Source organism: Pelobates fuscus, chromosome 3 (assembly GCF_036172605.1).
Source record: "Pelobates fuscus isolate aPelFus1 chromosome 3, aPelFus1.pri, whole genome shotgun sequence".
NCBI lineage: Eukaryota > Metazoa > Chordata > Amphibia > Anura > Pelobatidae > Pelobates > Pelobates fuscus.
Window position 1 is genome coordinate 95,811,089 of NC_086319.1, and position 288,358 is coordinate 96,099,446.

Here is a 288,358-nt window from a genome sequence, read left to right on the forward strand (position 1 = left end):
GTAGGAGAGAAGCCCTTTTATGGTCACCCCTTGTACTGCCAGCAAAGACTGCTGGAGCGGATTGCAGTACACTGCTGCCAGTAAAACGGAAGTGGCGATGAACATGTTTACAGACTCTGTGGCAGATAAGGGGGCTGAGAAAGGGCTTCCTTCAGCATAGTCACTTTACACACCTGCATTGTCTACTCACCAGATACAATGCACGGTCTGATCTGCAGCAGAGCTTTCAGTTTGGTGAGATCCTCATTGTGGTGAGCAAACAAAGCATAGAAAATCTAAATATTGTACTGTACTGTGGTCAGTCATGGTGGCCATAAATTGTTTGCACACAATGAGAGCAGTCTTTGATGCAGTATTTCTATTTGCTGCTGCTTTATTTTTTTAGCATAACCCCAATTTAGGCTCTTCCCGCACATAAAATTTAAATACGTTCATCTTTAGGAGAGGTAATGAGCAGAACTGTAAAGTCACATTTTCTCCGCTTGCACAGAATATGGCTCTGAATGTTTCGGTTCCTAAACTGAAAACGTTAAGCTGCTTATGCCACAGGATTATCTTTTGATGCCTTAACCATTTCTGTGCTGGAGTATACAAACCACAATTTACAGAGCTTTGCTGGCCCACATGGCCCAAAAGAAGACAACACTGTCTAGTCAATCCAATAAAAATAAAAAAAATTCAATGGATTGTAGCATAGCTGTCCATACATATCCGTAAGAATACCTATACTATATTCTTGAGGATTAAAGTATTAAGTAGATGGAGTTTTTTTCGATTGTTTTTGGTGGGGTTTTTCGATTGTGTTTTTTTTGTAGTTTAGACCTGAAGTAGGAGATAGTTGCAGTAATATCCCCACAGTTATTAAAGATCACCCAGTTTTGCAAAAGGTTGTAAACAGAATTCCAGAAACAGCAGCAAGCTCCTATCTGATTGCATAATAGTTGTTCACACTACTATACATGGTAACTAAACCATCACGGGCCAGACTCTAACAAGATGTTTTAGAAGGATGTCAGACTGTCACTATCTCTGTTTGGTGTCAGTAATAAGCTGTAGAGGCTGAACCAAGTCCATGCAAAGTTAGTTCATGAACAAATGAAGAATCAGAGCTCTTCTCCTGTAGCAGCTGTGATATTTCTTCAGATTTAAAATGTAGATGACGTCTACACTAAGCCTCCACGGCTTTCGCCTGAAGGAGCTGTCAGTGCATCTCAACAATCAGAAATAGAGGCTTTATAAATCACACTAGCATGCAGAATTTAATGTTGTAAAGCCTGTATTGTAGGCCTGTGTTTAGAGCACCAAACATAAAGTTTACCTTTTTTTTTTTTAAATACATGTTTGTTTTTTGTGTTTTTTTTTTTTTTTTTTTTAACAAGAAGGGCATTGCTATTTCATCATCACCATAGGTCGTGAAAACCAAAGACTTGTTTCAGCATTGCTGCTTAACCCTGGAATGCAGAGCCCTTCAGATAAATATATATATATTCTCAATTCCTTGCCACTGTTTAGTAAGCAGATCTTTTTACAACATAAGCTGAGGCATCTGATTCATTAAGAAACAAAAATGCCCATAATCCTTTCCTAATGTTGAACATTATGACCGTGTACCCCAAAGGTTTAAATCTACTGACTACCTTCGCTTACATCACTTTTCAACAGAGGGGTTATGTTAAGAAAAAGAAAATATGTAAAGTGCAAAATGGAGACCCTTGCTAAAGGATATTGAAGTAATGAAAAGGGAGCTGCTCTTATAACCAATCCCTAAAATGCTACAAAAGTAAAAAATAGCATATAAAGTGGGTGCTCTTGTGTATATATACAGACAAGGAAAAGTCCAGATGGATGGTTTGTTTTAAGCCTTTTATGCTTTGGGAGTGCTTGTAGGTGGCGTGGGGTGTGCTAGAGTACCATTCCTACCAGTAAACAGTGGCAACGAGTTAACCTTTTCACAGCGCACAGTAGTTGACAGTGTTTGCAACGTCTTCTGCAATAAAGAGTAAGGACTCTTATAAGCAGGGAAAAGGTTAATCCTCCAGAATTAAAAACACACTGTTTGGAAGCTAGCTTTTGAAGAATATTTTCTTTTTATTTCCCTTTGTACATGACCTGCTGAATTTCGGTACAGTGTTTTTGTAGCTAACTTATTTTTGTCATGCACATATTGTACACTTGTTATGCACTAATTTTATATATCTTACGTTTCCAGCAGTGAGCATTTAGGCCGACTTTTCACTGGCGGGATATCTCTTTATGCAATACCTCAATTTTTCATATTGCAAAGAGTAGCTTTTTGTACTTTTATTACGGAGAGATCTTCATATAACTTCATTTTTTAAGATAAATAATTTTAATAAATTTTTATTTTCTTATATTCTGCTTTTTATACATTTCAGTGCTCTGCATACATTTGATTGATGGATGTCGCGCACTGGTAATGCTACTTTAGAATCTGCAGAGATACAAAGGCATGTGGCTTCAAACATCCTAGCCCACACCAAACGTTTGGTGTATATTTCATTTAACGATATACTAGATCTAACCTTACAAATAAAATCGCATGATCGTGACAACTTTAATCTCGTCTTTTTAGTCCCTTGGAAAAACAAAAAAAATTGTAGCCTAGAAATTTAATAGTAAACAATTGCAAAAATGTATTCAGCTTCTTCATACGTTTTGTTTTTTAACAAATTAAAATAATATATATATATATATATATATATATATATATATCACACAATTTGCAATTTTTTTTAATTTTTTTTCCTCTTAGTAAATGTTTAGCCATTTTAAATATTAACAAAAAAATTAATGTTAGGTGTTTTTTAATGCAGAACTATGTCTGCAGTTTTGAAAAAGTTATGGAAATTCTAATTGAAAAAAAAAATTATTTAAAAAAAATAAAAGCCAGATTATCTGGTTCCTGATGTGTAATGTTAGTATGCATGACTAATATAAGGAAATAAAATTGTTATTCTACTAATATACACTTGTTGTTATTGTGTGAAAGCGTGTTTACAGAAAATTTGGTAACACATTTACAGAGCGTAAAGTACCACGAGCTCTTAGTATAATGTATGCTATTAGATTTTTGATAGCCTTTCAGATCCATAGTTGGCTTCTCAGTTATGTAGTAGCTGGGAGTGTGATATACAGCATACATATTTCGAGTCTGTTCACATGCCAATAGTTTTCATTTTATTTTTCCTTGAAACTGCTTTCTGCTGAATGTGCCTACAAGGCAGTGAGTATAGTACTGGGGCCTTCTACAGGATAGTAGTTTACACCATTATATCCTAGACCTAGGGTGTTTCATGTGGTTATTTTCTGCACTGTAAAACAAACCAGGTAGCTGATTGTTTCAACGTGACAAATACTCTCACTGCCCAATGCTTTGGCCTAGACTATACTTCTCCATACACAGACCTCTGCATAATGCAAGTTCAAATGTTTGCAGTGATTGACTAGCATTGTAGAAATAATGCTTTTTGGAAAGACTTGATAATCCCAAATTATTATTTTCCTTGTTTTGTTTGTTTTATAGTTTTATTCTTTTTTTTTTTATATATATATTGTTTTAAAGAGTTAAGCCTTCTGTTTAAAGGTGATTTTAAAACTTGAATGTGATAATAAATTGTGGCGAGTTGAACTTCAAGTTGTTATGTGCAATACTTATTTCTGACATTTGAAAGATCTTTGCAGTGTAATTCTTCATTGTTTTTAATTGCAGGCATTTAAAAGATGTCATTTTCTACTGTTCTAGTAATCCTCTTTCTTGCTGGTGTTTCTAAAGAAAAGAAATCAGAAATCAATCTTTCTACTAATGTAAAACTGAGATTATTTTTAAAAAAAAAATGGAATAGGTGGTTTTAGCTATTGGCGTTATTTTGTTACTTTCTTTTAACCCTTGGGGCTCTGGGGGAGCATGGAACTTAACAAGAAACACGCCCCTCCAGGTACACGAGGGTTAAAGCTACTGTGATTGATAACATTGTAAGAATTGGGACAATATTGTATTCAACTGTTTTATTTTTTATATTTTTAAATTTCAAAACATAATTAGTTTTTATAATTTTCATCAAATTCCTTTGTTATATTTTTTTGGAAGTGAAATTATTAACAAGTGGATGTCTAGTTTTTACTAATCCCAATGTTATCTTCTTTTCCAATGTATTGCTCATTTATCAGAAGGAAGAACAAGTTATTTAAGTATGTCTGTTAAATGTACCACTTCGATGAATTTACACATAGTTTATACTGTGTATGGGGAGGTTGTTGTATTTATTATAGCATTTTAAATAAAGGTAATTCATTTTTTTATTAAAGTCATTTTCACGTTTAAGTTCATATTTTTGTATGTTCTACTCTAAGTTATATAACACAAGTTCTTTTTTTAAAGAGTTCATTTGTTGAAGTGCTAGTGAAAAATTAATGTTATTAAATAGTTTGCAAATGACTATTTATACCAGTATGCATATAATTTTTAAATATATTTGTAATGTGAGATGTTGAATGAATAAAACTTTTAACTCTAAATTTATTTCTGGAAGTGAGTTGTCATTTTGTTTTTTGTGTGTGAAACAATACATAAACAGGTGATTGCACGTTCATTACTTTGATCTTGCTTCAATACAGTAGGAAATTGAAGCATGAGACAATGGTCATGAATGCTTACTATGTGGATAAAAAAAAAAATACTTCATGAAAAAGTATGGTGTTAAAGTTTGTCTATGGAGAAATGTACTATATTATATACAAATCACCATTCGTGGCCATAACCTGTCTTGGATACATCGATGACCGCATACATCAATACTGTGTATGCATGCCTCCCAACGGTCCTGATTTTAGCGGGTCAGCCATGATTTTTGGGTCCTGTCCCACCTTAGTTCCCTGGTGTGTGGCTTTTGGGAATACCAGAAAACTGTCCCCAACAATCTTGGCATGAGCACATCATTAGAAGTGCTTGTGCCATGGTCAGGGCACTAGGGCCCTGCAGGGAGCCCTGCCTTAGGGGGCCAGCCTAAGTGATGGACAGGCAGCCTGGTGTGTATTCACACCCAGCTGATCTGCCATTAACTCGAGCGGACCTCTCCCCATTCTGGGCAGGTCCACTCCTTTTGGGGGCAGAGCTAGTGATCACATCACTGGCATGCCCCCTTTACCTCCCTTCAACCAACGTCCCAATTCACAGGATGCTGGTATTGAGAGGTATACTTGAAACTAGTATGTGTGTTTAATGTCAGATGTGAAGTAGCAGAACTGGTTTGCTATGGAGTTGGAGACAGATACTTTTCTGCAGCAACTGTTCAAGATTAGAAACCGATATTTAGTGCAATATCGTTGCCTGTTTCCTCCAATAACAGACTTCAACTGACGAATAAGATAGTCATTCATGAGGTATTTTGAGAATGCAGAAGCGAAGACAAAGGATATGCCAAATAAGATATCAAGGAGTAATAGTAGCGAAATGAAGTAGCCCAAAGTATCTGAAAAATAAGTCACCACAGATAGTTCGAATCATTAGATGTGGGTGTCTATTTGTTAATAAAGGACTTCTAGACCTAGAAATCTTGTAATTAATTAAGCTGAGCACAAAACGGGGTTTCATTATCCAGAGCATTCTTATATCAATTCCCTAGAGCAGTGTTTTGCAACCCGTGTGCCGGAACATGGTTGCGTATAAAAGAGCCGGCACGAGGATAGCCAAGTGCACAGTCTGCAGCTCTGCCAGGTGCAGAGCTCCAGACTGTGAAGTAGCTGTCAGCAAGCTCCGGCCAATCAGAGCGTTGCTGCAGATTACCACGTCAACGCTCTGACACTTCCACTGCCGGTGTTCTATCAGATATCTACACCTATATTACTTCCGGTGCACCCTGACGTGTGATCAGCTGCGTGCATGCGCGCTCACTGGCCTCCAAGATATAGAAATCTGATAGAGGTAGCACACGATCAGCTAGGCTACTAATCTGAAGGGTGGGGCACATCCATCAGCTATAGAATTCTGATACAGCTGTTGCTATATTTTACCTCTGTGTGTTACTTAGTGATTCCCCTTTATTTCTGTATTAGTCTTTTATTTTTAAGCAGCCTTATTCTCTAGAAGCAAGAAAGGTAGGGCTCCCTCCCCTTTTACTCTGGTTGTCCTCTTATTTAGGATCCCCAACCATTGAGGGTCCCTAATTCTTCGTTGGTGATACATCTACCACATGGGCTGCAGCTCTGCACCCGGCAGAGACCACTGGACTACCTGAGAATTGATTACTGAATTAAACACAAGGCATAGTCTGGTGAAGCTGGTCACGCTGTCCAGATTTTCTGATGTCAAGTATCTAGGTTTTGATTCCTCTAGGTAAGTGACGGTAAATATGTGTGGTCATTTCATTCCATATGCTTAAGGTTTTGATTGCCTGGTGTGCTTCCAATTTATATTATTAATGATAGTTTTTTAATAAGAGTATTAGTCATGACGTCCGAAGTAGGATTTAACCTTATTTTTTTCTCCTTTTTCTAGCCTGATCGTCTTCTCTGGTTAAAATATCGTTTTGGAGTTTGTTGTCCCGATCGTTTTTTCCCCCCATTGTAATGGTGCTGGTCTTTAGTTGATAATGCAAGAAGAGGAGGAGGTTACCTGGGACACACTCTTTATACACTTGTCTATTGTTTGATTGGTTGTACTGTTACCATAGGCGTGCGCAGCCTATTCCATAAGGGTGTGCACCCTAAAGCACAAACACACAAGCCGTATATATATATATATATATATATATATATATATATATATATATATATATGCGGCTTGTGTGTTTGTGCTTTTATATATATGTATACACACACACATACATACAATGCACAAGATCCAGTGCACTCACCTATCCACTAAACAGCAACTTCATGTTGAAAGATTTTATTTGTTTTTTTTAAAAACACCTAATCTAGGCAAAAATAGTGGGGGTTTAGATGAGGTAGTTTTGCCTAGATTAGGTGTTTTTAAAAAAACAAAAAACAAATAAAATCTTTCAACATTGAAGTTGCTGTTTAATGGATGGGTGAGTGCATATCTTGTGTATTGTATAATTTGGCCCCCAGCAGCACCCCCATTTATGCATGTTCAGATGAGTGCACCTACTTTAGATCTAGCAGATTTCCACAAACCTTATAACATCTGTAAATGAATGCTCTCTGTGGGATCATATAGTAAAATGGATTATAGCATTTTGGATTACATCTTTCACCAATTCACTAGCTGAACATGGGATCATCATCCAAATGTATTACTTCCCAGGCAGACTTTTTCACTGCCTATGGTCATATTCATTTGTTGCTAATTTTGGACTCATGTCAGTGTTTATGCCACTAGCCTATTTTCCTGACTTATCGCCATCTGCATTTTTTGACATGTCCCCTGCCAGGCCTTGCAAGCAGTAAATTACTTACCCTATTGACAGCAGTATTGCACAAAACAATTTTACAAACTTGCAGGGTTATTTAATTAAGTGAGAAATGTTGGAAATTCAAAGTAATTTTCAAATCTTAGGCCAGAGTAGCCGAACCAGGAATATTCTCCATGTTGGCTTTCAGTTTGGGTGCTTTGACCACCTTTAAAACGTTACTCAGTACAAGAGGCCGTGTCAGTGATTTGAAATGGTCATGGTGTCTGTATGTGCTGCATTTCAGTATGAAATGATTCACAAATTGAGATTAAATGTCAACCTACAGAGCTGTATCTTCCATGAGGCTAACAAGGCATTTTCCTTGGGCAGCACTTTCAGGGGCCCTCCCCCATGCGCCCTGGCACATGTCTTGTTAGCTTCTTACATGGGGGGCCCCAAGAGCTGGGCGGCTGGCAACCCTAGGGCCCTCCTGAGGCATACTGCTACTTATATTGTGGCGAGGGAGCGCTGAGCTCTTCCAGCTCAACTCCCTTGTGTGCCCAGCAGTGGAGCCGGAATATGACGTCCCTTTGGCTCCCGACATCTATAAGTGATTACAAAGAAGATTACAGCTCCTTTGCTGCCTCCATTGACCTGTTGACCACCCACCCACCCACCCACCCACCCACCCACCGAGGTGCAAAGGAGCCTTGGAGCCTGCACAGCCAACCAACCAGCCCAGCTCCTACACTGGACCCCAAAGGTAGGGTAGGCCAGGTGGATTTAAATAAAATAAAACAATGGCAATGTATGTGTCTGTCAGTTTTAGGATGTGTCTGGCAGTAAGTGTGTGCCTGGTAGTGGATAGTCTGTGAGTGAGTGTCTGTTAGTCAGAGTGTGTGTGTTTGTGTGTATATCATTAGTATGTGTCTGTCAGTGTATGTCTGAGAGTGAGTGTGTCTGTTAGTGTGTGTGTGTGTGTGTCTGTCAGCGTGTCAAATCAGTGAGGATGTATGTTTCAAATCAGTAAATGTGTGCATGTATGTCAGCGTATATGCATCTGAGAGCGTGTGCCTGTCACTCAGTGGTTCTGTCAGTTTGTGTCTGTCAAAGTACATGTTGCTCTTAAACAAGATGTGTGGCCTTGACCAAGAAGAGGTGGGGAAAATTTAGATTAGGGGGTGCCAAAGTTCCGTCATGCTTAGGGCACCAAAATTCCAAAATACACTGCTGCCTATGGCTACATTTTGGGAGTATCATCAGGCAGTTCGGAACAAGAGTTTATTGCTAAATGTTGGAATGAGAAGCTGGGCAAAGGAGCATGAATACCCTGTATGAACATAACAGAATAGAGTGGACAGAGAGCGGAAGGAGCAAAGACAAAGTGAATATAGTTGTGGGGAGGTGGACAGAGAGAATGGGACGGTTGTGGTTAAAAAGATAGGGAATAAGGGTGAAGAGAGGGAATGGGATGGTTGGGGATGAAAATACAGAGAATGGGGCAAACAAAGAATATGGGGAAGACATGCTGAAAAATGGGGGAAGTGGCCAGAATTAGATATGGACATACAAAGAATAAGAGTTTTGGGGGTGGCCATAATTAAAATGGGGAGGATGCACAGAAAATGGAGGTAAACAGACTGAAATGGGAGGTGTGAGTAGACAGAAAATGGGGGTGGGCTGAAAAAACAGAATGAAGGTTGTACATATGAAGAATGGGGAAGTGGTCAGAATAGGAGTTTGGGGTGTGGACAGAATGAACATGGGGTACACGAACAGAAAATAAGGGTGAACAGAGAATGGTTTGGACAAAATGTACACAATAGTGGGTCGGCTGTGGAACCCAGAACTTCGTTGCACCATAGCCATTACAATAAGTTGTGGTGCTTGGCGTGTCGAGGGGGAAGGGTGTTGTGACCAAACTGTGACTGAGTACCTCCGCCAAGTCAGCTTCATATCTCCTATCAGTGACCCTGGAGCATTTCATACCCAGTCACCGCAGCTTTACTGGGGTCACTGAGGGCCTCTTTCACCCTGGGCAAGGCCGCAGTGTAAATAGCTCTGGAGAACCCCCTCTCCTGTAGAGCAGTGATTATAGTTTTTCAATTGCCTTTCCCCCCACACATAAAACAAGTCTGAATGCAGGGGGTAGAAACAAATCTTTATTGCATGCATTCAGCTTTCAATAGAATGCATTGCACAATTGTCCCTCCCTGTCGCCATTCTGTCTTGGGACTTAATCATTATCCCTAGCTAACTCAATTGGCTCACTGCTGTGTCCTCAAAGTTCTAAATGCACAGCATACAAAATGTCCACAAGAACCCATTTTCTCTGGTCCATACTCCCACACAATATATTTTCCTGGAAAGTTTGTCAGCGAGTGCCCTTGCTGTCCAAATAGCACCCTGATCTGACAATCCGGGCTCAAGATAAAGCAGTGTTGCGGCTATTTTCCGAACCAGAACTTATTTCCAGGCGTGCAGCAGCTTAGTCACAGCCTCCAAAAAGGTGTTCTAGGAAGGAGAGTGCACTCAAGCCCCAGCTATCCTTCTTGCCTCCCTGACCTCCACTGCAAATAGCACTCTATTTGGAGGTCAGGGGACCAAGCAATTTACACCTAAAAATTTACTGGACCTCCACAAGGTCCCAACCTGAGAAACAGTTCTAGGGTGTTTCAGGGTATCTCCCAGGTGCTTGAGGCGTAAAATGAGTCCAGGTGATCCCGAGAGGCCCTCAAGTCTGGCTGGAACGCACAGCAAGAATCCAGGTCCCTAGTGACAGAGGCAGCACTCTTATTAGGGGTTTTAGGTGGCAGCCTAAGGCCTCGCACTGGCTGGAGCCTCGCGGCTGCCCAAACCGCCTTAGGGCAGATATGTCACCGGGTCCTAGGTCACTGACACCAGGAGGGGACCCGGTGGCTTGCTTAGTATGGCGCCAGGTGCGAGGCCCCGCCTGTCTGCCTGGTCAGCAATCGCAGACACAGGTCTGCAGCTCTGAAGTGTGCAGAGCTGCAGTCCATGTGTCTCGTGAAAACTTGCCAATCAGAGGGTTGCCACGAGTTACCACGGTGCGCTCTGACGAATCTCGCAAGATACATGGTATATCACCAGATATAATGGCCCCCGGACCACCAGGGAGCCCACTGGACCACCAGGCAGCCCACACTGGATCACCAGAGAATAAAAAAAGGTATTTAGTCCCCCCCCTCACCATCAACCCCTCCCTCTCACCATCACCCCCTCTCCCTCACACCATCACCCCCTCTCCCGCACACCATCACCCCTTTCCCTCTCACCCTCCCTATCTCTCACCATTACCCCCTCCCTTCCTTTTACCATCACCCCATCACCCTCTCACACACAAGATCACTCCCACACACACACAGTATCACCCTCCTCACACACACAGCCTCCCCAGACACACTGTTAGCATCCGCTCACACTGTCACCTCCCCACACACTGTTATCATCCCCTAAAAACTGTCAGCCTCTTCATGCATCCACACTCACATTAACCACTCCTAATCCTGTTAATCTCACCCCCTCCAAACTCACCTGCCCTCACTCTGCCACACTCACCCTGTCACATTAACCCCCCGTTAATCCTGTCATACTCGTCCCATGCCACAATTGCCCAGACACACTTACCTCCACTCGCCCTGTCACACTCCCTCATCAAACCATGTCATACTCCATGTCCCTCATTCTCTCACACAAAATTTGTTTGAATGTACATTCGGAACGAAATGAATTTCACATGTCTAGTTTCAAATATTGAATGGTAAATTACACTATATAAACAATAGGTTTATGCACTAAGTGAAAATTTAAAATGTAAAAGCAACACTATAGGATTAGAAACACAAACGTCTATTTCTCACCCAATAGTATTAAAAACACTAGTAAGCCCTCCCGGCTCTTCCTTGTCCCCCATCTCCTCCTTGCCCGCCTTAAATATAGTAACAACGCACCTTATTTCTAGCACAACGCAGGTCCATCGGCACTGGCTCTGCCCATGCTCCACCCCCTTGGCTGACATAATCAGAATCGATGATCTTAGCCAATCAAAATGCTTTCCCATAGGACAGCATTGGATAGGCTGACATATTCAAATCTGTTACTCACAGCCAAGAACACGTGCTGGGGGTGGAGCCAAATGCCACCCTGGCCAATCAGCATCTCCTCATAGAGATGCATTGAATCACATTGTGAAGCACTGACCCAGGAAGCACCTCTAGTGGCTGTCTGAAGAGTGGCCACCAGAGTTGTTCCTAGGTTGTCATGTAAACACTGCCTTTTCTCTGAAAATACAGCGTTTACTGCAAAAAGCCTGCAGGGACTTACTATACTCACCAGAACAACTACATTAAGCTGTATTTATTCTGGTGACTATAATGTCCCTTTAAGGCCAGAGTAACCAAGCTGACAGATTAATCAACTGAGAATTTTTCCAGTTGGCTATTTTGAACCTAAATTTGAAATTCACTTTGAATAACCCTGCATATCTCTAAGGGCTAAATGAATACATTAAAATGTAAACTGGTTTTCCCCCTCCCCTCCTCCCCCTCATACCCGACTGGACACTCTCTGACAGGACACGCCCCCCACGACGCACACCCCAACCGACCGACGACGGAGGGCCATCTCACCACCCGACATCACTCTGTATGGGCATGCTTGATGTGCTTAATCTGTTCAATCTGCTCGCCTAGCATAAACTGCCTGAATGTTTGAATTGTTTGTATTGTTTAAAATGTTACTTAAATTCTTCCTGGGAATGCAACTGTCTAAGGATATATGTTATACTGATGTAGCCGAAAGTCCCCACCTAGCCCCACCCCACTCTCACGCCGCTCGAGGCACGAGACAAACCATCAAGGGGCTGAAGCGGATGCCTGCTCACACACTACACAGACCGTTTCCGCTCCCTCCTATGATCCTACCCTCCATGGGTGCCACATCAATTTCCACCACAGAGCTACTGGGCAGCAGGAGACGGATGAGGGCCGACTGTGACCCACCTCTCACCGGGAAGTCACTAGTGGGCGACCACCCCTCACCCGACGCTACCAACCCCACGGGTGCACTGCCAACAAACCTGTGAGGCGGACACACGGGACAACGTCCCCGGACCTCCGCCTCCCAGCGGCACATTACCCCTACCTACTGTCGCCTTAGCGACCCAATCACACTCACTAACCCACACACCCCACTCCACTGCTCCCTCCCTTCCTCTCCCTTAACACCACCCAACCCGGGTCCGAGGGAGACCCAGCGGCATGGGTTCGCCCCCCCGCGCTCCCCGCGCCCCCGGCGCAGGCAGAAAGGACAGCAACACCATCAACCTCTACACGATAAACGCAAGGGGCCTCAACTCCCCACACAAGCGGGCCAGAGCCCTACGGGAGATCAGGGCGCTGGGGGTATCGGTTGCCTTCTTCCAGGAAACCCACTTCCACGCACCCCAGGCCCCTAGGTTCTCCGACAGATACTATCCCACTGGACACTTCGCCCACAACCCCTTGAACAAATCCAAGGGAGTGGCCATCCTACTCTCGGCGGACACTCAGTTCCATCTGGAGGCGGAGATAAAGGACGCGGAAGGCAGATACCTTTTCATCAAAGGGAAAATAGGCGAATCGAAAATCACCCTGGCGAACCTCTACCTCCCGAACAAGGGACAGAAGAAGTTCCTAACCTCTGCCCTAAGAACCCTAGAAACGTTCGGAGAAGGCACCGTCATAGTTGGAGGGGACTTCAACGCCCCCCTGGACCCCAGAATCGACACGTCGAAAGGCACCTCCACGATACCGGACCATGTCCTCCGGGGCATGAGGTCCCTCCTCTCCGACCATCAGCTCGCAGACTGCTGGCGCATTCTCCACGATACAGAAAGGGACTACACATACTACTCGACACCACACAACTCCTACTCGAGAATAGACTACTTCTTCGTCCAACACAGAGACCTGGACACACTGAGATCTGCTCGCATAGCACCCATGACCTGGTCGGATCACGCACCAATACTCTTGACCATCGATAACCCCAGGCCCTACAAATCGCAATGGACGTGGAAACTTAATGAATCCCTCTTGGATGACCCAATAATACAAACGGAGGTGCGCACCGCTCTGGAGCACTACTTCCTCACCAACAAGCCACCTGACTGCACATTGCCCGCCATCTGGGAAGCGCATAAATGCGTGATCAGAGGAATTCTCATTAAACACGGTACCCGCCTGAAAAGACAGCGCGCGCAAGAAATCTCACACCTCATCGACCAAGTAACCCAACTAGAAACGCGACACAAACGCACCCTCGACGACGCTACCTACAAACAACTCCTAGACGCCAAAGCGGATCTCAACACACGTCTCACATCGAAGATTCAATTCCAATTCCAACTCGCGAAGAAAACGTTCTATGAATTCGGGAACAAGAGCGGCAAACTACTCGCAAGAGCGCTGAGAGCACGGAGACTAAAGAGCCATGTCCAACGAATCTCCCTGAGGGGACAATCCCTGCTCACACCAAAAGCCATTGCGGAGGGATTCAGACAGTATTACTCCTCACTGTATAACTTGCCCGCAAACCCCATACGCAACACCACATCAGAAGAGATCTTTGCAGCACGACAAAAAGCATATATTACACAACACATGACAACTAAGCTCCCGCCCGGAACCATATCCGCCCTAGAGGAAGATATCACGAGCGAAGAAGTATGCTTAGCCATTAAAAAGGCAAAACAGGGAAAGAGTCCGGGACCGGACGGATACACGGCAAAATATTACAAGATGTTCGCAGACGTTCTTACCCCACACTTGCTCACCCTTTACAACTCCATACAAAACGGAGGCACAATGGACCCAGCCTCGCTTCGAGCCCATGTCGTGATAATACCAAAGGAAGGGAAGGACCCGTCCTCCTGTGCTAGCTACCGACCGATTTCCTTGCTAAACACTGACCTCAAATTGTTCGCCAAGATCCTGGCCCTCCGCATCCAATCACTACTACCAGACCTAATCCATCCAGACCAGGTGGGATTCGTGGAAGGTCGGGAGGCCAGAGACAATACCACCAAGGTGCTCAACCTGATCCACGCGGTAAAGCAGGGTCCTTCGCCTGCTCTGCTGATCTCAACGGACGCGGAGAAGGCTTTTGACAGGGTCGACTGGTCCTTCCTGCGGTCCACACTGGAACACCTCGGATTGGGCCCGCACATGATGGCCTGGATATCGGCCCTGTACACCAACCCGACTGCCCGGGTACAAGTAAACGGACTTCTCTCCGATCCGTTTGAGATCAAAAACGGCACAAGACAGGGCTGCCCATTGTCACCTCTGCTCTTTGTCATCAGCCTGGAGCCGTTCCTCAATGCCGTGAGATCCCAACCCGACATCTCTGGGATCGGAGGCGGCTGGGGAGTCAGCAAAGTCTCCGCATATGCGGACGACCTCCTGTTCACGGTCACCGAACCACAGCGCTCCCTAAGAGAACTGATGCAGCAATTCGACACATACGGCACTTTATCAAACCTAAAAATCAACTACACTAAATCTGAGATCCTCAATGTGGGATGCCCTCAAACGCTGGTGACCAGCCTACAGACTGACTTCCCCTTCCGATGGTGCACAGAGGCGATCAAATACCTGGGGACATGGCTATCGGCGGACCTCGCGGACACCTTCCGCATAAACTTCCCACCCCTCCTCGACCGGATCACGAAAGACCTGGATTCCTGGCACCTCCCCCACATCACATGGCTGGGAAGGATCAGCGTCCTCAAGATGAATGTTCTCCCTCGTCTCCTGTACCTCTTACAGACCCTACCAGTACATATCCCCAAACCCTTTCTCGCACAAGTCCGAAGGACAATGGCAGAATACGTGTGGCACCGTAGACGTGCGAGACTGAACTTTGCCACTCTCACCAAACCCAAATTATACGGGGGCCTAGGATTGCCGGACCTGGCAAAATACCGGCAGGCGATCCACCTCCAACGGCTGATAGAATGGACACATAACCCGAAAGACAAACTGTGGATCCCGATAGAGGCGAGCTTCTCGCGGACACCCCTCTCCCTCCTTCCATGGCTCCCGAGAGCAATGTCAGGTGAGCTGCCAAAACAACACCCAACACTGAATGTCACAATGTCCATCTGGAGGAAACTGGCACTGCAAAAAGACATGGCTCCGGAGCTCTCACCTCTCTGTCCCGTATCGCACAACCCAAGATTCCCCCTGGCGGAGGACCCCCGCTACACTACGGCGCTGGGACTACCGACCCCCTGCAGATTGAAGGACGTATACAAACAGGGCTCAATCATGCCTCTGGGAGACCTGGTCCCGAATAGCCCGCACACCTGGCCACTCCACTTCAAATACCACCAACTAACGAGGTTTCTGAAGACCACACCCGGACTGGACTCAGCAGCCCGTGCACTCACTACATTTGAGACGGTATGCACGAACCCTCCAAGCCCACCACACGCAATATCGTTCCTCTACCGCATGCAGATCACACCAACCACCGACACACCTCTCCCCTACTTCACTAAATACTGGGAACGGGACCTAGGATACACATTACCAGCGGAACAATGGACCACAGTGTTTACGCTCATACACAAAGCATCCATAGCCACCAAATTCCAGGAAACTGGGTATAAAATGCTATCACACTGGTACAGGACACCTGAGAAGCTATCCATAATGACAACCACCTGCGAACCCGAATGCTGGAGGTGCGGAAAGGAACTGGGATCCCTCTTCCACATCTGGTGGACTTGTCCACTTATTAAACCCTTTTGGACGGCGATCCACGCGGTAATAGTGACCATGACGGATGCGAACATACAACTCGTACCGGAAACCTACTTGCTCCAACTAACATCAATCCCCATATCCGGATTTAAAAGATCAGTGATACCACACCTCCTAAATGCGGCACGCAGTCTCATCCCGAAGCATTGGAAAAAAACCACGGCCCCGACACTGAGAGAATGGCTGGCCAGGGTGGAGGATATTAGGCAGATTGAGGAGCTGATCCTCTCGGCGGCGGGCCGCACGCAGCGCTACCTTGACACATGGTACCACTGGCTCCGATGGCTCGCCTCCCCAGCCGGTACCAGAGACGACACGCAGCCCCCCGGAACGGCCAGAAGGCCCCCCCCTCTGACAGGACCAAGCAGGAACGACGGAACACCAGAGACAGGTTCGGACGAACATGCATCTGCCGGCTCCGGGGGCGGGGGGGGCTGGGACGCGGACCCGGGCGCGGGCCCCTGAGGTCCACGCCTCACCTCTCACACCCCAGCCCACTCCAACCCTCTGCCACTCCCCACCATCACTGCTCCCCCTATCTACTACCCCATACCGCCCGTAACCCCCTACCGGAGCGACGACTCCAAGAAAGAGAGCCTCTCTGAATACCAGACACACATGACCCACTCCCTCACCTAGACGAGGCCAGCACATACCACATCCCAAGCGGCTCCCAGGGGCCCCATCGGGGACCCCTGACAAACACACACTACAGGCCTCCAGTGACGGACCCCCAGACACGCACCACAAAATGACCTACTACCCGAGGATCTCCAAGCCCACTCCCTCATGCGCCAAGCTAAAGCGACTGGAGGGATACCTCGACCCACATCTCCCTGCTGCCCACAGGCCGCCCCCCATTCGTTTTAGATGGAACTCACATTTTCGCCACAACTAGAACTGGCATACATAATGACATCACCTGACTAAATTTGGTGCTGTGAGCTTAGGGTATTCTCTGTTCTACAGTCATTTAATATGCTTGACCATGGAAATGTAAACCTACACATTATCCCTGAAGCACATATCTGCCTTCACTAATGTATGTACAAATACGCAACCAGGGCACTGTTCCCCACGGCTCACACTCGCTACAACCTCATTCGACCTTAGGCTGCTGTCTCTTTAATGATATAAGGCTACAGTTAAACCTGTTAACTATACTAGGAAACGTTTATATGACTAAAACATATGTAAGTTGATTTCATGCCATAATTTTGTTCAAAACTCTGTGACCATCGCACCTGTTGAAGCTGTTGTGGCTATACAGGCAAAGTTGTAACCTTTTATGCACAACAAAATAAAGGAAAATTTGAATGAAAAAAAAAAATAAAAAATAAAATGTAAACTGGTGTAATTTTGTCGTACTGTAACTGCTTTAGGGCATCTGTTCATGGATTTGCTTTTTTTTCCATTATGTTCTAGCTGTGTATACAATGTTCCAATTAAAATAACTCAGCAGATAAATAGTTAAGATAGTGCAGCTGTTTTTGGGTATATATTTTTCTAAACCTACTTCCTGAAGACTGAGCACAACGGAACATGTAGTTCACAATATCTGACTGTTGCTGACTTTCCTTAGGCTGTATTTCCCATGATGTGTAGTGTAGATCACATCTGAGATGGGACTGTAGACTGATCTGAATAATCATTTATTCTCTACCTCTTTGCCTCGAAGAATGATGTCATCCAATATACTAACAGTTGTTTATCTCTTTCTCAGAACGCATACAGAGAATGCTACCTACTGTACTGAAAGATCACTCAGTTAGACCACTGTCCAAATGGCATTTTGCTGGCCACAGGAAATTAAAAAGGAATAAAAGCTCTTGATGGCTCAGATGAAAGTAACAAATTACATCATGTCTTCTAATGCATCAAATAAATAGACACAGCTGAGCTTGCTCCCTGGCTTGGCATAAAGCAGCCTTTAACCCTTTTGTTTGATTTCAAATAACTATTTAAGAAAAATACAAACTAACAAACATGGGTCTTAATTGAATATTTTTGGATTACCTTTAGATTTTTAAGGTTTATTCAACAATATTAAATTATTTTGAAAGTTTATACAACAATATTAAATCAAGGTCATAAAGTGATATTTTTTTTGTCAATTTACTGTTTTGTTTGTATTTTATTTGAAATATTTGTAAAATATGATTGAAATAAAAATTTCATTCAAGTTCCTATAAAAATTGTATTGGCTACAGTTTATCATTTAAAAGATTACGGGATACATTTAGGCCCCCTATAAAGAGTCATGCTGGGGAAACATTCTAAAAGGGTGAAAGTTCTACCTTCCCCTTCCAGTTTTAAAAGAGAGAAAGCTCTCCCTGCCTCCTTCCATTTGCCTGCCTAGTGCCTGGGAACATGAAGGTAGAAGAAGGTGTCATATACACTTCTTTTACTGCTCTTTTACAGAACCGGGCAGAATTAAAGAAGCCCTTGTAATTCTAGAACAAGCAGTTGAACAAGAGATGCACACTTTCTTACTTGCTGACTGCCCTTGCATCATATTCCAACTTCTTGGGACTTGTGATGGTTTGGGGCACTAATTAAAGGTGAGCTTCTTTATCCTCCAAAAGTGTAGAACCCAAGCCGATAACTATCAAACAATTCTTCATATAACTGCCCTTAAATTTACTTGATAGTAACTGAGTTACTTTGGACTGGTCGGAAAGTGCTATACTGCAATTATATCCTATCTAACCTTCTCTACACTTCACAAACTAACCTAATCTCTCAAAAAACTCTGTCACTTGAGTTACCCTATATTTTTCAGTGCACTTAAAATACCATTCTAATGTTAGGAATACAAACATGTAGTGTTAGTGTTTTTGTAACCAGTTAGTTTTTATGAGCCTCCTCTCCCCTCCCACCGCCACTCCTCCCTTTGCAGATGATCTCAGTCAACACAATGCTCGCCAATAAGAACATCTGGTGTCTTCATGTAGAGCGTCAAGATGCTGAACATTGGTCCAGCAAAGATTGCAAGACCACTCCAGGAAGCTCTTCTAGTGGATGTGTGATTGTCCTTTTAAGTTAATGGAAGAACTGACACATACAAGTGTGCTCTGAGACTGGAAATCAGTCAGATCAAATGCTTCTCAATGAGAAGCATTGGATTCGACTTCGAAGAGGGAAAAAGTAATGCGGCGTGACAATAGACAAGGCGTGGAAGAAGCTTGATTCCTGGTGAGTTTACAGGGAGTGCAGAATTATTAGGCAAGTTGTATTTTTGAGGATTAATTTTATTATTGAACAACAACCATGTTCTCAATGAACCCAAAAAACTCATTAATATCAAAGCTGAATATTTTTGGAAGTAGTTTTTAGTTTGTTTTTAGTTATAGATACTTTAGGGGGATATCTGTGTGTGCAGGTGACTATTACTGTGCATAATTATTAGGGAACTTAACAAAAAACAAATATATACCCATTTCAATTATTTATTTTTACCAGTGAAACCAATATAACATCTCAACATTCACAAATATACATTTCTGACATTCAAAAACATAACAAAAACAAATCAGTGACCAATATAGCCACCTTTCTTTGCAAAGACACTCAAAAGCCTGCCATCCATGGATTCTGTCAGTGTTTTGATCTGTTCACCATCAACATTGCGTGCAGCAGCAACCACAGCCTCCCAGACACTGTTCAGAGAGGTGTACTGTTTTCCCTCCTTGTAAATCTCACATTTGATGATGGACCACAGGTTCTCAATGGGGTTCAGATCAGGTGAACAAGGAGGCCATGTCATTAGATTTTCTTTTTTTATACCCTTTCTTGCCAGCCACGCTGTGGAGTACTTGGACGCGTGTGATGGAGCATTGTCCTGCATGAAAATCATGTTTTTCTTGAAGGATGCAGACTTCTTCCTGTACCACTGCTTGAAGAAGGTGTCTTCCAGAAACTGGCAGTAGGACTGGGAGTTGAGCTTGACTCCATCCTCAACCCGAAAAGGCCCCACAAGCTCATCTTTGATGATACCAGCCCAAACCAGTACTCCACCTCCACCTTGCTGGCGACTGAGTCGGACTGGAGCTCTCTGCCCTTTACCAATCCAGCCACGGGCCCATCCATCTGGCCCATCAAGACTCACTCTCATTTCATCAGTCCATAAAACCTTAGAAAAATCAGTCTTGAGATATTTCTTGGCCCAGTCTTGACGTTTCAGCTTGTGTGTCTTGTTCAGTGGTGGTCGTCTTTCAGCCTTTCTTACCTTGGCCATGTCTCTGAGTATTGCACACCTTGTGCTTTTGGGCACTCCAGTGATGTTGCAGCTCTGAAATATGGGCAAACTGGTGGCAAGTGGCATCTTGGCAGCTGCACGCTTGACTTTTCTCAGTTCATGGGCAGTTATTTTGCGCCTTGGTTTCTCCACGCGCTTCTTGCGACCCTGTTGACTATTTTGAATGAAACGCTTGATTGTTCGATGATCACGTTTCAGAAGCTTTGCAATTTTAAGAGTGCTGCATCCCTCTGCAAGATATCTCACTATTTTTGACTTTTCTGAGCCTGTCAAGTCCTTCTTTTGACCCATTTTGCCAAAGGAAAGGAAGTTGCCTAATAATTATGCACACCTGATATAGGGTGTTGATGTCATTAGACCACACCCCTTCTCATTACAGAGATGCACATCACCTAATATGCTTAATTGGTAGTAGGCTTTCGAGCCTATACAGCTTGGAGTAAGACAACATGCATAAAGAGGATGATGTGGTCAAAATACTCATTTGCCTAATAATTCTGCACTCCCTGTATTCTTATTAGCAAGCTACTAGTGCTCAGTATGGCATTATTAAATAAAGGTAAAGTGAAAAAAGGTGGAGTAACCTTCAATTTTTTCTGTTTATGAGGGTCTCCATCTGTTTTGTGGTGGCACTGAGACACCCAGGGCCGGCGCTCCCTATAGGCAAACTAGGCAGCCACCTAGGGTGCTGCTTAAGGGGGGGCACCGGCCCTGACAAGTTAGATTATTTTGAGTATGCCACCGGCCATTTTACCGGGCGCTCGGAAGCACTTACATTGTTGCTCACTAGCGCCCGGTAGAAAACAGGTCCGGCGGCATACAGATCAGCCAGGCCCCCCCCTCCCAGCCATGCATTACGGCAGCGAGCGGGCGCTTCAATTTCTCGCTCCCGCCCCTTCCACTGTATGTGGGGAGAAGTGGGCGGGAGCATAATGTGCAGAGAAAGGAGGAAATGTGCAGAGAAAGGGCAGCCAGACGCAGGGAATGAACAGCAATGAAGGCAAAGTATGTCAAAGAATGTGTGTTAGTCTGCTTCAGTCAGTATGTTTATGTGTATCAGTGTGTGTGTCTGTATGGGTCAGTGTGTCTGTCTGTATGGGTCAGTGTGTGTCTGTATGGGTCAGTGTGTGTGTCTGTATGGGTCATTGTGTGTGTCTGCATGGGTCAGTTTGTGTATATGAGTCTGTGTGCGTCAGTCTATATGGGTTAGTGCGTGTGTGTCAGTTTGCATAGTCAGTGTGTGTCTACTTGAGTCAGCGTGTGTGCTAGTCTGCATGATTGGGTGAAGCAAATGGGGCGGCAAATTTGTTTTCGCCTAGGGCGCCAAAAATGCTTGCACCGGCCCTGGAGATGTCCAAATGATTGTCTTTTTGATAAAAAATAAATAAATACTAGGGCAGAGGAATGAATTAGAAAGCTGAAATCTTTGAGCTATTGGCCTTTTTTCATTATATTTTGTTACTTTTTGTTAAAGGGTTGGAATTGGAATAATGCCATAATACTTTATTCTTTTTTTTTTAATTTATAAGTTATTAGCATTTGTGCACAAAGTATACAACTGTACCATTATATGAAATAAGGTAGTAGACAGACTGAGAGTACATCGACATGCATACAATACATTTTAATAGAAACGGTTGTCACAGGCCCGGCGTATGTATGTATGTAAGCTCATTGAACAGGGCCCTCAACCCCTCTGTTCCTGTGTGTCCAACTTGTCTGGTTACAACTACATGTCTGTTTGCCCACCCATTTTAAAGCACTGCAGAATTTGATGGCGCTATATAAATATAATAATAATAATAATGTCATTATGTATGTCTGCATGTATGTATGTCAGTGTGTCTGTATGTATGTCAGTATGTATGTATGTATGCCTGTATGTGTGTCTGTCTGTTTCAGTATGTGTGTATTTTGCATCAATGCGTGTGTCTGTGAGTGTATTCTGTGTGAATGTTTGAGGATGTGTGTGTGTGTCTGTGTGTTTAAATATGTGTGTGTGTGTGTGTATCTGTGCGTCTGTATATTTGCATGTGTGTTAGTGTATGTGTCTGAGTATCAGTGTGTGTGTTGAAGTGTATACACTGCACACAAATGCACACCTGCATTCACATACCAACATTCACACACATACTGCAATAATGCATACAAAAACATGCTTACATTCAAACACAAATTGTGTATGTGTGTGTATATATATATACACATATGTACACACACAGACACACAATATACACACAGTGCATCCACTACACACACTTTGCATCCACTACACAAGCACTAACACACACTGCAGCCAATACACAAACACACACTGCATCCAAAAAAACACACCCTGTATCCACTCTACAAACACTGCTTCCATGTGGGCAGGATTTGAAGGCAGCAACCGGGGGCCCAGACCTTGAGCTGTGTTAGGGGCCCCAACATTTCTCATGGTGGCCCTTGGTGTAGCTAACGCCCCCTCCTCCCCACCCCCAACACACAATAGCAAATAACTGTGGATTCCTTCCTCCAAAACGCTTTAAAAAGCAAAAGTGGTCATGGTGGTTGGAGTATCCCTTTAAGTTCTCAGTCCATTTAGCGAGACTACATAGATGGCAGTTAACACAAGTTATGCTAGCTATTACTAGTGTCAGTCTACACATTTTTGCATTTGTTGACTTTTATGGACCAGCACTGACATTTGCACCATCAAAATTTAACTATAGCATAATGTCTGCATCTTCTTTTAAATACATTCTGAATATATCCCATAATGACAACTGTCTGATCTTATTTAGTTATTTATTTAAATAAATTCTTTCTGTACAAGGTAACTGAAGCCCAGTCTCTCTTTTCTCCTCTGACCTCCGGTTTCTTTTTAGTGTTGTGTATTCACCTTCTCAGTTCTCACCTGGTGTTCTATTTCCTAACCCCCTGTGTATTCTAAGCTGTCGAATTCCACTGCTCTTTGATAGCTGTTGTTTCCATGCCTCCCAAATAGTTGAATGTCACGTGTACAGTACAGTCACAGTATACATTATCTTGTCTTTCTCCACAGGTTCTGTTAGTAGGCACCATTCCGATTTTCAAATAAAGTACACAGTACACAGGTTTTCAAAAGCAAAACAAAAATGGATCACCCCTACTTAGGCTGCATCATGCACGTGAGAGCCACACAGACTTTATTTAACACTGATCCTGAAATACGTTCAGAAAAGGCGTGCTTTGGAGGGATTTAGACACCAGGAGAGTCTTGGTTATTGTCAAACCGCTAGAAAAAAGGTTTGACACTAACCGCTGAGACTGCACTTGTAGACTCTTTGCACCATAAATACAACAATAAGCTGCAGTGGTTATAGTTGCATACAGTGGTCTTTTAAAGAATTATTCACCAAAGAGAGAATTCAAGGTAAATTCAAAACTAGCCAAACTGGTAACATTGTCTGCATCAGCTATGCTTTCATTTCGGCTAATCTGGCCTTACATTTACTATTCACTTTAACCCCTTAAGGACCAAACTTCTGGAATAAAAGGGAATCATGACATGTCACACATGTCATGTGTCCTTAACCCCTTAAGGACACATGACGTGTGACATGTCATTTATTCCAGAGGTTTGGTCCTTAAGGGGTTAAGGGGTTAAATTTATCTTGAATTCTCATTTTTTTCTGATCCTAGTGTGGAAATCACTTTATTTTTAATGATGATAGCTTTGACTTTCAGTATTCTGTCTCACGTTTTTGTTTTTTTAATGATAACTTTTTTCAATATTTAACTGAACATTGTGTATGCCATTTGTTAATTCTTTAACCCCTTAAGGACACATGACGTGCCTGACACGTCATGATTCCCTTTTATTCCAGAAGTTTGGTCCTTAAGGGGTTAAAGGGATACTCTCTAAGTAAAATAAACACTACGGCTCAGTGTAACTGGAGCCACATTGATAGGATGAGATTGCTGGGTTAATCATCTTCAGCACTCTAAGCAAATCACCAGTTTCCAAGTCGGAAAAAAATTGACATTCACATGGAAGTGCGAATTCAACATAGTAAGGGGAAGTGGTGCTCCAGGTGTGGGATAGAACCTACAAATCCCTAAAAAAAGGAGACTTTTTGCATGTTAAATACAACATTGAATTGTAGTCTCTATGTTGCTTAAAGTGTCCTTTTCATTTATACTAAATGTAGTTTAGTTACATATTGCATATTGCCATATTGCATGACTTTACCATATACCATTTATATCATGCCATTCCTGGCAGAGCATATTTGCAGAGATCTAATGTCAGAGTCTTACAATATTAATGAAATAATCCTTGCTGCCTTTTTACTTATCCTTTAGCCGAGTATCTGGCAACCATTCTACTTATCATTTAAGCATTGTTCATTGCTTCTTGATAGCTTGACTGAATGACAGCATTCTAGTCTACAATGGATGAAGAATTGTACAACTAGATTGTTTATAATGTTAGCCTTTGTGGAAATCTTAATTTCAGGAAATTAAATTCTTAAAACTACATCTTAATCAGAGCCAGATTACACATAAGGAGACCAAGATGGAAACATAGGGCTCTGGATCAAAAGATCTCCCTGCATGGCTATTTAAAAATGCCTCCCTGGTCCGTGATGTAATTCAGGTCCCATGCAGTACCGACGATCTGTGAGGGAATCAGAGCCAGCCAGCCAACAGGTTTCCCAGTCTGTGCTCTGACTACATCACACAGAGCCAGGTGGGAATGGCTAAGGCTTAACCGGCAGCCCACTAGACCACCAGGGAATCCACTGGACTACCAGGGAATTTATTAAGGCCCCCTGTCTGCACAGGTGGTAAGTCATTAGGGGGCAAATGTAATAGAAAAATTAAAAGGCATTACTATGTACAGACACTCTGTTTAACACTCTAGATATTTTCTCTTACCCACACACAGTCAACCCCCAAACACTGTCACCCCCTCGCTCACCTTGCCACACACCCCAACCTTGATACACTCACCACAATGACACACTAACCCTGTAGCATGCACCCCTCACCCTGCCATACACCATGTGAAATTCATACCCTTAATCCCATCACACTCACCCCTACTCTGTCACACCCACCCACCTTCCAACTCTAATAACATAATGCAGCTCATTGAGAATGGGGAAGGCAAATCGCTTCTGTTCTTGGTGGGCATCATTATTTTGGTGGCTGAACAATGTCTACCACCCATAAGTGGGGACACTAGGTCCCCTCCTGTTATTAATATTAGGGCCCCCGTCCACTGCTGATGGGTGGGAGCTGGAGACATTAGATTCACCCCATTTAACTATATTATGGGGAGGGGACATTAGGTCCCTCTTTGTTTACTAATTAACCTGGTGACTTAGTGACACTATAACCCACCTGCTTATTTATTTTGTTAATTGCCTCACTGTGGGGTCATGGTTATGGACAGTGATATGTCCACACTCTGTTCTTTAAATTGAAACCCCCACTCAATGCCCATGGGTGGGGGACGGGGGGGACTTACTAGCCAATGTGCAGTGATAGCTGCTCAGTCCCATCTCTTTTATTACAGCAAGGGGCTATTTGCTGTTTAGCAGACATGCCACCACTCATGGTATGGCAAGAAGGGGCATGGGGGAGGTATAAAACCTCACTTATATTAATGTTGGAGTCATGTTAATTCCCACAGGACATTTTTTATTTTCATTACATTTGCTAATGTGGGGTGTCAAGCAAGAAATCCTCATGTCCCTAAGTTTTCAGTTCCATCGAATCGGTTTTCACAACCGAATTGTTATCAACAAAACTGCCACAGTGCCGGACATCGGACTTCCTTAACAAACTTTCCCATTCAGAACAAGCATGCCATGCACAAGTCTACTACCTTACTAACACTATTGAAAAGTAAAGCGATTTAAATGTGGAGAAAAATGGCCACAAAGGGGGCATAGTTAATGATGAATGGAATCATACTAGGGATGGATTCATGGTATACAATGAGGAGCTAAGTAATTTAATTGATCTAATATGAAGCATACAGTATCACAATTTCATTTTTTCAGCTTTAACCAGCATATCTGTATGAGGCATTAGAAGTAATGGCATTGCTTGCAGTTAATAGCTGTTGACAGAGTGACCTGGCAAAGACCACTTCTCTGTGACAGATGCTGTTCTGCAAACACTTTCACAATGGTCTCCTTCCTAAAATCAATAAAAAGGCTGGATTTACTGTGTTCTCATTTCTGTATAACGAGAGAACATGTCAGACTGCTGCTGAGACAGAAAGCTGTTATCTCATGTGTGGAGCAGAATTCAGATTAGGGGTAGATGTAGCTGCAGTCAAATTGCTGTGGCCTAAATATTGCTGAGATTCATGAAGATTAGAGTTCAGAGCATCTCCAGTACCAACAAAGGTTAGGGTATACCCTGCTGTACCCTCATTCTCTAAGGACACAATGTTACAGTGTTTAGTACACTGCCTACTGTTGTATCACAAGTAGAGTTGGGTGGACACCTGGATGTTCGGGTTCGCTGAGTTCGGCCGAACTTCGTCAAAAAGTTCGAGTTCGGGCTTGAACTTGACCCGAACCCGAACCCGAACCCCATTGAAGTCAATGGGGACCTGAACTTTTTGGCACTAAAATGCCTCTAAAAAAGTCCTGGAAAGGGCTAGAGGGCTGCAAAAGGAAGTAAAATGGGGGGTAAGAGTAGGACAAGTGCCTTGCAAACAAATGTGGATAGGGAAATCACTTAAAATAACATAAAATAAGCAGCCGCTTAGTAGATAACTCCCTAATTCCCATGGTATTAGGGAGCTATCTACCAAAAGGCTGAAAGACCTAAATTGGTCTTTCAGCCACATTTACTAATACTAAGTAAAGATGACTTAGTATTAGTAAATTTAGCCCCTACTCGCTATACCGCGTGTAGGGGCATCTCTAGTAAGCAGTGAGCAGCCAGTGCCCCCCCCCCCTCATTCTTATTTGGAGCCCCCATCCACCGCTCAGGAGTGGGGCCAGGGGGAAGGACAGTAGGTCCCCCCCCTCATTGTTAATTAGGGCCCCCACCCACCGCTCAGGGGTGGGGGCTGGGGGGGGGAGGACAGTAGGTCCCCCTGATTGTTATTTAGGGCTCCCACCCGCCGCTCAGGGGTGGGGGCTGGGGAGGAGGACAATAGGTCCCCTCCCCTTATATTAATTTAGGGCCCCCACCCATTTAGGTCTTTCAGCCTTTTGGTAGATAGCTCACATGCTGCACTGGCCAATCACAGCCATGCCATTAGTAAGCATGGCTGTAATGGCTTCTAAGGGCACACAAGTCAAATGCTTGTTGATTGGCTGCCCTGCAGCCTTTCAAAACGCGCTTTCTCCCCAGCCCCTTCTATGTGTCTTCCCCAACCCCTTTTAGTTGTCTTTCCCATAGTCTTTTATGTATTTTTCACCCAGACCCTTTTATGTGTCTTTTACTCTCCCCAGCCCCTTTGTGTGACTCTTTACTTCCCCCTTGCCCTTTGTGTGTGTCTTTCTCCCACCCAGCCCATTTTATGTGTCTCTTATTTCCCCCACTTCCCCCTCTTTGTGACTCTTTATCTCCCTAAGACCCTTTGTGTGTCTTTCTCCAACCCAGACCCTTTTATGAGTCTCTTACTCCCCCAACTTGCCCCTCTGTGTAACTCTTTATCTCCCCTGAACCCTTCTGTGTGACTCTTTATCTCCCTTTGTGTGTCTGTTGCCCCTCTTCCCGCTTGTTTACCTCCCTGTTAGAAGGACTGCCTGGTCTTCTGTCTCTACCTGGACTGACAGGAAAGTGTTGACTGCTCTCAGCTAGCAGCTTACTGTCAGACCGGTTACAGGATACAGAAGATCCTCTACCATGGTCCACATGACCATGCTACTTGTAGTAAATCGCAGGTGGGAAGTGCTGTGTGCTCTCCTCCTGCTGGTCGTATGAACATTGCGCCCACTGGGTTGGTGCTAAGGCACCCAACAGACTTCAGGAAGAAAGTCAAACAGCGTGCTGTGGTGGTTATGGTATTTAGAATGTTCCTTTAATTGTGTACAATTATTGTCATAGGATTTTATTTTAAATGAAAGAAACATATCACCAGTTCTTATAGTGGCTTGGCTTAATGCATGAAAAAATAGGACACCGTCTGCAAGTAGACAATAGCATATATAGAGAGATTGAATGGCAATCATTGTTAGGGAGTGCCTATGACAGCCCGCCTATTCTTGACATCCATTTTGGATTAATAATGCGAAAATGGAGAAACTTTGCTTTGCATGCTGCAAGTTCCTCTTTTTTTGTCAGGATACTAACCCAAGGACTTTTCCCCATATTCACTATAATAAAAAATAAGCGATAGTGATTACAATGTTTGGAATCTACCTTAAATGTATCTGTTAAAAAACATTTATACTTTCCCATTCATCGGCAGAACTACGGCCAGTGCAGCTGCACGCAGGGCCACCCGATGGGTATTGCTGAACAGGGACATTTTGCACATCCTAGTTATGTTGCATTGGCCTGATATGTATATGTGTCTGATTCCATGCACTAGTGCATACCTGCAACTCTGGAAAATTGTGAAATTGCTTAAGGTCTAAGTTTTGCTGTTGGCATTTTCAATGAATAATAAAAAAATAATAACAATTATAATATCATCATTATACAATCCTGAGAGTTAAACTTTTTCACATTACTTTTAAGCACATTGACATACATAAGTATCAAGGGAAAATATGCAGTATGCATGCAGTAATTGAAAAAATACAGAATAATTTATAAGTGATGCAGATCATCACTCAAGTAATCCTTCTAAATGGCCAAAATATTTAAAACTGAGATGGGTTCGGAAATGTTAAATACACATATTCAATGCAGCTAGAGGGCTTGTTCTTTGTGACTAAGCTCAATTTAGCTAAAAAGTACAATAATGACTAATGTAAAAAAAATTAAAAATACCAAAAAAGGACATTTTAGAATACTATACCACATTGCCCAATGTAAAAAAAAAAATAACATTGCGTAATGTAAATTACCTGACATAAAACAAAAATGAAAAAGACCAAAAAAAGAACATTTGGGGAAACTACACAACAAAACTGCACAAGTACGACTGCATGTGCGATATTGGAAATGACATTATATTAATTGTTAATTACAATGTGTATTCCTCTTAGAACTGTGAAAGGTTGCCATGGCAATGGGGTCATGTGTGAGGAGTTAGCCAATCAAAGCCACATTAAGATTTCATATCACAGAGCAAAGCTGAAAGCAAATGAACGCAGATGCTGCAGATTCTGATGAAATGAGAGAGGTTTCCAGGGAGAGACTGGAAAATATTCCAGTAGCGCATAAATGGAAAATCGTTCAAAAACAGAGTCAACAATATTCTTTCATTCTCTTTGTAAATAACTGTCCATTGTAAACTGCATTGATGGTTAGCATACATGAGAACCTTCAGGGAGTTTTGGGCAGAGTCTCAGTTTTTATGTAAATCTTACGGTCCTTGGGATCAGCCACAACATTAAAACCACTGACAGGTGAAGTGAATAACTGATTATATCGTTACTTAAACATACATTAAAAAACAAATGAAACACAAAGTGGTATAAAAACCATACAAACAGATATAAGAATAGTCATCAAAGCCAATCTGTCTTCTTATTTGAAGGCAGTATTTTATGAGCTCCAGGTAAAGGTGAGCAAAAACAATTAAATGTTTGTGTTATTTAATGTGTCATTAAGATACTGCACTATTTTGATCCCTTTGTCTCCAGTCTCTTTTATGTACCTCACCGGAAGATACCAATTGGTTTTCAGAAGAGGTCCTACTGCCACCAAAAAGGCACAGGTATGCTTACATTCAGAGTCACATCGTTTAAAAGACTCCATAGACTGGGAGCATTCCTACTTTTCCAACAATATTGCCTTATTATGTCTTTTCACGCCTTTGCATATATATGGAAACTGATTTCCCCAAGTTGGTATAGGGGTAAGCGTTCCCATTTTGAATATTACCTTCTAGCGCTGCACTTGTACTTTAGTGTTTTATAGGTGGTGGTATATTACCTACATATTGAAGTATTTGTTCTGTTTTTTTTAACATTTGCATTGTGGTATTTTAGGAGTGTCCACAGAGTGCTATATTTCTTAATAAATTCCCTTGCACTAGAAGCACACATATTTTCCCATAACGGTTTCGCATGTGCCATCTTTCTCTAGCGTGTAAGCTCGTTTGAGCAGGGTCCTCATCAACCTATTGTTCCTATAATATTTTGTAACTGTCTCATTTATTGCTAAAGTCCTGCATTTTATTATATTGTAAAGATCTGTGGAATGAGTTGGCACTATATAAATGTCAAAAATAATAATAGTGCAAGACCACCAGTTATCTTTCATTCATAGATCTTCACCATGTGCCCTATAGATGCACTAGAATGGGGGTTCTCCACACGTCACCAGGACACACCATTCCAGGATTAAAATATTTTCCAATTCTATTCCAACGGACAAACTAACAATAGTTAAAGAAATGTAACTGCAAGACAAAAGCAGAAGAAATAAAGGAACTGAAAAACACAGGAATAAAATGAATTTGAAGCAGATTGAGTTGACAATGAGAATAAATTAAGTCTTTTTACTAGGCTGGTGCTGGGGTAGGCAGAGTCCAATCATAAACACAAGAATGATTCATGACCATATATTATAGTAAGGGTCACAGGCATACTGTGCATCTATAGTTGTGCTCAAAAGTTTGCATACCCTGGCAAAAATTGTGAAATTTTGGCATTGATTTTGAAAATATGACTGATCAAGCATAAAGATGTATTTTATTGAAGGATAGTGATTCTATGAAGCCATTTATTATCACATAGTTGGCTGGCTCCTTTTTAAATGATAACAGAAATCACCCAAATGACCCTGATCAAAAGTTTACATATCCTTGAATGCTCGGCCTTGTTACAGACACACATGGTGACACAGACAGGTTAAAATGTCAATTAAGCCTGTGGCTTTTTAAATTGCAATTAGTGTCTGTGTTTAAATAGCCAATGAGTTTGTTACCTCTCAGGATGCACTGAACATGCTAGATACTGAGCCACGAGGAGCAGAAAAGAACTGGGTGGAGGCCTAGGGGGGACACTAGGTTCCCCGTTTATATTAATAGCCCCCCCCCCCCATTTGTCCCCCCCATTTTATATATTGGGTTCCCCAGCATGGGGGAAAAGGGAGACCTTTGCTGCCCAATAGCTGCCCAGTCACTAATAGTTTTAAATGACAGCGAGAAGTCAGTGGCTGCTTGCTGTCATTTAAAACTGGATATAAATGTATCGTTTATAGAAGTGAGAAAGCTACGGTAAGAGTATGTGTAAAAAGTAGCTATTTAGATCAGTAGCACAGCCTTATTGTGTTACCGATCAAAATAGCTCAATTTTCATATTGCAACATTGTTATTGTTTTTGCTATAACTATTGGTTACACATACTCTTACTCTTACTCTCTATCAGTTCTATATAAGATACTGATTTATTTATATCCAGTTTTAAATGACAGCGAGCAGTCACTGGCTGCTCGCTGTTTAGGCAAGGGGGAGGATTTACTCTGTGCAAGGTCCCCCCTTATTACACTAGCGACTGGGCAGCAATAGCAGCCCTGTCATTAGAAGTTCTCAATGACAGCGAGCAGCTACTGGCTGCTCGCTGTTTATGCGACATGCCTCTACTCACAGCATGCCGCTAGTAGGGGCATGGAGGAGGATTTAACCTCCCTTTTATTAATTTTGGGGTAAGAGTGACCCACGTAGGTTAATGCAGGGGGGGTTGGAATGGTTAATGATTATTATAAGGAGGGAGCTGGTAGCGCTACTGGCTCCCTCCTTGTTTTTTTTTGCTTGCGCAGTGCTATTTTCAGCATAAAAACAAATTTGGACGAAAACAAATGATTTTTTACTGAATTTCATCCGAAAAATTAATGGTTTATGGAGGAAATTCGGGATTGACAAATTACATTTTTATTTAGTAGGAAAATCATTCGTACAAAACGAAAATTTCACTGGTGCACATGTCTAGAATTACGTTTGACAAAATGTTGCCATTTGTATTGTAATTCACTAGAGTTTGGAGTTTAGTAAGTAAATCACACAGTGACATTCCCCAATACATTTCTTAGATTAGATTAAAATTATATTTACCTTTATTAGCGTGGTACAGTATACATACAAAAACAATGAAACACAATTGGCCTCCAATCAGAACTACGGTAGCAATTGATAAAAATACAATAAAATAAAGCATTTAACTCAGTACAACAAATAGCTATCTACATAATACCATAATACATCTAATATCTATAAAATATAAAGAATAATATAGTGCATTGTGGTGCGTTTATTACAATAACACGTAGAAGAAGAGGGAGTAGCGCTTTGATATGTTTCTGAGGTAGATGCGTTCTCAGAGGTAGTATGATATGTGGAAACAGATGATACAGCAGAATATAGTGTAATATGTCCCGCATACAGTGCCATAATAAGAAGTAAAAATGCACTTACAGATTTACAGATTTAGATGCACAACAGTGATGCAAACCTCACCTAGATGTCTTCTATTAGTTAAAGAGCTTCTGTGCAGGGGGCCTCCAACCAGTCATGTGGCTCAAGATGAGTTATACCCCACCACTGGGTCTCACAGGCTTGTAGATGAATTGGTAGTATATATAACATAACAAAAAGAAAAAATATAGTGCTCACTGATATTACTGTACACTAAAAAAATTTGGAGAGGTACTCACAATTAAGGAGCAAAAGTGAGGTTTTGCTCAATCCACAGCGCTCAGGTGGTATTTTCCCCACCAAAAGAATTGTGTCCAGGCTCCAATGGAAAAAGAAAGGATGAAGTCCAAGGCTGTAGTAAAATTAACTACTTTATTAGATAAAATAGTATATAAGGTAAATAAAAGCAGTATAAAGATGTAAAAAAAACACTTGTTTCAGCAACAAATGCGTTTTCACAACTGCCTACCCTTTTTCAACTGTACGCGCTAGAAACCCAGTTTTATATTATAAAAAATAACAGATATATTTTAGAAAAAGGGGTTGCACTCCACGCTCTTACTGAACAGGTGTTCATTAGTGTAACAAAACCAGTGTTACATCAAAATGATCAACGTTTCGACCTCTGCCTGAAAAATCATTCAGTTTGATGTAACATTGTTTTTGCCAATCACTTTTTTATTAATTAAATATATATACCACTTTACAATTAATTAATCTTCCAGTGCATGGATCCTTTCGGCATCCAGTACAGCATCCAGCTATTTTCAAACAATTTGCAGCTGACTGGCCTAGAAAATGTTGAGGAAGATACTGGAAAGATTCCAAAAATCATCCTGTACTGCCATCAACATGTTCAAAAAATACCCTTTCTAGTTTTGCTGAGCGTAAATATTTCCAAGGATGAGTGAGGTTATGAACAAACATCTGCAGGGATGTTTAAAAAATTGCTGGTATGATCAATTATACTTTTGGCACTACTATGGAGCTGCTGTTTCAGCCAACACAGGCCTCAGAGGAGTAGATTTGATAATCATTACTTAAGACTACAGAGGGAAAACTGAAGGGGGGCAGATGGAACATTGCCAGTAGCCTTGAAACATAGGATGCTATTAATTCCATTGTGGATTTCTATTGTTAAAACTGCAAGGATGTTATGATAGTTTGCATTGATGAGGAGTAGGTAGCATAATATTAATACAAAAAAATAAACCTGGATATAAACTGAAATGTAATAAATATATTCCTTTTACTTTCTCATTCCTAAACCGATATGGCCACACAAACAATTAAAAATTGTAACTTTCCCCCGTGGTTTACCATGCACTAAAGAGATCACAAATCAGCACTCCCTCGCTGCCCGCCTTGGAATTCAGCTAGCTGCCATACTGCCTGCATGCCTGCCTCCCTCCATGCCCAAGCAGCCAGGCCAGCAGCCCCACTGCACGCCAGGTAAAAAAAATCCACCCAGCTCTCCCAAAAGGTAGGGAGGCTGGGTGGATTTATATTAAGATTTAAAAATAGTCTGTGAGTGTTGGGGGGGGTGGGGGATGTGTATGTGTGTGTCTGAGTCTAGCTGGCTGGCTGGCAGTGTGTGTATGTCTGTCAGTGTGTCTGTATATCTGTCAGTGTGTCTGTATGTCTGTCAGTGTGTGTGTGTGTGTGTGTGTGAGTGTATGTCTGTCAGTCTGTGTCTGTGAGGGAGCCTGTGTTTCTGAGTGATTGTGTGTGTCTGTGAGGGCCCCTGTGTGTCTGTCTGTGTGTGTGTCTGTCTGTAAGTGTGTCTCTGAGGGAGACTGCGTGTCTGTCAGTATGTGTCTGTGAGTGAGTGTGTCTGTCAGTGAATGTGTGTGTGTGTCTGAGTGATTGTGTATGCCTGTCAGTGTGTGTATCTGTGAGTGGGCGTGCATGTGTGTCAGTGAGTGAGTGTGTGTGTGTTGGCATCATTGTGAGTGTATGTCACTGATTGTGTGTGTCTGTCAGTGTGTGTCTGTGAGTCAGTGATTGTGTGTGTCTGTCAGATTGTATCAAATCAGTGTGTGTGTATGTCAGTGTATCTGAGAGTGTGTGTCTATCAGTCAAAGTGTGTGTTAGACAGGAAGAGGTTTGGCATTGACAGGAAGGGGTGGGGCAAATGTAAATTAGGGGGGTGGGTGCCTGAGTTCCATCATGCATAGGCCAGAACAGATCCAAAATACACCACGCTCTATATAGCTATAGAACATCTCCTGGCACTATTTCTTGCAGCCTCCTGTAGGAGAATTAATGATAAGTAAAAATGCAAAACAAATCGATAATATCCCTTAAGTAGAGCTGGGTTGCTAACTAGTGCCGATAAGCGAAGATATTAACTACTTAGTGATTGGTAAGGCCCTGCTAGTTGCCAAGCGGCTGTGAGAGGCTCTATGATTTGGGCCGTGTGACTTGTAGCTACAATGTGTTGTATGCGAGGCACCAGGGGCGGACTGACCGGTCGGGCACTTCGGACATGGTCCGAGGGCCCAGCCGGGAGGGGGGCCCACCATCAGGGGGCCCGCCCGCCCCTTTAAATGCTGCAGCCGCCTGAGCGCTCTCTTAAGAGTGCTCAGGCGGCTGCAGCTTCTCACCTCCCCTCCCCTGTAGCGTGGCCGAGCTGCTCTCTGGTCCGCGGTGCCCGGCCGGAGTGATAGAAGGTGCACACTGAGTGTGCACCTTCCTGTCAGTCCGGCCGGGTACAGGAAACAGAAACTCCTGTTCCGCGCGGAACAGGAGTTTCTGTTTCCTGTACCCGGCCGGACTGACAGGAAGGTGCACGAGTGTGCACCTTCCTATCACTCCGGCCGGGCACCGCGGACTGAAGAGCAGCTCGGCCACGGAACAGGGGAGGGGGTAAGAACAAAGAGGGAGGGGGGGTAAGAACAAAGAGGGAGGGGGGGTAAGAACAAGGAGGGGGGGTAAGAACAAAGAGGGAGGGGAGGGGGGTAAGAACAAAGAGGGAGGGGAGGGGGCGGTAAGAACAAAGAGGGAGGGGAGGGGGGTAAGAACAAAGAGGGAGGGGGTAAGAACAAAGAGGGAGGGGAGGGGGTAAGAACAAAGAGGGAGGGGAGGGGGGTAAGAACAAAGAGGGAGGGGAGGGGGGTAAGAACAAAGGAACAAAGAGGGATGGGAGGGGGGTAAGAACAAAGAGGGAGGGGAGGGGGGTAAGAACAAAGAGGGAGGGGAGGGGGGGTAAGAACAAAGAGGGAGGGGGGTAAGAACAAAGAGGGAGGGGGGTAAGAACAAAGAGGGGGAGGGGGGTAAGAACAAAGAGGGGGGTAAGAAGAGAAAGGGAGGGGGTAAGAAGAAAGAGGGGGGTAAGAAGAAAGAGGGGGGTAAGAAGAGAAAGGGAGGGGGGTAAGAAGAGAAAGGGAGGGGGGGTAAGAAGAGAAAGGGAGGGGGGTAAGAAGAGAAAGGAAATGGGGGTAAGAAGAGGGGGGAGTAAGAAGAGGGGGTAGGGGGCTAAGAAGAGGGGGGAGGGGGTAAGAAGAGGGGGAGGGGAGTAAGAAGAAGGGGGAGTAAGAAGAGGGAGGAGTAAGAAGAGGTGGGAGTAAGAAGAGGGGGAGGGGGGAGTAAGAAGAGGGGGAGAGTAAGAAGGGGGAGTAAGAAGAGGGGGAGGGGGAGTAAGAAGAGGGGGAGAGTAAGAAGGGGGGTAAGAAGAGAGTGAGGGGGGAGTAAGAAGAGGGGGGAGTAAGAAGGGGGGTAAGAAGAGGGGGAGGGGGGTAAGAAGAGGGGGAGGGGGGAGTAAGAGGAGGGCAATTGCCCCCTCCCCTGTCCGCAGGCACCGTGCGGGCAGCCGGCAGGGGAGGGAGGAAGAGAGGACCCGGGAGCTCAGCCTTCAGCTCCTCTGGGTCCTTCTTGCGCGAGCACAGATTGTTGCCGCGGTTACCACGGCAACGTTACGGCTCTTGCGAGAGTAAACTCTAGCCCTGGAGCTACGGGCTAGAGTTCACTCTCAGCACTGTGACCACCAGGGATTCCTGGTGGTCGCAGTGGTGAGAGTGAACTCTAGCCCCATAAACACACTGCCCCCACACACCATACACATTCACACACTGCCCCCCATACACCCACACACACCATACAAATTTACACACATTGCCTCACACACACACACACATACACTGCCCACCCATACACACACAGCCCCCCATACTAACATTGCCACACACATACACAGCCCCCTCATACACACATTGCCCCACACACCCTACACATTCACACACTACACCCCCTCACACACACTGAACCTTTCACACACACTGCACCCCTTACACATTGCACCACTGCTCCTATACCCTACTACAGCCTCATATCTCAGCAGACCCCAGGTAAGTTGTCAAACTGTTCTTAAACGGTTTGACTACTTACTCTGAAAGGGGGGTCCGGCCCTCCTGGCACCATAACGACTACACAGAGCAGTAGTGGTTATTGTGCATGGATTATTTCTTTAAATAATCTACAAGTGCCCCAGTAGCCAGCAAGCCAGCCAGCCCACAGGCCGGCCAGCCAGCCCACAGGCTGGCCAGTAGCCAGCCAGCAAGCCCACAGCCTGCCAGCAAGCCCACAGCCTGCCAGCCGCAGCCAGTAAGCCCACAGCCTTCCAGCAAGCCCACAGACTGCCAGCCAGCAACAGTAATTAAGGTAAGAGGAGCCAACTTGGCCTAGGTATCAGCGAGCTATGTTGTGTTGGAGAGACCCCCCTCCAGGCCCCATTAGACTCCATTGTAGTCTCTAATGGGACCTGGAGGAAATTCTTTCTAACACACTCTCTAAAGGACACTGAGATAGCCTCTGCTAGAATGCTCCCCCCCTCCATGGCCCATTAGCCCTCAATTGTAGTCTCTACTGGGGCCTGGAGGCGACTGTTTCCAGCAGGGACACTGAGATGGCCTCTGTTAGAAAGACCCCCTTCCAAGCCTACTAGACTCCATTGTAGTCTCTAATAGGGCCTGGAGGGGATTCTTTCTAACACACTCTCTAAGTCTAAAGGACACTGAGATAGCCTCTGCTAGAAAGACCCCCATCCATGGCCCATTAGCCCTCAATTGTAGTCTCTACTGGGGCCTTGAAGGGATTATTGCACTTTTGTTCCTTGTGTCTAAAGATTGTGTAGGGTGTGACTGGAGGCGGTGCATGGAGGCGGGACATGGGTGGTGCTTGCTGCGGAGTATGGGAGGGGGCTGTAAGGGGGCCCTTGATTTATTTTGCCCAGGGGCCCTGAGGGTTCTCAGTCCGCCCCTGCGAGGCACTAACTATGAGTTGGGTCATTGGGCGAAACCTGTAGAGGTGGGGAGCGTTGCAGAACGAGTGTGAACGTAAATGTGCCTGAGCAACTGGATAGAGGGAGAGAGAGAAGGACTGGAAAGGGTACCTGATGAAACTTCCGATAGTGGTATGGACCGAAAAATTAGAAGTTGCTAAATGCAGTTGCTAACAGACGGAGGAGAAAAAAATTGCACTTTATAAGCGGGGCGTAAAGAGGAGAGTCTGATTGTGGTTCAAACCTAAAGACGATATGTGTCGGTATGACAAACATTATGATCTTTACTTGCTAGACTTGGAAACGCAAATAGTCTGAATCCTAGGAATGTCTACGGGTGTAACGTATCTATACAGAAAACAGAGATCATGCCAGAAAGTCATTAACCCTATGGATATCTTGAACTTAAAGTAACATGGTAAAACTTATTTAATATTAAATTGTGTAACGTATGATTGAATGCGTATGGAGGACCTTGCGAGTGTCAGGCGTGCAGAGGCAAGCCCCTGGTAAATGATAAGGGTTTGAGTTGTATTCAGTGGTTGTAATGAAGACATAGCGAGGCTTTGACGTTGATATGAAACAACTCTAGTTTACCGTATCTTTTAGCAGACATGCTAAATGGCTTAATCTGAATCGTAGTTGTAGTGATTGACGTAGTCATGTTTGATTGGTAGCCAATGTATTTTAAGCGTGCCTAATGTGAGTTTAACATCGCCTGATGTTTGACAACATAGTATTACTGTGACTGAATGATGATCGGTACTTTAACCTGAATTGATAAAGAAATTAATGAAAGATTACACCTTGAAGATACTATATTAAAGAGCTGGTATTAATCCCTGCATGGTATTTAGCCCTGGATGTCCTGTAATCCCCCCCCAATGGTCGCCAAAGTAGTGAATAGTAACTAGTACCCTTATACTGATATTAACCCCATACAACGCCCGTATTAATACTTGGAGCTAGGATTGAGCCTTAGTAAGTGTTTAGTCGACTATCCTGATTGTGACTTTACCTTTCCCTCTCTCCTCCCGCCCAACTTTTAACTTACTATGTACCCAAGAGAATTGAAAGTGACTAGTTGATGAGAGATAAGTATTGAACAGTATTCTGTGAGTACAATAAGGACAATGCGAGTGTATTTGATTATGTTCCAAACCATTTTGGCTTATTAACCATTGTGTCCCCACCAGTTTGCATTTCCCGCCGATTAGGGTTGCTTAGCCCTATTTATGTGACCAGAGCCAAACCAACGTTTAATTTAAGCGTAATGCCAAACTTGATACATTATTAAAACATGACGTGTTCTGTATTTCACATTAATCCGTGACCGTTGTATATTAATGAATGACATAATTTTATATATATTTTGCACCATAATACGACCTGTTTAACCCAACAAAACATTCTATAACAGTAAGTTCCGTATTGAAATATTGTAATACCGTGTAGTTTGCCAGTAGGTGGAGGTGTTGCTGTGTGTTATTACATGAAGTATTGAAACACTGTTTGAGCCAAACAAAACTTTTATGTGCAGGAGAGACTAGCAGTATGTGGTCTCTTCTGTACAGATGCCTGTGCGACTGGTGATGTAAAGCCGGTTCGTATAATAGTGTATGTGTTTAGTGGTGTTAATTCATTTAAATGTGCATTTCGTATTGCTTTTGCCGCGTTCGTACAAGTGAGTTTTGGGTAGTTTCAACCCTTGTTAGTTTACTCACTCGTATGCGAGCTTCAACAGTTCGTGAGAAAATATTTTGAGTGTAACTTAAGTACCCCCTGACTTGCATTTGTGCGTATGGCAAAACTCTATCGTTGGTTTTGGCGCGTTCGGATTTACTCACAATTACCGGGCACTCGGACGCTGACTTGGAAGTCTAGGAGGATGCCCCGGAAACTACTTTGTACAAATGGCCGTGGCTAGAGTTCTAGAGTTTCTGCTCAGCGGTGCATGGGCCTTCCGAAAGGCCTGTGTAGAATGCTGACTGTCGCTGGGCCACCCAAGGGGAATTTCCCTGGCGATGCCAGGACCGGAGGTGAGCGGGATCTGTCGCAGTTGTCGTTGGTGCTTTTTGGTGGAAAACTGGAAGTGGCCAATCAACGTCGGCACGGTATGAAGGTACGTTTGAGCTTATATAGGCCGAATCATCCCCTCCCACAACTTCAGGCTCCGCTATATATATTCTTTTCTAACAAACAAAGTTGCTAAGAACTAGAAACAAGTCTCTAACAGTTTTAGAAATCTGGTTTCCTAGCCTGGGGGAATAACAAACAATTGAAAGTTTTAATTAAGAGGCTGCACTCACCTGAACATGCATAAATAGGGTGCTGCTGGGGGCCAAATTATACAATACAAAAGGTCCAGCGCACTCACCTATCCACTAAACAGCATCTTAAATGTTGACAGATTTGATTAGTTTTTTTTTTTGTTTTTTTTTAAAACACCTAATGTAGACAAAAATAATGGGGGTTTAGTTACATTATATGATCATACATTCCATAAACCTGCCAAAACATCAATGTACCCCATCTTTGGCAGGTCCTACTAACTCTAACAGCCTAATGTCTGCTCTTATGAGATTAACCCACTTGATATATGCATTTTTATATGCATAAATACACTTATACAGGTGTAAATAACATACAAGTATATGAAAATAATACACTCTTAATTAAAACTTTCAATTGATTGTTATTCCCCCAGGCTAAAAAAACAGATTTCGAAAACTGTTAGAGACTTAGAGACTTGTTTCCAGTTCTTAGCAACTTTGTTTGTTAGAATCCAGGGACAATGTATTGACTAGTAGGTCGATAGTCCAGTTTTACTTTGAATAATGTTTTAGTGTGATTTTGGACAACTAAACAAATATGTATTTAATACAAATGAATGCAGTAAGTGCAATGCAGGTTATTCTAGATGGTGACATTATAATTCTTATGCGGTATTGGTTATAGTAGCAGAACTAGATATTGACATTATTCCATTTCTATGTCTGATCATACATATGTTATCTGTCAGGCTTATTTACTAAACTGGGAATTCAAAGTGAATTTCCAATTTAAGGTCAAATTAGCCAAACTGGAAAAAATCTTCAAGTCAGCTATGCTTTCATTTCAGCTACTCTTGCCTTAAAGGAACCTATAGTCAAGAAAATTACATATAATGAAAATATTGTTATTCTGGAACTATAGGTCCACACCAGTCCCTTCGCCCTCCCCTCCCCCCTTTGTGCAATACAATTAAAGGTGGATTTAGCCATGCGAAGTAAAACCAGCAAAGTAAATATTGCAGTTTCTACTAAACTGAAATATTTTATATTGCAGGTTTGAACTGAGAGAACCACAGCACCAAAACTACTTCACTGAAATTAAGTAATCTCTCTGCGTGACTTTATTTGTCCTTTAAACTTGAAATTCACTGATGTAAATAAACCTGTATGCGTAGATGTATTCAATGAAATAATCTACTAATCCCTTTATCAATATCAATATAACAGAAATTATTTTTTGACCAGTGAAGATAGTTAAAGGGAAACTCCAGTGCCAGAAAAACGATCCGTTTTTCTGGCACTGGAGGGTCCCTCTCCCTCCCACCCCCCAATCCCCGGTTACTGAAGGGGCGAAAACCCCTTCAGTCACTTACCTGGGACAGCAGCGATGTCCCTCGCCGCTGTCTCCGCCTCCGCGACGCTCCTCCCAGTGATTGTGTCGGCTGGTGGGCGAGACTGATCTTGCCCACTTGCCGAGGAGACGTAATGCGCATGCGCGGAAATGCCGCGCATGCGCATTACGTCTCCCCATAGGAAAGCATTGAAAAATCATTTCAATGCTTTCCTATGGGGTTTTGAGCGACGCTGGAGGTCCTCACACAGCGTGAGGACGTCCAGCGACGCTCTAGCACAGGTTTCCTGTGCTAGAACCCAGGAAGTTCCCTCTAGTGGCTGTCTAGTAGACAGCCACTAGAGGAGGAGTTAACCCTGCAATGTAATTATTGCAGTTTATGAAAAACTGCAATAATTACACTTGCAGGGTTAAGGGTAGTGGGAGTTGGCACCCAGACCACTCCAATGAGCAGAAGTGGTCTGGGTGCCAGGAGTGTCCCTTTAAGATGATGGTCAATTTTCACAATAATATGCAGCAAGTATAAGCATGGCATATCAGAACAGCAGGATAAGAGTCGTGCATGCGCATGATAATGGCTAGTGCATGTGGATGAACTCTCAATTTATTTCTAATTACAGTTGAACTCAGTGGCACTCTAAACATGCTGGTGGCCTGTAGACCTGCCAAACAGACTAATATCCTGATATCATAGGAAGAAAAGGAACATGTGAATATAAAGCTCTGAACTGCCACGTTTTTACAGGTCATTTAAGTCTGAACAGAATCATTGTGCTGAAATATAGACAAACAAGCAAAATACATAGGAAAAGTTTGCTATGCTTAACTGTGAACCTAGTTCAGGGGTGGGTAACCCTCAGCACTCCAGATGTTTTACAGTACATCTTTCCTGGGGCTTTGCCAGCATTATGTCTGTAAGAGCATTATGGGAGATGTAGTCCACAACATCTTGTGAAGATATTTATGGGGTGATAAATAGTAAAAATAAAATTTTACTGAAAATTATCAAAAATGTATTTAATAATTTTTATTATATCAAAATTGATATCTTGGCACTGTTTCCCCGATTATTGATTTAAAGCTGAGAATTACACACTATTTTAATTCTCATAGATCCCAGAGTAAGTTTAATTAGAAGATTTTATCTCACACATTAATCACAAATTAATTATAAAAATATAAATTATTGTGACAATAATAATAATAATAATAATATGTAACATGCATGATAATATCAGTGAATATCTAGTAACACAAGTATACAATATGGCAGTGGTTTAACACAATTACAGACAGCTAAATAGTAACAGTTATATCAACATGTATGCAGTTTTCAACAAGATTTACGACAGGACACTTTACTTTGAATTCAACTTAACACAGAACACAGCATCTCACATCAGCACAGCATAAAGCAATAAAAACTTTAGCTGACAGTCAAATCCCACTGAATTAACTCTTTCACTGCTGGCTACAATACTCATCGGCAAGATACCCTATTATATTGCAATGACAAATACAATATTTCTCATACTTATCATTTACCATTCCTATATCCATCCAATAAGAATAATTCTAATCAGATTTTACGTTTGCAGAATTTTTACTTTCCTAATTAAGATTTACTATTTCTAAATTACATAAGCTAATATACCTGGATAATTGCCTGGTATTCTATTTTTAAAGTTAAAAGTAATATAGAGTTCATTGGTCCACCTGCAGGAAAGGAATTACAAATTCTATATATTAACGAATCATGACTCCTTAAATGTTGGAATCACAAGCTTTTATCCTTTTATTAAAATCAATTAATTAAATTATAGATTATGCTAGCTTTAGTGTACCTATAATCTTAATTTTATTAATGACAGGAGGCGAGTATTTGCTAAGTTTCTTATGAAGACCCCGGACACATCCACGTTTTCCTCCAAACCGGTGATGGCGCGTCTCCAAGGATTATAGGTACACTAAAGCTAGCATAATCTACAATTTTATAACATGACAGGAGGCTTCGTATTTGCTGTTTCAACGCTCAGTTCACCAATCCAACGCTGTTTGTGTCGCTGGTATCTATTCCAGGAAATTTCAGAGTAATCCTAATCGGACATTCCAAGAACGATAAACGACAGCAGACGGATCAAAGAAGATGCCAGCCGACGAAGCATCTCAAATACAGAAAAAAGCACCATCCGCTGGTAAATCCATTGTATGTGGTGTTGCGACCTGTTTCCTAGCAGTTGGTCCCTGAGCTGGCAAGCTGACCTGTTAGCCATATTCCTGTAGTTATATAATATTGAAGTTCAATCTCGGACTTAGGGTCGCGAGGAGAAACTGCCACCCTGTCTCAACTCACGATCCGTAAGGCGGCTCCTCCGATCGTGCCAGGGTCCTTCAGCGATGCGGCCTTGCAGGTAGATCTCCAATCTCAAGGAATGCGCCTAAGTCCCCCACCAAAATTGCAATAGAAAAACCGAGGAAGATCTTCCGTTCCTTCCTGTCCTACCCGGTGAGATGTCTCATCCGAGGATAAATACATAATGCAGGCAAGAGTGTGGCCAAACCAGCCCTACTCTAAGTGATACCAATATTCCAAATGGACTGTGTAATCCTCGGACGCAGTAGAGAAAAGACTCCAAAGGATGTCCATGCAGGGTTCCGAACTGAACTTGTGTGGAGGAAACGGTGTTCGACTACTCTGGGAATAGTGAATCCCAGAAATCTGCAAAGGAATGGGAAAAGCAAACTGGAGCGCAGATTTCCATCCAGAAATGCCCTCGTCCAAGAGTGAAAGATGTCTGTGTAGGAATCAGGGCACACCAAGTACCTCCATGAAGTCTCGTAGGTCTCCTCGACGGTAGTTGAAAAGTAGGGCAGCACGAATCCAACAAAATGGCTCTCGTGAGGGATAAATAGAGCATAGACGGAGGGTCCTCCTCCGAGGAGACGGGGCAGTCCAGCCGCCTTATCCCAAGATCATAAAGACCGGGGGAAGTCAAGACAACCGGGGTTTCCAGTCTTACCCTGTGATCCATACGTACGGTTTTACCTTCAGACCGGGAAATAGGTCTTCCATAATCTTGTTACCCGAGCAAGGCAGTGCCCGTTTGCTCCATGAAGGTCTCTATATCTCCTGACATCTTGACATGGGAGAAACCGTCTGCGCAGTTTGTTCGGAATGGTCTGGATATCCAAAACAGAAAGCAATCTCTGTATTACATGGTGCAGAATCTGCCAAAAAAACCTGCACACTCCTAGTACCGGAGGGTCACCTGTTAGCCGTACCATCTCCAGGGGTGTGTGCAAATAAGTGTGAGACTCCCCCCGTTATACCTCTGAGTATTTCTTGCGCGTTTTACAGCGGTCCGGATCCAGGGATCTAGACTAAACATGTAATTCTTGCATGACCAGGCAGACCTCTAGAACGAAGTCAGTAGCGTGGATGTCAGTTCTAATTGAATGCAGGAGGGACGCCCCTCTATGTAGTCATCGATGTTTTGCACAGGTACAAGCCTGTGTGATGAACAAATGGCCGGTAGAGTAGAGCGTCGAGTGTATGAGAGAGCCGCGCTCTCTACCACTGTGATCGCATACCGTGAGAGCGTCCGGCTGCTAGCCTGAGCGGGCCGCACCCGTTAGTAACCAACAGCAGAGTCTACATCCGTGACCGGATGCGAGTGGGTCCTCCCAACCTGTCCTCTGAATCCAGCCCAGTATCAGGTTGAGGACGAGTGAGGGGTTGCGCCCTCTAATAACAAATCAGTATCCGGTTCTGTATGAGAGGGCTTGCCCTCTGTTCCTGAAAGAAAATATACTCGGATCAAGGTGATGGAGGGCCGCACCCTCCCGTGGTGCAAATTAGAGTCCCTAGAGATTCAGGGGGACCAAACTGTAGAGCGCACCAATTATTAATGTCAGCATAAGGCTGAGGGCAATCTTCGGAAACAACGATGGAAAACTACCAACCGACTATCCGGATCCCGTGCGTGCGCGCGGGGTCCAGGTAGACCGTTGGTAGTCTGAGGAAAGCTGGAGACGTTCTCCTGCGATCCACAAGTGCCTGGGAGGTCGGAGGAGGTCAAGTCTGGCCTCACGACGACCCGAGCGAAAAGGAAAAGGAAGTCAAGAAAAAACAAAAACAAAAGGCAACAATTAACGTAGATAAGAAAAATACGCCAATTCTATCTCGGATAGAAGGTAAACAGCAGGACGGAACGTAGGAAAAGCAAGTCCCGCTGGACAGGGCCAGGAGCTAACCTAACGCAGGAAAAAACTACTGAACCTATAAGGATTCCGGGAGGCAGATACGGAGTAGCTGGTAAAGACAAGGAAAAAACACCGCTTTCTCCTGTAGGAGTCTGAGTACCGGTCCTTGCTTGTGCGAAGTTCTCCTTGGAGACGCGCCGTCACCGGTTTGGAGGAAAACGTGGATGTGTCCGGGGTCTTCATAAGAAACTTAGCAAATACGAAGCCTCCTGTCATGTTATAAAATTAAATAAAACCAGCATAATTACCAGTTAGGTTGTAGATTTTTTTATCAGATGTGGAGATATGTCCCAGGAATTTTGAATGCAAGTATGATGAGAGAATTGTATGAAAATAGAAAAGTTTGTTAGTTGGAAAAGATACAAAGAATAAGGTGTGTCCAGCTTTGGCTCCAGATGTCAGATCTTAGCTGTTAGATGTGAGTCCATTCTCATAGTGAGAGTGTATCTGAGTGTGAGATTCTAAGAGTGTTGTCTCTCTCTCTCCTTTGTCCTTAATTTTTAAAGGAGAAATTCTCTGTATGTCACTAGTTGATAGGACCAATAGGAAACTGTGGGCACGTCTTTCTTACAAACTATCATCTAGATTTTGGTCAGTAGATGGCGCAATTATATCACTGAAAATTCTTGTCAGGGAGTCCATTTACCTTTTTGTATAATGGGTTAACTGATTTCGTGATGTGTTTGATGTTATTTTGGTTATCTTTATGGCTACTATTCATCAAAGAAGCTGTCAATCAAAAAGCGTTTTCTTTGATTTCAGCCAGATTTGTGTCTGCATTTTGGCTATACGATTCCGTTAGTTTTTAGAAAGTAAAATGAATTACTTAGTAGTATTTGTCATTTGGTGTCTGATTCTCTTGTGTGAAACTGTGTAGTTAGTATTATTTATACATATCTATTACACATATTCCACTAACGTTAGTAAATAATATGACATTTCTTCATTGCTATTATATCCATGAATATTCTATATTATTAACTTAGTAATAATTATATATGATTAATATAATAATAGTAAGTTATATGTGCATAGTGTGTGTGTGTGTGTATATATATTTGTCTCTGGGTTGTTTTGCTGTAGATATCATGCCTTATCTCTGCCAAATGTTTACATAAGTCACATTCCTTAGCTCAGGCTTGAATGAATAGAGTTACAGAGAGAAAAATGTGTGTCTGTCTTTGCATTGTAATACAAAATGGAGTCACCTCTGTTCTGATAGTGGCTTACAGTATACACTTTTAATTTCTGTCTTAACACAAAATTTCTGCCAGTATAAATAAACTGACAATCTGGAGTGTTGAAAGTGTTCTACTTCTGATAATGGGTTACTATGTGTCATATATATATAGCTGCAGTGGTTTAGCTGCAAGTTGTCTATGACTCAGACATAATTTTTACTGTGCTGTGATGCTATTCTGGTTTATTGCTTCATACAACATTATCTTTTAATGATTCATTTCTCAGCTCACGTGATGCTTTTAGGACATTCGGCATCCTTATAGGTATGAAAGATTTGGTTGAAGAAACATACCATGGACACAGGTTCATGCTAATGACATCATTGTGCCGGAATTGAAAAATACACAGAGCTCAATGATTTTATTTGTGCGGGCATAGGAAGGGAATAACCCTTAGTATAAGTTATTTGAACAAATTTGAGACTTGCCCACAAAAAAATAAGGATGAGTATAAAGATTAACCCCTTAAGGACCAAACTTCTGGAATAAAAGGGAATCATGACATGTCACACATGTCATGTGTCCTTAAGGGGTTAAAACGTATAATTTATTTTATACATTAAAAAATTATTGTCACACAATGAAAAAAAAAATTATATCGTGAAAAACTAGTGATTTTACAAAACATAACGTGAAAGGTTAAAGGGGGAAGGGGGTATATATACAAATATTCTCTAGTTAAATAAAGTTCGCTGGTACTGGCAATCAGCTAGACTGTGCCGGAAAGTTCATCTTAACCATGACAATACAGTAAAACTAAAATATAAGTAATAAAAGAGCAAAGAAAACACATAAAGTGGTCACGTTATAGATCTCTTTACTTGCAGCTTTACTGGAACATTAAAGTGTTCCATAACAGAGTGGTGGACCAAGGAGAAAGCAAATTAAATTGTTGGAGTTTTTTTTACTGGACTTTATAGATCAGAAACAGTTTAAGTGCTATCTGGTGGCTAACCTTGAACTACTGTGTGATTACTAGAAGATTGTTTCCTGTACATTATTTAGTCAACCATATAAACTCAAACACATCAAGAATCTCTCACTTGAGTGAAAGTGCTCTTAGGCATGTCCCAAATTTCCCCTCTGCTGCACTGTTCTTCTTATATTAAGTTTTTTTTAAAGTTAAGATAATGATATAACAAAATGACTGGCAACTCGAGGGGATGATCAATTAATTACGTGTAATATCTCTGTGTCAGCTCTTTTAGCCACTAATTTTTTGGATAATTGGTCTAATATAACTAAATACAGTTAAAATACATTTAACATCTTTAACAAGTTTGTATATTTAATGTTTACATAGCTTAAACTATTTAAGATGAGTCATATCTATAGCTATCTATCTATACTGTTTCATCAGCACTTTGTACCAAATTTGGCAGTTTTATAGATTTTCCCAAAACATATTGCAATTTCACTTAGAAATTAATAAGCTTGGTGTATCATACCGACAAAAAGACCAAATATTTCTAATCTGCTGCATCCACCAAGTACATAAATTGCACCATTTGCACCATCTCCTGATTTTTGAGACTATATTTGGTGAAATTAGAGAAATGCCCTAATTTTTATGTGTCTCATCCAGCTTCCTAGTGATGTTATCCGATTAAGTGACACTCTCAGTGGCGTCAAACATCTCAGCATCAAATGTTCGCGCAGTGAAAAAAATACCTTACCTTCTAAATAAAGTACAAATATCGAACTTATTAAATCGCATATTTCCTCTAAATGAAGTCCTGAACTAAGTAAAATACAAAATGCTTATGACCCTTAATGCTATTCTAAATCCAATTCTAACACTAATGCTGATTCTAACATTAATTGTAAACCTAAACCCTAATTTTAACTGTAATACAACCTCGCCTAACCCTAACTATTACTGTAGGCCTTAGGCTGTGTGCACAATGACAGCAACTACTAATTAATGCATTGCAGTCACTGATTGGCTCTCATGGCTAACACAGAGCCATGGAGCTAAACTGATGCATATTGCTGGACAGCCTTACTTAACTACATATTGCATAAGTCCTGCCAATTATAACCCTTTACTTGTGCAGTACAGTGAATGCAGGTTTTCTAGGCATACATACTCTTGTAAAATGTGTGGTTGAGAGTCCGCCTCCGGGAGGTCAAATTGGACATCTGCAGAAGTAATTTGTGACATTGATATAGACAACCTCCAGAGGAGCTTGCTGGTCATCTAGCAAAGCAGAAGGGAATATGTCAGAAGAGGAACAGGTACAAGTGTAGTTGCATGAGGAAAGAGAGGTTGTATTGTCATTTCTGATTTGTTCACAATAGAAAACTTTCATATTTGAATCAAGACACAGGGAATATCAACTTAAAAGTGAACTGTTCCTTCAAATAGCCAAGTAACAAGCTAAATTTTCTCTGGTATGGATCTAGAATGAAGTAAAGACCAAACATTCTGTGATGATAGGGGAATTAAAAAAAAAAATAACAAAAAGAGCTCAATATAAAAAGGAGGGAATGGTGACATGGAGTCATGAGTGGGGATGGCATTATGAGTTTACCTGGTTTTCTGGATGAAGAGTTCTTTAGTGGTTTCAGTGAACTGAGGGTAGATTTGAGACAGCCATGTCAGAGGAAAGAGTTAAAAGAGTCCAATTGTATCATCTTTGTAAGCCATCGTATCAGAGGCGTCAAGGGAGCACAGTGCAAATGTACTGTCAGTGTGAAATTAATATCTTTCAGAGGGTCAATCTATGCCAGTATGAGGACAGTAAATCTATGGTGTATATGACACATATAATGTAATGTTAATATCTATCGGACAACATTATATGGTTATGGTTATACTTTTTTTTGGTAGTCTAAGGGAACACCTCTAAAGCAATTTGGTCTTACAAAAATCCAGCCCTCACACCAATACAACCATTGTAGCACTGGTACCTAAAGTAGCAATAAACTACCTATCACTGCACATATTCAACTCAATGTTGCATGTATATGATTGACAACAAAATAAAGGGATACATCCATTTGAAAATGGTTATGGTAGATAAACCCCCAGGCCTAATGGTATACTAATGTTATGCACCCACAGGTACACAAGTAGCTTAAAGTAGCTTAGTATAGTAATAGCTAAACCATTTTTTATAGCCTTCAATATTTATTTTTTTGTTTTGTTTTATGCAGCATCAGCTATGTTATGTGGAACAGATGATGTGTATTTTCTTAAAAGAGGGATCGACATTGCAGCTAGGAAATTACCATATTATGTACGTTTTATCCGTTGGGAAATATTGCAAGAGTTATTAGGCACAAATATTCATGAATATTTGTTGAACAAGAATCTCATTAGTGAAAATTAATACAGTTTTATGATGGAGTAATTACGTCAAACTCACTCAATGACAAAGTGAATGTTCTAAAAACTAAAGATGTTCCTTGTGTTTAATAAAGGCACGCCTATGGACTTTCCCTAGCTTTATTTGTCATGGCTTTTGGAAAGAGAAAGATGGAGAGGAGGAAAAGGAGACCAGCATCTTTTGAGTAGATGGCGCACTCATATTAAGAAGAGGGCAAAACCAACAGGAATGATGACACCATTTCACACTGATGGAGACATTGACAAGGAGGCTGAATGAATATCTCAATTACAAAGATTAAGAAAAGTCTAGATCTAAACGTATCATTTAAACATATTAACTATTACATTCCTGACATGTAGGTAAAACTCCGGAGTTACTTCCAAGTAATGGAAGAAAAAAAGCTGGAGGACCTGACACTCTACTGAAAGTGAGAATTCTAAAATATGTACTAAAGACAATCCCTATATAATGGTTACAACATTTAAAGGTAACAAAGGTAACAAAACTTACATCCAGTTTTGACACATTGACAACATTCAGTTACACAAAGCAGCAAACAGCATATTCTCTGTTGAAATCAGGCACTTTGTATAGTGGCATAACAGGGAAAGGCAATGTTTCAAACTAGTCATATGTCCAGGGCCAGATTAAGAGCCCAGTGGGCCTGGTGCTGACAATTATGATGGGCCTAATTACGAAATCTTATTGACCAAAAACACTAAAACAGTCATACCTCCCAAGCGTCATGTATCTGATGGAGATGATGCTGGAGGGAAACTCATAGGATGCAGCTATGAGAAAACACATACCCTATGCTAATCTCACGCTTTCAAGTAAACCCATACCCCCTAACAGCAGTGTCCAGGAAATAAGGAAGTCTATGGATGGGGTAAAAGGGTGGGCCACTTACACAAATCACATAACCAGAACTGCCGAAAGGGACGAACATACACAAAAATGGGGCATTTCTGTGTCCCCATGTCTCCCAGTGTCCCCATGTCATTAGGACACCAGGGGACATTGAGAGACATTGAGACACTGGGAGACCTGGGGACACTGAGATACTAGGGAACACTGGGAGACCTGGGGACACTGAGACTCTTGGGGACAATATGAGACATGGGGACACTTGGTGACTGAGACATTAGGGGACACTGGGAGACATGGGGCACTGAGACAATGTGATACATAGGTGACACTGTGATATATAGGGAACACTGGAGACTTGATAAAGACCTGGGTACAGGTCAAAACGTTGCAGTGTCCAATAAACCTGCTTAAATCTATCACAGTGAGTGCCTGAGATTTTTTTTTTACTAGGGGATACTGAGACACTTGGGGGCACTGTGAGAAATGGGGACACTAGAAGACTAGGGGACACTGAGACACTATGGATACTAAGACACTACGGACACTGAGAGACACCAGAGACACTGGGAGAGATGGGGCACTGAGAAACTCTGATACATAGGGGACACTGTGATACATAGGGGTACTGGAGACTTGGGTACAGGTCAAAACGTTGCGGTGTCCAAAAAACCTGCTTAAATCTATCCCAGTGAGTGCCTGAGACTTTTTCTTTTATACTAGGGGACACTGAGACACTAGGAGACATTGGGACACTGGGAGACATTGGAACACTGAGAGACTAGGAAACACTGAGACACTAGGGACACTGGCACACTACGGACATTAAGAGACACCAGGGACACTGGGAGACATGGGGATACTGAGATACTAGGGACACTGGCTGGGAGACATGGGGACACTGGGAGTGCCCCATGTCTCCCAGGTCTCAAAGTCGCCCAGTTTCCCCATCTCTCCCTGTGTCCCCCAGTGTCCCCATGTCTCTCCGTGTCCCCTAGTGTCTCAGTGTCCTCATGTTGCCCAGTGTCCCTTAGTGTTTGTATCCCCATGTCTCCCAGTGTCCCTTAGAGTCTTTGTCCCCATGTCTCCCAGTGTCCCGATGTCACTAGGACACTGGGGGACACTTGGAGACATGGGGACACTGGGAGAGACATGGGGACACAGATACATGGGGACTCTGGGAGACTAGAGGACTCTGGGAGACTAGGGACACAGACACTAGGGACACTGAGAGACATGGGGACACTGAGAGACACCATGGACATTGGGAGACATGAGGGCACTGAGACACTAGGGACACTGGCTGGGAGACATGGCGACACTGAGAGACTAGGGGCCACTGGGAGACATGGGGCCACTGTGTCCCTAGTGTCTCAGGGTCCCCATGTTCCCCAGTGTCCCTATGTCTCAGCGTCCCCAAGTCTCTCAACGTCTCCATGTCTCGCAGGCCCGGAGCGGCTGTCTGGCCTCTCTGTGCAGAGCTGCTCCCCCACGGATCAGTGAGTAGAGAGATGCTAGGAGGGAGATGCTGTAACTTCTTATCCATGCCTCTCTCCACATAAACAGCGACCCCTACTGGCCGGTGCTGGTATTGCAGAAAAATCTCTGTTTATACTCTGTTTATTACTGCCATACCGGCACCGGCTAGGCGGCCTCAAATACCTGAGAAATATTTCTGAGAAATACCTGGCAACCATAAGAAATACATGAGAAATACCTGGCAACCCTAAGAGTAGTGAGTTAAAAAAAAAAATAAAAAAAAATAAAAAAATTTCAAATCAATGGGCCTATCCCATGGGCCTGGGCCTGGAGCTGCAGCTCCATCAGCCCCTATGTTAATCCGGCCCTGCATATGTCATTCTCAAACTTTAAGAGTAAGTGTATATGGGGTGTAATTTTCCATCCCAAGAGGTTGTCTTAGCTAATTCAGTAGATGCATTTTAAAAGTGCTGAATGCGAAGTCGTAATATACATGTGAGTAAAATAATATTAATATTAGCAATTACAATTAGCGATAATATTTTGTTGATACGGGGAGAAGTCAGATTGTAATTATGAGGTCAAAATGTTTTTCTCTTTGCTTTGCACACAAAATCAGGTCAGGTTTATTGTTCCTTTTTTGGATCACCAGCAGTGACAAGAATATGTTAGCATTTAAACATGATGTACTTAACCCTCTTGTCAGCATATATTACTACCGAACTATGATAAATGTTGGGAAGCAACCAAAAAATGGTATATAAACATTGTATACATATATATATATATATATATATATATTTATATTGTATAAGTATTAGGTGTATTGATTTTTCTTTCTGGCAAGAACAATGCTCTTACTACACGGTTGTTATGCGTTGTATGTTTAAGTGGAGATCATTTGTTTGTTTCCATAGGAACAGTACACTGGCTTCAACCATTTTACTGTAGTACTTCATGACCCACATAGTTAAGTGGCTCAAAACGTTACATGGATAATGCTGCCACCCAGTGTAAGATTGGAAAACTGCTATGAATTGGACTAGAAAAGCAGAACCCCAAAAATTTGGAAAAGCATGAGAAATTGACACATCATATACCATATGACAATTGTTTAAAAATAAAAAATAAATGTTATAGTAATCAGGGAACAATATACAGGGTTAATTGCATGCATATTTGGATCTCAGCAAAGATTAAAAAAGCATCATAATTTTTTTTTTTTTTTTTTTTGTCAATCTTTCTTTTATTGAGGCATAGGGTTATGGTGGTACAGAATAAAGAGAGGGAGACTTGCAGGGGTTACACAGGCTAATATCATCATATCAAGTTACAAAATCTCCAAGAGTTATCCGCCTCATTTTATATTTTTTTAAACAAGCTTAAAACATTGAGTCATTCAAACAGGTGGGTTATAATGTATGTCTCGGTTATCCAGCTTAATTAACGTAACGTTGATACATCAATATACATTTTGTGTAAAAACATAGAGATATCAGGCTTTATAATAGTAATAGATTGGTTTAAGCACGCTAAGCTTGGCAGATTTTTAAACAATCGGGTTCTGGAGCTTAACAATGCTAAATTGGTCGTCGTTATACAGCTAGCACATTATGTAAGGTTAACATTTCAGTAGTTTCTAATAGAGCTGCTATATGTTTACAAGCTAGGTTTGTGATGCGGCTTGTGTTGCTTTGTAGGCAGGGTTGTGTGAAGCATAAACCATCGCCTACTAACATACTGGGCCAAACAATGCCATGAGGCCGGAGACACCAAAGAAACATGTGTACTGTCGTTGGCTAGCTTTAGTTGTATTAGGTATGCTCTATGTGTGCTATTGAACTGACCCCTATGAAACAGGCATACAGTGACTTGCTTGACGAAGGTGCTTAGCAGTGTGACATGCTAGAATTAGATCAACTATGAAAACAACTTAAACAGCGACCACGAGGTTCCATGAGAGTGCTTGTCAGCCAGAAAATTGTGGGCTAGGTTGTGGTCCGAGAAATTCAAGACGTGATATACTATACTGGTAGCTTTACACTAAATACGGGCTATACATAGCGGAATATAAAAAGAGTGGGGTGCCTGAACATCAAGACTGTCTAGGCCCTATTACACAGCGGGCTGCCGTATGCAATAGTTAGGCAAACATAAAAGTAAAATTAATTAAATACGGTCTAAGCAGCGAAAAACATCAAGTAAAGTAAGGCATACGTTGCACAGTTATAAGTTTCAGTAGCCTGTAGCTGTCAGAGTCCCGTGGTGTGCTGTACCGTGGTTTACCAGGGGTGCACTCCAGCCATACCCAGATCCGCGGTATTTTCATCCGACGCCATGGATGTGCTTCAGGAGATAGTCTGTGAGGTGTCTCAGTGTGGTGTCTCCGTTCATCCTCTGGCTGTTCTGCGCCCGAAGTCGGTCTGCTTGATGGGCTCCCTTGCCTGTAGTGTGTGTGCGGGTCCGTGATGTGCGGACGCTTGCTCACTTGCCCGGTGGTGTTGTACCTCGTTGCAGACGGTGCGTGTCCATGTACGTGGGGAAGTCTGCAGCTGGCCCGGAAGTTTCGGTGCTACCAGGAGGCCGTCAGGCTGGTTCTGTTCACGGTTCTCACCCTGGCGTGCGCGGGAGCGAGTGTCTGTGTCTAAGGGGCTTGATGGCGACTTCCGCCTCATTAAGTGTCGGCGTTGCCCGCTGGGATCCCCTCTGGAGGCCCGAGGAGGGTTCCAGTTCAGAGTTCGCCTGGTCGCCGGGCGGATCCAAGCCGCTGCTTCACTCCTCGCCTGCCTGAATGCCTGCCTCTGGGTGTGGAGCTTTGTGCAGAGGTGATCAAGGAGTCTGCCGCAGAACTCTGCTATATTCCCGGGGGGCTTGTGTAGTGGGTGCTTCGTCCCATGCTGCTTTGCCGCCGCCATTTTGTGTGGGCCTCGTGGGTCCCGTTTGTTTGTCGCTTGGTTTCGTCGTTTTGCAAGGGTTGTCATCTTCACAGTGGACCGGGATAACCCCCGCCGGTCCGAAGGGGGGGGTAGGAGGGCTTTGCTCTTCTCACGCTTGTGAGCGGGCTTCGAGTCGGGGGATCGGCCGCCTCCTCCATGCTCTAGGCCCCGCTCAGGATTAGGCCGCGTGGCCGGTTCGGGCTTTCCCGTGGCGGTTTGGCACCGGAGTGGTACCATTCTGCTCCGCGTGGGGACCCGGTTCGATATCTGGGTACCTTTTGTTGTGGGCTTCATGAAATCAGACAGATTAGGTAGTTGTGTGCTCTCTGGTGCAGGAGCCCTCAGAGGACACGTCCGGCCATCTTGGCTGTCAGGCCCCGCCCCCAGCATCATAAATGTTATCCACAATTTGTTTTACAGTTTTGTTTGTTCTCTTGAAACAACCATGTCAGTTATGCTGTGTATTATATGTTGGATTCATTGGGACCTGGTGTTCAGAATATAAACTTATTTGTACATACCTCAATAGTGTGGCTTTTTTATTTTTAATCACGCACCAAACATTAAATCAAAGATTTTCTTCTAAACTTCACCAGAAAATGTTTAGGGTTTTACATTTGGTATTAGTAAAAAAGTAAGATTTAATATCTTGATGATTTCAGCCAAGGAGGTTAGGCCCGCCACGGAGAACGGCATTTCAAAGGAAATAACGCAAATGTTTACATTGAATTTGAATTCACTTTAAAATCTTACCTTAGTTAATAATCCTGATAGCGTTTTGGTACTATGTTTAGAATACGTTCTGTTACTGCTGAAGAAGTGTCATTTAGGAGTCATAAAATGCATCCCGTTTTTCTGTTTTTTTTTCCCTCCCCTCCTGTCCTCTGCACCAATGTTTGAAAGCTGCCCTGTGTATAACTATTGGAATAAAGCAGTACAAGAAAGAAATAATTCCCTTTGATTTCATTTAGGATACCTCATAAGTGTGGTTTGAAATCTTGCTTTTTCCAACAATATTTACAATCGCCATGGAAAGTCTAGGCCTACATTCAACATGTACACGTGAAGTTTTAGAGTGAACATGTGATTTCCTTCAGGGTTAATCACAAAGAGACCAGGGAATGGTAAATTTAAAGCTAAAAATGCTCAGTTGGGAACATATACAGCTAGGGGAGTGTTTTTTTTTTTTTTAATTTGGCTATTTGGGTTTCAAATTTGGAATTCCCTAATAAATATTTGACATTTCACACAGGACTAATCACTACAGTGAAAATTTGAATTGAATGTAAAATTTTAGGCCATAATAGTCTAACTTAAAAATCTCTCCTAGTCAGTTGTGTTTTCAGTTTAGCTATCTTGACCTACATCAGGGATAGTCAATCTTCGGCACTCCAGATGTTGTGGACTACATCCCCCATAATGCTCTCACATCCATAATGCTGGCAAAGCATCATGGGAGGTGTAGTCCAAAACATCTAGAGTACCAAAGGCTGCCTATGCCTGACCTACATTTTAAAATTCCTTTCTAAATCTTTTGTAACTCACCCTTTAATGAATTACTACGATTCCTGCCAAGCATTACACAAACACTGGCACAGCACTGAGAGGATGCCTAAATGAATGATCATCTGTGTCACTAAAGTTGACCATCCTAGTCCTAAACCACTGCCATTATGGAGCCAAAAAGGATTTGCCCCCCCCCCCCCTTTTGTGGCATAAATCCAAATAACTACAATTGTTTTTTTTTCCTTCTTGTGAATCAGCCCTAATGGGTTTCTAGACTGACCACAATATTTTTTGGGACCTTGAATGTAATAAATAATTACAAATAAAATTTGATTTCATGAAACTGTGGACACAGTGAAACACGTCATTATGTACTTAGGGCATAATTAACCCATCTCCAGAAAGAGTTACAACTAGAAATGTCCCGAATAGTTCGCTGGCGAATAGTTCCTGGCGAACATAGCTTGTTTGCGTTCGCCATGGTGGGCGAACATATGCGTTATATATATGTTATATATATGTTAAGTCCGCCCCCTATTCGTCATCATTGAGTAAACTTAGACCCTGTACCTCACATACAGCAGACACAATCCAGCCAATCAGCAGCAGACCCTCCCTCCCAGACCCTCCCACCTCCTGGACAGCATCCATTTTAGATTCATTCGGAAGCTGCATTCTTAGTGAGAGGAGGGACAGTGTAGCTGCTGCTGATTTAATAGGGAAATCGATAGCTAGGCTAGTGTATTCAGTGTCCACTACAGTCCTGAAGGACCCATCTGATTTCTGCTGTAAAGACTGAACCCCAAAAAGCCCTTTTTAGGGCTAGAACATCAGTCTGCTTTTTTTTTTCTGTGTAATCTAATTGCAGTTGCCTGCCTCCCAGCATGTGTGTCAGGCTCACAGCTTATACTGTGCCCACTTGCCCAGTGCCACCACTCATATCTGGTTTCACAATAGCTTGCATTTAAAAAAAACAAAAAACTTTTTTGACTGTAATATAATAGCAGTCAGTTTCCTTCACACGTGTGCGTTTCAGGGTCTGCCAGGGCACAGTGTCACACCAGTGCAACTCATATCTGGTGTAACAGTAGTGTACATAAAAAAAAAATAATTTGACTGTGAAATAATAGCAGTCAGTTTCCTTCACACATGTGCGTTTCAGGGCCTGCCAGGGCACAGTGTCACACCAGTGCAACTCATATCTGGTGTAACAATAGTGTACATTAAAAAAAAACAACACTTTTTTGTCTGTGAAATAATAGCAGTCAGTTTCCTTCACACGTGTGCGTTTCAGGACCTGCCAGGGCACAGTGTCACACCAGTTCAACTCATATCTGGTGTAACAGTAGTGTACATTTAAAAAAAACAACACTTTTTTGACTGTGAAATAATAGCAGTCAGTTTCCTTCATGCGTGTGCGTTTCAGGGCCTGCCAAGGCACAGTGTCACACCAGTGCAACTCATATCTGGTGTAACAGTAGTGTACATTAAAAAAAACCTAGAAATTTGACTGTGAAATAATAGCAGTCAGTTTCCTTCACACGTATGCGTTTCAGGGCCTGCCAGGGCACAGTGTCACACCAGTGCAACTCATATCTGGTGTAACAGTAGTGTACATTTAAAAATAAAATAAAATTTTGACTGTAATAGATTGAATAGCAGTTAGTTGTCTGCAAGCGTGTGTGTCAGGCCTACAGCGTCTACTCTGCCAACTTCTGCCAGTGCACAGTGCCACTTATATCTGTTGTCACAGTAGCTTGCACGCATAGTACCACTAATCGAAAAAAAAATGACAGGCAGAGGCAGGCCACCCCACAGGGGCCGTCGTGGTTATCGTGCTGTGATTCCCTTGGGCCCTAGAATAATGCCCAGTGGTCAGAGGCCACGTACCCTGAACTCAAAAAGTTCTGAGGACATAGTTGACTGGCTAACACAGGACACCCAATCTTCTACAGCTTCCGCTCGGAACCTTGACGCACCATCCTCCTCCAGCTTAGCTTCGGGCACTTCTCAAGTTACCACTCGCCTGCCTGCCGCCACCACCAATACTAGCACCACAGCTGCTTCACTTGATCTGTCAGAGGAGTTATTTACACTCAGTTGGAAGAAATGAGTGATGCGCAACCATTATTGCCAGAGGATGTAGATAACAGGAATATGTCTCAGTCAGGCAGCATTACACACATGGACGTACGGTGTGATGATGATGATGTTGTACCCGATGCTGCTTCCTTTGCTGAGTTGTCAGATACAAGTGAAGCGGTTGATGATGACGATGCGTCCGTGGATGTCACGTGGGTGCCCGCTAGAAGAGAAGAAGAACAGGGGGAAGTTCAGATGGAGAGACAGAGAGGAGGAGACGAGTTGGAAGCAGGGGGAGGTCATCGCAAGGAGCTAGTGGCACAGTCAGACAGCATGCATCGGCACCCGGGGTCAGCCAGACAGCACGCCAATCAACGCATGCTGTTGCCACCTTCAGAATGCCGTCATTGCAGAGCTCAGCAGTGTGGCATTTTTTGTGTGTGTCTGCCTCTGACAACAGCGATGCCATTTGCAACCTGTGCCAAAAGAAAGTCGTGGGAAGTCCAACACCCACCTAGGTACAACTGCTTTGCGAAGGCACATGATCGCACATCACAAACGCCTATGGGATCAACACATGAGTACAAGCAGCACACAAACTCAAAGCCGCCATCCTCCTCCTGGTCCAGCATCTTCAGCCACGTCAACCACTGCTGTCCTCCTTGCCCCCTCTCAACCATCCGCCACTCCGTCTCTCGCCTTGAGCAGTTCCTGCTCATCTGCCCACAGTCAGGTGTCTGTCAAGGACATGTTTGAGCGTAAGAAGCCAATGTCACAAAGTCACCCCCTTGCCCGGCATCTGACAGCTTGTCTGAACTCTTAGCCCGCCAGCTTTTACCATACAAGCTGGTGGAGTCTGAGGCGTTCCAAAAATGTGTAGCTATTGGGACACCGCAGTGGAAGGTACCCGGACGAAATTTCTTTGCACAAAAGGCAATCCCCAACCTGTACTTGATTGTGCAAAAGGAAGTAATGGCATGTATGGCACACAGTGTTGGGGCAAGGGTCCATCTGACCACTGATACCTGGTCTGCAAAGCATGGTCAGGGCAGGTATATCACCTACACTGCGCATTGGGTAAACCTGCTGACGGCTGCCAAGCATGGAATGCGTGGCTCTGCAGAGGAGTTGGTGACACCGCCACGACTTGCAGGCAGGCCTGCTGCCACCTCCTCTACTCCTCCTACTCCATCCTCTTCCATAACCTCCTCGCTGAGTCCTCTTCTGCTGCTGCGTCGTGCTCCACATCAACGGCACCCACCCCAGCTCCCCAGGTACTATTCCACATCCCGGATACAGCAGTGTCACGCCGTCTTGGGGTTGACTTGCCTGAAAGCAGAGAGTCACACCGGACCAGCACTCCTGTCCGCCCTGAATGCACAGGTGGATCAGTGGCTGACTCCGCACCAACTGGAGATCGGCAAAGTGGTTTGTGACAACGGAAGAAATTTGTTGGCGGCATTGAATTTGGGCAAGTTGACACATGTGCCGTGCATAGCACATGTGTGTAATCTGATCGTACAACGCTTTGTGCATAAGTACCCAGGCTTACAGGACGTCCTGAAGCAGGCCAGGATGGTGTGTGGCCATTTCAGGCGTTCCTACACGGCCATGGCGTACTTTTCAGATATCCAGCGGCGAAACAACATGCCAGTGAGGCGCTTGATTTGCGACAGCCCGACACGTTGGAATTCAACACTCCTATTGTTCGACCGCCTGCTCCAACAAGAAAAAGCCGTTAATGACTATTTGTATGGACAGCCTCCGCGGAGCTGGGAATTTTTTTGCCACGTTACTGGACGCTCAAGCGCAATGCCTGTAGGCTCATGTGTCCTTTTTTTTATACCATTCATACCATTTGTTTTCTTCCTGGAGCGTGCCCTGCGAAGAGTGCTGGATCAGGCCGTAGATGAGTGTGAAGAGGAAGAGTTGTGGTCACCATCACCACCAGATACAGCCTTATCAGCATCGCTTGCTGGACCTGCGGCAACGCTGGAAGAGGATTGTGAGGAAGAGGAGTCAGAGGAGGAATGTGGCTTTGAGGAGGAGGAGGAAGACCAACCACAACATCTGATCCCAGGGTGCTTATTGTCACCTATCTGGTACCCATGGTGTTGTACGTGGCTGGGGGGAAGAACATACCTTCAGTGAGATCACTGAGGACGAGGAACGGGACATGAGTAGCTCGGCATCTAACCTTGTGCAAATGGGGTCTTTCATGCTGTCGTGCCTGTTGAGGGACCCTCGTATAAAAAGGCTGAAGGAGAATGACCTTGCCTGGGTGTCCACACTACTAGACCCCCGGTATAAGCAGAAAGTGCCTGAAATGTTACCGAATTACCGCAAGTCGGAAAGGATGTACCAGTTCCAAAATCAATTAAAAAGTATGCTTTACACAACGTATAAGGGTGATGTCACAGCACAACGGGAATCTAACAGGGGAAGAGGTGAAAGTAATCCTCCTCCTCCCACGACTACGCCGGCAAGGACAGGACGCTTTACAGACGTGTTGTTGATGGAGGACATGCGGAGCTTTTTAAGTCCTACGCATCGCCACAGCCCTTCGGGGTCCACCCTCAGAGAACAACTCGACCGACAGGTAGCAGACTACCTCGCCTTAACTGCAGATATCGACACTCTGAGGAGCGATGAACCCCTTGACTACTGGGTGTGCAGGCTTGACCTGTGGCCTGAGCTATCCCAATTTGCGATAGAACTTCTGGCCTGCCCCGCTTCAAGTATCCTGTCAGAAAGGACCTTCAGTGCAGCAGGAGGTATTGTCACTGAGAAGAGAAGTCACCTAGGTCAAAAAAGTCTAGATTACGTCACCTTTATTAAGATGAATGAGGGATGGATCCCGAAGGGACTGACAGTGGGCGATACATTCAACAAAAAAAAGGCCTGATGAGGGGGACGTAACAGGAATTAAACTGATAAGAATAGTACTACTTAACACACCACTCCTATCTGGTGGCACATTAGATTGCACGCGCAGTGCCCCAAATTTGAAGTAGGAGGACTGACCAAGCATCTTTTTCCATCTCCCGGTTCCTAAAATCGATGCCATATACACGTCCCCTGATAGGGGACGTAACAGGGATTAAACTGATAAGAATAGTACTACTTAACACACCACTCCTATCTGGTGACACATTAGATTACTGTCACGGTAATATACCCCAACACGCAGGAATAGTCCAGATAGTCAAGAGACAAGAAACCAGGATTCGTCTTACCGGACCTTAGAATGGCCGGACTTAGACGAGTACAAGAAAAGACAGAGTCCAGAACAAGCCGAGGTCAAGGGGACGGAGAGACAGCGTAAAGTAGAACAAGCCGAGGACTGGTACACAGGAAGACAAACCGGCGGATAAACAAGCAAGGATAAAGAGAGAGCGGAGTCAGGAACAAAGCCAAGGTCAAGCACCAAAAAACCAACTGAACGATACAAGCACTAAAGGGAACTGAACAGAAACCACGATAGGGCAAGGTGCAAAGGAAACAGGTGAGTATAAATACCCTAATGTTCACTTTGATTGGCCCCTGTCATATCCACGCCCCCAAAACGTGAGAGTATGGGGAACGTGGCATGACAGGGGCCAATGAGGGACTGATTCTAATTTTGTCTCCCACTGTCCCTTTAAGAGCGCGCCCGAGACGCGCGGCGCGCTCTTAGTGTCAGGCGGGACACGTGACCGCTTCTCGCGGTCACTGCCCGCCTGACTGATCTCGTCGTTGGATGAGCCGCGCGCGGCTCGTGCAGGAGCAGGACCGCGCGCGGCGAGAAGAGAGGACCCCGGCCGGCCCCTGGAGAGGGTAAGTACTGCTACAATTACACGCGCAGTGCCCCAAATTTGAAGTAGGAGGACCAACCAAGCATCTTTTTCCATCTCCCGGTTCCTAAAATCGATGCCATATACACGTCCCTGATAGGGGACGTAACAGGGATTAAACAGATAAGAATAGTACTACTTAACCCACCACTCCTTTCTGGTGGCACATTAGATTGCACGCGCAGTGCCCCAAATTTGAAGTAGGAGGACCGACCAAGCATCTTTTTCCATCTACCGGTTCCTAAAATCGATGCCATATACATGTCCCTGATAGGGGACGTAGCAGGGATTAAACTGATAGGAATAGTGTGGCGAAACCAACTTCGCCACTGTGAACTGGAGAAGCCTGGTTGCCCGCCTGCTGCCTTTGGACTATGGACCAGACTTTATGGGAATGTGATACCCCAGATACCTATACCATGGAGCCTATTCATATAATGAAAGACTATGGGAAAGACTTTAGCTCCATGGCAATTGTACTGTGTGAATAGGATCTGCGCGCTATTCGGTAGTTTTGTGCGCTCAGATCCCAGCTATCTGGGGATATGTGAAATGTCTGTGTGTTATGGTTAAAAAGTAACTTTCTGTATTTTAAAGTGTTTTATGTCTTTCTGTAATCATGTGGTTAATGGAGTCTGTCTCTGTGCTGGAGATAATTAGATTACTTCTCCAGCACAGAGAAGGCTCTGTAAAAAACAGTCTGAGCTGGGAAGCTAGGGGTTTTAAAAGATACTTTACTAACTTTTGAACCCCTGGTCTGATCCATGCCATTTTTTAATATGTTGTTCCCCTGAATGGATTGATTGTGGATATGTATTTTTATGTGAATGTGATGTATGGTTTTAGAGTTAGGAAAATTGTGTAAAAGTATATTTTAAACTGTATGCATAATGGGATTATGTGTCACACTAAGGGGAGGGGATGTGTGGGAGGTAACATCTATGTCATTGGTTCTTTTATGCCTCCCCCTGGGTGTGGCCTGTATGTGTGAGTTGGAAATAAAAGCCAGGTTGGATGAGCCAGTCCTCAGTTCCTGTTTAACCCTCAAAATGAAGTGTCGTCTTGTTCTTGGGGGGAATTGGATTGTAAGCTGACTGCCAGGAGTGTAAGCGGATTGTATGCTTTTCTTGTTCAGCTGTTCCAGTTCGGAGTGTTATCTTGTATCCAGTTCGGGAGTTTGGTGTTCTGCAGTAGCTGTGCCTGTCTCTCAAAAAGGGGATTATCGCCTAAACGGATTTTATTCCCTTTTATGCTGAAACGGTCCGTTACAATTGGTGGCAAGCGGCGGGATCGTTCCTGCAACCAGAGGGACAGCTACAGACAACACCATTCCTGGATTACAAATTGAGGGCAACGCTAGTACCCGTACAGCGACCCTATCTACAAAAGAATCAACTTCAGCAGAGCAAGCATGGCATATGACTACACTCAGGAGGAGTTTGACAGAGAGGTTAATGAGGTGCTGTCTGGCTATGGACCCAACCCCCCGGAGAGAGCCGTGCAGCTCGCCAGGAAACTAGTAGGAGAGTACCTGCAATCCCTAGTAGATTTGGCCAAAAAGGAATCCCAGGGAGCTGAAGGTGTAGTCCTTCCTCCCCAGCGGCAGTGTGTACCCCAGGGAGCTGATGGTGTCGTCCGTCCTCCCCAGCGGCAGTGTGTGTCCCAGGGAGCAGAAGGTGCAGTCCTTCCTCCCCAGCGGCAGTGTGTACCCCAGGGAGCTGATGGTGTCGTCCATCCTCCCCAGCGGCAGGCTGAGTTACAGGGGGCAGAGGTAGTTGTTCCTGCCCCCCAGCAGCAAAGTGATATGCCAAGAAGGCAGTGTGAAGTGAAGGGAGCGGAGAGCAGCGTCCTCCCTCCCCAGCGGCAGTGTGTACCCACGGGAGCTGATGGTGTCGTCCATCCTCCCCAGCGGCAGTATGTGTCCCAGGGAGCAGAAGGTGCAGTCCTTCCTCCCCAGCGGCAGTGTGTACCCCAGGGAGCTGATGGTGTCGTCCATCCTCCCCAGCGGCAGGCTGAGTTACAAGGGGCAGAGGTAGTTGTTCCTGCCCCCCAGCAGCAAAGTGATATGCCAAGAAGGCAGTGTGAACTGAAGGGAGCGGAGAGCAGCGTCCTCCCTCCCCAGCGGCAGTGTGTGTCCCAGGGAGCAGAAGGTATCGTCCTTCCTCCCCAGCGACAGTGTGTACCCCAGGGAGCTGATGGTGTCGTCCGTCCTCCCCAGCGGCTGTGTGTAACCCAGGGAGCAGAGACAGTCAGTCTCGCACCCCAGCAGCAGGACAAGAGAATGAAAGGGGAGACAGCTGGTCTCCCTTTCCACCAGCAGAGAGAGTGGCAGGGAGAGGAGCCTGCTAACCCCTCTCCCCAGCGGCAGTTTACCGTCCAGAGAGAGGAGCTTGTTACACCCTCTCTCCAGCGGCAGCCTAACCCACCAAGGGGAGATGTTAAGCCCCACATCTGTGCAGATGGGACCGTAGTCTCTGCACTTACAGCATCAGGGGTAGGGACGGTCAGTCCTGTCCCCCAGCCACAGAGCGATATATCCAAAGGGGAGACAGTCGGTCTCCAGCAACCAGGCTCCAACCAGACTACTCCCGTGGTAGTGCTGGCAACAGGACAGAGTACCGCTGGTCTCTGCCCCCTCAGCAACCCACCAAGGCAGCCTACCAGTCCCCCACACAGCCGTGGTGAGGCACCTGAACCTGGACAAAATTCTCCCTCACCCAGGTGTAGTAACTGTTTATTGTGGGTGGGCTGCTCTGCTGTTTCTGTTTTGTGGGTGGGTTGCTGGACTAACCAGGGCACTGACCGGCAGGAGGTCAGGTACCCTGTTAGTCTAATTGGTAAAGGGGAGAATTGTGGCGAAACCAACTTCGCCACTGTGAACTGGAGAAGCCTGGTTGCCCGCCTGCTGCCTTTGGACTATGGACCAGACTTTATGGGAATGTGATACCCCAGATACCTATACCATGGAGCCTATTCATATAATGAAAGACTATGGGAAAGACTTTAGCTCCATGGCAATTGTACTGTGTGAATAGGATCTGCGCGCTATTCGGTAGTTTTGTGCGCTCAGATCCCAGCTATCTGGGCCTGTATGTGTGAGTTGGAAATAAAAGCCAGGCTGGATGAGCCAGTCCTCAGTTCCTGTTTAACCCTCAAAATGAAGTGTCGTCTCGTTCTTGGGGGGAATTGGATTGTAAGCTGACTGCCAGGAGTGTAAGCGGATTGTATGCTTTTCTTGTTCAGCTGTTCCAGTTCGGAGTGTTATCTTGTATCCAGTTCGGGAGTTTGGTGTTCTGCAGTAGCTGTGCCTGTCTCTCAAAAAGGGGATTATTGCCTAAACGGATTTTATCCTCTTGTAAGTGAAACGGTCCGTTACAAATAGTACTACTTAACACACCTTATAATAATGCAGAGAGAGGCAACGCAGAGAGAGGAGTCTGAAGAAGAGGAGTCAGAGGAGGACGGTGGCTTTGACGAGGTGGAAGACCAAATACAGCAGGTGTCCCAGGGAGCTTGTTGTCACCTTTCGGGGACCCTTGGTGTTGTACGTGGCTGGGTGGAGGAAGAGACCTTCAATGACATCAGTGAGGACAAGGAACGGGACATGGCTAGCTTGGTATCCAACCTTGTGCAAATGGGGAGTTTGCGGTTGTGCAAATGGACTGTTTGCGGTTGTTTGCGGTGCGTTAAACGGGGAGTTTGGTCTGTCACTGTGAAGCGGGCGTAACCCTTACACTACCTGATCGATACAACATCATACCTGATGTTTTAAAGCACGTTATTCCAAACAATTTAGGAATGTTAGGTGATTTATGCCCTTTATGGATTAAAACCAGACTCTGCATCAACTATGTAATTTTCCATGGGAGTTTTGCCATGGATCCCCCTGTGGCATGCCACAGTCCAGGTGTTAGTCCCCTTGAAACAACTTTTCCATCACTATTGTGGCCAGAAAGAGTCCCTGTGGGTTTTAAAATTTGCCTGCCTATTGAAGTCTATGGCGGTTCGCAGGGTTCGCCCAATGCAAACATTTGCGGAAATTCGCGTTCGCTGTACGCGAACGTAAAATTTTATGTTCGTGACATCTCTAGTTAAAACTCTCTTAGTGGCAGTTTACCCACAGCTGTGACGGGAAGCGTTATAATTACTCATATTGTTTTTATTTTTGTTCCCAGCTTTAAATTCTCCATTGCTGCCATTCTTTTTCCTGTCAATCTGGATGAATGAGACCCATGCTGCATGATTGCTGGTTAATTTAGAACCTATACAGTTTGAGCAGTCTTGACCTTTATTTGTTGAGGCACAGAGCACTTTATATGCAGACTGATCAGCCACAACATTAAAACCACCTGCCTAATATCGTGCAGGACTCCTCTGTGCTGCCAAAACAGCTCTTCTGTCTCAAGGCATGGACTCCACAAGACCTCTTAATTTGTCTTATGGTATCTAGCACCAAGACATTAGCATCAGATCCTTTAATTCCTGCGAGGTGGGGACTCTATGGATCGGATTTGTTGTTTCAGTACATCCGGAAAGAAACTCATTCAGAATGAGTTCTGGGGAATTTGGAAGCCGAGGCAGCAGCTTTAACTCTTTGTCATGTTCCAAAAACAACGCCTGAACAATTTTTGAAGTGTAGCAGGGTGGATTATCCTGCTGAAAAAAGCCACTGCCATCAGGGAACACCATTGCCATGAAGGAGTGTATGTGGTCTGCAACAATCTCTTGGTTGGTGATATGTGTCAAAGTAACATCCATATGAATTCCAGGACCCAATGTTTCCCAGCAGAACATTACCCAGCGAATAATGCATCCTGCTGCCATCTCTTCCCCAGGTAAACAACACACACACACACGGCCATCCACCTGATGCAAAAGAAAACGTGATTCATCAGACCAGGAAACCTTCTTCCATTGCTCCATGGTCCAGTTCTGATTCTCACATCCCCAGTGAATGTGCTTTTGGCTTGGAAATTGGTTATCATGGGCACTCTGGTTTATGTTAACGCAGCTTCATACGCAGCAAATTGATATACGCAGTGTATTTTGACACCTTTCTATCATGACCCCTATTAAATTTATCAATACTTTGAGCTACAATAGCACTTCTGTGTGGTCGGACCAGACGGACTAGCCTTGACGTGCATCAATAAGCTTTGGGTGCCCATTACCCTGGAGCCAGTTCACTAGTTGTCCTTTCTTGCACCACTTTTGGTAGCTACTAACCACTGCACAGTGTATTTTACAAGTATGGTATTTGTTTTGAAAGTGTTTTTGCGCTATTGCACTTAATAGTTTAGGATGCTGCTATATTTTGAATATTTTATTATTTTTTGGAATTTAAATTTGTAGCGTCATTTATTTTCACTTTATCATTTGAACACATGTTGATTACGTTTACTTTCCTGTATATTTAAAGGAAATATGGCTAATATAACATAATTTCTCTTAAAAGAACACTCCAAACATCATAACCACTACTGTAGTGGTTATGGTACCAGGAGTGCCGCGATGCCCTCCGGTGTAAGTAGTCAAACTGTTTTATAATGGGGTCCACTGGGCGCAACCACCTTCCTGTTCTGGAGCCAAAAGCTCTCTTCCTGAGCTCACTGAGAGAGTGATAAGCACTGATTTCTTAGTGGGAGCTGCTGGCTCTCAGGCAGGATGTGCAGAGGTGGGGGTGCAGTTTTCACTTGGTTTGACTCCTTAAATGATAACCCCAGCAGCACTGTGTGATAGTTATGGTTGTTCGGACTGTTTCTTTAGTGGAGAGAATTTAGCAGTAAGCCTGTGACACACTATTGGCTTTGAAAGCGGGTTTTCGGATTAACCCCTTAAGGACCAAACTTCTGGAATAAAAGGGAATCATGACATGTCACACATGTCATGTGTCCTTAAGGGGTTAAGAGGTGTGTGGCCCAGTAGCAGGGGTCGGGCCATGTGGAACATTCAACGCCCCCTGTAATCTGTGGGGAAATGGTTTGTTCCCCTAGTTTACAGCTGCGGAGCGGGATGGGCGTGTTTTCGTGCGGAGTTCAATGCGTAGAGGAGTAGGCGTGGCTCGATGCAGAGCGGGGTGGGCGGGGCTCGATACAGAACGGGGTGGGCGGGGCTCGATACAGAGCGGGGTGGGCGGGGCTCGATACAGAGCGGGGTGGGCGGGGCTCGATACAGAGCGGATGGGCTGCGCCAGGCGGGAAGCGGCCATGGACAGTGGGCGGGGTGCGCTCCTCTCAGGCTGTTCGCGGGAGGGTGTCTTCAGGGCGGTGTATTCCAGCCGGTTTGGAAAGCACAGGCTGGGGGTGGTCTTCAAGTACAACCTGCAGCGCGGAGGCCGTACGGCCGTGAGTGGCGGGGCCCCGAGTTACGGCATGAGGGAAGAGCCGAGCGGCCGGTCCTGGGGATCTAAAACCAGCCGGGCCAGGGGGCCCCCGGGGGCACTGGAGCAGCTGCCAGGCCGGAAAGAAGGAGCGGGGAGGAGTATCACTGCCGGGGACAGAGACACGAGGAGCCGGGCTGCAGAGAGCGCGGAGCGGGGCAGGAGACGCGGAGCGAGAGCAACCTGTCAGCATCCAGACACACAGAGCGCGGGGCCCCTGGAGGATCCGCGGGGGAGGGGGAGAGCGGAGGCTGTGGCCTGTTATCGTGCTGCCAGCTCGAGGGCCATGGAGGATCCGCGGGGGAGGAGGAGTACCGCACAGGAGAAGCTACTAGGGGTCAGCTCCAAGAGCCTGTCTCTGTCCAGGAAAGGAGCCCGGCCCCCGGCCTCACCAGAGATCCCAGTCATGACAAGACCCAGAGCCAGGAGGGAGCTGGACAGCAGCCAGGGCAGCACCAGGAGGAAAGGTCTGACACCTGAGGTTATTATTATTCATATTATTGGTGTATTAGTACAGGCAGGGTGAATCAGTCAGGAACTGGTCAAAGAATTGCAAATTTACATGGATACACAAAGCACCATAACCACTACAGTGCACTGTAGACATTATGGTGGCAGGTGCACCATGGGATGGTGCAATTGTAATCTGCCAAATTTACTCGGTCACTTATCTGACTCAGTGCTTGTTTGCAATGCTGTCACTAATTTTTACTATTAGCTGCTACTCACTAAGTGCCTACCACCAGTGTAAAAAAATCGATAAAACTAGGTCCTTATATTCTAGACATAAACCTAAAATAAGAAGAAATAATAACATAAAAAAGAGTTGCTGTCCCTTAAAAACCAGCACCCATAAATGGTCTACTTAAAGGACCACTATAGGCACCCAGACCACTTCAGTTTAATGAAGTGGTCTGGGTGCCTAGTCCATCTAGGTTTAAAGGGACTCTATAGTCAACATATAAAAGCAAGAAAGACAGGTCCCCCAGCCTTCCTTCTTGCTTTTATATGAACTTACATTTAATTTAAAAAAATGTCGAGGTGTTTTTATATTAAAAACTTACCTCCGTTCCAGCGCCGAGCTCCCAGCCATGCTGCGCCCCCTTTTTCGTCATTTCGTCTTTGTCATTTTACAAGCGTGGGAAAGTTCTTTGGAATTTTCCCACGCTTGTAAAATGACAAAGAGCACTCTGATTGGCTTAAACCCACCAATCATAGTGTTCTTAGCCTAATTGCAGGGCGGGGCAAGGCTTTATAAGCCTTCCCCTCTGCGCGGAGCCCTCCATGGGTGAAGATGGATTATTTTTTTTGCGCTCGGGTTTTTTTTTTTTTTTTATTGCGTCGGTTATTATGGCTTTTTATTTGGCATTTTTTGGGGCTGAAGAAAGAAGATTTTCGAAGAAAGAAAACATCGAATGGTAAGTTGTTTTTATCTCATTTTTTTTTTTTTTTTTACAGGTTTTTAGTTAAAGGTCCCCCCCTCATTATTTTTAGGGTGAGGGGGGTAGGTAGGGAGATAATTATTTTTTTTGGGGGGGAAGGGTTAACTAGGGCAAATTTGTATTTAGGGCCCCCACCCACCGCGAAGGGGTGGGGGCCGGGGGGGGGGCAATAGGCCCCCCCCTTATTGTGAATTTTAGGGCCCCCACCCGCCGCACAGGGGTGGGGGCCGGGGGGCAGTAGGTCCCCCCCCTTATTGTGAATTTTAGGGCCCCCACCCGCCGCTCAGGGGTGGGGGCCGGGGGGGGACAATAGGTCCCCCCCTTATTGTGAATTTTAGGGCCCCCACCCGCCGCACAGGGGTGGGGGCCGGGGGGGGGGCAGTAGGTCCCCCCCCTTATTGTGAATTTTAGGGCCCCCACCCGCCGCTCAGGGGTGGAGGCCGGGGGGGACAATAGGTCCCCCCCTTATTGTGAATTTTAGTGACCCCACCCGCCGCACAGGGGTGGGGGCCGGGGGGGGACAGTAGGTCCCCCCCCCTTATTGTGAATTTTAGGGCCCCCACCCGCCGCACAGGGGGGGGGGACAGTAGGTCCCCCCCCCTTATTGTTAATTTTTGGGCCCCCACCCACCGCTCAGGGGTGGGGGCCCTAAAATTCTCAATAAGGGGGGGGACCTACTGTCCCCCCCCGGCCCCCACCCCTGTGCGGCGGGTGGGGGCCCTAAAATTCAATCCGGGGGGGACAATAGGTCCCTCCCTTATTGATAATTTTAGGGCCCCCACCCGCCGCTCAGGGGTGGGGGCCGGGGGGGGGGGGCAGTAGGTCCCCCCCCTTATTGATAATTTTAGGGCCCCCACCCGCCGCACAGGGGTGGGGTCCGGGGGGGGGTAGTAGGTCCCCCACTTATTTTTAATTTTAGGGCCCCCACCCGCCGCTCAGGGGGGGGGGGGACAGTAGGTTAGCATTAGCGTTAGCATTAGCGCTCCCCATAGGAAAGCATTGAAAAAGATTTTCAATGCTTTCCTATGGGGAAATGAGCGACGCTTGAGGTCCTCACACAGCGTGAGGACGTCCAGCGGCGCTCTAGCAAAGAAAATATTTGCTAGAAATCAGGAAGTTCCCTCTAGTGGCTGTCTAGTAGACAGCCACTAGAGGTGGAGTTAACCTTGCAAGGTAATTATTGCAGTTTATAAAAAACTGCAATAATTACACTTGCAGGGTTAGGAGTAGTGGGAGTTGGCACCCAGACCACTCCAATGGGCAGAAGTGGTCTGGGTGCCTGGAGTGTCCCTTTAAAGTTTGAAATCAAACCCTCAGTTTGCAACCACTTTCCTTAAGGGACTACTCCACACCTAAAATCATTCCAAACTCACTATTTAGTAGAAATACCCCAATGAATACGTGTATGTATTTTTTATGTATGTATTCATTGGGGAGGTATATCTTAAAAGAGCTTGCAAAAGCTGCAGTTCTTGTAAACTGCAGCCTATGTGAGCTCTCCCCTTTTTCCCCGGAAGAGACTTCCAGCTAAAGGAAGCAGGAATCAAACCTTCCTGACTGTTTGATTGACAGCCAGAGGTGTTTATTTATTTAATAAAAAAAAGTGCCAATGTGGTCTGGGGGCCTATAGTGCGCTTTAAATATTGTAAATCTAATTTAATTGCATTTGATTTATTTGTAGGTGTTTGGAATCCTGAAGATAACCAATGTGATTCCATTAACTTAAAAAGAGGTGGAAACAAAGTAAAAGCTTGGAAAACGAAGGTACTAGAAAATATGTTATATTTTGGCATATTAAACTGGTGAATACTCGCTGAACAGGTACCATAGGAGATATCTCTTTACAAAAATCCAATAAAATGTTACTCATCTATAAGTCCCTGAGAGAATCCTATTAACCTTTGTCCCGCAGGGGTTTACAGGATGTGTAGTTCAGTGCTTGGCTTGTTTTTTTTTTATTGATTTGATGTTATTTTAATGGATTCAATAAAATCTGCTTTTCTTTCGAAAACAAGAACATTTCTAAGTGACCCGAAAGTTTGAAAACTAGCACAGATATATATATATATATATAATTTGATTTTGTTTTATTTTTTTAGTTGGAAAACCAAGGTGCAGTATTAAATGTGATAACAAAAATGCTAGCAGAAAATGAGCAGCTTAGAGTGAGACTTTTACAATGCAGCCAGAAATGCCCTACTGGTAAGTGTTTCAGTATTTCATGTGTTGTTAATTGTAGAACTGGATATGTTAATACACATTCCGAAAATAAACTATGCCTTCCTTGCTTGTAGGTTAAAATCCTTTCCTAATCTGCAGTTGAATTTCTTCTTATCATATTAAAGGGGCTCTTTAGCACCATAACCACTTCAGCATCCTGTAGTGAGTATGGTTCCAGTAATGGTGTCTCACAGATCAACATCAAACCATTTTCAAACTTTATGACATTTACCTTGGCCAAGTAATTACACAGTCTGGCACTTTTCCAGTATAACTAAAGAAAGTGTCTACTTCCCCCTTATAGTATATTAAATTTAACCATTTTTATGTATGCTGACATTCTCGGCCAATTAGTTCCATCTAAACTTGGATGGAATTTACATCACTAATGCAGGAAATCATGCAGGACATCATTCTTAAGCGATACCTGAAGAGGGGACAGCAGGGGCGTACCTAGAGCATTTGGCACCCGGGGCGGGTCCTATTTTTGGCACCCCTCCTTCCCCCCCACACCCTCAACTTTAAATATAAAACTAACCAAAAATGTTTTTTATGTATTTAGCACTAAGCAGTGTTTGTGTGTTTGAATGTATGCATGTTTTTGTATGGAGTATATGTGAGTGAATGTAGCGGTGTGTTTGTATGTAGTGTTGGCGTTTGAATGCAAGCATGCATTTGTGTGCTGTGGTATTTGAATGCTGTGGTATGGTTATATATAATGGTGGGGTTTGTATGTAGTGTTGACGTTAAAATGCATGAGTGTATTTGTGTGTAGTGTTGGCAAGATTTTTAGATGTTTGCACATATACACATACATGCAGATACATATACACAGAAACAAAGTCACACACATATACACATTGACACACATGCAGACATTGTGGCGACTCTAGGAACAATATATATGGGGGGCACATAAGATACCACAGTCAAAACAGGAGGGGGAGGGGAAGCAGTAAAAATTCTCACTAGGGGATGGGGTAATATGCTGCCATTGGCTGTCTGATGCCAGCATGCTGTGTTCTTCATGCTGGCATCTGACTACACATTTGCATATAATTCACATTAGCCACCCAGATTTCTTGTTGTGGGCTGGCTGACACCTCTTAATTTCAATCTTTGTTTAGCAGATAACCCCTCTATTTACTATCCTTTGTGGGATTGCCATATTTAAGGACACCAAATAAGGTGCTATCTGCTAAACAGCACCATCATTTGGTATCTTTAAATATGGAAATCTTACATAAGGGCATGGAATGATCTACTAAACAGCTAAAGGATTAAAAAAAACCAAAAACACCCTTTTCTTATTTTCAGTTGTTTAGTAGATAAATCGCTTATTTGTTATCCTTATGTGGGATTGCAATATTTAAGGACAGGAAATAAGGGAGCTATCTACTAAAATTATACAGAAAAAGGGTGCGCTGTGTCTTTAAGTAAAAAAAAAGTGCAATATTCCTTTAAAAACACTCTGGTGCTTATATCAATTCACAACCTCTGTCATATACGTGTGTTGATATTACATACACTGGTGTAAGTACAAAAAAGGGCAAATGCCACTAATATACCAGTGCTATAGTGAAAATAAAGGAGAAATAAAATAAACTGAGCACTTACAATGCCCAGCTGTATGTACCATAGATCAAGTTGCTCCGAATTATATGTACATATGTATGAAAAACAAAAAGAAATACATAGTGTAATACAGTATTAAAAATTATAATATGGAGACAATATATATAATTAGACAATATATATAATTGCACTCACAAGTGGAGAGCAGATGAGTCTGCTCTAACTGTATCCGCTTTGTATATGCTTTAAACCAAGGATGACAAGGCGGCAGCAAGTCGGAAAAAACTCTTTAATTTCAGCAAATCTTCACAATTTAAAAATCACTTAGCTCCCTCAGTCCTTCTATGGAACGTAGTCCGTTCGGTATGGCTGCGGGCTAGCACAATACCGCAAACACTTCCTGGAGGCAGAGCCTGATGACGTAACCACGGGACGTGCGTGATGACGCGTTTCGCCACAGAATCGGTCTCCTGCTGTATTCCCAGCCCCTGGCTGTGTCGGCTGCCCGGCGCCCCTGCTGCTATGGCACCCGGTGCAGCCACACAGCTCACAGAACCCCAAGCCTGGCCAGCCCTGGTGGCACCCCCCTACTTGATGGCACCCTGGGCAGACCGCTCCCCCTCCACCTCCCCCCTCTCCCTCCTTAGTACGCCACTGGGGGACAGACTGTATGTCTGGGGGAACACAGGTTAGTGTCAAACTATTCAAAAAAGACTTTTGCCTGTACAGAGTGTAATATACCCAGCAAGGAAGAGATTAACATTCCCCCTCCTCAAAGGCTACACATTCTGCAGCAGCTGTTCAACATTTGGTGCAGGATGTGCAGTGAGCGTGTCCTGGTTGGTCAGGAAGATTACATGATATCCCCACCAGCCCAGAGAGCAGCAGGATGCCCCCTCACAGATGGTACCCAAGTCCAATGCCTAATTCACCTTATGTTAGCACAGGCCCTTGAAGATTGCAACTCCACCTGTGGTAGCTGTAAACCTGTTATGGACTGACTAATATTTTTTTATAATTCTTTATTTTTCGTGCATGGGTTAGTTTAACAAACAGTCACCCCATCCCCCAACAGCATTAACGTGCTTAGAAGTAGACAATGCATAACAGTTGCGGCAAAGTGAACAAATGCACATTTTTGTGTAAAGGTGAGTAAGAGAGAGTGAAACGATAGTCAGTGGTGTGAGACATTCAGGCTATACTGGCTGACTATGTGAGAGAGGTTATCTATTCTGTAGCATTCCGTAGCGTGGTACTTATGTAGATACGTTGTTTGTGTATAGTGTGCGTAACAGGTTATAAATCCTTAGTTAGTTGTGCTAGAGATTCCAGACTACATATGCCTTCTATCCTTCTGAGTATGCTGAGAAGATATATGACATCTAATATTCAACATCGCGTTCTCGATTAACAGTACTAGTTAAGCCTCTGTGAGCAAGCCAAAAATTGTGGGCATGTTTTATGTATGAGAGGTAGTCATAAATGGCTGGGCATGCTAGTTGAACGTATATGTCGAGCGTGAGGTGGCAGACATAGACCAGAGAATGCATATGAGTAAGCAAAATAGAGAATAAAGCAAAAACAAAACAATACATAGCACCCCAAGCCTGCCCGTCTCCAGTGCCTAATTAGTTAAGGGGCAGATTGGTAATTACATGGCATAGTCACCCCTGCTGATGTATTAAAAGTACTTGCAGTTGATCTGAACGTAAAATTAAAGTCACAAGTAACGAAACAAGTACTCAGCAGGTGTTGGAGTCAGATGTGATAGTCAGGCACCATGCCAGAGACAAAGTCCCGTTCTCCCTTCATCTGACGCCATGCATGGGTAAAGCAAGGTTCCCGGGTTGGTGGACTCTTCGTTAGGCTGGGAGGATACCTGGGATCCATAGATGTTGCAGTTTAACACCTGCAGAATCTGTCTGGACCGGCCCTCCACGCTTGTTGTGAGTTGATGTTTACATGCTTTATCCGGCAGGTCTCGTCGGACTTGCTTTGCGGTCGTTCGTCGCGGTGGGTGGCGTGATTGCACATAGCTTGATGTTGCCGCCATCTTGTAGGGTAGGCCTTGGGGGTCTCGCGCTGCCTATTCTCCACTTATCTCGAGCTTTCCGCGGTGGGGAGCGGGATGACCCCCCCGACACAAGGGGGGGAGAAACGGGACCGGCAAGCCAATCAGAAAGCGGTGTGTGGCAGTTAGGAAGGGAGGCAGGGCAGCGGCCGTCCACCCCGCTCTCCCCCCGAATAGGCCGCAGCTTCCGAAGCTTCGTGCTTCCCTCAGGGGACCCAAAACTCCCGATCTCGGGGTCCACCGCCTCTTCCATCATTGGGTGAGTGTCTTGTGGGCTCATGTCGAGTGCCAGGACTGCAAATTTTGGCTTAACAGGCCAGATTTCTCCGGAGCCTGTCCTGCATGCGACCGGTCAGCATGGCGGTCCGGCCCCACCCCCCCCTGGACTGACAAATATTAATGTTGTACATAAAGCATGTTTGACGTATGCAAGCATAAAAAGTTGGTGATGGGTGTAATCAGCCTCCTCATTTACAGGCAGTGCTCTGAGCTTAACTGAAATGTGAAGCTTCACGTCACACAGTCTAATATACTGCCGAATGCACCGCTTCCAAGTGTCTGCTTCTTGCATGGCTCCTCCCACCTTGCCTGCCATTGTCTCTTCTTCACTTCCTCGGATCAAGAGCAATTCACAGATAACGTCTGAGCCTATAACTTGCAAGAGGTGGGCAGGAGTTAGGAGTTAGACCATTTAAAAATGTCAAGTTTTTTTTATTTTATGTTAGCCATGTTTTAAATTGATATTTAAGGTTCCTTTTTTTTCTTTTAGACTCTCAGCAGAATGAATCTTTATTCGGATGGATTTAGAGAAGGACACAAGAAAAGACAGCGATGTAACTACTAAGTCTTTGCAATAACTACTTGGAGAGTATTTTCTGCACATCTAGAGCTACTATGCTTCCTTGTACATTGATCATTATAGACCCAGTGTTGTAGTGCTTAATGAATTGTGTTCATTCTGTAGCAGACTTTATTCATTTATTGTTGTGATATTGTTTACATTTGTAAATGCAGTACACAGTCATGGAGTTTACGTTAGCAATATGTAGTTTATTTCTGTAGATTATGGCTTAACAAGCCAATAAAGCCAAGTTGTATTTGCTCCTAAAATGTTTCTGCTAAATCTGTCAGATTACAGAGTTTAATTTGTAATTTTAAAATTATACATTTCTCTGTCCATGATGTTAATTAGTTTTTCTTTTGCATTTCTTACTGTTTTCACTCATGACCCTTATAAACAAATTCTGATACTTGGAGTTAGCAATTTTATGTGTGTTTCTCTCACATACATCATATTTTATCAGTGTACAATGAGTGAAAACAATTACTGTAACAGTAAACTTATCTATTGTTTTGAGCATTTAATGCAAATGTCTTCATATTCACGGTCTTCATGATATATTGTTGTATCTATGCATTTGTAATGTGATGTTACCCTGTAAGTATTTGTAATAAAACACAAGTTAGTTTTATTAACAAGGTAATCTACATTTACATGGTATATACATTTATTTCCTATGTTTCCTTTTTTCTGATGTGACTGAAGTTACTTTTTAGCTTAGTTGTTCTTAAATGCGGTGCTTGCATCTGATTTCAGGATGTTCAATTTTTCATGTTATTAAAGTGGGCTCTGTCACTTCTAAGTATTTCATAAAGATATAATCATTAACATTCCATCACAATTCAAAGAAACCATAAGACAAGTTGGGGACTACTTTGTCTTATGGTAAAGCCTAAGGTTAACAAAATGCAAAGCTGCACTGTCAACATTTCTCCAATCCCAACAGCTGTCACAAGTGATGGCTGCGGTATACCTTTCCCTCCTCTTCAAGAATCTTTGTGAAATATGCTAAGACGCCAGAAAGTGACAGCTCTGCTTTAAAGAGGAAAGTGACAGATCTGGTATAGGTCCGATTGCCAAAGGGTGCATTGGTGTTACGTTTTACTTATTTTATAGGACCAGTTCACACCCATAAAGCACTTTAGCTTTCTGAAGTGCTTTATGGGTAAGGAGTATCTTGTAATAATAACAGTTTATAAAAGTGCTGATTTCTTTGAGAGTTAATTAGACAGCCAGGGAGTTTTCTTTCTCCATCCGTTCGCTCCCCAAAGCTAATAGACATGACAGGTGCACCCTACTTGATCCCGTCTGCCTCCTCTCTGCATACCTCATATCAGAATGATGTAAGTGTGTGTGTGCACACAACAGGGGCACAAATGCATGCACAGAGGGAGACCTTCAGAGACTCCTTAATGAAAAGCCTCCCCGTGACGAGCCTTAAAGTCTCTGTCTCGTCCGGATTAAAGTGGAGGGCTTGCAGAGCTCTTTTAATATATTACCCAAATGAAAAATTGGTGCATGTATTCCTTGGGGGTATTTCTACTAAATGGAGTGTTCCACTAAACTAGTGGAGTGTTCCACTAAACTATGCCTTTATCCAGCAGGTCCTTTTCAGCTCCTGGTGCTTAAGTGCATGTGCACCACCTGAGGTCTATGGAGAATCCTGCAATTTAGCAGGATCGTTCATAGACAAAGTCTGAATCGTACAGCTGACATTTTTTACGGTTGCTGGGACTGAACAAAAGTTGACTCTCTTTACCATAATACAGTGTAGCCCCTTTTTTTTCCTCATGGAATTTTTTTATTTTATTGATATTCCAACGTGGACGGAGTCCTGATCAGTATTTTATAAAGAGTATATCTTCATGCAATACTAAAAGATGACAGATCTGCTTTTATAGCAAAGACTATAGGCTAAGAAGATACCCTAGAAGAGCTTTAATTGAAGTAAATAAAAGTATTTTTGGGGGAAAATAGGCTATGCTTTTTTTTTAGCACTGTGAGTGTCTTTTTTTCATTTTACAAAAAGTGCAGATTTCAATAGAAATTTGCTTTTTTTTCTTTAAATAAATTAACCCTGTTACACACGACATCCTGTTACTTCCTGATTTGGTTAGTTCAAACCTAAGAGGCAGCAATTGCCTTGCAAAGACTTCTCATCGAGCTGCATTGGAAAGTCTGTGTTGGACAGCCACAGAAAGTCTGGCCTGGGGAAGAATGGCTTGCAAGGGATTTATAAGCTTTTCGGCTTTTTTTTTTTTTTTTTTTGCGTTCTTTTTTAATTTTATTAGTTCGACGGGATTTATGGATTTTTATTTGCCATTTTTATCTAATGGTAATTAAAAAAAAATGTCTTTACAGGTATTTAGCTGTATTGTCTCCCCCCTCACTATTTTTTAGGGTGAGGGGGGTAGGTAGGGCTTCATTTTATTGGGTGGGGTGGGTGGGGTGGCTAGGGTCTCGGGGACCCCTGAACGTGGAGGGGGTACTTTTACACTTAGCCCCCATCCGTCGTCCTTAGGTAGGTGTGGGGGGGGGAGGATAATAGGTCCCACCCTTATTGTAATTTAGGGCCCCCACCTGCCGTTCATGGGGAGGGTGCCGTGGGGAGGACCCCCCCATTTTCATTTAGACCCCCCAACCACCACTCGTGGGGGGGGGGAGGACAAAGGTCATCCCGTCCCCCCCATTTTCATTCAGGGCTCCCACCCTGAATAGATGAAATTCCAGTTCGAATGCCCAAGTGTTTAATTGGGCATGCACAGGAATTTCACAGCGCTATCTAGTGTGGGCAGAGGATGTGTCCCACAGGAGCTTCATCTACCCACACAAAGATGGCGGCGCCCAGGACCTAGGTCCGGGCATGAAATAAAGATTAAAAAATAGGTAATAGGCTTGGGGACATTTGGGGGTGTGTCTACGTGGACAATTAGATGCAGTGGAGTTGGGAGAGGGGTTAAAAAAAAAAAAAAAAAAAAAGGATTCGGCCATGACAGTGCAGCTTTAACTTTACTAGCAGTCACAAATTCGAATCCCAATTTGCTACACAATGGTACATATTTGTAGAGAGTAGACCAATCAGAGTATTTAACTATCAGTATTTTGACAGTTTTCATTTAACAATTTTGTTGCCAACCCTGGGAAAACCTAGTTTTCTGGGTGATTTTCACAGATCATGTATATCCCCCTTTATAAAAATCCCTACAGCATTACCCCACATTTATTTTTTTGCCAGGTTTGAGGGAAAGGAATCGGGTCATATCAGATATGTGCCTTAATTTTTACATGCTTGTATACTTGCTTCACAGAAACACTATTTAGTGGTGATACTGTGTGTGTCACCATACTGGCCAGCATCAGTTTGATGCTATTTATAACCCTCTCTTAACCCTAAAACTAATTATAACCCTATCCCTAATTGTAATGCTGACCCTAATGCTAATCCTAAACCTAACACTAATCAAAAACGCTAGGCAGTTTAGTTGATTGCCTCCCAGGGGGATTGACCAGCCTGGGGGCCAATCAAGGAATACTTCTGAACTGTCTCATTGTGAAGTTGTCGAACAGTAGCAAATTGACAAATTATTCCAGCGTGCACTGTAACAACCGGGGATCAGCTGTCAATCATGCCATAGGTCCACTGTGACAACCTCAGGAGTTACACTGTCCAGTAATAGTGTACAACTTGTAATGGAGGTCCCGAGGCTGCCTGAGGATGATGAGGTGTCCCCATGATTGCCTGCCTTGTGGACCTTCAAATAGCTATTTCTATGTTGCCTCATCCTGAAATACCAATATTGCAGCGATCACAGTCATATTAAAGGACCACTATAGTGGCAGGAAAACATACTCATTTTCCCCTCCCGCCGGGCTGGAAGGAGAGGAAGAGGTTAAACTTACCTCTTTTTCCAGCGCCGTGCGGGGAGCTCTCCTCCTCCACTCCTCTCCTCCTCCTCTTCGGCTGAATGCGCATGCGCGGCAAGAGCCGTGCTCGCATTCAGCCAGTCTCATAGGAAAGCATTTACAATGCTTTCTTATGGACGCTGGCGTTTCTCACTGTGATTTTCACAGTGAGAAGCACGCAAGCCCTCTAGCGGCTGTCAATGAGACAGCCACTAGAGGCTCGATTAACCCAAATATAAACATAGCAGTTTCTCTGAAACTGCTATGTTTATAGAAAAAAGGGTTAATCCTAGCTGGACCTGGCACCCAGGCCACTTCATTACGCTGAAGTGGTCTGGGTGCCTATAGTGGTCCTTTAAGGGCATTTAGACCAAGTCTGTTGTACAGAGACTGTCAGGAAATACGTTTGTGACAGCTCTGCTGTGACGGTATTAAAGTAAAACTTCCATCCCCATAGCAACTTCAGCCATTTGCAAGATATAACCCTTCCATCCCCATAGCAACTTCAGCCATTTGCAAGATATAACCCTGAAGTGTGTTCCCCGATGCCGGAGATTGCTGCCTCCAACTAGGAAGTGCTTGCTATTTAATATTATACAATATGTGAATTCAGCATTTAGTACATCATCCCATACGGTGCAAACAATTAGATTGATATAGGTTTATAAAGTGTATAATAGCAGTCTGTGTATCTATATGAATGAAGAGAGAGATACATAGTGTTCTCTGTGATATAGTAAATTTTTTGAAAACATTTGTTAAAAAGATTCACAAGATTCATGTAAGAGGAGATAGTTCATAGATGCTGCCACCTGCTCACACGCTCCCCTCAATATGGCAACATACGGGTGAAGATTGGAGATCCTTATTAGTGTGTTTATTTTGTCAGTAATTGTGTGTGTGTGTGTGGGGGGGGGGGGGAGGTCTGTGTGTATGTCTGCGATTGTGTGTATGTAAGCCTGTGATTATGTGTGTGGGTCTGTGATTATGTATTTGTATGTGAATGTGTGTATAGGTGTGTGATTTTGAGTGTGTGTGCGGGTCTGTGATTGTATTTAAATATATTTTTGTATGTATGTGATTATGTGTGTGTATGTATGTGATTGTGTTTGTGTGGGTCTGTGATTGTATGTTTGTATGTGGGTCTGATTTTATGTGTGTGCGTATATATGTGATTGTGTGTAGAGGTCTGATTGTATTTGCATGTGAGTCTGTGATTGTATGTGTTTGTGGATCTGTAATTGTGTGTGTATGTCTGTGTGTGTACATATGTGATTATTTGTGTATGTATGTGACTGTGTATAGATCTGTGATTGTATATGTATGTGGGTCTGTGATTGTGTGCATAGGTCTGTGATTGTACGTGTGTGTGGTTCTGTGATTGTATGTGTGCGTGTGTGGAGCTCTGTGATTGTGTGTGTATGTCTGTGTGTGTACATCTGAGATTATGTGTGTATAGGTCTGTGATTGCATGTGCTTGTGTGTGTCTGTGATTGTGTGTAGAGGTCTTTGATTGTATATGTGTGGGTCTGTGATTGTGTGTGTATCTATTAGACAGCCACTAGAGGACACTTCCTGCTCTATAGCACAGGTTTTCTGTGCTAGAGCGTCGCTGGACGTCCTCACGCTGTGTGAGGACCTCCAGCGTCGCTCTATTCCCCATAGGGAAGCATTGAAATTAATTTTCAATGCTTTCCTATGGGGTGCGCTAATGCGCATGCGCGGCAATTAGGTCTCCTCGGCTGGCGGGCGAGATCAGTCTCGCCCAACGGCCGATGTAAGCAGAAGGAGGAGCGGCGGGGGAGGAGGAAGCAGCGACGTGGGACCTGTCGCTGCCTCTGGTAAGTCACTGAAGGGGTTTTTACCCCTTCAGCAACTGGGGATTGGGGGGTGGGAGGGAGAGGGACCCTCCAGTGCCAGGAAAACGTTTCGTTTTCCTGGCACTGGAGTTTCCCTTTAATGCGGCCCAGGGAATCCAAAAGATTGGACACCCATGCTTTAGAGCATGCTGCACGGCTTTATCTATTAAAGCGTTTAAATAGCCTTTCATCTGGAATTATCCTTCAGTCTACATTACATGACTATATATTCTGGGCCAATACAAATCATTGTCTGGAAATCTATTCATAAACAGGACTATACATATGTAACTATGTCAATTGTAGGTATTATAATTAAGAAATGATTTTAAAGATTCTCACTTTAAAATGTTGCCTTTCCAAATAGAAATGCAGTCATCAATAAATCTCTGCCACAGGACTAGATTTGCGCCAAAGGGGCAATTCTCCCAAATATATTCATCCTCCTATTTGCCCATTAAAAGGTTGGCATAGCTTGGTGGAGATAAAATTTCCCATTGGCCAAGAAAACAATTATGACTAAGGATGAATGCACCAAAGTTCATTAAGAAATCGATTTGATTATTCTTCCAGTCTGAATAAAAGGCCATTCACATCCTTGTAAATGTTCGATTACCGTATAAATTGATGTGACATTCGCTGTAACTAGTGTGTATTCCTCATTCAAATTTATTGATGTTAACATTTTTATTACCTGTGTGATATCCTGTAAATAAGATTTACATTTTACCACCTGTACCTGAAAAAAAATTGTCTATGTATTCTAAAAGATTGGAAGTGAGAGAACCTATTCCGGAGATGGTTGGCTTCCCTGGAGAGTTGGTAAGTTTTTTTGTGTATGTTTGGTTAATGGTTAAATACTTTACTTTGATCTTTACAATATATATAATCATACTCTCTTTTACTCAAAAAGCCTCTATTAAGGACTCCATCCTATAAATACTTTAATTTAATCATATATGATTTACATAGATTCTCCTCCAGTGTTTTGTAAGTCTCTGTGTCACTAAGTAATGTCACACTTTCCATTTCATAAACCGAAAGGTTCATAATCACCAGGCCTCCCCCTTTATCAGCCGTCCTAATGATGATATTCTCATCCTTCATTAAATCCCTCAGGCTTTACGTTCTGTTACTGTCAAATTATCTTTTTCATTTTTATCTATTTCCAGAGATCTGAAATCCTTTTCAACTATCTTTTCCAAACTCTTAATGTAATCTCTCTTCATCTGTTGGTGGTAAAACGCTGATTTGGAATGTAGATCTGTATGAGAATATTGATTACTAGCCTCCTGTGTTTTCTAGGAAGTACCTTTTTACTAATAACTTCCAGATAAACTTATGCAGGTCAATGGACAAATTAAACTTAGAAATGGTTGATGTTGGAAACACTTATTTCTTTCTCTTTATCTCCAAAACTTCTTCCTTGTGTATCAGGTCTCCTCTATTTATTTGCTTATTTTTCTTATTCTTGCAGTTAGAGACCATAGACTGTCTTTCCTTTCTCCCCAAGGATGTTTTGGAGGTGATCTGGTCATGGCTTTCTGTTTTAAAAAAAATCCTCCCCTTCAGAAGATTTGCAAGGTAGAGGACTCATATTCAGAGTAGGACTAAGGACTAGGCGATTTATCTAAGTAACACATTTCATTTATATTTTAAGATTGAAAATAGCACAGGGTTAAGTATGCTTGTAGATGAGATCACTTTAAAGCATATTATTTTCATATTTAGTAATGATTTGCATTTCTAAATAGAATCCAATATAGGTATGGCATGATTAGCTTTCTATAGGAGTTGGGTATGCTTTTACTTTATTTTAATACCATTAGTATCTATTATTGTTTTTGCTGGTTTTTATGGTCCCTATATCATGTGGGGACATATATCTTTTTAAATAATGGACCACACAGAGGTTTAGAGGTCTCATCTCAATCTTGTGATGTCAGCCTCTGAAGAACCTAAGATTCACGAAATGCGCAAGGCGGAATGTGACGAAATGCCTCCAGGGATATAGGTCTACCAGCAATTTTATGTCGTGGATATGTCCTACGGTGATACTCTTCTGGGAAGAGATTCGCAACTTAATATCTTTTGGAATTTTCCATCGGTCCATCCCTTCAGATCCATGGGTGTTTTTACTTACCAGATCACGTGAGGGTTTTACTTCACATGAAAAAAAGGTTATGAAGCAGGATCACACTGGAAGCACGGCGTGCTACATATGAACCTCCCAGGATTGAAATGGTGATACATAAGTTAAAAGATAATTATATTATGGCACAAGTCAGAAACTCATTGCCTCCCTTTCAAAAAATGTGGGCCACATGGGAAGAATATTCCAATCTGGTCCCTCATTATAGGGATATTGAAGCATTTATGACCCTTTCCTCTGTGGCACTGACCACCCTCCCCTCAATCCCCCTACTCTTCCTGCCTTTTCCCATTGCTGTTTCTGTCACATCCTGATCCATTCTGCAGAGATTTCGGGCCTTGACTTCTGTATCCAGTACTCTTTTTACAATTCTTGTTTTTTTTTTCTGTTTTCTATTCTTTGGTGTTCTTTATGCTGGGGTTTCTGGGTTCATTCCTTTATTCCGTTCCATGAATTTCCCAGTCTCCTGGATTCCTTTAAATGTTTGTTTTTTGTTGCCACACCCACAGTAATTCCAAATGATTTAAAGGCCACTATGCAGTGCTCACTTTGAGTACTGCATGCAGCTCATCAGTGTGTGTGGGGCCCCAGCTGGTAGAGTAGAGCCCGTGTATCTAGAGATACCTACTGTTTCCCTGTTACCCTCTGCTGGTAAAATACTGTATGACGGATTTATTCTGTCATGGGTCATTAAGCTGGTAAAATATTCCAGCCTGGCTATTTTGGACTTTACTGTGACACTCATGACAATTATCACTGTAGTAAATAACCCTGCATAAGCACCAGTTTGCCTTAATTTTGCTGCAGTTAGCTGCATTCCTATCCTGTAAACACATGTATTACATACATATATGTACGTTCATGTAACACACATTACACCAACATATACATACAACAGATACATTAAAAGCTTTGAGAACGCCTCTATTAGTGGTGAAATGCATTAGTTTGTTAATTTTACTTATATATTTACTATATTTCTATATTTAATTTCTAATGACATTAGTGATATTTTTATCCATGGATCTTACTGCATATTTTATCCTGACATTTGGTCACCAATTTCCTTGGTGGGGAACATACCAACTACACCATATGGAATCAGCAAAACCATATTTGTTTGTGAGTACATTTCTCTTTCTTTTATCACTTTTATCACACAGTGAGCGCTATATTTTTACATTTTGTTTTATCCATATACCTCATGGTTTTACCTTATACACCCAAGAGTGATAACTAGTGTACATCAAAGAGTATGCTTCTAAAGCTACTTCTGGAACATCCTTCATACGATCAAGACAAAGAACATACATCCACTTGCGCAGACTAAACCGCTGAGCCGCTATAAGTTGGAGCTAATAGCTCCACACACTGTCAATGCAATTGAATTTTTCCTTTTTCACACAACTATTGAACATACTACACTATATTGTCACTCTGTCCTCTTCTCGTTCCATATTACCACATTGGCCCGGACTTGAAGAATTTATCACTGCTTCTCTTCCTCCACATAACAGATAATAGATAATAAAGATAATGTGAATTTTGAAAAGAAAAAACATAAAAGCATATGGTTAGTAACTGAAAATACATAAACAGACCAAAAAAAATTGATTTGTATAAGAATCACTAAGGAAACACACCAGTGAGGCCAAACTTTCCCTTATAAGAATCCAATGTGTTTTATTTTGGAAGGGTTACCCTAACATCTTCTACATTCATGAAAGCCTAGTTTATTGAAAACCTGCTGGGTATATGTGATAGTTATAGGATCTATTGTCCTTATAGTGTGGGGATGTCCATTGGTGTAGGAAATGGGAAGGAGAGATTGAACAAATCCCCCAAAGTGGTAAGATTATCAGTCATGATGGTTTAACTTTTAAAATCAAATGCTTTTTCTGTTTTACCATAGAGAAACAAAGAACAGATTTTTTAACATTTCAACAAGAAGCAAATATATCAGTGGAAAGACCTTTATTAAATAGCTGATTTTTTTGTGGCGAAATTGCATGTTTAGTTCAGGTAGCTTATCAAGTTGTATTATTTGCCATAAAACCCTCCATCCCATGGCTGATGTTTCAACTAATCCCTCCATATTCTGCTAATATTATACAATGAGGAGGTGTGTATATCTTACCTGGTCAGGGAGTGTGTAGCAGTACCTGACTAATACCCATGGGAGGAACTTATCTTTGCTTTGTTATACGAGAGATCCTGTATGCATCCTTTATTGGAAAAGCCATGAGTGCTTTTTATTCATAAGATGCCATGCTTGTTGCATCAAACCTGAACAGAGGAACTCAGCAGCTAGCAAGGCAGAAACTCAGCAACCACAAAACCATGATGTACGTAAAAGCAGGAACAGAGGATACAGGTTGGCCGTAAATCATGATTGCAAGAACATTGGGACAACGTTGCCTGGAGCTGCAGGAAACAATACCAGGCAGGACTCAGAATCTGTGGCTATCCCATTGACATAAGAACTACCGTAAATAAAATCCATTGGGTTTTTAATTAGTTCTTTGACTTTTCAGAGCAAATATGTGCCCCTTACACTATCACTGGGGAGGATATTAGTAGAATAGAATACACACTTATTTGCTTCGTAAAGGTTGTGAAATATAAAAAAGATCTCCTTGAGGATGAGGTACATGTAGTGTTTTGTATGCTGTACCTGCTGTGAGGTGACCGCAGACACACTGTGGGCTTATGCATTAATACTGACCGTCACCATGCGAGGCAGCACTGCTAACAGCATCAAATGAGCTACATCCTGCACTGCTGGGGGACTTAGCTCAGGTAGAGAGCTTTCGTCTGTCAGAGAGGATGAGACTAGTACCTGCCGGACTACAGGTAAGCAGGGCCGGATTAACATAAAGGCTCAAGGCCCATGCACATGGAATACTCAACTAATCTAAAAAAAATGCTCTTACTCTAAAATGTCGTGCAAATGACTTGGAGAATGGAAATTTTGGAAGGACGCAGGGAAATAACACTTTTAAGATAGGGAATGTGTAGGCTTTAAATGCATTCTTCATAGTGTCTCTACAACACCACCTCCACCAGATACAAGATACTTGTGAGGTAAATAGACAGATTTCTATCTATAGGGCTACGTAAATAGGCCCATCATAACTGGCAGCACCAGGACAAAAAGCCTCTTAATCTAGCAATGAGGACACGCAAGAACATTGTGACAGCATTGCCTGGAACTGCAATCTCCCTGCATGCTGAGATCATTGCAATGCATGCCCACAAACTTTAATGGACACAGGTGCCATGACACTCTGTGTCCTATATGGTACTGATTTGACGTGTTTGCTGCTGATTTTTGATTGTTGGCAGAGAATATGCCTTTAGTTTCCCTCCACGGTGTCGTGTGACTAATTAGTGTTACAAGGTCTCAGGTGTGGTAAGCAGGTGTGTTAAATTTGGTGTTATCGCTCTAAAAAAAAGGAATTGGAAAGCAATACACCTTCATACAAAGTAGAACAATATTAAATACTTTAGCAACAACATAAAAAAAAAATGTGATAAAGAAAAAAAAAAAGAAAGATCTGTGTTAAGGATATTTACATTTTATCAATCTAGAATCCATATGTTGCAGAAAAGTAATTAGTTTTGTAAGAAATCATATCAAACCTTTCAAGCTGTCACATACTTTCAATGTTAATGTGCAATAAGAAGAAAAAGCTGGTTGTTTACTTCATTCTAGACTGCGCATTGACTGGCATTTTTACAATATGTTTCTTAACTTAAGAAAGGCAGTTTGTCACTTTTTGAATGCTTTTGCATTTGCAGACACAGCAACTGGCAATTCTGCACTGTTCCATTGTCACACTGGTGATTATGTTATTACGCATAAATCCCATGTGAATGATTATCCTTGTTTTTTGTTGCGATGGATGGTGTATGTGTCTTTATCGCTGCATACATTGGCATTTTATACAGTTGATTTGCATCTCAAAGTTATCGAGCATTAAGAATACTGTAGAGAACAGATGTATTACTAAAGCTGTGACTGTTTGTTTATTTTATTGTACTTATGAAATCCTAACTTGTGGTTGTATATAGATCTAAGCATTTCCTTTCGTTATGATTGATTCTACTTTTTGGTATACTACTGAAGGTGTTTGTAAATGAAATTGCCTTGTAATGGAAATTCAGACTTAAATCTTTCTTTTTGACCAAACTTGAAAATAAAAAGATCCGAATGGTACTTGCACTCTGTGTCTGGGTCACCTCTAAAGACCCTAAATCACAAAATACAAAACCACCAAAAGATACCGCATTCAAGAAAGAAAGTATATATATGAATATACATTTATTGCCACAACTTAATAAAATTGGAAATAGTTCTCATCTCTCCTGTGTAAAGACACCAGTGGTATATAGATTGTCCTATTCAATGGTTTGCCCACCACTATGAGAGTGTAGAGACAGAGTATAAAACACTGACTGTAAGATCCCCAACAAGTGCTGTCTACCTATACACAGCTAAAGTACAAGAGAACCAGCCCACTCTCTGTGGTGGGCAAACCATGCTTTGGTTCAGTGTATAGTGCGAATAAAGGGGACAGGAGCCCATTGTAGATACTTTTGTCATGGGAGAATTACAGAGGGCTAGAGATAAATTTAGCATGGAGACCAATATCAGCCAGAACTTCCCAGAGAAACCTCTAAATAACACAATTGAATGCCTTTTCGTTGTTAAGACCCAATAACATTGACTTCAGTCCCTTCATGTGCCTAACATCAATGAAATCATCTATCAAATAGATTCTGGTGCTTCCCTGTTTTGAATTAATTCCACTTAGTCTGAGTTGACCACAACTGGGAGAAGTTTGTTGGTAAATATGTTTGTTTACATCTTGATATCTATGATAAGTGAGATTGGTCTATAGGTCCAGAATCTTGATGGATCTTTACCTCCTTTTGGAAAATTTGCAATTGCAATCTCCAGCAACTCTTTGGGAATCCCACCCTGGAGCACAAAATTATTACATAGTTACATAGCTAAAAAGTGATTTGCGTCCATCAAGTTCAGCCTTCCTCACATTTGCTTTTGCTGTTGATCCAAAAGAAGGCAAAAAAACCTAGTCTGTGGTGGCACATACAATTATTGTTCTTACTGTAAAAAAAAACTTTCCTTTGCTTTAGACGAGACCTTTCTTCCAGTCTAAATGAGTGACCTTGTGTCCTAAGTATAGTCCTCTTTCTGAACAGATTTCCAGACAATGGTTTGCATTGGACCTGTATATACATTGTATAATGTAATCATGTCCCCTCTGAGGTTACGTTTTTCTAAACTAAAGAGGTTTACATTTCTTAACCTTTATTCATAACTAAAATGTTACATATTTACATAGTTACATAGCTGAAAAGAGACTTGCGTCCATCAAGTTCAGCCTTCCTCACATATACTTTTGCTGTTGATCCAAAAGAAGGCAAAAAACCCAGTCTGAAGCGCTTCCAATTTTGCAACAAACTAAGAAAAAATTCCTTCTTGACCCCAAAATAGCAGTCAGATGTCTCCTTGGATCAAGCAGCTATTACCCCACTAATTAGAAATTATATCCCTGTATGTTATGTTTTTTCAAGTATTTATCCAATTGCAGTTTAAACATCTGTATAGACTCTGACAAAACCACCTCTGCAGGCAGAGAAGTCCATATCCTTATTGCTCTTACTGTAAAAAAAAAACTTTTCTTTGCCTTAGATGAAATCTCCTTTCTTCAAGCCTAAATGTGTGACCTCGTGTCCTATTTACAGGGCCGGCGCTACCATTAAGGCGGACTAGGCAGCCGCCTAGGGCGCCCCTTGGGAAGGGGCGCCGCCAGGAGCGCCGGCCCCCCTAATGCTGCAGCCGCCCGGGCGCAGCATGAAGAGAGGAGCTGACAGGAGGGAAGCGCTCAGCGCTCCCTCCTGTCACTCCTTCACTGTAGCGTGGCCGAGCTCTGTACTGTCCGCCGGTACAGGGAGCATTTGTCTCCTGTACCCGGACGGACTAACAGGAAGTGAACACTGAGTGTTCACTTCCTTTTAGTCCGGCCGGGTACAGGAAACAAAAGCTCCCTGTACCCGCGGACAGTACAGAGCTCGGCCACGCTACAACATAGGTAGGGGAGGGTGGGGGGAATAAAGGGGGGGGAGAAATAAATGGAAAGGGAGGGAGGGGGGAGAAATAAATGGAGAGGGAGGGGGGAGAAATAAATGGAGAGGGAGGGAGGGGGGAGAAATAAATGGAGAGGGAGGGAGGGGAGGGCAGGAGAAATAAATGGAGAGGGAGGGAGGGGAGGGCAGGAGAAATAAATGGAGAGGGAGGGGGGGGAAATAAATGGAGAGGGAGGGGGGGAGGAGAAATAAATGGAGAGAGAGGGGGGGAGGAGAAATAAATGGAGAGGGAGGGGGGGAAATAAATGGACATGGAGGGGGGGAGAAATAAATGGACAGGGAGGGGGGAATAAATGGACAGGGAGAATAAATGGACAGGGAAGGGGGGGTAAATGGACAGGGAGGGTGGGGGAATAAATGGACAGGCAGGGTGGGGGAATAAATTGAAAGGGGGGGGAAATAAATTGACAAGGTGGGGGGGAAGTAATTGACAGGGAGTGGAATTGACGGGGTTAGGAGGGGGAATGCGTGTGGGGAGGGGAGAAGAGAGTGACAAGGGAGGGGGGAGAAGAGAGGGACAAGGGGGGGGAGAAGAGAGGGACAAGGGGGGGAGAGAAGAGAGGGACAGGGGGGGGAGAGAAGAGAGTGACGAGGGGGGGGAGAGAAGAGAGTGACGAGGGGGGGAGAGGGGGAGAAGAGAGTGACGAGGGAGGAGGGAGGGATTGACATCCATCACACACACAATGCACCCCTTGCACACAGAAAAACACACAATGCATTACACACACAGACACACACACAAGCAATTCAACCCTTACATACAATGCATCCCTTACACACACAGAAACACACAATGCATTCCTTACACACACTCAATGCACCCCTTACACACACTCAATGCACCCCTTACAGACGCACACACTGCATCCCGTACATACACAGAAACACACATTGCAGCCCTTACACATACAAACACAGATTCACACAATGCATTCCTTACACACATATCAGGACATCCCCTACTCCTGTGAACAAACTATTTAGTGGAACATGAAGGTGGACCCTGGGGCCCAGACCATGAGCTGTGTAAAGGGCCTTTAAAAAAATGGAGCTGCTTTCCGTTCTCCCAGAACACAAACAGCCTCCAGAGAGCCTGTTCTACACCAGACGAGTGGAGCCAGACTGCAGCTAGAGCCCATCACCATCCTCATCTGATTGTAAGTAGGCAATCTAGTATATTATTCGTGGCACTAATCTCTAATTTACCTCACATTAAAGGGACACTTTAGTCCCCAGAACCACTGCAGCTTAATGTAGTGGTTCTGGTGTCTATAGCCTGTCCCTGCAGGCCTTTTAATGTAAACACGGCGGCACTGCAGCACTTGCGTTAGTTAACATGGGGCATTGTGACGTCAATAGGGGGGGTGGGGGCGGCAAACTTTACTTTTGCCTAGGGCGGCAAAAATCCTTGCACCGGCCCTGCCTATTTATAGCCCTGTTTATGAATAGATTTACAGATAATGGTTTGTACTGGCCCCGAATATATTTGTATAATGTTATCATATCCCCTCTCAGGCGCCGTTTTTCCAAACTGAAGAGATTTACATTTTTTAACCTTTCTTCATAACTAAAATGCTCCATTCCTTTTATCAATTTTGTAGCTCGTCTCTGCACTTTTTCTAGTGCCATGATATCTTTCTTTAGAGCAGGTGCCCAAAATTGCACAGCATATTCAAGGTGTGGTCTTACCAGCGATTTATAAAGAGGCAAAATTATATATTTTTTTCCTTTTATCAATTTTGTAGCCCGTCTGAATTTTTTCTGTTATACAATTTAAGAAGATGTGAGGCTATCAAATATTTGATTTTTTTTTTTTAATAGAAAGATTAGATGAATTCATTTGGACCTGCAGTTTTTTTGCTTTTCAGTCCTTTGATTACATGATATATCACTTCAATGGTGATATCTATGCATAAAATATATACCTTTTCCTTTTTAAATATTAGCATGCACACCTCATCCATAAGCAGCTGAAACCAATGGTCCCTATTCTTCATGTTTCATTTGGTGTTTCTATAGTAGTTCCTTTAAGTTCTGAATTAGGTGGGGTGGGTTCTCATTTCTAACTGTTTATCTCCTTGCTGAATAGTGAATCAATGTGCCCCTTATGAAGGCCTTAAATGCAGATCAGATTATGCCCACATAAGTGTGATGGAGGCTATTCTTTCCAAAATAAAGATCTGTGTCCTGGGCAACAACAGCACACGTTTTTAGATTTCTAGGTTGCCTAGGAGTCTGTCTTCCAGACACCAGAGTGTATCCTTTTCAAGCAATCATACTTCACTTAATCAAACTAAAAGTCTCTCATATCTCATAGACTGTTTTGCAGGTAGTTGCCCAACTATGTCATTATATCCTATGTGTATTTCGACTCCCTCCAGCCTCAGACAGAATTTTATGGGACATAACAGGAATTAAGGAATTATAGTCCAGCAAAGGCAGCCAACTCCTTGTACTCAAATTGAATGGACATACATTCTCAAAAGTAGGGCTTATCTTCCTTTTGTCTTCGGAACCCTGCGCTTAGAAAGGGTGAATGGTCAAAATCTAGAACCATGTTTTTTTTTTTTTTTTTTTTAATTTAAATCAGGGAGTAAAATAGTTTCATTGTCTGACAGCCAGGCTACAGGGACTTTGGAAGTCTGTGAGACAGACAGGGAGAAACTGTGCATCCTGTCCAATGTGTGATAGTATCATGTTGTGTGAGCTGATGACTGATTACAAAAACTGCACAAAACTGATATTACCAGCCAGGAGAGACTACATCTGCTAGCCCTGGGAGGCAGGCCTGTGACACAGAAATTAAACGGGTTTTTAATTCAGGAATGAAACATTTGAAAAAAATGAATGCAGGGACAGAGAATTTGTACCATAGCAACTTCATCAAGATGCAGTGGTTGTGATGCCCAGAGTGAGTCTTTAAACCAGGCTTCTCATACTTCAGCACCTCAAATGATTATTATGTGGCGGGGGTGTCACATTTAACTCACTTTCTCCCAGCAGACCGTCAGGGGAAACTAGTGCTGTGACATGCGTATGGTCTGGTGTGCTATTAAAAGGATGCCCGGTTTGACCTGGCCCATGATTTGTGGCATGTATGTTTGACAGTCCTTACCTAGCGCATTCAAATAATTCTGGAAGTTTTGGGCCATCAACATTTGGAGGTGTGTGGGTGGGCAGAGTTTTTGTTTAGTGACAATTTGGCTATTGTTGCTACATTTTTCCCATTCAAATTTAATTTGCTCCAATTTGGTGTTTCGTAAATAACTCTGACAGTTACTAAATACATTGGAATGAGTTTAATTGGGATACATTAATACATTGGAATGAGTTTAAAACTGTGGCTAAAATAGCCACGCCGTGACTATGGAGAATTATTGAACAATTTTCAAAATTTGGATTTAAATTCACTACAATTTGGAGTTGAGCAAATTAATATTGGAGTGCTCATATCTGTCTTTAAAAAGGAACTTTTACTTGCTAAATTCTAGCACAGCTTAACAGCTAACTATGATATTTTATGATATTTTTAATAAATCTTTTTACAATTATTTTCTTTTATTATTGTTTTAAAATGTATATGCGTTGCTAGGCAAAGCCCAGCAAACATTGCAAATGAGTAAACTCTTGCATTGCCACATGTATGTGTGCGGCTCTACTGGAGAACATTTTGAGCAACCGTGCATGGCCCTGAGGCATCATGGGACGGCGAAACAATAGTAGCACAGCAGAGGTAAGAAGTTTTTTTAAATTTATTTACTAATGTCTCCTGTATTATACCTCAGTAAATGTTGAAAGATTATTTAATGGGAGAAAAGGAAATGGAAATACCACATTTTTTGGTAGTAACAATTCCTTTTTGAAGGATTTTTGATGCATCCTGCACCTATATTGGACTTTACTATATGTATCCGTATAAATTGCTTAAAGTCCCTTAGGGGGAAACATTGCTGCAAAGAAGACAATTATTAAAAGGTATATTTATGTATTATCTGCTGTTGCTTCCTGTAAGAGTCACTGTTCCCTGTGTGTGTTCTCAGTGCTGTCTGCTGAGGTACAATGAGCCCTATAATTGATAATGAACTATTTATGTCATGGGTTAATTCACATTTCCTGATGTATGGTAAACTGCATGGTCTGGTGGATTGCTTTTAATCTGGTCTCCAAGGAAACATGTCATGTATTTTTACATTTAAAGTGCGTAATATGTCTCTTAGAGAAAAAAAAAAAAAGAAGTCTTACATACACATAGAAAAAAGTACTTTGTATCTCTGGTACTTAGGTCATTTCACAATAACCTACAAGACCTAGTCAGATAATGCTTTTCTTTCCCAGACTGAGTATTATTGCCATAGTAACACAACGATAAGTCATCTAACATGCCAGTTCCACATCCTCCTCCTTATTCTGTAGGAGGTATTATTGAGTGTGTAGGCAATGCAGTGGCAGGACTAATTCTTCAAGACTAGTTTAGTGTTCTGCTTTTTGGACACCAGGTGGCAGCAGTGCTCAGGGGTTCAGGGATGAAGCTTCAGCCGTAGTGTCGCAGGAGCTAAGCTTCTTTTTGCCTTCAGTACCTCTAGGAAGCCCCTGTATTCAGAATCTCTATCCGCTTCAGGACTAGGGACAGCGCCTGGATCAGCTCCTGCAGACCTATCTATTGAAGTATCACGCCTGTCAGTGAGTATCCCCTTCTTCTGTGTATCAACTGCTGTTCCATGTGCAAAGAAACCCCCCCAACCCCCTTGCATGCAGAACTATGGGTGTCTGTTTGTGCTGCATTAATCAGGCAGATGTAGCCTGTATGTCTAGTTCTGGAACAGAATGCTGTATATAGCCATTAGCTGCAGATAGCGTTCACTATAGGGTGGGTGCTTTAAATACCATAACTACTGCATTAAAGGGAGGTAAAGGTATGGTGAACAGGGAAATAGCTACAATAATTGCACTAACCCCTAATGACTGAATTATTATAGCTATACAAAAACAAGCCAGCTTTATCAAAATGTGATTTTCACTCATTTAACTGTGGCAAGGCTGTATTGATAAATAAATGCTATATTAGCAAGATATTCCATATTAGCACATCATCGTTAGGGTCCAGATTGTGATGGTGGCATAACATATGATTTGTGTTTAAATGGTTGATACTGACTTGCTATGTAGACTGCTTTTGCGAACTCAATCCTTTCTGTTTTCTTTTATTTTTATTTCTAGCAAGGAATATATTCATCAACTTAGAGGTGTAGACTGAAAGGAGCAAGGATGGTGAAACTGGGGAGTAATCTGAGCGATAAGAACAGCAAAGATCCTTCTGGGGAAGATGGTTTTCAAACAGTACCCTTGATCACTCCCTTGGATGTAAATCATCTGCAGTTCCCAGCCCCTGAAAAGGTAACTAAGTGTGTGATTTCAGTTTCTCAATCCCAATCTGTAGTCATATTTTAAATTCTCGCATGACCCACACATCTATCAGTCTGTCAACTATATCCTATATCTCTGCATGGGTCATTAAATTAGCAATATAGATCTAACCTGCACACATCAATGTCATCGGAGCTAATCTCTCCAACAAAAATACCCTTATTTTCGACAACAGCAAATGACTGCCTTTGTTGTGTTATTAGTTTACTGTGATATTTTGGAGGAACTGGGCAAGCTTATTTTCCCCATAGGTGGGGCACTTTGTGGCATTACAGCTATTATTTTGGAAAATGAGTGTCAACCTGTGTGTATAAACTGTTAGGGGATTAATTGCTTAACTGGGAATCTTTGACGAGAGACTTTTAGGCCAAAAATAGCTAAAGATAAAAAATAAATTTAAAAAATTCAGCTATTTTATCACTTCTTCTATTTTGGCTTAGATACTGTGAAACCCTCCTAAATTCTCCACAAATACCCAGTTAGTGAATAAATCCTGTGTCTTTAATGTTTAGTGTAGCTAACACTGAGATAGTATATTTGGATGGCTGTGACTGTTATATGGAGCAAATACAAACAGCTGCAGTATGATGAATATGTATGATATTTTTCGTTAACTTCATCCCAACATGCTATTCAAGCCGAATATTCATGATTAACCCCTTAAGAACACAACTTCAGAAATAAAATGGAATCGTGACAGAATATTTCCGACATATATCGTTAAGGGGCTAAAGGACACATAAAGTATTGATATATAATATAAATACACAAAAGTAAGCAGTATATCACAGAACTCAAAATATCTTCCTTATTAGAATGCTCACTACAGTTTCTATATCCATATTAAAGATTAAAAATATGAACTTTTTTAATACCATTTTCTATAAAATAATGAATATACCTATTAAACTTTAAGATGTCAAGGCATTCAGGCCTCACAGAGACGGTTCATCCAAAATTGCAAATGAACAAAGTAGAATATAGAGTTATTTAAATGAAACGTGACTTTCTGTAGATCGTATTACTGCCCATTAAATGAAGAGATCATACAAACTGCAGTTGAAATATTTCACCTTATTCACATGGTATGCACGTATTGAATTTATAATATAATCCACAATCACGATACAGCATTGCTCTTCCTAGCAACTGCATTATGTGAACACTGAGATGTCTGCCAGACTGGTTGCTTTGCAATGAATTCCTTCAATAGAATATCTTTAAACCCTTAAGGACACATGACATGTGTGACATGTCATGATTCCCTTTTATTCCAGAAGTTTGGTCCTTAAGGGGTTAAATCAGTTCTAATATCCACAGTGCATTATTTTCCTACACGCCCCACCTTTATTGGCTGTAGCTAACAGAAAGACAGTTGGATAACACACTTTTCTCTGTATATTTAACACTATTTTTGGCAGTAGATTCTCCCCATTGCCTCGAAACAGTACAACAGTGAGCACACAATTCATTGAATTCTGATTAAATCCTGTTAGTAATTTAACACATTTAACAAAAACACCTCTTTCTTATTTCGTGTGATGTAGTACCATCTACATCATCACGTTTATTTCTGTGCACCCTGCATATTAAAATAAGTTACAGTAAATAATGTAGTCAGTAAACAGCTCATTTCGAAAGCAGTTTCCACATCAATGCCTTCTTGCCGTGTTAGTGCTTAGGAACTGTGGGCATAGTTATTAATAAAGTGTGAATTGTCAGAAATTCCCCAGGGAATTGCAATGTTGGATCTAAATTGGCAAATTTGAAAAAAATCACCAACTCAGCTGTGTTTCCACCTCGGCTGATCTGGCCTCCATTTAGCAATTCTCTGGCGAATCCCTGACAATGTACAGTTTGGTAAATAACTCTGCATAGATGTTGAGAGTTATTCTCTGAACTGAAAATTCTGTCACTTTGCCTAAATTTAGCACATTTTGGTTCTCTAATGGTTATGAATTGGTGTTTAGCAGATAAAGCCCAACCTATTACCTTCCATCAAACAATTTGCTTTACAGTTCCAAGAATCCAATCACTGTGTTACTTAAATCTTTCCTGGTATCTTACTTTGTGAATATCGTGTGTCTGTGTGTGTGTCTGTGTGTTTGTATGTATATGTGAAATAAGATAAAGAGGGTCGGTTTCATTAAATGGCTTGTCTGATTGAATTTTGAGCCTTGATATTAAGCTTTTGTTTGGTTTGTATAATAAATTTTTTCTGTGTTTACAGTTATATATCTCTCCCCACACATGCTTTCAGTGTAAATTGACTTTCAATAACAATAGATTTTTTCAATGTTTGGGCAATGCAGTAATATTAGGATCATACTGTGTCAGCTCAGATGCTGTTGGCAATAATGTTTCATTGCTGATTTCTGTACAAACCAATACAGTTAATATAATTTTTTTTAAAGTAATTTATTTTCTCGTGTTTCTAAATTCTGCTTTGATAGACTGTGTCAGTCCAGAACTCACAATGCAGGCACATAACGCTATTCAATGACACTACACACTGCAGTGTACTCTAACTAGTATTATTTTAAAAGTAAATTCCCAATTAAGAGGAAGGCAGCTAGCAAAACCATTTATGTCTGCTAGAATAAATTATGTGAGAACCAACCAGAGTCTGAACGTCAGGCAGGCTTTGTTTCTATCCAAGTGGCATTCTATCAGTTTCTACCTCCTTGTATACATTTATTATATGATGGGCATTATAGGGCCCATATAGGGCATATAAGGCACCTAAAAATCTATCAGTGTTGTTATTTGGCAGTTTTTAAGTGTAGTGGGTTAATGCAGTAAAAAAATAAATATATATATATATATATATAAATATAAACAATAAAATAAATTAAATCAATTTTGTCACCTTGATATCTTTTAATTTGTTTTTTTTTTTCTATGCTATCACCTGCCAATTTCTGACACATACAACTGTAAATTAAATGCAAATACTTTAAGCTTTAACTTCACAGACTGGCTGTCTTTACAGAAATACAAAGAGGCACATATTTTAGAAAGGGAATGCACATGTTTTTTTTTTCACAGTGCATTTGATTGTGGTAAATTCAAGCATAAATTGCAATAAATTAAGCCAAAAAGACCAAGTTGGGAAAAGTGCTGAATGCAAGAATCTTTGTAATTCTGCAAATTGATCGAAAATGTATAATTAATTTTTCACATCAGCACAGTTTGCTGTTTAGTAAATAAGCCCCAAAAGTGAGAAACAAAAGGGCATGAAGACGTGTGCACTAAGGAGAGATAAGGGGACATACATGCTTATGCTCAGAGAATGGTAAAGGTACAACTGAACAAAACACACACTGTTTAACTAACACAAACTTTCACTGAAACACACACCCTCACTGACAGACATACACACTCACTCACTCATTCACAGTTACACTCACTCAAAGTTACACACACTCACTGACAGACACACACTCACATTCACTGACGAACACACACATTCACCGACAAACACACATACACACACATGCACACACACTTACTGACAGATACTCACTCAGTGTCAGAAACGCATCAAATCAGAATCAGACACACACCAAATCAGAGTCACACACACACACACTGAGCCACACATATACTCACTGACAGACACACACATACATATTCACTGACAGACACACATTCACTGATAGACACACATACACTAGCTGACACACACACACACTCAGTGACAGACATACACATTCACTAACAAATGCATACACACTCACTGGCAGACACACACTGACAGACACACATACAAACTCACTGACAAACACATACACACTCTCACTGAGAAACACACATACACACTCACCGACAAACCCACATACACACTCACTGACAAACACATACACTCTCAGTGACAAACACACATACACTCTCAGTGACAAACAAACACACATACACTCTCAGTGACAAACAAACACATATACACTCTTACTGACAAACACACATACACTCTTTGACAGACAAACATACAAACTCACTGACAAACACATATACACTCTTTGATAAATACATATACACTGTCATTGACAAACACACATACACTCTCGGAACAAAGGATATAGGTAGCTCCAAAATAAATTCAATATTGTGGTAAGTAATAAAAAAAAGGTACCAAGTAAAAGATAAAAGATGTCCTTTCTGAGGTTTTTAAAGTCTTCAAATGTTGAATAAGATGTCTCCGGAGTGGTATCACACATCAATGGCATATGCAAAAGAGAAAATAGGAGACCAATAGTGCAGTATTGTAAGTATATGGACTATAGGCAACATAGAACTAAAAATTGCCAACTCACATTTTTCAGAGCTATAACCAGCTCTCGGTAAAACAGCTTACAGTGGTATTTCAACTCCCCACTTGTAGGATATCCCTCAGATGGTAGCTGTAGTGTAGTGTATATGCAATTAAAGAAAAAGAAGGCCCATAGTGCTCTCCATATTTTCAAATATGTAATAGTAAAATGAAATGTACTTACAATTTTGAGAGCAGACAAACCGCTCTATGGTAACAGCGTGCGTGGAACAATCCCAACCTAGGATACTTTTGATGATGGACCTGATGTGTATGGGAAATAGGTTGTGCCAGGTACAAATAAAATAAAATAAAAACTAAAAGTATAAAAGACTGCCCCAAAGCAAATAGGTAGTCTAAAAATCTTACTCACTTTTGTTGCCAACGGTTTAGACATTAATGGCTGTGTGTAGAGTTATTTTGAGGAGACAGCAAATTTACACTGTTATAGAGGCTGTATACTTGTTACTTTACCTTGTAGCAGAGTGTAATTTCTTCAGTGTTGTCACATGAAAAGATATAATAAAATATTTACAAAAATGTGAGGGGTGTACTCACTTTTGTGAGATACTGTATACTGTATATATCAGTGCCCACTTCTTACTCTTTCTCTTGACCCATTATAAAACCATTATATATATATATATATATATATATATAATGGTTTTTCTTTCTCTTGACCCATTATAAAACCATTATATATATATATATATATATATATATATATATATATATATATATATATATATATATATATATAATGGTTTTATAATGGGTCAAGAGAAAGAGTAAGAAGTGGAAAGTATATATATATAATGGAGATATTTGACATCAAGGAACTTACATACAGAATAGAACAGAGACAAGAGTTGAGGAATGTCGTGCTCAAACGATCTTACACTAATCAGCCACAACAAATCCACTAACAGTGGAAAGTGAATAACATTAATTATAGTGTTAGAATGGCACATGTCAAGGGGTGGGATATATTAGGCAGCAAGTGAACAGTCATTTCTTGAATTTCATGTGTTGGGAGCAGGAAAATGGGCAGACTCTCCAAAATGGCAATTATTGTGGGGTGTTCCTGTTATGCAGTGGTTAGTACCTACCAAAAGTGGTGCAAAGAAGGACAACTAGTGAACATGTGTCAGGTCCATAGTCACCCAGGGCTCATTGATAACATGGGGAGCAAAGGCTTGACCATCTGGTCCGTTCACACAGAATAACTACTGTAGCTCACATTGCTGAAACCTTAAAGCTGGCATTGATAGAAAGGTGTCATAACATGCAGTGCATCACAGTTTATACTGCCTATGGGGCTGTGTTCCCTGCCTAAAGTGCCTTTAACTGGACCATGGAGCAATGGAAGATGGTTGCCTCATCTAATGAATTACGTTTTCTGTTAGATCAGGTGGATTTCCAGGTGCATGTGCGTTGTATACCTGTGAAAGAGATGGCAGCAGGATACAAAGGCAGTGTGATGCTCTTTTCATTGTTTTGCTGGGAAACCATGGGTCCTTGCATTCATGTGCATGTTACTTTGACTGTATCACCTACCTAGAGATTGTTGCAGACAACGTAACCCTTGATGGCAGAGGCCTCTTTCAGCAGGATAATGCACCCTGCTACACTGTGAAAATTGTTCAGGAATGGTTTGAGAAACATTACAAAGAGATCAGGGTGCTCAATCTGAATGAGCATCTGTGGGATGTGCTTAAACAACAAATCCGATCCATGAAGACCACACTTCCATCTCACAGGACTTAAAGGATCTGCTGCCTAAGTCTTCGTGCAAGATACAACAGGATGCATTCAGGACTTGTGGAGTTCATGCCTCAACACATTAGAGCAGTATTCTCAGCACGAGGTGGACCTGCACTATATTAGGCAGGTGGTTTGTATCCCGTGGCTGATCAGTGTACAATCTATGAGGAAAGAGTAAAGACTCACTAGAGAAAAAACAGTATGTCAGAGAGGGGTAGGGATTGATGGATAAAATTACTAGTAAAAGTGAAGTGTGGAAGAACCAAACAGCGGCAGCAGCAATTGTGAGTTGGGCTATGAAGGCGAAGGAACTGTTGAGGACAAGTAAAATCAGAGAAGCGTCACTCAGGAAGATGGTAAGCTTTCCTAAAGAGAGGCATGTTATCATTGACTTTTTAAAGGACTAGAGACCAGGGCAGAGTCTGATGGCACAGGTGGAGGGAATTCCAAAGGAACAGGGCAGCCCTTAAAAAAAATCTGCAGAATAGAGTTGGCAGTGTAGGTATGAGCAGATGTCAGGAAAAGGTAATTTGTACAGTGAAGGGAATGTATTTGTTGAGTAAAGAGTAAAAGTAGTGAGACATGGAGTTAGTGAGGGCTCCTTGAATTGGATCCTGGAGGGAACAGAAAGCCAATATAATGATTGGAAAATGGGTGAGCTTTGAGAGGAGAGCCTGTCAGGAAGATGGGCCTGGCTGCAGCATTCTTTGTAAGCTCATATGAGCAGGGCCTTCTTCACCTTTGAGGATTATCGTTCTATAATTTTAAAGCACTGGGGAATATGTTGGCGCTATATAAATCCCAATAATAATTAACACTGAATAAACAGGAGTAAGATAAGGGCATTTTAGTCTATTGCAAATAGATCTGCTAACCTTGTTGGGAGAATGGAACTTGAGTCAAAAACAGGCTTGTTATATATGTAAATAAAAGTTAATAGCAAATTAGTTGTGTTTCTAGCCAAATTGGCACATGGAGCATTTCAGGTTATATATTGGACTTACCTGGACCCTAAAACGTCAGCAGTAGAATGGCTATGCCAATATGTTCTTGTCCTAAACTTTGAAAGCATGTGTTATGACCACATTTAGCAACTTAGTTTATAACATGCATATTTAATTCATTTAAGACATTTGTAATTTCAATGCAGTTTGTCCATTTTATGGCGATATAATGGGTAATTATGTACAAATTGCCTTCATATAATAATAATTAAAGAGCACTCTGATTCATTCAAAAGTAAAATAAAGCAATGTGTCTGCTTAATTGAAAGTGTGTGGAAGCATTTTCCTCCTCAATTTCTTCAAAGTATATATGTGACACAATGAACAACAGAATACACGTACACACAAAATACACTGCTCAAAAAAATAAAGGGAACAAAAAAAATAACACATCCTAGATCTGAATGAATTAAATATTCTTCTGAAATACTTTGTTCTTTACATAGTTGAATGTGCTGACAACAAAATCACACAAAAATTACAAAATAGAAATCAAAATGTTCAACCCATGGAGGTCTGGATTTGGAGTCACACTCAAAATTAAAGTGGAAAAATACACTACAGGCTGATCCAACTTTGATGTAATGTCCTTAAAACAAGTCAAAATGAGGCTCAGTAGTGTGTGTGGCCTCCACGTGCCTGTATGACCTCCCTACAACGCCTGTGCATGCTCCTGATGAGGTGGCGGATGGTCTCCTGAGGGATCTCCTCCCAGACCTGGACTAAAGCATCTGCCAACTCCTGGACAGTCTGTGGTGCAACGTGACAATGGTGGATGGAGCGAGACATGATGTCCCAGATGTGCTCAATTGGATTCAGGTCTGGGGAACAAGCGGGCCAGTACATAGCATCAATGCCTTCGTCTTGCAGGAACTGCTGACACACTCCAGCCACATGAGGTCTAACATTGTCTTGCATTAGGAGGAACCCAGGGCCAACCGCACCAGCATATGGTCTCACAAGGGGTCTGAGAATCTCATCTCTGTACCTAATGGCAGTCAGGCTACCTCTGGCGAGCACATGGAGGGCTGTATGGCCCCCCAAAGAAATGCCACCCAACACCATTACTGACCCACTTCCAAACTGGTCATGCTGTAGGATGTTGCAGGCAGCAGAACGTTTTCCATGGCATCTCCAGAATCTGTCACGTCTGTCATGTGCTCAGTGTGAACCTGCTTTCATCTGTGAAGAGCACAGGGCGTCAGTGGCGAATTTGCCAATCTTGTTGTTCTCTGGCAAATGCCAAACGTCCTTCATGGTGTTGGGCTGTAAGCACAACCCCCACCTGTAGATGTCGGGCCCTCATACCACCCTCATGAAGTCTGTTTCTGACCATTTGAGCAGACACATGCACATTTGTGGCCTGCTGGAGGTCATTTTGTAGGGCTCTGGCAGTGCTCCTCCTGTTCCTCCTTGCACAAAGGCGGAGGTAGCGGTCCTGCTGCTGGGGTGTTGCATTCCTACGGCCTCCTCCACGTCTCCTGATGTACTGGCCTGTCTCCCGGTAGCGCCTCCATGCTCTGGACACTACGCTGACAGACACAGCAACTTGCCACAGCTCGCATTGATGTGCCATCCTGGATGAGCTGCACTACCTGAGCCACTTTTGTGGGTTGTAGACTCTGTCTCATGCTACCAGTAGAGTGAAAGCACTGCCAGCATTCAAAAGTGACCAACACATCAGCCAGGAAGCATAGGAACTGAGAAGTGGTCTGTGATCACCACCTGCAGAACCACTCCTTTATTGGGGGTGTCTTGCTAATTGCCTATAATTTGCCTATAAACAAGCCTGTTGTCTATCCCATTTGCACAACAGCATGTGAAATTGATTGTCACTCAGTGTTGCTTCCTAAATGGACAGTTTGATTTCACAAAAGTGTGATTGACTTGGAGTTACATTGTGTTGTTTAAGTGTTCCCTTTATTTTTTTGAGCAGTGTATATTTCTAATGTAGCTGTATTGTAATCTTGTATATTATTTAGAGTGTCAGTACATCAGCAATAATTTAGAAAAGATCACGATGTACAGTTCAGAATCAGATTGTAAGTAATTGATAATAAAATGCTAATATGGACGGCTGATAAGAAAGTGGGTGAAATGTCTTAAACAAGGAATACAACCACTTTCAGATCTTCTCATCTGGCTTCTATGACAAAGATACCAGCATTTTATATATTTTATATTAAAGGTGTCTACTTTTGCATACCAATGAGCCCTACACATTTCAGTAAAACAAATTAACTTATTTGAGTACATTTAATGCATTCTACTTTATTGGTCACTTGCATAACATCACACATAATATTCTGTACAACTCTGGAGATCATATTTCTAGAAGGGCATACTAGCATTAGAGAACATTTAAGCCTGCATAATGCATTATACTGAGAAATCGCGAAAGTTGTACATACGGTGGAATTAAGAAGGGATAATATGACATCAACTTTGGCATATTTCAAGGGGTTTGATTAAATATTAGATCGTGCCATTTCCTGTAGGAAGCAGCGAGCAAGAACAAGGGTAAATAGGGTTACTATTAGTAAATTAGTGTTTTCAATGTAATCCCAATGCAAAATTGACACACAGACATTTGCTACCATTAACATCACTGACGCCAGAAATAGTTATCAACTTAAAACCATAATGAACATCAGTCTTCATGATTAATCACACAATTTCAAGATCGATACACCAAAATCTCAACATTAAGGCCAAATAAAGTTGATCCTTGAAAAGATCTAGCCCAATTGTTTGATCCCTTTCACATTGCAGTTGTGCTAATAATAGTTGCCATGTGTGTCTTTAACCTGCTGCATTTTAAATCCACATTGATATATGCTTAGTTTTCTTTAAACATGTTCAGATAACACATATTTATGTCTGTTTGTTGTGTGTTTGTTATCACTTTTGCTGTTATTTTGTTACAGTGCTTATTTGTTCATTATTTGCATTATAATAACTTTGGTGATGTTGCTCAGAACCATCACCAGCTCAGAGCAGTTTGATTTTGTTTAATTTTAAGAAAAGGTGTTTTCTGTGCTTTGGCACCTCCTGTCTGCGATTGAATTGCTAAGTGTTTAATGGTTCCACTAATATGTTGACAAGTCTTCTTCATTAAGATTACGATCGCTTAAGCCTGAATGCTTAATAGTAATATTTACCCCATAATATGAAATTTGATGAAGTTACATATTTAGGTTACATCGGGGTACACCAGGGAGGACAATAGTCCCTGGGCCCCTAGCATACAGTGTTGGTAAGTCACAGTATAATAACACCATCTTTCTTTTGACTATAAGCAACTGGAGAGATTTGGGAATTTATGTTGGCAGAGTACTTTAGGCGTGCAGTACAGAAGGTAACAGGCAGTCATTTTTCAGGGGCTTTGCTAGCCCAACATAGTGGGCGGGTAGCCTGCAATGTAATGTTCTATAGACCATAACTGTCACACTTGAATATTTGAATGATGACTAAGATTGGTAATGTTCACGTGCAAAACAAGGCCATTCATTTGTACATGCATACCAGACCAAAAGACGCCAGCCTTACGCTGAGGATTGACAGGTAGGGTCGAAACATTGCTATTCATTTGCTTCAATAAAACTGCTGTTTTGGCTTTCACCAAAGTGCCTAGACGACTACTTTATTTCATATAATTAACGTGGGGTTTGGCCATCTCTGGATCTGGTGTACCTTGGCAGGCTGGTGAGTGCAGTTTCCTTCATTCTAGCCCTACCCTGAGGGACATGATCATGTTGTAGATATGTGGAATGACCCACCAGCAGAAGTAAAGATAGAGTGAATACGGATCTTAAAATGGCATGTTGCTGCCTTGAACATGAAAATAACAATCAATCCTTCCTATAGGTATAAATCTAGTAAAACTACATGGGTTATTTGTTGTCAAAAAGCAATATATCTACACACTATGCAGTACATTTGTTATCATTTTTATTGCATATTATACGTGAAATGCATTCATTTTGCCCCTGAGCAGGTTTATTAGTGTCAAGTTATACTATTATTCTATACTGTAAATATATATTCTTTTTCTATATGATAAGAGCCCACAGGCTGGTCTCTGGATAATTTGAAATCAGGCTTATCACATTTTGTTGTATAAATCACATTGAAGATGATTCAGTTTGTGTTCCATCACAGGCTTAAGATTAAGATGCAAATTCATATATTACACTATCTGTATCTGTCACGACTTGCAGTTTCAGATGTCTTATCTGTAAACATACAATTGTTTTAGGTTGTGGTGAAGACAAGGACAGAGTACCAATCGGAACAAAAGAACAAGGGAAAAATCAGAGTGCCAAAAATTGCTGAGTTCACTGTCAGCTTCACGGATGGGGTGACAGAGAGATTAAAGGTCAGTCAAATATAGTTTGGTTTTATTTTTATTTTTAAAGTCTTATGGTGTCATTTTCTTTAGAACTCTAAGGAAGACAAAATCATTTGAAATGTAATTTACGTAACTCCAATTTGAACAATATTGACAGCATATGATCATTATTTTTACCTTAACAAGTTATGTTATGTTTAATTGAAATTACTGTTGTGGAAAAAAATAGTATTTTGTTCCGTGTTAATATACTCATTGCATCAAAGTTGCAACCAATCAGAATTTGACGATTCAGCAAATTAACAGTTCAAGTTCCTGCTTTCTGCTTTAGAGAGCAACCCTGAAAGTATAGGCAATTTCTTAAGTGCATCATAACTAATAAAAAAAAAAAACTTTAGATGTCAAAAGCACTTTATATTGTTTTTGTTAATATCTTTGAAGCATTCTAAAGAGTTTTAATTTAAAGGGACACTATAGTCACCAGAACAACTACAGCTTATTGTATTTGTTCTGGTGAGGATAATCAGTCCCTTCAGGCTTTTTGCAGTAAACTCTGTCTCTTCAGAGAAAATGCAGTGTTTACATTACAGCCTAATGATAACTTCACTGGCCACTGCTCAGATGGCTGCTAGAGGTGCTTCCTGGGGCAGTGCTGCATAGTGAGCAGCACTGTCATTCCGTGTTTCCACCCTCTGCATGCAGACACTGAACTTTCCTCATAGAGATGTATGGGTATTCACCAATAGTGAGACAATTTATACAGCTGGTTCGGGTTGAAAAATAAGAAGATATCTGACTTAAAATAAAATAAAATAAAAATATAATGAGACAATGTAAGTCAGGTATGGTTAAAGACATAGATGACTTGTTATAGAAGCTGCTGCTAAAGATCAAACATTTCCTGATTCGGAAAATTGAAATTGGGTTGATCTTCAGTTTATGGACATTAGGATTGCAGATAACCTAATAAACATTTAGTTTTCTGAGAAGTGACTGAAGATGGAATTTTACACATGTGTTTGTTTGCCCTATCCTATGTATGCAGTTATAGGCTTATTTTCAAATGTGTGAGTTAGCACAACCATGGCTGATGTGTTAAGAGACTTTACAGTCATGGTATCATTCAACAGTGAACTGTGATAAATTGCAAATTAAATATCAAAATTCAGATGAACTATCCAGTCTGAGAAATAATTATTTTTTCGCCAAGTTTTTCCATTTATAAAAATTCCTCCTTATTGAATAACACCTAAAGTATGTGAATTATGTATTTTCTCCTAAAAGCTTGTCATTACAAATTTCTGTAAATCCAATAAAAAAGAAATTATATAGGATATGTGCCCTGATCTAATATGTTTGAAAAAGCTTTTCATATGATTTAATATTTTTGAATGAACATTTTAAATTATTTCATATTTTGAAAACATATTGTAATATTTTTCGATATATGATTTTTTAATGATACATTTTTGATATTTTAATATTTAAAAAAAATCAAAAAAATAAAATTCTATCCAGAAACATCATATAATTTGAAAACCTCATCCAAAAATATTAAATCCAAGCCATGATATGATATTATGGTCATGCTATGATTACTTTATTACATTGTCACAGTACCTAACATCCGTTCAGTCCTAAACCCATTTTTGACTTAATGAATTTGGTGGGACTTGAAATTAAAGTGGGGTGTTTTTCTTAAAAGCTCTGGTAAATTATTTTTTTCCTAAAAATCCCAGCAGTGAATGAAAAAACAAAAACACCCAAGCTCTGCCTTCTTACTAGTTTCCACTATAACCCGAACAGATAGAGGGCATGTGCAAAGTCAACAATTAAAGTTCATTTTCCTGTTTGTTTTAATACAAATCTTGATAGAAACGTTTCTAATTTACTTTGTTTCACAAAATTAGACTTCTTTAAATGCCAGCAACACAGTCAATATATACACTGTGCTTGTAATGTTGGACATGCTCTGTGTACACGTCAGGTAGCATGGTGCGATTGTCACTCAAATTAATTAACAGAGATACAGTTGCATCCCTAGTGTGATGAAGTTTGAGCCCACACTGTGCATCATCCAATGATAAGGCTGCTGGTACTTAGCAGCATGTCATTCACTCTCCAGCATGCTTTATATTGTGAATAATGGATTACCTTTGGATTGTAGTGGGGGTGTTAGTAATAATCGCTAGTGCCTAATCTTAATGTGTTGGATAATTTACTGTTGCCGATCATTTTTAAATGTCTGTACTCTATAGTCTCTATGTTGCGGGACAGGAAGTACGTTAACTTCTTGCATCACTTCCTTTTGCTATGCGGCCATTTTGCCTTTGAGATGTAACAAAGTTTAGTTTCTTATTTTTATTAAATTAGTCTGTTCCTGTTTTAGCAACCACTGACTAAGGATTCTTTATTACTTACCTTCATATGTATGCCCTGCTCTGACTTCTACATGCTGGTGCATTTGCTAATACAATGCTGATACATTTCAACATATGATGATAATGGAGGCCTTCCGGTGCTATCATATTTATCAACATACCTTTCATTATCCACATAGCATAAGTATCTTAGAGCTGCACGACCCTGGATACTAGTATAGCAGTAACCTTTATCAGACCATACCTCCCAAGGGTCCCTATTTAGGAGGGACAGTCCCTATTTTGTACCCAAACTCCTCTGTCCTCTTCTATCATAAAGCCCCTCTTTTCTAGGAGCTCCACATTATTGGAGTGTCAGAGCTCCACAGCAATAATACTCCCAGTAATGTGTCTTTAAACAACATCATTTTTTTTTATAAATCAGTCTGTGTAACTAAGAAACATTCTAAATTCTAGTTGCACAAATTATTATTAGTAAGTTACCTAAAATTTATCAAAACAGCCTCGCCCCTGGCCACATCCTCTGTCCATCGGAAAATGTTATATGATCAGACAGAGTGAGGAGAACACATTCAAAACGATAATGCCAGTACTACAACAAAGGGAAAATTAGAGATTTTGGGTGATATGAAATAGATAATCCCTGATTTACAAATTATCATAACAGGCACATAGTCGCCATATGGGCAGGTGGAATTACCCACCAAAACCTATCCCAAAAACATACTGACACTAATGTATGGGTCAATATGTCTACAGCTTTATTAATGTTGATAACAATAAATTAAAGTCATTGCCCAGCCCCCAGCCCCCAGCCCTCCATATAACATCATATGTCCCAGAAACAAAAGGCAATGACCCATCATTTCCGTAAATATAAATAACATAAACAACAGTAATAACAAACATCATAAACATAATATAAGCAGGGCCGGCGTGTCCATAAGGCGGCACAGGCGGCCGCCTTAGGGCGCAACACGAGGGGGGGCGCAAAAATCCGAATCCTGGGCCCTTTACCTGTGACTCGCATATTAAAAATATTTCCTGCTCCTGATTTGCTGCCCGGTTCCCAGTGCTGCTCTGATATGTCAGAGGAGTCTGATGGGCGGGGCTTCCTCCTCCCTGCATTCCAACTCCCCGGCGGTCTCAGTTGAACTGAGCTCAGGCCCAGTGTGCAGCTTCCCTGCATTGAATCACTGCTGTACCTGGACAGGACACACACAGAGCTATTGATTGGCCCGGCAGCATCACCAGTGAGCAGGTAAGGAGAGCGGCATGTCAGATGGTTAAATTAACCCCCTCCTTACCCCATCCCTCTAGCTGTGTGTCACTTTGTTCTTAGCCCTGTTTCAGTCTGTCCCAATAATCCCCTCACCCCTAGCCCTGTGTCACTGTACCCCTAATCTACTCCCCCTAGCCCTGTCTCACTGTACCCCTAATCCCCTTAGCACTGTGTCACAGCCCCACTAATCCCCTGCCCTGTGTCACTCTGCCCCCCCAGTCCTGTGTCACTATGCCCCCCTGCCCCCTAGGCACTGCCCCACTAATCCCCTGCCCCCTAGGCCTGTATCACTGCCCCCCTAGGCCTGTGTCACTGCCCCCCTAGCCCTGATTTACTATGTCCCCCTGCCCCCTAAGCACTGCCCCACTAATCCCCTGCCCCCTAGGCCTGTGTCACTGTCCCCCTAGGCCTGTGTCACTGCCCCCCTAGGCCTGTGTCACTGCCCCCTAGGCCTGTGTCACTGTCCCCCTAGGCCTGTGTCACTGTCCCCCTTGGCCTGTGTCACTGTCCCCCTAGGCCTGTGTCACTGTCCCCCTAGGCCTGTATCACTGGCCCCCTAGCCCTGTATCACTCTGTCCCCCTAGCCCTGTGTCACTATGTCCCCCTAGGCCTGTGTCACTGCCCCCCTAGGCCTGTGTCACTGTACCCCTAGGCCTGTATCACTGTCCCCCTAGGCCTGTATCACTGTCCCCCTAGCCCTGTATCACTCTGTCCCCCTAGCCCTGTGTCACTATGTCCCCCTGCCCCCTAGGAACTGCCCCACTAATCCCCTGCCCCCTAGGCCTGTGTCACTGTCCCCCTAGGCCTGTGTCACTTCCCACTAATCCCCTGCCCCCTAGGCCTGTGTCACTGTCCCTCCCCCTAGGCCTGTGTCACTGTCCCTCCCCCTAGCCCTGTATCACTCTGTCCCCCTAGCCCTGTGTCACTATGTCCCCTTACCCCCTAGCCCTGTGTCACTATGTCCCCTTACCCCCTAGGCCTGTGTCACTTTGTCCCCTTACCCCCTAGGCCTGTGTCACTGGCCCACTAATCCCCTGCCCTTAGGCCTGTGTCACTGGCCTACTAATCCCCTGCCACCTAGGTCTGTCACTCTGTCCCCCTAGCCCTGTATCACTCTGTCCCCCTAGCCCTGTGTCACTATGTCCCCCTGCCCCCTAGGCCTGTGTCACAGCCTCACTAATCCCCTGCCCTGTGTCACTCTGCCCCCCCGTCCTGTGTCACTATGCCCCCTGCCCCCTAGGCCTGTGTCACTGTCCCCCTAGGCCTGTGTCACTGCCCTTTGTCACTGTCCTCCTAGGCCTGTGTCACTGCCCTGTGCCACTATGTCCCCCTGCCCCCTAGGCATGTGTAACTATGTCCCCCTCCCCCTAGCCCTGTGTCACTATGTCCTCTTGCCCCCTAGGTCTGTGTAACTGCCCCACTAAACCTCTGCACTCTAGCCCTTTGTCACTATATACCCCAGCCCAGTGGTGTATCCTGGTTTTGTGCTGCCCTAGGCAGGACAAAACTCAGGCGCCCCCCACCCAACCTTTCCCCCGCCCCGCTTAATAAATACACACACACATTCACTGACAGATACGCATACACTAGCTAACAGAAACACACACTCGCTAACAAACAAACACACTCACTAACAGACACACACTAACAGACACACACTCACTCACTAGCAGACACAAACTAGCAGACACACACTCACTAACAGACACACACACACTCACAGGCAAACACACTAACAGAAACACACTAACAGACACACACTCATCCACATTAACACATTTTTTAAAATGTATTTCTCCCCCCTCCCTCCCTTGTCACTCTCTTTCCCTCCCTCGTTACTCTCTTCCCCCCCTCCCTCCCTCGTCACTCTCTTCCCCCCCTCCCTCCCTTGTCACTCTCTTCCCCCCTCCCTTGTCACTCTCTTCCCCCTCCCTTGTCCCTCTCTTCCCCCCCCTTGTCACTCTCTTCCCCCCCTCCCTTGTCACTCTCTTCCCCCCCTCCTTTGTCACTCTCTTCCCCCCTCCCTTGTCATTCTCTCCCCCCCCCTTGTCACTCTCTTCCCCCCTCCCTTGTCACTCTCTTCCCCCCTCCCTTGTCACTCTCTTTCCCCCCTCCCTTGTCACTCTCTTTCCCCCTTTGTCACTCTCTTCCCCCCCATCCCTCCCTTGTCACTCTCTTCCCCCATCCCTCCCTTGTCACTCTCTTCCCCCCCATCCCTCCCTTGTCACTCTCTTCCCCCCATCCCTCCCTTGTCACTCTCTTTCTCCCCCCTCGTCACTCTCTTTCTCCCCCCTCCCTCCCTTGTCACTCTCTTTCTCCCCCCTCCCCACTCACTTTCTCCCCTCTCCCTCCCTCCCTCCCCATTCTCTTTCTCCCCCCCCCCCCAGCCTCCTTACCTTTGGGAATGCTGGGGGGATGTCTCTTCCTCCCTGGTGGTCCAGTGGCTGCTGGGCGAGCGGCTGGCGAGGGAGCACTTCCTCTGAGCTGTCTGCTCAGCTCCCTCGCGCGCCGCAGAGTGAGGCTGGGAGCTGGAATATGACGTCATATTCCGGCTCCCAGACTCACTCTGCGGCGCGCGAGGGAGCTGAGCAGACAGCTCAGAGGAAGTGCTCCCTCGCCAGCCGCCCACCAGCGACGCCCGACCGCCCAGCAGCAGCCCGCCGGCATGTCTGTTAGCCGCAAGGCTAACAAGACATTTGCCTTGGGCATTTGGGGGCGGCTTTTTTTGCCGCCCCCTGGAAAATGCCGCCCAAGGCAAATGCCTTGTTTGCCTCGCGGCTAATACGCCCCTGCCCCAGCCCCCTAGACCTGTATCACTGGCCCACTAATCCCCTAACCCTGTGTCACTCTGTCCCCCTGCCCCCTAGCCCTGTGTCACTATGCCCCCCTAATCCCTGCCTCCAATTACTATGTCACTCTGTCCCCTAATCCCTGCCCCCTATTACTATGTCACTCTGCCCCCATAATCCCATGCCCCCCGTAACCCTGTGTCACTCTGTAACCCTAGCCCTGTGTCATTGTAGCTCTAATTCCCTGCTCCCCTAGCCCTGTGTCACTGTCTCCCTGCCCCCTAGCCATGGGTCACTGTTCCCCTAATCCCCTAGCTCTGTGTCACTGCCCCCCTAATCCCCTGCCCACAGCCCTGTGTCACTCTGTTCCCCTAATCACTGCCCCCTATTACTATGTCACTTTGCCTCCCTAATCCCCTGCCGCCGTAGCTCTGTGTCACTGTCCCCCTGCTTCCTAGCCATGGGTCACTGTCCCCCTAGCCCTCTGTCACTCTTTCCCCTAATCTCCTGCCCAATAAACCCTGTGTCACTCTGTCCTCCTAATACACTGCTTCCCTAGACATGTATCACTTTGTCCCCCTAGCCCTGTGTCCCCCTGATCCCCCGCCCTCATAGCCCTGTGCTAATCTGTCCCCCTAATACCCTGCCCCCTTGTCCTGTGTCACTCTGTCTCCCTAATCCCTTGTCTGCCTAGCCCTGTCACTCTGTCCCCCTAATCCCCAACCCTGCTATCACTTGTCACTCTACACCTCTAGCCCTGTATCACTTTGCCACATAATTCCCTGTTACTATCTGTCCCCCAACCCTTTGTTACTCTATCTCCCTTGTGTCATTGTAATGCCCCGTCTCTCTAGCATTTTGTTCCCTTTGTTTACATTTTTTTTCAATATATTACAAGATCAACAATTTAATAAATAAAAATGTAATTCCTTGTGAGCCGTAGGTGGAGTGCATGGTATGCACCTGTGCCTGGTGCAGACTATTATAATTACTGTCTCATGGTTTTGGTGCCCAGTTATAGAGTCAATGCACTCACACTGGGATTCCTAGCCTGAACTTTGACTCATAACAAGCACCACACTAGAAGGAGGGGTCTGCAGTGCACCAGTCATAAGTACAGGACATGTGTTTTACCACCTGGCCACCAGGCAATTTAGCTCCCTCCATACAAAAAAAATGTAAACAGGAGTAGAGGTAAAACATCTTTTTTATTATTATATGCATTGAGCACCCACTACACACAGCCAACACATGCACATGAAACATATCACACACAGACCAAACACAGCACATCACATTATTATGAGGTTTATTATAGTGGAGCTCTGTTATAGTGTTATACAAAATGCACATACATTTTATAGGTGTGGAGCTCTGTAATAATCTACTATGCACATTAACGATTTGTGATACACTCAAAAAATACATTTGTTTTTTTTTTTGCTGTGGATCTCTGGAATTAACTCATCCACAACACATAATACTGTGAATTTTAATGCCCAGGATCAAGGTAAATGAGGAAAACACAGTCCAAAGCAATAATCTTTGTAAGTGGCACCTCTGTATACATCAAGGGAGTGATGGGGCGGCAAAATGCATCTCCGCCTGTGTACCTAAAAATTCTTGCACCGGCCCTGAATATAAGTGCCAAAGTTTGTTAAATAACCACGGTAGGAGTATACCCAGATACCCCTACCACTCACCAGGTTCTGAACCACCACCAAGCTCGAAACCTACCAAAGTTCATAATGAACTGTTTAACCAAACTCCTCACCAGCAGCCTAACTGCCCTATTCTATTTAAACTAACCCAGAGCCTGTTTGTCCCCTAACTTTTCTCTCTCTCTAGCCCTGCCGCTGTGACCAAACGGGAGCTAACACCCCTTACCCTTTCAATTGTGAGGGTGGGAGGGACAATTTAGGCCAGGTAAGCAGATTAAAAGTGCCTAATTCTAAAATGACTGCCTATTTATACTGGGCCAACCCGCTTACACTCTTACTCCAATCCCAAGGGGGCCTTTCCCCTATGCCCACCTCCTAGCTCTGTCAAGCCCCTTTCCACTAAGCAGTGCTTGTTCCATAGGGTTACAGTATGACTCGACACCTCGAGGCATTCAGCACAGGCAGAGTGCCTAATGGCTTCCGATGCTCTGCCTCACTGCCAGGTGCCACGTGAGGCAACCCGGAAGTGAACGCTCCAGGGGAGTGATCACCCGGCGGCCCGACAATAAGGGGGGATATTGCACGATGCCTCGACATTGAGGCATTGCTGCAATACCGTTAGAGCGTCTGGAAGCAATCATGATTGCTTTTAGCGCTCTAATTAGTCCTTAAGGACGTACCACATATGTCCGCAGTCACTAAGGGATTAAAAGGGATCTGCCAGACACTTAACTTACCCTCCAAACCAGCGCTGCTTTGTCCTTACGGAGGTGAGTGCTAGTCTTCTGTAGTTGCTATGTTTAGGAAAGCAGGAAGAATGCCTATGGGAGGTCACTTCAGCTTCCCATGTCAGCCAACTCTTTGGTTTAGAGTCTATGTAAAAGAATTGATTGACTGGTGGGAGAAAGACCCATTTCAAATAGGTTTTTCTCCCAATGTATTTACTTGCTATGAAATTGCTAGCACAATCTATAGATATAATTTAAAGGGACACTCCAGGCACCCAGACCACTTCTGCCCATTGTAGTGGTCTGGGTGCCAACTCCCACTACTCCTAACCCTGCAACGTTAATTATTGCAGTTTTTTATAAACTGCAATAATTACATTGCAGGGTTAACTCCACCTCTAGTGGCTGTCTACTAGACAACCACTAGAGGTCACTTCCTGGATTATAGCAAGGATTTTCCTTGCTAGAGCGTCGCTGGACGTCCTCACGCTGTGTGAGTATCTCCAGCGTCGCTTATTTCCCCATAGGAAAGCATTGAAATTCATGCGCATTAGGTCTCCTCGGCCAGTGGGCGGGATCAGTCTCGCTCACCGGCCGACGGAATCACAGGGAGGAGCGGCGCGGAGGAGGAGGCAGCGACAAGGGACATCGTCGCTGCCTCAGGTAAGTGACTGAAGGGGTTTTCACCCCTTCAGTAACTGGGGATTGGTGGGTGGGAGGGAGAGGGTACCTCCAGTGCCAGGAAAACGGATTGTTTTCCTGGCACTGGAGTTTCCCTTTAATGCTATGTGAAAAATGAAAAAAAATAGATTCACTGGGGGCTAACTCTGACTATTGAGCAAAATAGAGGTCTTTCATGTCAACTCCATAATCCTTACAATACACTCAAACTCGATCTGATAATGGTAATCTGTGCCAAGGGGACACTGTGAGGTATGCAAGGTCACCTTCTTTATAATACTGTTCTGATGGGACCTTCATTAGGATCTTAAGCCTACCTCCGCACAATGGAATTGCTAGTTTCAGCCTTGAATTTCAGTAGGCTGCCTTCTTTTCCAATTCTGATCAGGTCACCGGACTGGATTCTCAATTTACAGAAAAGATGCAGATTGCAATGACTGATTAACACATGTGGTAGTCTTTGATCAAAACTTGTAATTCACTAAGAAAGTTCCAGCTACATAGCACACAGCACAAGTTCCATAGTTTGTGGAGTAACTGCTATTTTGGACCACATGGCTGAACTGCCAAGCTTGGATTACCGAGCAAGGGAGATAGCATGATGTTTTACATAAAGATCACCTTTTTACAGTTTGGAAAATCTCCTGGACTATGAGCTGGTAAGGGGTATCTTAAACCAACCATCATATGTTTAGTGGACTATACCTAATGGTCTGTAACGTTGCTTATATATTTTCATTGTTGGAGGCAAACAACTCACTATAGAGATTACTCATACGTCAGGCCTCTCCAAGGGCCTAATTGCTCTTCTCTACTCTATAATGGAGGACTATAACCTTACGCAATAAAGGAAATAAGAGACAACTGCCTTGTCATTTGCTGCCTTGAAGTTTGGTCGCACATTGGAATACCACAACAAGCAGGTCACTGAAGGAAACATGTCAATGCCATCCCATATTTTGTCCTCACAACTTCACCGTCTACTGAAATTTCTTTTTGAGGGCTAGATACAAGAGAACTGGGCATAAATCATGATGAAACCTGCATTAGACGTTAACTGGAATGCCTGGATTACTTACAGTTCTGACCGAGTTTTGCTGGAGGTGAGGCCAGATGACTTTATCTCTACATAAATCATGATGAAACCTGCATTAGACGTTAACTGGAATGCCTGGATTACTTACAGTTCTGACCGAGTTTTGCTGGAGGTGAGGCCAGATGACTTTATCTCTACTAGAGAAGGGCTAGCTGTTGGCCTGTGTTTACATATTCATGTCCCTCCTACTGAACTGGACTGTTTGAGTCTAACAGAGGCAAGATCCCGCTGAGTCATCGTTAATGCTTTGTTTAGTTATCTACTTTGACTTGGACTCAATTAATTTTGCATTATGATTAACTTGCTAACGCAGATATCTTTGATTTGCTATATGGTGTCACTGTTTTGCTACATTTCCACATCACATTCCTATTTTTACCCCTCAGTTTTTAACCCATGAAGCAGACCCCACATATTGGTTGAGTTAAGAGAAAACCAACAATCATTCGTTCACCAGTTATAGTATGCAACCAATTTCTACTCCCTTCCTCTAACATGGATGTCCTGTAAACTCCCAATATTATTTTATTAATGCTGTGGGTGAGAGAGATGGAGAGTTTTTATTTGTCTTTTTCTTTTTCACTTTGTTGATCTGTTTTTCACAGTCGAGGACAGAATAGAATCAATAGAAATAGTAAAAGAATCAGGAAATAAATCCCATTATGACTATGCCACTGTTACCATGGGTTTATTATCATATCGCCCCATATAAAGTAACTGAATCGTGTGCACCAAATATATTTTGACTGTGAAAAAATGTTAGAGATAGCTCTAGTGGGGCACCTTTAACCTTTAAACTTGGCCAATGGTTGCAGAATTTGTTGTACATTGAAAACCCAATCGCTGCAAATGCACACTATCATCCCAAAGATTGGATTAGCTGAGATCATCAGGATTGATCTCCGCTCGGGAGGTGGAGCGGCCGCATGTAGACCATTGTGGTGGGGAAGAATAGTTGAGTAAAACTTTTAAAATTAGTTCTGGGGGTTTTGACTCTAAATAGATACTTGAACACTGTAGTATTAGTATACATGTTTGTTTTCATAGTGCTATAATGTCCCTTTCCTGACTTTTAAATATGCTGATCTGTTGTACGCATTTTTTATATTGATTAGCAAGCTATCATTTTAATGTTTAAATGAACACTGTAGACACCCAGACCACTTAATCTGAATGAAGTTGTCGGGGTGCTGTGCCCCTGTTATTTTATCTCATTACCATTTTGTATAAACTACAATGTTTTCATTGTATGGTTAAACACAGCCACTGACAGCCACTAGAGGCGCTTCAGAGGCACTCAGATCTTCAATAAGTGTTTCTCATAGAGAGTATTTGATAGGACTAACACTGCTTTTTGCCATGCATGCTCATCTCAAAATCCTTCTCTATGATTGGATTGAACGTGAATCCGTAAGTTGCCAGCTGCCTTGCTGACGAAGAATAATAATGATTGGGCTGCTGCAGCGGCGGTGTCTCAACTCTTGAAAGGAGGTAAATTGCTTCACTTTTTAAAAAATCAAGATGTCACAGGACTTAGAGGGAACTTATATTTAACAAAAAAAAAAAAAAAAGATTCTAATTTCCAGGGCTATAGGTTCTATCCATTTGCTTTGCACTTTCAATTAGGTAAGAATAAGCAGTCCCAGTGAGAAATAAATTCAATATGTGTATCTGTGTTTGACTCAGCTCTGATGAAAACAAGCAAATAAACAGAATTTCTAGGTCCAAGATGATTTAGGGTACGAAAAAAGCACCACCAAATTACCAATCTACTGAAAAATAAATTGAAGAATAACAAAGGAATCTTACAAAAGTAAATAAAACATACCTGAAAAAGCAAAAAAATATAACAATCCAATCTGTCATATCAAAACTCCAAAATAAGGAGGATAGAGAAGATCCTTGCTGTATATGCTGAAATATATTTGGGGTTTGGAATTATGTAACATAATAAAACGTATTTGTTCTGTTTACTGTGTAATGAATAAACCCTGATGAGATGAACATAGGTGAAAGATGCACATCCTTACTGGAGTAATCAATATTATCAATGTAGACAATGTAAAGATCATAGATTCACACAGAAATTGTGTGTGCATGTATTTAGGGTAGATGGGCAAGACAAAAGGTCTATGGATTGAGAATGACAGTTGCTGCCAAATATGTTGATTTCAGAATGTCAGGAATTGCTGCAGGCTGATTTACTCTAAATAGCTTGCCATATGAAGGATAGACTGACCACTACCCAAAGGGCATCTATTCACTGGAGAACTGTGCCTGTAAATGGCGCTATGATGAAAGAGGTCCAAAGAGGCTGACACATAAAAAAAAATAAACGAGATACTGATAGCCAACTGACAATTCATTACAACACTGGTGTTGAAAGCTCCACAAGGAATTGTCAACTCATCATACGGTGACATTAATAGTCATTAATGGTCTTTTGTAGGTGATGCCCACACATAGTTCTACTTACCTCAGCAAAAATGCAAGAAACTGAATTTGCAGTCTAGCTAACAAAACTGCTTGAAAATAAATGAAAATAGTAAACATTGAAGTACTGGAAAAACATTGAACGTTGTGTCAACTCTTGTCGTTGTTTTAATAGCTGAGTAGTTGCTAAAGTGGTCTTAAATCTCATATTCCACACAGATTATGTCCATCCTTGCAAAGTTGTATATTCTTACACATATATATTTACACATTAACACACACAGATACATACATATAAAAACACTGACACATACACACACGTTCAGATACACACTGACACATATATACATTGACACACACATAAACACACTGAAACATACAAACACACTCATATACTCACACTGAAATAAACACACACCTGGACACACATGTACACACACTGACATATACAAAGACCCCGACTTACAAATAAACAATGACACAAACAAACAAGCTCAGAGACACACGCCCAGTGGTGCTGTTAAAGAGCTACACCGGTTGCACCGGCAGTAACTATGTCGCTGATTCACGAGTGTCCCAGTAAATTACAAGTGTGATTTAAGAAAGCAGTCAAATCTAGACCATTTAATGTAAAGGATTTTCAAACCCGATAGTTTCTGATTAGTTTCTTTTGAAGGTTGAAATGTTGCTTCTCGATGTGCTTAAAGACTGCCTTTGTTCATGACTTTGTTTTGGTCACGTATAACTTGTTTTTTGGTTAGGTAAATTTATAATACAGAATATGTGTGTATGTTTGCATCCCCATTGCTTCCTTTGCAATATCAGTGCTGTAGAACATTATTTATACGTTTCTATATTTTTCCATGTGCAGTGAATCTATTCTTATTAAAGCACAATATTTCCTATTTCCTATTGAGTAATGTATATTAACTGATGGTCTCTGAGTGTATTTTCAGAATAAATTGACCTTAGCCATTATTTGACATTCCTCCTCGATAAACTGTACTAACAAGATGCGTCGAAAATCTATAGATGTTTTATTTTTTTTCAGATTTAGCCTTTGATGAATCTAGGTCACTATGAAGCAGAAAGATAAATTGGCAATTGAAAAATTACGTTGCTCATTTAAACTTCATTAATGACCCGGAAAATAAGAAACACTGAAGTGCCAAATGTAGTTTTGGCTCTGTATATACTAATTTGTACATTCATTAACATGAACACAAATGGGCTATATGCCAGTTGCACATAGAAGGACCCTATCTTCTCCAAGCCAAGTTCACATGGACTGTCTTTGCCCCATGATTATCCCTATGATGACCATCTATACCCCTTGCTCTCCCAGTGGATTTCTGTTTTTTAGCTTGCTTGCGAAGATACTATTATATGCTTGACATTTTTCCAGCTGCTAATGAAGGTGTAAAAGGTTTTAAACAGTTGCTTTTGGGCTCAGGTGCATACTCATCTATACCAGAAACACAAAAATAGGTTTTAGAAATTAGGCCAAGTGTAATTTTCTGCTCCGGGCTAGTGAAACCCCTAATCCAGCAATGGTTAACCCCTGATGCACCTTTATCCATTCCCGCCATTGATTCTGGTAATAAGACTGATAGATATCAACAGTGTTCATAACTGGCAGCCCAGGTGAAGGATTTTGTTAATTTTAAGGTTCAGAAGTAAACTTCTCTTTTCCTGTGTATCACATCCTTGAATTAGAGTTTTAGTTGAACCTTCCAACAGTAAGGTTTGCTAAAGGAACAGAAAGGATGTCACCAGAATTGACACTATGCACAACACGGCTGACTAGTCCTAATATATCTGGGCAGGGCAGGTTGGCACCAACTTAGGGTCTTACATTATGTAGGGAGTGAATGGAATGCATGTTAATACATGTTAATCAGGGCTTGATTTCACATTAAGAACAGTAGGCACCAATGTATGGGTGTGTGTCCTCCAGGAGTTGCCAGTTTTCTGCACTTATAATGTTCCTCTTTGGAGCTTTAGTGGGCTGTTATGGATTGACAAGCACCAGCAGTGTGTCATTTGTAATTCAATTAGCCTCGTATGCTTGATAATAGGACTGCAGGAACAATTATAGAGGGTGTAAACTCAGTGCTGCCCCAGCTGCTCTGGTGTCCGTGTGCGAGGAAGTGAAAGGGATGACTACTCATCTGCCCACTAGCAGGGAGAAGCAGGGGCAGCACTGAGTGTTGCACACTGTATAACATCTCCTGCTGCTCTACTATCAATCATAGTAGGTTAATACAAATAACATTCCAAATTCCACATACATGTATCCTAAGCACCCCTCTATCCTTTTCTTTAAATTTAACCCCACTCAAAACCTAAACAATCTCTTTCCGTAGTGCCAAATAGAAGCACTAAAAGCCTTAGCATGAAAAACATTTACCTTAATCCTATGTTTTTAACTCCTCTTAAAAACTAAACACCACAGGTATCCCAATACTAAATGTAACCCCACTCTAACCTTAAACTCAATAATTCTATACACCTATTATACCACAACTTTAACACTTCTCAAGCTTTCAATCCTCTTTAAATGCGTTATTATATCTAACTCTATCATTAAAAGGACACAATAGGCACCTAGATCACTTCATCTCAATGAAGTCCTCGAGACTGTAAACTCATTTGAACAAAGACCTCTTCAACTTATTGTTCCTGTAAGTTTTTGTAGTTGTCTCCTTTATTGCTAAAGCTCTCCCTCCTGTAATATTGTAGAGCACTACAGAATTTGTTGGCGCTATATAAATACCAATAAAAATAATAATAAATAATAGAAGCATAGCTATAAAATGCATCACTCAAACCCTTGTGTGCACATTGGCTTGGCTTTGATTTCTGATGAAATAATTCACATTCCAAATATAATAATTATTTCCACTTCTAAATATAACCTGCATTACTTGTATCAAAGGAAGACTTGAATGTAGACAATGTGGCAGCTAGGCTGTTGAGGTAGATACATTCTTAGAAAGGAAAGGTCACTATTCTGAGATCTATTTAAAAATGTGCATGTATTAGAGCAGGGGTAGGCAACCTATGGCATGTGTGCCATGCACGGCACTTGAGGTGTCTTTGCACGGCACTCAAGGCTGCTAGAGCCAAACAGACTCTGGCCTATCAGGAGTCCCTGTGAAACACAGCTTTCTTAGTGTTAATGAAGAAACACCCCGTGTTGTGGGAATATATTGCACACACAAAGGAGATTTCTAATATGCAACAAACACTCTATGTAAGATGAACATTTCCTTCTTAAAGGAACACTATAGTATTAGGAATACAAAATCTTTTCAGTATAGTAAGTCCCCCACCCCCTCCATTTGGGGTAGTAACCTAAAAAAAAAAGCTTTTTACTTACCTTTACTCCAGCGCCAAGATTTCCTCGCCACCACCACCTAACATCATCCATCTCTCTGGTAGGAAACGGATATGCATGTGCTCAGAGTGCTGTGCACATCAAAATGCTTCTTGTAGCAAAGCATTGAATTCATGCTTTAATATGAGCTCCCCCATCACGTGACCGAGTCGCTCAGAGTTTGCTCAGTCAGAGGCGCGGATGGACCTTTAATGGCTGTCAGGTTCTAAAAAAACTGCAACGTTTTACATTTCAGCGTTAAAACTAAAGGGACACTGCATCCACACCACTGGGAGATAAACTAGTCTGAGTGACTCAGTGGTCCTTTCATTTTATTGCATCTATGTATATGTCATTAAATCTGATGTATAAGAATGATACTAAAGCTGTATAGAGCTGTTGACGTCTGAGTTTACATGATCCAGATTATGGTGATAGTAAAATAATGCAATTTGGTATTTAAGGTGATACTCTAAACTTAACATTTAAAGCCGGTGAAATAGCTCAGTGGGCTAATGCATCAGCAGAATCTGTTCTAACCCTTGGGTCGCAGGTTCAAATTCTGACAGGGTTGACTCAGTACTTCATCCTTCCGAGGTACATAAAATGAGTACCATTAAATTGGGTGATAGGGCTGGATGTTGGACTAAGGTAACATCCCCAGGATGTACTTGGAAACCAGAGTAATCTGAATGTACCTTTCCTGGTTAAATGCTTTGTTATTATTATTACAGCTTGGTGTAGTTGCTATGTTGCCTTTAATCTCTGAGCATTGTGTTGTGGATTAATGTTACCCATTTACGAACTGTTTGATAAAAACATGGGATTTGGAGTCTGCACCCTTCTCAGCCCCATTCATAACATTTATGAATTTAGACTTCCACCTTCAATGTATATTTTGTCTAACCTACATATCATTGATAGGCTTAATCTAGCCAAGATTACTATGTGGTATAGCATAAAAATTTAGACATTTTTAGGAAACAAAACTAGAACCAGAATCTCCTTTTAGGAGAGCGTGTCACAAAAAAGTGCTTATAGTGAAATCCGTTTATAGCAGCTCTCTACACTAGTGTGGATTTTTAGGAAACAATTCATCCACAATAATTATTAAACTCAAGTCTCCCATTCCATGTCTTCCTACTTTAACATTCCAATATCAGTGTGCGCTTTTACCCACAGTTCATGAGATTTGTACTATCTAGAACTCTCTCAAGAAGCTTCTTTCTTGGTTATTGAATAACAATGTGCATGTATGCCATAGCCTCCTTGAGAATGCTGATTATTTAGCATAATATGAACAGTCAATCAATAGAATGATTTCTAGAGACAAAACAAGAGACAAATTTGTCTCTTGTTGGAAGGAAATAATTAACTATTTAAAAATATTGTGGATTGTGAAATACTCTGTCAAATTAAATATTAACAATATTATTGAATGGATTGTATGGTGGTTTTCTTGCTGTCTATACTTAAAGAATGACAAAAATGTTTTAGTTTTTCAGTGTGTTTTGAGTGATGTGTATTTCAATTATCTACCTTGAGGTATTGTGAACTGCTGATTGATTATTTAGATAAAACACATCAAATGTAAGAGCACACAGGATATTAATACAGCAGGTACAATGTCTACACATACACATACACGTACGGGTTTGAAAAATAAAAAAGCAAATAAGAAATAAATAAATAAAGAGGATGAATTTCTTTTGAAATGTCTTTATTTGTATCTTTAAAAAAGTATATTGTGCTGTACAAAGTGGGAAATGGAAAAAAAAAGTGAGAGAACCTATTTTCCCCATTTTTTTTACTCTTTTGAATATAAAGCTAAATATGTTTTTAGATAGAAATTAAAGCATTTACATCATTTAAGTTTAAATAAGTATGTGTTTTTGTATACTAATATTCACAGTGTTGAGGTCTTCAGTTATATATTAATAACTAAACACAAAAGAACTACATCCTGTCAATTTAAAAAAAATGTTTTAAATACACCCATACTCATTTACCATCATTAGCTAATGCACCAAGTATTTGTTGTGTTCTGAGAAGTGGTGCAAAGATATAAAAAGGCAACAAATTACCATTTGAACGTGTCTGTTGGTTATATTGGTTACCATGGCGACTGCCCAATTGTAATATTTTGTACCATTTTTCCCAAACACAACACTTTGATAAGTCTCCCCCACAGTCTTTACTAGGTGCACTTTGAAGTAAACAAAGTTTTCTTTGTACTTAATGCTGGGTTCTCTTCTAACATTGGCTTTCAATGTGTTTTCGTGGTTCATATAAGCTTTTGTGCCATAAACCCTATACTCTCCTTTTTATCTGAGTTTTATCTATATCTGAGTTGTGTTGGTGTACTTAGTAGTAGAACACAGCACGTACAATCTAACTATTGTACTATTTTCAATTCTTTATCATTTCTTATTGTCAGGAATAATATATCCTGTTGTTTAGCTGCTTTAGTTTGAAGTTATGGCACAAATGCTAACCTCGTAGAGGAAGACCTTTGATATAATTTGACTTTTCCAGTGATTTACTTAACTGGCTGTCAATGTGTTTTTGTGTTTTAGATGTAGAAAAAAAAATAATGAGACTGTGTTCTGTCACAAGATATATATATATATTTTTGCAGTGCATATGAATATAACAAACGCACATGAGGTACCCCAACGGCAATCCTCAGGCTTTGAGGTATTTGGGAATACTTGCACAGTTTTATAGTTAGGAAGAGGCAAGATTAGCATAGGGTAGTTACGATTCAAAGCAGGACACAGGATAATCCAATTACTCCAGAGTTATAATAAAACAAGAGGGGAACAAGGCTATGACATGCAATTAATACCACTGAGTACCCATTTAGGACTGTGTGAGCCAGAGCATGGTGAGCCAGAGCATGTGTCAAATGCAGATTGGCATATTAAGCCAATCAAGGGGAGATATAACTCAGGATGAGCCACTACAAGGCAAGAGGTTAAACAATAATACAGGTTGAGTGTTATATCGGTAGTTATTGCTTAGCTGAAGTAAGTGAATGTACACTATGCCACAAGTTAGGTCAGACAAAGAAAATGGCAAACATAGAAATTGGCTGACTAGGCTAAAAAGTCATAGTGCATGTTATACATATCAGTAATGGCTAAGAATCATGGTAAGTAAATTAAAGGTATGGAAGTAGAGTCAGGAGAGATAGCAATGTAAAGCAAAAGAGTAAAACAAAACATAATAACGTGTGGTGGGCAAACATGCTGGGTAGATGCACTGCCCGAACCTGCTCCATCCACTTCATGGTTCTAGGAGTGTGTCTGTGGTGGTGGTTAGTGGACCCAGTTTGCGGGCTAACATGCAGGCCCCTCGAAATAGTAGGCTAAACAGTCATCCGACACTGCTTGTGGTTGGGCTCAGTTCACTTGGGGGAGCAGTGCAGCGTCTGGAGGGTGAGAAGCCTCTCCAGCCCTGGTGCTGTGTGAGAGCTGGTACCTGTTAGGATTAGTTGATCCAGCACGCAGAATTGTATCACACCTAGGACTAAGGGTAACGTCTAACTGGACCTTAGAATGCCCAGACTTAACGTACCCGAGAATATTCAATATACTAGCCGAGGTCAGGGACACAGAACGAGATACAGTGATTAGGAAAAGCCAATAGTCAAGGATACCAGAAGTCAGGGAAGTCAAAACGACGCCAAAGTCACAAACCAGAAATACACGATCAGGAACACACTCTCGAATAACCATGGAAACCATGACAGGGCACTGATCAAAAGGTAATTTGGGTTTAAATAACCCTCCTAAAGCTCCAATTGGCTGCATGTGGCCTTTGACCTCAAAACGTGCGTGCACGTCTATGGTATGACGTCGCACGCATGTAAGCGCCATCCTTGATATGGGCAAAGGCTATTTGCTTATTAAAATCAGACCGAAGTAACCTCTAGTAATGCCGCACACGCTGTGGACTAGGATGGGCTGTGATCTGTCGCGGGTAAGATTAGTATTTGTTATTTCTGTTGGCGTGAATGCTGTGTTTCTGTGCGGCCATGCCGACAGAATCCAGTGGCACCATGACAATACCCTCTTGCCACAAGCCTGGGTCTTCCCGGTCGGAATGGTGCAGAAGTGGCCGGTACCTGTGGCTCTTGACCCGTGTTGCTCTCAGCCCAGGTGGGCATCTTGTGCAAGTTTCAGGAGTGGGGGACAGCGCTGCGCCCATTAGAGGTTTCCCAGCTCTCCACTTGCTGTGAACTTGGTCCCTTGTAGGTGGTACATGAATAGCCACAGCTGGTCGTGTGCAAGCCAGTAGCCGAGCCCAGAATCGGTCAAATAGATCATTAAGGGTGTCCTTTGCTTTATTACTGGGACCTGGCACATCAGTCTCCTTCTTTAGTAGGCCTCAACCCGTTGTCGCTGTTCCCGGATTCCGATTTAATATCCACAGGTACGTGCCAGTTTCCCCAGTCTGCAGGGCTCCTTTTAGAAAGCTTCCCAGCACTTCAGCCTGTGATGTCGTTGCGGATAGTGTCTGTGCAGCAGGAGCTCATGCAAGACATGTCTTGCTTGCTCGCTGGTCAGGCTCCACCCCCCGTCACAAGATATTTTTACGTATAACTAAAAGTTTGTAGCTGCTGGGCTCGCCAAACGTACAGTTTACCTACACTATCTCCTAGGTATTCCATTTGACTTCAAACATAACCTACTTAAAACTAATTAACATGGTCTATAAATATTTTAAATTGCAGTTCTGTTCTCTTGGCACAGACATAGTAATTCAGTAGCTATAAGCAGTGAACTGGTATCCTCAGAAGACCTGCAGCTACATAGTAAAGTGTCACGTCCCGTGCTTTTTTCATATGCCAACATCTTTGAAGTGTTCTAAGCAAGGCTCTTCTGAAATAATTTGTGAAATCCATCTTTGCTTCTGTGCGTTGTATTTTGAATTATCCCTGTTATTTTATATGTCATTAAGCGAGTGTAGCAGACACAAGAGGATTGGATCCCAGGCTTGGGATCCAGACCTAGTCTGCTTAGAGTTTGTTCTTTCTCCTAAGCAGGGCCAGATTAAGAGCCCATTGGGCCTGGTCCTGACACTTATAATGGGCCTAATTACAGAATCTTCGACCGAAAACACTAAAACAGTTATATCTACCAAGCGTCATGTATCTGGTGAAGGTGGTGCTGGAGAGAAACTGGCCAAAAAGGGGGCATGTCTGAATGAAGAATTAGATGGTCAGCCTGGCATGAATGCACATCAGGCTGCCTGACAATCATGCAGGATGACTAACCAAGGGCATACTGTGCAGACATTACCCCGAGCATAAATTAATCTAATGATGCGCTAGCTCTATGCTTTCTAAGACTGTCCCTTAGCACCAGGGGCGGATCCAGAGCATAATCTTAGGAGGGGAACTGGTAGATTATTGAAAGGAACAATCCAGGCAGAATAACCACTACAGCTCTAGAACAGTTTGACATCTTACCTGGGGTCTCCTTGGATAAGGGCTGTAGTGAAAGATTGAGCATGTAGTAGGGAATAGGAATGTGTGTGAGGGGTGCAGTGTGTGTGTGTGTGTGTGTGTGAGTGGGGCAGTGTGTTTGTAGGGTGCATTGAGGGGTGCAAAGTGTGTGAAGAATACAGTGTGTGTGGAGGAGTGCAGTGTGTGTGAGAGGGTTGTCGTGTGTGTCTGTGTCTGAGGGGTGCAGTTTATATGTGTTTGGGGGGGTGCAGTGTATTTGAGAGGGGTACAGTGTGTGTGAGAAGTGCACTGTATTTGAGGTGTGCAGTTTGTGTGTGTGAGGGGTACAGTGTATAAGTGAGGGGTGCAGTGAGTGTGTGAGAGGTACAGCGTGTGTGTGAGCAGTACAGTGTGTGTGTGAGAAGTACAGTGTGTGTGTGAGGGGTGCAGTGTGTGAGAAGTACAGTGTGCGTGTGAGGGGTGCAGAGTATGTGTGAGAGGGGTACAGTGTGTGTAAAGGGGTGTACTGTAGTTGAGGGGTGCAGTTTGTGTGTGTAAGGGGTACAGTGTATGTGTGAGGGGTGCAGTGTGTGTGAGAGGTACAGTGTGTGTGTGTGAGGTACAGTGTGTGTGTGTGTGAAATGTATAGTTTGTGTGTGTGAGAGGAGTGTAGTGTGCGTGAGAGTGGTGTAGTGTGTGTGAGAGGGGTACAGTGTGTATGTGAGAGGTACAGTGTGTTTGAGAGGTACAGTGTGTGTGAGAAGTGCAGTGTGTGTGTGAGGGGTACAGTGTGTGTAAAGGGGTGTACTGTAGTTGAGGGGTGCAGTTTGTGTGTGTAAGGGGTACAGTGTATGTGTGAGGGGTGCAGTATGTGCGTGTGAGAGGTATAGTGCGTGTGTATGAGAGAGGGGTATAGTGTGCGTGAGAGGTACAGTGTGTGTGAGGGGTGCAATGTGTGTGAGGGGTGCATTGTGTGTGGGAGGGGTGCAGTGTATGTGTGAGGGGTGCAGTGTGTGCAAGGGGGCAGTGTGTGTGTGAGGGGTGCAGAGTGTGTGAGCCTCCCTTCCCACCTCCCTTCTCACATTTGCTCAGGTAGAATGGTTCTTTCTCAATGCCTGGTAGTCCGGTGGAGAATCGTGGATCGCGGATCTAGTGGTGAGAGTTCACTCTCGCGAGATCTGGAGCATTGCCGTGGTAAGCACATCAATGCTCCGTGCTTGCAAGAGGAGGACCCGGAGTAGCTGCAGGCTGAGCTCCCGGGTCCTCTCTCCCTTCCCTTTCGGATGCCAGAAAAGTGCCTGTTGGCCTGTGAGGGAGATCTCAGATCTCACCTCCGGTCCATGAAGGCACATAGCAGGGCCAGAGCTTGGATAGTGCCAGCCATGCATGGGGAGAGCATTGGCTGTTTACTATTTTCTCAGGGGGGAGGAGGGGTGGTGGGGGCAATTACCCCGTTGATCTCCCCTCCCTGGATCCACCCCTGACTATCACTCACTGGTGCACAGCAGGAAGTAGCTCCTGTTATACAGTCTGGTACAGAAGAAGTGTATGTAGTGAGTGTAGAAGAAAGGGAACATGCCACTGAAGCAGCAAGAGCATTTGCATAGTGCGCAATGTCAGCTTTACTTTAACTAATTTCATTGTCAGCCAGTCCACACAAGTTTTGTTCCCCTACATGCCTCTTACGTTTCCATACTTAAACAAGAGCATGTGAAGAGTAGTAAATATATATATATATATATATATATATATATATATATATATATATATATATATATATATATGTATATATATATATATATATTTTTTTTTTCAATCATGGGCCTTGAGCTGCAGCTCCTATGTTAATCCGGCCCTGCTCCCAAGGGGACATATTGCAGAAAGCAAAGCAGAGACCCAGCCTTTCCTTACAGCACTTCTTGACAATAATGCCAAGGGTATTCGAGAGACAGATCTTCAGCAGTTCCTCCAATTCCCCAACTATATAAAGTGGAGGACAATGCTGCTTTATTAAGATGACACAGTTCTAATTTATTGAGATGACACATTGCTACTTTATTAAGATGACACAGTGCTATTTTATTAAGATGCCACAGTGCTACTTTATTGAATTGACACAGTGCTGCTTTATTGAGATACACAATATTCAGCCAGTATGAACCATATTTACAAGGAAGGGTGGGGGCAGACAATTACAAAGATTATGGATCAAATTGGAGTCTTAAGGGCATGGCACAGCAGCCATTTTAAACTAGAGAAAGCCACCTGCTTCAACAATGGGATAACACCATATTTTTAAAAACAACAAGGCAGGGATAGGAAAGGAAGGAAACACACAAAATGAAAATGAATAGTTACATAGTTACATAGTTAGATAGCTGAAAAGAGACTTGCGTCCATCAAGTTCAGCCTTCCTCACACCTGTTTTTTGCTTTTGATCCAAAAGAGAAAAAAAAAAAAAAAAAACAAACCCAGTTTGAAGCACAATTTTGCAACAAGCTAGGACAAAAAATTCCTTCTTGACTCCAGAATGGCAGTCAGATTTATCCTTGGATCAAGCAGTTATTACCCTACATTGAAAGATTATATCCTTGAATATTCTGTCTTTGCAAGTATGCATCTAGTAGCTGTTTGAACATCTGTATGGACTCTGATAAAACCACTTCTTCAGGCAGAGAATTCCACATCCTGATTGTTCTTACAGTAAAAAAACCTTTCCTTTGCCTTAGACGAAATCTTCTTTCTTCCAGTCTAAACGCATGGCCTCGTGTCCTATGTAAAGTCCGGTTTGTGAATAGATTTCCACACAATGGTTTGTATTGGCCCCGAATATATTTGTATAATGTTATCATATCCCCTCTCAGGCGACGTTTTTCTAAACTAAATAGGTTTAAATTTGTTAACCTTTCTTCATAGCTGATATGTTCCATTCCTTTTATTAATTTTGTAGCCCGCCTCTGCACTTTTTCTAGTGCCATGATATCCTTCTTTAGAACAGGTGCCCAAAATTGCACAGCATATTCAATATGTGGTCTTACCAGTGATTTATAGAGAGGCAAAATGATATTCTCGTCCCGAGAATGAATGCCCTTTTTCATGCATGACAATACCTTACTGGCCTTGGCTACTGCTGATTGACATTGCACATTGTTGCATAGTTTGTTGTCTATAACAATTCCCAAGTCCTTTTCGTGTGTTGTTACCCCTAATTCGCTTCCATTAAGGGTATACGTTGCTTGTGTATTCTTTACGCCGAAGTGCATAACTTTGCATTTTTCAACATTAAATTTCATCTGCCATTTGAGTGCCCAGTCCTCCAGTCTATCTAAATCCTTCTGCAGCAAAGTAATATCTTGCTCACATTGTATTATTTTACAAAGTTTTGTGTCATCTGCAAACACTGAAACATGACTTTCAATGCTGTCTTCAAGATCATTTATAAAAATGTTAAATAGAAGGGGTCCCAGAACAGACCCCTGAGGGACACCACTTGCCACCTCTGTCCAGCTTGAAAATTTACCATTAACGACAACTCTTTGTATTCTGTTTTTAAGCCAATGTTCTACCCAAGAACAAGCATTTTCATCGAGACCGATTTCCTTGAGTTTGAACACTAATCTTTTGTGTGGAACTGTATCAAATGCCTTGGCAAAATCCAAATAGATCACATCCACTGCAACACCCTGATCTATACTTCTACTTACTTCTTCGTAGAACGCAATCAAGTTAGTTTGACATGACCTGTGCTTCATAAAACCGTGCTGATTTTTGCTGATAACCATATTCTTCTCAAGGAATTCTTGAATATTATCCCTTAATAACCTTTCAAATATTTTACCAGCCACAGAAGTTAAGCTCACAGGTCTATAATTTCCAGGCAAGGATTTTGAACCCTTTTTGAATATAGGAACCACATCTGCCTTCCTCCAATCCTCCGGAACACTTCCTGAAAGAAAAGAATCTTGAAAGATTAAAAACAGAGGTTCACTTATTTCTACACTTAGTTCCTTAAGTACACGTGGATGGATACCGTCAGGCCCTGGAGCTTTGTTTATATTAACTTTCTTTAGTTGCTGCAGCACATTGTCTTGAGTTAACCAATTACAATTATTCTGCAAGTTTTTAGTAGCAATCATTTGCACATCTATTGCCATGGGTTCTTCTTTAATATATACAGAGGAGAAATAGTTATTTAGAATTCCTGCCTTTTCTTGGTCTTCATTAACTAACACCCCCGTTTCAGTTTTAAGTGTACCTATACTTTCATTTTTGGGTTTTTTGGAATTTATGTACTTAAAAAATGCTTTGGGGTTGGTTTTGCTCTCTTTAGCTATCATTTTTTCATTTTGAAGTTTAGCAAGTTTAATTGCCTTTTTGCACGCATTATTTGCTTTCTTATATCTTTTATAAGATGCATCTGATTTGTCTGATTTAAATGCTTTAAATGCCCTTTTCTTATTTTTAATCTCTTGTTTTACTTCTCTACTAAGCCACATTGGTTTTAATTTGTTTCTTTTATACTTATTTCCCAATGGTACATACTGAGAAATGTACCTTTCTAATATTTGTTGGAAGATGATCCATTTATCCTCAGTGTTCTTTTCACTAAAGAGTTTATGCCAGTCAATATATTGTAAAGCTTCCCTTATCTTATTGAAATTGGCCTTTTTAAAATTATATGTTTTAGTATACCCCATGTGCTTTTGCTTTTTTGAGTTTATTTCAAAGGACACTATATTGTGATCACTATTTCCCAAGTGCTCACCTACTTGAATGTTGGTCAAAAGATCAACGTTGTTTGTTAAAACCAGGTCCAGACAAGCGTCCATTCTAGTTGGTGCTTGTACAAGTTGTAACATGAAGTTGTCATTTAACAAGTTTAAAAACCTAATTCCCTTTGCTGAGCTACTAGTCCCTATGTCCCAATTTATGTCTGGGTAATTAAAATACATTTAACTTAAGTCAAACCACACATTTAAGAAAATAATATGAATGAACTCAGGGCTGAATATCCATGTAGTGGAAAGTTTATTCATATATGTATGTGAGTGAGTGTGTGTGTGTGTGTGTGTGTATATCTATATATTTATTTATTTCATACCTGTATATATATTATCTCTATGTGTATATGTTATGGAGAAATAATGCCTTTGAGAGGAGCTGGAGAAATCATTATGAAAGTTTTGTGTCTTCTGATTATTGCCAGCATGCTGAGATGACATTTCTAATAATACACATTTCAGCATTGTGTATTTCCTGTACTACAAGTTTTATAAGGTTAGGTTTAGTGATAGATTTAATGCAAGAAAATCCGCAGGAGGTTGGAGACGCGAGTGACAAAAAGCGTTAACTCAGGTAAGATTCAACTCGGCAAGGTGGGTGAGTCCCAAGCTGATATGTTTTATTCCGTTTTCACAGATACTGCTCTGAGTGTCAGGCGTTTCTTTCTTCATACAACAGTAATAAAGTCAATTTCAGAGCTATAAGCAGAGCAGGATTTCCTAGGGTGCAGGGGTTAGACCATGAATTTGTATAGCCCCGTTAATTATGCCTTATGCGAAGAATGAAGGGGACGATGACAAATTTGTAACCTGTCTAGGGCCGTGTGTGATCGTAATCCTTCTTTGGCTATAGTTATAGATATTGATAGCTTTACTTTAATAATAATGCAGCACCAGAATATTAATGTCTTGGTCTGTATAAAACTTGTGGGAGATACCCTATATTTAAAGCTGTCACCATTAGTATCATGCCATGTATAGTGATATAAACTTATCAGAACATTAAAACCACATGCCCAATATCGTGTAGGTCCCCTTCATGCTGCAGAGCAGCTCCGATACGTTGGGGTATGAACTCCACAAGACCTTTGAATGTGTCCTGTTGTATCTGGCGCCAAGACATTAATTTGAGATCTTGAAAGGGACACTATAGTCACCAAAACAACTTTAGCTTCGTGAAGTGAATTTATGCTGCCCTAGGCACGACTAAATTCATGCACCCCCTTACTCTAAATTTACCCCACCACTTCATATCAAAGCCACTTTTTTGACTGACAGACGCACACCCTCATTGACACATGCACTGACATACACTCACTGACAGATACACAGTTATTGGCACACACATACAGTCATTGGCACACACACTGTTTAAACAACCGACACTTTCATTAACAGACACACACTGACATACCCACTCACTGACAAGCACAAGTTCCCAGATACACATACACTGACATATATATGTGTAAAAACAAAACAAGTGCACACTCTTACAGCTAGGTATAATCAGGCTCTACACTTAAGTGGAGGATTCCCTTAACCTTCACAAATGGTTACATGCAAAGAACAAATATAAGTGGAGCACTGAAATACCTGTACAAACGATAATAAGATGTATGTTGATGGGACCGTATTTACAATGTCCTGTAAGTAATAAACAACCAAATCATAGTGCAGACATAGTGTAATAAAAATAAGAAGTAGCACAGAAATTGTATAAATTTCCAACTCACAAATATAGAGCCAAAAGGTCACCTGGCTCTAGTGCTAGACGCCTTGGAATCTTTAAAAGGGGATCCACTACCCTCTCTTTATCTCCTCCTGGTTTCTTCCACTCCCAAATGTAAAAGTAGAGATGTAGGAAGGTCTCCAAAAATGATCAAAAGGTAATTTATTCAATAAAATTAAATTCACAAATAAAATAACATAAAAGATTCTACTGAATCGAATTAGCATAAAATAAGTCCTTCAAATTAGTCCAAAACGCGTTTCGCCAGTAACTGGCTTCCTCAGTTGGTATGAAAATCTCCTCTTTTATAAGTCCTTAATGAGTCAATTACCGGCATCTGTGGGGGCGGGCATCCACTTGGTGGAACGCATGTATGACACGCACGTCCTTGCCGACTTCGACGTATGCGGAAGTCCGGTCCGTGGAGCGCACACGTGACTGGATGACGCGTGCGTCTATGCGTCAATCACCTGATCGGCTTCCTACTCCGTCTTCGTGGAACGCATATATGCTTTCCACTGTATCCGGAATTTGTAAAGTCCATGATTTAAATACGATCTCAGTAGTTTTAAGTTCACTCTCATATTTATGAACATATGGAGGAAGAAAGAGGTTGGGAAAAAAGGGGAAAAGGGGAAGGAGAAATATCAGATCTCAAATATATCGATATGGATCTTTATAAAATGATTTTAAATGTAATAAAGCAACATGAAATGATAAAATATGGGGATTTTAAAAGAAAAATAATGAATATATGGGACTAAAAGTACAAAAGGATAAAAGGCAATATACATAATATAACTAGAATAGCAAAATTAAATTACAAAGATAAGAATAAAAGCATAAAGTGCACATAGTGAACATGGGCAGGAATTAGACCCCTTTAGAAATTCATATACTTTAAAATAATACATAGGGAGAATAGGAAGTTCTATGGAGAGGTAGGGAAATGTATTATCCATTTTTAAGAGATAGATTCATAAAAAGTGGCAAAGCTCGAAATCTACATTCAACCCATTCGGAACTAGGGTATTAAAATTAAAAATAAATGACATTTCTTCCATTCCAATTTGTTTGATAAAATCTCCACCTCTCCATTTTCTCTTCACTAATTTAAGTGCGCAAAACATGAGTCCCTGTGGGTTTTGACTGTGATGTTGTTTAAAGTGCTGGGGGACGCTATGCGTTTCTATTCCTTTCTTAATATTTCTTACGTGTTCTGAGATCCTAATGTGTAAGCATCTAATAGTTCTTCCTATGTACATTTTATTGCAGGGGCATATTAGGAGGTAGATAATATTTTTAGAGAAACACGTCAATTGATCTCTTATAACATAATCTTTATTAGTGATTTCTTTGGTGTTATTAATTTTTCTTTTTTTACTATTGGTTTCCCTACATGCCAAACAGTTCCCGCATCCAAAAAATCCTTTACTTTTTGTAAGGAAATTCTCATTCCTAATAGAGGTTTTTTTTAAAACACTGTTCACCAAAAGTTGTTTAATATTTCTACAACCCCTATGTACTATTTGGGGTCTCGCTGGTAAAATTTCTCTGAGGATTGGATCATCTTGTAGTAAGTGCCAATACTTATTGATAGCATATCGTACTTTCTTGTTTTTAGCTGAGAAACCACACACGAAGGGGATATTAAACTTCTTGTTGCCTGTATCTGATATTTTCTTTTTATTATAAGAAAGTAAATCACTTCTTTCAGATCTTTTAATTTCCTCAATACTTGTTTGTAAATCTTTTTCTTTATACCCTTTTTCCATGAATTGGTTTTTGATTACTTGTGTCTGTATTAAAAAATCCCTTTCTTGTGTGCAATTTCTTCTCAACCTCATAAATTGGCTTTTGGGTGCATTTGTAAGCCACGGGGTATGGTGGCAACTCGTTAAGTCTATATACCCATATACCCATTGCAATCTACCTCTTTATGGGTATATAGACTTAACGAGTTGCCACCATACCCCGTGGCTTACAAATGCACAAAAAATTATTTTAAAGAGGTAGATTGCAATGGGTATATAGACTTAACGAGTGTATTTTCTCATACACTCACTTTTTTATTATTATTATTATTTAAAACTGGAGAGAGCTGGAGTGGATCCTGTCACTGACTGCTGCTGGGCTGGCTCCTTGCTTGGGCTGCTATTCTGGCAGGCTCCATCTGGCTGGGCTGGCTGGGGCTTCTGGCAGGCTCCTTGCAGGGCTGGCTGGAGCTTCTAGCAGGCTCCTTGCTGTGCTGGCTTGAGCTGCTGAGAGGCTCCTTGCTCGGCTGGCTGGGGCTGCTGGCAGGCTCCTTCTGGCTGGGCTGGCTGAGGTTGCTGGTTGGGTGGACAGGCAGGTGCTCAATAAAGGCTGTGAGTGAACTGAGCTCTTCCTGTTCTGCTCCCTTGCGTACCACCGGGGCTGTAGTGATGTCATATTCCAGCTCCCGGCATTATAGAACGGTGCGCGAGGGAGCAGGTAGAGCTCAGAGGGCTGCGCTCCCTCGCCGCCCGCCTACACAATGATTATTGGAATGCATTGGGGGCAGGCCCGGATTAACATAGGGGCTGATGGAGCTGCAGCTCCAGGCCCAGGCCCAGGTCCAGGCCCATGGAATAGGCCCATGTAAAAAAAAAAAAAAAATTAACTTTTTTTTTTTTTTTACACACACTACTGTTGGGTTTGCCACCTGACTGGTATTTTACCCGCACAGCCAGTATTTGAGGCTGCCTGGCCGTGACGGTTTTGCAGTAATACCGGCAATACAAATGCAGATATTTTTCTGAGTATAAACGGAGATTACTCTGCAATACCAGCACCAGCCAGTAGAGGTTACTGTGTGTGGAGAGAAGCAGGGATAGGAAGTTACAGCATATCCCTCCCTGCCTCTCTCTACTCACTGATCCGCGGGGCACAGCTACACCACACAGAGAGTTCCGACAGCAGGTCCCAGTCTGCAGAGACAGCCTACAGCTCAGGGAAGTGAAGGATGGGGGGGGAAAGGCAGACATAGGGACATTGGGAGACACATTGGGATACAGTGTCTCCATGTCTCCCAGCCAGTGTTTCAGTGTCCCCATGTCTCTGTGTCCCCATGGCCCCTAGTGTCCCAACATGTCTGTGTCCCCATGTCTCCCAGCCAGTGTCCCCATGACTGTGTGTCCCTAGTGTCCCCATGTCTCCCAGTGTCTCCAAATTCTTCAGTGTCCCTATGTCTCCCAGTGTCCCCAAGTGTCTCAGTATCCTCATGCCTCCCAGCCAGTGTCCCTAATGTGCCAGTGTCCCCATGTCTCCCAGTGTCTGTATTCCTATGTCTCAGTGCCCCTAGTATCTTAGTGTCCACAAATGTCTCAGTGTCCCCATGTCTCCCAGTGTACTTGTCCCCATGTCGCTGTGTCCCTAGTGTTTGTGTCCCCATTTCTCCCAGTGTCCCCAAATGTCTCCCAGTGTCTCCCATGTCTGTATCCACAAGTGCCCCCATGACTCCCAGTGTCCGCAAGTGTCTCAGTGTCCCCATGTCTCACTGTGTCCCCAAGTATCCTAGTGACACGGGAAACACAGACATGGGGACACGGTGAGAAATGAGGACACTGAGACACTGGGAGACAAGGGGACTGGGTGACATGGGGACACTGACACTGTGAAACAAAGGGACACTGATGCCAGGCTGTCCTTCCAATTCTTTGGACAGACATGCCCCCTTTTTGGGCATGTTCACCCCTTTTGGCAGTTCTGGTCACGTGATTCGCGTCAGTGGCAAACCCCTTTACCCCGTCCATTGACTTTCTGCTTCACTGGACACTGCTGTTAGTTGGTATGGATTTACTTGAAAGATGAAAGCATAAATTAGAGAGAGATTAGCATAGAGTATGTTTTTTCTTATAGTTGCATCCTTTGAGTTTCCATCCAACACCATCTCCATCAGATACAAGACGCTTGGGAGGTAAGACTGTTTTATTGTTTTTGGTCGATAAGATTCTGTAATTAGGCCCCATCATAACTGTCAGCACCAGGCCAACTGGGCTCTTAATCTGGCCCTGATTGGGGGAGGCTTAAGCTGGCCAGCCGGCCACCTCTTGTGCCCCCCAGGATGAGGCAAATACAGCATTTACCTGGTCACTTAGGGCAGCATTTTTTGCTGCCCCCCTTAAAGGGCTGCTCTTGGCAAATGCCTCTGCTTCAGCACCATGTTGAGGGGGCACAAGGGAGTCATAGTGCCAGAAAAACAACTTTGTTTTCCTGGTACTATAGTTTCCCCTTAAGAGGTCCTGCATTAAGCATTGTCATTCAAAATTGCATTACAGAGAATAAAGCATGGTGTGAAATCACCCACTACCTAGTATGGGTTTTACAAAAAACACCATCTATGCTGTTGGATGATAGATAGACTATGCAACATATATGTATTAAAATAAATGCTAAATTAACTCTATCTTGTTTATAAATGGTGTAATGGGGGATGATTAAACAGGAACTGGAAGTAGGTTCTGGGGATTAGTGTGTTCAGATGCAAATAACACACACTGATATTAGATAATTAAACATTAAATAATGTCATTATAATATATTTAAAAGGGATACTGTAAACCAAGACAACTTTTACTTAATTAAGCAATTTTGGTGTATAGGTCATGCCCCTGCAATCTCATTGCTCAATTCTTATTCAATTAAATCACTTGTGTTTCTGTTTATGCAGCCGGGTCCTTGCCACTGCTCCTCTGCCTTTGACTCACACAACCTCCATGAAAAAAAATGTTTCATTTTCAATCAGGTATGGCAGAACAGTGTGTTTACTAAAGAGGTTTGTGGCTCCTGCTCTGTTACTTGACCTGTAATCAAACAAGAGCCGTCTGCAGGCTCTAACAGGCTATTAACAGAACACCTGATAAGAAATTCTAAATTAAGCAGACTGTGCAATAGAGGAAGTAAAAACATCAGATCTCTCCTTACAGGAATTGTGCAGGAAGACTGTGTAAGTCACATGCACAGGAGGTGTGGTTAGGGCTGCATAAACAAAGTGATTTAACTCCTACATGGCAGATAATTGAGCAGTGAGACTGCAGGGCCATGATCGGCTTAACTGATATAAAGTTGTTTTGCTGCATATATCTTTAATCCTTTTTTTTTTTTTGCACAAGATGATTTTTTTATTAACAAAAAATATGATTGATACGAGACCATTCTATTTTATAATTTAGTTTTCTACATTTTTTAGAAGAATATATGTACTGGTAAACAAAGAAGTGAATATTTACATACTGACATATTTGTCTCCCTAACCTTCATGCTTACAAGTTTGTCTAGAGTCCTTTTACAGAGCCCAGAGCAACAGAAGGGTATTTTGGTTTGATGACATGTTGAGAATGTATTTAGCTGCTAAACTACAGATGCTAGAACATGATCCATAAGAACATTTTTCCTATGCATATCATTAACCAAATGTTTTAATTTTGTGCAAGGAATGCAAATGGCTTTAGAGAGAAAATTAGTCAAACACATGCTGAGTTCTCTAAAATGCTCTAACCACAGACTTGATGTTTTGATTTATGTTTGCTTGTCTGTATAGTGGAGAACTGTATTCTTATGGGTCTGGCAGAGTAAGGGTTAACTGCGGTTTCTGAATTGCAGTTTTCCATAGATGCCAACGGAGAAATTGTTATTCAGTAAGCTGGATAAACCCTTACTATACTGTGTTCATTGCTATTTTGATAATTATCTTAGGGTTTTATAAGTTAATAGACAAACTACTGGGGTGACAGTCAGTGACTACATTCTAGTAATGCTGCAGAAATCTTTGTATAAAGCCGCAGTGTCAATACAGTAATAAATGGTCACACTTCTTGTGTTATAATGATAATAAACATATTTTCGATAGTAATTGCTCATGGCTTGTTCTACACAGATGCAAAATAATAATTTTTTCAATGTATTGATTCCATTATAAGAGGAGAGCATATGATTAATTATTCAAACCCCTTCGCTCTCAGCATCGGATTCATCTGTGGTAACATGTTTATTTTTCTCATTGGGTAACTGTGGAATCGATCATAAATTGGTTATACATAGGAAAATAAGACGGTAATCATTTTGCGATATTGTGAAAATGATAAGTTTGCATGGGGGTAAAGTAATCCACACTAAAGATAAAAAAGCTGCAGACATCACATCAGTATCTGAAGAATAGTGTAAAATTCTCTCCACCATCAAATCCAGTGGGCAAGAAGAACATAGATAGTGCATATTGTTTATTTCTCAAATTGTGGAATAATTTATTAAAATGACACTCACAAGGAGAATATGCTTACATTGCATGCTCCATTGGGAGCTAACACCACCTTGACATGTTCCAGTTGGATCTACTGAATTGGAGCCATACAAGTTGTGAACCTGTGAAGGAAGAAATAAAACTGTCCATAATATGAAAAATAAAATATTTTCCCCCAGGGTAGTTATGAAAAAGAAACAGGTCCTTCAAGGAACCAGCCTATCAATTAGGCAGGTGTTTCACAAATACATCATTTGAATACTATTTTAAAATACTGTTTCTTTCCTCTGATCTAAATAACTCAAAATTGCTTCTCTTAACTTGTTTTGATGTATGATGTATCCAAACATCTCATACCTTGTATGCAGGATAAGATAAAACATTAAAGGTGTGCCAAAAACAAATGCCGCAATATTGCTAGTAGATCTTGATGTAGCAGTCTGACCATAAGAGAAAGACATAATATATAACAGTGTAATTCTTTTATAGAGCATAGTATAGAGTGCAGTATAAAATCAAGAATTATACTCACGTGTTAAAGGGCTAATATTCGTCTTAGCTCTGAATTATGCACACTGGCATTAAAGTCTGCCGCCTGGAGTATGCAAGTTGTATCTGATCTCTGCGAATATGTCGAAATAGAAGTAAATAGAATAGTGTTACATTATGTATCAATCTCACACTTTTTGTAGCAGTAAAAAGTATTCAGCTCATGTGATGGACAGCTAATGACACTCTTAGCTCTGAGGTGATGTGCATCGGTGGTATTAGCCTGTTGGCTTTCATGTCAATATAATTTTCAGTAGATATGTAGAGAAGAAAGTGGAGGACAGTAACCTCTAATAGTGCTATACCGTACCACTTTCAATTTCACTCCAGTTTATCGTACAAGATACTTACAGGATCCAGAGCATCACCTGAGAGCTAACAGTATAATAATCTCTTCATCACATGAGTTGAATACATTTTACTGCTAGAAAAATTGTGAGATCTATACATATTGTTATAACACTATAAGAAGTTTCCATTCTCTTCATTTTTCCACGTATTTACCAAAATCAGATTCCACTATGCTTAACTCCGTGGTAAAAGGAATATTAGCTCTTTAACACATAAGTATAATTCTTGATTTTGTACTGCACTCTTCTGAGCACACTGCTACATCAAGATGTACAAGCAATATCGCTACATTTGTTTTTGGCACAAGTTTAATCTTTTATCTTATTCTGCATCCATTGTTTTAGATGTTTTTCAAGGGGATAACAGCTTTTAAAGTTTTGCTACTTGTTTTAAATTGTTATTAGCACTGTATTATTATATTTTTTATGTATCTTATTTGAGCTTGAAAGTGCTGCTTAATTTGTCCAATTTTATTCGTTAGTACAGATCACGCAAATTTAATATTTTTCTGCTAAATAAGCAGATATGCAGATTTACAAGTAGAAATAATACATAATGTAATAAAGATAGTAAGTAAGATCTCAGAGGATGGTTCCATACAATATTTTATGAGAGTGAAAAAACACATGCTGATAAACGTTTTGTCCTAATATGAAAGTTAGATATTTGTCCTGTACTTGCAGATTAACATACCGTATATACTCGAGTACAAGCCGACCCGAATATAAGACGAGGCCCCTAATTTTACCCAAAAAAACTGGGAAAACGTATTGACTCGAGTATAAGACTAGGGTGGGAAATACTGGTAAATTTCTCAATAAAATTAGATCCTAAAAAAAAGTATATTAATTTAATATTTATTTACAGTGTGTGTATATAATGAATGCAGTGTGTGTATGAATGCAGTGTGTGTGTATAAGTGCAGTGTGTGTGTATGAGTGCAGTGCGTGTGTATGAGTGCAGTGTGTGTGTATGAGTGCAGTGTGAGTCCAGTGTGTGTGTATGAGTGCAGTGTGTGTGTATGAATGCAGTGTTTGTGTATGAGTGCAGTGTGTGTGTATGAGTGCAGTGTGTGTATGAATGCAGTGTGTGTGTATGAGTGCAGTGTGTGTATGAATGCAGTGTGTGTATGAATGCAGTGTGTGTGTATGAATGCAGTGTGTGTGTAAGTGCAGTGTGTATATGAATGCAGTGTGTGTATATGAATGAAGTGTGAGTGTGTGTGATGCAGTGTGTGTTTGTGTATGTGTTGGTGGGGGGTGGGCATTTTGATTATTGTTATTTTATTAATTATTATTTTAATCATTTTTTGTTATATTATTATTTATTTTATTAATTATTATTTATTTTTGTTATATTGTTATTTTTTTAATTATTATTATTTTTAATATTTTATTATTATTATTATTATTACGTATTTCTTTTTTCCATCCCCCCTCCCTGCTTGATACATGGCAGGGAGGGGGGCTCTCACTCCCTGGGGGTCCAGTGGCATTGGTAGTTCAGTGGGGGGAAGAGGGGGGCTGGCTGAGAGTTTACTTACCTCTCCTGCAGCTCCTGTCAGCTCCCTCCTCCTCCGCGCCGGTCCGTGCAGCTCCTCTGTCAGCTCACAGTGTAAGTCTCGCGAGAACCGCACTATGACCCCGCGGCTCTCGCGAGACTTACACTGGGAGCTGACCGAGGTGCTGACCGGACCGGCGTGGAGGAGAAGGGAGCTGACAGGAGCTGCAGGAGAGGTAAGTAAACGCTCTGCAGCCCCCACAGCCCCCTGTCTGTATTATGGCAATGTAAATTGCCATAATACAGACACTGACTCAAGTATAAGCCGAGTTGGGGTTTTTCAGCACAAAAAATGTGCTGAAAAACTCGGCTTATACTCGAGTATATACGGTATTTCTGTTAACCTAATAAATTGTTAAAATATAAATTAAAACATACAAATAATGCTTTTTTAAAAAAATAAAGGATTACTAAATTCTAACAGAAATACTTGAGTGTAAAGAAAGATGTGGGGCAATGTGTATCAGTCTGTGCGTAAGCCCGAAATGCTGCAGAGTGGTGTTTGTTTACAGGAAGGGGGAACAGGGATGACCCACGTCTTTTTTTTTTCTTTTTTTCATTATTCCTTTTTTTCAAATAGGTCCTCAACCAGCAAAAGTGAAAGATGTTTGGTTTGTACTTCTTTAGCCCTTTCAGCACCGAGAGGATTAATTTAACCCCTTAAAGACACATGACGTGCCTGACACGTCATGATTCCCTTTTATTCAAGAAGTTTGGTCCTTAAGGGGTTAAACAACCGTTTGCATGCCCAGCTAAGCTATGCTAGTTAGTCTTACTGTAGTCCTATGGATTATGGTACCTGATGTGTGGTTTCAGTAGACAAAGGCACAAGAAAACACTTGGTGAACTACAACACAATCTAGTAAATAGCTAATGCTGTTGCTTTTCTAATGTTTCCAAGTGATTTCGCTCTGGATGGAATCTGCTTTTTTTGAACAGCAACATAGATAAACGAGCTGGAAAATAGAATTTTGGTGTAACTTTGCCACAACTGAATAATACTGTGTTTGGCACTGGCAATTGTGTATAGGTTGGGTGGGGAGGGGCTTTTAAGAAGACTTTGATATATGTCCATAGGCAACAGACTGAGTAGAAGTAGCAACCTCAAGGCATTTAATAATCACAAGCATTCATTAAAGTGTCCTATGAAATTAGTGGGTGTGTATAGCATGGCAATGCAAATGTGTCCTTTTAAGCCCAACACATTGGAAGTCAACGTTGACTTCTCTGGAGACTGCACAACACGTCTCCCAAGTAGTGTGTGCTGGTTTGATAAACAGATTCACAGTTTTGGGTTATAGGTGAGTGAAGCTTAATTATTTCCCAGAACACCTAGCACTGTATGTATCAGAGTGTGTGTGTGCATACATCAAAATGTGCATGTGTCAGAGAGTGTTTGTGTGCATACATCAGACTGTGTGTGCATTTGTCAGTCTGTACATATGCGCAAGTAGCTGTGTGTATTTATGTATGCCTGGCACACCTACTATACCACTTTGACATGCTTTATTACTCATTTTTCTCTGCTCTGGGTAAGTAGACATAATTCTAGTCACCATGGAAACCAAGAAAAAGGACCAGGTGCCTAAAATGTTGTCTCCCTGACGATTAGAGTACTGGAGAGGAGTAATAGAACATAGAAACATAGAATGTGACGGCAGATAAGAACCATTCGGTCCATCTAGTCTGCCCAATTTTCTAAATACTTTCATTAGTCCCTGGTCTTATCTTATAGGTAGGATAGCCTTATGCCTATCCCACGCATGCTTAAACTCCTTTACTGTGTTAACCTCTACCACTTCAGCTGGAAGGCTATTCCATGCATCCACTACCCTCTCAGTAAAGTAATACTTCCTGATATTATTTTTAAACCTTCTTCTTTTAAATATAGTCTCCTTCTTTACTGTGTTGATTCCCTTTATGTATTTAAATGTTTCTATCATATCCCCTCTATCCCCCCATGTTAGTTCCTTTAACCTTTCCGGGTAAGTTTTATCCTGCAATCCATGAACCAGTTTAGTAGCCCTTCTCTGAACTCTCTCTATTGCTAACTAACTAGCTAAGACACAAGTAAATATATTTAAAAAGGAGAGAACCCTGGGTCAACATGCACCAAGAAAATTTAGCAGAGCCACATCTGTAAGTAATAATCCAAAATAAATGACCCACACACCCACAAATAGCAGTGTCCTCCAGAGTGGATGGGTTTATATCATAAATTGTGACCGATTTTGGTGGGGGGTTTCTTAATGTGAAACTACAACTACTACATTTTGTTTCAGAATTCAAACTGATTAAGAGTCTAGTTTATTTCACAAAAAGGACTAATTTTCTGATGATTTTTTTGGCTTTTGTAATGGTTTTTAGAATTTATTTTTTATGAAAGACATGTGGGAAATAATAGTATATTTTATTTTATGAGGACATTACAATCCATGGATAATATAAACATATATTTAATTATTTTCAGAAGTGAATGTAAGCATCTGTAAGTAAATGGGGCTCTTAATGACATAGCTAAAATGTAAGAACGCATATTTTTAATCTCCAATTTTTTTTTGTAATTACTTTCTTTCTTTAGAATACTCATAACTGATTTGGCAGGACTTTTTATGCTTTTTCTTCAAGTTTTATTATGGGCTTTCAGTGGGGAAAATAATGTTACCATGGCAACGTTCATAAACCACATGACGTGATATCATTGCGAATTTCTGACATTCGTAGTTACATGGAAACATTGCAACAAAAACAGAGAGTATAAGAACTCTGGGGACAGGCATAAGCTTAGAGAAACTCAGTAGTTTGCCCTTCGGTTAGTCGCTGCTCTCAAAAATGTTTTAATAAAACTGAAAAAAACAGATCCCACTAAAAACACATTGAACAATATATAACGCAATACCTCCTAAGAAAGTTCTCCTTAAAAAACACAAAAACACACAGGAAGTAAATCTACTGTATGGAACAAATCACCCAAAAAGTGAGGTAAGGAATGATGCATATTATCCCAATCTGCAAAATAAAACTATGCATAGTACAATAAAGTGCAAACATATAAAAGGTGGTGGTGGGGGGGGGGGGGGGGGGGAGTCAAAAAGTCACAGGATAAAAGATAATACAGGCTTATTTCACTAATCCATAGATATGGTAGCTGTATTATGGATAATTATTCCTGTTAGAACATATGGAGAAGAAAACAGGCAACATATCAGATATCAAAGATGCATATTTCCACATCCAGTGGTGTCAAGCAGGAGATCCACTGTTCACAGATGATCAGTAGTGCAAAAAGCATTAAAAAAAAAGGAAAAATATAAATTGCTATAACATGTTCAAAAAGTCACAATATCCCACGCGTTTCTCCTGTATTAGACTTTAAATAGTCCAGTCTTGATGTACAGATTTCCGCACCTAATTTTGTGCTTTCCACACTGGAATTCATTAGACTTTCCAAGATCGTGACGTCACTTTCGTGTCTCAGTCTCCAGCGACGCCACGTCCTTTTGATCTCGGCAATCATCTGTCTCTGTATGGAAATCGGATGCACGTCTGCATAAAAGCCTTATGGGGAATGTAGTCTGAAACTCTGTTATGGCAAATCAAAGCAAACAAAACGGAGAGAATTGCGAACCAAGGCCCCATACTACCAAATAACCTGAAAATCAAAACTGTATCTAAACAATACATATATTGTATATATACACAGAAAAAGTACTATAAAGGGAACCAATAGCATGGAATATAAGACCTGCTAAAAAAGAGAGATATATTCTAAAAAACAAAAGGTAAAAAAACAATATATGTAAAAAATTTTAAAAAATATATAAAGTATATGATTAATATAATAAATATGACAATATAAAAATAAAAAATTAAAATGTTTTTGTCACTTGTGTCACTGCAAAGAAAACCTATATCGTTTGCATTTCAGACTGATCCCACCCATAAGGACAGTCCAGAACCGAAATGCCAGCAAGTTCTCTCTTCATGAGAGATACAGCAACCCCAGACTATTGTCCCATCCTTCTTTGGACCTTTTCAATTCTGGGCCTTGTCAGTGAGGTATAGCTGATACCCCTCTAGGGACAGTAAGCATGGGGTCAACATCTGGATTACCCTTTTAGTTTAGAGAGATCCCAAGACCTGACTGGGGACTAACCAATTACATGGAAACACGTAAGCTCATCGAGCAGGGCCCTCAACCCCCTCTGTTCCTGTACGTCCAGTGGTCTGATCTCAATTATGTGCCTGTTAGTCCACCCATTGTTGGCGCTATATAAATAATAACATAATAATAATAATAATAATAATAATAATGGGTCATTTGGCATAAAGAAAGATTCTAAATTACTGAATATATGAACAAACCATGTTTGACCCATCTATTTATCAATAGATGTTTGTAGCACATAAATAGGCCAAGCATACATGTTGAAAGAGTTGCACTTCTTACTGTTTTTAAGAAAATTTATTTATATTATAAAAGGGCAGCCAGCCCTCCTGAAATGTAGGCTTTTAGACTATAAGAATGTAATGGTAATTTTTGCGTAAAACTCCTGTAAATGTTCACTGAGATTTTTATCCAGTTGCTTTTAACTTAAGATTTACACTTGACATGAACGGAAGTGTAAATTGCTAATTTGCACATATATTAATTGACGTATCGATTTAACTTATTGACACGTAAAAACAAAAATGTCTTTTTGCGAAAGGCTTGATGTGTAAATTATCTAAATCTCATTCTGGCCTGGCAATTTTGCTCATTCTTAGTGAAGTCTAAGAACAAAAATTAACAAATGATGAATTAAACTGTAATAAGCTTTATTGTACACCACAAATCTGCGGTATCAAAAATTTAACGGTCTGGGACTCAGAGCCATGTAGTGAAGCACATGCTGTATCTGAGGTTCCTTCTGCTTTGGTAAATGACTTATAGGCTCATGTTTGTCCAGTTTCCTTGACAACACTTTACTTGAAATCATTTGGAATCAAGAGTTGATTATACCAGCATTCTTAGGGACTTTAGGCCACTCATCCATTTTACAGTCTTTCTGGAGCATGGATGGGATTAACAGCTGATATCCCATTCTGAAATCTCTGATTGTCAGGACGGGTAGTGGCCAAACACGCAGAATTAAGTAACACACTGAGAAAAACTGTAAAATAGATAAATATATTACCGGACCCTATACTGGCCGGATTTAACGTAAAAGAATGGCCAGACACAAGCCGAAGTGAGGAGTACAGATAGACACATAAACAAATATACAAAGCCAAGAGGTCAAGGATACCAGAATAAGGAGAAGTCAGAAACAAGCCAAGATAAAAAAAAAAAAAAAATAACACTATAAGAACACACTCTTGGATAACCAGATAAGTGGAAACCACAACAGGGCACTGAAGAATAGGTGAAGGGAGATTAAATGCCTATTGGTAGGCTGTGATAGGTAGGATCATGTCACATGACATCAGAATGTGCGTGCTTGACATAAACATGACATAACATAAACCCTTCTGCATTATTTTCTTGATTGGGACCCACTGTCCCTTTAAACATCATGCATCATGCTGGACACTATCGCAAGAGAACGAGGCTGAGAAGCTGCTGAAGTCTCTGACTGCCGTGCAGGTAAGTACGACCCATGGGCGGTGAGACACTGATATTGCATGGAATCTTGTTGCGTCCCAAGCCTTGGGCTGAGGGCCAAATGATCTTGTTGCAACAGGCAGAATTACACAGCTCATGATAGGAGACAGTGCACCACAATGCTTACAGTTTCATAGAGGAAATCGGGACCAATTGGGAACCCCTCTTGCATATGTCAAGCTCTGCATTTGTATCTGCTTCCTGCGGACATTCTACTCTAGACCACACTCAAAGAGTACTCTATTTAATAGTGATATCTCCTGACAACCGTGGTTCTGCTTCAGTAGAGCTGCATTGTGTCATTATATATATGTGCCTTCCTTAGTGTTTACTGTGGCATGCTTGATATAGTTTCTTGCCCTCAAGCTCAGTTCTCATTTTTCTTTTAACTACCGTAGGTGTTTGTGTAATTACATGTAACTCTGTATTTTTTGGTATGGAATGATTGACTCCTGTTTTGTTTCATATTTACTGTATACTCATTTAATTGATTTAGATTAGAATTTAAACACAAAACAAAAACAATGTGTCTAGTCATTAAAATGTGTTTTGTTAATATTCCTTTGTGAGTTTTGAAATTCAGGTTAGAATTGATCAAGTGAGAGCATAGCTAACTTGGAGAATTGTTCCAATTCGGCTATTTATGGCCTAAAATGTGAATTCCACTTTTACTTATACTAATTCCAATTTACTTTACTATTCAAATTCCTTAAAATGTATTCTTTGGTGAATCAACTTTATTGAGAGAGATTAGAATGCATGGAAAAATAACTCACAATAGCTAAACAAATGTATATAGTGTAGGACAATACATTCAAAAAGAGTACCCAACGGATTGAAATTAAAATACTTAATCTAACATACATGACTCTAAATAATCATATCCCTAATGAGATCTCTTCTCTAATTTTTAATTCAGTCTTCTAGTGACCTTCTCTGTCCTCAGCTCACACTCACATTGCTAATTCTCTTATACAGGATTTCTCAAGGGTAGCACTATTCCTATATATTGCCGCATCTCGTCTGATCAGACTTCTCCGTAGTCTCTTGTTCGTTAATTAATCCATTAATATTCATCTTGTCAGAAAAGTGTAATTGGTAATTTATCTTTTAGACCAATCCTCCCTTCCTCCCACACACATATTTTGTTCTTTTACAGTCCATTTCATCATATCATCTTCCAACTGTACAGCTTTCTCACACATTCTTTAATTCAAACGTTTACAGGCATCACACTTGGCAACCTCTCCTCTTCTCTGACATATTGCTGCCCCTCTTGTGTTCTTATACCGACTTCATCTAGATTGCATCTTTTTTGAGCAGGAATGCATTTACTTCCTGTTTCTGATCAATTTAATAGGTTAGACATTCGCTAATTCATATACTAGATGGCTCCATATTTTTTACTGCTAAATAATAATACTAATAATAATAATAATAATAATAATAACAACAACATAATACAACTACTACTAATAAAATTATTTGAAAAAATTAGCTTATTCAGTAGAGTCCCAAGTGCTGAGATACAGATGTGATATCTTCTGTCTGTACACCTGTGATCTTGAGCCTTTCATACTTTTGTACCCTAGCCTGGAAGTGATACTTGATCTTCGATAAGAGTGGTTGTAAGCAGTAAGCAGTGTAAACATCATTGCTGCACTGGATCAGATGCCTTAACGTAACTAAATAGCAGGCCTCTGATGCTAGAGATAACTTCGATCTAAACCGACCTACAACTCCAACCTCAGCTTCTGATAGTCAACCATGTAAAATGAGAATTTAGAGGTATTGATCTGTATGCCTCTGTTAATTGCTAATTCACTTACTTCTAGAGTGCAGTTCCTCAATCTGATAAATACCGTAACTGTTCAATAATGAGCCTATGTATATTTGGAGAGAAATTGGTTCATATATACAAACAGTGGAGAAGCCCTTTATGTAGCATTAAATGGTAAATACCAATGCTGTATAATGGGTTCTGAATCCGTGATATAGAAGCCAAACATAGCTCACCTAAAACTTCCAGGAGACAAAAGAAAAGAACACCCCAAATGTGCAGTTGAAAATTAAAAACCTTTACCTTTATCTCTTCTTATTTGAAAATAGTGGGTGGGTCCAGCAACAGTGGGGAAGACACCACCATGCGTTTCGATCCTCACAGACTCTTCATCAGAGACTATTAATGGTGTATAACACATATCTATCGCACTTTACAAATATAATTGATCAGCCAATAGGCATTAAATCAATGACTAAATTGAAAATTAAAAATAATACCATTATTTATACTGATCTAAAAATTGAGGGTAGGTTCAGCAACAGGGGCGAAGACACCACCCCAATAACATTTACGCGTTTCGTGCCTCATGGGAACTTCATCAGAGACTATCAATGGGGTATAACACATATTTATCACACACTACAAATATAATTGATTATCCAATTGGATTAACAGGAGATGAATAGAGTTGCACAAAACTACATTTGTGAAAGGGGAGGAAAACAAAATCCTGTATTCTTATAACATAATGCATGGCAAGGTAAACATATGACAAAATTTTTAACATCATCAGATACATAAAATATTCCATCTGTAATTTAATAAAACAATAATATTAAATATTAGCCATAGAGACTAGGGCTAAGTACATTATTGCATTTGTCAGATGGAGCTAAATAAACCGTAAAATACCATGTACTAGAAACTATCATATACCCGATCCTAACTATACCCAGGGCGAAGTTTGTACAGTGTAATCTTATTTGGGTCACTACAGCCTAATTTCAGAGGCTAAAGTTATATACAAAATAATGCATAAAACAGCAGTTGCCAATACAAGGAACCTCCCTACAAGGATCTGAAAATTCTGATACAATTTAAATGAACAAAGGGGGGCACCTTAACTAATTGGCACCTTGAATGTACATAAAACACTTAAATAGAACAAAAAAGATTGACTAAAGAATATTGTGCAACACAATCTAAGTTGTTTAGTGTTTATATGGCAAATGTCTTTGGTGTAAGAGGCAAGCTTAGTGGTAAAGTACTACAGTTTGCTCAAAAATGATATTTCAAATGTAGAAATTTTGTGTTAACTATAACTAGACAATACAACTTGCCATGACAAATATATAATATCTAGTATATTGGACACTTGTAACAGAGTGTTTATCACTAAATTGGAACATATTATTACAATTAGTAAAAACCAAAGGAAAAAAAGTTACCTGCGCTCTCTTCTTAATCTTTATGTATATTTAAACAAATGGAGGTAATTTAGTTACTCCAATGGCCACTGGAGGGAATGCCCGCCTGCCAATATCAAGGCAGACCCCCCTAGACAGGTCCTACTACCCGTGTAGGGGGGTCTGCCTTGATGTAACTATGGTCTGCCATTGGAGTAACTAAATGACCTTCATTTGTTTAAATATACATTTGGATTAAGGAGAGAGCGCAGGTAACTTTTTTCTTTTGTTTTTACTATATGTATTGGAGTTGATGTGTACTGAGGTCGTTGCTGCCGCCCAGGAGTGAGCGCAGGACTTTTCTTTTTATGTTATTACAATTATTTGGAGTAAATTGATATCTATACTAAGAAGCGTACCAGACCAACTGGAGAAAATGTGGATGCTTTTAAAAATCAGAGCTATAACTCCATGGTAAGGGACCCATTGTTGCATACGGATATACTATTGTAAATGATGATTGTAGTTAAATATAGTTGGCTACCTCTGTTTAGCAGCAAACCAAATATATTTTAGAACATCGTTCAAGTATTTTCCATGGAAACCATTGTGCTGAAGGCATTAATCCAGTCTTAAACTCCATATAAAAGTTTGCATGTAATAAAGATAAGCAACATTCTCAAAAGAATCTTAACTTGTATAGCTAAGAAACAACATTGAAGCAACACTAAAATAAAATAAAATAAAAACAATTGTGTTACTTTAGAAAGAAGCGATTAAATAAAAAATAGAATAGGAAATGAACAAACATATATGGGGAAGAGAGGGAGGAAAGGATGCTATGAAAACCAGATTGGATAACATGTCTTTAGTATATATTTTCCAATATTATATTCTAATATTATTAATTTGACCCACTGTAGTCAGCATATCTAAATTACCCTTATTGGATGATCTGATAAGACAAGAAGTTTGTGTCCGATAATTGAATCCAAGTCCCACTCTAAGTTGATAAGGCGAGGACGTCCTGTTTGTGAAACCTGAAAATCCAGAAAGCCTCACAGTTTAATGACCTACGTATATCAACTTTTTACGTTGTAAGGGTACATTTCTCAATTCGCTCCACACTTTCAATGTCCACAAGGTCTTCCCTACATATTGGATTCTACATTTCTTACATGAAATTAAATAAGCTAGGCCTTACTACAATTTAGGAAGGAATTGATATTAAATTAAATATATTAAATTTATAGTATTAGAATTAAAGTAATATTTAACAACTGACAACATTTTCATTGTCTTCCACACTTGAATATGCCTTTATAATGTAGCCATGTTGGTCTTATATTTTCCTTGTAACTGCTTTAATGACTAGAAGATACATGAGACCTCATGGTGATTTCTGAACGGACTACACATTTTACACGGTAGGAAAAAAGATAATTGTTAAATTTTTAAAATTGAGTGCACAACACTAGTGACATCTGCTTCCAATCATCATGCCTACTTCTGCTCTTTGTATTGGAATATTGTGTCTTCATAGATTGTTTTCTTGCAAGGTGATGACCTCTTATTATTTGTGATTGAGTATACCCTCGCTCTTTTAAATGCTGCTTAAGCCGGGTGGCATGTTTTTCGGAACTGGACAAATGTGAGCAATTCTGACGTAGTTGGGTGAATTAACCCACAGGGATGCCAGTTAAGCTATGTTCTTATGTTTCAGGTCCAGAAATATTATTTAGTAATGGTTAACATTATGCATGAAATGGAGAGTACAATCATTCTTACTTAATGCATGTATACAATGTTCCTCTTCTTACTAAACAGATAGAAGGAAACATAGGACCAAGCAGGATTATTCTTCACCAGGCCTTAGGTGTATGCCTACTGGATCGCTGGCCCTGACTTTGAGTGATTGCCCTGTCTGAGCCATCACGGAGACTAAAAAATCTCCTCACCTGGTTCTGCACTCCCGTATTACATGTTCGGTGCAGAGCACTTTCACTGCTCCTCTCCAGCACCACCATGTTTCAATGAGTCATTAACTTAGCACCAGGTCTACAAAAAGATGTGATATGCACCCAACAGGCATGTAGTTCACTCAATCCATAACCAGACCTTCAGCCATCCTGTCTATAGTGTCCCTTCACTGGACCAACAGGGATTGTAACCCCATCCTGTTAAAAGGTAGGCAGCAGCAGGGAAAACAATTACATTTATCCTCAACCTTCTTTGTGACATACACAAAACTCAGCCAGAACACACAACATTCAGCCACCACACACAGCACTAAGCCGCCACACACAATCATTAACCTTCCCCATACACAACTCCCAGCCACCATACATGATACTAAACATCCCACATGCAACATTCAGCCACTACACACACACACACACACACACACACACACACTCAGAACAGCTAAGCTGAAAAATATATTTGGAGAACATTTCCATTTTTAAAAAAAATATATTTTCTCTGTTCCGGAAACAAAATATGTATGTGTATGTAGAAACTAAAGCAAGACACAGTTTAGCCTTTATTTTGAAATGGATTTGCGTTTGTATATGTGTGCATGTTAGTATATTTCTAATATTTTGTATGATTTTAACATGAATTTGTTCATGTAACCAGTTGAGATAGATATGGCAGAGGTTAAACCTTAGAAGTGCTATACCAAAGTGAAAGTGTATAATTGCTTTCCAGCAGACAGATAATAGAAAGGCTTTGCATTCTGCCATTTGTTTTATTCATTATGTAGCAGAGAGCAGCACGGCTGACTAATAAATAAGTAAAGCTAAGCTACATTAAGGGAACATTTGCATGCAGTGTTCACGAATATTCCAAGTGGAACAGCAGTTAGTTGCTAATATGCATGAGAAATTAGAATGGCGAAGTAAGAACTGAATATTGGAGCTGTAAGAACCTGGCTTTTAATTTCTCAAAAGCCTTTTGGGAGTTTTAGCCAGATGCAGCCAATTTTAGGGAAAGAAATGCTGTTTCATACAGTCACAGCACTACAGATAGGGGATGTCTAAATTTCAGGTCCACTGCAGATTATCGCGAAGACAGATTGATGCGTCTTTGTTCTCCTGTGTAACAAAATTGGGCGACTAATCAGGAGCAGATTCAGTAGGGGAGGGGAGGGCTAGGGCAAATGATTCCCTTAAGATGCCAGACAGTACCCATGCCAGGTTATGGAGGCTAACCATTCGTTATCATATGATGTTTGATCCAATCACCCTTTGATTAAAGGAATACGCAAAGCACCATAACAACTACAGCTTGCCCTGGCAGTTCTCCTGCGTTATTACTGGAGATGGGGAGTAGTGACCGGTGGACTCCAGGTAAGAAGTTAAACTGTTCAAGATTTGTTTGACTACTCATAATGGGGGTAGAGTGGTGCCAGGACACCCCAGCACCATAACCACCCCACAAGGTATGGTGGTTATAGTGCTTGGAGTGTTCCTTTAATCATTGGTTACATTCAGTTTATACTATATACTATATATATCTATATATACTATTTTATATATAGATATAATGAATAATCGTAAATAATTGAGTAACTTATATTGCATTGTTCGTTGGTCTTTTCCAAAAAAAAAAAAAAAGAATAAAGAAAAAAAAAAAGCACTCAACGTTTCAAATCTTAACTATAAAAACCGCATGGTGTAGTTGAGTTCCTGGAGGTTTCCAGTTTTCATCTTCATTTTGTTTCAAGTTGTCAGATGAAAACCAAGAAGTAGGAGGAATTGATTCTCTGCAATTAACTGCTGACGCTTGATTGTTTCTGTGATACTGTTTCTAGATACAAGTCACTGTGTATTTCCCACGCCGCATACAGGCCCAACATGATAAAAAAAAACGTTTGAGAACAAAAGACCATAAAACGAGGCCAGAAATTGTGCCGGGTTCCAGCTGGGACCTGTGAAATGTGCTGCATTGATTCAATTACCTCGATTTTCTTTTGCATTAAGTCACAGCAGAACATTTATAACAAAAAAATAAATAAAAAAATTCTAGATGGAACCTACGTTGATATGTACTCACTTTGACATTACTTTGATAAATATTGTGTTTTTCTATATACTAAAGGTTGGAGGTAATATATGGAATACACAGTAAATGACTGCAAGGGTTAAGCCGCTATGATCTGATGTACAAAAGTAAATCCTGTTTAAATGCCTTCAGTCCTAGGTTCAGCTTTCCTTGATGCATTAAGACAGCGTGAGCTGGTTAGTAAGCACCCCCGTAGATCAGCACAGTGACTGCGCCACTCTGAAGTTGTGAATATTTCATGACTCCCTACAGAGGTGTAAAGATGTACATCTGCAGTGAATAACCCATAGCAGGATTTAGGGGTGAAATATGAAATTCCCTGCTCAGTGAAGAATGTGCTAACATCACCATGGTAATTTGAGACCTGATTAGTGAAAATGTCCTGTCTGAACATATGCCCACTTATAAAGCGATTATATACAGGTTGTAACCTTGAACACAAGAGAAAATAGTCTTGTCTAATGCAGCGGTAAAATATTTCTCTGTATTGCCAGCATTCTGGATATGAACAAATCTTTTCTGCAGTGTGTTACAGATGCTCAGAAGGTTTGTCACCTTTCTACGGATACCCAAATGCATTATCTATCTATCTATCTATCTATCTATCTATCTATCTATCTGTCTGTCTGTCTGTCTGTCTGTCTGTCTGTCTGTCTGTCTGTCTGTCTGTCTGTCTGTCTGTCTGTCTGTCTGTCTATCTATTACCCTTTTATGTGTCTCTTAAACCCCATAACCTCTTGCATGTCTATTTTTTTACAATATTTATTAAGAAGTAATCTTTGTATATTTTTGTTATTACAGTGGTCAGCATTGACATCTTAATAACATAAACAACATCATATTGTAACATTTTTTTAGCCCATTAAAGCAATTATAATAGCACCCATAACTGAATATGTTTGTTATAAATTCCCTAATGTGCTTGTTATGTTGTTGCCCACATCTCCTGCTTCTTAATTACGCCTTCCAAGCCTTAAAACCTTGTATGTCTTTACCCCTTTATGTGCCTCTGAACTTACATTTACCCTGTTTGTGTTTTTTTCTGCACTGCTTCCACACCTTTGTGTGTCCATTCAGCTACCTTTACCCCTGTGCGTGTCTCTTAACCCACCTTGTGCAACTTCCTGCTTAGCCTTTTGTGTGTCTCATAACCCATTTATTTCCTTGTTTGTCTCGTGACCCCTTTTATCCTTTATTTGTCTCTTGATCTCCCAGCCTACCAATATTCAGGGAGTGCAGAATTATTAGGCAAATGAGTATTTTGACCACATCATCCTCTTTATGCATGTTGTCTTACTCCAAGCTGTATAGGCTCGAAAGCCTACTACCAATTAAGCATATTAGGTGATGTGCATCTCTGTAATGAGAAGGGGTGTGGTCTAATGACATCAACACCCTATATCAGGTGTGCATAATTATTAGGCAACTTCCTTTCCTTTGGCAAAATGGGTCAAAAGAAGGACTTGACAGGCTCAGAAAAGTCAAAAATAGTGAGATATCTTGCAGAGGGATGCAGCACTCTTAAAATTGCAAAGCTTCTGAAGCGTGATCATCGAACAATCAAGCGTTTCATTCAAAATAGTCAACAGGGTCGCAAGAAGCGTGTGGAGAAACCAAGGCGCAAAATAACTGCCCATGAACTGAGAAAAGTCAAGCGTGCAGCTGCCAAGATGCCACTTGCCACCAGTTTGGCCATATTTCAGAGCTGCAACATCACTGGAGTGCCCAAAAGCACAAGGTGTGCAATACTCAGAGACATGGCCAAGGTAAGAAAGGCTGAAAGACGACCACCACTGAACAAGACACACAAGCTGAAACGTCAAGACTGGGCCAAGAAATATCTCAAGACTGATTTTTCTAAGGTTTTATGGACTGATGAAATGAGAGTGAGTCTTGATGGGCCAGATGGATGGGCCCGTGGCTGGATTGGTAAAGGGCAGAGAGCTCCAGTCCGACTCAGACGCCAGCAAGGTGGAGGTGGAGTACTGGTTTGGGCTGGTATCATCAAAGATGAGCTTGTGGGGCCTTTTCGGGTTGAGGATGGAGTCAAGCTCAACTCCCAGTCCTACTGCCAGTTTCTGGAAGACACCTTCTTCAAGCAGTGGTACAGGAAGAAGTCTGCATCCTTCAAGAAAAACATGATTTTCATGCAGGACAATGCTCCATCACACGCGTCCAAGTACTCTACAGCGTGGCTGGCAAGAAAGGGTATAAAAGAAGAAAATCTAACGACATGGCCTCCTTGTTCACCTGATCTGAACCCCATTGAGAACCTGTGGTCCATCATCAAATGTGAGATTTACAAGGAGGGAAAACAGTACACCTCTCTGAACAGTGTCTGGGAGGCTGTGGTTGCTGCTGCACGCAATGTTGATGGTGAACAGATCAAAACACTGACAGAATCCATGGATGGCAGGCTTTTGAGTGTCCTTGCAAAGAAAGGTGGCTATATTGGTCACTGATTTGTTTTTGTTATGTTTTTGAATGTCAGAAATGTATATTTGTGAATGTTGAGATGTTATATTGGTTTCACTGGTAAAAATAAATAATTGAAATGGGTATATATTTGTTTTTTGTTAAGTTGCCTAATAATTATGCATAGTAATAGTCACCTGCACACACAGATATCCCCCTAAAATATCTATAACTAAAAACAAACTAAAAACTACTTCCAAAAAAATTCAGCTTTGATATTAATTAGTTTTTTGGGTTCATTGAGAACATGGTTGTTGTTCAATAATAAAATTAATCGTCAAAAATACAACTTGCCTAATAATTCTGCACTCCCTGTTGTAGCATACCTACTCTGCTTTGTTGGGGAGCACTGAGCAGCATGCAATAAGTGATCTTGGTGGCAATAAATTAAAATTCAGTCATATCCCCATCCTCTCACTCCATGAAGTCTGCAATTCTCTTGCAGACAGGGCACAAGAACAATAATATCCACAAACATGGTAACGCACTGCCACACTTCAATCAATGACTATGGTCACCTGCTATAAGCTGCCCTGTTTAGTATTTTACTGCTGAGGAGACCCATGAGAGAAAGACATCTTGGTTAATGTGTTGGAGTAGAAGTTTGTATTCATTTGTTATTTTTTGAGAACATAATATGGGCATCAGTGCAAAAGTGGTACAGTTATTGGTTCCCGTTATGATGCTTGATGCATGTCAGATGCCTATTATCAGTACCGTTATTCGACTTGTTTCTATAAACTTGTACGCTGTTGTGGTGTGTGTATGTGTTTCTGTACTCACCTGAACGACAAAATAAAGAATTTACAAAAAAAAAAAAAGTTATTGGTTCCCGAACTTTTTAGGTTCAAGGCGCTCTTAATATTGCAATGTTTTTCCAAGGCGCCATGTGTGTGTATTGAGGGGTACGGTGTGTTTATTGAGGAGTACAGTGTGTGTGTGGGGGCAGTGTGTATGGGGGGCAGTGTATGTGTGTGGGGGGTACAGTGTGTGTAGGGCCAGTGTGTGTGTGTGGGCGGGGGTACACAGTGTGTGCGTATAGGGGCAGTGTGTGTGTATGGGGGTATTGTGTACGGGGGGCAGTGTGTGTATAGGGGGAATTATTGTGGGTCAGTGGGGATAGGAGGGGAGATTAATACATTTAAACTTTTTTGTTTTAAGTAAAAATAAAAAAATCTAATTCCCCCTCCCTTCTTACCTTTGCCTGGGAGGGGGGACAATACAAGGCAATTCCTGGTGATCCGGTGGAGAAGCCCTGGTGGTCCAAGTGGTGAGAATGAACTCTAGCAGCTACTGAGGCTAGAGTTCACTCTCGCGAGATTCGGAGCATTGCCGTGGTAACCGCAGCAATGCTCCGAGCTCGCAAGAGGAGAACACGGCGGAGCTGCAGGTTAGAGCTCCCTAGGGTCCTCTCTCCCTCCCCTGCCGACTGCAGCATTACACTGCTAGCGGGCCAGTGAGGGAGACCTCTAATCTCCCCTCCGGTCCTGCAGAGCCGACAGGGGAGAAGGAGACAAGGTTCTGGGTGCTATCATAGCACCAGGACCCTTGCCTCACTCTCCCCTGCCGGCTCTGCAGGACAGGAGGGGAGATCAGAGATCATTTCGTGGCACCCCTGTGTAACCTGGGGCGCCACGGCACACAGTTTGGGAACCGCTGGTGTAGATAAAATGTACTATGTCTTTAAAACACGCCCTATAAGCAGTTATAGCTATTTTGTATTTGAAATATCACCCATGATGTATTTTGCTGAGGGTCAGCAGAATGAATGCATTCTGCTAATTTGTTTAGAAAAATTATTACCATGATAATCTACTAGTTTAAAAAAAAAAAGAAACAAAACAATTTTCCCACTTGCATAAGATTTTTCTATATTTTCTTAAGCTAGATATGATCTAGAATCATCCTTGTGGAAATTAATAGCTTCTCTATTTACGATAATATTATTTGGGATAACACAAAACCTGTGTATCTAACTGCAGTCAACTAAATATTGGATTACAAACCCTAAATTCCCTGCAGCTATAGACCCTGTTTTGTATTCTTTCACATGTACAAGAGTACAGTAGTGACAATGGCTCACGGCAGATTAAATATGACAGCAAGAAGATGCAATGAGGACAAACAAATTAAGGTACCGATAAATATATCTTCCTAAAAAGACCAAAGAAATATACCTTATACAAATACACTTATATATAAGGATACTTATCAATAGTATGTGAATACAGCCTCTCTCAGATCGCTCCCAGCTGGCAATCTACTTGACCACAAGAATATATATACACACACACAACGAGGGAACCGGCTGATTATCTAAATAAAAATATACAAAAGAAATATAGTGTAATACTGTTATACAATTTTCACACTGCGCAATTTAAAATGCACTCACAGGATCTTGTATGATTCAGGTATTTATGGTGCCTCCCCTGATGATATGGGGGGCCTGGGAGATTCCTCTGGATACTTCCACTCAAGTACAGGACTCCGGGTGAAAGTTGAAAAAACAGCGGCTTTAATAATATATAAAATTCTGTCCCTTTTACAGAATATGGGACTTCCTCAGGGACCACAATATTAAAAACAATCAATCAATACAGTGCAGTCAAGAAAGCAGCTATAGACCCTGTTTTGTACTCTTCACATGTACAAGAGTACAGTAGTGACAATGGCTCACGGAAGATTAAATATGACAGCAAGAAGATGCAATGAGGACAAACAAATTAAGGTAAATATATCTTCCTATCTGCTTCCTTGGACAACTCCACTTAAGGGGACATGTCATCTTGTGAGGAAACTGAAAAAATGCAGAGATCACACAAGTGACAATGTCTCTTTAGCATATCAATCTGTGCTTGACAGATTTGATCATTAGGATAGTTATTATAATTATTACTTTGAATATATAACTTATTCACCAAAACAGCTTCACTTATTAGTTAACGTGTTAAGATGAATCACAACTTTTTGGTGTTCACTTATTAGTTAACGTGTTTAGATGAATCACAACTTTTTGGTGTTTCTCCCCTTTGTTATCTTTGTTTATGTGTTATGTGTCTATCTTATGTGTTTATGTGTCAATCAACCTATGTTGATAGATCCATAAACGCATAGGATGTGTCTGTCTTACGGTTTAGGTGTCTGTCAACCTTTGTATACTTAAATAAAATTAGTGTTTGCCTTTGTCATGTTTTATTAAATGCTTTTTGGCCTTAAAGGGGCACTATAGGAACTATAACAGCTTCATCACATGCAACGATTTTTACTCTTTCACATGTGTCTTCCAGTATAGATGTTAGGATGTTACCATGATACATTTTCTTTGCAAAAACTGGGCTTAAATTGCCCCCTCCCCTATTCACGTAATAAGTGATTCAAGCATGCGTGGCATTCTCCAACCATCAGTAAATATTTACTGGCTTGATCTATGGCTGAATGTTATGGTGAAGGCAATTTTAACATAACCCACACAACTCCTCCACAAACGTTCCTGTCAAATTATTGATGTGTCTGATCCAGTCAGTCTAGGTTTGACAGACAGCAGATGTGGGCTGTGTTCTACGGCATGCTAGTATAGGCATATATTTCCATATATTTGTATTTCTTGAGAACATGTTGTGATATCATTGTACATGTAAATCACATGGTGGCTTATTACAATTTATTCTCAAAAAGTTTGATAAGTGTTAATTCAAGATGAGTAAATAATCAACTGAATATGTTTTATATCCTTGAACTGGACATGTCTTTGTGTTACTCCTCTGCTACACATCTAAAGTGAACATGTCAAACATGTAAGTGTGTTTAAGACACATTGAATTAGATGTCAGTCTCATACATTAATTTACATGTCATGAAATGCTACCTTTTGTTATGTGTTCTTTCAGAACGTATTAGTTTCGAAATATGTTTTATCTGTTCTAGAACGTTTCAAGGCAGAAAAGCTAAAGAGACACATAATACAGTTTCCTGCATTCAGGGTTTTTTTTTAAATAAAAGCTTGCAGCAATATATGGCACTCTCAAACTAGATGGAAATAATGCTCCTGAATTGTTTTGCATATTGAGATAAAAAACGAGTTTAGTATGTATTGGCTTTGCAAACAGTGGTAAATTTGAGAACTATGCATTTGTTTTGAAAAACCAGATAGTATAGTTGTGTTAATTTGGTTGATCTGTTTTTTTCAGAGCTATATCTTCAGTTTTCACTTTTTTTTTTTTTTTTTTTTTTTATAAATTCTTTATTTTAAAGATTTTGTGTTATATGGGGGGATACAGAATAGAAAAAGGGATTGGGGTTAATGTTTTTAGTACATTCTTTGCATAGCATACATAGAATTATATTGGCAAACATACATTTTGAGCAAGTATAGAGGCTTATCATCAATGGGTGCAATGTATATTGGTTTCATTGTTTCTTCATTTTTATTCACATATTTCTTTCATCGTGGGGGAAAGGGTACAGAATAAGATAAGGTCGTTGTTGCTGTGATATTGGTTACACAGTTCTGAGCTTCCGTTATATACCTATTGTTGCAATGCAATGCAGGTGATTGAGTACTATCTTAGTGGATGTGGGTGGGTTCGTGAGGGTGTCCTTTGTGGGGTTAGTACCTTTCCTAGGTGGTTCAAATGGGGTCGTCCTTCAGTAAGTCTGAGTCATGGGGGGGGTATGTATAACCAATGGGTTCAACATTGTGCGTTGTTGAGGGTATGCGTGGTGCTCCCTTCGGTCCTGTTTGTTCATGGGGTCGGGTGTGTCTTTTGTCCCAGGGGTTGAGATTTGTCAGTCGCCTCTATGGGATGGGGGTTTGCTTGATCCTTGAGATGGGTGTCAGGAGAGAGTGGAGGGGGGGGGGAGGAGGATAATGCTGTTGTGAGTTAGGGGAGCTTGTCTGTGAGCATATGTTATGTTACCAAAGGGGTTACCGGTTAGTCGTGGTGCTCCCGATAGTTTGTTTATGGAGTCCCCATGTCTATCTAGAGTGTAGAGGTGGAAGCCTCAGTTGGGTTCCTGGTGGGGCTTCCTCTTTGGTTTTGTCTCCCCTTTGTACTCCCGTGAGTACGTGGCAGGCTGAGATTGAGTGCTGTTGGTTTGGGTGGGGGGATTAGTGTACGAGTGTTGCGGCCGAAGTTGCCTGAGAGTGGTGGTTGTTGAATACCCATGTCGGGTGGTAGTAGTGTTTGGTGTGGTGGTGAGTCATCGGTCCTGTCGGTGGGTGGAGTCGGGGCCGCCGCGTCCAGCACGGTATGTGGGTGTTCGTCTTTGCAATATGCTGTGTTTTTGAATGAGATTCAGTAAAGTGAGGGGGGTAAGGGTTGATCAGACAGGTTAAGTTAGTTTGGGTGTGTGAGGTTGGGAAGGAGGATAGGTAGAAGGGTGGGAAGAGAGGGAAGGGTGCTGGGAGAAATGTCAGGTTGCCTGGTGGTTTGCTCCGGGGGTCCTCACCCGCCTAGTCCGTCCTATTTGGGGGGTTCTACGGTGGGATTGGGAATTTGTATATCCAGGATTCCCATATTTTATCGAAGTGTTTGGTTGTGTCGTGTATGAGTGCAGACAGTTTATCCATTTTCCTGGCTTCATTCATTTTGTGTTTGACTTGGTCAAGAGTTGGGATTTCTGGGCTTCCTCATTTCTCCACGATCGCTCATCTAGTGGCAAGGGCTAGTTTGGCTAATAATTTGTTTTGGGCTCGTGGGGTATCCTGGAGTGGTCTGGAAAGGAGCCACAACCATGGGTCCATCGGGATGTCCGTGTGTAGTATCCACGTCGCTAACTGCGACACTTTGTGCCACAATGCGGCTATCTGGGTACATTCCCACCAGAGGTGGATGTAGGTGCCTCTGCAACCGCATCCTTTCCAGTAGGAGTCGTGGTCGATCTGTTTAATTTGTTTTAGGCATAGAGGTGTAAGGTACCATCTGAGGAGTGCCTTATAGGCTTGTTCCTTGAGGTTGACGCAAATCGAGTCCAGTCTTTGGATTCTCCTATGGGGCCCAGTTCTCTATCCCAGGCTGACATGTAGGCTAGGGAGCTTTCCCTGTTTTTGTGGCTAAGGAGGGTATATATTGCGGATATTTGGCCCTTGTGGAGCGGGTTTTTAACACGAGTTCGAGTCGGGTGAAGGGGGTGGTGCATGCCTTTTTTTTATTTTGTTTAGTTCAGGAAAGCTCCGGATTTAGATATGGCGAAATCACGCACCGTGAGGGGAGAGTGTTGTGGTAGTTCCGCGAATGGTATTAGTTGTTGGTCCTTGTAGAATTGGTGTATGCGGATCAGGTCATTGTCCTCAAAGTGTGCAAAGTCTCTGGGGTTCATTTTGTGTTGCGAAGGAGAGGCATGAGCGGGGATGGGTGCGAGTCGTGTTTTTCTGTGAATTTGTCCCAGGTTTTGATCGTCGTGAGTAGTGCGGGATAAGTGGGGAGGATGGAAGCCTAGCGTGTTTTGGAGGCCAGATGTGTGGTGTGTTCCATGTCAACCCAGCATTTAAAGCCATAGGGAGCATGAAGTTGTACCGTTTTGGCGAGTTGTGCGGCGTGAAAGTATTGAATGAGATTGGGCAGTCCAAGTCCGCCAGTTTTGTTTGGCATGTATAGCGTTTGTCGCGTGATCCTGGCTCTTTTTTTAGCCCAAATAAATTTGTCTATGCTGGTTTGGAGTTTTTTGAAGTACGGCGTCCGTATGGGATTGGTAGTGTTTGAAAAAGGTACAGGAACTGCGGTAGGAGATTCATTTTTACTGAGGTCATTCGGCCAAGCCAGGAGATTGACATGTCTCTCCATTTCTCTAGGTCCTGTGTGGCCTTGTCTAGGAGAGGTGAGTAATTTTGTCGATAGGTTTGTGCCAGGTCTGCGGGGAGGATGGTGCCTAGGTATTGGATAGCCGAGTCCCGGAAGTTGAATGGATGTCGTGTTTGTAGGGATTGGTGAGTCTGTTGGTCCATGTTCAGTGGGAGGGCTACGGTTTTATCTAGGTTAAGTTTGTAACCGGAGACAGAGGCATAAGTGGTTAGTGCTGTGATTAAGGGTGGGAGTGAGTGTAGTGGGTCGGTCACTGTGAGAAGGACGTCGTCCGCATAGGCTGCTATTTTGAATTCTTAATCTCGAATCTGCAGGCCTTGCAAGCCGTTGTGTCCTCTGATTACTTGGAGGTGCATTCGAGGGATAAAGCGAACAGAATTGGGGAGAGGGGGCAGCCCTGGCGCGTCCCGTTCATAAGGATGGGGGTTTGGAGAGGTGGAGGAGGAGGTTAGCAGTGGGGGAGGAGTAAAGTGTGTCTAAGGCATTTAGAAAGGGGCGTGGGAATCCACATTTTCATAGGTTTGCGAAGAGGAAGGGCCATAACAGTCTGTCTAAGGATTTTTGCGCGTCAAGGGATAGGATTAGGGTGGGGATTCGTCGGTGATTTGCATACCAGATGAGGTCGAATGTGCGCCTCATGTTGTCGCCTGCCTGTCTGTTCGGGATGAACCCTACTTGGTCAGGGTGGATGAGTTTTGAGAGGAGAGGGTTGAGTCTTTCTGCCATTACGTTTGTGAATAGCTTTATGTCTACATTGAGTAAAAGGTCTAAAGTGGCCGGGATTTAAGTGGGATTTGCCGGGTTTGGGGAGGAGGCAGATGTTTGCTTGGAGCATGTCTGGGGGTAGATGGTCCCCTGTGAGTATAGAGTTGAATAGATCACTGAGGTGTGTGAGCAGGGGGGCAGCGAAGGTTTTATAGTACAGGCCCGAGAAGCCGTCCGGGCCAGGACATTTGTTGGGTTTTAGTGTTTTTAGCATGTTTGCTATTTCTTCTGGGGTGATACTTGCCGTAAGTCTCCTGCCCGCTTCAGGGGTTATTGTTGGCAGGGATATGGAGTTGAGGTAGTCGTCTATTCATTTAGTGAGGAGGGTGGGGTCGCTACGATAGTGAGGGCTATGATCATAGAGTGCAAAAAGTATTCTTGGATCTTTTCAGGTGTTTCGTATGTGTCTCCTTTTTTAGATTGGATTTTTGTGATCTGTTTGTGGGTTGCTCTGCGGTTCAATTTTCGCGAGGAGGGTGTCTGCTTTGTTGGACTTTTCGTAGTACAGCTGTCGGGTCCATTGGACAGCCTTGGCTGTGTCTGCGGACATAAAGTCCTTTATGGCGGCCTGGTACCGTGAAATGTTCGTGTTTAGGTCAGGTGTGGGGTTGAGTTTGAATTTTGTTTCAAGGGTGTGGAGTTCCATGAGGGTCTGGTCGAGTTGTGCTAGGTGTTGTTTTTTGTGGTGTGATGCTAGACTAATAAGGGTGCCTCTGATGACTGTCTTTTGTGCCGCCCATAAGGTGCCTTTCAAGGTCACTGAGTCTTTATTGAGGGAGTAATAGTCTTTGATGGCCTGTGAGACCGATTTCCGGATAGCAGGGTTGTGTAGCATCGTGGGGTTCAGCTGCCATGACCATTGGCCGGCATCTCCCGGTGGTTCGAGGGTGAGTGATATGTTGGCGTGGTCCGACCATGTGATTAAACCTATGGCCGTGGATTTGAGGATCAGTAGTAAGGACGGGGATATTAAAAACCTATCAATGTTTGAGTGAGACCTGTGCAGGTGGGTGTAAAATGTGAAGTCCCGAGTATTTGGGTGTTGTGCTCTCCACGTGTCTATGTCGTGTTTGGGTGAAGAAGGTTTGAAATAATGTGTTGGCTTTAGCAGCGCTAGTGCTAGGTGGGCTTGAATCGTTTGCGAGAAGGAGCTGGATGGGGCGTTAGGAGCGTATATGGAGGAAAAGGCGTACTTTTGGGTGCTGATTCTCCCCGCGATTGTGACGTAGCGTCCTAGTGGGTCGGCACTGTTTTTTTCCAGGGGACAGGATTTGTGTAGCAGGATTGCCACCCCATTGCCAGTCTGTGAGGTGGCCAGATAGTGTCTATTGTAGTGTTGGTTCTGTAGGGGGAAAGCTCTGTTGTGTTGGAAATTAGTTTCTTGTAGGAAGATAATTTGCGCTCGGGTCCTGCTTGCCCAACGCATTGTCTGATGACGCTTAAGTGGGTTGTTTAGACCATGGCAATTTATAGAGGTGCAGGTCAGTGGGGTTGGCATAGATGGGGGTCTGCGTTTTGGGTCTACCCTTGCTATCTGGGTGAGTGCGCACCCCTCTGGTGGTGCGCAGGGGGGCTAGGCAGGTGAGGAGGAGGAAAGGGGAGGTAAGGTTTGGGGAGAAGAGTTGAGAGGGTGGGTGAAGGGGGTGAGGGAGTGTGTTGCGGGTGGGGAGAGTGTGGTATGTGAGATCTTAGTCTTACGTGTAAATCGCCAGGCAAATATAGGGCGGAGTTAGCCCCGGTCTGTCTGGGGGGAGAAAGGAGACCGGGTGTCGAGCATGTAGAATTACCTCCGAGTTGTGGGGGGAGGTGCTCGGTGTGAGGGGGTCATGGGAACTGGTTTGTCCCTGTTCCTCCCCTGAGCATGTCGTCTTGTAGTGTGATGTGGTGATTTGGTATTATGTGTGCTAGGTGCTAGGTGTATCTTGTTTCTGGGGTAGGACTGTATATCTTGTCCCGTGTTTCATTTTTAATACAGAATTAGTTCATTCTATTAATCAAATATGCGCCCATTTCATGTTGGCACTTCCGAGGTATCAGAGGGCAGCTGTTGATTCCATTTAATTAAAGAGGCAATAGTTAATGTAGGTCAATTAACTGGACCTTGTAGATGTGAGTCTTTATAGGAATAAACAAGATGGGTGCTTAATAGAACACACTGGCTGTAATATAACTTTTATTTGGCGAAATCTACTTTATAGATGCATTGACAGCAGGTCTGCCCATTAATGAAACAACGTGTCTTCTTGCATCCTCTAGGTACATTAAAGGAATAATATAGTGAATACACATGTGTACACAGTGGCTATAGCTATAGTGTCCATTTAGGTGACTGCCCTCCCCCGCTAGGGTTAAAAAGGTGTTTTACACACCTTTTATCCCATGCCCATCGCTCCCTCTGCATCTGTCTTCGACTCTTTGGCCGAGATCATCAATCTTGATAATCAAAGCCAATCCAATGCTTTCCCATAGGAAAACATTGGGATTGGGAGGCTAGTCTGCATGTGTGGAAAAACGCTGGGATGTGCCAATCAGATGGTCTCAAAGAGAACTGAGTTTCAGTATGACAGCCACTTCTGCACATCCCTGCAGTACCCCAATGCTTTATTTTGCAGGGTTAAAATGAGAGGGACACGGCACCCAGACCACTTCATGGAGATGAAGTAGCCTGGGTGCCTATAATGTTCCTTTAAATAATTTTCTTATGTAAATAGGTACCACTCAACTGGCTATCTACCTACATATATCTGCAACAAACGCCTTGCTCCTTTTTTGGCTATCTTTATTAGATTTCAGGCTTAGTTCATTATATGATAATTCTCTTTCTGCTACCTGAAGTTATCCTTTGCCATCACCTGGTTTGTCTTTTTTATGCCATATATGTTTGTAGGTCAGTGAGATAGCTCAGTACAACAGAATCAGTTCAACTGATCAGCATCATCTACAGAATCAGTTCAACTCTTGGGGGTCGCAGGATCAAATCCTGACAGAGTTGACTCAGCCCTTTATCCTTCCTGGTAGATAATATGAGTACTGTTAAATTGGGTAATAGTAACATCCCCTGGATTTTGGGCAAAAGTAACAGGATGTACTTGGAAACCAGAGTAATCTCAATGCACCTTTCCTGGTTAAATACTTTGTTATTATTATTATTGTTGTTGTGTATTATGTTTTTCTACCATTTTGGAGAAATATTTATCTGACGCATTATAAGGATTAGTAACAAGCCTTTCTCTCCCTACTGAATTCTGCTTTATTATGTCTACCCCTCATTGTGCCTTAAAATACTGTTGACACTGGTACAAAATAATGCACCCCATATTTTATGCACAAAATACACACAAACAAAGTCTGAAAGGTCATAAAGACATATGTGCAGCTTATTAATAAAGGAATATAAAACATATAAATAAAACAATATCATGAACTAATTTGAGGTGATTAAATTTTTCAGTACTAACTCTCTAGTTTATTTTTTTCTAAAATATTGTACCAGGAATGATTCATTAAGATTTCTCTAAACATATATACTAAATTTAACATAGAACAGGTAAGAAATATATAATCTGCATTCTGTTTCGAGATATGTAGAGAAGAATCTCTTAAAGGATTTTAGGCTGGGGGAAGATTTTAAAGTCTGTGGGAGTTCGTTCCATATTTGCGGTGCTCTGTAGGAAAAGGAGTTTCGAGACGCCTTCTTTTTGTATTGAGGCAGACAATAAAAAAGTGCTGGTACTGGATCGGAGGTTTATAAAGTTATATAAGAACATTCTATTATCATTAGTCTTTTTAAATAAGCATGTGCTTTTATTTCTTTTTAAATGATGCCGTTAATAATTAATTTTTATTTAAAGGACCACTATAGGCACCCAGACCACTTCAGCTTAATGAAGTGGTCTGGGTGCCAGGCCCAGCCAGGGCTAACCCATTTTTTTTATAAACATAGCAGTTTCAGAGAAACTGCTATGTTTATAAATGGGTTAATCCAGCCCTCAAATCCTCTAGTGGCTGTCTCACTGACAGCCGCTAGAGGCGCTTGCGTGATTCTCACTGTGAAAATCACAGTGAGAGCACGCAAGCGTCCATAGGAAAGCATTGATAATGCTTTCCTATGAGACCGGCTGAATGCGCGCGCAGCTCTTGCCACGCGTGCGCATTCAGCCGAATGGGAGGAGAGGAGGAGGATCGGAGGAGAAGAGCTCCCCGCCCGGCGCTGGAGAAAGGTACGTTTTAACCCCTTTCCTCTCCCCAGAGCCCGTCGGGAGGGGGTCCCTGAGGGTGGGGGCACCCTCAGGGCACTATAGTGGTCCTTTAAGCAGTAAAATACCGTTTAGATTTTGCTGAACACGCTTGTATCCTCAGATGTACAGTATATATTTTTATTTTACAATAATCTTGAGTTAAAGAAAACACAAAGTGCTGGAATAGTGTCAAAATTCCTTTTTTAAAAAAACGTTAATGACAGACCACAAGATGATTTGATGATAGATGAGACCCAGAAAATTCATCTTATTCTAGACAGATTTAAGCCCGTGGCGTACAAGAAGCCTCCATCTGCAAAGTAATCACTTTTCAGATTGAAAGTCTTGTTACAGTGATACAGATACAGAGCATGTTATTTACTTCAAGGCCAAAGTAGAAAGAGATCTATCAGCAACATAGTTATGTAGGTATAAAGCTATGTCATCTTCACGGTTTTCCTTATTTTATTTTTTTTCATTCACCTAGGATTTACTAAGGATGCATTTTGACAGATGTGATTAACTACTCAATTTAAGCGTAGCTGCTTTCAAATCGTGACTGTTTACAATGTATAGCACATTGCCATAACCACTGCACATTCAAGTGTAGTCACATAGAGATCCTAAAGTGACAGTTCTGTGATATTTTTATTCTTTATAAAATTGCATGCAAACGAAATTACTAAGAAATGGTTTTAGAATAATACAGATGCAACGTCAAACACCCGTACGCTGAAATGTTGAGAAATGTCGATTGTATGTTGGATTCTATGAGAGTTTGCAGTCTTTTAAAGTATTTTATCGTTTCAACTTATCAACTAGACCTTTTTAGGAAGAAAGATTAGATTATTTTATTGTGTTAGGTTTGAATATGTAGCAGGTAAACTTATGGTTGCTTATATATATTTAAAAAATCCAAGTAGCCTTCCACTCCAGTTGTATTTGTGTAATACCCAGTGCTTTCCATATAGTTCCATAGTCCCAAAATCAGCCAGCACTACTAGCTTTTATTCCAAATATCTTCTTTATTAGTAATCCAACAAAAGTATATACATGACAAGGTCAACTTTTTACTCCTCAACTAGAACTTTCATCAGGACATGTGTAAAAACATCACGGGGCTGGTGGATGTTGGAGACCTTGCGTTCCCCCACCTTCCATTTGAGGATGCCCCACAGATGCTCAATAGGGTTTAGGTCTGGAGACATGCTTGGCCAGTCCATCACCTTTACCTTCTGCTTCTTTAGCAACGCAGTGGTCGTCTTGGAGGTGTGTTTGGGGTCGTTATCATGTTGGAATGCTGCCCTGCAGCCCAGTCTCCGAAGGGAGGGGATCATGCTCTGCTTCAGTATGTCACAGTACATGTTGGTATTCATGGTTCCCTCAATGAACTGTAGCTCCCCAGTGCTGGCCGCACTCATATAGGCCCAGACCATAACACTCCCACCTCCATGTTTGACTATAGGCAAGACACACTTGTCTTTGTACTCCTCACCTGGTTGCCACCACACACGCTTGACACCATCTGAACTAAATACGTTTATCTTGGTCTCATCGGACCACAGGACATGGTTCCAGTAATTCATGTCCCTAGTCTGCTTGTCTTCAGCAAACTGTTTGAAGGCTTTCTTGTGCATTATCTTTATAAGAGGCTTCCTTCTGGGATGACAGCCATCCAATTTGATGCAGTGTGCAGCGTATGGTCTGAGCACTGACAGGCTGACCTCCCACCCCTTCAACCTCTGCAGCAATGCTGGCAGCACTCTTACGTTTATTTTCCAAAGACAATCTCTGGATATGACGTTAAGCACGTACACTCAACTTCTTTGGTCGACCATGGTGAGACCTGTTCTGAGTGGAACCTGTCCTGTAAAAAAACGCTGTATGGTCTTCCCCACCGTGCTGCAGCTCAGTTTCAGGGTCTTGGTAATCTTCTTATAGCCTAGGCCATCTTTATGTAGAGAAACATTTCTTTTTTTCAGATCCTCAGAGAGTTATTTGCCATTAGGGGCCATGTTGAACTTCCAGTGACCAGTAAGAGAGAGTGTGAGAGCGATAACACCAAATTTAACATACCTGCTCCCCATTGACACATGATACCTTGTAACACTAACGAGTCACATGACACCGGGGAGGGAAAATGGCTAATTGGGCCCACTTAGAAGTGTTCTCACTTTTGTTGCCAACGATTTAGACATTAATGGCTGTGTGTTGAGTTATTTTGAGAGGACAGCAAATTTACACTGTTATACAGGCTGAACACTTACTACTTTACATTGTAGCAGGGTGTCATTTCTTCAGTGTTGTCACATGAAAAGATATAATAGAATATTCACAAAGATGTGAGGGGTGTACTCACTTTTGTGAGATACTGTATATATATAGTAATATGCAAACCTCATAAAACCAATTTGCAGAGGAATGAGTTTGGGCTTTTCATTCTCGTTTACAGGCTAGTAAGATTATTACTCGTTATTGTTAGGCTGTTGTAGCCTTTGCTAATTGTCATGGTAGGTGAATCACCAAAATTGTCAGGTGCAGCCTTTGAGCTGTCAGTGGCATTTAATCTCAGTACGGGTTCTGTGTGAACAGAGACACTAGGAAACTATGAATAATGGTGGGAAACAAAATATAACAGTGCATTAGCCATCCTTCTACACTGATTTTAGCAATATTAGAGAAATAGTAAAACCATTATAACAATACATAATGATTTTTAATTTGACAATGCTCATATATATAGTTTGTTAAGATTAAATGTGGTTTATGATTTGACTGGACATACTAGTTATGTTTAGGGGTTTAATTCGATAAAAAAAGGTTTTAGAACAAAAGGTCCTGGCATACAAAAGTGTTTCAAAAAGCAAACGTTATTGGAGCAACATATCCAACAATGTTTTGGCTCTGCGATATAGCCTTTATGAATCCTAATGTTTCCCTAAATGGTACAAATTGTACAAATCTTAAATTGATACAAAGTTAATACACCTATATTTGTGTATAACACCTGTGTGGTTGCGTGGGATGCTCCCATGTCAGCTGAGAAGACTAGGGGTGGATATAACTTGCCCGGAAAATAGTGCATTGTGGGATTAAATATTTACCTAGCAACGTAATGCTAATAAACATGGCTGGATTTATATATCAGGTGCCTATAGGCACAGAGTCTATGGTTCCCCAAAAAGCCAGATAAAACAAGTTTAATCTACTTAATAATTGGAATTGCAGGCATAAAAAATACATCTAAAAAACATATATTCAAATTTGACAATTTGACACCTGTATATGTACATATTTAAGTGTGTGCGTGTTTCTACGTTTATTGTGTTGTAATCTGTGAGTACAATTAATGTAAATGAATGCAAGGTCAAAAATAATGTTAGAAGTGGTTAGAGTAAAAAAAAAAAGGAGATTATAAATGGGTAAATGTCAGAGTTAGACTACATTGGGTGTTAAGAGTATAAACAGTTTGAGAGGGGTTGTAGTTATGATTAAAGGGGTGTTAAGAACTATTGGGCTGACGGTTAGAGTGAGGTTACATTTAGTATTAGGGTACAAAGTGTGTTTATTTTTTAAGAAGAGTTAGACCACAGATTAAAGTAGAGGTTTTGAAAAAAAAAAAATGTAGGCTTTGATTGCTTACATTTTGAACTAAGGAAAGAGTTTGTGTAGGTTTTGGGAGAGGTTCTAGGGTTAGAGAAAAAGGGGGGTTTAAGGTACAGGCTTTTGTGTAGTTTGAAGGGTGGTTTGTACTCACCCCCCTGTGCTTTGTAGTATAAATGCAGGAGCTGTTATACAGTGTGCATCACTTAGTGCTGTGCCTGCTCATCCTGCAAATAATTTCCTGTGTGAGAGGCTGTTAGTGGGCAGATGGCAATTGATCCTTTCTACTTCCTGTCCAGCCTTACACACAGACACTGGTGCAGGGACAGGGTTTCACACCCTCTACAAATGTTTCTGGAACTACTTTATCAAGTATGAGGTGGACTAGACTGCAGACCCTGTCCAAGGCTCCTGTTATTTATTTCTCTTCACTGACACCATCCCATCTAAACTCCAAAAAGGCACATAATAAGTGCAGTAAATAAGAGTGACCGCCTCACAGACAGGCAGCTGCTGAGACATTTTAACCAGAGGCTTAAGTACTGCAGGTGTACACGGTGGAATGGTGCTGCGGCCCACCGAAGTTTAGTTGCCCACTCTTGGCAACCCAACAGGGGAGGGAGAGAAGAGCAGAGAGTGACCCAGCAGAGGTGAGCTGAGGGAATACCCAGATGTTGTTATCACAAGATAGTCTTGGCAAGGCATTGGAAAAGTAAAAAGGTATTAGAGTGGAATGAAATAAAAAAACAAAAACAAATGATATATCAATGTAAAATGGAAATCGGAATAATTCAAAGGAATTCATATGGATTGATGAAAATTAACAAATGGATAAAAATTGTGGAAAACCTCCTAGCAAGTAATTAATGTTTACAGTTAAATATAATGTATAATGCCTCAGAGGTATGAATGGGCCCAAAGGGCAAATAATACATACTGGCTTTAGGATAAATATATGAATTAAGGAATGTAGATATAGATATGGACAATAAGAAATAAAGTATAAATTATTCCTCCGGGTGAGTGAATATGTATTAAAGTGATCTTTTTTGTATGTATCTTTATTCTGTAATCCATGTAAATTCATAGATATCCTTTTTGTATGGAAATAAGTCAAATGTTTTGAATACATGTATTGCAATTTAAAAGATATTGTATGCATAGTTGTAATAACATTTTGAAAAATAAAATATATAATAAAAAAATAAAAATAAAAATGAAATGCCTTACCAATTACCAACAGGAAATCAAACCTTGTGCAATCAGTAACCTTTTCATACAGATTAATCTTACCTGTAACAGTAAAAAAGAAAACTCTTAGCAAAATCTTATACAGTTGAAGATTCTGTAAACCTCTCCAGAACAGGATCCAGCTTCCAGTAGGTAGACCTCTCCTAGTCCAGAGAGAAAAGCTTTCAAGACCAACTGTTGTGATCCAAGGGAGTATAGTGATTATAGCAATCCCTAGAGTGTGAATAGAGCTCTCCAATCCCCCAAACATGAGCCTAGACTTCACGAAGGGTAAAACAAATCTCACCTTAATGGTTGCCACAACTGACCTTATATGATAGTCCCCATGCAAGGGGCAACCCCCCGGACCAGAGAGTAGACTACAGTAAAAAATATATACACAATTACATTGGCTCTCAGGTCCAGGACACTCCCATACTAAATCAGATAATCCCTCCTCTGTGCCTGGGAGATAATTGGATCATGAACTGTACTAATCTAATCCAATTATCTCCAAGCACAGAAAAAACATACATTTTTACAAACGCCTAAAAATATCTTAAAACACAAAAACCCCCCACAAATTTACATCCCCTGATAGCCCTAATCTGGGTGACCAACATATCCAAAATTCACACAGATCAGTTCAGGAATTTCCTGGAAGTCTTATTTTTGACCGACCGTGCACATGGTCCTATGCCCAAAACTGTTCCAGGGAATCAGGGCTAACGGTCGGTCTCTCTGTCTGGAGTACAAAAGTACATAACTCACATGCACATAGCCTATTCAAGAGAACTGGGCAAGGTATATTGCAGGGCCCATAGTCCTGAGGCAAGAGGCTGGCCAGCAGGCCCCACCAAGAACCCGTGACGAGGTTCAGTTTGTCACACTATCTATCTTTGAAGTGGTTCTAGTGTTTCACGTTGGCTCTAACCAGTGTTTTTAAACCTGCGGCAAAACCTGTAATGAACAAGATTTATAGATGAACAGTCCACTTTAAAGTCAGTCTTTGGTCTGATATATTGAAAACTCACAATTTGGAAAAGCATTTCAGATTTTAGGATGACAATGAAGGCAAATCATCAGCCACAACATTAAAACCACCTGCCAATGTTGTGTAGGTCCCCTTGGTTTTCTAGCTCTGATGCATTAAGACATGGACTCCATAAGACCTTTGAGTGTATCATGTGGTATCTAGCACCAAGACATTAGCAGCAGATCATTTGGGTTCTGCAAGTTGCAAGGTTTGGCCTCCATGGATTGGATTTTGTTGCTCAATCAATTTGAGATCTGGGGAATGTGGAGGCCAAGGCAACACCTTGAAGTCGTACTCATGTTCCTTAAACCATTCCTGAACAATTTTTGCAGTGTGGCAGGCTGCATGATCTTGCTGAAAGAGCACCATTGCCATGAAGTGATGTATGTATCTGCCAGGTAAACAATGCACATGCATCCAGCTATCCACCTGATCGAAAAGAAAATATGATTAATCAGACATGGCAACCTTCTAACCTTCTTCTTCTATTACTCCGTAATCCAATTCTGACACTCACGTCCCTATTAAAGGCGCTTTCGGCAGTGCACATGGGACATTATGGTCACTATGACTGGTCTCTGTGGCTACTCAGACCCATATGCAGCAAACTGTGGTGCACTGTGTGTTCTCACACATTTCTATCATGGCCAGCATTATGTTTTTCAGCAATTTGAGCTACATTATCTCGCCTGTGTGAACAGACCAGCATTTCAATGAGCCTTGGGCACCCATAACCCTGATGCTGGTTCACTAGTCATCCTTCCTTGCGCAACTTTTGGTAGCTACTAATAACTGCATACCGGGACACCCCACAAGACTTGCCATTTTGGAGATGCCCTGACTAGCCATCAATAACTGACCTTTGTCAAAGTCACTCAGATCTTTTCGCTTGCCCATTTTTTCATGAAATTCAAGAACGGACTGTTCACTTGCTGCCTTATATATCACACCCCTTGACAGGTGCCATTGTAACGATAATCAGTTTCTAGTTCGCAATAAGCACTGCTTATTGTGAAAACCTCATAAACAACCATTCATTTTCATATTTTCATATTTTATTTCAGCTGTGTGCAATTTTCTTGCTTTATAGTCTACAATTAGAACTGCTACTATTTTATTTTTAATGCCTTTAATTTTGTTAGTGAATGTGCTCTGTGTTCTACAAAGCTAGCTAAAACTGAACATATGTCTGGTACTTTGCCAAAAACTAAATTAAAACAACAGAAGACTTCTTGTAAACAAGATGTGACAGAGCTTAAGAACAAGAAATAAACTATTACTTGTACATGTTAAAAACAAAATTGTAGCACTTTATTTTTTTGTTGTTATTTCACTCGGGAGTTTATTCGCTAAACACTAAGTTGTGAATTGAAACCTGAACTGCAAAATTAAGACTTAAATTGCTGATTTAGAAATATTGTCCTATTAAGTAGTAGTGACAGATTGGCTGTGTTAGTTTAACATTTTTGACTGAGATACATTTTTAAAAATCTCATTGCTCACACAGTCATTTACTCAACCATGCGCTTTCATGAATAGATCGGGAAATTCATGAATAGACGAGGAGATTCAAATGTTATCCTCTCCATTTGTTCCATGATTTATTCCTATTACTATGATCAGTATTGTGTGGAAGCATCCAATTATTAAAATTCCCTAAAACATTGCTTTAGGTGACCGACTTTTAAAACACTCTGACTAGTTACGTATTTGAACTGGAAAAAAAAAAAAGTATATTCCCCTCAACCTTCAGGGAACACCCTAGACCAGGCATAGGCAACCTTCGGAACTCCAGATGTTGTGGACTACATCCCCCATAATGCTCTTACACCCATAATGCTGACAAAGCATCATGGGAGGGGTAGTCCAAAACATCTGCAGTGCTGAAAGTTGCCTATGCCTGCCCTAGACACTATAATCACTATAAAGTAAACAAAAAAAGTGAAAAGGAATATATTCTCTAAATTATCCCAAATATAAGGCGAAATACACTTGAAAGAATGTGACAAAAAATACAACCTCATATAGGTCCAAATTAAACTACAAAAAAAAAAGTGTAATAACACAAACTGTATATTGGCATCAGGTTAATCATCGCCAAGGGGTAGAATGTAGAACAAATCTTCACTTGCAGAGAAATCTTCAATATATGGAAGAAAAACAGAAGAACAGCCAAAATAGGGTGATAACGTTTAAAATCAAATACGTTTTCATAAAGTACCGTATATACTCGAGTATAAGCCGAGTTTTTCAGCCCATTTTTTGGGCTGAAAAACCCCAACTCGGCTTATACTCGAGTCAAGGTCTGTATTATGGCAATTTGCATTGCCATAATACAGACTGGGGGAGAGGGGGGCTGGCAGAGCTGTAACTTACCTGTTCTGCAGCTCCTGTCAGCTCTCTCCTCCTCCGCGCCGTCCGTTCAGCACCTCGGTCAGCTCCCAGTGTAAATCTCGCGAGAGCCGTGGCTCTCGCGAGACTTACAGTGTGAGCTGATAGAAGGAGCTGCACGGACGGCGCAGAGGAGGAGAGAGCTGACAGGAGCTGCAGAACAGGTAAGTTACAGCTCTGCCAGCCCCCCTCTCCCCCCCACTGAACTGCCACTGGACCACCAGGGAAGGAGAGCCCCCCTCCCTGCCATGTATCAAGCAGGGAGGGGGGACGAAAAATAAATAAAAATATAAATAAAATAAGAAATAATAATAAAAAATAATAATAATAATAAAAAAAGGGGGTATAAGGACCACTGTGGGAGGGGAGGGGGGTATAAGGACCACTATGGGAGGGAGGGGGTGGGATAAGGACCACTATGGGAGGGAGGGGGGGTATAAGGACCGCTATGGGAGGGAGGGGGGGGATAAGGACCGCTATGGGAGGGAGGGGGGGATAAGGACCACTATGGGAGGGAGGGGGGGGATAAGGACCACTATGGGAGGGAGGGGGGGGGATAAGGACCACTATGGAAGGGAGGGGGGATAAGGACCACTATCGGAGGGAGGGGGTGGGATAAGGACCACTATGGGAGGGAGGGGGGGAGAAAAGGAACACTATGGGAGGGAGGGGGGGATAAGGACCACTATGGGAGGGAGGGAGGGGGGGGATAAGGACCACTATGGGAGGGAGGGGGGGATAAGGACCACTATGGGAGGGGGGGGGGATAAGGACCACTAGGGGAGGGGAGGGGGAAGTAAGGACCACTAGGGGAGGGGAGGGTAAGGACCACTAGGGGAGGGGTGAGTCAGGACCACTGGGGGAGGGGGGTGAAGGAACACGGGGGTGGGGAGGTAAGGACCACTGAGGGAGTAGGAGGGGAGGTCAGGACATATGGGGGGGGGGCAAATATCCTTGCACCGGCCCTGCACACACTGCATTCATACACTGCATTCATACACACACTGCATTCATACGCACACTGCACTCATACACACACACACTGCACTCATACACACACACTGCACTCACACACACACTGCATTCATACACACACACGCTGCACTCATACACACGCTGCACTCATACACACGCTGCACTCATACACACACATGCTGCACTCATACACACACACGCTGCACTCATACACACACGCTGCACTCATACGCACACACTGCATTCATTATACACACACTGTAAATAAATATTCAATTAATATATTTTTTTTAGGATCTAATTTTATTTAGAAATTTACCAGTAGCTGCTGCATTTCCCACCCTAGTCTTATACTCGAGTCAATAAGTTTTCCCAGTTTTTTTGGGAAAAATTAGGGGCCTCGGCTTATATTCGGGTCGGCTTATACTCGAGTATATACGGTAATGCACTTACAAACAAGTATGAAGTAGGATCTCCACTGAAAGTAGAATATAAGGAAGCAGCAGATCACCCACTTAGAAATAGAAAAAACAAGAGGAACAGCAACTCCAAAAACTCCAAAAAACGAATGAAAAAATATATATATATATATGTAAAAGTCCTAAAAAACATCCAACCTGTTTCATTGAGAATCGGACTTCTTCAGGGATATCTGGATGAAAAGCGTTGTATTTGTTTATCTCTCCCTAACAATTCCCACAACCTATAATTGGAATTTAATGTAAAGTAATGTGCATGCTGTTATTTATTAGCAGTATAATTTTAATGAATGGAGACAGGATTTTACAGATGTAATTTGTATGCACTTAATTATTTCAATACTGAAATGGAAGTTTATAATGTATTTTTTAATTGCCTTATCTGCTTTTGATTTTGATAAATACTTATCAATCTGGAAATGTTTATTATAATTACAAGCATCAAACAGCAACGGTTTTAAACATTGTAATATACGGTACATATTTTAGTTATAAGCATAAGCAGTGCTCAAGATGTATAAGATGTACTCAAGCACTACAAATCTCCATATCTATTTTAAATGCCTCCTTCAAAAGAGATATCGGGGCATTTTAAAATGATTACGTAACTTATAGAAAACTCAAATACATTACAAGCTCAGTACTGGTGGGGCAGAAAGGATTATAAACAAACCAGGAAGTAACATGACTAGTTGCCTGATGGAAAGCAAAGGGGGTGTAACAAGGGTGTAAGTTAAAATGCTTAAAAGTAGAACTGTTTACTGTATATAAAATATAAATGTACACAAGTATATGTATATGAATGTGTTGTGTACGGTATGTGAAGAATTGTGTCTATCTATCTATTCATCTTGCTGTCAAGGTTCTGTTGTGTTCCCTTTCCCATTGCATTGTTTATTTACTTTCTGAGAGAAACATTCATAGCTTTTTCATATAAATTAAAGGTACACTATAGGCAGTGTAACTGCTTCATCTCATTGAAGTAGTTATAGTGCCTGGAGTCTTCTGACACTGTCTTTTCATCCAGTGTTAAACAATTTTTAAGGGTTTAATGCTAAACAGTGGTTCCCAGTGGCTCATCCCTTCTGCGCTGTTCAGGCTAACTACATAGCATTATATAATTAGCACTTGAGCTGTAGATGGCACTGTGCAGTTCAGAGTACTGCTTATATATGATATGAACTTGTTGGTACTCACAGGAAGGAAGTTCTTTGTTTTTGTACCTGCTCTATGTCTCTCTTCCTTTTACCTCTCACCCTGCTGGCTGCTGTTTAAAGTAAATGATATGTTATAACTTTTGCTTTTTATCCACAAAAGTAAAGCCTATTATGCTTCTTCACAATCTGCCAGTGTCTCTTTTTGATGCATAACCAACATTAAAGGGATTCTCCAGTGCCAGGAAAACAATCAGTTTTCCTGGCACTGCAGGTCCCCTCTCCCTCCCACCTCCCATCCCCCGGTAGCTGAAGGGGTGAAAACCCCTTCAGGTCAATTACCTGAGACCCCGCCGATGTCCCTCAGTGGTGGTTTCTTCTCACCGCCGCTCCTCCCAGTCATTACGTCGGCCGGTGGGCGAGACTGATCCCGCCCACCGGCCGGGGAGACCTAATGCGCATGCGTGGCAATGCCGTGCATGCGCATTAGAGCTCTCCATAGAAAAGCATTGAAAATGCTTTTCAATGCTTTTCTTTGGGGAATTAAGCGATGCTGGAGGTCCTCACACAGCGTGATGGCGTCCAGCGACGCTCTAGCAGAGGTTTTATGTGCTATAGAGCAGGAAGTGCCCTCTAGTGGCTGTCTAGTAGACAGCCACTAGAGGTGGCGTTAACCATGCAAGGTAATTATTGCAGTTTATAAAAAACTGCAATAATTACACTTGCAGGGTTAAGGGTAGTGGGAGTTGGCACCCAGACCACTCCAATGGGCAGAAGTGGTCTGGATGCCTGGAGTGTCCCTTTAAGTTGACTCTATCATGGAGTCTCAAGGAGTCCTTGCATGCTTGTTTTCATTTTATCACTGGTGAGTACCCTTCCTAAATACAGTATTTAGTATGCCTCCAGTTGATGCTGGCCAGGGATCCTCTTTCATTTTTAAAATGATCTAAAATAGTTTAACTCTGAATAGAGGGACAGAGCCAGTGAACTCCATGTAAATTAACCATTCCAACGAGATGAAATGGTTAAAGTGACTAGAATGTCCCTTTAAACGTTCAGTCTCAATGCACTGTGCTATGTGAGTTTATTTCTAAAGTTGGCCTTGTTACATTTTTATATAAAAAAGGTAGTTTATATATCTTTTTATTAAATTTTCTCAGATTTGTTTTGCTCTGTGAATAGGTAATATGTATAGATGCTTGTAACATAATAATCTAGGTGGTAAAAAGTTTAAAATACAACCTTTCACACATTTTAATGCTGTTGGCCAAACTGAAAAAACAATATGCAGTAATTGAATCTTTAAAGGGTTGCTCCAACCTTTATTACTATTTGTTTTAATGTATAATGCTCTATTAGGCACTAATAACATCCGTCCCCCTCCCCATTTTTTATTTAAAAACTTGTGAAATAATAATTAGTTTACTTGGAATGCAATGCCGGGTGAAGTTCTTCTCAAACTCCTGTCCATGCCCCATCTGTTATCACCCTACATCACTGCTTCCCTCCTAGAGTTCCAGACATATGCTTCTCATTTCTCACAAATCTCACAGTCTCAGAGCACATGGGCATGTTCTGAGCTGAGAAAGGGAGAGAGGGGTGGCAGGGTGGACAAGGGGTGAGGATTAAAAAAAAGGGACAAGGGGTGGCAGGGTGGACAAGGGGTGAGGATTAAAAAAAAAAGGGACTAATGTAGACAATGTAAAGAGGTGGGGAGGGCTGGGAGAATAAAAGGAGGGGACATACAAGCTTCTCCTAGCAGGCGTACTCACTGAGCTGCCTGCAAAGGTAGTAGCTGACCATGTCTATCACCAGCGAACTGTGCATCTTTGTACAGAATTAACATCAGGCAGCCCAGAGCTAGTAACTCTTTATTTGTGGGTATTTATACTTCTTTTTGCAATTATATATATATATATATATATATATATATATATATATATATATATATATATATATATATATATATATATATGTTTCACATGTTTTGCAGTGATATTTTATGTATTTATCTTTTTATGTCTATTTTTATACCGAACTTTAATTTGTGGACATGATACCAACTCTAATGACATTTTAGATATGGTGTTGTGAATATATCAAAATACCCTGATTTTTATAAATCTGTCCTAAAGCAACATTTTTACTTGAAGGGACACTATAGTCATCAGAACAACTACAGCTAATTGAATTTGTTCTGGTGAGTAGAACCATTACCTTCAGGCTTTTTGCTGTAAACACTGTGCAGTGTTTACATTACAGCCTAGTGATAACTTCACTGGCCACTCCTCAGATAGCTGTTAGAGATCCTTCCTGGGTCATGGCTGCCTAAAATGCATCTGCATGCAGACACTGAACTTTCCTCATAGAGATTCATGGATTCAATTCATCTCTATGAGGAGATGCTGATTGGCCAGGGCTGTGTTTGAATCATGCTGGCTCTGCCCCTGATCTGCCTCCTTGTCAGTCTCAGCCAATCCTATGGGGAAGCATTGTGATTGGATCAGGCTACCACTTCTGATGATGTCAGCAGACAGTTTGTTTTGCTGAGGCAAACAGCATGCAGATCTACAGCTTCAGGCTTGAATACAGTAAGATTTTGCGATATTTACAGAGGCATGAGTGGACCAGGGGGCTAGATGGTGGTTTTAACACTATAGGGTCAGGAATACATGTTTGTGTTCCTGACCCTATTGTGATCCTTTAATATTTTTTATATAGCATCCTTATTTCAAATAGGGACAATGTGGTATTACTAGTTCTTAGCAGAGTTTATAAAGAGATATAATATCGACAGAAGAAACAAACAAGCAAACAAACAGAGGGATACAGGAAATATAGGGTATGAACGTAGAAATAGTAGAACCATTTATTTTTTGTTTTACGTTTTTATGAGGCATAGGAGTTCTTACCTTGGGAGGTTAAACCATGTTAGCCAAAAAAAATGGACTTCCAGTGTCCGACAGTTGTGAGAAGTAATATTTATATTGCTATCAATAGGCAGCCAGTGATAAAAATATTAATACAAAAAAATAAATAAAGTTTGCAGACATTGTGATTTAATATTAATAAGTGATCAGGGAGCAAATTAAATAGTCTAGGCTAGAGGATGGGTATTTACATACATAGCAGCATTATGGTTTAGAAAATATATTTACAGGATCACTATAGGGTCAGGAACACAAACATGTATTCCTGACCCTATAGTGTTAAAACCATCTAGCCCCCTGGGCCCCTCAGTAATTTTCAGATTTAATGTTTAGCTTTCATAAAATGTCCTATCTAATTAAAAAATGCATATTTATCAATCTTTCCTGGTAGCAACATGATCTTGTATTTTGCTTGTATCTGCATTGTTAATTGTCACCTGTAGGACATTCTCAGACAGTACCAACCTTGTCCTATCAGACAGTGTCCTAGTCTCTTGAATACACTCCTTAAAACTCATTCTTAAAAAAAATTATGAACTCTCTGCGTAATTTTTCTTGGCACTAGTTTTCTTGATGTGGGTGTTTTGTGGGTGCAGTGCGGTGTATATGATGCCTTAGGAGGCCCGTGTGCATGCACTGCAAAACGCTGAGCTCTGTCAGTCAATTTCACTGCAAAACGCCGAGCTGCGTTATCCAATCTAACTGCAAAATGCCGAGCTGTGTTAATCAATTTCATTCGGCTATTTCTACTGAAGTACCTATAGTAGCTGTCAGTATGACAGCCACTAGAAGCATTAAACCCTTCAATGTAAACATTTTACATTGCAGGATAAAAATACAAAGGGAACGTTACCCTAACCACTACATTGACATGATGTGATCTGGGTGCATATAGTGTCACTTATAGGAAGTGTCTGCTGCTTTCTTTAAGAGCACTGCAAACAGTTCTTTTTACAGTGTGTTACATCCTTACATCGGCTTTGTTTCATCACAAACAAAATATGAACTACAGTGGCTTAGTGTTTCTGTCAACGTATATAAAAAAGTAATAATGCTTCGCTTCAAAGCAACCATATATTATTTGTAATTGGTGACCAGTAGCTGCAAAAAAAATATTAACATTCTAGTCATAATTGGTACTTCTAAAATGAAGACACTTAATAAATATGTTCAAATGTATTATAATGTATTTGTTCTAGTTATATACAAATTATTATATTGTACTTTTGTTTTATCTATTACTCTCTCTGTCAATGTATCTCTTTTTCTCTCTTTCTGCCTTTCTAATCCAGGGGTAGTCAAGCTTGTAACTTTGTTGATGGTGCAAATTTTTTTAGAAAGGAATTTTTTTTTGTCCTTAAATGAATCTATATTTTTTCCATTTTTTTCTATTCCACTTATTTTTCTATGTGTGTTTGTGTGGTGCTGTGCTGTGTGTGTTTGTGTGTGAAGGGTGTAGTGTGTGTGTATGTGAGAAGTGCAGTGTGTGAGGGGCAGTGTGCATGAAGGGTGCTGTGTGTGTGTGTGTGTGTGAAGGGTGATGTGTGTCTGTGAGGGGTGCTGTATATGGGTAAGGGGTGCAGTGTGTGTGTGTAAGAGGTGCTGTGTGTGTGTGTGTGTGCGTGTGTGTGTTAGAGGTGCTGCGCGTGTGTGTGAAGGGTTCTGTGTGTGTGTGTGAAGGGGGCAGTGTGTGTGAGAGGTGGAGTGTGTGTGAAGGGGGCAGTCTTTGTGTATGTGTGTGTGAGGGGGAGTGTGTGTGTGTGAGGGGTGTAGTATGTGTGAGAGGGCAGTCTGTGTGTGTGTGTGTGTGTGTAAGGGGGCAGTGTGTGTGTGAGGGGTGTAGTGTGTGTGAGGGGTGTAGTGTGTGAAAGGTGCATAGGGTCTATTCTGTGTGTTAGTGGGTGAGATGTAAAAAAATCTATCTTAATGTCTCCCCCTCCCTTCTTCTTACCTTTTACCAGGGAGGGGGGACATAATTCTGCAAGCCTGGTGGTCCAGTGGTGGCATGTTCACTTTAGCCTGCAGCTCCTCCGGCTGCAAGCTGACTCTCTTGTCCTCCTGCGAGCACAATGTATTGGAGCTTTGCCATGGTAATGCATGGCAATGCACTGACCACCCTGCTCACGGGAGGAACAAAGTGCCTCTCACGCCCTTCCCTACCTCTGTTGGAACTAAGTGCCAGGGGGCCGGTGAGGGAGATCTGCATGGGCCGGCAGGGGAGATGAAAGGATCTCCCCTGCCAGCCTTGGTCCACGGCCATCGAGGCTCACTAGGCATTTTCTGCAGAACTCCCCACTGCCCACCTGAAATCCCAAACCTTGCACTAGTGGGCAGTAGGAACCAGGTTGGCTACCTCTGCTCTAATCTAACTCTCTAATCTACTTCTCCAAATTAATTTTGATCTTGTACTCTTTTGCAAAAATGTATAAAAGTGGTGCAGCAATTACAACGTGGGTCTATTTCTTATTAATTGTGAAAGGACCAATATTTTTTAAAATCAGTGTTTTAGCTTCTAACACAAGATGTATGTAGTTCATACAGGAAGATCTACTAGAATACTGTTCCTTTTCACAAAAGCTGGCTATGTGAATGTAATATTATATTGTGATAATGTCAGCACAGTGATCAGAAAATTGGTGCTAAGTTGTAAAATGAAAATGACTAACAATAGAATGTTCCTGCAGAGTGCATTGGTCTCCATGGTGAGTGCCCTACTTTAAAAAAAATTGCACTACTTTCAAAATATGCCATTTTGATAAATATAACCCGTAATCTCTATATTAGGGAAAGCTGTTATATACTACTCATAATGATACGTGCACTTGGCTGAATGGGCATATAGTTATTATTAGCTCCAGTAATGATAGAATATGTGCAGCAAATGCTTCTTTTGGGTGTTTTATGGACACTTTTGTTTTGTATAGGAAAAAGAAAATATTGACTTCTTACTGCATAATGCACATGAATTAAGAGCAAATCTAATGCTTTGAAAGCCTGTGGGTTGATTGCGATTGTCACATCTGACCTCTTAATGGAAAGAGATGTAATAAAGCCTCTCTTTCCAACAGTTCATGAGCTGAACGCACAAACCTCTTCAAAAGCTCTGTTTTCTCCTTTGAAATCCTTGAGATCTGATGTGTAATTACTTTACGATACATTATCCAAAGGCCATGCATAGAAAGATGTAGTGTTTGCTTGAATGGAAGATTAGAGGGAACATTTCCCTAATAACGTTCAGATGTATTTTTCTCTTTAGCACAGTAGCAGGAAACTCTCTACTCCTATCAGACTTTAATCGTATCCCTACTAGTGGATATCTCTATATTATCCATGAAAGATAGATCGATAGATGAGATGAATGGATGAACAGATAGCTATATGGGTAGAGCGCTAGATGGACAGATAGATGGACGCATAGCCAGATGCATGGATAGATAAAGTGATTTGTGGATTATAGAGAGCGGAAGAGAGGGAGAAATAAAATAATCCCCCTTAATGTGTTTTTTTGATAGTTTTATGTTGGAGGAAGCAATGTCTTACTTTTATTTCTCAATATTTCTAGGTAACCATCTTAATCAGCCTGGCTCTTGCCTTTCTTGCGTGCATAGTATTCCTTGTTGTGTATAAAGCCTTCACGTATGACCACAGCTGCCCAGATGGATTTGTGTACAAGGTAGGTATACAATGTTCTCCACCTAGAAATGCAAATGTTAATGCCTTGTGACCTTTGACATCCCAAGGCCATCAGAATATCACGAGATTTGCCCAAATATTAAGTATTAACGTGAAAACAAATGGGGGGAAGAAATATAAAATAATGCAAATGGGAACAAATTTATGGCTAGTAATACAGAATGAGGGTAAAGGCTAGCAGAAAATTCTTGGAAGGGTCAGAAATGTAATGTTAAACCACTGTCCTCAATGATAATAATAACGTCTCATATATACCATCATTAGGGATATCTTCGCCACTACAACTTTGTCTTCTAAATCAGTGTATGTGGAATGGAATGTACGTCTTGTTTTGATGCATATTTAATAGATTGCAAAGGTTACTGAATTGTTAATTTACAGATCCATTTAATTCTCTTACAGCATAAGCGATGTATACCATCTTCTTTGGATGCTTACTACTCAGCACAGGATTCCAACTCACGAGGAAGATTCTACACTGTTATCAGTCATTACAGCATGGCTAAGCAAACAAGCTCACGGTCTGTGTCTCCTTGGCTTTCCTCGGGATCTGCTAATCATGAAGCCAAGGCAAGTAAAACCGATGGCCACTAACAAGTGATGTAATCAAGTAACATCTCTGTTTCCAGAATATTGAAAGTGGCCCAGATGCGGTGTCACATTGAAGATGGGAAGTAAAACGAAGATAAAAAAATAAGTGAAAAAATAAAAACTTGCGGGAGTGATTAAACAAAAAAAAAGGAAATCTTTCTTTTTGTGCTGTTATTGTTTATTTGTAACCAACTCACAACCTTGTACAAAGGCATGTTTAATGTTAATTGTTAACTTGCAATGTAAAAATCTTCAGAAAAAAAACAAAGAAAATGATCTGTTAAATTATTGTTTTTTTTAGCGTTGCCAAATTCAGCTATTGTATCTCATTGGCCACGTGAGGTGCAGACATATGCAAGCCGATAATATTTTGCTTGAAGGTCATTTAAGTAGTTTCAATCTTTGTTCTTTGTGACGTAGCAGCACAGCTTACCTGGACTGGAAAAAGCTTAATTCACTAGGATACACAAAATAAACGGCAAGAAAGCATTAAGGTAGTCGTGAAGGTGGAATTACACAAAGATTACGAGTCTTAATGTTTTTTTGTGATGACAAAGATGATGTCAACTGAATACAGTATAGTAAAGGAATCATATTTTAAATGTCAAATGTGGAAGCAAAATAAGTGTCAAAGTGGATATTTGTGAAAAGAAACTAAACTACGTAGCAGCAAAACTCAGATTGCTTATACCGTTAAAGTTAAATATTCACAGCAAAACTTAAATTTGTATGTAGGTTTGGATGGTTTAAATCAGATGTGTCCTAAATAAAAAAAATAAAAAAATAAAGATACAACATTTATGGATATTACACAAATGGGGCTAGATGCTTTCCCCCAAATATTAGTGATAGGGGATTGAAAAGTGTTTCTTTTGATAAGGAATATATTTAATCTAACATCTATAGATGCATTGGTTTGTAGCTACATTTATTCTACATTGATGCCCCTTAAGCAACTATTTTATTACGTAATATTAACGCTGATCATTAATAATTATCAGTACAGTATTTTATATATAAGTACCACAGTAGAAAAGTTTAAGTTTGATTTATCCAGGTGAAATTATGACATCACCATCAAAACCATGATTTAATTCTAAAATATTTTTACAAGTGGATCTTGCCAAAAAAAACCTAATGGTATTATAAATAGTGGGCAGTTATAGACCGCCCTCCTTGTACCTATTGGAACAAATTAATCAGTATTATGTTAGAAGGAAATGGAAGTTTATGTGTTTCAACATAAAGGTTAGGGGCTGTGAAGGATACACTCCAGAGAAAAGATTTTTAACAGAATATTTCCTAACTGATTGCTTTTACAGTCCAATTCTTTTTTAATAAAACATATGAGAACCATGCAGAATGATTGAAATGTGCTGTGCTAAAGGTGTACCGTATATAACCTACCTGAATAATAGTGCCAAATTATCATCTAGATTTCTTTCTCCCCCACTTCTCACCTGTAAATCCATTGCCACTTGAAATGTATAAACAATTCACTATCTCAGCTGTTCCTAATTGTGTGATGTGTTTCTTGTTGGTAGTTAGCAGAGACTGGAGTATTTTCGGTGTAATTCTTGCACTTTTCTGACAGGACAAAAATAAAGTTGGATGTGTCTGAACATTGTTCCTTTGTCTAATTATTCCAGGATAATTGGAAAAGAAAAACGACCCGCTGATTTAAATATTTCTAATTAGCATCCATCAATAGGAAACTACACTCTGCTCTGCACACACATTTACTACAATACAAATACAAAGACCACTCCTTCAAAAAAATCATTAAAAACCCACTTCTTTTAAAAGCGTATCAATTAAACTGTTAATAGCTCCTGACTGATTCCTCTCTTGCAACTGTCATTAGTCTAATACTATCCTTACCTTTTGTGTCACTTTACCCCACTCCCTCTTTTGTCCGCTGCTCGCACCTGTACGGCCAACTCACGCTTGCAGGACTTCTCGCGGGCGGCTCCCTTCCTATGGAATAGCCTGCCTACCGCCATCAGTCTCTCCCCTAGTCAATCATTTAAGAAGTGCCTTAAAACCCATTTCTTTAGGAAAGCCTATGGCCTCCCAGACTATCCTCTACCTCACATACCTGTCTCTTGCTCTTTCCTAAAGGGCAGCACTCTTCTCTCTCCTCCAGCTTTGCTTCACTCCCACCTTATTTGATTGCTATTTCCTGTCCTAATGTGTTTTATACCCCACCTCCTATAGAATGTAAGCTCGTTTAAACAGGGCCCTCTTCAACCTATCGTTCCTGTAAGTTTTCTTGTAATTGTCCTATTTATAGTTAAATCTACGGAATCTGTTGGCACTCTATAAATGGCAATAATAATAATAATAATAATACTAATAATAATGTAAGCACATTGAGCAGGGCCCTCAACCCATCTGTTCCTGTGTGTCCATCTTGTCAGGTTACAACTACATATCTGTTCATCCACCCATGCTCATTTGTTGGTGCTATATAAATAACAACATAATAATAATAACAACAAAGAAACCTCCACACGTGTTTCACTAGCCGTGACATATAAATCATGGTAATCATGGTAAAATAGCAATTTTAGTATAAATCAAAAGCTTAATTTTTTTTTTATATTCTGTAGCATTCTCTCTGTTGATGAAGTCAGCATTATGCAATTTAACCTACAGACTTCAAATGAGACATTGTAGATGACCTATTTAAATTGCAATTGAAGAGTATATTAATTGTTGTGACATAGTAATAGGCCAAGAATGGTCATAAAAATGCTGTCTGCTGTCCAAAAGCAGCCTTAAACTGTCTGAAATACACATGGTTACATGGATTAGTGGATAGGAAAATAGCATTAACTATGTTTTATTTCAATGAACGCAAATACCTTTAAAGGTCAACTATACTCAGGTGTAATGACACAAGAAAAGAGGGATTAACTAACTGGTGAAAAGGTCTACAGATTATTTTTCTAGGGAAAACATATTTCTGTAAATTAACATTTAATCTCTCTGCAAATGCAGTTCTAAAATAAACATTTGATCTCATTGCATTGTTTGCCATTTTCCTAAATCTACTCTATACTCTTTGTTTAACATTTGTTTATACCAGTAGATGCAATTATACTATATTTCATGATAAAAACAGCAAAGCCTGTGGGATAGAAATTAGGCCACTATAAGAGTGCTTTAATTCACAAGTCACTACTGTTGGCACACCCACATCACTACTGGCTCGATGTGTAGTTGTGATGCATAATATATACTATGTATCCTGGGTACTTTGATTTAGGAGTCCAGGCAGTCACTATGGTCTCCCTGATCTAATTTTTGCTTATTTTGATGCCATAATTGCAAACTGTATTTGTACATTTTTATTACACGGAAAAGTGATGCAAAGTTTTACATTTGATACACTAATAAACCAGTAAAATGTTGCAGCAGATACAATTGGTTTCCCTAGTAACTGCACGGTTTCTATTATTAATGCCCAATTGCAGTTTGCTGATCTACCGGTATTCTTGCTGTGTCCTGAACATTTTCTTGACCTTTTCTAAACAACTAAATAAAATCCACGTGTATGTCAGGAATCTGTGTATAGTGTGGCATTAGCATAGACGCAGCTATTTTTTTTTTCCCAAACAAAATTTAACAGGCTATGACTGTCAAAAATAGTTCAAAATTAATATTAAATTAAACTAAAGGGGTAATTCACTTTTTGCCTTCCAATACCTGACACTACACACAATGATTCTCTTGCAGCATATAATGCACACCTGCTAGTCTCAAAATCCCTTTGCTGGGAAGGCATAGATTACTCATAGTGAGTTAGAAAGCCATATATATACCACTGGACAGTCTCTTTAGATAGAGGCATATATATAACTTCTGTGGAGCAGTTACATAGTTACATAGCTGAAAAGAGACTTGCGTCCATCAAGTTCAGCCTTCCTCACATATGTTTTTGCTGTTAATCTACACCTCTCATTCATTAGACATAGTGCAACTTCTGTATCAACATTATAAATTACTGAATTAATTGTCTTGCTTATTCCTATATGGGATAGGTGCTTGAGTAGGCAGTAATTTGTGTTCACAGGATACCTCCGAGACATGTTTCTCCTGTAATAGCGCAAATGAGTCATGAAATCCAGATGAAGACTATGCTCTGTGTTCTCATATCTCATGTTCTAGCTATTATTATGTTGGCATTTACATAGTATCAGATGTTACCCCAATGCTTATAATAATCCAAAAGGTGTCATTTAACAACAAATATGAGCTAACAATCTAGAGGAGGTGGGATTTTTAAACATAATAGGAAGGGTAGTGTGGGGTATAGCAACCAGGTAACAGGTGGGAAAATGGCAGAATTGGAAGGTGAGGGTGAAAGGAGTATGGAGCCACCAATTAAGTTGAGAGAGCGATTTTGCCCATATATTGTTCTCAATTCAGGAGCTTCTTAAAGGATTGAAGACTAGCTAATTGAAAAATGACTAGGGGGTCCCTAAGTCAAAGGATAGCCCTGATTTTGACTCATTGTACCTAGAGGGGTATCAGTATCACCTCATGGATGAGGCTCTAGAAAAGCACAAAATATCATTGTTGGTTGCTGTAGCAGTTGTGAAATGTTATGTCTTCTTTCATGTAAAAATAACCTGCAGTAACCTTTTTTTTTATTGGCCTACATTATCACAACAGGCAGCAGGCTGAGTAATATACCAGCACCCTTTGCTTGTTACTGTGCATTGTAAAGGGCAAGCAGAAAGTAGACTTTTGGGGATGGTCACTTGCTTCCCTACAACTGGACACCAAGGACACTGCATCTCCCACCTCCTCTTTATACCTTTTGGTTGTGCCAAAAGAAAAAGTGCAGGAGAAGGACAGGGATGCTTAAATCTATCCATGTGAATGAATGTGTAATTGTGTGTGTTGGTGTATGTGACTGTGTGCGTGAAATTATGTATCTCTATGTATATGACTGTGTGTGATTGGAAGCCTCTGTGTATACGACAGTGTGTGTAACTGTGTCTTAAAGCATCTGTCTATATATGTGGCTGTGTGTGATTGTGTGTGTCTGCTAATGTGACTTTGTGTGTCATCATCTATCTGTGTATGTATGCAACTGAGTGATTGTGTATCTATGTGTGATTGTGTGTGTGATTAAATGTGCATTTGAATGTTTGTTGCATGACTATGTAAGTATATGAAAGTGTCTGCATATGAATTAGTATTTTGTGTTAGTATGTGAACGTATGTGACCGTCTGTGAGGTATGCTGGGTGAATGGCTATTTGCATGTGTGAGGGTTTTAAAAATAAATAGTTTTCAAAACAATCACAATCCATGATTTACAGGCCATTTTTAATACAATGGAGAAGCTTCAAAAGGTCGGAGCCAATGAATTGTGCCTGCTTGTTCCACTGGTTTCCATGGTGATTGCTCCAATGTTTATATTTTTACCACTTTTTAGGACAGAACACTTTTATAAATCTCTACAAAGGACTTCTGACCCATAAAGTGTTACTTTTCTGCTAGGTAAGGATATTAAGTTTTGATACCACCTTATAAATAAAGCAATGCACATAATGCCCGAGATTTGCCTAATGTTAATAGTTCTATGACAATAGTTCTTTTCTCCAACAACAGCCTTGACATTTCCTGCAACAACCTCCCTCTGATTATCAGTATAAGAACAAAATTTTTAAAGTTAAAAATAAATATGTCATGTGTCCAAACCAGAGACCAGCTCGTATTAGATGAGTACTTTGACGACAATACGATGCTCTTGCTATGATTTATATGTCACTGCTAATGCAGTTTTCCCTAGACAGTTGTCATACCACTCGCAAAGACATAAAAGGGAAAAAGAACTCCAAAAATAATGTAATGTCTTACATATTGTACATTTGCAGTGTGCTCATGGATAAACTGCTGATCGAAGGCAAAAATTATAAAACGATTACATGTATTGAATGTCCATAGCATTCCGTCTTAGTAAAGGTATTATACGTTATAATCATAAGTCAATCCAAATGTATACAAAAGCCATGGAAAATCTTATCTTATATTTTACATTTTTACATACCTAAATACTTACAGAATTAGTTGCAAACTGTATGCCCATTGGATACGTCTTTCAAATAATGTGTTCAATTTACTCTTAATTCGATTTACTGTATACTGTTAAAGGAAATGGAAAATATACCACATTTCATATATTTCTTTACTCTTTTTAGTCCTTTGATTGAATAAGATAGCACAGTTTCATCAAATAGCTTGAACAAAGATTAGGGTTACTATTTTTTTTTTACTCATGTAAAAATATAGGTATTTTGTTCACTTGTTTTGCTTTATTATTTTTTTTTAATGTTTTTATTATTTTTCCGCTCCTGTGTATCTACCCCTGACCTGTACTCGCACAGCAAGAAGGATGAACATTTCTGGGAATTAATTTACAAATCCTATTATGAATCACAATGTCTGGTCAATATATAAGTCGGTGTCTCCAGTAGCACAGTGAGGACTTCTAACAGATAAAAGCCGAATCTTAACAGATAATTAACAAATAGCATACTGTAGCCTAGGGATCCACTACACTAGCTTACAGATGGTGAGGGACAAGTAAAGTCTTACATTTTTAGTGTTATTTACTAAAGCGAGGATTGTTAGGATCTACATGTGAACTCAAAGTGAAATTCAAATTTAAGGTCAAAATACCCTTAGTAGAAAAATTCTCCAAGTGAGCTAAAGTTCCAGTTCATCTACTTTAGCCTTCTCAGTTTTGTGAAAAACCCTGATAATCTTTTTGTGTGTGGCACTAATCCAGCATTTTATAAACCCTTACCTAGTATACCACAATGAGTTATCATCCTCTAACACCCGCATATGAACCAGAGTATGATGAGCTGCTCAACCGACCTGACATGCCTATGGTGATAATCTCTCTAAGGTTATCACATTTAAATTTGTAGAGGTCAGAAAGTGTGATATTCAAATATTTTCAGGTACATGAAAACAAGTCCCCCACAGAAGATTACAGGTATGGATTACATAGAAATGATACTCACCACAATTAGGCAAAATTACAATTAAAAATGTATTTCAACTACAGCTTTTTTCTCTATTTTATGATGCTTTTAAAGAGTGTGAGATTGCATTGAATGGACTTTTCTAATAATAATATTTTTTGAAAAGCACAGCATTTTTAACTGATAAAACATGACATAAGAGAGAGGAGAAAGGTAAGGGAAGGGGAAAAAAGAAAAAAAAGTCCCAGGTCTAACTCGACTCAAAGCATTTTGGCCAATCTGATGTTGCATTTAGACTAGGAGGGGTTCATTTGCAGTAACATGTCCCTGTACAACCATCTGGTATCCATCAGGAAGTTCCAGTGAGGCCATGTTTTGTAGCACGTCTCATAGTATCGTTGACAGAGTGAACTGTTTCCTCCATAGCCCTAATCTACTCAACTCTAGCACACCATTTTTTTTTTTTACAAAGAACTGATTGAGAATATTAGCAAGTCTGTAAGGATGAAGAACTGATTAAGAGTATTAGCAAGTATGTAAGGATGTACAAAATAGAACGAGCCATCCCCCAGAACAGAAAAAAAAACAGTAAAACCACCTTACATGCTTTGTGTTTCTAGGGTTTTTTTCTGGGCCCATTAATTTGAGTTTCAAGGCAATTTTAAGAATTTTGTAGTACTCTGAGTTACATTTCAGATTGTCAAATAATATTGTTTGGGGGGATTGGAGTTTGGTTTATGTATTTTTGCGATGAAGATGCACTCAACATTGCATATGCAGAGCTAGCCAGAAAAATGTATACACACTTCAGCAAAAGAAAAACCTGTATAAATATTTTAATACTAAATTAATTCAGAAATCAAGACATGAATACAAGTTACCCCGATCTCTACAATTACTAGCGTGGTTGCCATTAGCATCCAGACACTTATTAGTATGGAGAACTGCTGCTCGGGACACTTTAAAATGGTCTTACATTCCATAAATGACAACCGTGCATCAGCCATTTTTTTTTGGGCTGTCCACGGTTACATGTTGATGCTAGAGTCATGCGTATAACGACATCTTTTTAGAAAACATCTTTTTACACATTGCTATCATAATTCGATCCAAGTTCGAAAAAAGTCTAAAGGTATCCTCTGTGAAAGTGTGTATACATTTTTCTGGCTTGCACTGTATTTAAGATGGTTTACAGGTAGAAAAATCTTACGATAAGAACATTCATTTTTATTCCCAATTTAACTTTGTTTGCTGCACCTAAGATGAGATGCCTTCGACTGTAAACCCTACTTCACTGTATCTTAAGGCAAAATTCATTACAAGATTTGTAAAGGTTTGATCCCAACAGAGTTAACTAATCACACTAAATCTAGTATGATTTCACATTAAGGTTTCTTATTCCTATTGCACTATATGGGCATTTCACTGTCATTTTTCTCCTAACAGATTATTCACACATGTTACAAAGTGACCTCTTGGTGATCCTAGGCTCTGACATTCACAGTAAATCATACTTAGGAATATATCTCTTGTTTCTAGCCAGAATTCGGGATCTCTCATGGCAAGAATCATTGTAATTTTCAGAAATAAATGACACTGTGAATCAGAGACACACTCTAAAGAAAATAATAAAAGCTACTGTAGACTCTTGCCTCCCCAGGGCAATAAACAAAATGCCAAAAAACAAAGTAAAACAAAAGAACAAATATACTCTGCTAACAAGGTGTCATTGCGGAAGCCAGTTTAATGCCAAAAGTTCTACACCCTGGCAGGACTGAGCACAGCAACAAGACTCAATGTATTTATGCTGCATCAGCAAAGCCTTTCGCAGAGAGAAATTTCATGGCAGACCATGGTTTCCAGATGTGCGATCTAAGCTCTTCTGAAGAAGCACAAAGAAATGGCAATGTTGAAGACAGTTAGTTGCAGTGGTCATTGGTAAGTCAAATAATCTTAGCAGAGCAAATGGAAAAAAAATTCTAATAGCGATATGACTAGAAATATTAAGTTACAGGGAAATAAAATATCTGAAACATATCCTGGCCTGGAGATATTTTTGAACTGAAAACAAAAAGCATTAGTTCAGATTGTGCATCCGCATCCAGCTTGCAGGAAAACATGCAATACTACATGTCCATACAATGGCATCTCATCTCCCACACTAGATTTACTGGTGGGGATCTGTCTGTTACGCTACTAGGGGTGATTTGGGTTGGAACTCAACTGCAGCTTGAAATCTCCCTAATTACAATAGTGAAGAAATGGAGAATCCTTAAGTATCAATACTGTAGCTTTAAGAAAAGAGAGAATCACTGGTAACTTGATTCAACCGAAGTTTTAATAAGTGTTAAACTTAAATGAATAGCATTTAGGCAATAATCCAATAAGAAGAAGTGCAAGTAATCACAACACAAAGTTCATTATTAAGTATTTCTTCAGAGATGCATTAAGTAACATTAGTTTGTGAGAATAATCTTCAATAGGAACAATAATCAATTAGCAAAGGATATTTGCAAAGCAAGAACAGTTCATAGTGAATAAGCATGATGGGAGTTGTCCTTCATGAGATTAGTAACTTGAAGTACAGAATGTAATTGCAAAGCAAGAAACAGTTCATAGTGAATAAGCATGATGGGAGTTGTCCTTCATGAGATTAGCAATGAAGATTTGAGTAAGCAAGCATTAGTTCATTAATAAATGATATTGCAGACAAATAGCTGAAAGATATACTTAAGGTTAATATGGGTAGTCCTCCAATAGTCCAGACACATGGTCCACTTGTAAAGTAGCAAAGTTCTACAGTAATCCTTTATGGCATGCAGCAATCCTTGCATTTGCTCAAAGGCTGGAAGGGCTTGTCTGAGCTTGTGGAGAGGTACGTCTGGTACGTCTGGTGGAAGTAGCTCCCAGTAGCTGAGCCTGTGGAGCCCACAGAGGCAGCTCACACGTTAGCTCAAACAATCAATCACCAAGCACCCTCCTTCTGGCCCAGTCTCCCTAAATACCGTCAGAGCTGTGTCAGAGGGGGGCGGAGTCCGGCTCCTCACAGCTGAGTGCCAAACCCAGAAGTGTTACTTCACCTACATGCACACATTCCCATAATTGATGGGATGGGGCTGTCTAATGCCTACCAATCATTTTCTTTTTATGTCAGGGGTGGGCAATCTGCGGCCCTCCAGATGTTTTGGACTACATCTCCCATAATGCTCTTAGGGCTATAATGCTAGCAAAGCATCAAGGGAGATGTAGTCCTAAAACATCTGGAGGGCCGCAGATTGTTCATCCCTGTTCTATGTGATTACCTACCTACCTACTTTTCATGACATGAAATACATCTTACCCTTACCTCTTGTGTCACTTTATCCAATTTCCTATAGAATGTAAGCTTGTCTGAGCAGGGCCCTCAGCACCTTCTGTTCCTGGGCATTAAACTTGTCTTATTGTAACTGCATGTCTGTTAGTCCACCCATTGTACAATGCTGTAGAATTTGTTGGAGCTTTATAAATAATAATAATAATTGTACCCTCCCTGAATGACCATCAATGTCAAGTCTTAATGCTTGTTGGTCAGCCTCCCTGACACCACTTTTCTATGCATAGTACTCTATGCCATGGAAGCATAGATACCTTGCATAGATTTGGGAATATTCGTTGCTCTGGCCAGTTTGTTGATCACACCCGGGGCTCTATAGTTCTGGCTTGACTGCTCTTGCTGGTGTTTCTTCACTGATCTCTTCATGTCCAGGGTGGCAAACAATTTGGCATAAACCGACTATAACCTCCTTCACCAATAGTTGAAGAATAGAAGGTTTAACCGATAAGCAGATTTATTAGGAGAGTGTACAGGCAACGTTTCAACCACAAATTGTCTTCTTTAACCCCTTAAGACCGCAGGGCGTTCTATGTCGTCCTTATTTTGGTGTCTCTAAACGCCGCAGGGCGACATAGAACGCCCTGCGATCTTTTGTACTTACCCGGTCGCCGGCGATCCCACACCGGCGATTGCGGTATGGGGACTTACTTGGGAACCCAGGGAGTCCCCCTCTGTCCTCTCCGCCCCCCCTGGGCCATGTGATCGCGAGGTCCTTGCGAGGACCCTGCAATCACATGGATGGCATAGCCGTCCATGTCAAAGCCAGCAAGGGGAGTGCCTGTAATGACAGGTACTCCCCCTGCTGTCTGAAAAAAAACAACAATTTTTAAAACAGTTGAAAATTAAATTATATATACTTAGATCATATATATATATATTTATTATATTTATGATCTAAGTATATATATATACACATACACACATACACCTAAATATACATACACTGTCTACGTGTATTTTAATATTAATATATACAAATTTATATATATATATATATATATATATATTAATATATATTAATATCAAAATACACGTACAATGATATTGATTAAATATATATATATAATTTTCATTATATATATTTATATATGATAATAAATAAATAAATATATAAATACGTTAAAAAATAAAATCTAATAAAAATAAAAAAATAATAAAAAATAAATAGATAAAAAATATATATACATGCGTAATTTCGTTCTAAATGTATTTTAAAATTAATATATATATATTGATATCAAAATACATGTAGAACGAAATAATATATATATCTATATACATAAGTATATACGTATATATCACTATATATATATATATATACATATATATATATATATATATATATAAATAATTAAAAAAAATAAATTATATACATATATATATATATATATACACATATATATATATATATATATATATATAATAATTATATGTATATATTTTTGTTATAATTTTACATAATTAGGTCATTTTATTAATTACAATTTGCAGGACCTGCTTGACAACCTAGGCCGAAAGTTCATGGAATTTAATTTGCTAGCACTATATTTAACCCTGTAACTTTCCAAGACACCATAAAACCTGTACATGGGGGGTACTGTTTTACTCGGAAGACTTCGCTGAACACAAATATTAGTGTTTCAAAACAGTAAAATTTATTACAACGACGATATCATCAGTGACAGTGAAATTTTTTGCATTTTTCACACACAAATGGCCCTTACACTGACGATATAATTGTTGTGATACGTTTTACTGTTTTGAAACACTAATATTTGTGTTCAGCGAAGTCTCCCGAGTATAACAGTACCCGTCATTTTTTTATGGTGTTTTCAAAAGTTACAGAGTCAAATATAAGGCTTGCGTTTCATTTTTTTCACATTAAAATTCGCCAGGTTGCCTTTGAGACCGTACTGTAGCCCAGGAATGAAAATTACCCCAATGATGGCATACCATTTGCAATAGTAGACAACCCAGGGTATTGCAAATATGGTATATTCAGTTTTTTTAGTAGCCACTTAGTCACAAACACTGGCCAAAATTTGCGTTCAAATTAGTTTTTTGCATTTTCAAATATTAACACTGATTTTGGCCAGTGTTTGTGAGCAAGTGGCTACTAAAAAAGACTGGACATACTCTATTTGCAATACATTGGGTTGTCTACTTTTGCAAATGGTATGCCATCATGGGGGTAATTCTTATTCCTGGGCTACCATAAGGTCCCAAAGGCAACGTAACCAATCTGGCGAATTTCAATGTAAAAAAACTGAAATATGTAACATGCTATATTTGACCCTGTAACTTCCCAAAACACCATAAAACCTGTACATAGGGGGTACTGTTTTACACGTGAGACATCGCTGAATACAAATATGTGTATGTTACTGCAGTAAAAGCAAACAGTATTTTGACATTCACAGTTAAAATGTCACGTAGAACAAATTTTGAAAAAAAAATCTTATTTTCTCCCATGTTTTCATATTTTTCCATATTAAATTATGTTCCATACCTAAATATTTGATGTTAAACGAAAGCCCTGTTTCCCCTGAATAAAATTATATATAATAAGTGTGGACGCACATAATATGAACGAGGTGAATTACGGTTGGACAGACATATAGCGCAAATACCTGGTTTTGTTTACGTTTTGTTTGGATCACAACTTGTACATTTGGCTGCGGTCTTAAGGGGTTAAGCTACTACATTGCAAGAAACATAACATATATATATATATATATATATATATATATATATATATATATATATATATATATATATTACATAATGAACAATAAAGTGTGACATTCACAATTAGTTTGATTGGCACAGATTAACATAAAATAGAAGTGAGTCAAAAGATACAGCCAATAATAACAACACATGGGTTTTCCTTAAATAAAAGCAAAATCAAATGTCATCAACCTTTCTAATAATTTAGCATCCATCCGCCCATCAATGTCTGTCCACCAGTCAAGCCACGCAATATAGTTTTTATTGCAAAGTGCAGTACAAGATTTGAAATAGTACGCCTTTCTTGTAACACATATCTGTGTAATATGAGAAAGTAATACCTCTTTTTAAACATTCTGAAGAAATCATAATAAACTATAACCATGAAATGTTTTTATACCAATGCAGTGTTACCCAAATTTACTCAAATCTAATGCACCACCTAATTTAATGTGCACCTTAATTTTTGAAACCTGGAAGTTGAAAAATGTTTTTGCTGGCAAATGTAATGCACATACATTATATAAAGACACTACTATATAACATTGGGCTACAATGAAAATGTTTATTGCCATATTCCATAATAACATTGATGATATTTCAATTTTAGTTTTACATGTTAATTATTTGTATTGTATTGTATTATGTCTCTGATGAAGTAGGGCCCATTCCCTACGAAACGCGTAAGACAGGCGTCCCAGCAACACACGGGATCAGACGCATGTACCAGCAGCACCACTAATCTCCACACGCAGGACCTGTTTGGAAAGTACCGCCACCGGAGGCATCTGTCCTGCACGTCCCCTGAAGTGAGGCTCCTGGTCGGGACGTGCTCACAGACACAAGCCATCCTCACCGGCAGCTGTATATTGAATCATCACAATCCGTATCCATCCTTAACAATCCGAAGGTCCTTGCTGTTATTTTTCTATGCATCAGTCTGGTAATGCACTTCTGAATCTAGTGTGACCTGTATTTTTATTATATTTAACTTTTTCCAAGTTATTTTAATATATTCAATAAACTGGCATTTTTTATATGAAGTGATCCAGTTTTATGCTTCAGTTTTCCAGCGATATATTGTTTCCATTTTTATTGCCTAAAGCTAACAGTTCCTTGTACTGTATAGCTTATTTGTTACTTCTATCTTTTACAAAGTATATTATTTGCAACAGGCATCATTTATCCCTCATGTTGTTTGGGATATAGACACCAGTTTCATATATATATATATATATATATATATATATATATATATATATATATATATATATATATAGACGAGAAAGGAGACAGGAGCACTCACTTGGATTTTCAAAAAAATGTATTTCAATAAATCACCTCCACATCAACGTTTCGACCCTTCAGGGTCTTTATCAAGATAAAATACTACTAAATAGAGAATAAAAATATAAAAATATAAATATATGGTACTATGCCTTTAAATCTGGAATAGACAAAGTATACCTACAAATGTACATTTTTTCTATTTATCACCCCCCTATATAGCACTGCTTTGCATGTTTGCACATTCTTAAAGGATATTTAAAGGTATAGCAGCATTCTCTTTGTATTTTTGCACATTTAAAGGGATATTCCGTTTATTTGAGATCTCCACTCATAGCACCTTTATTCACATTTTTGCACATTTATAGGGATACTTTGTCTATTCCAGATTTAAAGGCATAGTACCATATATTTATATTTTTATATTTTTATTCTCTATTTAGTAGTATTTTAGCCATTAGTCACAGAGCCAGCTCCTGGTATTCCCACTCTTCTAGAGAGTTCTTTTCCCTTGTTCTATATAGGTTTTTAGTGAATCCCTATCATTACCAGTTTTCGAGCAGCTTAGTGCTAGTCCGTCTCCCTCTCTCCTGTGTGGTACATTAGGTACACCAGAACCGTTCTACTTACATGTTAAGTCTATTCCTTCTTAAGCCCTCTTTCAGGAGCAAAATTCACCTGTGTGAATTCGCTGGAATGAAATTCGCCTGTTTGAATTCACCAGTTTTAAATTGTGTATTTGACTTTGTGTGTTTGAATTCACCAGTTTGAGTTCGTTTGTTTGAATTCACCAATTTTAATTAATGGGAATGAAATTAGCCTGAATGTAATTCGTCTGAAAATTTAGAATTTTGGTCTGAATGTAATGTGCCATCGAATCTAATGCGCATTCAAATTTGGGAAGCTTTATTTAAAAAAAAAAAAAAAAAAAAGGTGCGCAATAGATTCGAGTAAATATGGTATAGTTATTATTTCAATAAAAAAAAAATAAAAAAATGGGCTATATTTAGTCTAGACTAACGTTAGATGAACGCCATCTAGGGAGAGCATGGATTGCTTCCTACCTTGTTCTGTTCCCTAACGAGGACCTCCACAGTGCCCCTTGGAGTGTTCACACCAATAAATGAGAACGTTGGCAACTTGCAACATAAGTGTGAAACCGCAAGGGGAGTAATTCCTGGGCATATATACGAACGACGGCTAGGAGGAGCATTCGTGTCCCGAAAGGAGACACTTGTGTGACGAGACCAATCTTGCCACATTGCATTCGTGCCTTTCTGCCCGGCGGTCGGTAGATTCAATCTACCCACCTAACGCACAAATGACTGGACCACCTGGGTGCTGGAGTGTGTCGGCAATTTACCTCCCAGAAGCTGTGGTTAACCGCAGCTTAATTGATGAATACTGGGTGGACTTTGTTCGTTTGCCGAACATGTGGCGGTGGCCATTTTAAACACGTGAAAGACCAGCGGTGTTCGCCGAGGATTCTATGGAACTAGAAACGGACACTATTTGGCACGAACACCGCTGAAGCCGCCGAACTCACTTCTCGTGCGTTAGAAAGCTCAAAAATGTCCCTGTATTCGGTACTTTTGACACGAAAAGCCAAACCCCAGATAGCCATCCCGTGGATTCTATTCGTATGGAGAACAGACTATGTGAACACTTTGTCTCCACGGCGATTGAACTGTATGCATAGGATCTGAGCGCTATTCGGTAGTTTTGTGCGCTCGTATCCCAGCTATCTGGGGACACGTTAAATGCCTGTATTATAGTATAATATTGTAAAGTTATGTATTTTTATGCATTTTGTCATTGTCACCTAAAATGGCGTTTAGGCTCTGTCCTGGGAGATAAGTGAATTACTTCACAATTGTCTCCCAGGCAGAGCAGAGGGTCCTGGGTAATTCAAGGGGAATGGCTATGTGTGTAACTCTGTGATTGGTTGTTACAATGTCCTTTTCCCAGTCTCCCATTTAGTCCCCTAGGGGAGTGTCCACCAGGTGGGAGACCTGCATAAATACCGGGCAGGTAGCCCACATTGTCTCCTAGGCAGAGCAGAGGGTCCTGGGTAATTCAAGGGGAATGGCTATGTGTGTAACTCTGTGATTGGTTGTTACAATGTCCTTTTCCCAGTCTCCCATTTAGTCCCCTAGGGGAGTGTCCACCAGGTGGGAGACCTGCATAAATACCGGGCAGGTAGCCCACATTGTCTCCTAGGCAGAGCAGAGGGTCCTGGGTAATTCAAGGGGAATGGCTGTGTGTGTAACTCTGTGATTGGTTGTTACAATGTCCTTGTCACAGTCTCCTATTTGGTCCCCTTGGGGAGTGTCTACCAGGTGGGAGACCTGCATAAATACCGGGCAGGTAGCCCACATTAAAACAGATCACTGCTTGACCCTCAACACGGAGCTTTGTCTCATCTTTGGGGGGATTTACTGTATGCTAATAGAGACTGATTTCTAGGAGTGTAAGCCGCTTGGAAGCTTTTCCTATTCGTCTGCTAGCAGCTATTCGTGAGGTTCCGGTTCGGGAGTTTGGAGTGCTAGTTTGTATGCAGTTCGGGAGTTTGGAGCATTCCCTTGTATTCAGTTCGGGAGATTGGTGTTCTGCAGTAGCTGTGCCTGTATCTCTGAAAGGGGAAGATCTTCTAAATGGCGGTTTAACCCCTTTATGTCAGGGGGTGCCGTTACAACTTCCTTTGCTTGGTTTCACCCAGGGACCCCACGAGCGGAGGCGATTACTGTTCTGGGGGTCCCTGAGATTGGTGGAGACACTCTCTTGGGGACAATGGCGGTTTGGCGGGCTTTCTGTAGCTGGGAGTCTCAGAGGTGGGAAACTTTCCCGCACTGGGACTCATAGGTACAGAGGCTCATGGGATTCAGATCCCCTGGTCCCCAGAGGTGGGAAACCCTGAGGATCGGTGGTGGGAACTGGGGACAAAGGGACTGGAGTTCCTGTCACACACAGGCCCCTGGGAGGAGGAGGACCCTGGGAGGGGACATTGTCATTGTGTGCGATCCACCCCTTGTATGGGGAAAGTATATAGCAGAGCGTGGCCAATAAACTTGTTGGTTTACCCCCAGGACTATGTGTCGTCTGGTTACTGGGTGGCAAATGGATCTCTCTGTATGATAGCTGATTCGGGACTCCCAGTTTACTGCCAAAATAACGGTCCAACTATGGAGGTTATGCAGCATTAAACCGATCCCAAGCTCCACTTACCACCCCCAGACCAATGGCCTGTGCGAGGGCTTCAATGGCACGTTGAAGCAAATGCTCTGTACCTTTGCAGCAACTCGCAAGGATTGGGAAAGATTCCTGCTGCATCTCCTGTTTGCATACCAGGAGGTGCCTTAGGAATCTACAGGATTCTCCCCGTTTGAGCTGATCTTTGGACGGAGAGTAAAGGACCCCCTATTACCTTGTCTGAGAGCACTAGGAAGGGTCCCCCATCATCCCATATGTGCTGGAGTTTAGGGACCGGTTGGAGGAACTCACCCACCTGGTGCGAGAAAACCTCCAGGTGGCCCATAGGCGCCAGTGTACATGTTTTGATCGGGGTGCCAGGAGCCGTAGCTTTCAAATCAGGCAGAAGGTTTTAATTCTGAAGCCTATCCAATAAGATAGGCTGCAGGCTGAGTAGTGGAACATAAATGTAACACTACCTATGTGATCAGCCCATGTTCGGGTACCGAAGTTCGACACCTGTTGCATGTCAACATGCTGAAGCCCTACCACGAGCGGACTGAGGATGTAGCCACCATATGTGCTCCAGCCTCAGAAGGTTTTGAGTAGAAGAGGGAGCTCAGGTAGGGTCTATAGATGAAGTCCACTTAGGGGACCGGCTAAACAAAGAAGAATGCCGACAGGCCTAGAGGATGCTGTCGGCAAGGAAGGAGATGTTCTTCAACTTGCCCAGGTATACCCCACTAGCCACCCACTGGGTAGAGACCCCTGACCAACAGCTCCTGTGGCAGACCCCCTACTGGGTACCGGAGGCTGTGCGGGGAAACATGCTGCAGGAGTTTTAAGAGATGCTCCGGTTAAGGATCATCAAACCTTGGGCCTCCCCAGTTGTGCTGGTTCCAAAACAAGACAGGACTACCAGGTTCTGTGTGTACTACAGGAGGCTCAATGACAAGACAGTCCATGCCCCATATAGACAAACTGCTAGATAGAATGGCTCTGGGCTGGTACCTGACCACTATAGACCTGTGCAAGGAGTACTGGCAGATTCCCCTGGCGGCAGATGCTGTCCCCAAGTCAGCCTTCGTCACCCCATTTGGCTTGTACCAATTTAACCCCTTAAGGACCAAACTTCTGGAATAAAATGGAATCATGACATGTCACACATGTCATGTGTCCTTAAGGGGTTAAGGTGATGTAATTTAGGATGAACGCCCAAGCCACCTTCCAGAGGATGGTGGACCAGCTACTGAATGGCCTCCAAGAGTATGCTTGTGCATACCTGGATGACCTCGCCATTTAGAGCAACACTTGGGAAGAGCACCTAATGCCTGAAAAGGCATTGTTTACATTGCTAATACTGCAGGTTACACTATAGACACCGGAACCACACAGCATGCTATAGACACCAGACCTACATTAAACTGTAGTTGTTTTAGTGACTATAGTGTCCTTTTAACCTTGTTACACCCCCCATCCTTTCAATTTTCAATCAGACAACTTGTCCTGTTATTTCCTTGTTTGTTTAGTTCAGTGGAGATAAGTTCAAGATGCAGGTAACTGCTCAGAGCACATGCCTTGTAAAGACTTCTCATTGACCTGCTTTGGGAAGTCTGTGATGGGACATTGACAGAAGGTCTGGTCTTGAAGAGAAGGGCTTGCAGAGAACAAGAGATTTGCATATCTACTCTGCACTGTGATTGATAACTCATTCTATTGTTTTCAATAAAAATTTGAAAAGTACATCTCTTTGTGTGTTATTAGTTTAGTCAAAATCTCTTTGTCGATTATTTAGATGACGATCGAGACATGTTTCTGAGTAATCATTGCGGAAATTCAAATAATTCCAAAAGGTTCACAAATTTTTATGGCAACTGTATAAAGAAAAACATCCTGTTGTAAACATTGGACATGAGACATTAATAATAAGTTTATTTTCAATAAAACTGTTAGATTGTGGATCTCAAAAACACTGACATTTTAATGCGTGTTGGAAGTGAGGACAAAAAAATACATTTATTGTGCCTATTTAATTTACATTTACAGGCTTCATGAATCATTAAATGTACATTATAGTCACCAGAACAACTACAGCTTAACCCCTTAAGGACTGAGCCAATTGTACATGCTGTGATCAAAACAAAACGCAAACAAAACCTTGAATTTGCGCTACAAGTCTGTTCAGGCATAATTCACCTATTTCATATTACGTGCACCCACACTTATCATATATCATTTTGTTCAGGAGAAACAGGGCTTTCATGTCACGTCAAATGTTTGTATAAACATAATTTAATATGAATAAAATATTTAAAAAAAATGAGAAATTAAGAAATTTTATTTTTTTTAGTTCTGCGTGGCATTTTAACTGTGAATGTCACAATACTGTTAGCTGTTACTGCAATAAAGTACACATATTTGTATTCAGCGATGTGTCATGGGTAAAACAGTACTCCTAATGTACAGGTTTTATGGTGTTTTGGAAAGTTACAGGGTCAAATATAGCACATTACCTTTTATAGTTTTATACACATTGAAATTTGCAAGACTGATTATGTTGCCTTTGAGATCAAATGGTAGCCCAGGAATGAAAATTAACCTCATTATGGCATACCATTTGCAAAAGTAGACAACCCAAGGTATCAAAAATGGGGTATGTCCAGTCTTTTCTAGTAGCCACTTAGTCACAAACACTGGCCAAAGTTAGCGTTCATATTTGTTTGTGTGGAAAAAAGGCAAAAAACTCAATTGAACGCTAATTTTGGCCAGTGTTTGTGACTAAGTGGCTACTAAAAAAGACTGGACATACCACATTTGCAATATCTTGGTTTGTCTAATTTTTCAAATGGTATGCCATCATGGGGCTTAATTCTCATTCTGGGCTAACATACGGTCTCAAAGGCAACATAATCAATCGGGCAAATTTCAATCTGAAAAAAAGGAAATCCAAGCCTTACATTTGAATCAGTAACTTTTGAAAACACCATAAAACCTGTACATGGGGGGTACAGTTCTACTCGGGAGACTTCATCAAACACAAATATTAGTGTTTCAAAATAGTAAAACATATCACAACAATTATACCGTCAGTGAAAGTACCGTTTGTGTGTGAAAAATGCAAAAAACTGAATTTTTACTGATGATATCATTGTTGTGATATGTTTTACTGTTTTTAAACTAATATTTGTGTTCAGCAAAGTCTCCCGAGTAAAACAGGGTTAAATACAGGGCTTGCCGATCAAATTCTCTGGACTTTCTGCCTGGGTGGTCGGGCAGGTCCCTCGGATTAACGATTTTTTGAAGGAGTGGAGACTGGGTGAGCATCTAACGGAGGAGGGAAGTGAGTTCCACAGGAACGGTGCAACCCTCGAGAAATCTTGAAGGCGAGCAACAGAGGTGGGAGTACGGACAGAAGATAGACGTAAGTCTTCAGCAGATCGTAAGGGCCTAGACGATAGACGGGACATACTTGTGTATAAGGGTGGATAGATAGGTGGGAGCAGCATTATGTAGAGTTTTGAAAGCAAGAACCAGAATTTTAAATTGAGCTCTATATCTTATAGGAAGCCAATGTAGGGACTGACAGAAGGGCGAGGCGTGGGAGGTGCGGGCGGACAGGAAGATGAGCCTCGCCCCCGCATTCATTATGGACTGTAACGGCGCAAGTTGGGAGCACGTAAGACCACTGAGAAGCGGATTACAGTAGTCAAGGCGAGAAAGGACAATAGAATGGACCAGCACCTTAGTTGCATCAGGCGTTAAGAAGGGGCGGATGCAGGCAATGTTTTTGAGATGGAAACGGCAGGATTTGGAGATAGACTGAACATGAGGCTTGAAGGAGAGGTCGGAGTCAAAGAGAACACCTAGGCAGCGATCCTGCATGGTGGAGTTGATGGTAGCACCGTTGACTTGGAGGAAGACAGACAACACTTGAAGGAGGGAAGACCAGAATTTCAGTTTTGGTCAAGTTTAGTTTAACCCCTTAAGGACCAAACTTCTGGAATAAAAGGGAATCATGACATGTCACACATGTCATGTGTCCTTAAGGGGTTAAAGAAGTGGGCAGCCATCCATTTAGAAGTAGCAGAGAGGTAGTCAGAGACACTAGTCAAGAGGGATCGGGAGAGATCAGGAGAGGACAGGTAGATTTGCATGTCATCTGCATAGAAATATATATTTGTAGGATTTAAATATATTTATGTATATATATGTATATATATAATTTTTTAAATTATTTTCATATATATAAATATATATCTATATCTATATCTATATATATATATATCTATATATATGGATATATTTATAGATACATTTATGTATTTATAACGTCATTCTAAATGTATTTTGAATTTAATATATGTATATTAATATCAAAATACAGTTCGAACAAATGAAAACTGGTATACATTTTTTTTACATTTATTTTTACATATTTTTTTATTTTATTTTTTTTGCCAATCTTTATTTTTGCAGTGCATGGTTTCACAAACAGGTTTGTGCTGCCACAACAGTAGATGCAAGCGAAGGAAAATGTACAGAGTAAACATTATTGTGGCATTCAATATCAGCACATTATTAACTGGTAAAGTCAAGCTTGGTAAATATGTCTAGAACATTGGCTTAAACTAGGCTGGTAAATACGATAGGTACGTTAGACATAGTGGTTAATAACTAGTGAGAGACAGTATGATTATCTGTGTAAACAGAACAAGTATGATGTGCTATGTGTGCAAGTCATGACATGATATGAGGCAAATATACATGGTAAATGATAAAATAAGCACGTTTATATCCTAACATCTGTGTAAGGTAATTTACATGACTAGCTAAAGACATAACAGAGTACACAATATTTAGGCCGGAACTAGTTATGCCCGCTAAACAAGATAAATTGTGTGATTAGTATTCAAGCTAGATGAAATAATATAAAATAAACATGCTGGGCTATCAATGTCGCTTAGTAATAAACACCCTAGGGTATGAAAGTAGGTTCATGCTGTCTTTATAACCCTGGCCCTCTTGCCAGCTTATAAGATAGCAGTATTAACCATTGTTAACCATGTTCCCAACCATTACTGTGTACTGTTTGATTTGTTAGGCAATGGTCAGTTTGTCCATCAAGGTGCTCAGCCCACTCCGCAGGGTGAAAAGTGGTATGGCTTCTGGAAGCCTGTCCATCGTGCCTCGAGGGGGGAGTCCAGTGGTTCTCTGCTGGATTGGAGACCCTCCCTGGTCTGCTGAGATGCCTTCTCCGGCCATGAGGATGTCTAACTTTCCCTGCAGCAGTCCGTTGCCGGTGGGTCATGGAGTTGTTGCGTCTAAAGACCACTTGTCTTCGGCCTAAAGCCTTAGAGGGATCTTGTGCAGGGCCGGTGCAAGGATTTTTGGGTACATAGGCGAAGATGTATTTTTCCGCCCCCCCCCCCCAAAATAACATCTTCACCTATGTGCCTCTTAACCAGCCCCTCTCCCTGCCCATTATTGGTCCCCTCCCTTCCCTATCCCTTAGTGTTCTTCTGACAGTCACACACACTCAATGACAAACACACAGACTCACTGATCTGACACACACTCATTCATTGACACACACACACTGATTGACACTCAATGACAGACACACTGATAGTCAGACACAGACTCAATGACAAATATACTCTCACTGATTTGACAGACACTCACACACACTGACACTCATACACTCACAAGCAATACTCATACAATCACTCACAGACACACACACACTCATATAATCACTCACAGACACACACACACTCACTCACAGACACACTCACGCACACACTCACAGTCACTCACAGACAGTCACTCAGACACACATACAGTCACTCACAGACACACATACACTCACATACACTCACTCACACAGATACACACATACACACTCACTCACAGACACACATACACTCACACACAGTCACTCACAGACACTCACACACTCACTCACAGACACTCACACACACACACACTCCCAGACACTCACACAGACACTCACTCACAGACACACAGACACACACACACACTCACTGACTCACTCACAGACACTCACACACACTCACAGACACTCACTCACAGACACACAGACACTCACTCACTCACACACAGTCACTCACTGACACACACAATCACACACACATACACTCACTCACACAGATACACACATACACACTCACTCACAGACACACATACACACTCACATACACACATACACTCACACACAGTCACTCACCGACACACAGACACTCACACACTCACTCACACTCACATACACTCACTCACAGACACACAGACACTCCCTCACTCACACACAGTCACTCACTGACACACAGACACTCACACAGACACTCACTCACAGACACACAGACAGTCACACACTCACTCACTCACAGACACTCACACAGACACTCACTCACAGACACTCACTTACATACATTCACACACAGTCACTCACTGACACACAGACACTCACACACACACACTCACTCACAGACACTCACACACACTCACTCACTCACAGACACTCACACTCACTCACAGACATTCACACACAGTCACTCACTGACACACAGACACTCACATACACACTCACTCACAGACTCACACACACACACACACACACACACTCACTCACAGACACTCACTCACAGAAACTCACTCACAGACACTCACACAGACACTCACTAATTATTTTAATAAACCTTTTCCACCCAGCCTCCCTACCTGGAGAGCTGGTGTGGATGAGGAGTCATTCCCTGGGGTCCAGTGTGGCTGCTGGGTGGCGTGCGGCATGCGGCTGTGCTGTGATCAGATGGCGAGGGAGCTCTAATCTCACCGCTCTGCTTCCTCGCGCGCTGTCTGCTGATACCGCGGGAGCCGGAAGATGATGTCATATTCCGGCTCCCGCGGTATCAGCAGACAGCGTGCGAGGGAGCAGAGCGGTGAGATTAGAGCTCCCTCGCCGTCTGATCACAGAACAGCCGCGCCGGGGGTCGAGATGGTGGCCTGGCAGGAGGGAGAGCTTCCCTCCTGCCGGTCACGGAAATCTTGCGCCCCCAGAGCCGGTGCGCCCTAAGGCGGCCGCCTGTGTCGCCTTATGGACGCGCCGGCCCTGAGCTTGTGCCAATTGGCCATTGATCCCATCATCAGGATCGTGGGCCCAGGGTTCCACCGATTTCCGATCTTCCCCCGGGGGGTGTGGCTGGCTATGGAGGGGTTCCTCCTGGTGAGCGCCCAGGTCAGATGAAGGGCGAGCGGTCCAGACAGCAGCGCTATCCACCTGGGCGGTGGGTCATGCTGGATAACTAGGGCTTTGCGCCCTGTGAGTCTCTGGACTTAAGGATTGCTTTATGGTATGGGTCATTGACTGATGCTGATTTTCAGTGATCATATGTGGCTGTGTCTAAGCTGCACGGGATGCGATCCGGCTCCAGAACACTGCACAGATTATGTCGAAGTTTGCATTGAATTTAGCTTCCCAGTCAGACACTTGTGTTGTCTCTGCCGCGATCGCCATTTTGGCTGTGGCTTGGCGGTGAGGTTTGGCCGGGGAAGACGGTAAGTCGCTTGTGTGGCGTGGCTGCTTCTCCCTCAGTGGGGACCGGGATAACCCCCACCGGTCTAGAGTCTTGGTGAGTATAATAATTACCTGCAGGCATTTCCCTCAGAGAAAAGGCAGTGTTTTCATTGCCCCTAAGGAACACCTCCAGTGGCCCCTCCTCAGATGGCCACAGGAGGTGCTTCCTGTGGCAATTCTGATTATGTCACCATGGAGACAGATCGGGGGGCGGGGCCAACCCCAGCGTACCAGTGCTGCACTGGAAATAAGGTACATTTTACCCCCTTCCAAGGGGGCTAAGTGTGGGCAAGCCACCTAAATGATGGATTAAACTCTATAGTGTTCCTTTAATATTATATTCTGGGCTATATTACATGATAACCATATGTAAACAGGACCCGCAGTTAGTGTGAGTATGTGATGTGCAAAACATATTGCACAGCATTAAATATTTTCTGTATTTTTGAAGTCTTTTTAGCTTAACTTTTGCATTGATAGACACATTTTATCCAGATGTGTGAACATATTGTGTTTTTTACTTGCAATCAGTCTTTTTACTTGCAATGCATTCTTGGCCCCATAGAAGCAGCTGGCAAGTTGGGAGGGAGGTGGAATTTCTAAAAACCTGTGAATCAGTTACTTGGACTAGCAGCTAATATTCATTGCTTATGTTATGTTACCCAAATGCTGTAGGTGTGAACTCAGTAACATGTCACTGTGACTATTGTGACCTCGTATAATGAAAGAATATTTTTAGCTGTTTTAACCAGTCACAACACAGATAAAAGCTAAACCATAGCACTTTATATTATATCCTTCAATTACCCACAAAATAATAAGTAGCAGCTGGGACCTATAGGTCGATGTGGCCTAGTGTCAAAATAAGCTATACATTAATTGTGGTATACATATCAATATTTGTACAAGAGTTACCTTTATTCATTTCACTAGCCAGTGATAAAATCAGGTAGTTACATTCATATGCTCAAACAAATTCTATGCTTTTTAACAACTCTCTCTTTAGTGCATAACTCATTTGTTCTAATTATTTTTTCATGCAAACAAGAGCTCTTTGATCTCCATAAGAGTTTATCTGTTGTGCTGGTTAAAGGGACACTATAGTCACCAAAACAACTTTAGCTTAATGAACTAGTTTTGGTGCATAGATCATGTACCTGCAGTCTCACTGCTCCATTTTCTGTCATTTAGGAGTTAAATCCCTTTGTTTATGCAGCGCTAGTCACAACTCCCTGCATGCGACTTACATAGCCTTCCTAAACACTTCCTGTAAAGAGTCATCTAATGTTTACACTTTCTTTATTGCAAATTCTGTTTAATTTATAATTTATTTTCTCCTGTTCTGTTAATAGCTTTCTAGACCCTGCAGGAGCTTCCTGTATGTAATTAAACTTTAACTTAAAGAAAGAGAAGGCACCCAATTCTGTCAAATTTTTGACAGAACTGGAAGCCTTCTCTTTACTAAACCCTCGATTTTGTTTGAATGGACAAAATCTATTGAAAATGACTGAACCCTGAACAAAATGGCAATTCACATATTTACTAAAGCCAAATGTGGTTGGTATTCGGTCGGTAAAACCAATTCAATATTATGAGTTTGGAAAATCAGTAATGTTTGCATGCGAACCAATATAAAGTACAGAAATAGGACATCTATCAACTGCTGCATGGCAACCGAATATAAATGCATTTGACAACATGTGCATTTGCTAATTATTATTCATTTGCATTTTGAACAATCTCTGGATTTTGCATCCCAAATAGCCCCATATGCAGCCGGATTGTTTTGCCTTATTCGGTATGGTGCCATTTGGACTTTAATGAATAACCCTGTAATGCTGAGTCCTCATGTCTACAGGCTGTAATGCTGAAAGGGCTAGTTTGCTGTATTTATGGTGCATATGGCCTTGTCGAACTATGCCTGAGTGTCTGTGCATGGTTAGAACCTTATGCATGGTTCTAGTAGCTGTAGGATTTACATCAGAAAAGCTGCAATAACATCTAGTAAATAGTTAATTGTGTTGCCGTTTCAATGCTTTCCTTTAGGGTGGTTTTGCTCCACCTAGTGGCTATAGATGAAAGACACAATGTAATGGTGCCACTAATAAGCAATTGCACCACCCTAAAATGACCCAATCAATCCTACATTTATTATCATACTGTATGTGGAGCTGATCTAAGAAGCTGAGGCATTGTGCATCAAGTGAATTTCAGGTAAGTATATCTTTTAATCTGTATATTTGCAGGTGAGTTTATCCAGCACAGTGTATAGATTATATCTATACCTGGGTGAATGTGGACTTACCACCCACTTATTTGTATGAGGAAGTCTCATTTTACCGAATTTTCTTTACTCTGTGCAATTATGCAGATGTTAGGAGGGGTCACTAGCAGTATCTCATTGTCAGGGTACCTGTTGCCACTGCATAGGCCGGGATCCATCCTGTGGGTCTTCTCCCACCTGATGGGGATACTTCCCACACTCCCTCCTCTCATCTTGGCCGTCGGACACCGGATGCGGTCCATGTTTATGACGCGGTGCGTGCGCACCTTCATCATGACATCAATGGCGTCACTGCCCACAGAAATGTTCAAATACAGAAGTTTTGGGTGTATGGCAATCAATTAAAGAGATATAACTCTAAAAAAAGGGTCACTTGCAATGAATCATTGCCCTGTTGTGGTTCAAGCTTTATTGTTCCCTATAGTGCATATTCTGGTTTGGTTTATATGTTTTTGACTTGGCTCTGGTTTGACTATTCTGTGTTCTCAATCCCTTTGACTCGGCTTGTTTATTCGCTTACCTGTTTTCTGTCTCCCTTGACCTCGGTTAGTCCCTGACTATTCTCTGTCCTTACCTACATTAGTCTGGCCATTCTAAGGCCCAGTAAACCTTCTCCTATTTTCACTCTACATATTGGATCCCTGTGTCATTCCTGACACTCATAAAGCAAAAATTAATGCATACTTATAACTGAAACATAACCATTTGGGATGTTTATAAACCAGCCTTGTGTAACCACTTCAGTTCCCCTCTGTCACGCCGCTCGCCGGGTCTGCTCCTGCCAGAGAGTGGACTGGGACCCGCTGGGCACATCTAGTTGTGGTGGCATTCCCACATGGTAATGGGAATGCCGCCTATCACTTACCTCCTTCTGCGATGCCCCCGGCCTCACTGACAGGAACTCCTCCCCTTACACAGCAGCCAGGTCTGCAAACATTAGAGATGCCGGCCGATGCAAGTTAGAACCTTTTAAGGTTTTTTTTTATTAACCCTTCTTGTGCCAACCATTTGGAACATGTGGGTGATGTCACACACACACGTTCACTATCACATGCTTCCCTGCAGCCACATTTCTCTGTGCCCTGTCGTGGTTTCCATCTTGGTTATCCAAGAGCGTGTTTCTGGTACTGATTCTTATGTATTTTGACCTTGGCTATCTTACTGACTATCCGATCTCTGTATCCCTTGACCTATGGCTTGGCTCCTGACTATTCTGACTTCTATATTCCTTGACCTTTGGCTTGCTTAAAGTTTCCATGATTTCTGTATTCATGTCCTGTCTTGTGGTTTTTCCTTTCATATGTTAAATCCGGCCATTCTGAGGCCTAGTAATACGTCTTAGGGTTTTGCTTTATTTTCTACTTAACTTCTGCGTGTTGGGCATTAGTTTATCCTGACACCCTCTTGGATATGACCGTATTCAAGGTTCAAAGAATCTAACCCATTAACAGGATTTGCCATCAGTGATAGAGTGTGTGTACTGACATATAGTTTACATAGACCTGTTTATAAAACCTTTTAGTTTGTCGGGACCATTAGAGTATCTGATCTGAGCATTATTCCAGGGACAATAGAAAAGTAAACAAAAAATGTGGCACCTCGTGTTAGCCTTTTGGCTAATGTCCAATACTGTGCAGGTAAAATCAATGCTGATTTAAGCAAAACATTGCTGTAGAAAAACAGTTTAAAAACTGGAAGCTGGTCCATAAAGAACTTATGCTGGAATCTTATGACAGCATATACCATCTGGTGCTTAAGGGGTTAAATGAGGTACCACATTTAGTATGACATAATTGATGTAATAAAAGCACAATGCTATCATATACATAATAATATATTTAAGGTTTTGGTTGCTAGTGGGAAAAAACAACATAATAAACTGCACAGTCATACACAATTATGTCATTTGCTAAAAGGTAATAATGGTCCAGGCACTCAAGTTCAATCCAGTGGGCAGAGTTATTGGAGCAAAATAGAAACAATGTTTCAGCCCACAACAGGGCCTTTGTCAAGCTTGACAAAGGCCCTGTTGTGGGCCGAAACATTGTTTCTATTTTGCTCCAATAACTCTGCCCACTGGATTGAACTTGAGTGCAAAATAGAAACAATGTTTCAGCCCACAACAGGGCCTTTGTCAAGCTTGACAAAGGCCCTGTTGTGGGCCGAAACGTTGTTTCTATTTTGCTCCAATAACTCTGCCCACTGGATTGAACTTGAGTGCCTAGACCATTATTACGTTTTTGCAAATCACATTGTGATGATTGGCCAACCTCAGGCCCGGTTGCACCCTGGGATCCAGGAGAGCACGGTATCCATATTATACACAATTATGTAGACTCCTGTGTTTTTCCATGAGCTAATTTAAAAATCAAAGAGTAAATGCCTCCACTAAAAAGCAATAAAAAGATAAAATAAAAATGAATAATAAAAACAAAATTAAAGCAATGTAGTATACATGAAAAGAAAACAACACAAACAAACAACTCTGACTTCCAAGAAAAGTCAATAAACATATCAGTGAATCACTGCCTTTAGTCACAAGATGGTGCTTCCCAAATGTTGGTATTACACTAAAATCCAAAACAGCTATAGGAAAGAATGATTAGAAGGAAGATTATTCCATGAGTCTATAAATTTAAATATATATTAATAGTTTCACAATTAATCAAAAACAAACATCCATCAATCTATCTGTAAATCAATTCATCCATCCAATCATCCATCAATTCATCAATGCACAATAATAGAATTCACAAGGATTAAAGCTACACTCTAAACGCCAAAACAACATTGCTTTAATTAAGTGGTTTTGGTGTATAGATTATACCCCTGCAGTCTGACTGATCAATTATCTGCCATTTAGGCATTAAACCACTTTGTTGATACAGCTCTAGTCACATCTCCCCTGGTTGAGACAGAGATTCTACATATTTCCTGAAAGATATTCTTATTTCTTTCTGTATTCTGTTATTGCTAAGTGTTTTTAGTGTAGAATTTCTTATCTCCTGCTCTGTTTATATTCCACTAGAGTCCGCAGGTGACTCCTGTGTGTGATTAATGTTCAATTAAGAAAGCACATGACAAGAACTACAAAAATAAACAAACTGTGCAGAAAGATCTGATTAAAATGTAACCCATTTTTTCATGTTGGCTGTGTGGTAGTGTGGCTAGGGAAGCATAAAAAGAAAGAAATGTGATTTAACATGAACATGATCCAAACATGAAAACTGCTACATTAAGCTAGAATTGTAGAAAATTAAGAGATATTCAGCGCTTTACAGATACTGATGTAGTCCTAGAGGCAGCTTAAACACCAGGAATGGGGTTTCTGTGGGAAAACAGATGAGAACACAGAAGGGATGGTGCAGCTTGACTAATAGTCAAGTATGCTGCAGCTCCAAACTATAACAGACTAAAAAATAGGTACACTCACACTTTTTGGGATCTAGGATGCAGCTCCAACTTTAGCGCGTGGGCAGAATACTCCCCGCCCACGAATCTTGAGAAGTATGAGCTCTTGTAGTATGTTCTTATGGAAGTGGTGACTCTCGTAGAAGAGAGAGAGGTATATGGTGCAGTATGTCACATAAAAATGAGGCTAAGAAAAGATAATAAATATGCACTCACGTGTTACAGAGCCTGAAGTGCGGCTCTGCAGATTAATTTTACGTTTATTGAAATAGAGGGTGTGTTATTGGGTCTTTGCACTACATAAGATTGCTGCTGCATCTATTAAATTGTATTATTTTTAAAGTTTTCACACAAATAACTACCATACATCTACTTTTGTATTTCACAATTCCACAAGACTTAAGTTTCCCTGAACATCATATGTAAGTGTGCCTTTTTCATATGTACGGTACCATATTGGGAACCCACTTGTCTCATATATATCCATTACCCGCACTTTACTCCATTAATTAGCCAAACGGGTAAGGACTAAAAATAACCCCTGTATGATTCAAATCACTGCATTTGGGATGGACGTATCGGAGGATTACACTGTGAGCCCTCATGGTTAGTTGGTGGTTCTGGTGAAACCATATTACATTTTTGAAGAGGAAAACCCTTGTACCAGGTCCTCCCCAGCAAACTGTAGTGGTTATACTGCTTGAAGTGCTCATTTAGCCATAGCCATGATTAGGGCTATGCTTCTAGTAGAAATGTAATTGTTATATATCCCTTATTATAATATGCCATATATATCTCTTTGGTTTAAATAATTATTACCAATAGTGCACTACATTTTTGCTGACTATTCTTGTATTCCATGCAATTTTAATTATAAACCCTGCATTACAATACCCAGCTACAAACATAGAAAATAACGTCAGTGCAATAAATCAATTTAAGAGACCGCGAGAGATTAAGAAAGCAAAATGTTTAGGATAATGAAAGACCAATGGAAATGTTATTTGTTTTAATACATTGGCAACAGTAAGGTTTTCCTTTAGCCATGTTGGAAAAATGGTTTCAGCTTTAAATGATTTTCTGTAAACAGGGAAACTGTAAGGAATAAAATATGGTGTAAGAAGTCAAATTGATGAAGAATAAATAAGAAAGAGGGTTTGCAATTTCAATGAGTCCCTTGAGTTCTCTGCTCTAAATTTACTGCCAAATACAAATAAAATATATGCAATTATTCCTCCTTCATCCTCTGTTGCTGTGGCTATTAATATAAGAGGTGAATGTGGGCTAAATTAGCATCACGATTGGAATACAAAATCATCTAAGCACTGTGTGTTTGGATTTATAAAAAATTATGGATTGTACACTCCCACTTAATCAGTCTAAAATATGAAGGATGACACTAATAAGTAAGAACATTGTATTGCAATAAATTTAATGCATATGATATATTGTAGACGGTCACTTCCAGGATTTGTAATATTCTGTTTTGTTCTCTCCCGATTTAACAAATATGTGTTTGTGAGGTATGTTCTTTTAATTAAATGTTTAAATGAAATGTAGAAATGCACTCTATTATTTACCTCTATCTTGGAAATGAGTGCATCCATCCTTGCTCCCTGTCAATCATTGTTATAGATAGACAAGACACACACGATTTCACAACCGAATTGTGTTGTAACTGTTGTAGTCAATCCCTTAACTATGTTGGACTCTAACATTGCTAGCATGAAATGGAAACGTCCTAACGTTCTGGTGTGAGCATGGTTAAATTCCTGCACACACCAAAGAGACTCAGGTATCAATTGAAAACCTGTGAATTTCACATTTTAGGAAAAATTTGCCAAACTGGAAGCACAGCTGACTTGGAGGATTTTTCCAATTTGGCTACAATTTGAAATTCACTTTGAATTCTCAAGTTTCTTGAATAACCCTTTACATCTCCTTCCTTTCTTGTTAGCATTGGCCTATATCACCCACTAGGTTGCTGCAGCTCATTGCTTCAGCTTGAAGAATGATCTTGACATGCCCTTCCTCCCGTCCTTATTTACGTGCAAGCGAGGTGATAGAAAAGCCATGTGTGATTTACCCTGCCAATTCCCAAATGAGAAAATGTGTGTATGAGGAGAGTTATGTGATTATAACCCCCATAACCAACAACAATAAAAGAGTAATGAAATAGACTAAAATAAATGTAGTAATAAATAAAGTGTTTTAATAGAGGGGTGGCGGGAGAAGACTTGACATAATATTTATACAATCTAGATTGAAAGATTAAATTAAAACGCTGACTTATGGTGCCATGTTATATAACATCTGGATGGTTTAAACTTTATAGGCATCTGGTTTGAATAACTGGGTTAATCATTGGCTTTTAAACTGAGATAAAAAGAATAGTGGAATAGTGTAATACAGTAAGTTATATTTTATTCTGTCCAGGACAAAGAATGTCAGGATTCTCACAGTAATCAAGAATGGATTCCTTGTCCCAAAGAGGTAATGTAATTATATATTTTAATATACATACTTTGACATGGTAAGTGCACAGCGTGTATGATAAATTCCTTCTTTTTTTTTAGGATAATCAGCAACATTATGATGTCTCAGCTACTCTAAGTTTCCTCACCATTAGCAAAAACGTGTGTTCCCCTCTCCAGCTGAATTTTCCCACCTGGTCTATCTGTCTAGTCTGGTTAGTTTTGGATGCCAGAGAATTGCAAAGCATCTGATCAATCCTTGTTACTTCTTAGCTGATTTGAAAACTGTGTATCGAAGAACAATATAAGATTTTCCTATATCATTTAAAAAAGTACATTTGCACTCATATTTTATTTTCGATTTAATATTTTATGAGAATTTGTTTTAAATATTTTTTGATATATTGATATACTGTATATATTTATATATGATTTTTTTCATTGTAATAGTTTAAAATTAGTTTTTGAAAGTTTCTCCAAAAAAAAACATTAAATCATTTAAATTAAAATATGTAAAAATATTACATTGAGGCCATTATCAGCACTGCTGTGATGGCTACCATGTCATGTGACCATTAGAATTAGCAGGTTTGGAAATGTAATTTGAGCGTCAGCAATCATGTGATTTAAAATAGGTCTAAATAGCCAAACTGGAAACATTTTTCCAAGTCTGTTAGACTTTCTACTATTGCCTTAGGTATGAATCATTTTGTATTCAGCTTAGTAAATGACCAAATATTTATCCATTCTTCCTCTCTCTCATAAACAGTTTGTGATCTGGTATATGAAATGAAGAAGTATTTTATTAAATAGGAGGCCGCAGTAACAGTATTGCATGAAGCGGGGTTCACATTTTTAAGGGTGACTATTAAAACACAGCTGAGCCATTATGTTAAGTCAAATTCATTTACTAAATGCTTCTGCGCTGGACCTCCTGTTGTGATGGTAATGCAGCCATTGCATTCAAGCTTCCGGCCGTAGCAACAGTTCAGAGCTATAAATGAAATGTAAGATTTTTTTTTGTTGCAGGGGGGTGACACTGATTTGACCATAAATACATAGAAAATCTGGTAAAATGATATCAAGGAGATGCCATATGTCTATATAATTGAACAATACCATACGAATATGTGTACTGAACATCGTTGCCTTAAATGTTATGCTTGTTATTAGCCGCAATCTTTTTTATCTCTCTCTTTTCCCTTTCTCCTGCATTACCTAGTGCGTTCATACCTATTGAGTTCTTCTGACCATTTTGTGCACGCTCTGCGATTAATTTTCTTCCCGTTGTGTGCCAGGTGCTGTGAGACCATATTACTTGCCACCTTTTCTTTTTGCATTTGCAAACTCTTCATCATGTATTCTGGTAAAGAATGCACTAGGTGTTCTATGATGTCCTGTAATACTGTACACAAGCAGAGACACACAAGAATGCAGTGTTAGAGATTTGTAGATAACAGTCAGGACCTTGAATCTCATTTTGAAATAGCCAATGGAGAGATTTTACAGAGATGGGAAGAAAACAATAAAACACCACTGAGTCTAGTCTAGTGTTTTAGATTCACTTCATTAATATATACGAATCAAGTTTGCAAAATAAAAGTTACATTAAAAAGTAGGGTTTTTTTTGGTGCCAAAGTCGGAATGTAGAATGACAACTTGAACTGAACATGCCATTGTTACTTTACTGACAAGATTGAACAGCTAAGGAAATAATTATCCCCTCCTTGCCATTCTGTTTCTCAACCACACATAGATCATGCCTTTCCTACCCTTCAGACATTCTCTCTGGCTACTGACCAAGAGGTGGCTGCTCTTCTTTGCTCCTCTCGCCCCACCACTTGCCCACTCGATCCTGTCCCATCTCACCTTTATTAGATCTCTCTCCACTTGTCTCGTGCCTTCTTTAACACACATCTTCAACTGATCTCTCTATTCTGGCATTGTCCCTGCTGACCTTAAACATGCCACTGTAGTACCTATACTTAAAAAAAAAAAAAACCCTCGACCCGTCCATCTCCTCTAACTATCGTCCCATATCCCTGCTCCCTTTTTCCTCAAAGCTTCTGGAAAGACTTATCTTTACCCGTGTGTCTCATTTCCTCAATTCCAACTCTCTCCTTGACCCCCTTCAATCTGGCTTCCGCCCTCTCCACTCTACTGAGACTACGCTTATCAAAGTTACTAATGACCTAATCACAGCTAAATCCAAAGGCCACTACTCCATACTAATTCTTCTTGACCTCTCAGCGGCCTTTGACACCATTGATCATGCTCTCCTTCTTCAAACTCTTCAATCGCCTGGTCTCTGTGACCCTGTCCTTTCGTGGTTTTCCTCTTATCTCTCCCAACGCTCATTCAGTGTCTCTTTTTCTAATGATACCTCCTCCCCAAGTCCTGTATCGGTTGGAGTCCCCCAAGGCTCTGTCCTTGGTCCCCTTCTATTTTCTCTTTATACTGCCTCTCTTGGCAAACTTATTACCTCTTTTGGATTCCACTATCTTGCACCAGATACACCAGATACTACCAAGGAGCTTGTCCATGCTCTAGTAATTTCCTGCATGGATTATTGTAACCCTCTCCTGATTGGTCTTCCCAAAAGCACTGCTACAGTCCATAATGAACGCTGCTGCCAGACTGATTTTCCTCTCTAGTCGTTTCTCTCACACCTCACCCCTCTGCCAGTCCTTACATTGGCTTCCTATATGCTATAGGAGTCAATTCAAGGTACTAATTCACACCTATAAAGCACTGAACAACTCTAGCCCCTCTTATATCTCCTCACAGATCCATAGGTATGTCCCTTCTCGGTCTCTGCTCTGCCCGTGACCACCTCCTGTCCGTTGTCCGCACCTGTACAGTCAACTCACGCTTGCAGGACTTCTCGCGGGCGGCTCCCTTCCTATGGGATAGCCTGCCTACCACCATCAGACTCTCCCCTAGTCTTGCATCTTTTAAGAAGTGCCTTAAAACCCATCTCTTTAGGAAAGCTTATGGCCTCCAAGACTAACCTCTACCTCACATACCTGTCTCTTGCTCTCTCCTAAAGGGCAGCCCACCTTATTTGACTGCTAATTCCTGTCCTAATGTGTTTTACACCCCACCTCCTATATAATGTAAGCTTGATTGAGCAGGGTCCTCTTCAACCTATTGTTCCCGTAAGTTTATTTGTAATTGTCCTATTTATAGTTAAATCCCCTCTCATAATATTGAAAAGCGCTACGGAATCTGTTGGCGCTATATAAATGGCAATAATAATAATAATGTTGGGCTAAGAGTTCGGGAATTCGGCTGATCACCCAATCGGTCCAAATTCAGCCAAATTGCAGTTTGACCTAAACTATTAGAATACATTTAAAGACACCCCTACACTTTACTTACTCATTGTTTCAGTTATTACAGAAACATTCTGAGAACCATAACCTTTAAAGCTTATTGTAGTGGTTATGGTGAAAAAAATACAGCTCTCCTCTTGGGATGTCATATAAAAAAATCTCACCCTTCTCTTAAAGCATTCAAGTTATTTGTATGTGTAGGTGGTATTTATTTGGCGCTGTGCTATAGAATCCTGTGGAATCTGGAGAACAATTTTACAATAGCCAGAATGGCAGTACCCATAGAGTCATTGTCATATAAAAATGTAAATATGCTGTAGTGGTTATGGAACTTAATGTATTAATTCTCACTGTTATCTGAAAGAAAACAGAATTACCTATAAGCTGAAAATTTTAAATTATAAAGCGAATGTAAATGTCATTGTTCACAAACAAATTGGATGGACACAGATTTTAGAGGACTATTTAGCATCACCATAATAATCAGGAAACTTGTTCCAGATTCATTGTAACTAATATCCAAGGTAGCATATAGTTTCTTTTATTAAGTATTTTCATTGCAATAATAAATGAAAGGATCTGCAACATGTTAGGAGGTAATATTATCCTCCTCCACAGTGTTCACAGAATGGGTCCACTTTCATTTAAGTAACAGAGGTATAATGGTCCTGCAATCAGAGCCATTTTGCACACAAGCCTCAGAACTCCTCTGATTATCACAAAAATAACGCTATCTATATCCATTGCTTTGAAACTCTCAAATTGTCACAAGAATGACCCTGGAGGAAACCTCAAAGAAAATCTTTGAAACATATGCAGATTGGAATATTTTTGCAAACTCTTTCACTGTACAGATTTTGTGATGCCATGAGCGTAGCACTGTATTTAAAAAGATTGCAATGTCCAAGGACAACGTATTATTTACTCATAGTACTAATAATGTCATATATGGATGGAGGTCTAATTCATAATCTGAACATCTAATCATTCCACTGGCATAAAATTTAGACTTAGACCAAACAGGAATTTTTTTTATAAAAGCCCCCCCCACTGATGTCTACCGGGTCTGTTCAGGGCCGTCTTTAAAATTTATTGGACCCTGAACAAGCATTTGCTTGGGCCCCCTTGTACCCTGCCCTCCCACTCTCTAGCATACAATCATACCCTCCACCCCAACACACACTTAAAAAAATCCCATAAAAACCACCCCAAAAACATAGATTTTAGACTTATATTAGTGCTCCTCAACCTTTTCTCACCCAAGGCATGTAAAAGCTCTTCCCAGAATTCTGTGGCACACTACATTAAAATATACATACCACAGTGACACCATGTACCAGCACACTTGCCAAAAGGTCACACGTCCCCCACATCACTTGCCACAGTGTCACACTGCCCCACAGCCATTGTATGTGTCACATTAACTCATGTCAATTTCCACATTCCTCCAGAGCACTTGGCACCGTAGCAATTTAACAACACACAAAACTTGCCTGTTACCAGTGTCACTTTGCCCCACAGAACATGCCACTGTGGGGTAATAGTACGTGTGTGGGAGTGACAGTGTGTGGGGATGACAGGGTGTGTGGGGGGAGGGAGGGGACAGTGTGTGGGGGAGTGACAGATCTTTATTTAGCTAAAGTAATTTAGGTGACTACAGTGTTCCTTTAAGCATGTTCTACCCAAGAACAAGAATATTCATCTAGACCAATTTCTTTTAGTTTGAAGACTAACCCATTGTGAGGAACTGTATCAAATGCATTGGCAAAGTAGATCACATCCACTGCAACTCCCTGATCTATACTTCTACTTACTTCTTCGTAGAATGCAATTAGGTTAGTTTGACATGACCTATGTTTCATAAAACCATGTTGATTATTGCTAATAACACATTCTTCCCAATGAATTCCTGAATATTATCCCTTAATAGCCCTTCAAATATTCAAAATATAATCTCCTCCAACCTTGTAGCCATCCTATATCCAGCACAGCAGACCCTCTTCCATTTAGGTGCAATCCAGCACACCTATACAGTTTGTACCCAAGTGCAAAATCTGTCCAGTGCTCTAAAAACTCCAAACCCTCTTTCCTGCACCAAGACTTCAGCCACGCATTGACCTCTCTAATCTCCCGCTGCCTTTCTGTTGTATTGCGCGACACAGGTAATATTTCTGAAAATATTACTTTGCAAGTCCTTTTATTTAGCTTACTTTCTAGTTCATAGGACCTTCCATTTCCCTCTGACTTTGTCATTGGTGCCAATATGGACCATGGCAGCTGGGTCATTCCCAACTCCTCCCAATAACTCCACTCTGTCGGCAGCATGATAAGTCAATACATTGTTTCTGTTGCCTATGAATGAGAACATGAAGAATAAAAAGATAATTTTAGAAATTTTATATCACTTTGTCTCATACAACACAAATTTATAAACTATTCAATTTTCAAATGTCCATTTCTGAATGTTACTAAATGGTAATTGGTTTCAATTTGCAGAGTGTTTACAATAAATAAAATTAAATTGTATGATGTACAAATAAGTGACCATGTTTTAGGCAAGTCCAGTAATTCTGTGAGTTCACATAAAATCAAGATTCACTCAATCTTTAAAAATGGACTGTCATTCTTGCTGCATTTTTCAGAATTAGAATATATTTACCCAGAAACAGAACTCAAATATGTACATGTATGCAGTATGCTCTATGGGATTTGAATATGTTAATGGGCCAAATTAATTTACATTTCCATTGTTACAGTAGCTGTTATGGACTACGTGGTGTCATACTTACCAACTCCAGTCTCCAGAGAATAGGGATGTTGGTGCAAGAGGGGGGTTAATCCTGATGCAATTTTGTTACTATCTCCACCCTAAACACCCGTCCAGGCAGTGAGCGGTTCCACCCAAATTACTAGCAGGTCAGCTTGTCATGAATGCATACCAGGCTGTCTGCCTATCATTTAAGGCCAGTCCACTCTTTCCAGGGTCCCAGTATCCTGAACAAAGTGCATGCATGTGTAATCATGCACTTGCGCTATGCTAGTTGGGGACAGTTTCCTGGTGTCCCCAAAATTGGTATACCAGGAAGTCAGAATGGCAGCACATTACCCAAATATCGGAACTGTCCTGCAGAAATCAGAATAGTTAGGAGCCTGCATGGGTTAAAGGAGAACTGTCACCTGCTAATATTTTAATATTATGTGTACTTATCCCTATTTTGAACAAATATGTATTTGCGAGGTTTGAATAATAGACTTAAACATAGAAATCTGTCCTCCTTATACTGCAACCGTGCGCCCAGGGCCAAATTTCCCATTAAATAGAGTAGATAACTGCCTACAGGTTCCTGTCCACTACTAACTCTACTTTTTACAGCACTACATAATTTACCTTTTTGAGCAGTGGTGTCCCAACTCCTCCAGTGTCTGTGTATGAGGTTGGAGAGAAAGTGGAAGGAATACTTTTCCATCTGCCCAGTAATAACCTCTCACACAGGAAATGTCTAGCAGGAGGAGCCGGGGAAGCATTCGGTGATACACACTGTATAACCACTGCCACAGCTCTAATATCATCAATCTGACTGGGCTAACGAAAACATAAGAGAGTCTTTGCAACCTACCCTTCAAACTTCTGCATTCAAGTCCTAAACCAGAAAATGAACCCTTTATCTTAAACGGACACTCCGGTCACCAAAACAACTTAATCTGAATCAAGTTGTTATGGTGCCAGGAGGTCCTCGCATGCACAATTTGCAGGTCCGACAGGTGGCATCCTGCTTCTGAACCTCAGTTTTAGAAAGCACGGAATGCCGCCAGGCAGGGGCACCACTGTTTTGCTTAGAGCAGTTGGCTGACACTCTAAGACAATAAGTAGCTACCCAAAATAAACAAAATACACGGCAAGGCTATATTACATACAATCTTATATTATTTTCAATAATCATAAAAATGATCATTTTTTTATTTTTCCCTAAACAAATGCAAAGTAGGATTTAAGATATCTGCGATTATGGGCTACCAGTACTCAATAGGTATCTCATTGCACCAAGAGATGGCACTCAATGAAAGGAGATAACCAAACATTCTAAGCACCATAACCAATACAGGTCACTTTCTCCTGCACAGACCTAGCTGTTAGCTGATCATTCTAAGCTAATGAGGATAGCCCTGTATAGCTAAGGTTAATGCAGAGCTCTCATGGAGGAGGTGACCACCACTCAGCTGACTCCATGTAGTGCACTGCAGTGGTTATGATGCCCGGAGTGTTCTTTTAATATTGCATAAGCTCTTCTTAAAGTAACCAACTATGAGCAATGGTGGACAGCGCTGTAGGACACCAGGGCATACGATGAGCAATGATGGACAGATCTTTAGAACAGTGGTCTCCAACCCAGTCCTCATGGACCACCAACAGTCCAGGATTTTTATGTATTTCCCTGTTTTATTCCAATGGAGATACTGACGAAACCTGGACTGTTGGTGGTCCATGAGGACTGGGTTGGGGACACTGGCGTACATAACGCAGTCGCAAGCGTCGCAGCTGCAGACCCCTACGACCGGGTGCCCGCCATCATCATTTGCAGGCCACATGTTAAGGTGCCCATCGGGTGGCCCATGCTGTCAGGGCCACCCGATGGATATGGATTTTAGGGGGCCCGGTCAGCGCTGGGTACTTTAACAGCACAGCCGGGCCCCCTGTGATGAGATCATCACTGCTGGTAGGAAGTGACTGCACATCACTCCTCCCAGCTAACACACAGAGCCCGTGTGGGAGGAAGAACAGGGAGTCAGAGTTGGAACTCTGACTCCCATCAACCTGAGCCACCACTGGACCCCAGGGAAAGTCACCCTCCTGCACCTTAAAGGTAGGAAACAGGAGAATGACTTAAATATTATGTGTGTGTATGTGTCTGCCTGTCTGTCTGTATGTATGTCTTGTGTGTCTGTCTGTCTGTGTCTTGTGTGTGTCTGTATGTGTGTCTGTCTGTATGTGTCTGTGTCTATCTGTTTGTCTGTATGTGTGCCTGTCTGTTTTAATGTATGTATGTATGTATGTGTCTTTGTATATGTGTGTTTGTGTTTGTGTGTATGTGTCTGTCTATCTGTTTGTATGTATGTGTCTTTGTATGTATGTGTCGTGTGTATGTGTGCATCTGTATGTTTGTGTGTGTGTGTCTCTGTATGTATGTGTGTGTGTCTGTTGGGGGGAAAGAGGAATGAGGCGGGCGCCCATGGATCAGTTTCGAACTGGGGCCCCATGGGTTATGTGTACGCCACTGGCTGGGGAACACTGCTCTAGAACACCAGGGCATACGACCCATGTTGTTTTAGTCTCATTTAACCAGAATAGTTAGGATATGTGTAAATACCCTTACCTTATATTAAATGTTTTCTTTAATTTTGTATCATAGACAGAAATCAGTCAGAACCTCAGCTGGCATGCACATCTTAGACACATTGATCATGATGGATGGAGTCATTAACACAGTGACTAAATCTTTAACAAATAAAAAACTCTGACTGCCGTATAATCATATTGAGAGCACATCCCCAGTGTGCTCCATATGTTGAAAACATGAAACTGCAGTATAAATCTCTCTCTTGGATATGTTATCACTGGTTAATGGATGTGTGCAGGCAGATTTACATAAGACCATCTTTTTGATAGTCTAGGGATTAGATTACAATACCCCTTGATGTTTTGCGGATGAAATTGGCATACTTGACTACACACAGAACGTTAGGTGAGGATGATAAATAGACACTTATTTTTCTGTTTAACAGCAGAACATATTGTCTTCATGGGAATTGGAGTGTGGCTCTTTGCATTAGAAATTTGTTGAAATTCAATAGACTAAGCAGAAAGCGCACAAAACTATATAGCACACTATATAAAAGGACATTTACAGAATGCATATACATACATATTATAAAACTAATTTCTATAAATAAATAATATAAATTACTATAATTAATATAAATTAATATAACATGTGTATAAGAGGAGGTCAGAGGTGCTGGTAAGTTGTGCATACTAGTGGATAAAGGAAAATCGACTTTAAGGGCACAAATACCAAAAACAGTAAAATAAAACCCACTTTTATTGTGGTATATCTAAAAAACTGTTTGCAAAAACTGCAGTTCCCTTGTCTACAACTTTCAAACCCTCCCCTTTTAACCCTGCCCAGATTTTCTGTGGATGTCCAATCACAGACTTCCCAATGCTGCTCAGTGGCAATTTTTTGTAAGACTTACTCTGGGCAATTGCTGCCTCCTGAGTTTCGCTCTGCTGAGCTAGTGGAAACAGGAAGAAACATGACTTATTGTGTGCTTAAAAGCCAAAGGGGTGTAACCAGGTTAATTAATAAAAGTAATTTTCTATTGAAATCTGCTCTTTTTGTAAAATGAAAATGAAAACGCCAGTGGCAGAACTACCACAGTCACAGGGGGTCACCCTGAGACTGCGATGCCCGCTGCCATGTCTTGTGACTCCAGCCTGCGTGGTAGAACCACTTCGGCTGCATGTTAATGGGCCCATCAGGTGGCCCTAAGAGAATTAATTTGCATGGGGCCTGGTCAGGACTCTGGTGCTTTATGACATCACAGCTGGGAGGAAGTGACTGCCCTGGTCACTCCTCCCAGCATACACAGAGCCCGCGTGGGAGGAAGGAGAGAAGGGAGTCAGAGTGGGAACAGGCTGATCCACTGGCTCCCAGGGAAAGTCCCCCTCCTGTACCTAAAAGGTAGGGAACAGAAGAGTGACTAAAACCTTTGAATATGTATGTGTGTGTGTATGTGTATGTGTGTCTGTATGAATGTTTCTCTGTATGTATGCCTGTGTGTCTGTCTCTGTGTGTGTGTGTATGTATGTATGTATGCGTGTATGTGTCTGTATGTCTGTTTGTGTGTTTGTATGTTTGTGTTTGTCTGTGTGTGTGTGTGTGTGTTTGAATGTGTGTGTTTTTATGTGTGTTTGTATGTATGTATGTGTCTGTATGTAGTGGTGTATTTTGGTTTTGTGCTGCCCTAGGCATGACAAAACTCAGCCCTCCCTCCCACCCCCTTATAACTTTCACTTCCTGTTAAAAACCAACATGCTCTTTGCCAACACACACTCCGCTTCACTGATGCATACACTGACATACACTCACTGGCAGATACACAGTCATTGTCACACACACTTTCACTAAAACATACACATTCACTCACATTCACCGACAGACACACTGACACACGCAATCACTGACAGATACACATACACACTCACTGACAGACGCACACTCACTCAATGTCAGACGCACACACACTGACAGACACACACTGACAAACACACATACACACTCACTGACAGCCACATATACACTCAGTGTCAGAGACACACATTCCCTAACAGACATACACACTCTCACTGACACACACTTTTTGACAGACACACACTCTCACTAACAGACACAGACAAACAAACACACTCAACAGACACACACACTAACACTCTCACTAACAGACATACTAACACTCACCAACAGACACACACACTAACACACTAACCAACAGATACACACACAGTCTCAACGACACACTAAGACTCTCATTATCAGACACACATTAACACTCTCACTAACAGACACACTAACAAACACACTCACAATTTTATTTTATTTTTTATTATTTGCTTACATTTTGGTGGCAGTTCAGTTGGGCTGCTGCTGGCTGGTCTGGGCTGGGCTGGCACGCGGGCAGATGGTCTGGCGGGCAGACAGGCTCATAGTGGAGGTGGTGAGGGAGCCCCTTGTTTTCTCATATATATTTAGGAGTCTAGCCAGCTCCTTGGTTTTGCACCCCTCCCTGTGACAGGTGTCTCATGTCAGGACCCTATTTAGCCTTATACTGCATCAAAATCGAGATGGAAGGATTTCCCCAAGTGAGAAGCTCATTTAGTAGACAGTTGGTTGTTAGAGTAGGACCTGCCAAAGATGGGGTACATAGATGTTGTGGCAGGCTTATGCAATGTATGATCATATAATGTAACTAAACCCCCCATTATTTTTTGCCTAGATTAGGTGTTTTTAATAAAACTAACAAAATCTGTCAGCACCAAAGTAGCTGTTTAGTAGAAAAGGGAATGCATTGGATTTTCATTTTTACTGTACTTATTGGCCCCCAGCAGCACCCCATTTAAGCATGTTTAGGAGAGTGCAGCCAACCCCTTGTTTTCTCGTCTGTATGTGTATGTATGTATATATATATATATATATATATATATATATATATGTATATATATATATATATATATATACACACACACATCTACTTCTATGAATTTGACTTAATTAATTTGTCAGGCCAGTGCTTATAGAGCCCTAACTATTTGTTACGTGGTATGCATTGATGTTTTTATGCATTAGATAGATAGATAGATAGATACTTATTATTTAACAAGATGTCAATATAGTGTTCATATGAAGTGATATATTTCACATTTATAGACTTGATTGTGCTGTGCGGCTGGGCCTAGGACGATGCAGAGAGTGCTTCAGCAACATTTTCTGCATGACCCGGTATGTTAAAGGCCAACTAGGAGGGTGGTGGTCAACCAGGCTGGTACTCTCATTTAGTGAGATTACTCTGCAATCCAACAAGTTGCATCACTGGCAACACCCCTTCAAGGCCCACTTACCTATCTTAAATACATATCTCCCAATGTTGGGGGATATGTGAGCATTATTGCTACGGAGCTCTGTTATACAGCAAAGATGGACATTTGGACAGAAAAGAGGGACAGTGGGATTTGGGCTGAAAATAAGGGCCGCGCTTCCTAAAAAGGAACATTTGGGAGGTTTGCACTGGTTTCCATGGTGACTACCTCACTTTTAGTTCTTTAGATTACTTTTTAGAACAGTACACTTTAATAAATAGCCACCAAATGTATTGACCTTCCTAAATTCCCTTATGCACACAATTGTTACTTTGTGGTCTTATAAGTCATATAAATCTGGACATTGTGATTAGAGTTTTCTCTGATGACATTGCAAGATCGTTCAATTGTGCATGCATGACTGAGTCGCGCATGTGCAATAAGATTTTTTGCAATCCCTTGGGATAGGATACTGATTAGTTAGATCAGTGTTCCCACTGGGGTGGGCATAGAAAGGCAGACATGACAAAACAGGTAGATATGAAAAATATTATTTTTTTTCCTGCTTTATCTACATGATGAATGACACAACTATCTCATAAAAAAAAGCCTTTAAATGATAGAGTTGTCTTAAAGGGATTCACACAGTATATTTTTGCACTATACAGTGGGACCACGGTTTACGAATTTAATGTTCTCCGTGACGTTTCTTATTGCGAAAAATTTGTAAACCGAAACGCGGTTTCCCGTAGGAATGCATTGAAAACCAATTAATCCGTTCTGGAGGTAAGAAAAAAGTAAAAATTAGCTGGCAAGCCAACCCACAATGCTTGAGAAATGCACCAAAAAGTCCCAAAACAACTGCAAACAATTTCCAGAATGGTTCCAAAACTTGATGCAAAAGCCGCTCCAACACCTCCACACTCGACGCCACGTGCTACCCACAGGCTCCAGCATGCGGGGGCGGTCCTATAAACCTCCCAGGTGCAATGCATCCTGGGAAAACTTGCTTTGTATTGCCTAACAAAATTGTAAACAGAGGCATTATTTTCAATGGATGTTCATTTGTAAACCGAGGTCCCACTGTACTATGCCTATACCTCTAAAGATGTAAGCATGAAAACCCTGGGAGTTGCAGCCAAATAGTACCCTGTGTAACAAGAAAACATTGATACTTTTTTTATTAATATTATTTAAAACAAAAGCTTGCATGCATTGTCATAATTCCATGATGCATACATTATATATACATATATAAGTCACTTTGATCAGAAGCATAAGTTACCAAAACCTATGCAAGTAATGAAGAGCAAATGTGAGTTCACAAATCCCAATAATGTGTGTATGTAGGACTTATTGTGGTTGTCCCCACACAGAAAGGGTAAATGCTCTAAGAATTAGTATTCATTTCTACGTTTGTATTACAATATTAAATACAGATCATGTAATACATGTTGTTAAGACACTCACAGCTTAAATGGATGAAACCGCCATTTAGCCGATCTTCCCCCTTTTCAGAGACCCAGGCTCCATTACAGTCGACCGCCAAACTCCCGAACGGAGTGCAAGGGAATGCGGTAAATCCACGAACACGGAATCAGCCGAACTCCTTCCACGGCTAAAACAGGCGAAATAAATACTTCCAAGTAGCAATTCCCCCAAACACGAGACCAATCTCCGTCTTTAGGGTAAAACAGGAATCTGTTTAATGAGGGCTATCTGCCCAGTATTTATGCAGGTATCCCACCTGGTGGACACTCCCCTAGAGGACCAGATGGAAGACTGGGACACATATTGTACAGTAGCCAATCACAGTGGCCCGGGTTTAAACACTCCCCTTTACACAGGTAAATCCATCCTCTCTATCCTGGAGATAATTGGGAAGAAACCCAATTATCTCCCAGTACAGAGGCAAACCGCTGTCACATGGTATATAAAACACACATAAAATACATAACTATACAAATACCGAATACATTGGATTCATGTAACGTATCCCCAGATAGCCTGGATCTGAGTGCATATTACTACCGAATAGCGCTCAGATCCAATGCACACAGTTCAATCGCCATGGAGTCAAAGTCTTTCACATGTCTTTCGGTATACGATTGACTCCATGGGATGGCTATCTGGGTTAAGTCCATTCGTATCATCCGAACGCCCGAACGGACCGGTGTTCGTATGCCTTGACGAAAAAGAAGGGCGATCGGTAGTTTCAGCGGTGTTCGGTAGGAAAAAGTGTCCGTTTATAGTTCCATAAGATCTTCGTCGAACACCGCTGTTCACTCGTGTGTTTAAAATGGCCGCCGCCTCGTGGTCAGCATATGAACGACGACCACCCTGCATACGGTTAGAATGAAGAGGTGTATGCGGTTAACCACAACGTTCTAATTGGGGCCAAGAGGTTAACCAGCAGCACTTCTCTTCTGGGTTGCTGTCCGTTCGGTAGTTTTGTTCAGTATAATCCTGTAATAAACAAATGGGGGCATAAGGACAGGTAATTCCATGAAGGGAGATAAAACAGACGAACCAGCAATAATAGTTATACAGATCGATCTGTCACATATGTAATCTGTTACTTTAAATGATAAGCAATAACGATAATATTCACTTAAAGGAACTGTGCGCTGTAGTAGTTATGGTGTTTGAAGTATTCCTTTAAACAACAGGGATGTCTATTAAAGGGTCCATTAACTCCATGTGCTTGCGTGAGTATAGGATGTGTACATTGCCTGATATACTTGTAAAGAGAAAACACGTTACAAATGTACAAAACAAAATTGGAAAAGCGGGGACATGCTCAAGACCTTTTTGACAAGGACAAAAGTGAAAGACAAATCAATCTTTTTTTAATGAAACATTTTTATTGTAATATGTATTTAATTTACATAGATTCCTTTAGGCAAACATAATATTTTATTGGCTCAATTTTATTTTTATTTGAGATTTATGATTACATTTTATATGTATATAAAATGTAAATCATATAAATATGTTTCTAAGCTAGGTCTAATTTACTAAAATTCAATAAACTTATCTATCCAAGTGTGCTTCTCACTTTCTGTATTGAATAATATACAATTGTAATTACCGGTACTTCCTACGTCTTCGTATTTTTATAATTTTTTTACTGTATTTCTATTAATCTATTTCCATCACTATTCACATTTCACACCATCTCTCCAGATTTGTCCATATGATAAATCGGAATAAATCCTGCAAATGTTGTTCCCTCCATCTGAGTTTCTTCTGAATGAAAAAAAAATAGCTTCTATAATTGTTATATTAACCAATTACGCGTTTCTCCTTTTCACACAGCATGTACTGTCAGTTTCCCTCGATCGTTTTAACACATTTTCATTATTTCCAAGAGGAAGAAGAAACATTCTCATTGATACTCTCCAATTCACTCTTGATCAGCTTCTTCTTTCCTAGTTCTGCCCCTTGGACTCCCCCACCTGTCATACCTCTGTCTGCTGCTTTCTGTTCTCATTCTCAACACCCTGGTTTTCCTCTTCACTGTTATCTGGCCTGTCATACATTTCATTACTCTTCTGCTCCTTTTTTTACATTGTCCCCATTGTCTGCCTCTGTCTCCTCTTTTCTTTCACAACACATTCAGGCAGGGCCAGACTGGCCCAGCGGGATACCCGCAGCAAGCTGGGGCTGGGCAGACAACCCTAATGATCATCATGATAAATCCTCCCCTCGGACTGTGCCAGCCTGTCAGTCCGAGGGAAGAAAGGAGGGAGCTGTCAGTCTACCTGCACAGTCTAAAATAATTTCGGCTGCATGCCCCGCCCCCACGTGGAAGCTCCGCCTCCTGCACACAAGCTCCACCCCCACACACCTTGCTGGAAAGCTGCCCACCGGACCAACAGGAAACTAAAAGGTATTTATCTTTTTACAGCACCCTACCCACCATTCAGACCCCCACACCTCATAGACAGTCCCCCTACCTCACAGACAGTCTCCCTACCCACTATACAGCCCCCTACCCACCTCACAGCCCTTCTACCCACTATACATCCCCCTACCCTCTATACAGTCCCCCTACCACATCACAGCCCCCTACCCACATCACAGTCCCCTACCCACCATACAGCCCATCTACCCACTATACTGCCCCCCTACCCTCTATACAGCCCCTACCCACATTACAGCCCCCTTACCCACCATACAGCCCCCCAACCCACTATACGGCCCCCCTACCCACCTCACAGCCCCCATACCCACTCACAGTCCTCCTACCCACCATACAGCCCCCTACCAACTATACGGCCACCATACCAACCACACAGCCCCCATACCCACTCATAGTCCCCCTACCCACCATACAGAACCCCTACCCACCTAACAACCCCCCTACCCACTGACAGTCCTCCTACCCACCATATTAGAAAAAAAAATATATATATATATATATATATATATATATAATGTGTTTATATAGTATTCAATCATCTAGGGTGGCAACACATAGCCGTACATATTACATGTGGCAATACATGGTGCAGTGACTTATGGGGCTGGCATAGATTTTTTATCCAGGGCTGCTTTGTATCCCCAGTCCGGCCCTGCATTCAGGTTCCCTACCACATGTGAGCCTCAGGACGACCAGATTGAGTGAGGTGCCTCGTAAAACATCAGCTGATTGCAATTGCTTAATACCTATTGGCCAATCACAGAGCAGAGATTGGAAATTGTTTGGATCATAGTAGAGATACTTTTCAAAGCAGCAATAAACCCTCTGATTCTGTTTGCTGCAGTTGTTTGCCTCTTTGGCTGTTTAGTATCAATGGCTGCAGTGACAATTGGCAGTCACTGTTTGTATGTGGGCAGTTTTTTAGGATAAGAAGGTACAAGGAACAGTAAACAGTAACATATTGAACTTGGCAATATAACAAGATATGCAAATAAATAACGCATAATTATCATTAAAGAGATAGTATAGTGAACTCTATACTTTCCTTTAGCATCCATCCACGGTCGCTTCACCCCCTCTGGCATGGGAGGTGGTGGAGTGGGGGTGGGGGAGAAGGCTAATGCTCATGTGTGGCGAATGCATTAGGTTTTACCTACTGATTCAATGTATTCCTATGGGGTTTTCAGAGCATGAGGAAAAATAAGTGAGACAGGGACTCTGCACCCAGACCACTTCAATTAGCTAAAGTGACCTGGGTGTCTATAGTGTCCCTTTAAAATGAAATTTAAGTAAAGTACAGAGAAATAGTGTTGTGGGCATATGCAAATATTACACATTTTTAAAAATGGAAAGTTGTATTTCTCAAACTGTGTACATTGTCTTTAAGAAGTTTTGCAAACTGAACATTTTTTTAGAAATGGAACATATTGATTCTCATGCAATGTTTCTTTAAGAAACCTCTTACCTACGGTCAGTGAAGATGTTGTTTAGACTTTAAGATGCCATCTTGTCCTAGGTTAGTGTGACACCAAGTCAGGGAATTTCCCATGCCATATCCAACCTTAAGTTTTAAACTGAACATAGATAAGATGTCTAGGTCATGACAAACGACCAATTAAGATGTTCCCATGTGAAATGACCAAGTCAAGGCTATAGTAGTGTGTGTGGAACTGCACTCACTCCCATAAATCTGAGCCAGGGTGCTTACTGGACCAGAATCAAACACCAGATTTCCAAAAATGTATAAAGTAATAGAGGTCCAGGCACTCCTTGGTTCAAGACAGGCACTTTATTAGGAACCACAACAGCAACATTTCGACCCCAAAAGGTCTTTGTCAAGCTGATACATACACCAATTTTACAATATATATAACAAACTTAAACAATCACAATTATAAAATACACATGTGAATCAGTATCCTAAGCAAGTAGTTTAACAGCTGGAAGTAGTATACTACTTATCAACAATACTTAATTAATTACATTAATTAGAAAGAGTCTAATACTTAATTACCAATAACAAACGAGCTTTGAAAGACTTATTAATTTGTTGATACAGGAAAAAGAAATGTATATATTATTTTTATATGGATACTGAGATAACATCCAAGTGTATATAGGACACGGCTATGTCGAGGCTATGTCATTTAATGCTCAAGGCCTGGTAACTTTGCCCAGTTAAGGCAGGTCCTAATATGACCTAATTGAAAATCAAAGGTATAAATATGTGTACTTATTAAAATTAGGGGGACAGAAGAGTGAATATTGGATGCAGAAATACTGCTCCTTCTTACCAAGACTGTGAGGTTGATTTGTTCAAGAAGGTATGTTATTCTATTTTACTAATATTGAAAGCATATACTTTAATCTTATAAACTTTGCTACATATTATTGTAATGGATAATTACATTTTTGTATTTCTACATTTCTAGTTTTATTTAAAATAAAATGAAATACAATTTTATTAATAATATATAAGAAAAAACTTTATTGCGTCCAAGACAATCCATATTTTTATTGTATTCTCAATTATTTATTTATTTTAAATAGAGGAACTCTTACTAACTATATAATATTATAGCTTCGATATCTGTCTGATTAGTTCTGCTAAATTCTATGCTTTAAGATGTTATAGTGGCAAATAGGGGAACCAGCTCCGATTACAATAGAATGTAACTAATTATAAGGCAAATAGCCTCAAACAAAACAAGAGAAAAAACATACAGTATTGTTAAATCATTAATAAATTCTAACTTTTAGTATTTTAAAGTGTAATGTCTTAAAGGAACAATATAACGTTAGGAATAAAAACCTGTATTCCTAACACTATATTGTCCCTGTGCCAAATTTAATAGGTTCCAGCTCTGGGTAACCAATCTTTACACTTACTTCTTGCCTTGGCGCTGGCTAGGTTTTTTCGTCATGCCATGTTATGGCGAAGAGGGGACCTAATGTGCATGCTCGGCACTAGTGCATTAACACTTTCCCATAGGAAAGCTTTGAAATCAAGGACTTCCAACTTCATTTCATGGAGTAAAACTGCTAGGCACCAGGAAGAATCGCTTGTGGCTGTCTGGAATAAGATTAAGTGGTTTGGGTGTCTACAGTGTCTCTTTAAGCAGTGAAATACACAGTGTACTGCTTAAGACGGTTTTTCAGCTCACGGAGCTGGAAAACATAGCCAGTTAATGAATGAAACCGGTCTACTGTATTCCCACCGACCAAAAGTAATTTAGTGGGGGGATCTCTTACCCCATCTTCCCACTCATACTTGTTTTATATCACTCATACTTGTTTTATATTATGTTATCATTATTAATATAGTGGTGGGTTGTCAGCAACTTTTGAAGCTAGGTAATTTACTATACAATTCAGCAAATTCACCTATAAATATGTTTTGAAGTTGTGATCTTTTAGCGTAGTTTGTCCAATCTATGTTTGATTTATCTTGCTTTCCCCTAAATTTCTTAGTTGCCAATTATGCTATCATAAATGGAAATCTGTTTAATATTTATTAGTGTAACCACTGATTGTGTTTGGAACATGTTTCTAATTTCTAACCTCTGGTGACTAATTTCTTTTACCATTTGCAGAGCTTTTTTTTTTCTCTCTATTCCTAATACTACAATTTGGACGTGTTTTAATTATGCCAACATAGGTTTCTGTACACTGGAAGCTAATTGTATTGTGTGCCCTCTAATTGCCACTTTATGTGCACACCATAGTGTTGCAGTTAATAATACGAAATTAGTATTTTATGTAAAATATCTTTAGCATAGCATTGTTAGCTGAATAATACATGTTTTTCTTTGTATCAAAGAAAAACACACACACACTGGTGGGCTTAAAACATACCCCTATAAGTAAAAAAAATAAAAGAAAATAAATCTCGATTTGGAGACTGAATCAATAAGCATCTCCATTGAATCAATACATCTCTATGGGAACGTTCAGCAACTCTAGTGGCCGTCTGAGTGACTACCACTAGAGGTGTTACTAGGCAGTAATGTATACACTGCATTTTCTCTGTAAAGGCAGTGTCTACATTAAAAAGCCTGCAGGGACAGGCAAAAGACAAAAGAACCGCTACATTAAGCTGTAGTTGGTCTGGTGACTATAGTGTCCCTTTAACTACTATTGATCAGGCTTAGGGTACAAAGGGAACCTTACAACACCAGTTTTATTGAATAAATGTATAGTATGGTATTTTGATATACTAATGCATATATTGTTAATTATTATAATCCTATATTTTATTTATTTATTTTTTCATTTGTTTCTTCCAGTTTACCTGGAAATTAATAGATACAGTTGCAGTTATAATTAATGAAACACTTTACTAATCACTTTTCAATCAGCAGTGTATTGAAAAGGATTATTATAATTGGTTCAAGTCGATTAAAAAGAAAATACGAATGTTTTATTAGGAATAAACTTTCAAAAACTTAGCTTAGTGTAATGAAGTTTTATTTGCATAGAACAATACACAAAATACAATATATATATATATATATATATATATATATATATATATATATATATATACCGTATTTTTCGCTCCATAAGACGCACCTCACCATAAGACGCACCTAGTTTTTAGAGGAAGAAACCCAGAAAAAAAATATTCTGAACAAACTGTCCCATAGTGTTTCTTACTATGGGACAGTTTGTACAGAATATTTTTTTTCTCCCCTGTCCCATAGTGTCCCCCCTTCCATAGTCTTCTCCTCTCTCCCACAGACTTCATCTCCCCATCTCCCCCCCTCCCCACAGACTTCATCTCCCCCCTCCCCACAGACTTCATCTCCCCCCTCCCCACAGACTTCATCTCCCCCCCTCCCTACAGACTTCATCTCCCCCCCTCCCTACAGACTTCATCTCCCCCCCTCCCTACAGACTTCATCTCCCCCCCTCCCCACAGACTTCATCTCCCCCCCTCCCCACAGACTTCATCTCCCCCCCTCCCCACAGACTTCATCCCCCCTCCTCCCCACAGACTTCCACCCCCCTCCCTCCCCACAGACTTCCACCCCCCTCCCTCCCCACAGACTTCCACCCCCCTCCCTCCCCACAGACTTCCACCCCCCTCCCTCCCCACAGACTTCCACCCCCCTCCCTCCCCACAGACTTCCACCCCCCTCCCTCCCCATAGACTTCCACCCCCTCCCTCCCCATAGACTTCCACCCCCTCCCTCCCCATAGACTTTATCCCCCTCTCATACTGTCCCCCTCCCCTTGTCCTATAATTACTTACCTGTCTTGCAGCGTTGACCGGCAGCACAGGGCGCACCGCGGTAGTGGAACTTGAATTTCATGTTCCGGTTTCCGGCGGGACTGAAAGGAAGTGCGCACTCAGCTTGTGCGCACTTCCTTTCAGTCCCGCCGGAAACCGGAACATGAAATTCAAGTTCCACTACCGCGGTGCGCCCTGTGCTGCCGGCCAACGCTGCAAGACAGGTAAGTAAAGCTTCATATTCGCTCCATAAGACGCACAGACATTTCCCCTCACTTTTGAGGGGAAAAAAAGTGCGTCTTATGGAGCGAAAAATACGGTATATCTCCTAACCCTCTTGTTTCTCTGGACATTCTTGCAGGGCTACCCTGGAATCCTGAACCCCTAGTACGTCTGGGCTCTAGCTTATCCTCTAGAACCTTTGGATTTATGGGATTTCCAGTTGTGTTTCTCTGTCATAGTAAATCTGTTATATTTAAATCTAGCAGCCGTTTTTTTTTTTTTTTTTTTACAGCAACACTTACAATGGCAATCTCTCATTGAGAGTAGTAAGTTAATATTTTCTGGGTATTTAAAAGAAAACTTTTGGATATTACCTAACCAACTCACATCCAAACAATCTCTTAAACAAAACATATCCAAGGATATTATGAACTACTGTACACTTAAAATATTTAAATTGTTTTACTTCATTATTATGTAGGGGATCTGCTGCATTTACACGTTAACCGTGTTTAGACTTTATTATAGCAGAATGGATTATATTTAGACTTGGAGATTTCTTTCATTATAAATTGCAATTCCTTCCAAATTTCAGCCAGTCGGGTGGTTGAACGTATTCCTGAAATCCGTGCCAAAATGAAGCTGAATCATGCAACGGACATGTTTGTTTTGAGACATGATTTGGAAAATCCACCTGTGGGGTCAAAAAAAGATGAGCGATGACATCCACTAAATGTTGGTTTTATTCACAGATCAAGTAAACAGTGACCAACGGAGAAAAAAAAAGGAGGAACAATAAAAAAAGTCTTTTTTAATATATTATGTCTTTAGAAATATATAATATCTAAATGTAGAAATTCAAGATATTTTACTACTTTTTCTCTCTTTCGGTTACTTTTTCTCACTTTTTCTCACTTCTCCACTAAATGGTGGAAAAATAAGCATATCGGTGTACTGCAAAATATATGCATAATATTTATACATACATAATACATTTCCGTGCCATTTTGGTTCATTTGGCTTATTTACCTGATTTTTTTTTCGTTAACGAAATTTGTTGAAACAAAATTTGACAATCCCGAAGAGAATCAGCCGAAACGATTTTTTTTCACACTGTACAAGTCTCATTATATTATTTAGTATATCCTTTATATTTTATTAAAGTTAATAAAATAGTTTGTTTAAAATGTAATTTTGATTAAATATAAGGTTCTACAGGTATTATTTCTGCTGCATTTCATCATTGCTCATTTCCAAAACCTATGCCAACATAGTGAGGATAAACTTTACTTTACATTTCTGAAAATACAGCAAGACAGAATGTGTACCTAATGCCACTGCAAGGCAGATAAAGAATAAGAAGCTGAATATTGCACACTTTGAAGTATATTTACTAACGGCCATGCTTGAGGGTACCCCTAAATCTCCAGCAAATATTCAGTAAGATAAACCTGAGTCTGAAAACATTGCTAACTGATCTCTGCAGGGTTCCTTCTAAGAATTTGTAGTAATCTCTGTAGTGGCCACACTTTAATTTATTACTGAACATCTGCAGGCTATGGTTTTATGAAACTGTACATGATCTTTTTCCTCTAAAATATTTCTTCTTACTTATGTTTATTTTATTTTGCTCCTTTATCAGTTTATATCTACAGGCAGTTCTTGACATAATTTGACTTAACTTACAAAGTTCACATTTTAAAAGTGCTCCTAGCAGAATCGTTATATTGACTTACATCATTACAAATTCAGATATACACAATGCTGTCTTTATATCATATTTTATATAGTCCACGAGGAACAAAAATAATGCTGCACGTTGCTCCTTTCTTCTTCTTTACATTGTTGCTATTGTTTCGGAGGTGATCCATAAGTTTTGTTTTTTTGTGTTTTTGTTTGTTTATTGGTTTTAAAAAGCAGAAAGTCATACACTATTTACTTACTCTATAATTCTACTGCTATAAAAATCTGATAAAATATTATTTCAAATTTGGGCAGACTAGATGGGCCGAATGGTTCTTATCTGTCATCACATTCTATGTTTCTATGTTTGAAATCCTTTCGTAGGTTCATTATAGCTTTACCCTATTTATATTAATTATTTATATACAATTATTTTGAATTTTTTTAAAATATATTTTATTTTTCATAATATTTTTTTATATCTTTACAAACAATTCCTTATAAAAATTACAATTCATGTATTCAATATTACAAAAAAATTATACATATTTCCATACATAAAAATACATATATATATATATATATATATATATATATATATATGGATTGCAGGGTGAAAATACATACAATAAGATCAATCAAACACATATTCACTCGCCCCGAGAATCAGTTTTTACTTTGTTACTTGTTGTCCAATTATAAATCTACATTCCTTATATCTTATATTTCTACCAAACATATTGGATCGTATTTTCCTTTGGGCCACATTCATACCTGTGAGACATTCTAGATTATATTTAACGATTAGCATTGATTACTCCATTACTCTATACTTCTTCTTTTATTATTCATACTTGCTTATCCAACAAGGAGCTTTTCCAAATTTTTTATCCATTTGTTAATTTTCATCAATCTATATGAATTATTTTTAATTATTCCGATTTCCATTTTACACTGGTATATTGTTTGAATTTTTATTTTATTCCACTCTAGTATCTTTTTACTTTTCCAATGCCTTGCCAAAACTATCTTTGATGCCATCAAGATATGTATTATCGTCCGTTTGTTTTTTTCAGTGGACATACTGGGCCAGCCCTGGTGTAATAAAAAACTTTATGGAGTGAAAGGTATATTTACCTGACAAACTACATATGTTTGATCATTAATATCCTTCCATACTTTTTTTAGCTGTTCACAATGCCACCATATATGAAGATAGTCTCCTTTTCCTGTTTTCACATCTCCAGCATTTATTATGCTTATCTTTATATATTTTAGACAGTTTTTCTGGGACCATATACCATCTGTTTACTTATAGAAATTCTCAACAATATTCAAGCAATGTACATTTTTATTCACATTTACTATGACCCTAATCAGATCTTCATTTGTGATTTCTATATTAAGATCTTTTTCCCACTTGCTCTTAGCTTTCCACTCATAGTTCTTCTGTAACTCTTTTAGAAGTTTAAAGCATCTAGTTATGTCCTTTCTGTCTATAATTATCAAGAATATGTCCTAAATTGTTAATGCTCTCATCTTCCTTAAATTCTTTCCCCAAAAATAATTTGATTCTCATATATGTGAAGATCTCTTTACTATTGAGTCCAAATTCTATTTGTAACTGGTTAAATGACTTAATTTCTCTTATAACTATACAATCTTTGATAAACTTCATAGGTTCATTATAGCTTAACCCCTTCAGGACGGGTGACAGACGAGGTCCGTCATCCAGGGGATACCCTTAACGACGGGTGACGGACCTCGTCCGTCACGCGGTAAAATTAACCCCAGATCGCCGCAATCGCGGCGATCGTGGGGTTAATGGTGCTCCGGTCTGCCTCTGTATTAGAGGCAGACCGGGAGCACCCGATAGTGCTGCCCCAGCACATGTGCCCGCTCTGACAGCATGTCAGATCGGGCACATGTGCTCAGTATACTTGCCTTCCGCCTCCCTGCACTTCCGGGTTCACTGTGAAGTGCAGGGAGACGGATCAGTGCTGATCCTGCCCCCTAGTGTAAAAAAAATAGAGTAAATTTAAAATCCCACCCCCCTTTACCCATTTTAATAAAAAAATTAACCCCTTCCCTGCCAATTGATCACTGACTACAGTGATCAATTGGCAGGGATTACATTTTAATATGATCTGATTTTTTTTTTTTAACCCCTGAGGGTTAATTCTTTTTTTTTTAACCCTCAGGGGTTAAATTTATTTTATTAATTAATTTAAATATTTTAAAATTATGAATTTAGCTAGCTGGGGAGGGTGGAAGTTAGTGGGGAATTAGGGGATTTAGTGTTAGGCTAACTAGGGGTTAACGTTAAAAAAAGTTTTAAAATAAGCTTTAAAAAGTTAAAAAATTAAGTTAAAAAAGTTTTAATAACGTTTAAGTAAAAAATTCAAAAAAATAAACCCTTTACCCAGTCCAAATAAAAATTAACCCCTTCCCTGCCAGTCGATCATTGCCTACAGTGATCAAAATACAGATCACAGTATTATACTGTGATCTAATTTTTTTTAACCCCTGACGATTAACTTTTATTTATTTTTTAACCCTCGGGGGTTAAATTTATTTAATTAACAAATTTAAATATTCTATAATTAAATATTTTGCTAGTTGGGGTGGGTGGGAGTTATGGGAAAATGGGGAATTTACTGTTAGTGCTGCTTACTGCTAGTTAGGAGTTGACGGTAAAAAAAAAAGCATAGAAAAATGTTAAATCTGTAAAAAAAAGTTTTACGAAAGTTTAGGAAACTTTAAAAAAATTAATAAGCATAACAAAAGTTTAAAAAATAGTTTTAAAAAGTAAAAAAAGTTTAAAAAAGTTAAAAAATACATTTAATAATGCTCATTACCACTACACCTGGTACAAGCTAGCGGAAAAATGATCCCACGCTAAGGTTCAAAATATGCCTTTTGAAATACCCTGGGATGTCTTCTTTAAGAAATGGTATGGCTCTATGGGGTATTTGGATTATATAGCCTGGTAAAATACTCTAAAATGGGACATGGGCACAGTGTAAAAATGTAAAGTTTGAAAGAAAATGGAATGACTATGTCCCAAATGTGCCCCTCTGATGTCCACATATACCTGGCAAAGGTACATACGGGGGTATTTTTGTACTCAGCCGACATAGCTGAGCAACATATAAAGTATTATAGAGTGGTGGTACACATAAGGTTTGCAAAATATACTGTGCAAACTCACTTTGTGTGTCAAAAAGGCAGAAAAAACGCTTATTACCACTACACCTGGTACAAGCTAGCGGAAAAATGATCCCACGCTAAGGTTCAAAATATGCCTTTTGAAATACCCTGGGATGTCTTCTTTAAGAAATGGTATGCCTTTGTGGGGTAGTTTGAATTATATAGCCTGGTAAAATACTCTAAAATGGGACATGGGCACAGCGTAAAAATTTAAAGTTTGAAAGAAAATGGAATGACTATGTCCCAAATGTGCCCCTCTGATGTCCACATATACCCGGCAAAAGTACATACGGGGGTATTTTTGTACTCAGCTGACATAGCTGAGCAACATATGAAGTATTATACAGTCGTAGCACACATAAGGTTTGCAAAATATACTGTGCAAACTCACTTTGTGTGTCAAAAAGGCAGAAAAAACGCTTATTACCACTACACCTGGTACAAGCTAGCGGAAAAATTATCCCACGCTAAGGTTCAAAATATGCCTTTTGAAATACCCTGGGGTGTCTACTTTAAGAAATGGTAGGCTTTTGTGGGGTAGTTTGAATTTAAAACCTGCGAAGATGCTTGGAAATTGCACATAGGCCCAGCATCAAAATTCAAAGTTCTGTAAAAACTGATATGGCTTGGTCTCCAATATGGCACTGTAGTTTCACAAAATAGTGCCAAAGACATTCATTGGGGATGTCTTTTTACTCAGAAGACTCAGCTGAGCATAATTTGGAGGTTTTGAACTTAGTGGCACATATGAAATATACAAAATGCCCAGCAAAAATGCAATCCGTATGTAAAAAAAATTACCCAAATTATTTTTTACCACATACTTTGGCATGTATTGGTGAAAAAATGGGGGCATGCTAAGGCACAATATGCACTTTATGATATACCCTGGAGTGTCTACTTTTACAAATGGTAGGCCTTTGTGGGGGTTTTTTGAACAGTCAAACTGTTATAATACCCCAAATGGAAGCATAGGCTCATTAAATCCGTCTCTCAAAATTCTACTGTGAATACTGAAAAGGACAGGTCTCCTATATGGCACTGTAGCTTCACAAAATAGTGCCAAAGACATAAAATGGGGGTACCGTTGTACTCAGCAGAAGTAACTGAACACATAATAAAACTTTGTACAGGAATAGCACACACCAACTTTACAAAATACACATGAGAAGTTCTTTGTTATAAGTTTGTGTGCGAAAACCCCCCAAAAACACAATTTTACTCCAATATTTAGCAGTGGTTGGCGGTAAAATGGCTACGTAGAAAGTGTCAAAACAACCTTAGGTAAATAGCCTGTGGTGTCTACTTTATATAAATATATACTTTTGTGTGGCAATTTTGTTTTCTTTTATGACTAGTAAGCTTACAAGACAAACATACCAAATTCTAAAATCGCTCCACATTAAATGTTTATTTTACTCCTTGTGCTTTGTGGCCTGTAACTACCAAAAAAAACTTAAAATCCCAGACACATTATATATTCTGTAAATCAGAACAACTAAATTAATTTATTTTTAATTACTTTCCTTAACCTGCACTAATTGTGCACACATTATTATTGCAAAAACTGTAAAAAAAAATCAAGATTTTTCATTTTTTTTGCATTTTTCTGTATTTTTTAATAATAAATAAGCATTTATGTAAATATATGTTACATCAAATTAAAGCCCTTTCTGTCCTTTAAAAAACTGTATATAATATGCGTCGGTGCAATAAATTAGTAAAATGCAAATTGCAGTTGAACGCAAACAGCAAAAAATGCAAAAAATGCTTGTGTCATTAAGTGAAAGACAAGCTTCTGAAGCTGTGTCCTTAAGGGGTTAACCCTACTTATATTAATTATTTATATACATTTTAATATTGTACATACATTATTTTTACTTATAGTGTTTATCAGTGGAACCTAAGCCAATACAGTTTTATGGCAAAGTGCATTTACTTTACTTTCTTGCATATATCACAAGACAAGATATAAAGAGAAAGCAACAAACACAGCTAACATTTTAATCTTGGTTTTGTAAACAATAAAGTATATTCAAAGTCAGGTCTCCTATTGCATAATGCTGGAAAAATTGGAAGCTGGTCTTTGAGGTTTGCCTTCTTAGAGTAACTATTGCAGCAACCAGGCTTGTATTATTTTTCACTGACCACTTAAACAAATTGCAAATTGTGATATTAAAAAGATTACTTTCCCCCATGTGCGTATAATGAGACATACTGCATACACATCTCTACCCTGCCCACCTGGCATCCTTCACCCAATAATTCCAGCCTGTATGGGATAATGTGCAGGTTTGCAGACTTTAATGCTATTTGTAATAATATCCATGGCAGTAAACACATTTAAGTGTCTATCCCTGAATGTGAAAGGTCTCAGTTGTCCTTATAAACGAAGACTAGTACCCCACAAAATGAATAGAACCAAAGCAGCAATAATCTTCTTTCAAGAAACCCATTTCTGTGCACATAAGACTATGTATTTCCATCCTAAAAATTATTCCCAGGCCTTCCATGCATTCTCGCCACATAAATCAAAAGGAGTTTCAATCTTTTTCCACTCGGATTGGGTTTTTTATCTACACGAGCAATATAAAGATGAGCTTGGGAGGCTATTTATTTTAGCAGGTACATTGAATGGTTATTAAATCACAATCACCTCACTATATACACCAAATGAGGCTCAGGCGCCCTTCCTACGTAAAACTTTGAAAAAAATAAAAATAAATGAAATTTCACAATACCATATTCTGTGGGGACTTCAATTGCACCATTGACCCCACTTTAGATTTAAAAAGGGAAAATTACAAATGCCCAACAAAAATATCTATATCCCACTGCCAAACAATATCTAGGATGTTAAATACTTATGACCTGTACGATACTTGGCGAGGGCTATATCCAGCAGAAAAAGACTACATGTTCTATTCCCCAGTACACTCCACATATTCAAGAATAGACATGTGCATAGTAGACAAATTAACACTGTCTAACGTGACGAACGTATCAATAGGCTTAAGGACATGGTCGAACCATGCCCCAGTTACTGTCACCTTTAGCTCACTATATCCAGTCAGGGGTAGAGGCAAGTGGAGATTAAATGAATCACTTCTAGATAACGAAAAGGCGAAAGCCGAGATTGATACGACTATTTCGGATTATTTCCTACACAGCCTGTCCACAGATTGTTCCACCTCCACAGTGTGGTTAGCACATAAAGCTGTCATGAGAGGCAAATTCATCCAACTCGGTTCTAGAACGAAAAAGGTACACAAAAACACAGCAGTTCAGCTGCGTAAGTAAAGTCAGGCAGTGGACACCCTGAATAAGATTAAACCGACCAAGCAGCTTTCACAACAGATTAATCTTATTCAGCATAAAATCCAATCCCTTGAAACACAGATCATGGAGAAACAGTTAAGGGTTCTTAAACTGAGATATTACACACAGGGAAATAAGGCAGGCAGGCTACTGGCGAACAAACATAAAAATAGATATATACAAACCAAAGTCCCCTATATAAATTCAAGCCAGAATGTTAAACTTTTTAACCCAAATGACATAGTGTATGAATTCGCACTTTACTATACTAAACTTTACAACTTGCAGAATGATACCACACTACACACACCTTCATTAGAAGAAATTCACCAATTCTTACATGACATAGAGTTACCATGTATAACCCAACAACAATCCACTGAACTAGATAGCCCGTTTACAGAAGAGGAAGTATGAAACGCTATTATATCCCTACCAAAACATAAGGCACCAGGCCCGGATGGGCACTCTAATTATTATTATATTAGAATGGAACCTATGTTGACTCCCTTTCTTACCAAACTGTTCAATGTTATTAAGCAAACTGGCTCCTTACCCCGAGAAATGTTAGACGCTCATGTTATAACCCTGCCCAAACCAGGAAAGCCTCCCACAGAATGCTCCAATTTGTAGGACCAATCTCCTTATTGAATGCAGATCTCAAACTCTACGCTAAGCTCTTGGCATCTTGGATAAAACCATTTCTATCCGTATTAGTCTCAGTAGAACAGGCTGGATTTGTCCCCGGCAGACAGGTAGGAGATAACACCAGACACTTTTTGAATCTCATTAATTAGGCTAAATCTAGCAAACAAAGCAGTGTGGTACCGACTTTAGATGTGGAAAAAGCATTTGATCGCTTAAACTGGAAGTACATGCAAACCACAATCGCAAAAGTACCCCAAAACCGGTCCCCATGGGCCCCGATACCTCGCCGATCACCACCGAGGTCCTGACAACACTCTTTACGGGCCTCCAGACCACCATACTGACAGACACATGAAAGATCCACGAGGAAATACAAGGCCTTTCGGGCAGGATGGGTACCTTGGAGGGCACCTGGGAGCATGCCAAGCATATTACCTCCCTACAACGGGAGATTGACACAAGCAACACAAATCTAACGACCAATGCTTTGCTATGATGGAAGACACAAGGCACAGACTGAACGTGAAAATAAGAGGCATCATAGAAGTTATACCTGCCGACAGAATACCTCACTTCCTATGGCGACTATTCACTGAACTGCTGACCCCGAGACAGGGTAGTATGGTGGGCCTGGAGGGATCCTTCCATATTCCCAAGTCGCCCAAGGCTCCAAAGTGCGACCCCCAGGGACCTGGTGGTTTGCCTCCTGAATGGAAGGGACAGAACTGCAATAATGACAGCGGTCAAAGACCACACACCATACGACTTCAAAGCCATGCACCTCACTTTCTACACGGATCTATCCAGATGCACTCTGGCATGGAGAAGAACTCTGGCACCCTTCACAGCCCTGCTCAGACACCACAAGATACAATACCACTGGCGAATGGCACATAGGCTCCTGATCCTTAAGGACAATGTTACACAGGACATTCAAGATCTCACTGAAGGCGGCTGTCTACTCTGGGCCTGCCTCAGGACTCTCTGGTGATCAAGGGGCAAGACGTGGCAGAACGAGCCTCACATAAATGGAATCCTGCAACAGCAAAACCGTTCACTCCTAGAGGGCCCCTGCCGGGTTCCGGCACAGTGAACATTACCTGAACAACCGGGTGAACCAGTGACCACACTGGAGCTCAAGACCAGAATCAACGCCGGCTCTCCTATGGGAAACTCAATTCGTAACCCTCAGTTTTTAGTAGTTTTCAGTTGATTTAAATGCATCAGTTTTCTTTATTTTAAGATGTATACCATGGCAACATAACACTACAATAATGACCACCCTCAACTAGAGGGAATACTTCAACACCGATACATACCACCCTCCCCCCCTAAACACAACATCACAAGCTAATAACGCTATCTAGCCTCATCAAAGGTGTAAACCCTCATACTTTATAACCCCTGTACTATTCATGATCAGGCCCCCCCAATTCAGCTTCTAAGGCCCTTGGAAGCCCCACACATCTGATGTGGATTAATTTAGAAATAAACAAATATGTTTAAATGTCTATCTGTTCCTGTCCAAATCTGAGATGATTAAATTGCGTATACGCAGAAGTAAGCTCACACTGACACATGGAGTTCAGGTTAAAAGCACTTCAGAAAATTTAATGCAATCTGGTTGGAAAACAGTTATGCAGGCCTTTTTAAATGCAAAATGACATCATCATTGGTTATCAGATAATAACAAATAAACATCATTAATTGGATTAAACATTATGTGACTAACTTCGTGTCCACCCACCAAGAGGTGGTATTATTTTGGACACGGGTGGGGACAAGGGGGTCTTGAGCGTCATTTTACACGGTCGGTGATGTCAGATCTCGTGGTCAGGTGCAAGGTCTCTTATGAATAGAACATTTCATTACTACAGTGTTCTCATGGCCTTCAATTTATACTATGTTGCGAGTTAGGGGAAATTCAGCAGTTCCTGGGTTAGTCATATCTTTATGGAAAAATACAGTCTTTGTCTATTGTGTTAGATGTGCTGAGCAATTCTGTCATGTAATGTAGTTTTCATATGGAGAAGTCAGGTTATGAGGACAAAATGGAGGATTTGTCACAGCATCAGGTTAAAATGGAGTTAGTGCAATAATTCAATACAAGTACAATAAAGATTTTTTAATAATTCTACATCAGTCCCCCCTATGAAATGTAAATATTCTAAGAGATAAACTTTATTAGTTAGTTTCAGAAGACAGGTTAGCCCAAAGGCACAAAACCCTATGAAGTAACGGTTCTTAAAGTCTTCTTAGTTCTTCAGAGGGACATCATAAATAGACAAGCTTACATTACCATATGGACCTGTGTTATCTGGAATATAGGCACAACAAGTCATGGTGACAGGTAAACGTTGTTGGTTGCAATAGATATAATAAATGCAAATCAAAATATTATTATTATTATTAGGTACCCCCCTTGGCACACCTATGGCATCAATATATATATATATATATATATATGTGTGTGTCAAACTTTCCCTTTAGAGGGGTGCTCCTCTTTATGTTCTGAAGCATGAATGTGGTGTGTCAAGAGTACCTTGTCATGTATTATGTGTATGGACATAATAACCTTGGCTAGGGCGCATTTGCTTATGCATTGTAGTATTAAACCTGTCTCACGCTACACCAGCGTAGGTGGACTCGGATCATTTAGTCAATATTAATATCACCACAAACTCAGGATGGGCAAATAATCCTGAGGGAGCTTGGCGTTTGGATTGCTTTAGCTTCACGAGGTCTCCTTTTGGGGTCCTCGGCTTTCCATCGATGGCAAGTGGTCAGGCATTATTATGGCCATCAAACACCTACTTGTTGGTATCTTTTTTTCTTTAGAGTCAAAAGTGTGTCAAAATCAACAAATGTTACTTCTCATGTTGCAGAGAGAGAGAGAGTCTTGAATCTGGAACAATGAATCCATTGAGTGATCTCTGCAACTTTCACAATGCACTATTGGGTATATGGTCTTGGTTGTCACATTGATGACCGGCTAGGCTTCTGGCCATCCTGACAAAATGTCTATTATAACTAGTGCATATTTGACCCAGTAGCTCTTTGTCACCTGGATTCTTGAAAGGGATATTGAGAGTTAGCTAGGTGCTTAGGAGTATTTAGAGATCAAAGAGTTCATGAGGGTCTTGGATAGGTATAAAGTTCCATGGGCTCACTGCCCAGTACATGTTTTTGGGTAAACAGAGCTTGAGAGCGTTGGAGTACAGCCCGTCTTCAAGGGTTGCCCCTTTCTGTTTTTCCAGCTTTGTATTTCTTCAGGGTCAGTAGCTGCTTGTCATTCTTTCAGAAGCTTGAGATCTGTAGGTAGGATCTACATGGTGAGTATAGAAGTTTCTTTAGCGGACACCATTCTGTCCACTTCCCTTGGTGCACTTGTGGCTTGGTTGGCAGCTTTTAGTCAGCTGAGTGGTGCTTCTTATCTTCCAGATTGATCCAAAATAATGTGCTGCACCCAGGGCATATCTTGAGTCAGTGTAGGTATTGGCATGTCTTCCTTCAGGCATTTTGTATGCCACTGAGAAGGCTGTCAATTCAGCGTCTTGAGCAGATGTGAGTGAGGAAAGTGAAGATGCTTGACGTACCTGATCTTCTGTAGCAACAGCAAATCCAGTATGGTATCTTTCCTCATTATCCGCAAACAGAGTGGAGTCAGGATCTGGTAAAGCTACTGCATGCTCTGTTGAAAGGTGTCTTGTTTCTTCTTTCATCTGTTCAAAGCAACCATGAGGAGCAGTAGGAGAGGTTTCCTCACCTATTTCTGTGTGAGATTGGGGGGTATTTGTCTTTCTATTTACAGTTCTCTTGCTGACCCCCCTCTGTAGAGAGTTGCAAATTGATTGTTAGTGTTTCATGTGTTCCTTTCATGAGATTTCTGGGGGCTTAGTGAAGAAAAAACATGAGGGACAGCCACCTCCCTTACAGGTGTCTTACTTCCATGGGAATCTGGGTCAGGACCGCACTATTTCCTTGAGAGTGCCCAAAACAGTTCTTTCATGTCTGAATAATTTTTCGTTAGTGTGGGATTCCCCCCTGGGAAGTGACGGAAGAGTGGCCAGAGCAACTTTCCTTCAAAAATATAATGTCGTCAGGTAGAGGCAGAGTTGTCTATGGGTGGAGGAAATTGGTAAGGAATAAGAAGGGAGGAAGCATATAAGGGATATAGATATGGTGGTGGGGAGATGGAAGAATGAGTAGTGGATAGAGTGAGAGGGAAGAAGGTGGAGTAGGAGAAGGAGAAGGTGGAGTAGAGGAAGGAGTAGGAGGAGGAGGAGGAGGAATAGAGGAGAAGTAGGAGGAGAGAGGAGAAGGTGGAGTGGAAGGAGAAAGTGGAGTAGAGGGAGGAGTAGGAGGAGGAGTAGAGGGGAAGTAGGAGGAGAGAGGAGAAGGTGGAGTAGAGGGAGGAGTAGGAGGAGAAAGTGGAGTAGAGGGAGGAGTAGGAAGAAGAAGGAGGAGTAAGAGCAGGAAGAAGGAGTAGGAGGAGGAGAAAGTGGAGTAGAGGGAGGAGTAGGAGGAGGAGTAGAGGAGAAGTAGGAGGAGAGAGGAGAAGGTGGAGTAGAGGGAGGAGTAGGAGGAGGAGTAGAGGAGAAGTAGGAGGAGAGAGGAGAAGGTGGAGTAGAGGGAGGAGTAGGAGGAGGAGAAGAGGAGAAGTAGGAGGAGAGAGGAGAAGGTGGAGTAGAGGAAGGAGTAGGAGGAGAAAGTGGAGTAGAGGGAGGAGTAGGAAGAGGAGGGAGGAGTAAGAGCAGGAAGAAGGAGTAGGAGGAGGAGAAGGTGGAGTAGAGGGAGGGGCAGTAGGGGAAAGTGGGGGACTGCAGATGAAGGGGAGGGATCGGTGGGAGGAATAAGCGGGGGTGGGCAGGTAAGGGAGCAGACAGGTGATGTAGCAATGGAGGAGACATCAGAAATCAAGACTAGGTAGAAATGCAATGGAGGCTGCAAATAGCCCATGTACAACAACTATTAACTGGCCCTAAGCTTTCCCTAGAGAAAAATAATAAAAGGCTAACATGCTCATCTCGTCTCCACAAGCCTCGAACGTTTCACTCCCATGGGTGGCCCATGATGGCTTGCCCACCACTTCTCCACACGGGGTCTTGTGCCCGCGGAGACAGATGCTATCCCTGACTCTTGTTCTTAATTTAATAATTTATATCTAACATCTCAAAATGTAATTCCTACTTATATCACAAATATACATTATCACAATTTTTATGTCTCGCAAATGGGATAAAATTTATTCTACTCTTCACTGATAATGTATCTTTAAAACATACGAAATAGACAAATAACATTGTCTTCTGGAAAATAAATGGAAAAGATAATGGAGATTTTGTTAAGCTTATAAATGGCTTTACATTAATTCACATTTCTTGTTCTCCCGTTTCTGGCTGTTGATGACAATGTACAATGTAATAGAGCAGCGGAAAATGCTAGTAGAATGCTTGGTTGCATAGGGAGAGGTATTAGCAGTAGGAAGAGGGAAATGCTCATGCCATTGTACAGAACACTGGTGGGACCTCACTTAGAGTACTGGATACAGTACTGGAGACCATATCTTCAGAAGGATATGGATACCTTAGAGAGAGTTCAAAGAAGGGCTATTAAACTGGTTCATGGATTGCAGGATAAAATTCACCAGGAAAGGTTAAAGGATCTTAACAGGTATAGCTAGGTGAAAGGACGAGACAGGGGAAATATGATAAAAGCATTTTAAATACATAAAGGGGAAACAACACAGTAAAAGTGGAGACTATATTTAAAAGAAGGAAAACTACCATAATAAGAGGACATAGTCTCAAAAATAGAGGGACCAAGGTTTAAAAATAATATCAGGAAGTATTACATTACTGAGAGGGTAGTGGATGCATGGAATAGCCTTCCAACTGGAGTGGTAGAGGTTAACTCAGTAGAAGTGTTTTAAGCATGCGTGGGATAGGCACTTGCTGCTAGTAACAGATCTAGAATTAATATACTATAATGCCCAAAGTCTCAATTCCTATGCATATGCAATAATAAAATATCTGGGCTTACAACAAAAATTATGTTAGTCAGTCTTTAAACTTGGCTTATTCATTTGTTCAAGAAATCTTGGTTTATTAGAACTTTCTTTTAGTAAATGTTCTTTAAGATAACCCTTCTTTCAGCATGTTATCAATCTTTGTACACAAAGCTAAAACACACTTGTTACTTATACGTGAAACGATAGACATATATATTCTATCTACATATTAACCATTACTTGTCACAGACACTTTCCTGATATAGGGAAACTAATAGTAGGATAATTTTAGTAATTGTAACTTTTTTGTTCATAATATATGGGAATTTAAGGAAGACAGCATGTCTTTAAGATAGGATGAGCATGACACAATACACGGGCGGATATGACCTCACTGATATGGTAAGGGCAGAGTGAGGGCAGGAGGAGGCGTGGGTACTAAGGACAACCTTCTTTTGTTCTAGGGGCCATTTTCTTTTAGGGCATTTCAGCTGGCAAATGAAAGCATTATACATTTAACAGCCCGTGAAGCTTTGAAATAACATGGTGCAAAAATAAATAAATAAATAAATAAATAAATAAACTCACGGGATGCAACCAACCTCCCCCATCATTCACCAGCTATTAATCACTCAACACGTCCAAATACATATACAACGCCACGGAACCTGCTGGCGTCGCACAAATGGCAGCAGCAACAACACACAAACCCTAGAAACCTCACTCCTATGTAAGTAGCAAAATACACAATTAGAATATTTTTCTAGAGTCTTAACAGTAGCTTCTGAACAACTCTACGTAACACTGAAGAGACAGACCTGAATCGCAAGCATGCCACCCCCCTCCCTCCTCCCCCCCGAACCTCCGCACACAGAGACCAGAAGCAAGAGAGGGAGGGAGGAGGGGGGGGGGAGAGAGGGAGAGAAACAAGAGGTGGGGGGGCTGCAAGCATGACATTTTAACCATGTCAGTGCTGGAAAGACAGTTACGTTACAATTATTGCAAAGGCAAAGAGACACAAAAACACAACATTTAATAATACTCTTCAGTGAAACTCAATACAAAACCCCCACCCTCTACCAGGGTAATGGCTAACACAAAATACAAAAACAATTATTATAATATACATACATTCTTAACCCTTTGTGATCTAGTTCTACCTCAACCCTACCTTCCTGCTGAATAGCATTGCTACTCTGTACCAGTAAGTTTGCTTTCTTCTCTGTCAGTAATCTACCACATGAAGGCACAGCAATTTTACACACTTTAGCAATCTCTATCTTCAACTAGATCACACGCGCTAGCCAGCCCTTATTGGGCTTTTCTAACCCTGTTCCATTCCCCTCCTATACAGGCGTCCCAGATATAGGGGGAAAAGGTTTTAAACAGTGTCTACAATGGTGGACTGACACTCCCAGTGCGTCTTCCCAAAACGTAGACTAGTCACTAATTGGAGGTGAGAAGCGTGTGACCAATCACTTCTCTCACAATAGAAATAGGAGAGGATAGAATAATAATATAGGAAGTATAGAAAAGGTAAAGAGTAAGGAAAAATCCTTAGGGACAGACACAGGAGTTTAAATAACTCCTAATTACACAAACAAAACAAGAGTACAATTGAAATACAGTGCATGCATCACAGTTCAAATGAAATCAACAGTAATTCCTTTCCTTTACTCGTGTGCTTACTCCAAAGTCACCTCCCTCAATCCCGTAGTGTCTCCACTACCTGCGGCCGCGGAAAACAACTGACACCGGTCCGAGTTCCGCCAGCCTCCCTCAACACAGCAGCCCACTAATAGTGTCTGCGCTACCCTCACCCTTGTAGTGCCCCTATAAAAACCCACTTTATAAGTCTCACTACTCCGTGGCGATGAAAACAGCAATGCCTGCCCGAATTCATCCACCACAAATAAAAAATTGGAATGGCTCCAGCTCAGCGCTCAAAGCTGGAGGGTACCACCACTCTGCAAGCAGAGTAACGTGCACAGAGAAGCTAGCTAGGCTATCAAAGTGACACAAGAAGGATCCCCAGGAAACTATGAGTCTACACAATCTCCACAGATCCAACACACCTCTTTTTCCTTACAGCCTCAGCCACGAGGCTCCTAAAAGAGGTAAACAGGCAAAGAAGACCCCCAGGAACACATCCACAGGTCAACCCCCCTTTTTCCCTACAACCACAGCACCGTGGTTCCTAAAAGGAGTAAAACAGGCAACAGAAGACCCAGGCAAATCCCCTTAGGTCCACCCCCCTTTATCCCAAAAGGGGTAAAATACAAACAGATAGACAGACAAACTGAAGACCCAGGCAAGTCCCCTCAGGTCCACCCCCCTTTATCCCAAAAAGGGGAAAACAAGCAAGACAGAGAACCCCAGGCAAATCCCCTGCAGGTCCACCCCCCTTTATCTCAAAATGGGGAAACAGGCAAACAATTCAAACACACCCAGGCAACAGATAGACTAAAATGCAGGTAAACAAGTGAGTAAAGAGACACCGGGCAAGATATTACCTGTCTTTGATGTCCTCCCGGGAAGCAGTCGCAGACACGTGGACGGGTTAATCAAAGGGGCCGGAACATACCGGTGGCTCTGCAGAAGTCTCTACCGTGTACCTGGAGGTGATCAGTCTCCTTTCCTACCCCCAGGATTCCCCCGTCCAACAGCATCTTCCTTAGGACGGCTCACCGGCCAGAGGCCATAGCCCGATGCCCCACGCTAGACGCCAAATTGATGTGGATTAATTTAGAAATAAACAAATATGTTTAAATGTCTATCTGTTCCTGTCCAAATCTGAGATGATTAAATTGCGTATACGCAGAAGTAAGCTCACACTGACACATGGAGTTCAGGTTAAAAGCACTTCAGAAAATTTAATGCAATCCGGTTGGAAAACAGTTATGCAGGCCTTTTTAAATGCAAAATGACATCATCATTGGTTATCAGATAATAACAAATAAACATCATTAATTGGATTAAACATTATGTGACTAACTTCGTGTCCACCCACCAAGAGGTGGTATTATTTTGGACACGGGTGGGGACAAGGGGGTCTTGAGCGTCATTTTACACGGTCGGTGATGTCAGATCTCGTGGTCAGGTGCAAGGTCTCTTATGAATAGAACATTTCATTACTACAGTGTTCTCATGGCCTTCAATTTATACTATGTTGCGAGTTAGGGGAAATTCAGCAGTTCCTGGGTTAGTCATATCTTTATGGAAAAATACAGTCTTTGTCTATTGTGTTAGATGTGCTGAGCAATTCTGTCATGTAATGTAGTTTTCATATGGAGAAGTCAGGTTATGAGGACAAAATGGAGGATTTGTCACAGCATCAGGTTAAAATGGAGTTAGTGCAATAATTCAATACAAGTACAATAAAGATTTTTTAATAATTCTACATCACATCGAGTAATGACATAGGATGAACCCTAGTACTTTAACCCTTTAACCCCTTAAGGACACATGACATGTGTGACATGTCATGATTCCCTTTTATTCCAGAAGTTTGGTCCTTAATTGGTGGGGAACGGCGAACCCGGGCACCATCCGCCTGACCGAAATAGGCTGAAATGCGGCATCATAGCAAGCCATCAGACCTCCCTGAACTCAGCCTAGCAACTCCATACATGCAACTGGCTAATATTTGTTTTCACATAGTTTTAACTGCCCCCTATTCACAATGGGAATGGTCCCAGCGGTCATACCTTTTTCAGTTTAGTTTGTGAAACTCTTTTTACTTTTATTTTCTAATAGGCACAGCTGTCTTAGCATTCACTTTGCAAAAATCTTCTCGTGTCTAATTCGCCTGAAACACATGTGCATGGTCAGTGCAGGTTAGCCACAGTATATACAAATTGATAGTTTATGCAGCTTCTATATGGTTTACCAACCAATGAGATGTAACAAGCCTAACCACAATACTTTTCAAAACCCCGAGCCTCATCTCATACTCCTGCCTAACAAGCCTGTTTTACAAGTAGTCTCCACATAAACACTCAACTATCTAGGCAGCTAAAACCGGAGACAGGCTGTTTTTCTACCATATTGTAAACCATAGATACGTTAGACCAGCATGTGACCTAGCTACTTAAACAAAAATGTGTGCAGTAATTTTCTATGCCCTGTACTTGTTAACACGTGTATATTTTCATACTTGCTACTGCTGTTGGGGCACTGCAAGAAAGTATGTTAATTCTTTGCACCACAAAAATAAATAACTAAAAAAAATATATATATATATATATATATTGGAGGGTAAGTTGGAAGTAGCGCCTTGAAATATCCTCGAGTGCTATAAAAACAATAACAATTGGACAGGAGTAGGTTTATAGTTTAGTATGTAAAAACAGAAACAGAAAAGCATGTATACTTTTATGGAGCTCTAAAAATGCTCCTCTTGATGCACCTTGATCCCTTATGGATAAAAAGTGTATTTATTTGTCCGAGCTTGGTATCTTGTGGGGATATGTAATCAGTCATACAAAAAGAGAAAAATAAGATATATAGTCTAATATGTTAGTAGGATTGAAGTTAGGTCAGTAACTAGTCAGAATTGTACTAACATAGTGTGGGGCCTCCAACTGGCTTTTGTAAATTAGCGTGGACTTTGCTGGAGTCCTCTCAGTAATGGTGTATAGAGAAATATAAAAACAAGAGAAAAAAAATTACAAACACCCCATAATAAGTAGGTGCAAGTAAATGGAAAAGTACTTCTAACGGACCGCCTGGCACCCCAACCGGGTACCTCCGTCAACTGGCTCCTAGTACTTGGTTGGGTCTCGCTGTCCTTCACCGACCCTGGAACCAGGACCAGGATCCATCTTCCAGTTGGTAGACCTCTCCTAGTCCAGAGAGCGAAACAGACTGCTCTTATAAGAGCAAGTGTTGTGATCCAAGGGGAGTATAGTGATTATAGCAATCTCCAGAATGTAAATAGCTCTCCAATCCCCCAAACATGAGCCTAGACTTCATGAAGGGTAAAACGAATCTCAGTTTAACCCCTTAAGGACCAAACTTCTGGAATAAAAGGGAATCATGACGTGTCACACATGTCATGTGTCCTTAAGGGGTTAATGGTAGTCACAAGTGGCAATTTATGACAGTCCCCATGCAAGGGGCATTCCCTCCTGGACCGGAGAGTAAACCACAGTAGAAATAAATACACAATTACATTGGCTCTCAGGTGCAGGACACTCCCATACATACTGAGACAATCCCTCCCCTGTGCCTGGGAGATAATTGGATCAGGAACTGTACTAATCTAATCCAATTATCTCCAAGCACAGATAAAACATACATTTTTACAAACCCCCCAAAATACATTAAAGCACACAAAAGTTACACCCCCTGCTAGCCCTGATCTATGTGACCAACATATCCAAAAATCACCCAGATCAGTTCATGGGTTCAGGAATTACCTAGAAGGCTTATTTTTGACTGACTGTGCACATGGTTCTATGCCCAAAACAGTTCCAGGGAATCAGGGCTAACGGTCGGTCTCTCTGTCTGGAGTACAAAAGTACATAACTCACATGAACAGAGACTTTTAAAGTGCATTCAGCAAGGTATATTGCAGGGCCTATAGTCCTGAGGCTGGTCAGCAGGCCCCCCAAGAACCCGTGACAAGGTTCAATTAATAAGGAATTTTGCTCAATCCATAAGACTTGGTCGGTATGTCCCCCATAATTTTTAAATATGCCTATTGGGTCATTCAAATGCACAGTTTTTACATCTTGCCTTTGTGTAAAAAAAAATCTACATACAATTTAGAAAATGAAGACTGCTTTTATTGCTGCACATTTATAGATGTATGAGGTGCAAAGTTGAAGAATGAAGACTCCTTGGTTATTCTCTGGTGACTCATTTTGAAACTGATGAATATTTTCCACATATTAACACTAGAGTTTTCACTCTTCAAATTTTCAATCTTTTTAAATCTATTCCCTAGAGCACATAATTACCCACTAGTCAGCCCTTACTAAATTAAAAATTATGTTCATTTAGTGCTCAAAAAAGGGCAGAAGATGTTATTTTGTGAATTATCTGACTAAAATCACAGTTATAATTCTGCGATTTATTGAAACAAGTTAGAAACAATGGAAATTTTAAAAATACTACTGCAATATGACCTTTCAAAAGAACTTACAGAATAGATCAGAGGAAAAAAATAAGTTTCAGATCAGTTGAAAATATGGCTTATGTCAGTATTCGTTTATCAAATATGGTAAAAGAATACTGACATATGCTAACACAAATCTATATTGTATAAGCAAATTCATATAGACCTTTTGGTTCAATGTAGTTAGCCACCTTCGAAAGATCAGCAGTCAAATAACAACCATTTTACACTAATATATTGGTCACCAGTGTGGGCAGAGCAACACAGTGAGAAAAAAATTCCAATGGCCTAAATCGCAGAACTTTATCAGAACACCCTACAAGATGTTGTGAAATACATCTCCCCTGATGCTTTGTAAGCATATGACTGTAAGAGCATTATGGGAGATGTAGTCCACAACATCTGGTTTGTCGAAGGCTGCTTACCCCTTCCCTATGCCCTACCACGCAGAACTTATGTCAAGCCAGGAAAAGTAGGTTAAGAGGACAGCATTTTAGAAGTGCTTAATACATAGAAGGACTAAATACAAATAAGTATAAAAATAGCAAATCCGTGAAAACAATCTAAAGTCAGGAGAACATATGTACACAATATTCATAGACACAGAGGAAAATGAGATACGGCTGTACATAATCTAGAACAGGAACAGAAAAAGATACATAGTGTAATACAGCAAAACACAAAGTAATGCGCTGATACAATAATGCACTCACAAGATCAAAGTGAATAATACGCCCGAACACGTGCCTGCCCACGATAAATTTGGGTGGCTGAACGTCTCCACTCTCCACTGGAACTCCAAGCGGACCAAAAAATGGAATGAGACTTCAATAGAGGTAGGTAAAATAAATATGTAAATTTATTGTAGAAAAAAGTCAAATATGCCAGGAAATCACACAAACAATGAATGGATTGATCGTTAATAAAGAGGAAACCACAACAGTACAATGAATAGGCAATAGGAGGGATTTAAATAGGCATACAGGCATTCTGATTGGTTAGTGTCATTTGTGGGCAACCATAATGTCGTTGCACATATGACACAAATGGATGCACACGGTGGCGTACATACCGCGGTCGCAGGTGTCGCAGCTGCAACCGGGCCCATCACTCCATTGGGCCCAGCCACCCTTCGGACCCCTGCAACTGGGTGCCTGCCGCCGTATGTTGCGTCCCCGGCCCACGCGGCAAACCGCCGGGCCGCACGTTCAAGGGGCCCATCGGGTGGCAAATGCTGTTAGCGCCACCCGATGGAGATGAATTTCCAGGGAGCCCCGGTCAGCGCTGCAGCGCTTTAACAGCCTCCCAGCTAGCAGAGACAGCCCACGTGGGAGGAAGGAGAGGGAGTCAGAGTGTGTCTGTCTGTGTGTGTGTATGTATGTGTCTGTATGTACCTCTCTGTCCGTCTGTATGTGTCTGTATGTGTGTTTCTCTGTATGTATGTGTGTAGGTGTCTGTATGTGTGTGTTTGTTTGTGTGTCTGTCTGTATGCATCTGTGTGTCTGTATGTATGTGCGCCTGTCTGTTTGTATGTATGTGTGTGTTTGTCTGTATGTATGTGTCTGTGTGTGTGTCTGTCAAAAGGGGGGGAGCATGGATTAGTTTTGCACTGGGGTCCCATGGATTGTTTGTATACCACTGGATGCACACATTGGCAAAATTGTAAATTGAGTTTGAAGATGAGGCAGAATGACACTGGGGAAGATATCAAAGCAGTGGCACGATTGGGAAACAGACGCAGAGGCAAAGCCAATGCAATAGTTATCTTGACATAGGCCTCACATATTAATAATGTAAGAGCCTAATTTGTACATATGTTTTCATAATGTGTTAGCTTGTGTTCACCACTGCCTGTTTCTGCTATTTCCTATTGCTATTAGCATTTATCTCCCACCTCCTCCCATGATATACATCTCAAGAGTTGTTTCTATCCTCATTTGACACAAAGGTACTTATACAGGGAGTGCAGAATTATTAGGCAAGTTGTATTTTCGAGGATTAATTTTATTATTGAACAACAACCATGTTCTCAATGAACCCAAAAAACTCATTAATATCAAAGCTGAATATTTTTGGAAGTAGTTTTTAGTTTGTTTTTAGTTATAGCTATTTTAGGGGGATATCTGTGTGTGCAGGTGACTATTACTGTGCATAATTATTAGGCAACTTAACAAAAAACAAATATATACCCATTTCAATTATTTATTTTTACCAGTGAAACCAATATAACATCTCAACATTCACAAATATACATTTCTGACATTCAAAAACATAACAAAAACAAATCAGTGACCAATATAGCCACCTTTCTTTGCAAGGACACTCAAAAGCCTGCCATCCATGGATTCTGTCAGTGTTTTGATCTGTTCACCATCAACATTGCGTGCAGCAGCAACCACAGCCTCCCAGACACTGTTCAGAGAGGTGTACTGTTTTCCCTCCTTGTAAATCTCACATTTGATGATGGACCACAGGTTCTCAATGGGGTTCAGATCAGGTGAACAAGGAGGCCATGTCATTAGATTTTCTTCTTTTATACCCTTTCTTGCCAGCCACGCTGTGGAGTACTTGGACACGTGTGATGGAGCATTGTCCTGCATGAAAAATCATGTTTTTCTTGAAGGATGCAGACTTCTTCCTGTACCACTGCTTGAAGAAGGTGTCTTCCAGAAACTGGCAGTAGGACTGGGAGTTGAGCTTGACTCCATCCTCAACCCGAAAAGGCCCCACAAGCTCATCTTTGATGATACCAGCCCAAACCAGTACTCCACCTCCACCTTGCTGGCGTCTGAGTCGGACTGGAGCTCTCTGCCCTTTACCAATCCATCCATCTGGCCCATCAAGGCTCACTCTCATTTCATCAGTCCATAAAACCTTTGAAAAATCAGTCTTGAGATATTTCTTGGCCCAGTCTTGACGTTTCAGCTTGTGTGTCTTGTTCAGTGGTGGTTGTCTTTCAGCCTTTCTTACCTTGGCCATGTCTCTGAGTATTGCACACCTTGTGCTTTTGGGCACTCCAGTGATGTTGCAGCTCTGAAATATGGCCAAACTGGTGGCAAGTGGCATCTTGGCAGCTGCACGCTTGACTTTTCTCAGTTCATGGGCAGTTATTTTGCGCCTTGGTTTCGCCACACGCTTCTTGCGACCCTGTTGACTATTTTGAATGAAACGCTTGATTGTTCAATGATCACGCTTCAGAAGCTTTGCAATTTTAAGAGTGCTGCATCCCTCTGCAAGATATCTCACTATTTTTGACTTTTCTGAGCCTGTCAAGTCCTTCTTTTGACCCATTTTGCCAAAGGAAAGGAAGTTGCCTAATAATTATGCACACCTGATATAGGGTGTTGATGTCATTAGACCACACCCCTTCTCATTACAGAGATGCACATCACCTAATATGCTTAATTGGTAGTAGGCTTTCAAGCCTATACAGCTTGGAGTAAGACAACATGCATAAAGAGGATGATGTGGTCAAAATACTAATTTGCCTAATAATTCTGCACTCCCTGTACTGACAACCAGTTCAATGCACCAATTCTACTTTTATCATCCACATTAGGAATGTATACACAGTCGGCATTATCATGCTGTATTTTTTATTTTTTTTCTCAGTTACAACTTAAATATTTCAAGGAGTGAAGCAGGAAAGACTGGAAACTTACTATCAGTTTTCAAACACTGTTTGACTAAATGTTCATATATATGGCTGAAGCATCTTGTCATATACTAAATGTATACTAAAGGTAGTGATTAGTTTTTCAATTTATTTTACATACACTTTCTTAAAAAATAAAAATGAAAAAATGTTACTTTCAAAACTTGTTGAAGGGGGGACTGGGCCCGACTGCCATGCGGGACAGACACGTCCTGAGCGAGCTCCGGCACTTCACTTTCTTTAACCCCTTAAGGACCAAACTTCTGGAATTAAAGGGAATTATGACATGTCACACATGTCATGTGTCCTTAAGGGGTTAAGGGTGTTTTCTTGCTGATTATACCCCCTTAGACAAATCTGTCTGCCACAGTTGTGCTTAAAGAATGACAGGGAACATACCTGAGTGTTTCCTGATGCCTTGGGGTGCCCATGCAGAGGAGGAAATGACAGCTGGATCCGCGTCTGAGTGCATCAGGAGGACTAGATAAACTGCTGATCTCCACTCCCCACCCACGCCGCTGTTTGATGCCCCGTTCCTCCATCCCATGGAGTGGTGGGGGTGATCCTGGTCTACTCCTGGGAGACTCCCTCGTGAAGCTCAAGCCATGAGGCATTACCACTGGAAGCCACTCCGATGCACGCAAGATAGCGGATGCCATGTGCTTCCCTGAGCCATGCAGTGAATCCTATAATGCACCTACTGCCCATAACCGGCATGGCGCCTCACTCTCACATTCCATCTTAACACCCTGTGAGCAGTGGCCTAGACCTCTATACATTAACATGGGGAAATAGTTTCTGCTCCATTCTAGGGGCCTCCTGGGGGTTCCACTCTTTGTCAATCTGACAATCTGTTTTATTCCTTTTTGTCTCTAATCATACTGTCAGCCTGTATAACTTAAAATTTATATTATGTTATTTTATGTTGCTGACATACACTCATATAATCCATTAACTTGTTCTACTTTAACAAAAAAAAAAAGGAGTCTGTCTTCCCTTGGAGTATATTTCAATCAAGTGCAATGCTTGTATTTGTGCCTTAACTGCCTCGTATATTTTATGTCATGCCTTAATCTAATGCCTCAATAAAACAAAGAATATTTTTTTTTTTTTTTTTTTTAAAAAGCTTGTTAAAAGGATTGCTATGTTAAAAAATTGTTTTCAGGTCACAGTTGTTCTGTAATGGCCCAATTGCCCGCGCTAGTCCCTCCCCTAGTACCCCTCTCCCCCCCAACAGCCTGCTGGGAGGAAGTGACTTCATATCGTGGAGAGGGAGTATGGAACCTCAGATTCACATTAGCCTTGCCATTCTACTCCCTCTGGACCCCAGCTAATCCACTCTCCTGCACTTAAAAGGTATGGAAGCAGGGGGGTGGCTAAAACTATGGTAACTGTTACTAATATATGTGTGTCTGTATGCATGAATACCTGTATGTCTGTGTCATTGAGTGTATCTGCATATGTGTAATTGTGCATATGTATCTTTGTACTTGTTTGTGTGTAAGTCTATGTGCATGTGTGTTTGTCAATGTGTGCGTCAATGTGTGCATTTGTGTGTCTGGCAGAGCACACTTCCCAGCATTAAAACATCAACACTGCACACAAATACTCCCCTTCCTTAACCCAGGGCCGTCTTTAACGCGGGGCAAACGGGGCAGCTGCCCCGGGCCCTGTCCCTGCTGGGGGGCCCAAGACAGCTGCTCCGTTTGCCCCGGCCCGCAAACTATGGGGGCCCGGTCGGGCGCTGTGGCGCTTTAACAGCGCAACCGGGCCCTTGCTTTTCGGCAGCCATCTGGGAGGAAGTGACCGCCGTGCGTCACTTCCTCCCACAGAAACCGGAACCGCACGGGAGGAAGGAGGACCAGCTGCTCAGAAGGGGGCAAGGCCGGGAGAGAGCGAGAGCTTAACTCCCAGCCACCCCAGCCAGCCCACTGGACCCCAGGGAATCCACCCTCCAGGAAAAGGTAAGAAACTGGAGGGTGGTTATCAAATTTTGCATGAATGTCTGAGTGTGTGAGTGTGTCAGTATATATGTATGTCTATCTGTGTATGTGTGCCAGTATGTCTGTCAGTGTGTCAGTATGTCTGTGTGTGCATGAGTCTGTCAGTGTCCCTGTGGTTCTGTATGTCTGTGTGTTTCAGTATGGCTGTCTGTGAGTGTCAAAATGTCTGTATGTGTGTATGTCTGTCAGTGTCTGTGTGTATGTGTGTTTCAGTATGTCTGTCTGTGTGTATATGTACCAGAATGTCTGTCAGTGTGTCAGTATGTCTGTGTGTGAGTCTGTCAGTGTCTGTGTGGTTCAGTATGTATGTGTGTTTCAGTATGGCTGTCTGTGAGTGTCAAAATGTCTGTATATGTGTATGTCTGTCAGTTTCTGTGTGTATGTGTGTTTCAGTATGTCTGTCTGTGTGTATGTGTGACAGAATGTCTATGTGTGAGTCTGTCAATGTCCGTGTGGTTCTGTATGTCTGTGTTTGTCAATATGTCTGTCAGTGTATGTGTGTTTCAGTATGTCCATCTGTCTGTGTGTATATGTGCCAGTATGTCTGTCAGTGTATCTGTATGTCTGTGTGGTTCAGTATGTATTTGTGTATGTGTGTTTCAGTATGGCTGTCTGTGTCAGTACGTCTGTCAGAATGTGTCTCTGTATCTGTATGTTGTCCATTTGCGTTTGTGTGTGTATCTGTATGTGTCAGTGTTTGTATCTGTATATCTGCATGTGTGTCTGAATGTGTGTCAGTGTGTGTTACTTTTATCTGCATGTATGTCAGTGTTTGTATCTGTGTGTGTGTCAGTGTCTGTGTCAGTGTCAGTGTCTGTGTGTATCTGTATGTTCTTGTGTGTATGCGGTCAGTGTGTATCTGCATGTGTGTCAGGTAGTGTATTTGTGTGTATCTATATGTAGTCAGGGGGGCCCAAGTAAATGCTTGCCCAGGGTCCAATCAAAATTAAAGACGGCCCTGCCTTAACCCCTTAAGGACAGAGCTTCGGAAGCTTGTCTTTCACTTGATGACAATGGCATTTTTTGCATTTTTTGCTGTTTGCGTTCAACTGCAATTTGCATTTGATTAATTTATTGCACTGACGCATATTATATACCGTTTTTTAAAGGACAGAAAGGGCTTTAATTTAATGTAACATATATATATATATATATATATATATATATATATATATATATATACATAAATGCTTATTTATTATAAAGAAAATACCGAAAAATGCAAAAAAAAAGAAAAATGTTGTGTTTTTTTACAGTTTTTGCAATAATAATGTGTGCACAATTAGTGCAGGTTAAGGTAATTAAAAATAAATTAATTAAAAATAAATTCATTTAGTTGTTCTGATTTACAGAATATATAATGTGTCTGGGATTTTAAGTTTTTTTTGGTAGTTACAGGTCACAAAGCACAAGGAGTAAAATCAACTTTTAATGTGGAGCGAATTTAGAATTTAGTATGTTTGTCTTGTAAGCTTAATAGCAATAAAAGAAAACAAAATTGCCACACAAAAGTATATATTTATATAAAGTAGACACCACAGGCTATTTACCTAAGGTTGTTTTGACACTTTCTACGTAGCCATTTTACCGCCAATATCTGCTAAATATTGGAGTTAAATTGTGTTTTTTTGGGGTTTTGGCAAACTTATAACAAAGAACTTCTCATGTGTATTTTGTAAAGTTGGTGTGTGCTATTCCTGTACAAAGTTTTATTTTGTGTTCAGTTACTTCTGCTGAGTAAAATGACACCCCCATTGTATGTCTTTGGCACTATTTTGTGAAGCTACCGTGCCATATAGGAGACCTGTCCTTTTCAGTATTCACAGTAGAATTTTGAGAGACGGATTTAGTTAGCCTATGCTTCCATTTGGGGTATTATAACAGTTTGACTGTTCAAAAAACCCCCACAAAGGCCTACCATTTGTAAAAGTAGACACTCCAGGGTATCTCGTAAGGTGCATATTGTGCCTTAACATGCCCCCATTTTTTTACCATTACATGCCAAAGTATGTGGTAAAAAATAATATGGGGCATTTTTTTACATACGGATTGCATTTTTGCTGGGCATTTTGTATATTTCATATGTGCCACTAAGTTCAAAACCCCCAAATTATGCGCAGCTAAGTCTTCTGAGTAAAAAGACATCCCCAATGAATGTCTTTGGCACTATTTTATGAAGCTACAGTGCCATATAGGAAACCAAGCCATATCAGTTTTTACAGAACTTTGAATTTTGACGCTGGGCCTATGTGTAATTTCCAAGCATCTTCGCAGGTTTTAAGTTCAAACTACCCCACAAAGGCCTACCATTTCTTAAAGTAGACACCCCAGGGTATTTCAAAAGGCATATTTTGAACCTTAGCGTGGGATCATTTTTCCGCTAGCTTGTACCAGGTGTAGTGGTAATGAGTGTTATTAAATGTATTTTTTTACTTTTTAAAACTTTTTTTTACTTTTTAAAACTATTTTTTAAACTTTTGTTTTGCTTATGAATTTTTTTAAAGTTTCCTAAACTTTCGTAAAACTTTTTTTACAGATTTAACATTTTTCTAAGCTTTTTTTTTACCGTTAACCCCTAACTAGCAGTAAGCAGCACTAACAGTAAATTCCCCATTTTCCCATAACTCCCACCCACCCCAGCTAGCAGAATATTTAATTATACAATATTTAAACTAGTTAATTAAATAAATTTAACCCCTGAGGGTTAAAAAATAAATAAAAGTTAATCGTCAGGGGTTAAAAAAAATTAGATCTGTATTTTGATCACTGTAGGCAGTGATTGACTGGCAGGGAAGGGGTTAATTTTATTTGGACTGGGTAAAGGGTTTATTTTTTTAATTTTTTACTTAAACGTTATTAAAACTTTTTTTAACTTAATTTTTTAACTTTTTAAAGCTTATTTTAAAACTTTTTTTAACGTTAACCCCTAGTTAGCCTAACACTAAATCCCCCAATTCCCCACTGACTTCCACCCTCCCCAGCTAGCTAAATTTATAATTTTAAAATATTTAAATTAATTACTAAAATAAATTTAACCCCTGAGGGTAAAAAAAAAAAGAATTAACCCTTTAAAAAAAAAAAAAAAATGAGATCATATTAAAATGTATTCCCTGCCAATTGATCACTGTAGTCAGTGATCAATTGGCAGGGAAGGGGTTCATTTTTTATTAAAATGGGTAAAGGGGGGTGGTATTTTTATTAAACTTTATTTATTTTCCACCAGGAGGCAGGATCAGCACTGATCCATCTCCCTGCACTTCACAGTGAACCCGGAAGTGCAGGGAGGCGGAGGTGAGTATACACAGCACATGTGCTCGCTCTGACATGCTGTCAGAGCGGGCACATGTACTGGGACAGCCCGATCCGGGGCTCCCGGTCTGCCTCTAATACAGAGGCAGACCGGAGCACCATTAACCCCACGATCGCGGCGATCTGGGGTTAATTTTACCGCGTGACGGACGAGGTCCATCACTCGACATTAAGGGTTTCCCCGGAGTGACGGACCTCGTCCGTCACTCGTCCTTAAGGGGTTAAAACATCAACATTACATACAAATACACCCCTTCCTTAAAACTTCAACACTGCATACAAATACACCCCTTCCTTAAAACATCAACATTACATACAAATACACCCCTTCCTTAAAACATCAACACTGCATACAAATACACCCTTGCCTTCAAACACAAATAATGCACACAAACATACCCCTGTATTTAAAGAAAAATACTACACACAAAAATAGCCCTGCATTCAAATTATTATTGCTATGCACAGATGCACCCTTACATTCTAATGTCAACACTACACATAAATACACCACTGCATTCAAATGACATTTATATATATATATATATAAACATATAAACATAACATTCACACTACACACAAATACAGATTTTTTTATTGTTATAAGTAACTAATAAATACATTTATAACATTATGTGAAGTTGTTCTTTATACCAGGTTTTTGTCTTGTTTGCATGTGTACGTATATATAAATTCTATGTATGCAGTCCTCCATACCTATTTCAGTGGACAATTTGGCTCTCCAGAACAATTGAGTTTGACACCCCTTGCCTATAGCCTATAAATGCATTTACAAATTACATGCATTGATTTGCAAACTACACGCATACAACTATAGCCTACACACATGAACTCAAATCCATTCAAACCCTGTAAGAGACTATATACATGCATTCACACACTATATACTACGTTTAGGTTATTTCATTTTTCTATCCACCCAAATCGCAAATAAATGAATTTATTCTAAATAACATTGAAGGGAACGAAGAAGGGTGAACGGATCAGTGAATAACAGTAAACATTTACTATTTATGTGAGGCTTGACCACTCATATTCCACAATGGAAGCATTTGAAGAACTAATAATCGCCAACATAAGACATTCAAAATTTCTAATTAACCGAGTCAGAGAGTGTGACTTTGTATAGCAAGTCAGTGCCCTCCGTGTGCTAGTATGTAAGAGATACAGTAAGACAGACCTCACATTTCTCATTCCTATTAATGGTGTGCAGTATTAAGCATTCTCTTTGCTGCTTTGCTCAGGGATCATTTTTAATAGATTTAAATTGATTGCTTGACATCAATTGCAGGCAGGAGTGTAGGGCTACAGGGCTTTTGTCCTCTAAGGTGAGCCTAAGCCTCATCCTATCAACCTATGAATTTCTCCTCCACAAGGGACCTTCATTTTAAAATGTTAGAAAATATAGTTTATTTACTGTGTGCAGTAATGTTCAGCTGTTTTAAAATATGTTTAGAACAAGGTAAGAAATAGTTCAGAATGGTATCTTTACAGATAGTAATGTGTTTGTTTTTGTAAATTTATACTAAACAGACAGTGACACTATAGCAGTGTTTTTTGTTTTTAATTAATATTTATTTTACTCAGCTCAAACAGTATGTGCAATGCATGTTTAAAAATTAATACATATATATTTTTGTATATAAATATCAAGCACCATAGTAAAGTGTATCTTTTCAGTTATTAAAGTTTTTTGTTTGTTTTTAAATATTCTTTGAGTAATGCACTAAGCAAACAGTGACACTATGGCAGTGTTTCTTTTTTTTGTTAATGTATTTATTTGACTCACGTCAACAGTATATTTTTTTATATATAATGATCAAGCAGCATAATTGTCAGGATCCTATCCCATTAGTTTTATCTAATTGTTTCTTTCTCATGTAAACCTGTTTTGAGGCATAGTGCTTAAACTTATATTTCTCCACTACTACTCATTCATACTCACCTGTAATTCTGTTTCTAGGTTCTGTTTTCCCCCTTTGTCTTTATTATACACTTTCTCCTGTTATTCTTATTGTTACCTTTGTCTAACCATGTCTAATAACTCAAACTACCTGAAGTCAATTCCGGCATAAGTCTCCTGTCTGACCTGATCAGAACCATGACAATAATGCTGTAGTAGTGGTTATGGTGCCAGGAGTGCTCTGCTCTACCCCCCCCCCCCCACACACACACACACAGAGCTACAAGTTTTCTGTCTAAGCTAAGCCTGAAAGTGCAGGACTTAGGTCATTGGCTGAGAGTAGTCAGCTGATGCGATCAGCCAATGAGCAAGGTGAGCCTCCAATATTACTGAACGGGACGCCATTGCTCATGAGGAATGGGCTAAGATTCCTTAGAAATGCTGCCAGAAATTGGTTTCTGACTGGAGAAGTGATTATAAGTTGCATTTTCAATGGAATTTGGGGGAACCACTTGAAGCATTCATTGTGTTGAGCTTTTTCAATTGCTTTTGTTTGATTTGTTCATTGCAAACAGCTGAAAGTCTGTACATTTTGACAATAAACCTGATTTTCAATGTGGGGAATATCATTGCGTATATGAGAGGACCAAGGTTCTGTAAATGGTAGAAGTGTTAAGCACAGTCCAGGCCCTGAGGACCCAGGCAGGGCCTAGGCAGGGACATGGGAGTCTACACAGAGGAATAAAGTGGTTGGGGATGTGGGTGGAGTAGTTTTGATAGATGGGTGGGTGGGCTAGTATAAATAGGTTGCCATCTTACAGTACAGCAGCCATCTTAATTATCAGTTGGGAAGAGCTTTCTGCCCTCCCTTTATTTGTTTCATATTTGCTGTCAGTGTGTGTTGTTTGTCACAGCTTGTTTGCCCAGCAGGCTGTATGAGAGCCCAGCGGGCGTGTGGCGGTATATGGCCCTTGTCAACTAGGGGTTGGATCAGCGGTCCGTGGAAAATGGATGGGTAGGGCTGTCCCTCCCTTAACCTCAGGTACAGTGATGGATAGTAGATGTGCCCACTGAGCCAACTAACCGGCTAGTGTCCCTCCCTTAACCTCAGGTACAGTGATGGATAGCGGATGTGCCCACTGAGCCAACTAACCGGCTAGGCCCAAGAAAAGGCCTTGTGCTGGTTGGAACGAGGGGGGTAGGGGGCAGCTACCCAATCCCCCCCTCGTTATGGTCGGTTTGCAAGGTGGTACTCAGTGATGTATCTATTTACTGAGTAATTATGTATATAGTGTGTTATGTTATAAAGTTGAAGTTTAAAGATTTATATATTTATATTTAATAATAATGTGGCCTATTTTAATCCAAAGCAAGTCTGGTGTGTTTTCATTGGAAGCATAGTTACCCTCTACTTACTCACATGTAAATGTATCCTAAAACCTAGCAATACAAATGATACCCTGTAATAAAACCTTGCATGGCTGAATGCATAATACACTTAGAAAATAGTTTTACTATGCCATGTTAATTTAATATATAAGAATGTAATCAAGACAAATTATGTAGCTCAATCGTGCATTATGGGAACAGCTCCTCACTACCAAGCTGAGCTAGATATATAACAGATTTCTGCCATTAACATTTATTTGTTAGGTGTCAATAAATTCAGCTATGCCAAGGAGATAATTCACAGATCTGTTTTAAAATCAATAGTTGTGCTGTAAAGAGAGAGGCTCTCATTAAGTCTACCAAAGAGAGCAGATGATAACTACTCTATCAACCAGAATAAAAGAAAACAAGACTCTTTTTTTTTTCCTGTCATTTCAAATTAAAGCTTAGACTACTAAAATAAACTGCATTATTAAAAACAATGGTATGCAAAACAAAATTTATATGAATGTAATAAATGCTTGCTTATACATCCCCTATCTTGAACATGAAAACCTAAAAAGAACAAACACAAGAAGAATAGTGCAAAATGGTGTTATATATAAATAATGTTAAACTGAAATGCACTGAAGTATAGTTTGCACAACATATAGTATTTTGCGCCAGTGTTTCACCTTAACTGGTCATTTGTGAGTTCTACTACATTATTACACTTGGATCCTTTTACTTCCATGAAAACGATTTGATACAGTATTCAACCCTTTCGATTAATGAATAAAAGTTTAAAACTCTACTTAAGAAAACACACTAAACATCATGAGCCCTACAGAGGACTGTAGTGGTTTGGTTCCAACATGGCCCTGGTGTCCCCCATTGTAAGTATTAAAACCAATTTAGAATGGTTTGACTTCTTACCAGGGGTACCCTAGGCACATCTTCCACAAGAGCCAACAGAAAGCCTGAAGCTCCTGCTAAGGATCTTCTGTGGTTCACCTGAGCGAGCTTATTTGATGAGAGCATAAGCTGACTACTCTCAGCCAATGAGCTAACCCCATCACTTCCAGGCTTAGCTTAAACAGAAAGCTTGTGTGTGTAGGGGGCGATGCCTGGGCACTCCTTGCACCATAACCATTAGTACAGCATGATGGTGCATGATATGATCAATTAAATGGCTGTAAGGTACTCTGGCGGTAATGCTGAATGATGATTGGTGAGATACAGGCAATCTTACACCATCCAGCTTTCCGTTGAGTGTCAGAACCTCATTCTAGACAGTTCACAGTTTTATGGAAAACATTAAGCAATAACAAAAAAGGTCATGGTACTTTTTTCCGTTTATAACTAAGCACGGGGCAGGAGGTGTTTCTTTTGCTAGATAATGAGTGGAGTGGATTTCCATGGGAGTAGTCCCATATCCTGCTACCTAATTATACCACTTATTAAAATGATTTTGCTTGGTGAAATGTTACAGTAGTCTAACTATTCCATGTTTTATCAGTGTATATGTTGCTGCCATATTTTCTTCCTTAACAGACAAAGATTAGAAGATAATGTAAGTAATGGAGTTATTTCACGTGTATCAATGTTTTATTAAAGAGGTGTACAAATTTACAGGTGGCATTCAGAAACAGAATGGTTAATTATAAAAGCCCTATAATGGAGAGTTTAAATTGATCAATATAATCAGTGTGCATTCTATCTGTATATCATGGTTCTAAAAGATAAGAGAACATAACACCGCTAATTAAGAGCTGCATCTTTGTATATATTAAGTATGAACCATCTTTAATTGTATAATACAATCCATGTGGCAATTATCTATACCAGTGTTTTTAACATATGGCGATCCCTCCTTTAGAGAGAGCATCCATATAACTAAACGATCTTTATCAAACTTGATATATACTCGAAGTATAACAGATGCACTTATGTCTACAGAAGTATTTAAAACACTTCTCCAAGTACCAAGAAGAGAAGAAGCAAGCATGTGTGCTATACATCTGTTATTATGGTTTAGATATATTCTACAAGTAATTTATTTCATAGATTTGAGAATATGAGAAGGCTTTTGTGCAAGGGGTGTATTTAGCATATATTTATATCTACTTCTGTGTTGTTCTTAACTTTTACATCAAACTCTGGAATGCTTATTGACCTGGTACTCATATATAAACTATAGAAAGGTAATCAGACAACTTGAAAGGTTACAGAACAACCAAGCAAATGTAACACCACAATGTGATTTTGGTGTAGTGAAATACTATGAAATATACTTATCTTAAATCAACCATAAAAGGCGACAGCCTCCCAAGATCGTAATCCATAAAACGACCTTACAACAGTATATATAAATAGACAGAAAACATATGGGATACGGCTGCACAGAATCTAAATTGGAAACATAAAACAATACATAGTGTAACACCAAAATAAAAAACAGTCATGCGCCACAATTTGAATGCACTCACAAGATTGCAGCATACAACGCGCCCAAAGGTGCCTTCCCCGATGTTGTGGGGTGGCTATTTTCCTCCACGTTCACTTCAATCGGGTAGATGTGAAAAAAAAACCTCTGGTATGTATAGGTATCATAGGCTTTTGTTATATGTGATTTTACTACTTGCAATATTTTTTTGGTCCCTGAGGAAGTTCCACTACAGGAACGAAATGCGTAGGACCTTATTCTTCTATTTTTATACTTTATACTGGTGGTGACTGTTCACCCTTTTATAATAAAATCGCTGTTATTTTCTACCTATACATACCGGAGACTTTTTTTCACATTTACCCTATTGAAGTGGACGTGGAGGAAAATAGCCACCCAACAACATCGGGGGAGGCACCTTTGGGCGCATTGTACGCTGCAATCTTGTGAGTGCATTCAAATTGTGGCGCATGACCGTTTTTAATTTTGGTGTTACACTATGTTTAATGTTTCCAATTAAGATTCAGTCCAACTTGAAAGGTATCACTGAAAATATTCAACTTTCCAGTTATCAATAGGTAGATTATAGACTTGTCCATGGTGGGACTGTTCTAATTTGCCAATTTTTATTTTGCTAAAGTTGGAAGTTTATTATGGACATGCAGCGCCTGTGGCAGTTTGGCTCAGTTGAATGCTGTCCATGAAGAAATAAATGAGGAAACATTATGGCCAAAAAAGGTAAGGAAGAGGCACTAGGCCAGTGATAGGCAAACTTTGGGCACTCCAGATGTTGTGGACTACATCCCCCATAATGCTCTTACACCCATAACACTGGCAAAGCATCATGGGAGGTGTAGTCCAAAACATCTGGAGTGCTGAAGGTTGCCTATGCCTTAACTAGGCTATATATATATATAAATATATATGTGTGTGTTTGTTTGATATTCTCGCTTTATATGAAATAATTACCGTATATACTCGAGTATAAGCCGACCCGAATATAAGCCGAGGCCCCTAATTTTACCCCAAAAAACTGGGAAAACGTATTGACTCAAGTATAAGACTAGGGTGGGAAATGCAGCAGCTACTGGTAAATTTAGATTAAATTTACCAGTAAAATTAGATCCTAAAAAAATTATATTAATTGAATATTTATTTACAGTGTGTGTATATAATGAATGCAGTGTGTGTGTATGAATGCAGTGTGTGTATATGTGTGCAGTGTGTGTGTATGTGTGCAGTGTGTGTGTATGAGTGCAGTGTGTGTGTATGAGTGCAGTGTGTGTGTATGATTGCAGTGTGTGTGTGTATGAGTGCATTGTGAGTGCAGTGTGTGTGTATGAGTGCAGTGTGTGTGTGTGTGAGTGCAGGGTGTGTGTATGAGTGCAGTGTGTGTATGAGTGCAGTGTGTGTATGAATGCAGTGTGTGTGTATGAGTGCAGTGTGTGTATGAGTGCAGTGTGTGTGTATAAGTGCAGTGTGTGTATGAATGCAGTGTGTGTGTGAGTGCAGTGTGTGTGTGAGTGCAGTGTGTGTATATGAATGCAGTGTGTGTATATGAATGAAGTGTGAGTGTGTGTGAGTGCAGTGTGTGTATATGAATGCAGTGTGTGTATATGAATGGAGTGTGTGTGATGCAGTGTGTGTTTGTGTATGTGTTGGTGGGGGTGGGCATTTTGATTATTGTTATTTTATTTATTATTATTTTAATTATTTGTTGTTCTATTATTATTTATTTTATTAATTATTATTTTAATTTTTTGTTATATTGTTATTTTTTAAATTATAATTATTTTTAATATTTTATTATTATATTTATTTTTTTCGTCCCCCCTCCCTGCTTAATACATGGCAGGGAGGGGGGCTCTCCTTCCCTGGTGGTCCAGTGGCATTGGCAGTTCAGTGGGGGGGAGGGGGCTGGCAGAGCTGTTACTTACCTCTCCTGCAGCTTCTGTCAGCTACCTCCTCCTCCGCGCCGGTCCGGTCAGCTCCCCTGTCAGCTCACACTGTAAGTCTTGCGAGAGCCGCACTATGACCCCGCAGCTCTCGCGAGACTTACACTGGGAGCTGACAGAGGTGCTGAACGGACCGGCGCGGAGGAGAAGGGAGCTGACAGGAGCTGTAGGAGAGGTATGTAAACACTCTGCAGCCCCCACAGCCCCCAGTCTGTATTATGGCAATGTAAATTGCCATAATACAGACACTGACTCGAGTATAAGCCGAGTTGGGGTTTTTCAGCACAAAAAATGTGCTGAAAAACTCGGCTTATACTCAAGTATATACGGTACCTTATAAATGTGCTTATTTATATGAATATAGTATTGAGCTGCATTTGGGTAGTTGAACAATGCCCTACATCTTCTGTTTCTAATGAATTGAGTGAGTTTATCTATGAATTGGTTGACTTTTACTTTAAAAAAAAAATTTGGTGTTTGCTCTTATTTTTCCTTCTTCCATTTTTCATCATTTTTTTTTTAAATGTTTTAATGCTACTTGTTTTAATTTACATTTCATTTTCATTTTATTAGTTACTCATTGTTATTTACCTTTATTTATATTTTTATCTTCATTTGCAGTTTTAATTAATTGGTATATGAATTTTATACATATTATTAATATATATTTTATAGATAGCCTATAAATACATTATCGCTAATGGAGAGTGATAATAGACTGAAGAAGTGCCCTGGAAGAACCTCTTGAAGAAGTCAAATAGATGAAACGCAACACGTTTGAGCAAATTATTCTGTGGGTGAGGTGGATGGACATTTAGCAAGAATTTGATTTCTCCAGTCTTTTACTCCTAAGTCAAAAGGTTTGGAGATAAGTGGTCCTTAGGGCAAAGCGCTATTAGCACCATTTTTGTTGTGCATTTCTTTTGAAATTGTCTGTCCATTTGTATGCATATTGTATCTTATTGTTTGTTCTTAAATACTACACTATATTTGCATGTATTTTCTCCCTCTTTCATGTAACAATATATTAAACTTTACGTTAATAGAAAGCCTTAATGCACTTTAAATTATTTATATCGCATTTGTTACCATTTTGCAAAAAACTTGCACCAGAGAAACTTTTTTAGTTTGTTTGCACATTGTTTTGAATCAAAAAAGGGAATTCAGTATATTTGGTAGCACTTTTCAATAGCACTTTATTCACGGTTGCACTTTATCAGTACACAGTTGTAGTTCGAGGCTATATATACACAAACTGGTTAACATTCCTGGGTAGTGGAGCTTGAGGACTGTATAGCAACTGTCTTTTGACTTGTGCAAAATGGAAAATAATATCAGTAGTACTTCAGCTCAAAATGAGCTACCTCGGTTTAATATGAGCCTACGAGTACCATGTAAGCAAGAGGTTCTTGGATATATGTAAGCTAAATTGTCATGTATAAAGAGAGTGATAAGTGCTGAATAATGTAGCTCAAAGATAAGCCTACACTAGCTAATAAAAAACAAGGTGCAAGAGAGTGCTGAATATGGACAACAGTATAAGTAGCCTGCCCTTCCTTGGGTCCTGCTTAAATCTCAAGCTTTTTTTAGCTCATATTGTGCCATTACAAAAAGAACCAGGTAATTCTGCATATCAGACTGATCCCACTCAAAAGGACGATCCAGATCCAAAATGTAGGCCGGCTCTCTAAGCACAAGAAATACTGCAACACCAGATGATCGTTTCAGCCTTGTTAGGCATCGTCAGTGAGATATAGCCAATACCTCTCTAGGCACATTGAGCAAGGTAGTAAAGCTAATAAAATGATAAACATACCCTCTTACTTTATAGTTAGTAGAAGCCTATTTCCACCCAAAAAAATCAGTTGGAGAAAAAGGGTATACGAGGTTACCTTATGCGGTATCTATCAAATGTAGATAGAGATGCCTAATAATAGACTGATAAACACAAGAAATATATATGCAAACTACCTCAGCTCACTAGAGCCTACAGATACCAAATTCATTGAATAGCAGAGTCCCTCTATTTAGTGGCTTAAAACGTACACACAGATACTTACCCACACTAGCACATACACACACAAATACATGCACGCTACATTTTTATGTGTTTGCAGCCACCCTCCTGTTAGCTAACCCTTTTGTGTCCAGGAGGGTGACTTGCTAGGGGTCCTGTTGCTGGCTAAGGCTGATGGGAGTGAGCATGCAGCAGCTCACTCCAGCCTTCAAAGGGCTCCTGTTTAGTGAAAATACAATATCCGGAAATCATACACACATTCTAATATACACTGTATGTCAGACTGTGTGTGATTTCCTGGGATATTATATATGATTTGCAGGTGTCAGGGAGCTGCATTTAAAATGCTCCGGAAACCTTTGGATGTCTGTATTACATGCACTGATGCACACAGATGCATACACACTCAAATACACTGATACACAGAGACAAACACAAATGCAGACAGATATTCACAATGTGAATTTATTTGTGTGTATCCCTAAGTATGACTGACATTCTCTACCTGTGTACGTGCCTGAGAGGGTGTATCTGTGAATATCCTTGTGTGTGAATCTGTGTCTCTGTGAGCATGTGTATGTCTTGTTTGGGATTGTATGTGTGTGGTGGAGCAGCTTGTGGTATATTGTGTGTACGGGAGGCTGCTTGCGGTGTGTTGTCTGTATGGGGGGCTGCTAGTGGTCTCTGTGCATTGTGTTTATGGCAAAGCAGTTTTTCACGACTGTGTACGGTTGAGGGGTGAGTGTGACAAAATGAGGGAGGGTTAATGTGACAGTATTAAGGGGTGAATGTGACAGTGTGAATGTGGCATAGCTGCTGCACTGCTCTTATTGGCCAGAGCTCAAGAGATACCTATTTCGTGGTCTGCAACTCTGCACTTGGGGGAACTGCAGACCAAAGCTGCCTCTCCCCCATGGCAAACTAAATGGAGGGGCCCCGTTACCAATGGTACACAGTGCAAGACACTGGGACCCCTCCTTGTTTTAAGCCCTAGGTAACACACCAAGGTCCTGACAGATCAGTCTGCCCTAAGGCGAGTTAGGTGGCCGTGATTCCCCAGTGAGCGTGAGGCCTCAGGCAGCCACTCACCTAATTAGAGAGCTGCCTCGGTTCCAAGCACCTCTATCAGGGACCTAGACCCAGGCTGGCGAGGAGGCACCCTTAAATACCAACTCCTTATGAAGACTGTTGTTGTTACAAGATTATATTCCTACAACTATGTTTAAAAAATAAGCAAATAGTGCTCTAATGCACTTCTTCAGATTTATTGATAATAAATTATTTAAGAGGAGCTAAGAGTCTAAAGGGTAGGAAAATGTGCTAATAAATAGATGGAAATAAAAATATACTTCTATACAACTATAAAATCTGAAAAAGGTTGCACTGGATAACTGAAATTAAAATGAGTACATGTAAACCCCTCATTGAGTCATTTTGGCTCTCGAGCTTGTATATCCAAAAGCATTCTCATTTCTTTGGTTTAATATAAAGATCTCCTATCCTTGGTCCCATCTTGACTAATTAGATGCTTTGGAATCAAAGACAATCAGGGACAAATCACTACCAGAGAAAGATGTAAAAATGTTAGCAATATATTTGAACTTACAAATGCAAAGCATGTAAACAGATTGGTATGTGGTTACGTACTTGCCCCAGTTGTAAAAGCTTTCTGGATGATTACTCATTTTAGATAGTTGTCATTGGTGAGTTCTGGCCAGAATTTTAGTGGTAAATTGGCATATAAGAGGGCACACGGTGCACCCATGGCAATCCCCCTCACTTGGTGGTACTGTTTGGTATTGAAAAGGAATTAGTTGCGAGTCAAACCAAATCTCAGGTAGGGATCATATAAATTTCGTATGGACATCAGAGAAGGTGTTGTTTTTTTCCAACATATACATCTTAAACCTTCACTGCAGTAGATTAAGAGGCTTACATGAGTAAACATAGAAACATAGAATGTGACGGCAGATAAGAACCATTCGGCCCATCTAGTCTGCCCAATATTTCAAAATACTTTTAATTATTCTCTGGCCTTATCTTATAGTTAGGATAGCCTTATGCCTAGCCCACGCAAGCTTAAACTCCCTCACTGTGTTAACCTCTACCACTTCAGCTGGAAGGCTATTCCATGCATCCACTACTCTCTCATTAAAGTAATACTTCCGGATATTATTTCTAAACCTTTGCCCCTCTAATTTAAGACTATATCCTCTTGTTGTAGTAGTTGTTTTTCCTTTTAAATATAGTCTCATCCTTTACTGTGTTGATTCCCTTTATGTATTTAAATGTTTCTATCATATCCCCCCTGTCTCGTCTTTCCTCCAAGCTATACATGTTAAGATCCTTTAACCTTTCCTGGTAAGTTTAATCCTGCAATACATGAACCAGCTTAGTAGCCCTTCTCTGAACTCAATATCCTTCTGAAGATACGGTCTCCAGTACTGCATACAATACTCCAAGTAAGGTCTCACCAGTGTTCTGTACAATGGCATGAGCACTTCTCTCTTTCTACTGCTAATACCTCTCCCTATACAACCAAGCATTCTGCTAGCATTTCCAGCTGCTCTATTACATTGTCTTCCTACCTGTAAGTCATCTGAAATAATTACTCCTAAATCCCTTTCCTCAGATGTTGAGGTTAGTAGGGTATCAAATATCCTATACTATGCCCTTGGGTTTTTACGTGCAAAGTGCATTATCTTGCACTTATTCACATTA

The 288,358-nt window shown here is 40.9% G+C and overlaps 1 protein-coding gene and 1 long non-coding RNA gene across 2 annotated transcripts; both read left to right on the top strand.

Moving 5' to 3' along the window:
* Positions 1–72,932: 72,932 nt before the first annotated feature.
* Positions 72,933–77,953, top strand: LOC134600850 (uncharacterized). The gene is made up of 3 exons (XR_010090371.1): positions 72,933–73,017; positions 73,353–73,455; positions 77,889–77,953. It is a non-coding gene; the product is annotated as an uncharacterized LOC134600850 (long non-coding RNA).
* An 18,563-nt stretch (positions 77,954–96,516) lies between these two features.
* Positions 96,517–192,897, top strand: NSG2 (neuronal vesicle trafficking associated 2). Its single transcript, XM_063447369.1, has 5 exons — positions 96,517–96,728; positions 97,266–97,442; positions 108,808–108,927; positions 190,554–190,664; positions 191,087–192,897. The coding sequence occupies exons 2-5, from the start codon at positions 97,314–97,316 to the stop codon at positions 191,276–191,278; spliced, it is 552 nt and encodes a 183-aa protein (XP_063303439.1). The 5' UTR covers positions 96,517–96,728; positions 97,266–97,313; the 3' UTR covers positions 191,279–192,897.
* Positions 192,898–288,358: the final 95,461 nt, after the last annotated feature.

What these genes read in the sequence shown, in the direction of transcription:
- NSG2 (XM_063447369.1), top strand. Translation starts at nt 97,314, where the DNA reads ATGGTGAAACTGGGGAGTAATCTGAGCGATAAGAACAGCAAAGATCCT. An exon ending in GGGTGACAGAGAGATTAAAG is followed by an intron (nt 108,928 to 190,553) that starts GTCAGTCAAATA and finishes CAATATTTCTAG; the next exon opens with GTAACCATCTTAATCAGCCT. An exon ending in CAGATGGATTTGTGTACAAG is followed by an intron (nt 190,665 to 191,086) that starts GTAGGTATACAA and finishes ATTCTCTTACAG; the next exon opens with CATAAGCGATGTATACCATC.